Source organism: Poeciliopsis prolifica, unplaced genomic scaffold, assembly GCF_027474105.1.
Source record: "Poeciliopsis prolifica strain line A6 unplaced genomic scaffold, Auburn_PproV2 SCAFFOLD022, whole genome shotgun sequence".
NCBI classification, from domain to species: Eukaryota; Metazoa; Chordata; class Actinopteri; order Cyprinodontiformes; family Poeciliidae; genus Poeciliopsis; species Poeciliopsis prolifica.
In genome coordinates this window covers 4,695,817-4,964,599 of record NW_026562397.1, presented here as the reverse complement: position 1 = coordinate 4,964,599, position 268,783 = coordinate 4,695,817, and the positions used below count along the sequence as shown (strand labels likewise).

The 268,783-nt window shown below is 39.6% G+C and overlaps 5 protein-coding genes across 9 annotated transcripts; 3 read left to right on the top strand and 2 right to left on the bottom strand.

The window, feature by feature from the left end:
- The first annotated feature begins 7,280 nt into the window (after positions 1-7,280).
- tmprss5 (transmembrane serine protease 5) lies at positions 7,281-18,453 on the top strand. The gene is made up of 13 exons (XM_055045415.1): positions 7,281-7,365; positions 9,856-9,994; positions 10,275-10,355; positions 12,857-12,970; positions 13,346-13,481; positions 14,276-14,389; positions 14,485-14,528; positions 14,677-14,839; positions 14,943-15,127; positions 16,767-16,865; positions 16,989-17,131; positions 17,247-17,399; positions 18,287-18,453. The coding sequence occupies exons 1-13, from the start codon at positions 7,363-7,365 to the stop codon at positions 18,293-18,295; spliced, it is 1,383 nt and encodes a 460-aa protein (XP_054901390.1). The 5' UTR covers positions 7,281-7,362; the 3' UTR covers positions 18,296-18,453.
- A 121-nt stretch (positions 18,454-18,574) lies between these two features.
- Positions 18,575-23,142, top strand: pih1d2 (PIH1 domain containing 2). Of its 2 annotated transcripts, none has more exons than XM_055045421.1 (5): positions 18,575-18,905; positions 20,146-20,272; positions 20,348-20,587; positions 21,379-21,647; positions 21,814-23,142. In XM_055045421.1, the coding sequence occupies exons 1-5, from the start codon at positions 18,723-18,725 to the stop codon at positions 21,946-21,948; spliced, it is 954 nt and encodes a 317-aa protein (XP_054901396.1). In that variant the 5' UTR covers positions 18,575-18,722; the 3' UTR covers positions 21,949-23,142. The 2 variants fall into 2 exon arrangements, with proteins under 2 accessions (XP_054901396.1, XP_054901395.1); XM_055045420.1 differs by having other exon boundaries at positions 20,146-20,275.
- dixdc1a (DIX domain containing 1a) lies at positions 22,857-36,383 on the bottom strand. 2 transcript variants are annotated; one of them, XM_055045413.1, is made up of 15 exons: positions 35,791-36,383; positions 30,748-30,905; positions 30,504-30,652; positions 28,912-29,001; positions 28,586-28,639; positions 28,365-28,415; positions 27,101-27,205; positions 26,928-26,981; positions 26,728-26,820; positions 25,888-25,965; positions 24,908-25,069; positions 24,731-24,797; positions 24,501-24,609; positions 23,942-24,050; positions 22,857-23,403 (listed from the first exon to the last, which is right to left on the bottom strand). In XM_055045413.1, the coding sequence occupies exons 1-15, from the start codon at positions 35,811-35,813 to the stop codon at positions 23,320-23,322; spliced, it is 1,386 nt and encodes a 461-aa protein (XP_054901388.1). In that variant the 5' UTR covers positions 35,814-36,383; the 3' UTR covers positions 22,857-23,319. The 2 variants fall into 2 exon arrangements, with proteins under 2 accessions (XP_054901388.1, XP_054901389.1); XM_055045414.1 differs by having other exon boundaries at positions 26,728-26,817.
- Positions 36,384-41,926: 5,543 nt separating this feature from the next.
- Positions 41,927-47,838, top strand: nkapd1 (NKAP domain containing 1). Of its 3 annotated transcripts, none has more exons than XM_055045554.1 (6): positions 41,927-41,997; positions 42,223-42,339; positions 44,461-44,549; positions 45,790-45,930; positions 46,044-46,097; positions 46,963-47,838. In XM_055045554.1, exons 2-6 carry the CDS (start codon positions 42,241-42,243, stop codon positions 47,399-47,401), a joined length of 822 nt encoding a protein of 273 aa, XP_054901529.1. In that variant the 5' UTR covers positions 41,927-41,997; positions 42,223-42,240; the 3' UTR covers positions 47,402-47,838. The 3 variants fall into 3 exon arrangements, with proteins under 3 accessions (XP_054901529.1, XP_054901530.1, XP_054901527.1); XM_055045555.1 differs by having other exon boundaries at positions 41,928-41,997; positions 42,263-42,339; XM_055045552.1 differs by lacking the exon at positions 41,927-41,997 and adding an exon at positions 42,030-42,137.
- An 8,537-nt stretch (positions 47,839-56,375) lies between these two features.
- On the bottom strand, positions 56,376-215,340 carry lrfn1 (leucine rich repeat and fibronectin type III domain containing 1). The gene is made up of 5 exons (XM_055045551.1): positions 214,456-215,340; positions 126,681-126,732; positions 93,343-93,455; positions 60,844-62,239; positions 56,376-57,601 (listed from the first exon to the last, which is right to left on the bottom strand). The coding sequence occupies exons 4-5, from the start codon at positions 62,217-62,219 to the stop codon at positions 56,707-56,709; spliced, it is 2,271 nt and encodes a 756-aa protein (XP_054901526.1). The 5' UTR covers positions 62,220-62,239; positions 93,343-93,455; positions 126,681-126,732; positions 214,456-215,340; the 3' UTR covers positions 56,376-56,706.
- Between the last annotated feature and the right edge of the window lie 53,443 nt (positions 215,341-268,783).

Here is a 268,783-nt window from a genome sequence, read left to right as displayed (position 1 = left end):
GTGTCAGTCTTCTGTATCTCCCCCAACACTTTACCTTGTGGATAACCTCAACAAACATATGAAAACATCTGTTATGTGTTAAGGTCTCAGCCAAAGGCTATTTTAATTATGGATTTTGATTAAGTTATGGATTGATGAAATTTCGGGCCTTGGAGCTAAACGTAATCATTTCTGAAAGTCTTTCTGAGTTGAAACAATCACTCTTCCCTCCCTCCACTCGATTAGTTGAACTTTTGTGCAGACCCAGAGTGAAAGAACAGTAAGACAACCAGGTTGTACAGCAACAAAACTGCGTACAGGGGTTTGGTGTATTAAAAATAAATTTCAAACTGCATGTCGATTTAAACAAAAGGTCAATTTAAGATGAGAAAACCTAAATGAATACAGGGTGATGTCGATGGTGGTTGAAACAAATAAATTCCCTTAGCATCAAGCTTTTGACACTGGCACAATTTGGTTTGCATCATCATGAAAATGTTAATAAAACAAAAATGACTGATAGATTGGGTACAAATGGCAACAGAGCTGCAGTCAGATTCACATCAACGCCACAAAGTTGTGCAGAATCCAAATCATTAAATGTAGTGTTCAGTTATCTACCTCTAATCTACACTTATCAAGCCAAAAAATAAATAAAACTGATAAAAATGTGAGCATTTAAATGTACTTTTGTTTAGAACATAGCATGTGAGTAATTGGTATTTTTTCACCCCAAACAGGAATTAAAATGAATATTTGCTGAAGGACTGGTAACCATTTGCAACATCTGTAAAGAAAAACAATCATATACATTTATCTAAAACTGGTCAGCAAAACATTATGACACGTCAGTTTCTTGAAGGTACATCAACAATGTCATATTTAGACCCGAGTTGAGAGGCAGCATGCAGGGCAAGAACGGGCGAGGAACCCAAAACCTTCAATAATATACAGTTACATTTTGAGATTTAAAAACTTCTACTATAAGAGTAATAATTCAGAGTATTGATATATTTTAAAGTTTCCATGACAGAACTTATCAAAAGGTAATGTTTTAAGCCTCATCTTAATACAGTAAACTGGAAGAACCATTTCCATTAAAATGTAGTGAAACTGTGGTCTGTCTGAACCGGCTCAGCTCTGGTTCTGCCGCCCTTAGCAGGAATTACCTCCATCTGTCCAGATTGTTCCAGATCTGCCTGAAGCTCTTAAAGAGACTAAATCAATTACTGTCACAAGGGGAATATTCAATAATTAACTGGCCTTCAAAATTAACTCTAGGACCCAGGTAATTTATTAATAAAGTTTACGTTTTTTTCTTCTGTAAAAATGAAGCATGGAGAGGAAATGTATTAACATGAGCTGGCATTCAAGCTTTTAAGAATTTGATGAATCTACCTTACCCAGTTCAGTTGCAGGACTCAAAATTCAAACAGCCTCGTTGACCTGAAGGTATCCAGCCTTCCCCACATCTCATCATCTATGAACCAAGCAGAAAGGAGTCGTGCGATTCTGACCGTGCGATAAGACAGAGTCACTTTCAGCTCAGACGCGGGCCCCGCTCTCGGGCCGGAGCCACTCTGTGTGGGAGCCGGTTCTAATGTAATCTCCTCTGTTTAATTAGAGCCAGGGTGGTGGGCAGCTAAAGCAAACCACATTACTCACCATCTGCTAAGAGCGCCGCTGCTCTTACCCACACTCACTATCATTAGCCACTACAAGACAAGATACAAACACGTACATGACAGCCATTTATTCATCCTGCCAGCTCCGACGCGGACGCCATTTAGAGGCCCTCTCCTGCTGAGACCTGTCACAAACGCACTGCCCTGTGATTAATGTATGTTGCACAACAAAGCATCTAAATGAGAGTAGTCACCAGAGTTTAACCAGCAGAGCTGCAATCTGCTTTGCAAAACACACTCGAGCATTTTGAACAACAAACTATCCTCCGACAACTACCTTTATCGATTCAACACATGAAAATGCAGAAAATGTTGACGTTCACAATTACTTTTTGACAAGGTTATACATTTCTTAAGCATGAACACAGTTCTTCTTATGCACCACAAGAGGGCAGCATGTTACAGCAGATGGCTGCAGGAAGAGGTCCTGCGTTAGTTTGTGTGCGTTTTATGGACAGCTCACATGATGGTGTGTTGGTGTGTGATGCCAACGGCTCACGTAGCTCCGCCATGTCATTCTGTAAAAGGTCAGTTCAGCCACATCTGAACCTGATAACACATTTCACCCCACAGTACAAGGTTGCAGGACGTCCTGCAGATACAACGGCTTTTTGCAGAGACGTTCGCAGGAGTTGATACTTTGACCATGAATAGTTTATCAATCCCCCTGTCAGGAATTATTTCCACATCAATCTGAAGGACTCAGAAAAATAGATTCGACTTATGAGAGTCGGAATAAATGTGCTCGATTGTCCAAATATTCTTCACTAAAACACACTGATAATGAGGCACAGGAGATTTTCACAAGAAAAACAATGTTTCGATTTTAGTTAATAATGTCCTCAACTGAGACCAAGAGAATGACAATTTTGGTGAATATGAAAGAACGAGAGCTTTTCCTCAGGAAAAAAAGAGGAAAACCACAAAAGGATTTTCTTAATATGAAGGTTATTTTCAATAATAAAAAAGCCAATCCAAGTTATGTGTCTATGAAATATCCTGTGGTCAGAGGACTCATCATATACAGGTCACTGGTTACATAACACTGAAACATGATGTTCGTCTCTAATCAAATTAACATGAACGGATAAATTTAAACAAAAAAAGATAACTTCCAGGAACCCTGGCCTGGTTTTTGGTTCTCAGTGTAACGCTTTCCAAATTGCCAAATAAATTGCTAAATTATATAAACCAATGAGTGAAAAGTTTTCACTTTTTCCCAAAAAATAGATCACACATTTTTTTTGAAAAGCTTATTTACAACGTTTGAGCTTTGCAATGGGTAGAAACTAAAACTAAAATGCAAATTGGAATTAAATATTTGACTTTATAAGAATTGATGGTCATGAGACATTTCATATGGTAAACAATGCATCTACATTTCCATACAGAACAATACTGAAAGAACTAATTTTTATAACAAAAAAAAAAAAATTGCAATAGGTTTGAAAAAGCTTAACATTACAACAATGCACAGATGGCTAGGTATTTAAATATTTAAACATTTCATCTAAAGCCATTTTTATCATTTCATACAGAGATATCATGAAGGAGTTTATAGATTTGGACAAAAGCTTCCTCAGTGACAATAGCAGAGATGAGACTAAACTGATCTGCAAATAAACGATCAGTTTTATTCAACATTAATTCAAACGAGTGAAGAAAACCAAAAAGAAAACGATGAAAGGTGCAGAAACCATGCTTTCGAGTTCTCATGGCTACCTTCAAGTCAGGGAAATGAATTACCTTGTTAAGGCTCCGACTTATTCACACTGATTGTTAGAAAAGGTCACAAGATGCAAATTTAGAAAATTGACTACTCGTACCTTTGATAATCAGCAGCTTGTGGCTCCATAAAACAGCCACCTAGCATGCTTAAAATTAAAATAATTAAAGAAAGCTTTACCAAGCACATAGATTCAGGTGTTTGCAATTTCATAAGGAAATGGCAGCGAATGCAGACGGTGAAGGTCATGTTGAGGTCTGGGGAGAGAAACACCAAAACCTGCTAGTGGATGCTTACAAGATCAACCATTCATTGACAAATAAAGCTTTAAGAAAAATAAGCTGCTGATTAATCATCTTAATGGCTACACAAAAAGAGACTTGGAATAAAGCCTCAAGCTCCAATCTGAATTATATGGCTGACATAAGTGGACAAGATAGAAGGAAAAAGTCAAAAGAAATACCGTTTGAGAGGCAGCAGGAGAAATTCATACTGAAGAAACTTTATGCTCACAAACAACTACTATGGTCACTGTGTTGGTCTGGCTGCTGAACCCCTGCTGTAATTACAGATTATTTGATAATCCCAGTACAAAAATTGTTGAATGTTTTGGGGTGAATTTAGATCCACAATCTCAACAATTTGTGTAGGAAGAATTCTGAGGAAAATCTGTGTTTTCACTTGATAAGAGGTCATATTTATGTTGGAAAGACCAAAGATATTTCTATTTGCCCTTTCTGGTTCCATTCAACAGGTCATCTTCCATGTATGATATTTCAGAGGGACATTGCCCCACAGAAGTGCATTTAGGAATTGTGCATCATTTTTGAAAACAATGAAAAGGAAAACTGCTAAGTTTATACAAGTTTAATTCTTTTAACATGTGATTTGGTTGGCTGGTATTGAAGTTCATAAAGTCATACTTGTAAACAATTCAAAACTAAGATCTGAGAGGTTAGTTAAATGTCATGAAATATCTAAAAAAAAAAAACAGCACATCTTTATGTTTGTGTCTTTTGGTGCCTCGGCTCGGCTGTCCTTTCACTCTGACCTTTAGCGTCCATCTCCTCTGAGAAGTCAAGGCCAAAAACATCAAAAAATATAAAAGCCTACAAAAGAGGGCATGAATTTTAAATGTGTTGGAGAAGCTGAATTTTATTTTTTTAAAAGAAGACTGAGGCGGTCAAACCCCCGCCCAAAAAAAACAAAAAAACTATCTCTGAGCATCATGACGGATTTCCAGGTGGCGACCAAGAGACCAGGTCTGATATTTAAGGTTTGAACGTTGGACAGAAGCAGACACACTAATGACAGAGATAAGAGCGGAGATGATTGAATCTGAGCACCCGGAGCTGGGAGAGCACAGACTGACAGATGAAGATCCAAACTGGCCAGCAGCCAGCGTCTCCACAGAGCAGCTTCAGACCTGGACCTTTACTTTAAATTTATGAGAAAGCCAAAGTCCAGCCAGGACAAAACAAATTTTACTGCAGGGACCGTTTCTGACAGTGAATTAAGAAATTTAAAAGAAAATGACAGCACTTGCTTCCAGTATAGGTTAACAGTGTTGTAAAATCTCTTTAAATATTCAGTTTGTCCAATCAGCAGTACATAAAGGCTTATTTAAGATCTTATTTGAGAATGCAGCAAATATTTGTCTTGTTTGACATGAAATTAACATGAAATTTTACTGTTTTAATACTGCAATTAAGCAGCAGTAAAAATCTTATCCCTGCACTGACTAACTCTGCAAAGCAGCTTGAAGTGCACCACATATTTTCTGGATATGATGAAGGAAACTACTGGTTGATACAAGGAAGCTATAAAACATCTTCAGCAGCAAAGTACAGCGCCCTGAAAGCAAAGGCAGATTGGAAATACTTCAAATTTAAGTGAAAACGGCGAAGAAAACATAAAGGGTGACTTTGAAAATAACAAACGAGAACTGAGATAAAAGGCTTGTTTACCACCGAGAAACATCACCTCCCAAATTCACAGCACCAAGGCTTTGTGGTACTGACCAGACCACCCGCTGCACCTCCAACGTTCAAAAGACAAAGGTTTTCTCATCCAATGCCAGATTACAGCCTGTAAGAGTACATAGGGCTGCACTGCATGTCAGCTGATGCTCAAAGAAAATAGAGCTCATCTAAATCTCATGTACAACCTGGATGTCGCATTCATAATGAAAGTTACCGTCATATTTCCTAAAATAATCTTTAAGGAAAATGCTAATAAAAATAAATGAATAATAAATAAACCTCAGTACATGTGTTGAAGTCTATAGAAGGTTTTGGACATTTACATACTACAGGAAACAGACGTGATTATAATACGATTCATATCATTAAACCCTGAAACAACACAACATTGATCCTCTTATTATTGCTTTGGATGTTAAATTAAGTAACCTGAAATCTTCATGTTTCATCCGGTATTTGACAACGTTTAGATTTAAATTTTAAAAGAAAGGTTTAATTAAATTCAGTTTCAATGTGACTTTAGATCATATTTTGATGTTACGCATCAGGAGGCCTGTTTGCAGACACCAGACAGGAGCATAAATTACTAGATATATAGACGTCAATCTGTTAGTTTTTTTTGTTTTGTTTTTTAACAGATTGCTAGTTTAGTGCTTCACAAGCCTAATCTAAATCTCTTTGTTCAAACTATCTCAGTATTGAAGGGTTTTAAACTAAATTCAGAGATATTCTTTAACAGATTTCCTAACATCCTGAGGAATCTATAACTAAATGAGTTAAAAAAAAAAATGCAGCAGTGTAAATAATCCTCAGCTCTGCAACGTGGAATAAAAAGTCACCAGAAGAGGGAGACGTGAAACGGTTGTGAAAATTATCCAACTCGCCTCCTTCTGCACTGTATTGATATCATCAATGCAGCGGATAGCTCCATCAAATGAAATATTATTAATCCTTCCACATTTCTTCTTATTCTGTGTTTTATTTCAAAAACTTTCAGACAGCTGCTGATGAGCCAAACAGATCTGGGCTGTCTCTCTGTGTCAGCTATGACAATGTGATGAGGAGGAATTTTCTACCTTATCTGCTCACCTGGGCGTTAATCCTGCACCATAAATGAGACACAAGTACAGATTTTATTTTATTTTTTAAATCAAATGTTCTTTTTTGCTGAAAGGATCTAATTAGCTGTCTTCTGAGGAGAAATTCAATTCGTGTTCATGAAGTAATGACAGGCTTTGATCTTTCTGATGAAGCGCAACACTTTTTTTTTTCTGACCATACTCAAATATCTCTCATCCCTCTTATTCAACGTGCTAATTATTTCCTTCTTTTCTTGGAGGTAATGGATCTTCGCAGCCACTCTGCTCATACATTATGAGCTAATTAAGACAAAGGGCTTATTTAGAAACTGGGAAAACAACAAGTGAAAAAGAGCCATTAAAGAGAGAGGCCATCTGTCAGTGGCAGACTCAGCGGACTTCATTTTCCCGATGAGTGCTGAGCGACGATGGCTTTGGGTTTCATTTCGTGGCGTTTGACATGATGTGAGACTTTTCAACAATTCGCAATAACGACCTTTTCTCAGAAAGCGAAAACTGTCAGGTCATAGCGCGTCTCAGGTGAGGAAAAGACTGTCCCTTGGCTCAGGTAAAACGTGTTACCCAGCAACCATCAGGAGTGCCATCACTAATGAGCTCAGAGGCATCTTTGGAGATGTTCCCCCTCCCTCTATCACCTCCATCAGAAAAAAACCCCAAATATCTGGTTTAGCTAGCTTCTGCTGGCCCCATGACCCCGCAGACAAACAACAGCCTCATTCTCCTCACCGCTGCTGACCTCATGGTCTCTTTGTGAGGGGGAAAATCCAGAGTTGCATTCTGTTAAATGGCAAACCAACCAGGCTGGACCTCCATTCCTCCACAGCCACAGGCGTACCAATGAGCAGGAACAACGCTGCGACTTTTCCATCAGGACTGTACACCAGGAAAACATGGTAGGAGAAAAAAAATAAACACACTACCTGTTGAGGACACGATAGCTCCATCTGTTACAGCATTCCTAACCTCAACACTTCTGTCATATCTTTACATTTGCTCTTTTAGTTTACAGACTTTAGATGCATCTTCCATTTATGACGTAGGTTTGTTTTCTGCCAATGTACTTGACTTATGTTCATTCTGCTGGAGAAAAGTGCAAAACGGGGCATGAACTTCACAGACTTTGGGCTCCTGAAGGTTTATCAGCATCACTTTTCAGTGGTAGAATGTCTTCATAACCAACAGTTTGATTTATTTTAAAATGTCTCCAAGTTCCAGTGTTAAATGTTGATTAAAATTGAAAGTTTATTGATCTTTTAGAATGTGTTCTTGCATTATTATTTTTGACGTTACCGTCACTTAAAAATGGCCTCAAAACAACATTATAGTTTATTGCGGTAACTTCTTGAACAGTTCATCATCCAGCAAAATTTGTTATTGTGAAAAGCCTACATCCAGGTTTATTAATTTGATATTAAATCAATGAGCTTGATTTAATTTTATTTAGATGTGGTCTTCTATTATTTTTAGATCTGCATAGTGCAACAGGCAACAAAAAGTCCCACACCATGATTCTGCCAACACTATGCTGAACAGATTCAGGATTAATGCATTTTAAAGTCATACTTTAGAGCCGTTTTGTCGCTGTCGCAAAATGGCTCAATGTTCATCTGATCATAAGACGGAGTGTATTTTGCACCAACCATCTGACCTGAGCAGTCATCTTTTAGAGATAACATACGGATGTTTAAGGATCAATGATCAACCGGACGCAAAAGTTCTATGAACTGAAAACTGATATAAAGAGTTACTACTCAGTGACACAAAGTTCACAATACCATGGACTGAGTTACTGCTGAGCAAGGAGGAGGTCTGCTCAAAAAAACAAAGTCAAACTAAGAAAAAAAAAGTGTTATGGTTAACAGACTGAGCTTTTTGCCCCCAGGACAACGACAAGATGTAGGAGTGAACGATGGTGGCAGTGTCATGCTGTAAGCCCGTTTCACTAAAACCAGCAACAGGAAGAACAGAGAACAATCATCTTAAGGCCTCAACTTTAAATTCAAACGAACATCCAAAAACTGGGTAATAACTCTGGGGCTCAATTTTAGATTGGGTCAAGTAGAATAATATTAAGCTTCTGTAATATGTTTGATGCCAAATGCAATAAAATCCACTGAACATAAAAGTAAAGGAGCTAATTAAAGGGAACCCTACCAAATCTGACAACTGTAATGGTCAAATATCCAAACTTGTACCAAAAACATATCAACTACAAGAACCATATAGTTTCACTTAAACCATATTGTATCTCTTACACTTGCTACCCAAATAATAGTGGGGATTTATCAATGCATGTATGTATGACTGCAACAAAATTATTTTAATAATTGATTATTCTATTGCTTATTTGCATTAAAAAAGACAAATCTTTATAAATTTTCTCATTTGACAATTTAAGCCTTTTTTGAATAGAATATTAGAAGTGAAAGATGCAAATAACATTTAAAAAATAATTAAAGAAAATAAATATTTTATTGCCTAAAACGCATTAACAGCATTCCTTTGGTGAATTTGAACTGAGTGAAGCTAAACTTAGTTAAATGCAAAATGTATATATGTATTTTGCAGTTTTGGCTTAATTACTCCCCCGACTATATGTTCAGAGCAGTAATTATTTTAGTGTGCATACTCCAGTTAGTGCTACTAAACAGTTGATTCATCACTATTAATTTAATTGTCTCAATTATATACATCTGAGCCTGTATTTATTTTTGACCATATGAGGTTTAGAGATAATCTACTGCAAATTTCAATTTGTGCATCCTTTTCGCTTTTTAAAGTTTGAGTGTTCACTCATTAAAAAAAGTAACGATTCAAATGAATGATTAAAAGCCCTCCGAAGAAATTATGACATGCAAATAAGTACTGTTGTATGTGTGCAGATGCAGTTTGCAGAGTAATTGTGAGATAGTGACAATGCACGACCCGTATAGTGAGAAACGGGCTATAATTACCGCGATAAATTGCTTATAGAAACAGCTGCTTCTTGGCAAGACGGCTCTGTACGCAGACACTCAGGAGTCATAAAATCTGTCTGGAAATGATGAAGAAATTCAGCACTGAACACAACGTGCATCCAAGAAACAAAAACCGACAAGCCAAAGCCTCTGCTAGCTCATTATGCTTCAATCAGTAGGGAGAGAGAGTTGACACACACATGGATGTTTACCGCCTTGACTGCATACATCGGAGGCTGGTTAATGGCGGATAATATTCAGCGTTACAGAGCTCCTAATTAAACTCGACAGAACCTGACAGGTTGAGTGTTGCTCTGGAGCAGATGGTCAGCGCGGTTGCCAAAATTGTGTCATACAGAAGAAAAAGAAAAAAAAGAAAAAGAGCTCCAACTGAAAGTTGACGTGCCCCGCTGTAATTCCCCACAGAATCTTGATGGAGACGCATTGTCAGTGATTGAAAACCCAGTGGCCGTCAGTCATCGCCTTCACTCGGAGACAACAGCAGGGGTCGCGGCAACCAAAGGGGTGCAGGGCTGGTTAAAGGGCACTCGTTACACAACTCACGGTAAGCACCATCCAGGTGACCTACACCTGCAGCTGATTGCACCAGTGACTATACACTACTACTAAAAGTACAGTCACTTCTTCACCAAAACATCATTTATATTAGTATTTTAATTCCTTGGTGTCATATATTCCTAGAAAGAAAAAAAAAACCCAAGAGCTTAATTTCTTCCAGTGTTGGTGCTGTGTGTTCACAGATTTACCAGCTGACATTTGATCGCACCTTTCAGCTCACACTAGGGTTCTGAAGGCATTAGTACCATTATGAACTGTTTCTGCAGCTCATAGGCTGGTGAGGCTGCTGGCAGCGGTGTGTGCAGTTGGACTCCTGGGAGGCTTACTTGTAGGTGTCTGGTTTCTAGGTGAGTCAATGTGTCTGAGAAATAATGACTAAATGAGCTTGGCTGGAGCTACAAAGTAAAAATAAAATGTGCTACAAAAAAAAAAGAAAAAAAATCCTCGTTAAAACTGCTAGGGGAATACAGTCACTCGCAAAACTATTCAGACAAGTTTTCTTAAACTTTGACATTTCATCAAATTAAAAAGTCACAGATTTCAGGATTTTCAGTGGGATTTAATGCCGAGGGGGGGAGAAATGTGGTCAAAATTTTGTGGAGTCATCTTTTGCTGCAACTCTTGGGAGTATTTCTCCAAGAGCGTTGACAATACAGTTCAGTCAGAAAAGACGAACAGCATCTTTCAACATTTTCGTTTTAAACCTGTAGTTCTCAAAAATATAGGTGAGCTCCACCGCATGTACACCAAGATCCACAAGCATGCCATATGACAAGAACTTTTATTTGGATGCAATTTATGCATTCTGTTCATACACCACCTGCACAAAATATCGCAAATATATCGCCATTGTACCATTTATATGACAAATAACTGTCTGGAGTGCAATATGTGAAAAGTACTGAAGTTCTACTTTTCATGCCTATGCTATATAGAGTGTTCCATTATTTCACTGCATAAAAGAAATACAAAAACAATTTTCAATTTTCAGCCTTTATATTGAGTTTATTTTAACCAGGAAGGTTACATCTAGATCAAGAACCTATTTTTCAAAAGGAGTCCTGGTTAAGACATTACACAACCAAAATGTCAATCAAAAATGACGGAAAACATTCAGTTTAAGTCCAGACAGACCGCTCGAGATGATCGCTTCAGATAATTTCTTGCAACGTGTTCAATGCAGACAGAGAAGATAAGATGAGAAAATGGAACAAAGAAATTTTCAATTCAAAGACGAAGAATTATTGCTTCTCTGTGCAACTAAACCAAACATGTAGATATGACAAGAGCCCAGTCATGGCCTCATATTGTTAGGTCAATAAGCAGTTAATAAGATTCCTCAGAGAACTATGACAAACATTATCAATGTTTTTTGAAGATATTAAAGACGAGGCGCTCATCTACAATAATCTAAAACAAATAAAATTTCGAGTGCCCAGCCTGTCAAAGCCAGTGAACGGAGTCATGTTGTGCCACACTCTACTTTCAGATTATAGATTGTCGTCTTACATCCCAGCCCTGCTTTGAACTTCTTCACAACTTTCCCCCCCCCACCTTGCCTGCTGTGTTTCTTGGTCTTTATGATGCTGTGTTCACTGAAAAATTCTGTTTACCAATTCTGTGACTTTGGAAGGCAGTGTGCTGCCCTGAATTTCATTTAATATTTAGCAACATGTGGCTATAAGAGAAAAATCAGGTCTTACATTGTCTTACAACCTTTAGCAGATGTGTACTTTGGAAATATCAAAATTATTCATTTTTAAACAGTTAAAAAAAACAATACATGCTTTTCCTTTCACTTTATAATTTCTATTGGGGCATAAAAGTTAAGCAGTTGGGGAAATATGTCGTTTCTGTGTTCATTTGCTTTTAAGTAGTTGAAATAATGTGCCACACTTGAATACCACTTTGCACACAAAAAAAAACATAATAATAATATATATTTTTTTGTTTGTTTGTTACTCCCACAAGGACAAAAACAGCCATAATAACACTGCTATGACACAAGCTAACAACAAATGATGCTAATGATAGTATATTACACACAGAGCAGCTTAGGAATAATAAAGACATGTTGGTATGGGGGGCCAAATAAAAATGTGGCTGTAGTGTAACAAAATTTGAAGATATTGGTATAAATACTTTTGCAAGCCACTTCTTTTACAATCTCAGGGATAATGCTAATTTCCAAAAAGCCCAGTAATATGTAGTAACTCGACTAACACCAGATGTTTTATTCATGATCGATTCTTGCAGCTGCACTTTGTTTTCACTTATTTACAGACTTATCTTAACACAGATAACCCTGCAAGAACCTAATGAGAGCTGACACTGTTGTCTGGCCAATTAATTCATCTGGCATAATTAGAATCTTTCTGGTAGAAAGAATCTAATTATGCTTTAGTCTTCAAATGATTCATTATTCTCATTTTTATTTAAAAACCTTTAACGGGATGCAAAATGGGAACTTGGCAGTAAATAAAAGCCGCTCGGATAATGAAACATATGCGTGTAAAAATAAGGATTACTTGGGTTCAGGTCCAGGTCCAAAAGTAGAAAAAAACAAAACAAAACTGGTTCATGCTAATAAAACAGACTGTTTTTTGGACCTCACCTCATCTTTTCCCCTACAGCTGCACAGAAGATAGCATTGTAAATCATGCTAAATTAGATCTTTGTTAGTCTTTCCAGGTTTATCTTTTATTTCTGACAATTTTATTACCACACAGATTTTAATTTGCTCCAAGCACTAATTCAGAACGACTGTTAACATTTAGAAAAAAAAAAGGTTTTTTTTCTGCTCCTCTGCCAGGATGATTTTAAAACTCAAACTGCTCTCTGCGTTCAGTCAAACTTCTGCTGAGGCCATCCTCTTCCCAAACCGCGGTCGGGCTTGGAGATACGAAGGAGACATCTTTCTGCAACGTGACTGATGATGTCTCCATCTCCCACCCGCGAAAAGGTCTGCTCTCTTCTCATTTCTTAAGAGTCTGTTTCCCTCGGCTCAATGAATTAACAGTCAGCGCAGGAATGTGTTGCTGCACGGTTTATTGTGAAGTGATTCATTACATGGCGTCAAGGGTCACCTCTGCAGTGAGTTTTACAACAGCGGCAGCCAAATCTGTATACAACAGCTGCGTCTTGTTGTCATTTGCCTCACTGGCGAGAGAATATCATTGACTGACGTAAAAGAAACATCACAGTTAATGACCTCTTTGTGCTGACTATATTAACACGGGTACTTGTGCATTTTCAAAACTTATCGCTCTGCGCACTTATTCATTACTGCTGACTGAGAGTTTATCTCCGGAGGGAATTTTGAATCCATCAGGTTCAGTGTTTTACAGAATCAGCCCGGAGAACTCCCTACTGGAGATCCAGCTGGGAAGGCTGCACACCTGGCTGCCGGTGTGCTCCGAGAGGTGGAACTCGTCGTTAGGAACACTTGTCTGCAGGCAGCTGGGTTATCTGAGGTGTGACGGCCAAACACCATGAAAACATCTTCATTTAGACTGAAATCAGAGTGACAACTCCTCTTTTTTAAAGCTGCTTTTTAAGCTTTACTCCTTAGAAATATTCACACATTTTTATGCAACCGACCAACACAAAGTAGTGGGAAATAATGGGGAAGACAGACAAAAATAAATAAATAAAAACAAAATTGGATGAAGTTCATTTGTATCCAGCCCCTTATGATCTGTTACCCCTAAATAAAATACATTGCCACACTGGTTTATTAGAGAACATAAGTGAACAAGCAGCATCATGCACACAAAGAAACACAGCAGACATGACAGGAATGAAGTGCTTACATGGCCGATCATGTGAACCCATAAGCTAGGACTGGAATCCTGGAAAGATTTAGTTCAAAACAGTATGTGTCAGCATGGCGTAGTCAAAGTCCAGACCTAAATCTGGTTCAGAATTTGGGACAAATCTTGAAGACTAATCTTAACATACATTGTCCATACTATTCAGTTGAGTCTGAACGTTTCTGCAAAACATAACAGGCAAAAGCTTCCGTCTCTTGAAGTTTTACAAAATTATTCATTCAGATGTGCTGGACACACATGCATATCTCAAATTTTAAATAATTTGTGTCCTTTTTTTACACAATCACACACCACTTTTTGTTGGTCTATCACACAAAATTTAAATGGACTTAGATTTGCATGACAGAATATGAAAAAGTTCAATAGCGATAGTTCAAGACATAAACACAGCATGTTCATTTATGTCTCTCCCATATTTTCTCCTTTCTTACCAGACTGACCAGGCATAAAGGAGTGAATCTCACAGACGTTGGGCCAAAATACACGGATGGTTTCATACAAATTACCTCAAAACAGAAGAGCAGCTTAGAAAACATGTGGCACTTCAGGTGAGGTGATTAATCTCAGGCCATCATATTTACACAGATTTAACTGCTAATGTACTGATTACGCCTCATTAGTTACTCCATTTATTTTCATTTAGGGAGAGCTGCATCACAGGGAAGGTTATTGCTTTGCAGTGTTTTGGTAAGCAAATTGGCTTGAACTTTTAATTCAGCATTTTCACCCAACATAAAACCCTTTGTGAAAAGTTCAATATTGAAACAATGAGTGGCTAGATCTGCTGGAGCACTCTCTGACCAAATAGGTCTCTGATAAACGATGCTCTGTGCAGAGTGTGGAACCCGAGCGAAGCTGCCCAGGATAATAGGAGGCGTTGAGGCCCTGCTGGGCAGGTGGCCCTGGCAGGTCAGCCTCTACTACAGCAACCGTCACACCTGCGGAGGGTCCATCATCACCAGTCAATGGATAGTAACAGCAGCCCACTGTGTGCACAAGTAAGACGGCAGAACTTAACAGCGTTACGGGTCATGGGTCGGAGCGCCTCTGAAGGGCAGCGGTCAGTCATAAACTGCATGTGTTTTCCATCTGAAATGTCAGCTACAGGCTCCCTCAGGTGTCCAGCTGGGTGGTCTATGCAGGCATTGTGACTCGTAGTTCGGCGAAAATCGCTCAGCACGCAGGATACGTGGTGGAGAAGATCATCTATAACAAGAACTATAACCACAGGAGCCACGACAGCGACATAGCGCTGATGAAGCTGCGAAGACCCCTCAATTTCTCAGGTATGACTGTGGACGAGGTTTCCATACAAAAACCGGTGAAAACGTAAGCCTTAATTCTACGTTTAATGCTCTAGCAGAACCTCACACTAAACATTAAACATTATAATAATCCAGCCATTCTTTCATTGAGTGGGAACTGAATCCTATGTTAAGAAATGTGTTGCACACTTCCTGGCATCACTAGCATCTCTAAAACAATCTGAACCTTTTGATCCGAGGCCAAACCTCAGCACTTGTGGGTCTTTTTATTCCACCTTATTAAATGCAAAAATAAATAAATAAATAAAAATCATGTGACATTTATTTGATTTGCTTAAGTAATAAAACATGCAAGATTATATTGAAGCAAATAAAATCGTTATTTTTTTTTTAAATGCAAATCATAATGTTCAGGCACACGTTTTTCTGATTTTCAATTGTTTTGTCAGCAACTTTAGTTGTTAGTCACATTGTTTCTTCGGGGAATCAAAAGGATGCAACACCAAGCCTCATTCCTTTTAGCCACTGGCTGTTAGACTGGATTTATCTTGCCACCACTCACTAAGCAGATAAAGGTGCAATTAATAATTCAAAGTACCAATAAATGTCATTAATTAACATGGTAAATTAGTAATGTACAATGACTTGAAAGTCTACCCCTTTTAAAATGAGACAAATCATTTCAAAGCTTTCCACTAACAAGAACACATTATCTGAACGAGTTTCAAAATGCCTCATAAAGTCTTTCATTTTTGTCCAACGTCTAAAAGTGGCAGAATAAAACTTTTATTTCAGATCCTGCACTGCTGGACTGTCCGAGTTGTTTCAAAGTACCATTTTTCTATACCTCCTTTGACTGTGGTTCAAAACTTTTCAAAAGGTTATTTTCAAACTAAACATTTATTTTTATTTTTTTTATCAGACTTCAGATAGTGATGGAAATTCCGTCTCTTCAAAGGTTTGCAAAGAAGAAACATCCAAAGCTCAAAGACAACAGCAGCACAAAGTGACACCTCAGGGTGACCAAGCCTTCAAAGTGGCTATAAATAAGTAAACTTTGCTGTTTCAGTTCTCCGACCATAAATGTGAATACATTAAGATTCCCTGGACTCTTACCAGAAGAGTGTGCTTTAACAGATAACACAAAGATTTACATTTCCGTTACACTTCAAGTGAACAAAGAATGACTACATAGCACATCTAAATATGCTCTTGAAAAACTTTTTAATGCCAGGATGTTTTCAATAAAAATGGTTGTATTCAACCAGAAAATTGGATATGGATCATCACTGTACAATGTAATGATTCAAAACATGTGGCAACATCAAAACAAAAATGGTTTAAAAGACACACAATCAGTCCTCGCGTGTAAATGACAAAAGAGGGAGTTGAGATTTCTGGATGATTAAGAGTTTCTCACGTTTTTTATGCTCAGCCTTTGCAACACAAGACAAAACTGAGTGAGGTCCTTCTGTCTCCCAAAGTCCAAAATTAAGGAAATGTTTCCAGTGTGAGAAAAAGCTGCTGCAGATACAGATCAATGTATCTAAAGAGATTTACACATTTACAAAGGCTTCTAAAACCTGCACTTGTATGCACAAGTACATACAAGTTTGTCAAACATTAATCAAAGTGCTAAGTGTTTTTTTTTTTTAAATAGACACAATTAGACCCATCTGCTTGCCGCCATACGACTATGATCTCCCAGGTGGCACGCAATGCTGGATCTCTGGATGGGGATACACACGGCCTGACGGCGGTGAATTGCGGCTACACACAGACCTACATTTCACTCGTGCAACAAGTCTAATTTAAAAGCATGGTGACAGAGCGTGTCACTTGTACTGACAGGCCAGCCCTGAATGCATGTTTCCTCTCTCAGTTCATTCGCCCGACACCCTGAAAGAAGCTCCAGTTCCTATAATAAGCACAAAGAAATGCAACAGCTCCTGCATGTACAACGGGGAGATCACTCCACGGATGCTCTGTGCCGGGTACACGGAAGGAAAAGTGGATGCATGTCAGGTCAGATGCATGTACTCGAAAGTACTTTTTTTTTTAGAACGCTAATAAAGATGTACACCCTGTTGTTTCATTTGTGCATGGTTGTACCGAAGGCTTTCTGTGTGTACCTCATCAGGGGGACAGCGGAGGCCCTCTTGTTTGCCAGGATGGAAATTTGTGGAGGCTTGCAGGAGTCGTGAGTTGGGGAACGGGCTGCGCTGAGCCGAACCATCCCGGGGTTTACAGCAAAGTGGCTGAATTCTTGGACTGGATCTATGACATGATTGAGGTAGACACTTTTATCAACAGAAGTCATAATCCTTCCAAACTATTCATACCTTTTGAAACTTACCAAACGTCATTGGGATTTATTGTATATGACAGCAGTCAAGTTTACTGTATAGCACGTTTCAGCAACAAGGCAGCTCAAAGTGCTTTACACCGTAAAAACATAAGATGATAACCAATTATGAAAGAAGCAACACATTTTTTGAAATGCCATCATCAAATTTAAGCAAATATACATCAAATATAAATTAATGTTCCAGTTACTACGAATCAAAGGCATCTCTGAACAGGCAGGCTTTTCATCTTCATATGAAGGAACTCAGCATTTCGGCTGTTTTGTGGGTTTCTAAGCATTTGTTCCAGACTATAAGAGTACAAAAACTGAATGTTGTTTCTCCATTTTCTGGTTCCGGGCATGCAGGACCAGAAAATGGGCAAGCAGACAACCTAGTAGAAGAACTTGTGGCACAAAATTTGTAATTACACCGCTTTGCATTTACCTGAACCCTTATTTAAATGGAGATTAAATTACACACAGGAGAAAGAAAAAAAAAGACTGAATACGTGAGTACACCACATTTTTCAGATTTTTACTTGTACTGTGCATATTTTTTCCTGCACTTAGCAATTATGCCCTACTTTATGTACAGTGATGTATAACATAACATCCTCCCAAAATACAGAGAAGTTTGTAACTAAACTACAAAAAAAAAAACAGGAAAAGCGTGATTACTTTGAAAGGCACTGTAAAAATTGAAACGGTTCACAACATGACGCCTAATTACGATTGCCATACACCATCATTATCGTTCATTTTGACTTGCTTACAATGAAACATAATTATAGTTTTCACTGACTGATAATGATCACTCTGTTTTTTTTTTTCAGAATTACTGAGAAAAAGAGATGAAAAAAAAGAAGAGGATACTGCTGAGTCATTTGGAATAGTGGAGAACTATGGCTGTGTTTTATTCATGCTTTAAATGTCAGTCAACTGACCTACACATAAAGAGAGTAAAAATATAAACGTACATGTTTTATCTTTTATGTGTCGAGTATAAATTGTACCCCTCTAAAAGCAATGCCTTGTGATTCTTGCGCTGCAAAATCACCTCTCGACCACCAGGTGGCGACTGTGCGATACTTTAAAAAGTAGTTTCTATAGCAACCAGACGACACCAACAAAGTTAGCTTAACTTGAGGCGTTTGACATACTTCAGCTACACCAAAATAACTAAAAGAGACAAACAAAACAACCGGAGGCTGTAGTTTAAATCCCTGCTAGCAGTCAGAAGCTAAAGGAGAAGACGTTCACCTTCGTACGATGTCCAGCAACGGCGGAAGGGACGATGTCTTACAGCAGGTCAGCCACTTTTGGTCCATGCTGGACGACTTGTCTCAAAGCGACCCGGCGGCGTACCGCAAGTTCATAGAGGAGCAAATGAAGAGAGGGGCTGAATTCAACGCCCCGCCTGAGCTCCATTCGTGTGTGAGAGCTCAGATACTGGTGAGTTTCCTGGACGGTAAGCAGCAGCAGCAGGTGCGCTTGATTAGGACAGCTCGCGCTGGCAGATATGATGACGTCACAATGCCTGGAGGAGAAGGTTTTACAGTCAGGAGAGACAAATGTGGTCAAAATGTGGGGAAAAAAAGCACGTTTGAGAAAGTCACGATGAGGTTATTAAACCATGCAGACGATATCAACCTTGAAGCGGTTGGTGGCAGCAGCATCCTGCTGATGGAAAGTGATGGAATAATGGAGAGAAAAGGAAGACTTCCACCAAATTCTTCATCTTGCCCTCAAATAAGCAACTAGACAGCAGAAACACGGGTCAAACTAAAGGCCCGAGGGCCAAATCCAACACCCCATCTTTATGTAATAAATATTATTTAATAAATCAAATCAGAACAGTTTATTTTTTGTTTTTATCTTCACACTGCCAAATTACATTGATGCAAAGTTGCTAGTTAAGACAGCGATTTCTTCACATTTCAACCCATCAAAACTAGTTCTGCAATGGATAAATTAGACTAACATTAAGGTTGTGGAAAGAGTCAGACTTTAACTTTTTGAAAGGTTCGTGAAAAACAAAAAACTGAAAGGCTGGGTTTGGACACTAATTACAAACTACTGGATCTCATATGTGCTGACATGAAAGTCTGTCACAATAACACATTCTGATGTGATTACTGTGGGGGAAAAAATATTGTGCTTTTGAGACCTTTTTCAGGTATAATAATTCAAGTTGCCCTTGCCAAGACTAATAAACTTGAATTTTGTAAAGAATACTTAACACTGGAGCAGGAAGATATTTTAATTATCCAAAACAAAACACAAGCCAAAAACAATAAGTAGAACAGAAATATAAACCACACAAATGGTTTCTGATTGTCTTATTGTTCTTTAAAAATATCAATCGCCATAATGGAAATGATCAAGCTCATTTTAGTTTGTTTTATGTCCAAACATTACTGGGTTATATATTGGACCTGTTGTCCTGTGGGTAATTTTGACTCTGTGTGCATTAGACAAAATTCACAGGAAATTCAAAGTTTGGCACCAGAATCACGTTTTTGTTTTTTGTTTGTTTTGTTTTTTTGTTAAATCCAGAAATTTTTTTGTTATAGAATAATTCCACCCTGGAAACCGAATGCATCAAAAGCATCTTTAGGAGCAGTACATTCGTATGATTTTTATGCAGAATGTATGCAGACGTCTCAGGCTCATAGATCTGTGTCCTTCCCAGGAGCCAAAGCCAGGTTTGCTCTACATTAACATTTGCAGCTGGAAGCGTGTGCCTGCGCCTCAGAATCAGAGCAGCTCCCTTCCTTTGTGCGGAGGAAAACTAGAGAGATGCACTGCAGAGGACCAAGGTGGTTGTAAGCTGCACGGCCTTCGTTTGTGTTGCACGATGTGAGCAAGAAACTCAAAGGTTTTAACCCCTGCAGGCTGTTTCGCGGTGGTGGATGTGGCGCTAAATCCGTCTGTGCTGCAGAAGAGGAAAGAGGATAAAGCAGATATTAATAATATCTATATGCTGGCCCTGAGCTTTGCCCAGCAACAGCACGGGATGTTGTTATCTCAGGAGTACAGCGTTGTCAGCTGTAGTCCGAAAGGTAACCCGGACGACTTACAGTGTCGGCTCGGCTTTCAGAAGCTGCCTGTCATCTCCAAGCAACTGGAAACAAGTAAGTAACCTAGTAACCCCCCAAACTTGTAAAAAATAAGCAATTAATCAACTAATTGTGTGATAAATTCAAATGAGGTTAGTCATTTTCATTAGGGATGGACCTATATAAAAGTTTGGGCAGATATTTATATCCGATATTAATACTGCAGTTGTGGCAGATAATATTTTCCAATCCAAGAGTCCTGCACTGCAAGACTGTCGCTCTCACATGACCAAACAAATACTAAATGATTATTACGCTTTTACTTCAAAATAGGCCCTGATTTTCTAAATTTTTGGAGATCTGTGATTGGCCAATACTTACATGTGAAGCCGAACTTATGTAACTCGACAAAGGTCTAAAAATCAGCCTCTGTCCTCTTTTGCTCTGCCGTGTGAAAGGTTTGACTGACAGACCGGCCCACCACGTCATATCTGCACGTTTGCAGTTAACAATAGTGACCCCACTGTTACCAACTCAGTGACTTCTTGCTATATTTAGCAACATTTAAGACAAAAAAAAATAATTAGCATCAGCCAAAATCAGAATCGGCATATTTTTAAATATCAGTCATCAGCCAGAAAACTGCAATCAGTGCACCCTTTCTTCAAAAGGGTGTCAAACCAGTACAATACTATTGTTTATAGCAGTAATTAGAGGGCTAATTATATAGTACAGGAAAATTTCACAGGCCTTGTAACTCCTCTTATTCTGATAAGCTGTGGCAAACCTCTTTACTCAGGGCGTTTGGCTCCCTTCCTGCGAGGGTGTGTCATCTGCGCCCTCCCACCAGTTTCTCTCTTTCACAGCCAGCCAGACTCCAGCCGCCCTCCTGCGACAGATCTCCTCTTCTCAGCGAGCGGAGGAGGACAGCGCGGCCCAAATCATTTGCAGGCCCACGGAGCAGACGAAGGCGAATTTGATCCAGGTCATTTCCAGCACTTTCCAGGGGCCTCAGGAGCCCGAGTATGTGGTGGAGGTGAAGAGCGATGCAGCGGGAGTCCCTCGCAGCGTGGAGCTGACAGTGGAGCTGCCGAGAGTTCGTTCCATGTCAGAGTGCCAGCTGAGAGTGTCTAAGGTTAGCGGTTACTCACCTCCTCTGCCCCAAACACTTATAATGAACCGCTTCGATTCCGCTGTGCTTCGCTGGATGGCTGGATGTCATATAAAACGCATAATTGGCCTGTGAGTCTTACAGTTCACTGAATATATATATATATATATATATTTTTATAACTCTGCAGGAGGATGTTCTTCTAGAAGTGGAAGATGTTTACTATTTGCTTCTGGAGTTTCCAAAAACAGTAAACGAGGACACGGCCGCTGCCGTCTTCAGCAAGAAGAAACGGAGGCTCACGCTGACAGCGGCTGTTTTGTGACCAATTAATTTCGGCGAGGAAAGGGAGAGGGGTCGCCGGGTCACGCATGCAAGGAGGGAACTCTCACAGCAACAGAAAACACACCTTCAGAAACGCGCTAATTCAATGCAGTCAGAATTAAGAGCGCCAGACTGTGTGGGAACATATGCCGTGCTTCAAACTAAAATCTAACAAGCTGTTTTGATTGTAGTTCGAGGCAGAGCTGTAAATTGATCTATTTTCACAATGTTCCACAGAGAAATGTGTGAGATTGTCCCTGTGTGCTCTGTAGGCTAATGTGCAGGAACAAGTGTAGCTCCGAACCCTCCACTGCCTACCAAAAGATTTATTGACATTAATAACAATTTGTTTTCTGAAGAACTACATGAGGAATGTATGTTTTAGTTATTTGTTTTTTTTGTGAGAGAATTTTTGGTACTACTGGTCTCTACTGAACCCGCTGCAAAAACACAAAATATAATATTTCCAGTCTAGTTTCTAGTGCAAATGTCTTAGTATATAGTACACTTGAAATACGACTAAATTAACTTAGAAGTAACTTTTCATCAAGATATAGGAGCTTGTTTTAAGTAAATGATTCCTTAACATTGATGAAAAAACACTAGCTATAAGTGAAATAATCTGCCAGTAGAACAAGACATTTTTCCCCAATTAGAAGCCAAAATGTCCTGGTCTCTTTAGGCAGATAATTTCAATTATAACTAGTATTTTTTTTTCAGCAATATTAAGAAATTATTGACTTAAAACAAGCTCTTGTTTTGTCCTGAAAAGTTGCATGTAAGGTTGTTTTGTCTTATATCAAGATATTCGCACTAGAAAATTACCTGCTGAGATTTTGGAGGTCTGCAGTGGTGACAGGACAGAAAGTGTTTCTGCACAGGGGGAAAAATGGTCACGAAAACATTCCATGCAATAATTTAGGTTTATTAAAATGTCAAAGTCGATGCAGAACAGCAAGACTTTTTGGCAATGTGGAACTTTGTGTAATATGTCAACACTGTATTTTTGAAGTGTGCACTCAACGAACCGATTACAACCGTTACGACAACAAACTCATCGGACATTTTGTTTTTCTAAATGTTCAAAGCTTCAAGTATCACATTACTGGCCGTTAACACTGTAATTGGACATGTTCAGTTTCAAGCTGGTATCAATGTGTAATATGCAGTTCTATTAAATAAAGCAGTACCCAAATGTCGAGTCATTTTCTTGGTGTGAAACTTCCAACGTTGCTGCGGATGAGAGGTGTTATCTCACTTGGTCCCAGTTATTGTTCAACAGCTTTTTTCTCCCCCCTTTAATGGCACAACAAATGTTTTCGGTTCAATTCTTGATGCTGCAGGCTGAGGTTTGTAGTGGTGATCACTGGCTCTACCGCCGCTCGCCGTGGTCCTCCTCCACCCACGCCACGATCTTCCCCTCCCAGCCGGGGACCACCGCTCCATCCTGAAACACCTGGGCAGTCGACAGGGACGGCATTTACAGAAGTGGAAGAACCGCATCTTATACTAAAAATATTCCTTGGACGTTTCACAATCACAAATTTTTATGAATTTTGGGGGGAATTTTATGTGCTATTTTTATGCAATTCCGCTTGATTTTTATCTCTTTTCAGTACTCAGGTGCTTCTTTTTGAGTCAATATTGATGAAAAAGTGCTACATTTCATTGATAGACTATTTCACTAATAACATGAAAAAATGTCTAGATCTTGCTGAAAATTTGCTGGTAAGTTAATTTTGTCTTAGTTCAAGTGTTAAAAGATATTTGCAATAGAAATTAGACCAAAATTTGATTTTTTTTATTTTTATGTCTTCGTAGCCTTAAACAGCTTTTCTTGAAATACCGGCATGTAAAATCCTATTAGTGGCATTAAAGTTTGTTTTGTAACCTGACAACATGTGACAAGATTTATGGATATTTTCGGAAGCTAAGTGGAATACGTTTTATCATTATTTTTCATATCAAAAGTGATGTTAAAATGAGTGACCTACCTCTTCCTTCACTGTGCCAAACTCCGGGTCAAGGGCCTTGAAGTGGTATCTGAAATTGCCCTGTCTGTCTACAGCAGCCTTAAAGTCTCGCAGTGTCACTTCACCCAGCCTGCAAACACACACTGTCAGTCATGATCTATGCATCCATACACGCCCAGAAACATGAAGCTTTACTAGGATAAACCAAAGGACCCACTTTAAAGCTGTGGACATGCCTCAGTCAGGCTTCAACTCTCCAGAAGCAATTTGCTTTTGAAATAAGATAAAATAAATCTATCTTCCGACAGGAAAGGAATATATGACAGAGCATCGAGGTCACTTTGAAAATGTAAAAAAATTTCATTAAAGTCATAACGTTATGAGAATGACATCAAAATTTAAGACTAAAGTGACATTGCAACTTTATTCTGATTTATTTGACTTTATTTTTGTAATTTTGTTTTTTTCTGTTCTTTTTTCTTGGTGCGGCCCTCATACTTTGTTGCAGGAATAAACCCTTCCACAAAAAAAAGAGAAAAAAATTATTGCTGTTACAAACAATTATTATTTTTTTGGGTACCTTCTCGGGATGTTAATCAGAAACGGAGTGAGAGAGCGATCTGTGAAGTAGAGCACTTTCGTGGAGACCGCGGCGTCCAGTCCCGGGCTGCTGTGCGAGTGCGCCACTTCTGAAAAACAATGACACAAATAACTTTAACTAAAAAACTCCGTAATGGCTCTGACGCTCCATCTCCCACAAGTAGGGGATGACGAACGCTGAACAGAACACAAAGGTTCTGCTCATCTTACTGGAGCTTGGCGGCCAGGAGTCACGGTCTGTCGAGTTGGCTCTGCGTCCTGGTGACTTAAATTCCTCCTAGAAGGAAAACATGAGATACAATCACTGCTGGTAAACACCTGCTGAAAACAAAACGAGCAAGCAAAAACACAAAACATGTCAGAGCCAGCGTGTGTAGCCGCTCGTACTCCTTTCTCCTGTCTCCGCTGGTTGTCCATGGAGTGGAGTCGGTCCATGAGGCTGGCGACGCCTTGCTCCAAAGTGTCCAGGGTGTGATGCTGGGGGTCATGACCCGAGAAACCGTCCCTCAGACTGCGCAGCGCTTCCCTGACGAGCTGCAGCTCCTCACCCTGTGGCAAAGCAGACTCAGTTCAGGTCACTTTCACGGAGTTGAAGCTAAAGATGAAGGAGATGGCAAAGAACATCACCATAAATAAATGATCAGTAAAGAAAAATTTCCAGAATAGACCCAGCCTTCTGAATCAGCTCGTTTAGAGCTGAACTCAACAGACAATGGCAGAGTGAACTGCTCTCTGCACAGCAGATATAAAATATCCACCTAAGCTATTGCTCAGTCCCTTATTGTATTCAGGTTCACTGCTGCTTCTCTATTCCAGTCTGTTGTCTGGGTGAAGACCGACTTATTGAAAGCGCTTCGCATTCTTCCGTTTCTCTGTGAATAAAACAAATCAGATAACTGTAGATTTCAAATTGAGGTGAGATGGGTGCTCAGTCTCCATGCTATATAAAAGAAGTTTGAATTTAAACACCTGGAAGTTGCTTTAAAAACCACATCTCAAAGGCGGAGCTGGTTCCACCATGAGGGAATAACATTCAAACATGTTATGCTATAAAGCTCAAAAAAGTAAAGTTTACATATTACTGTCCCTGTAAACTGTTGGTATTTTTCCAAATATTTTCCTCATAAAGTGCTCTGAATGACTCCCCTGGGTTATCACTCTAATGGAGGAAGCGTTTTCATGTCCCAGTTTTACACATATTGCATAAAATTTTGCAACATGTCAGCAGAGTCACATAAAAATCATCGTACAGCTCTAAAAAAAATTCAGAAATCTGCAGAATTTAGAACTCTGCACATCTTTTTGTTGTTTTATATGTACTCTATATAGATATATATAATTAAAAAGTAGTAAAAACTGACACGTACTTGTGCATTGTGCTGAAATGTTGAAGGAGAAGTCGACGCCACCAAGTTGCTACAGCCACCATTTTCTCCTCTAAAAGTCTGTAAGATGAAGACATGGCAGAGTGGGCAAAATAGTTAATTTGGAGCTTTATTGAATTATTATTTTAATTAACTCACATGTCAAAGATATTCATATAGTCTCTAATATTTTTACAGCCTCAAACATATGGTTTTTCAAATCATCTTGTGTAATTCAGATTCATATTTGACCATGTATCAAAGACCAGACATCCACTTCGAACTGCACTACGTTCTTTTTAAATTTCACTTTAGTTGTATGTTGCATTATTATTCCAAAGTCAACGGTTCAAATAAGTCAATAAATCACTGAAATGAAAATGGAATATTATACCAAACTTCTGACTGCACCTAAAACAAAATCAAATACGTTTAATCCCCAGACTAAGAGCTTTATTGTTGTCAAAACCTCATTAAAACATATTAGTTTTAATGAGGTTTTGTGTTTATTTTTGAGTAATTCTGCTTGAAGAAAAGCTCCCCAGCTCAGGAAATTCGTGAAGAAACGGCAAGAAAAAAAAAAAAAAAACCTGTTCTGTGATTCATGCGCTGTTTATTCTGCAGTGAGAACGGGGCTCTGTATCCTACAACACTGAGTTGAATGAGAAAACACAGCTTTGTTTTCAAGCTTGGTGCTGTCTGAATGCATCAGTGGCTCCGTTGTATAAATGATTTGCTGTTACGATGAGAAGAAGTGCGCAGGCCGTCATGTGCGAAGGCTCTCTGATGATTGTCAGGTTTGAAATGTTGGATTGTGGCGTGCAACCGCGGCGCTCTCCGTACCCGTCCGTGGCCGACTTCATGTGCTTTGTGCTGACTTTCATCAGGCTTCTGTTGCTGCAGCAACCTGTCCTTCTTCCCCAGCTGCTGCTGCTGCTGATGTGGTTTTGACAAAACAGACAGACCAGAAAAATAAATAAATAAATAAATACGACAAAATGCTAATTTAAATCCATTACCGTGCAAATAGTGAAAGGCAGTACCTCATATTCAGTGAGTAATTTGTTCCTTTCGCTCAGCTTGCGTTTGAGCTCCTCCTGCAGGCGGACAGAGCGGGGAAATACGGTAAGCTCTAGATAGATTTCTTCCACGTACACTTGCATCCCAGCCAGATTTTTTTTATCAGGTCAAAAAAGGAAATCATCACTTGTCTCACATTTTCTCCTTCCAACTGATCTTTGGCCATGTTGCACCTCAGTAGCTCCTGCTTTAGCTGCAGCACGGCATCCTCCTGCACTGACAGGCGCTGCTGCAGCGCATCCTAATGAGAGCGATGGAAAGATCAGAGAGATCAGCGCGCAAAGGCGGGCGAAATGTTTCCATCCCATCAACAGCCATCCACTGTTCCCTCTTTTTTATTAAGGAATAAATTGTAAACATTATATTTGCAGAGACGCAACAATCAACTGAATCAAACTAAATTTCCACCGTCAAATGCGTCAAGAAACAGCATTTACTTCGACTCACTGCTTTTAAGTGTAATAAAGATATGTTTTGATACATATACAAGAATAATTTTGTATTGTCTTTTTTTTTGTTGTCATTTTTGCTGCATTGAAAACTATCTCTGTTGTGGGAATTGCTATGCATTTCTTCTGCGACAGTGAAAAGAACAACAATAGATCGCTGACTAATATTTCCAAATCCAGATACAGGATTCAGTAGATTTCCAGTTTTTCCATGGAATAGTTCCATCGCTGCATCCTACAGCTGAACGACACTGAAAGTCTCAATTATATTCTTTACTCTTTCAAATCTTAGGTTTTTTTCTACCCCGTAATAAATAATAATAAAAAAAGAAGTAATCTAGAAGGGGGTGAATACTTTTTAAAATATGAGGGTGATTAAATTAGTAGGAACAGAAATTGAAAAGTCAGACTTTAAAGAAAACTAAATCAGTACTGGCCAGAAAAGTCTGATTGGAGCACATATCTACCAAGTTTTGTCATTTATTGTGAGAAATTTGTTATGATAAGAATCCTGATGTATCGCCATCAGAATCAATTCCAATGAATGTTTGAAAACACCCCCCAAAATGTCAGGATTGTTAGTTTTACTATTTTCTCCTCTATTTGTTCGATGAAAGTGTCAATAATATCAATAAACTTGAGTATACGACTACATACAGCTTCAGAGTGAAGTTTAGTGATACAAATCGCACTTCATTTTGTGACTGGTGTCCTAAAGAAGCCTCTTACAAGTGGATGTTTTTCAAGAACAGTATTTGTGGGGTTATAATTGCTGTGATACACAGTCACAGCCACATAGTTACCTAAAAGAAGAGGCAACAAAAAGATTTTATGGACACCGCTGAACAAGAAGGACATTGTGATAAAGCTCGATCCAGAGTGCGTTTAAAATGATAAAGATTTATGTGCTTCACTCCATTTTAGTCCCAAAGATGAGTTAAGAGTTTTTACCTTGATGGCCTGAATGTGCCGCGTCTCCTGTTTGTGCCTCAGTAGCTCCCTCTGTGAGCCACACACACACACACACACACACACACACACACACACACACACACACACACACACACACACACACACACACACACACACACACACACACACACACCCGAACACCCTGATTACACAAAAGGAAGCTCATCTATATTAATTGCAATTACACTTCCTCACTATACCTTCAGATCAAGGCCTTCTTCCATGCTTTGGTCCAGACGACTGCGGATTAGAACCTTCAAAGGAAGAGCGCATGAGCAGGATAATTAGAGAAGGGGAGAAAATGTCAGAACGCATGAAGAGGCAACAGAAACGCGTGACAGTGGGCCGGCAGATCAGAGAGAATTCATGGGCTCGCTGGCTTCTCCCACCAACACCCCGGAAGGGAGTGACGGCTGAAAAATATCATCACAGGGAGAAGAGGCCAGACGCGGATGCTTCACGCAAGATCTGCGAGCGCGCCAGGCCTTCTCGGGTTCGCAGAGAGAGGGAGGGAGCCGGAGCGTACCAGCTGCTGCTCCGCCGTCGCCCGGCTGTCTCCGAAGCTCCCGGATCCGTCCTGGTCCTCTTCAGGGAGGGAGCCTTGCAGCAGCAGACCCTTAGGGGAGACAACATGGGAGAAGGAACGCGGTTCAAAAGTCGGCATTGGAAACGGTGGCGTTGACTTAGGACTGCACAATAAATCAATCAATATACATGTGATACAATATCACTCTGTTGGCATCAATATAGAATATTGAAAAAAATTCTAGATCGGGTATCGGTGACAATGTTCCCGGCACATAAGAGCGGATCTACGCAGACTATTTCTATGCTTTGTGCTCTGAGTGATGTCAAGTTTTATTATTTATTTTACATTGTATTTAAATTTTCTGATTTCACTTTCTGAATCGTTTTAATTATTGTTGCAGTTTATTTTTTACATTTGGCCAAGACAGTCAGCCTATTTTGTTTTTGTCAGTTTTAGTTCCTTTATCAAACATTTTATTCCTAATTCCATGACTGAATAGAAAAAAGTTGTTATTTTTACATCTTTGACCAAGCTTGTGAAGCTGTTTAGTACTTTAGTGTGCTTGTACTGCTGCAGAATTATCAAATCAATTCATTATTCACTATATTGATGCCTGTGTTTAAAAAAAGAAACACTTTAAGTCAATTCAGCAATGTTTCACTGTTTTGCATCGGTATTGGCCGATGCTAAAGTTCAGATATTGGTATCTGTATCAGAAGTGAAAAGACTGGATAGGTGCATTCCTGGTGAAAACTCTGCATGAAACAGGAAACGTCAGGGCAAAATTTTGGCAGTATTTCAGAAACCTAATCAATAATTATTAGCATTGTCTGCTATGAAACTCTCATATAGTGATATGTTCTGGTTCTGACGATGCACAGCAGACTAGAACCAGAAAAGCTCAGTGGTCTGGAAGGATCAATATGCTAAAAACTTTGAGGGGTATGAATACTTTTGCAAGGAGTCTGGGAATCGAGGCAGTGCAATTGAGCTAAATAGAAAATGATATCAAACTGACAATTGTATGCAGAAAGAAAAACACATCTGAGACCTCGGACATGTTTATTTATAGTGTTCTTTTTACAGTGTTGTTTCTCGTGTATTTCTGCAGCTGCGCTGCTGAACACAAGAAATGACTACCTCTATTTTTAACTACAAAGGAAGAACACTGCTTTTGTTTTTTCTGTCTGTTCTGAGTAAATGTACCTGTACTATGTTTAGGAAAGGCTGCACAGAGGCACTGTTGTTGGCAGTGTTTCTTTACAGCTAAAAGGTCCTGGGTTCAAATCCCAGCACAGACACTTTCTGCTCAGAGTTTGCGCCTTCTCCCTCATGCATGCTTAATTTCTTCCTCTTTTCTCAGAATTATGAGTTTAGATCTGAGAAGCTCGATGGCAGAATGCTGGAAAAATTCTGCCATCCCCCCCCCCCCCTCAGTTCCTCCAATCCTCTCAACTTATCGCTGTTTGTCTGATGTAATTCAACCCACTGAAAAGGTCTAGCTTGACCTGAATTAAATCTCGTCACATGTTGCGTTCGTCTGCAGCTGTTCTGCCTCCATTTCCCGGTGCGTTATCACCCAGAGTTACCTGCAGCCGGAACACCATCCTCCTGGCCTCCTGCATCTCCTTCTCCAGCTGTTCCTGGTGGACGTCCAGCTGCTCCTCCCAGGACTTCTCCTCCTCCTCCTGACCATCACGGCCGAGCGTGGGACACAACCCGCAGAGCGGCACATCCTCTGAGAGGAAGAGACAGGGAGAATAAGCTCGGATGCTTGTTTTTGAAATGGCATGATATTTGGCTTCTATGAGAGTTCGCTTGCAGCCAACCGACCCGGGACAGATTTCCTCTCTGTCGTCTCGGATTTGTCTTCCCAAGTTTCCCCCTGGTTATCAGGCCGATGATGGGCCGCTTCTCCTGCGGGGGCCTCAGCAGAATGGGCGGTTACGTATTCTTCTTTTGGGGAATGGGCGGGGCTGGCGGAGCTCAGGCTGAAACAGATGGTAAGAACAGGTGGGGTGGAGGGTGAACATTTGTACACAGGGAAGCTGAGGGCAGTAAACAAACCTGCAAACATAAAAATGGAGCCTGGAGATTTCTCGACCTGCCAGATGAAAATCTGAATGATTCCCATCTTGAGAAAGCAATTTAAACCCACATCATTTATAATCTTGATAAACAAAATACGGTCTTGCAAAAGTATTTCTTGCAACGTTTCATTTCTTCTTATTTTTTCTGTTTTTTTTTTTTCTGACATGCGGAAGCACAAACGTCCTCTGCTTTAATGCCCCAAAAATGAAATTCAGCTCATTCAACAACCATCATGCGGTTAGGGATGCACCGATTTGAATATTTGAGCTGATGTCAATATTTGATATTAATATTTCTGTCATGGCCAAGAACCTATATTTACAGACATTGTATGTACTACGTCTTTATGTTTCACTGTCATTTCAACACTGACAAAAATGGTCACACCACTGGACTTTACCGCTGTTTTTCTGCTTTAGTTAAACTACCCACAATGCCGTGCTGACTGACCGGCATGCTCACATGACCAAATAAATACTAAATGACCAATCCATTCCAGAGCAAACGGCAACAATCTGGAAATAAATATGACCTGGTAACAATGTCAGCCAAGTTTTTTTTGTGAGAAGTTAAAAATGACTGATATCGGCCGATAACAGTGTTGGTGCTGATATATTGTGCATTTTATATTTGAAAGCAGATGATTAATATTCATAGAAAGGCAATTTTGTTTACAGAGATATCAGAATCCACTTTATTTATGGTTGTGGTTGCAAGTGTTTGATTTCCTTTTTATTTTTTGTCATTGATTGTTGTGTTTTATTTTGAATAATTAAAATGTCTTCGGTTCCAGAGTTAAGTGTTCTTCACGAAATAAAACTTTGTTGGTTTTTGAAAAGGGCGAACTTGCATGACTGTGCCATTATTAATAAATTGCTCGAAAATGATGCCAAAACAATTATTTCATGAACAATTTATCGTGCAGCAATGTTGGTTATGAAACCAAGCCAATATTGGTGAACAAGTAGCTGCAAAAAGATCAAGAAAAACATTGGAAAGGTGATAGATTAAGACAGAAATGTAAAACAAGTTCACCGGAGGACTGTCCAAAAATAAGATAAGTGAAAGACACAAAGCCAAAAAATATGTTAGTGAAACATTAATGAAAACGCAGCCAAAAAACTAGACCATGCCAAAAGCTACAGGCAAAAGAGACTTAAGGACGGACAGCGAGAATTTATAATATGTCTAGTATTTAAAGGCGACTCGCTCCAAAATTTGGAAACCACCATCGAGGAAGAATCACCTCAAAGTATCCACTTAACTTTTGGGACAACTCGAACAAAACTAGAAACACTCAGAAAACACGCAAAAAAAAAAAAAAAAAAAAAAATCATAGATACAAAAAAAAAAAAACTCATCTGAACTCAACACCCTGCTGCTGGGAAGAAAAAAATTGTGAGGAAGAAGAAAAAAAAACCCATAGTGGCTTAGCGGTGGGAGAAGGCAGAACGGAGAAACCAAAGAACGGCCCGAAGGGATTCTCTTTGCACGGTTAAACGTGTTTCTTCCCATAAATACGCAGCACGATTTCGACTTCATATGACCAGGCTTTATGCGTATCTGCAAGAATTACTCAACGCAAGCAAACATCACGGAGAGCAAAACATTTGTGCCACTTTGGAGTTCACGCTGCTGCAGTTTAAAACCAGCCGAGCACATTCCTGCAATATCTTCAGCTAAACTGGAAACATGCCTGAAGGAACCAGCAGCAGCATGTGACACTGAACGAGGGAAGCTGCTGAGAAGCCAACACTCATGTTTCAGATGTTAGCGCCGTGTGATGTAGGCAAAATGGAGAGTTTATTGGGTTCAACTGAAGTGAGCTTTCTTTTCAGTATTGTTTTAACTATGTGACTGAACCGCTGTTTTAGACTTCTGCTCATGTTATTTAAAACAAGTCAAAATATATTAAAAGTACAGTTATATGTTACTTGGTACAGAATGATTTAATAATAAAGATCGAAATAAAGAGCTAAAAACTAAAATTCTTTTAAGTAAGTGAAGGTTTCGATATTTATACTGATATAGATTTCAACGTTTTTGCTGTGAAACTGAAACTAATGGCAAGGAATAAAGATTTTTGTGGATTTTACACACAGAAACAAAGAAAATATGACTATTTTTAGATATAAAGATGGCCGGACTGACCTACATCTACACTTATATAGCTATATGATTTTTGGTTTTATTTATTATTTATTTTCCTTTTGGCATGCTACCGTAAAATCTTTCCTGGCCCTAAAATTTTCTAACGGATTTGTCCACCCCTATGAAAATTTTCCGGCACACTGGCCTTTGAGTCTTTATGTATGATTTTTATTCTGTATGACCTGAGTAAATAAAAAAAAAACAAAAAAACATTTAAATTTCTGCCAGCATTTTTTATTTTTAAGAACATCCCTGAAGTTGTATGATAGAATAATTCACTGGCACAATAAAAAAGCACCAAAAGCAGCCCCCATGAATAACATTCACGCACACGCTTAGCGCATGTAAACATTTCAGGAAAAACAACTTATGTTCATTCTTTGTCTCAGGTGTTCACCACCAGCTGAACATGCTTTATTCAAGCATGTTATGTTGTCATAATGGAATGTGAGAAAGTCCTAGTGGAACAAATTGTGTTTTGCTTTTTTTTTGTTTCTTTTTTTTATTATTATTATTATTTTAATTTTTATTATTATTATTATTTTAACGAAACAAAAAGCTTCATCTTATGTATGTATATTGGATGAAATAACAAAAGGGGCATATGTAAGAGCCTCAGTGTAAAATGTGGCCTCTTTTAATCCAGTTTTATAGAAGACCATGACTTCCTAAAACATGTCTGCCTTCACTGAGAAGGATTAAAGTACCAGATTTTAGTGTCCCCAGAGTTGTTTCTTGGGATCACGTCAAAGCAGGACCTGAGCATCTCATCAGATGCTGCTGTAATTATCCTCAAATGTTTTTTTGTTTTTTTTCCAGAGCAGACCAAGGAGCTGTTGGCTCCTGCAAATATCGTCTCTGCATCTGCTGGCGCTTTTGGAACAGACGCCGTGACTCCAAAAGCCACTCTGGTGTTAGAAACGGAACAAATACCACGCAAACCGGGAACATACGGGTTGAGCCGGAGATTAGACGCTGCATGGGATTTGCACAGGATGAGCTTTAGTAGCATCAGATTAACAGGATTTAATAAGCTCTGGAGGAAAATGACTGAGAATGCACATTTGTTCATCACAGTTAATATGTGATTAAAAGTACTTTGGTACTTATAAAAGAATCAACATTTCATCAAGTTCATAACTGACCTCAGCGTTTCTATTAGCTACTTAGCTATTAAAATTCATTGTGGCCAACAAACCTACTCCACCTTGTAGTAGTATAGGAGATGTGTATCATTACCTTACTCTATTACCATATATGTTTAAGCTGCCGTTGTGTTTTAGCTTAGAAGTACATTTATCTCGCGCTTTGAAAGTATTTTTAAGATGCTAACAATAACAAGTCAGTCATAGGTTTGGACAGTTATTGCATTGTTTATCATTTACTGCGATAAATTTCTCATTGTGGTAAGAAATTTATCGCAATAAATTCCAATTAATTGAAACTTTGGTTGATACATGTCAAACTTTTGGTCATTTAGTTTCCTTTTCAGACTCATAGCCGGAATCTTTGGTATTGACTTGCATGTCATTGAAGACAAAAATGCGTTCAAGGACTTTTGTTACATTTTGCATCAATTTTTACGTAATGACATTTTATTACATTTCAGAGCCAGATTTTATTGCATTATTGCATCAATGCGATGTTATGACATAAGGCAACGCTACAGGGGCTGCAACTCCTGTGACACACATTTGCAGTTACACAGCTACCCAAACAAAGCAGCAATAAGTGGTTCTTATTGTCACTTTTATCATTATCGCAACAGGATCGCCAAATATCGCGATGACACCTTTAAGTCCGTATCGCTCACCTATAGTCAGCAGATGGAGAATATGTTCTGGACATATTAGAGGAAAAATTAATTTGCTGACCTGTTTGCAAAAATGTGATTCGCACTGGAAAACTAACCCTAATCTGGGATTGAGACTAAGACTAAATCCATGCTTACATCTAATTGAGAATTTGTGTCCAATCCTGAACATTGGCCTTTATGTCCCTTCGCTGGCCACTGTGGGAGAACATGAGCCAGCATGAGCAAACGTTTGACTGACAAACACAAATACTAATAATGGATCTCGTGTTGTTCAAATTCATTTCAATAGATTTGTGACAGCTGTGCTTCCATTCTGCTTTACGCTTTACCATTAAGCAAAGCCATTTTTTTTTTTTTTTTTTTTTTTTTTTTTTTTTTTTTTTTTGCCAGTCATCCAGGTCCTAATAAAACACTAAGATGTTTGTTGTTCTGCACGGCTCTGCAGCAGTAATTACAGGTGAAGCAGCTCAGAATAGCTCTGCTACATACATCAGCGGTTGCCAGGCACTGGAGGCTCCCACCACACGGACACAAGGGGACACACCCACATCCACTGCGATGAAAACATGCAGCGATCGCCGGCCTCCTTCCGGTTATGGAGTCGCTTATTTCGTTTACGACGGGAATAAGTGACCGAGCGTGATCACGATCCACATGTAAACCGAGAGAGGATTCTGAACGCAGGCCTGATGCTCTGTGTGTTTCTGCCTCGGATGCGTTCACGCACCGTCGATAAAAATAGCTGCCTTGCAGGGCTGCTCGGCGTGCAATGCTGGAATAATAACAATGTTTCTTTCTTTTAAATAGCCGCGTCCTACCATTTCATCTGCTTCGCTCCCATGCTGTTGTTTGTTGCCTTTCAGCCTCCCGCACAGTCGGAGTTGTGCATCCGGGTGATGCCCCGGTTCTCAGTCAGGACCATAGCCCCGGTCGGAGCCGGGGGCTGCGGGGAACGGGGCAGGGGGGAGCAGCCCGCCGCCGCGGCGAGCCTCCGCGTCGCACACTGAGTTCAATCAGAAATAACAGCACGGCCCCAATCCAGTCCTGCAGCACGACGCTGCAAATCCAAATCAGAGAAGATGGGAGGGGGTGGGAAAAAGAGCCCCAAACCCCGTTTCCCCCCTAAATCATACCAAAGCTCGGTCCAAGCTGGCGGAGAGAGAGAGAGAGAGAGAGAGATGCAGCGGATGAAGTCTGCCTGTTTTCTCTCACCAGCTCCCTAACACGAACACAGCGTCTTTGTGTTCCCTGTGCATCTCTTTCACTCCTGTTTTCTTTTTCTGCCGCCCTCTATTTTTTTTCTATTTCTCCCCCTCTTTCCTCTCTCCTCCCTCCTTCTGTTTGTTTCCTGGCTTTGCAGTCAGTTCCTCCTTCATTCAGAGAGCAGAGATGTCAGACATGGCTCTGTGTGTTGACCCGCCCCCTCTCTCTCCTCTATCTCCAGAAGGAGGTGGAATGAGATTTTCTTCTCTTTTCATTTTTCGATGTTCTTCATGTCATTGCATGTAAAATTAGAACTAGTGTAAGGAAATGCCAGGGAGGGTTTTTTTTGCCATGCAATTGAAAACTTTTATCTTAATTTTTATCAATTCCGTTAAAAAATACCTACTATGCCACATTAAATCACTACATGAAATGGTACATGGAAGGCAAGTGCTATTTTGTTCATGAATATGGATTGCAGTCATGATTAAAACCTGACTTTTGAATTTTGAAGCTGAAATGTCAATTTTATGTATGTTGATATTGGAGGTGTGCAATACTTCATATTGTGGAATCAATCTGATAAGTATCAGATTGAAACCAATCAGTATCATCGATACTGATATTAACTTAGAATTCTAGTGTGATATATCATCAAACCTCTGACATTTAGGAGTTAATGAGGCTTTTTTCCCATTCAACTATTGAGTTAAAAGCCAGGACAAAATTTAGATAAAGTATATATGTGTCCACAAAATACCTTAGTGACATATTTACATGACAAACAGAAACAAAATAGGAACAAAACTCTGCACATTACATCAACACTTTGATTTATTCCACTATTTACCTACCGAATGCGTCATAGTTTATATATTTTTCTTTAAATAAGTTTGTTGTTGTTTTTCCAGCTGGTGACGAGTACAAACTCGAGGTGATTTTGCACACAGCATTACTGATACATATAGACTTTATTTTACTGTTCATACTTTTTGTTCCCTTCCATGAGTCAACATGCCCAACTGCAGAAATGAGTTGTAATTTAGGCCATCAGGCCATGTCGTACATGACATGAAAATGTCAAATACGACACTGCAGGTTCCCGAACCCGCAACCTGCAATTGCAGCTCCTCTTACGTTAAAAAGCAAAAGCCTCCGATTCCAAACACCAACAATAAACCTGCGAATCAAAGAAAAAAAAAGTGTCATTTAAAATGTCTATGACAGCTCACAGAAATGAAAGGCTTTCTCGTACGCGTGTGGTTCTTATGGTAATCGCCCCTCTAAGAGGCTTTTGGGCCACGGGAACACTATCATTAAGTTGTTAAAAATGTTGCTGGTGTCATCAACTAAACTGTGAAGCAGCTCTTTATGTGGCAGCTTGCAGCTCTGTCCAGAGCCAAATGACAGTCTTAAATTGTGCATAAGCATCATCGGCGCATGCTTCAACCAGCCACTGTGCTGCAGACCCATGAATATGTATGTGACGCAGAGACAGACTGATGCTGCAGCTGATTTAGAGGCAGAAAAACAGCAGAAGCAGGAGTGTGCCTGTCGCCGACAACAAAAGAACAAATGTTACTCTGGGAATATGTTTTCATACAATAACGCATCGTGCTGAGTCTAACTTGCAGCAAGATCTGATGATATCTACTCTTTTCTATAAAAGTTTTTCTTTTTTCTTTTCTTTTTTCTTTTTTTTTTTTTACTTTTTCTGCACTTTGTCAATTTTTTGTGTATTTTAGTCAGATTTTAAGTGAAGAAGAGCCCAATTGTGAAGTTAAGAAAGAAAATCCACGGTTTACAAAAGTTTTTTTGTTTTTTTTTTACAGCTAAAAGTTAGAAAGAATATTGCCTGTGTTTGTATTCAGTCCCCTCCAAGAAAATAGCTCAAACGTTTCACTGTGATTACAGCGGCAATATTTTGGATAGCTGTTTTTTTTTTGTGTGTGTGTGTTTTTGAAGAGAAAAGAAAAACAAAGAAAAGCAGTTTGTGCAGAAAAAGCAACAGTCTGACACATTTCAGCATCTCCTCTTGAAGCCTTTCAGCCCCAATACAGTTGTTTTTGTTTCCTCACGCACCGATTTCCATTCCTTTCAAGGCTACTTTGATTGTTTTTGTTCACATATTAAAAACACAAGGACGAACTGGGGTCCCAAGGAGCAAGACAATAAAATTTTGGCAGACAATAATGCAACTGTGGGAACTGGGAGGTGACAAAGGGGGTGGGCGGTGGGGGCGCCATATTTATTTTTCCAGATTCGTATATGGAGGATGTATAAGCATTGACTTCAGTGTCGAAAATGTGGATGGAAAGTCATTCTGGAACTCGGGGGGCCGAAAGGAGGGGGGAGAAGAAAGCCTGTTTGCCGCAGGGACAACAAGCTGGCAGACAATTTGTAAATCAAATGAGTCGCTAAAATAGAGCACATTGTTTGTGCACTCACAAGGAATTTTGATTGCAAATTATTACCGTGCCTGCTACAAAACATAAGTTATCAAGGCTTTTTCATTTCAGTGACCTTGAAACAAATATTCATGAAGCAACTCTGATAAGGTTTTGTCCCTTGGTATCCTATTTATATGTATTGTCAAACTCTATTGAGGTAAGAAATATTTAATATTTAGTGTAGGGCAGGCGTAAAAGAGGAAAAAACCCAGTTCTCATAGGCTCTCTGTTACTCTGTTTTTATATCAGTTTTGATCCCATTTTTATCAATCCTAATTTACTTCTTTAAAAAACCCAAACATATTTATTCTATTGTAAAATGATACATATCTTCTGATGGATGATATTCACTGTATTGGAAGAATAAAATTTGTCTAGCTCTTTCTGCAGCCCTACTGCTAGTTCACCACAGTGAAGTCTGCCACGCTAGTTAGCATGGCCACTGATGACGGTGGATAAACAGTATTCCTTTAACAGTGAGTTGTTCCTCTGCTAATAATACAGCTGCAATGTCTACACGAGTTTGATCCACAACGCTGAGGCCCTCCTCCTGGCTCTGATTGGTTGGGCAGTGCATTATTGCAGATGGCAATAGGACTACAAGGAGAAGGTAGAATGAACGGCTCAGACTATAAGACAAACTGTGAACCATGACAGGATCTAAAATTAGTATAATAATATTTGCTTTTATCCCCAAGACTCAACTAAATTTACGATGAGACATAAAATCCAACACAATCTCACTCAAAAACAAAGCAATCATTAAATTAAGCGCATTAAAGCCTGAATAGACCACAGCCTAATTGGTTTGCACAAAGTCATCCATCTTGTTTGAGACTTGTCTGCAAACAAATTATCTTAATTGCTTTATATTAGAAAAGTACGTGGAATATTTTGGATGAACCCCGTCTGAGCTTCGTGTCGTGAGTTACGTGGATCCCACTGAGGGCAGCTATTTAGCAAAAGTAGGTTGCACAGAGTTCCTGGTTTTAAAGGTAACTTGGGTTTATTTGGGTCAGATTTCAGTCAAGAATGGACAAGCAGAGCTTTCATGAAGCCCAGTGGGTTTTAGCGGGATCTCAAGTGGTTTGCAGCTTGGAACAGGTTTCCATTGCACTGTTTTTAACTCTATCCATCTTCCTTTCACCTCTGACCAGATCCTCCATCTCTGATGAAGTGGAAGTATCCCTGTGGAACGATGCGGCTCCGTCAGGATGTGTGTTGGTTGTCCGGCCCAAGTGCAAGCCAGAATGTTAAGTTTTAGTCTAATTTGACAGTGGAATATTCTTTCATGCTTTATCCTGCAGCTCGCTTGTGGCAAACTGCGACCGGGTCTTGTTCAGGATTTCTTTTTATAATGTTCTCTAACAAACTTTGGAGGTCTTCACATAATAGCTGTCCTTCAGAAGCATTATCATCTAACTTCTCTTTAAATCTTTCACGTTGACGGGGCTAAAAACGTTTCAGCAGGAGGAAGAAAGTTGCACTTTGCTTGTTTGTGTGGCAGGACGCTTCGTCCTAAAGAAAATGTTATGGATCAAAACTTTTTTTTCGTAAGGATCCGCAGCATTCACTCCCAGTTTCCGAATCTTTTTATGAAGTTGTTGCATTTAAATATTTATGACCTGGAACATGAGAAGCTGATATTGCAAGACGAGAAAAAAAAATACAGTGTCATAAATGGGTCGCCATAGATTTTAGCTGACCCGATTGGCAATGCCTTCTTCCTTCCTTTTCCAACATTTTGTGCATTATGAGTTGCACTGTTATCTTCTTATTACTTGCTTTTTGAAAACAATTCTCATAATACTGCATCATTTACACTTTCCTTCTCCTTTAGCTGTTTTCTAAAATAGAAAATCCATTTCCTGCCCTTCTCATTTGTTTCCATATGGATCTTCATTTAACTTTTCAGCAGCCTCTGTGCCTCACATTTCTCTCTTATTACTGGGATGCGTCGTTCTCTGTTATTTGCCATGAGCTAGTCTGTATTTAGAGCCTCACCTATGATTAAATAACCGCTATTCAGAGATCCTGTAATCTAAAGTGCAAGCCACAAAAAGTAGTAGTAGAGAAAGCCTCAAAATGAACTCTGCTTTATTGCAGTAGAACGATCACACTATAAAAAAAGTACAATTAATGCCTTTAATTTGAGTTAATTTATTAGAGGGAGGAAAAGTAATCAGTGTTGTCATTGTTAATGCTTTGCACAACCATCTTTTTTCCCCAAGACAACACTTAGTTTTCATCGATAATATTTCACAAGGTTTGTGAAACTAGATAGCAGAATCGCTGACCATTCGTCTTTGCACAATCTCTATAGACTGTTCACTGTCCAGAGTCCTTTCCTTTCTTCAGCTCAACAGGTTTTTGATTAGATTTAGGTCAAAAGACTGAAATGGCCGTGGCAGAAGGACATTTTTGTCTAGTAAACAATTTATACGTTTATCTGGTCAAATGTGTGGATTTTTTTAAGCAACCGAAAGATCCGGTGACCGTACATTTTCAGATCTTTTCTTCAGAGGCCATGTTTTCTTTTCTTTTTATTTATTTATTTTTTTTTAAGCTGTCATTATATTTCAAAGAGTGCAGATGATATTCACATTTTAAGGATACAAAGAAAGGACCATTTCTCTTTGTACAATCTGCTGAAACTACGTATAGTTAATTTTAGCCATGTTTGCCCATACAACATTTGAAGTCCTGCAGCACTTTGCAAGTAAGGGACAAATACCTTTTTGTCCCTTACCATCTTCCTCACTGTGTGCCAGAAACGTTGATCTTTGTCTGACTGACAGTTCAAGTTTTTAATTATTGCACAAAACTGCCTGACTTGTCAATTATTTGAATTATTTTAATTTCTTTCTTAGACGGGAACCCAGTTCCTCCATTATTATTATTATTATTATTATTATTATTATTATTGCCCAGAATAATAATAACAATATTATTGTCTTGTATTGTCCAGAAAGAGAAATGAGTGTCCATGTCAGACCATATTTTCACTCATGAAGTTAAGATTATTAGTTTTGATGATTCATAATTCGATGAAACTATAAATTATAAATATGAACACAACCAACAAAAAAACATGTAGCCCTTATATGCACATAACATGTGCATTTTATGATGTACACATAGAATCTTCACAACTATCAGGCGTCAACTTAAGAAAGCTCCCCATAGACGGGCGCCCCATCTATTAAATGTGAAAACGACTTGCCATAGACAAGATTCAGCCGTGTGACGTCATTATTGTCGAAAAGGCCGTTAGTCCAATCAGTAGTCACGTTGTCCTGAAGTTCTGTGACGCTGCGGAAGCGAATACTTCAGGCTGTTTTCTTCCTCTCAAATTCTGCTGGGTTCTGAAAGGTACAATCTGAACGTTTTTGTGGCACATTGAAGTTTCAGTAACTTAATGAATGAGTATCGTAAACTTATAACAGGTTGTTGAAAAACCATGAACTCTTTTTTTCAGCATTGTGAGCTTAAAACTCAGAGCTAACACACAGGTGACTGTTCGAATGGTGGCATATGGAGAAAGTCTGTTTCTGCCCTGTGTTTTGAACCTATTTTTGCTCTGTATTCCCCGAATAGTTGTGTCGTTTGTATTTGATGGACGTGGGTCTCTCGTCAGGTGTCGCCATGGCAAAGCAGCCGCTTGGGAAGACGCTGTTGAGGAACGTAATCCGACACACGGATGCCCACAACAAGGTGCGTGTGGCTTCCTGGGTTTGTGTTGGGAAGCGACTAACGCAGCAAAAACTGCTTTCACTAGCGATTGCTCTACGTCATTTTCCATGGCAACAATAAAGTTTGTCAAAATATCAGGCGATACGAACATCGATAAGCGGTGTGTTGATCGGTGTTAGTGCACAGATCTCGGTAAAATAGTTCTAGTACTCGGTACATCAAGGGGTTGATTCATTGGGGTTGGTGCGTTTTAAAACAGCAGGAGGCTGAATAGAGTTTTGGTTTTTTCCCCTAATTGTTTGAAGTATAATCAAGCTGGTAAATGGCTCCAAACTCCATCTTACATAAGTGTGTAATTACCCCGGTAGTAAGGGGTGCTTAAATGAAGTGCACATCTAAAAGTAGCTTCTGTAAATGGATGTAAAACTTTAGTGGGATTCCTGACGGCATGTCAACTTATAACTGTAGCTGATAAATTAAATCATGATGGCATCTAACATTTTGTTACCATATAAAAGAGACTGATACGTCTGTACAAAATTATTTATGTTAACTCTGGAGCAGCTATTAGTAATTTACTCCACAAATCTCTCTTTTTTGTGGAAGAATGGTTAAAAGAGAGGGGTTGTTTAAAGGAAAGACACAAGAAATGAGGGGGACGTTGGCCCAGAAATGACCCTGAACATACAGAAAGAACTACATTGGAATGGATCAAGGCATCCGCTCCAGTCATTGTTTACTGCAGCAATACGTGGTATTGAATTTGTGGGTTGGAATAAAAAAAAAGAAGCAAAATTACGATTTGTAAAAATGTAGATTTAAAAAAAAAAATCTAGATTTTTTTTAATTAAAAAAATTTCACTTTAATAATATTCTTCTTTTTCTCACCTATGTACGGATTTTATTCTGTCAAACAAAATCTGTGCTTTAAAAAAGGCTTAAATTTATTTATCTAAAAATAAGGCTTAAAGTTTCTTAAATTCTTTAAGAAAATAAGTTGGCCTTAAATATGTTAATCACAGGTCTTAAGTTTTGTCAGTAAACACCTGGTAAAATGCCCTTGCTAGCTAGCTATGGGTAGTTACAACTGTGCAGGACGGTGTTCATCTTTACCACTGGTTCACTTTTGTTGCCAACCCATAATATGCAACAACTATCCTGTGAAAAAACTTCTTGGCTCTGCGGTGGTTAAAACCCCAGAAATGTCACAGTTTCGTTCTTCTGACTCCCCCAAAATTACAGCCACTACTGCTAATCTAAGAGCAATCCTTGGTGTGAGACAATCTGTTGGACGTTTTTTCCTTTGGTCATTTCTGACATGATGCAGATCTCAGATTTTAATAGGTGAAACTTGCAACAACAACAACAAAAAAACTGCCATGAAATGCATAACAGTTTGTGGCTGTAATGTGAAAAAGTTCAAAAAGTAGAAATATTTTTTGCTAGGCAGAAGGTAAGATATTGCTCCTACATGATTAATATCCCCAAAGTATGTCAAATAACTATAAGCTATGTAGAAAAAAAATTACATTTCAACACCTGATGGCATTATTTTTTTGTTTTCAGAAAAACAAACTCTGTGTCTTTAAAGCCAAGTAGTCCCCGACAGAGACTCATCAAAAACCACTTCATTTTAGAGTTTGCCCAACACAGTGGAGTGCACTGTTAAACAGCTGATATAAAAAGAAAACACTTTCAGGAATAATTTGGTGCAGGCTGGCAGGCGGATGGTGCTCCTGTGTGGCTGCGTCTGACAGGCTCTCATTTCCCAGCATGCAACTGCATATGATAAGAGAAGCTGCTTAGACAATGTGCGGCAGCTGTGCCAGCTGGTTTCACCTGGCAGCGCTCTCCTCCTTCAGCTGTGTAAAATTGCAGCTCACATTAGGATTTTTTTTTATTTTTTACATATTTTGAACCCCTTAAAATAGAATTCATTGAGTTTCATGTTATGTCAAGGCTTAAACATTATGCATATGATCCGATAGAATTAAGGTCAGGGCATTGAAAAGTACATATTTTTGTATTATAAGGCACAATAACTAAAATTAATACGCAGTACGTAAACACTTCACACAGAGTGTGCCTGAATACGCGTCTGTCCGGTTTTTCCATGTAGATGTTGTTGTTGACCCTCTGCAGATCCAAGAGGAGATGGAGATGTGGAAGATGCGAGACTGGGAGATCCAGGCGTCCGACCACAAACATTTGCCCAGCGCAGACATTATGAGGTGGGAGCAGTAAACATCCCAGTTTAATTTGAGCCGGCCGAGCAAAAGCCGCACAGGTCCGCATTTTTTGGGTCACACATTTCTCCTACGCCGGCTGGATTTTAAATATTATTCCGTGCACAAATACCTTTCTCTCTTTTTGCAGGTCCTACATTTTAAATCTTGATAAAGATGAGTCCTATTCACACTGAAATAGGACTGCAACTAACAACTATTTTAGTTAGCAACTATTCTGATAATTAATCAATCAGATAAGAAAATGGCACAGTCTGCAGTATTTCATTTGAACACTTGAGCCTTTTTATGCAACATTAGAACTGTCAAAAGATACAAATAAATTCATTTTTTAATCAGAAAATAAGCATTTAATTGCCTAAAATGCAATAATATGTAATCCCTTTAGTGCACATGTCAAAGTCAAGGCCCGCGGGCCGGATGTGGCCCGCAAATTAATTATCTATGGCCCCCTGGATGATATTTAATTACTATTAGAACCGGCCCACAGGCCACAGTGGCCCACTCACGTTTTGAATGCACCAAGATTACATTAATTAAATTGTTTTGAAAAACTAAATATGTTTCTTAATATCAAGATAAATACATAAATTAAAGTGCATGCATTATAAACTGAAAATGCATTATTGTGCTGCTCTATGATGTCCATGTTCTTGTCCTGGTCTGTGTTTTTCTGAAAAGTTTGATAGTGCCTTCTTAGATTATATTCTTTCATAAAAGACAAACTATCTACACACAGAAGACACACAGCATTAATTGCATAGTTACTTTGAAAAACGCCAGCGGGCGGTTGTGGCCTGCGGGCCGGTTCTAATAGTAATTAAATATCATCCAGGGGGCCATAGATAATTAACTTTGACATATGTGGAGTACATGCTCACATATTCATGACGTCCTTTGATTAAACTAATTTATTTTTGTTGTAATTCCAGTACCGTAAAATTGACTTTATACTAGGTGAGTCTCTCTCACCTGAGAATGTGAACCTCTACTGGGCTGAATCTGCCTTCAAATAATTTTAACAATGCTCCTGTAGAAGATTCATGACATAAACTTAAAAGTTTGAAACAGGAACATGTCTGTAAAAGTAGCCCGTGTGCTTCACTCAGGAGAGATTCATTTGATGCATCAAACTATTGAATATGTTGACTTAGAAGTACAATAATCTTTGACAATTTTACTTCCGTTGCCCCTTTTTGACTTATAAATATTGATCATATTCCAGAGGAGGAATGCACTGCGATCGAGTGTCGGACCATCCGAGAAACACGAGCGCCGGCAGAGAGCGAGTGTCGGAGCACGACGACAGAGAGGCTCGGTACTGGACACGCAGGCTCTACGAATTCGAGGCCGGCGATCCAGACAGGTAGACGTCGTGATGTTTCTCGGCATTTTGATTTGTGGCTTCCTGCTTTTATGTTGTCAGAGACATGCCAAAAGCGTCCGCGCTGTAATCGAACGCCGTGTTCCACTTCACAGGTGGGGGCACAGTGGCTTCAAGGAGCTCTACCCCGAGGAGTTTGACAGCGAGAGGTATGCAGAAACAACAGGCGAAAAATAAGCTGGTTCTGCAGTGCTGTTTTGAAGTGACGTTCATGCAACTATCAGTGCTTTCAGGGCAAAAATTAATTCCTGGTTCTCTATTAAGTGCTTTCCCATTCTGATTTTGACAGATTGCTTTTTTTGTATTAAAGTAGGGTTTGACCTTTCTATCATGTTATAATGTCATTCCCTCATCAAAAACATTTCCGGAGAGTGGCTCTGATTCATTCATGCGTGTTTGAGTAACCCTTAAATCTCCCATGGCAACCATCCAGGAGATGCCTAAACAAATATTATCATTTATAATTTATATATATAAATATTTATCAAATATGAGAAATTCTGGAGCTTGCAAACTGCAGCTCAGAGTAGAAGCTGCTGTCTTGAAGGCGGAGCTCGGTCCATCCAGTCGTTTCACACAGCTGAATGGTTGCAAAGGGAGATTAAAAGATTTCTCAAACATGCATGAAAGTATGAAAGCAACACTTCAGGTATGTTTTGATGGGGGAACAACATTATTATATGATGTAAAGTCAATTTCAAATGATACTGCCCCTTTAAATCTGACCATCGAAACCAAAACAACCATAAACACATTATAAAAATAACTTTATTAAAGCAGTACGTGGGGCCAGTTTAGTGGGAATACTTTGTTTCCAAATCAATCAAAATCAGTTTTGTGAGTAGAGATGGTCTGATTGGGCTTCTCCAAAGCAATTAGTTTGACTCGACCAAGAGCTTTATTGTTATATTGATTATTTTAACTAAAATATTACATTTACAGCTGAAACCAAAGGGTGTGTTTACGTTGCTGGTCTTTGACTAGTTTGACATTATTCACATTTTTTTATTGCAGTGACAAAAGTGTAGCCATGAAGAAGAAGAGACGCTGCAAAATGAAGAAATCCAAGTCTGACACAGAAGCGTGTCTGTCCAAGAGGTCCAAAAAATCGTCCCGAAAGAAGAAAAAGAAAAAGAAGAAGAAAGTCGGGTCTTCGAGCGACGACAGCGGTACGGACGACAGGAGTGAGACAAAAGACAAGCAAAGGAAAAAAAAGAGAGGTAAAGGTCGACACAAAAACAAGAAAAGCGTGAAAACCCGAAGGAGAGACGAGGACAGCAGCTCGGAAGACAGCAGCAGCAGAGGAAGAAAGGAGAGACAGGCTAACGGTCACAAAAAGCGAAAGCACGACTCCCTCAAGGACTCGGACTCAGGGTTGGACTCGAAAAAGAAGAGGAGGAAAAACTGGAAGGAAGCAGGCGAGGAGAACTCGAACGACAGCTCGAATGACTGAGACGCAAACACGTGTAGAGCTAACGACTAGAGGAGCTACATTAAGATTTTTGAGCTCACGAGGGACGCCTCCACCGTGGGGCCGTGTTGCATCAACAACTATATGCTGTTGGTTCTTAGTCTGCTCCTTTTCAGGAGAAATATCTGAGCTCCCTCAGCAGACTGCGTGAAAAACAATGGAGCGGCTTCCGTCGCCTAACGCATCAGGAACCCTGCAAGACGCAACCTCACGGATCACCTGTTTCCTGCATCGCCTCAGACTTTGGTCCTAAAATTGTGACATTTTTATTTTTTACCCTATCTAATAGAATGAAATTATGCTAGTTCAATCAAGTGAGACAAATTGTGTTTTTCTACAAGAGATTTTTAGATTTATGCATTTTATACATTTGTTGCTGAAGTAACGTCATGTCTAAAATAAACCTGTTTTGCAATTGTTTTTCATTTTTCTATAAAACTGAGGAATATTTGCAAAGGTGATTCTTAGTGATATTCAACTATTTTTTCAGTCCATTGTGCGTTTGGAATGTGCTTAAAGCTGCAATATAGAACTTTTATAAAGAATGTATTTTGCATATTTGTTAAAACTGTCAACATGTCATCATTTTATGAAATTTTTAATATGTGAAGAGATTTACTTCCTTCATATCCTCTCTGAGCTAATATGGCCCTCTGAAGAAATTTATCAGTCCAGAGCAAAAACAACCAGTCAGAGCCAGGAGGAGGGTTTTAGCGCTGTCAGTCAAACTTCTGTACTTGCTGCTAAATGGGTTCATAGTGGATAAGTAACTTAGTATTACAGAAAAAAAAGTTCATCCTATGCTAACTAGGCCGAGCATTTGCAACAGGCTCTGTTATCAGGCAGAAGCTGTAGCTCAGGAAAGACAAAGAGGGAAATTCCTAAATGATTAAAAGCATAAAAGTTGGCAATATTTCCAATAAACGCCCGTTTCAGGTCTGATCCTTCAGGAGTTCCTCGCTCCATTGTGGCTGGTTCATATGAGGCTTTTAAAAAGGCGAGACAAGCCACGCCTTTCTCGGAAACGCAGCGAAATCCAAACTACTGATCCGATGCAGGTGCAGCCAGTCTATCCTAATATCTGAGCTCACTCATAAGATTATGCTGTCTAGTGTGTGGCCCAACACAGCATATGGCTACTGATTTTAAATAGGTCTACATAAGTCTGCCTCCTTTTCACAGACAGGACAAACAACCATGCACACACACACGCTTAGACCTCAGGAGAATTTAGAGACCAATAAACCTACCAGTTATGTTTTTGGACTGTGGGAGGAAGCCGGAGTACCCGGAGAGAACCCACGCATGTACAGGAAGAACATGCAAACTCTGTGCCGGGCCGGGAATCGAACCCAGGAGCTTCTCGCAGCAAGGCAACAGTGCTACCAACTGCACCACTGCGCAGCCACATTTTAACTCCGGAGTGTAAAAGAAAAGAACCTTAATAAAACAAACCTGTTAAAAAAATAAATACTTCTCAAAACTAGTGCGACGCATCAGAAGGTGAATCACTCGTTGTAAGGAGGTTCATAATTAAAACACTCACTCTAATACAAAATAAATGCCACCCATTTGTAATGTCTTGGAGATAATTTGACTTGGCAAATGTCAGGGCTAATAACATTGTAAAACTTTCAGTAACAAAATAGAAATGTCAGAGCTGGACGACTGAGAGATGACATATAAATTGATATTTAGATATGTTGCTCAAACTACATGTGGAAAAAATGACAACTTTATCTTGAGCAGAAAGGCAAGCTCTACTGCAGATTTGAAGCTATAATTCGATGGTTAAACATATAAAAGTAAAAAAAAGGTGAGGAAAAGCGCCACCTCCAGCTGACCTCTTTAAAAAGCTACAATCTGGTTTGGAGCCAAACAACAGAGATGTCCTGACAGCAGGAAATGATTTGATAACAGAATGAGCTCTTCCAGCACTTTGAAATAACCTTTGGACATTATGCTGTGACACGTTCTGATGAAACATCTTGTGACTCTTTTCAGTTGCTAAGTTGGGGGGACGCGGGGCAATTTCCTATACAAAAGGTCTGAAGGATCAAATACCTAACTGACAATCTCACCTCAGTCGGAAAGCGCGTTATTTTTGATTCAGTTCAGAGCCGTGCTGGGAAATTAGAGAGAAAATGGCGCTCCAGAGAAGTCCGACTGGAACTGGAAAAACAGTCCACTCTTATAAAAAAAAATAAAATGAAAAAGGACAATTTGCCAACAGCCTATTTTCATCAGTAACGGAGGAGAATAAGAATAATCCGAGGTTTCTTTTTTTAGGACGGTTGCCAAACTCACACAGAATCACAGTTCTGCTGAGTCGACCGTTCCCTCGGCTCGCAGCAGTAATGACTGAGTGGAGTTCTTTCTAAATAAAAGCCCGGTCTGTTTTGGACTGTTCTGGTTCAGTTGAGCTTTCCGAGTCGTCAAAGACATTCGCTTCATCGAAACCTTCATGTTCGACCCAGTGCCAAGCAAACTGAGGAGGTTTTCCCTTTGACTGCCATCCCCAGCGTCTATGTGGATAATCTATCCTTGGTAAACAAATCTCTGCACAAGTGAGACTTGATAAGTTGCAGATTTATTGCTATTATTCCTTTCTGATATAAAATTGTTGGAAAAGAAAATAAAAAGTTGCCAATCTATCTATCTATCTATCTATCTATCTATCTATCTATCTATCTATCTATCTATCTATCTATCTATCTATCTATCTATCTATCTTTCTATCTATCTATCTATCTATCTATCTATCTATCTATCTATCTATCTATCTATCTATCTATCTATCTATCTATCTATCTATCTATCTATCTATCTATCTATCTATCTATCTATCTATCTATCTATCTATCTATCTATCTATCTATCTATCTATCTGTGTGTGTGGGTGTGTGTGTGTGTGTGTGTGTGTGTGTGTGTGTGCGTGTGTGTGAAATTTGTGAAATTATAAGACAGTATATCACACATTTTCAGTGTTGTGCTGGTTAAGCTCAGCTGTCTTTACTATAAAGGTTGGGTAAATTGTCGGCACGTCTTGAAGACATAAAAAGCTGAATGACTTCAAAATTTCCGGCTTTTAAAATAAGACAAGATGGAAGTAGTCGTTTTTGGACAAGAGCCTTGAGCAAAGAGGCTCCTGAGTCGATCACTTCATCAGTATGACATTCAACTGGCCTCCAGTAACTAGCTGGTTATTTTTAACTGGGATAATATTAATCAAGTTTCTTGGATTTTTCTTATTTCACCTCCGCTTAGGCTATCCTGAGCTATCGCTGCAGCAACTCTGCTATGGGCTTAGCATGAATAAATACGTAACAGTGTAAATAGGCTCAGCTAAATTGAATTATTCTGGTTTCATGATCAAAGTAAATACATGAATGATTCAGAAAATGCTGGTAAAGAAGCTCTAAATAGCTCAGCTGATGAGCAGCGTGTTGCCCTGGCCTGTCAGGTGTTGGCGCCTTTGTAATTACTGAGAAAAAGATCTCTTATCGCCATTAACAACCCTGAAAATATAGATTTCTTTGCTCCTCTACTCTTCTAACCTTATTAACATCATCCTCTGTGCAAGCTGGTAGCAAACAGTTAGACCCATGGCATGTGGTTGTTTTGAGATAATCTAATGCCAATGGAAGTGTTTTGTGAACCAGCCTGAAATTGTGTTGACTGTAAAAGCCTGGAGCCCTTTGCTAAGTCTGTGTCAAAAGGCTAAACGTTCCCTCCAAGCAGAGGAAAGCTGTGAGATTTGCTTGTTTGCTGCTGACTGAATCTGAAATAGGAAAAAAGAAACTAAAGCTAATGAAAGTCATGAAAACATTTTTTTTTTCCAGGGAAACGTTTGCTTCAATTATTGCTATTATTCCTTTCTGAATAACAGCAATAATTATTCAGCTGAATGTGTTTTACAGATCATTCACAGAAATTACAAGTTGTTCCCAACCTTTGTGACTCCAGGAGTCATTGGCTGTGTTAAGGACAACAGTACTCTTAAAATCCTTTGGATTTCATCAGATTACCGCCACAAACGTCAACATTTGCTTTACCTGCTAATTCAACACATAGTAGCACAAACGTATGAGCGGAAAGAAAAAGATAAGAGTTTTTTTCCCCCTAAATGTTAAATTCTGCAAAGTGTAGCAATATTTCTTTTCTTACTTAGCTGCCTTGATCTTGACAACAATAATAAAAATAAAAAAAACATCTTTATGTGATTTTATCTCAGTGTGAAAACGTTTCAGGTAAGGCGATCAATAATAAGTGACTGAAGAACTCTGAAGCAACTGCAGCAATGCAAACCACAACAATAACATAGTAGACATGTCAGAGAAATGTAACCAAACAAAACCTTTTGGCTAATTCACTCCAACACTAACTCTGAGGATCATTCACTGATCTCAAAGTGACACCAATATTTTGGCTGAGTTGATGAAGAATGTGATATGGATATGTACTGTATGTGCGTCATAATCCATAGATATAAGAAACATGTTGGACAACTCAGTTTTTTGCCTATGTGAAGTGTTGCTCCACCTTGTGAAATGCCAAGCAGCAGACAACGTTTCCTCAGTTGTGCAGTCGGTGTTTCACTGTGATATTCCTCTGGGAATATTAAGGTCCAAGGTTTTAAATTCCCCAGTGGGCAAAATGTTGTGACTCTGCCCTCCAGTCAGTTTACCTGTAGTTATACTTCGCAGGCAAAACAGAAGTGGGCTTTGTGCGTAGAGCAGGAGAAATGACTTTATTTCAAGGCTTTGAAGAAATACTCACTGAGGAATTGTCGGGACTCTTAGATCGACTTAGAAGTTACTGGAAAGAGGATGCTGATTTTATTTTCCCATTGGACTTTAAAGGGGTATTAATATGTTATGTGTTTTCCAGACACAACCTGTAATTTTATAACACAGTCAAGAAGCTGCTGTTACGTTCAGCTGTTTTGAAAATGATGTACATATCAAACATTACTTAAAAGAAACAAAACTTCCTATTTTTGACACCTTAAAATCGGGCTTCTGTCGCTTTAAGAATCTCCCGGTCTTCTCGACGCTCCGCCTTCAGCACGTCATCACAACGCTCCTAATGGCGTTTGCAACCATTCTGAGGAGCGCTGGAGTGAGAAGCAGTTCAGACTCGCAGTTCCACCAAGTGTTTTCTAATTGCTGCTGCCACTAGTCTGGAGGTGCTGAGTGGGTAAAGTGCGGGCGGAGGGTGTAATGAGAGAGGAGAGCTCCAAGGAGGAGCTTTGTGAAAATGGGCGGGGCTACGGGAGACTCAAACACGCATGAGGGAATCACATGACGACATGATATAAAGCTTGACAAAAAAAAAGTTGACATTACATAATAGCTCCCACTTTAAAAACTTTAGACGTTCACATTTTAAGACGGCTTGTTTGCTGATTAACGATCTTGGCACAGAGACAATACTGGGACTCAACATGTGCTAAGCCATCCCCAGACTGGGCTTTTCATACCCACATCAGTATGCATTAGACATAAAATTGGATCTTGAGTGAAAAAAAAAAAATTACCTTCTCCCTGAATCCAGGCACCTTTTTTCTTCCCCCGCCCCCACAGCCACTCAAACCGCTGATGAAACACTTAGCTCTAACCCTACTGTCTGCTAGTTTGGCTGTCCAAGCCAATTTTTCAGGACGGCTGAGATCTCTGCGTCCTCTTACCTAAGCAGATTTGGGGTTGAATAATGGTTACAGATCGGAACAGACTGAAATACTTCCCCAGCTGGGAGAGATCGGTCTGCTGCACAATTTCCAAGCCTTTGCTGTCAGCGAGCTAACGCCGAGATGGACTGGAGTTGCAAAGTCGGTGCGCCGGCGACTTGACAGCTGAAGCACTTTCCCTCTAAAGGTTTAGTCTTCCTGTAAATCAGAAGGAGAGGAATTTCAGGGTTGCTTAAAATGCAACATCTGCAAGGTGTGAGCCGGCCACGTGTGACGAGGCAAGATGACGGATCACCCGGTTCTCACACTGAATCTACTCCATCACCGTGGATGTCATAGAAAACAAAAAAACCCTGCTGTAAATCGAGTACAAAACGCTCCAGCTTGCTTCAAAATCTCATCGACGTCTCGCTGTCCGAGCCGCCTGGCTTTTGTCTCAATCTGTGCAGCTTCGGTCAGAGGAGTGGAGGCCGTTTTCTGCTGTAAACAAACCAAAAAAAATAAAATATCACCATTTGTCACCGTTGTCATCGTGTATCCCTGACTTTGGATAAACTAATACGATGCAAAAAACGCAGCGGGGAGAAAATTAGATGATCCTTTATGTCTAAAAATACACAAAGTTTCATTCAGAGGTTTACATCCTCAATCCAATTGTTATTTCAGCGTGGAATGATCTTACAGAAACAAAATGATTGGTTAAAAAGTAAATACAAGAGAGAGATATGTATTCACATATTTGATCCACAAAGCACAGTGGTTCTCGAAAGTATACAAACTCCTGCTATGATGCCAGCTTTTGTCATTCGAAAGTGAAGTTTTGATGCGATGCAAATCCTGCAAGAGAAGAACTCATTTCTCTGTGGACAAAAACGAAAAACAACAACATGAAAACGTTCATCTGAAACCAATTCAGTTTTAGCATCCAGTCTTCACTTCTATAAGCTCAAGCTGATTACAATGGATCATGAATAATCTCATCATACGAATGGATCAGTCAGGATAAAGGAAGGAAATAATTGCAGACGTCAGTAACTACAGAATATATGGAGCATCTTGTTCATTGCAAACATTTTTTTTTCAACAAAGTTGATGATAAAGACTAGGAAATGCTCAAATTTGAACAAAACGTTTCTCCAATAAAATATCAGTTTATTGGCGTGCTAAAAATGCAAACTTTTGCAACTGAGTAAATTCACCATTTTGAGATTTTCTAAAGTCCTGATAACAATTTATGTCCGTGTAATGTCTCTGTATCACAGAATCCAGGCAATTCTTCCCGGTTGTGTGTACTTCTGAGAGCCATTATTGCCCCTCAGCGGGTTTCTAAAAGCTTCCGGTTTCAAGGTATCGATCAAGAAGAAGCAGAAGCCTCTTGGTTGGTCAGCGCCTTCTCCTCGATGTGTTGTGAGTTGTTTCTGTCCCAGACGTTTCTAGGTTCTCTCAGCCGCCAATGAGGAAAAGGTGACCAAACACCATTTGGGCAGTACGGATCTGTTTTTATCGCAGACGATATTTAATTAATTTAAAAACTGTCGACTCTATTCTAGTTATTAAAAATCTTTAGCATTGTCATCTGATCAGTTCAGCCTGAAACAAGATCAGTGGGGGAAGGGATCTATAAACTGCAAATGAAGATTCATGCCTTTAATGAGAGTCTCTTAACCTCTGCCCGGAATGCTACTTAAAATAGCATTCATTACTGTAGTGCACATTAATTTGGATTTCATAATTATATTTCAAAGAGTAACAGAAAGGCAGTGACACAGGGTCCGCAGAGGCAGGTGAGTAAAATGCTGACAATGATGATAGAAAATTAATGTTTCCACATGACTTCACTTTTCCATAATTGTATGATTTACTGATAACAGCAACATGTCTAAGGTCAAAACAGCTGTGGAAGTATGTGAGAAGACCGGAGCGAATAAGTGCAGTGCTGCGTCTCACCTCTGGTGGCGCTGTGTCACACACAGCGAAGGAAGCAGGAAGGAAGTTTCCGCTTGCCCATTGCCATCTGTCTCCCTTTATTTATATCGCCAATATATTTGTGTAATTCCACATGTTCTACATAAGTTGAACTAATAACTTCTCAAGGAAAGCACCTAATTGGAGACACCGGAAAGCTTTGTCTCCCCCTTGTGGCGAACATTTGCTCATACGGTGTTGCGTAACGGCACCTGGCTTCATTTTGGATTTGGCAGCACGTCCAGTTGGCCTGTCCCTCGCAGTCACACATCCCACTCCACTCCATTGGTGCTGCGACGCTTTCACCTAAAGCCTCAAAAATAGCACTGAAGGATCAAATATTTATCACTTTGATTCGTGTGTCCCTCTCTCGCTCGCGACAGCGGACACTGGAGCAGCACAAGGCCTAAAATAATCCAACCACAACGACAACAGCGAGAAAAAAAAATAAAACAACAAACAAAAACAGAACAACAACAAAAAAACAAGCACAACTGATACAGTTAACCCACACAAAAAATTTAATACCCTTCATGAGGGGATAAATGGTTCAAACTTGGACATACTAAATATTGAGAGGTGTGATGACAGGTTTTTAATGTAAAAACTTGCAGCCAACACCCAAATGCTCTGTAAAAAGTCACGTGACGTATGACTTATTTACTTTACATAGTTAGTACACATACACCAATGTTTTAATATACTTATATATGTCTTTTTTTGTTTGTTTGTTTGTCGTCTTTTATCTAGGCCAGCCAGATACAGTACCGATGAATATACAGTCACATCTGGAACAATACCTATTCAACATCGCACAGTCTGACCGTCCAGGCAGATTCTCACATCAAACCCTTTTTATGCACTAACATTAGAAATGAGCATTCGAAAAAAAAGAGAAAACTCTCCCTTTTTTTTTTGTTATTAATATTGTATAGACTGGTGTTGATACTTGTCCTCGTATCTCGTGTCTTCTGTGCAAAAGTTTTTTTTTTTCCTCATCAAAAAAACAAAAAACTAAAAAAAAACATGATTGACATAACAGGGTACCTGGCTGTTCACTTTACAAGTTACTGCTTAATGAAGTTTTTTTTCTTCATGATTATTCTTCTTTTTTTTTAACAATTAAACAGTCACATCCATATGCCGCACTCCTCTGCCCCCCCATTGGTGTGCCACAGAAAACGGTGAAAACCGAAAAGCTTAAAACAACACTTCCCACCGCCATCAAGATGGGAGGTTTGTGACTACAGTGAGCAGCATCCTCCATTCATACATTTAAAAGAATAAGGCACCGCTGCAAAAAAAAAAAAAAAAAAAAAAAAAAAAAAAAAAAAAAAAAAAAAAAAAAAAAAAAAAAAAAAAAAAAAAAAAAACAAAGAAGAAGAAGAGGCATGGCCCAAATAAACCCCTCTGGGAGCACGATGGGGGGGAAGCAGGATGACAGGATACTGTTCTCCTCCAGCAACTCACAGGAAGTCAGCATGAGTACATAAATGTGCTTGGTTTTAATCATCGTTGTGCTGTATGGCATGTAGACGTTTTGTGTTTATACATGTTACGTTTGTGCCTTTTTTTAAACGTTTCTTTGTACTTTTTATTTCGTTTTTTTCTTTTTTTTGCTACACCGCTTTCCTCAAACCGTGCTCTCAAGCATCCACTCAGTGCTGCTGAATGTGACTCTCCTGTTGGCGAGCGGCGATGACTCCGTGTTGAGCTGGTTGGTGGACTTGTGCCACCTCGTCCTCGCTCTGCGCGGGTAACTGTGACTCTGAAATATGGAGTAATCCCCACCATCGAAAGAGAATCTATGCCTAGTTCGTGCCAGCTCGTTGGGGAGTAGCCCCACGCTGGCCAGGGTGCTTTTCTTGTCCTTAAGCCTGGGAGCCTCCTTAGTGCCGGCATTGGAGCCGATGAGGCAGAGGGACATGGTGGAGCCGGTCAGGCTGCTGTCCGTCTGTGTGTCCTCAGATGGCGGCCCGGAGCGCTGAGCATCCAGACTGCTCCTTCTCTTCATCATCTTGTCCGCATTTGGGAGCGGCTCCACTTCCAGGACTGCCGTCGCGGACGCCAGGTCCTCCTTCTTCTCGCTGTCCACCCTCAACACCAGAGCCAGGCACTCTTTGGGCGCCGGCGCTTCGCCTTCGTCAGACGGCTGCTTGGACGCAGAGCGCTGCAGCCGCTGCTGGCTGCCGTTGGTTTGCGAGTGCATGGCGGAGCTGGCCTTGGCCTTGGTGTCCACGGGGCTGCCGTAGGCCTTATAGCGGATCATCAGGATGATGATGAACACCAGCACGGAAGCGACGATGATGCCGCCAATAATGATGATCATGGTGCCTCCCAGGAACTGGCTGTGCATGAAGCGGCACTGGCTGACCTCGTTGGCCGTGTGGAACTGCACGCAGCCGACCACGCGCGTGGCCGTCAGCGACGTGATGCCGTCGTCGTACACGGCCAGCACGCAGAGGTCGTACTCCCGCCCCGCAGCCAGGTCGTTGATGAGGAAGTTTTTGCTGGTAGACGGGATCATTCTGCGGAGGAAGAGAAAAACGGTGCAGTGGTTATGATGTAAAGGCCTCATAAAAATGGAAGCCCGACAGCCACGCATACCGATTTGCAGACAGTGATAGAAATCACTAAAAGTGCATTTAATATTCAACCCCTCCAAGTCTTCTGGGGTGAACCTCCTCCTGCTGAACAGTTCTTACTGCCTTGGCAATTCAACCCACACCAGATTGGATGACATGTACCAATGAGCAGGAATTTTCAAGTCTTGAAAAGAGTTGAATTTAGGTCAGGCCTTGGACTGGGCCATTTAAACCCATGATATTCACCATCACGCTTCACCACTAGAACGGTATTTTCAGGATTATCTGACTTTAATACTCTGCCACACACAGTGTGTTGTGCACAGGTCAAAATATAATTTTTTTTTGTCTCATATGACCAGAGAATGTTTTTCTGTAGATGGAAGATTCTAATCACTTTCTTTTGACTACGACTTTTTTTCTTTCACCCCCTTCCATGAAGGCCAGATTTGTAGCATTCGAGACTAACAATACCGCCAGGGTTTCCACGGGCGTCTGAAGTGCCATGTTAGTTGTTGAAATCTGGTAACATCTTCACCTTTCCACATCTTCACTCCTCATCTGTCCGCTGTGTTATTCGAGCTCTACGAAAACTCTGAGGAATTTCCTTTAGGGGTATCAGAGTAATGGCGACTTTCCTTCCACCTGACCATAATTTGCATCAAAATCCCAACAGAACAAACTGAAACCTGTGGCCACTGTGTGACAGAACGAGAAAAAGTTCAAGGGTTCTGAACACTTTGGCAAGGCATCATATGAAAAAAAAATAGCATACGCTCTTTAAGGCTTGTTTATAAAACCAAGGCAAAGGTGTTGAAGTATAAAAACGCTTTATTGTCTCCCTCCAACAGCTGCAGGCTGCAGGACAAGTGATGAGCGCTGGGAAGAGGGTGTTTTGTTGTGTGATTACCCGAGGTCAAGTGCAAGATTACGCTAAATACGCAAGAGAAAGGCATTGTCTTCGGGTCAACGTTGCCGTTAATATAATTAGAAGCCTGCTCCTTTTCCCTAAAGGCGGACTTTGATGGTTATCATTTTGTGGGTAATAATGTACCACCTAAACACAAAATAACACACGCTGAAACTGAATGAGGAAATTATACGAGAGGGCTACTCATTATACCTGATAAAAGCTAAAAAAAAAAAAAAAAAAAAAGGGAGCGAATGAAAGCATGTAAACCACTATTATTAGTTTGCTCTGCCAAAATGAAAACCTGAAATACAGTAAATTTGGGTCACAGAATTCAAAAGGAACACATGAAGCTTAATCAAAAGACTTTCTATTGGTACTTTCAGCCCCGTGTTTGAGGGAGAGAGATATTTCTACTCCGGCATAAGCCTTTGTAAGTCGACACTAAAAGCTATTCAATTTTCATTTTTTCCTATCTACTATGAAATTCAACTGTACATAATTTTTTTTTTTTTTTTTTTTACTGTGACAAAACATTAGCAACGCACTCACATTTAGATTGCGGAAAGAAATTACGATTCTGTATTAACATGGTGTCGTTTTAATCCTATAATTTAGTCACAGCTAATTGCCAACACTTGGGTCTGGATTTTAAGTGCTTGTGTTGTACTTCGGTAATTACATTGCCTGCCTAAAGTATTCCCACCCATTGAACCTTATCACAGTTTGTCATGTTACTACTACGTACATAGGTGGATTTCTTTTTTTTCATTTCTGGAATTACATATGATGGATCAACAATAAGTTGAGCAACAAAATGAAGTGGAAGAAAAATGTTCCAAGTTTTTTTTTTTTTTTTTACAAATAAAAACATGGAGAGAAAAACATGTTGTGCATATATATTTAGTCTTCTTTACTCTTTACTGAATAAAATTAAATGCAGCGATATGCCTTATTGGTAGATAGAGCTAAATTAATAAATTAATAGAGTTAAAACCAATAACATCTAGATTCTGAAATGTGATGGGGGGCAATGTCATCAACCTTTTAATGATAAAAAAAAGACTTCAGACTGAGGGACATATTTTCATGTAAAAATATGTGTCAAAACTTGAAAACAAACTTTTTATAAATTTTCTATAGTTTCACAAATCAATTTAGAAAGCTGGTTGAAGCATGAAGCATGCATCAAAAACTGTACAACTGTTGTTGCAACAAAAAGCTACTCTGCAAAGGTCTTTACCTTCCGATACTGGTGCATGCAATATTTCTATTTGTTAAAAAAAAAAAAGAAATCTAAAGTTGAACAAGACAAAGAAAAACATTTACTATTGCGCTTTATCTTGGGTATTTGTGCAGCTAATATGCTTTTCACATCCGACTCAGAAAGCAAAATATTAAAGGTTTAAGCCGTAATTTGTAACCTTTTGGGTGTTAGAGAGAGAATAATACCAAAGGGGGGAAAAAAAGAAGCAATTTGTCAACCTAAAGCTTATTAATTCTCTCAAGGCCAGTCTGTTCTTTCATTGTTTTAACTTGTTACTGTAATGTGTTAGTTCTGTTTTCAATTTGTAATAAGCAAATGATGTGAATCCTCTACAACAAACCTCAGCTTTACAGAGTTTTTCTCATTTATTTCTGTGCTGCAGCCAATTATTTCCAACCCTTTCTAATGATACAGTTGCATGGAATGAAATACGTATTGTGCTATTGTTGCCGTCATATTACATTCTAATGATGCTGATTAAGACCATTTGGCTCTTTGGGGTACTTGGACAATGTAATCATTTGCAACAATTCACTCAGTTTTGGAGCCAAAGCGGGGAACACAATAAATCAATTTGATGGCACTTGCATTTATTTCTTTTTTCAATGAAAAGAAATAAACGCTCTCCAAGAGTTCTGGACTCGTTCGCTCCTTACTTTGTTAATTTGTGACCCTAAATAGATAAAAACATTGATAAGTAATCTTGGGGATTCCAACACCTAATTTCTACTGCAATGTTTTCTCAGTCCCGTTCCTCTGGGACGGCTGCCAAGCATGTTTTAGGTGTTTCCCTTCTGCCACACACCTGATTTGAATAAGTCGGTGATTTACAAGGTTCTGCAGCACTAGGTGGCATGCGGAGGAGGTCAATCATTTGAATCAGGCGTTCTGGAACAGAGGAATCTAAAATATGCAGGGCGGTAGTCCCCGAGGACCAGGATTGAGAAACACTGGTCTACTGGAACACACTTTTCTCTCACTGCTCATCCTGCCTCCACCCTGGCTTACCTGTACACCAACGTATCATCTGCAGTGCTGTTGTACTGAATCTGGTACATCCTGATCCCAGGGATGTGGCGTTCAGACGGCCAGCGGATCACGGCGGAGGACGAGGTCAGCTCCGTGACCAGGACCCTCTTGTCCTGCTTGTCGTAGCCTTTTGTGTCATTGCCAGCTTTGGAGGAAGTGGTGATGTCGGAGAGGCCGGGGTCCTCGCGCATGTGGCCGGTGTTGTTCACGAACAAGGGCAGGGGGATCATGCTGATCTCCACAGCAGCCGTGGCGATGCCGGCAGCATTGGACGCCACGCAGTTGAACGACCCACTGTCCTTCAGCGTGGTGATGAGAATGTCAAGGGTGCCGTTGTCATACAAGATGGTGCGTGAGTTGTTGTGCACCAGCTTGCCGTCTGGTGACCTCCAGTGAATGTCTGGATCTGGATCCCCCATGGCTTTGCACTTTAAAGTCACACCCTGGCCCTCCATCACATAGGGCTTAGAGGAGTAGTTCTTGGTGATCAGCGGGGGCTCGCAGATGAACTCCTCCTCCTGTATCGACCAGAAATATTTGTCCATGAGGTGTTCCGGCGAGGCGCAGGTCTCCAAGTCGTCCTCCCGCGTCAGCCGGCGCAGCCACAGCAGCTCACAGTTGCAGTGGAGGGGATTCCCGCCGAAGCTCACTGCCAGTGTGGATGAGCTGGAGCCCTTGGCGTCGGATAGAACCTGGGCGTGCTGGAACAGGCTGTCTGGTGGAAGCTTCTGCAGCCGGTTGGAAGTCATGTCCAAGCGGACGAGCTTAGTGAGCAAAGTGAAAGTCCCTGCTTCTATGTGGTCGATGAGGTTATGGTCCAAGGTGAGCGTGTTAATGTTAGTCATTCTGGCTATGGCCTCCCAAGGAAGGCTGCGCAGATTGTTGTTGGACAGATCCAAGTCCTCAATGGTGGCGACAAACTCGTCGAAGGAGGTCGAGGCCACTTGGTGGATCTGGTTGTTCCCGAGGATGAGGTGCCGCAAGTTGATGAGGCCTTTGAAGTGGTCGCTCTTTATGATGCTGAGCCGGTTCCCATCCATGTGGAGCGCCCGGAGCGAGCGCAGGCCCAGGAAGGCGTGCGGCACGATCTGGCTGATGGTGTTGCGGGATAAGGTGAGGTGGACCAGGCTGGTCATGTTGAGGAAGTCCTTCTTACGGATAATGGTGATGAAGTTGTCGGTGAGCCGCAGCTCCACGGTCTTCCGGTCGATTGTGGGGGGCACAAACAGCAAGCCGGTCTTTGCACAGAGCAGAGTCAGAGTGGGCGAGAGATGCTGGCAGATGCAGCGGCCGGGGCAGCTGTAGCCTTTCACCAGAGCTGCGCACAGCAGCACGCAAAGAACCAGCCGGTCCATTGGTGATTATTTTCCAGGCACTGTGTGAGAGGCAGACAGAGAAGAAAAACAAATAAGAGAGACGGTGAGTAAAAAAAAAAAAAAAAAAAAAAGAAGAGATCTTTGAATTAATAAACAGCATTATGGCCTTTTATGAGAGCCTGCTGCAAACATCCGGAGTCTGACCAAGATTGCTAAGACTGCCAGGGAACCATCAATCACAAAATGAAATAGAGCTTTGCTGAAATAATGGCACCTGAGATGATGAAAGGCTGTGCCTGTACGGTAAGAAGCCTCTGCAAGCCTTTTTAATGGAAATAACAGAATGTTTTTTTCTTTTTTTTCTTTTTGGAAGCTGCATCACCACCACATAATATAGCAGCTTGAGTGATCACAGCGCCTATAACAGGCAACCATACCATCATCTAACAAAGTGTATTTGTTTTTTCCCAGACTGCGTTTCACATCGGGGTGGAGGAATTAAAGTGGAAAAAAGGGCGCCTGTCAAACAGGACTGGGGGATTTTTGGAACATTTTCACGTTCTGCTGCCGGGTGCTGCGAAATATTAGACAGCAACCTGTCATATAAATCAGAACAACAAAAAACAAAGCGAACAGGAGTTGATTCGAATCCGTCTCTGGAAGGACTTCCTAGATGATTCTCGGGTTTTTAGGGATGTTCTGACTCTCTGATTCCCCTTTAGAGGTATCAATCAATCAATCAATCAAATTTTATTTTTATAGCACATTTCAGCTACAAGGCATTTCAAAGTGCTTTACATCATACACAAAACACAAAGGCATGCAACATAGAGTAAAATACCAAGGTTTTTTTTTTTTTTCCCTCTTCTTTCCCTTTCTTCCCCCTTCCCTTTGACACGGAATTTAAGCGCCTGTTACCGCCGGACTCGATCTCAGCCTGTGAAAGAACTCGCATCTGGTGACCGGGGTTAAGAAGAGATCATTGGTTGCAGGAGCACTAGGAGCGCCCCCCCTCTCCCGGTGAAACATAAACTAATGCCATTTTGCCAGTCGTGTTAGCCTCTTTGGCATCGACCTCAACTGCAAATGCCTTAAGCTTGATTGCTGATGTGAGAGTCTGTAGATGCTGATTAGGTAGAGAAATGCCAACTTACTTTTTCTGTCTAGGTTTGCAGCCTGGCACATGGGCTTCTGCAGCCTGCCACTCCATCTAATCTCACAAGGTGATTTTTTTCCTCCTCCTTCTCCAGGTCTGGAGTGCCAATCCAAAGCCACATTCAGCATAATTATTCTAATTGACCGAGGAGGAGTTGTCTAAGGATTTTCTGCGGGTCTTTCAGGATTTGTGCCGCTAGGTGCCGTGATTTTACAGCCCTTTTATTCATCACAGACGTGGAAACACTATATTTGCTAAACAGTAGTCAGACCAGATGGAGCTCTATAATGACCAACGCTTTGTTTTGGCTTGACGTGCGACAAACCATGAAGACCCTGCCAAAGAACCTCACAGCACATGCATGGGCACCTTTTAAAATACCCGGCAAGTCTTTCGCCAAAGCATGTTCGTCATCCGAATGTTCGATAAAATTTCACGTTCAAGTGGTGTCAACAAAAGCAGAGAAGTTTGTGCAGGTTCTCTGCAGCCCTTTGGGTTTCCTCATGGCCTGGTTGTGGTCCTGCTCCAGCAGTAATTCCTGCTGCGGCAGATCGGTTTACCCTGCTCCTTATGCTGGATTTTGCTGGGGAAGGACTGCTTAGGTGCAATATTTCACTGCATTTAATATTCCTTTTTTTATTAAGTGAGGTGCAAATACTCACTTAAATGCGTGTGGATTTGGCAGGGCCAGACTTACCGGGGCCCCAAAGATTATCACTTTCTTTTTTTAGAATGTGTGTTTTGCTGACATTACACTTTATACAAAAGTGATAGATCCAAAACTTTGTCAAAAGAAAGAAAAAGTTATTTCACTCACTGAAAGTTTTTCCTTCCTGAACAAATGTACGCAAATGAAATGGAAGATTTTTCAAAGATTCTCACAGCTTCACCCAACGACTGCTGGAGATTGGCATCCGCCCCCCTGCATCCCTGCTACGATAAGTAGGTGAGGATGGACTGTATGCTGCTGCATAAAATCAAAATGTATTACTTTTACATCCCTCTACCAGAAGTGCTATCAATTACGTCCAGCACACTGAAGGAGTCAAAGCAATAGTAATGAATGCACAGATTGTCAGTGGCTCTGAATATGATTTGAATTCTCGCTGCATGACTCATGCGGCATTTTAAATGTCACATATCAAATTTCATTAAAAAGTTGGCGTCGGCCAGTTTTCTTTCCCTCTTTCATGTGTTGTCTCTATTAAGGAAAAAAGAAAAAAAAAAGACGATCTGATGATGCAGTGAGACAAATAAGACTGCAAGTGCTTTGCTATCATTTGACTCTGACCTAAATTGAATTCGCGAGACGCGGCTGCACTCACACACGCACGCCTGCGACAACACACTGCAGACTGGATGGCAACTAGCAGACAACAGGGCATCTTGTTAGCCACGAACTACTGCCACCCAATCAGAGCTCTCATTAAAATCTGGGCTCCTATGATATCATTATTGAAGGCCGCCGGAGCAGCTTGTAGCGCAGGTTCAGGCCGGTGGGAGAGTTTTATCAAAGACTGCTGATCAAATTTACTCAATGCTGGCAGCACTGTCTGGACTTCATCCCACATTTCTCTTGACCATTAGTGCTGAGAGAAGAACTGGAGGCAGACCTCTTCTTGGTTTTATGTGTGTGCGCTTTTCTCTCACCTTACTCTGACTCCTTGATATGTAACTTTCTTAAACTGGACCAGTGGAGTGCAGCATGGACATATATACACATGCACGCACACAGTCGTTTCCTGAAATCAGCTACAAATATTGTGAGATTAAGCCTCGTGCAAGAGAAACACACTATTGGTATTGGATGATTTATGAGGCACCCCCTTCAGAATAAATTTATTTGCGACGCTTTTTACCTCTGGCAGCAAAGTGTGACAGAGTGAGCGAGACTTGGGGGGGACCTGGAGTATGCCTCATCCTGTCTGTGAGTTAGATTCCCTACATAAGAGCTGGTTAAGCCGTGTTAAACTCCGACACATTAGTGACCTCGCTCGACCGCGTTAGTATTCCGGTGCTAACTAGGACACGAGGCTCATGGTTTCTCACAGGACCATCTGTGCCTGAGCACTTTCCGCCACACCATCAAGGATACTCCACTGAGCTCTCGGCGTCTCTGGGAGAGGGGGGGGGGACTTTGTTGCCACAGCAGCTCTCGTTTAAAATGTAGGTCTTTGAATTGCATTAAGATGGAGACGAGCGGCTCAAAAAGCAAATCTCCAGCCCTAATGGGTTCAAAGTGGGCTTGAAGTTGACGTGAATAGGTGTATAAATGGCCAAATGAGTTAAATGAAAAGGGCAGCTCCACCTCGAGTTCGGTTTATTGCTTGATATTAGTGCCGGTCACAAAATCCAATAACTGGAAAACAGGCAAAAAATGAACCAGAGTTGAGGTTTATTCTTAGTGGCCAGCCACCTTGGGGGCGGGGGGGTTGTGGGACACAATCCTACCAATAAATTACATTCAGACACAATTTCAAGTTTGTGTCTGCATTGTTTGTTTTCAGGAGCTGCGCTGTGCATTCACATGGATTGATAGTTTATCATGCTGCGACTACTGTTTCATTGGGAATTTATGTGCTAAACCTGCACTGAGCGGCGCACGATTGGGAAGTGGAAGGAAAAAATTCATCCAAAGTAAGTGTTTGCTAGAGAAAAATAACCCTACGCCAGGTGGGGCCAACTTCGTTCTTCAATTATCAGTCTTGGAAGTATCAGATATTTTTCTTCTCCAGCTCAAATCAAACTGGAACTACAAGCAATTATCAGCAGGTTCCAAGATGACCCAGCAAGTCCAACCCCGGCGTCCTTGTTTGTGATACAAAGAACATCTGAAATTGTCACTTGTGGGTTATTTTGTATGGAGAGAAAATGATCTAATATTTATGACAGCAGTTTGGCTCCAAACTGGATTCCCACCTTTGGAGGGAATGTCAAATCTTTACAAATTGAAATACGTAAAAACGAACACAAAAGTGGGGGAGCCACTCAGACTCAGGGGGACGTTAGTTTTTATCACATAAAGCTCTGATAATACTTTGAGGTTAGGGTTTGTAACAGAATCAGGTGGTGTCAATACTTGCAAAGCCCTGCAAGTCAAGAAAATTGAAAATGAAAAACAAGAAAAGCACACTTAGTTTGAAAGGAAATTGCCTTTACAGCTTCAGAAAATACAGTGCACTGTTAGGGCAGTCCTTCTGATTTATCAAACAGCAGCTGGGTGCAGAGACTGTAGCTGTAGTGGCTTTTGTCTCTTAGCAGCCTTTGGGCCCTGCAAAGACACATGACCTCGCTGATATAATTGATGTTTGCTTCACGGGCTCCCAGTAATGTTCTGGACAGTCGTTAATTACTCGTCGCTGGAGCTTCCTGTTTCAGGCCGTGCGCAACCCGAGCCAGGTTGGGTCTGTTTCCATCCGGTGCGAATGCTTTTGTTGTCACTCCTCTGCGCAATTAAAAGCAAAACACATCGCAACACGGCTCGGCCTCCCCAAGTTTCCTGAGGAAGTACAGTCATTTTTAACAATTTATGTAGTGACACATGCCGAACACCCACAAGCATACAGAGCAGTGAAACAAGCTGCTACGGACTGCGTCACAACAAAAAGGCTCCTTGCACAACTAGCTAATGTGCAAAACCTGCAAAAATAAAAAAATAAATACATAAACGTAGTGTTTTGTCTGAATCTGCTATTCAGGCAAAGCAGAGTCATCAGAAAAACACGTAAAACAAGCAATTTTATCCAAACAAATTTTGTGTCGCATTTACACTTTTTCGTGCCTTGGTGCATCTCCAAATACATGTTTCACATTGATGAAATCAAGAAGAAAATAAGGGGAATTATGTGAAATATCAACCCATGTCAGGCAAATGAAGCATGTGTGTTGCTATGACGCTTCTTTGTTATATTAGGTGTGTATTAAGATTTGCGTCTGGACTTTTTAACACGTTCGTTTTTGATGAATTAATTACATAGATTTTAACACACCAATTATTTTTTGTTACACACACAAAGGTTCTGGCCGGAGCAGCAGCATTTCTGGTATTCATGTAGAGCGCGTTAATGTCAACATCCACAATTATTTCTAAAGAAGTGTTATTTTTTCAAAGTACTTACATGACTTATCAAGGCTTCAATTGAAAGTTAAATAGATATTACAATTTTGCACAAGTTTGATGGTTGAATAACCTTAATAACAGATTCAAAACAATAAATATGGTTGTTTTTGAGCTCATACATCTACCCATTCAATAGTTCAGCTGCAAAAAGAGCTTTTTTTATGTGAAAATATTGCTTATTTTGTCAATACATGGTTTTCAAATGTGATTAATTGCCATCAATTAACCACTGACCATGCAATTAACTTGATTAAACATTTTAATCAATATCAATCACGAATTCAGATGGATTAAAAACATAAAGAGTTAGAGAAAGATGATTTCATCTCATTTTTAAAATCTTTTTTGCACTTACACAATACATATAATAAAAACACAAATACAATAACAATGTCCAACTGACCCTGGATTTGTCAACAGGTTAAGGTTTCCAGATGGGGGAGGAGGAGAAAGACACAAGTTGAGGACGATCGTGTGCTCGTGCAAGCGTGTGTGTGGAACGTTCAGGTCAACGCTGTGTGCGCAAGTCATACAAAAAATGTTTTGCACGCACAAAGTGTAACTTGTGCAGATTTCACCTTGATGTTGCTCTTTCTGGACTTTGCTCTTTGGAGTTGTGCTTAGAATAAATCAAGGAGAAGCTGCACCTACTCGTCTGCGTCTGCCTCTAAACGCAAAAAGATGAAGCCGAGTCCAGGACAATAAGACTGGAGGAAAAATGCAAAAGACCTGAGTCTGTGAACTTCAGTCAAAGTCCAGACATGTGTCTGTGACATGCAGTCTGATTGACCTGGAGCTGTTTGTCAAAGTGGAACGGCCAAACACATTCATCTACAGGCCTATCATGATAGCACATTTTACTGAACTGTCCAGGAAAATGTTACGATAAATGATGGTATTATTGTTTTGAGAGCATTTTCAAATAAAATATTGATAATGGCATAAAACTGCAAGTTCACCGAGTCACAGGTGAATAAACCCTGCATAGAGAACATCCAGCACTGCAGCTGCAAGTCATTTTAAATATGCAAAACAAAATTCAACAACCAAAAACAATAAATTAAAACAAACCAAAAACCAAACACAACAAATGAAATAGATCATGAAGTCTCAAAAATTGCTCATCAAAAAAAAATCTTGAAAATATGAATGGAAATTATTGATCTCATTTTAATTCATTATGCAATTAATTGCTTACCTGAAAATGACCTGTAGCTGTAATTTTGGTAAAATGTGGTTATGAAAGAAACAAAACAAATATTTGCATTTTCTTTCCACCCCCAAATTACGTACCACTGTTGGTCTATTACATTAAGTGTCAATGAAATGCCTTGAGGTTTTAAGATGAAACATATTAAAAAATATCTTAAAAGGGGTTCAAAGGTGAGAATACTTTTGCTGGACTTGTTTTTTGCTATTTACTAAAAATCGACAGAGTGGAAGATCAACTGCAGGGCTCAGATCCTGCTTCAGGTCTTTGCTGGAACACAGTTTTTATTTTCAGTACACAAATCCACTATTAACAGATTTTAGAGGGAAAATATTTCCTCTTTTGTAAGTTTTCAAGGTTCCTCCATGTTTAAATACGCACGAACTGAAAATCCAAAGTAAAACCTAAAAAAGGAGAAAACCTTCAGGAAACCAGGTGAACTCTTGGCCAAGGCTGCTTTTAAAATATTACAACAAAGTCTACAGAGGGAAATTAGGGGTATTTCTTTTGCACTGTATTATCCACTGATAAGTCTGAAATAGCTATGGCTTCAGGGCCTTTCTCCTGCAAGGCTCATTATGCTCTGATTAGCCTGTAGTGGCTAAGTTGGCAAACCTCAGGAAGCCTTTATTAAAATGTGTCTCCTGATATTTTAAAGTAAAGAGGGAAAAAAAAGTCATGCAGAAATAGAACAGAGGAAAAGTCTCATTCCTCCTGGTCATCAAAACCTTTTAAGTGAAATATAGAGTAAATCATGTTTCAGAACGCTTTTATAATAATATAACATATGGTTTTTCAAGGGTGAAAAAGATCTCTTTGACCTTATTTAAGGTCAAACGCCCCATGATTAACATGGATAACCACGTTATTCAAATTTTATTGGCTTTTTCTCATTTGATAGTCTGGTCGTCTCGGTTGCCACCTTTGTTGCAGTTTCAGCTGGCGTGGTTTGCTTTCACACTGCACTGTGTCAAATGAAGATATGGCGCTAATGGAAACATCATAAAAACATCTCAAGAGGACAACTTCCTACTTCACCAAACGTAACACAAGATGGAATTTTAGTGGTTGTACGATTTCTCTCTCGTCTTTGGCGAAAGACCACAATCTACTTCTACCTCGCGCTAGACTAAAGCATTTGTCTCGGTATTTTACCCAGAATACCCTGAGCTACAGTTCACTTCCTGCTTTTGGAGTGGTCTCCGGTCCGCTTGACGTTCACACATGCCTTCGAACTGTAGCAGAGCTCACTTCAAAACGAGGCCGAGGCTTTTTGGTGGATTGCGGTTCAGTTTCCTTTTGGTCCGCATCGGCGTTCGATTGCGCTTTCACACTTTCACAAACAAACTTTTTAGCCAAACAAACTTTTTAGCCAAACGAATCGGATTTTGGTTCAAGCGGAGTAAATGGGACCGGTGTGAACGCACTCTCAGACACTTTTCAAAACAATTTGAGAAACGGGTGCTATCCAGAGCAGGATAAAAGTCTTCCAAACTTGGGAAACAAGCATGGGAAGTGAATGTGATTATTATTATTTTTCAAATCCTACTATACAACACCTATACATTGACCATCTGCTTGTATAAATTTCAAGCAAGTTTTACAAAAGTTACATCTCCATAAAATGATTTAGCCTATAACGTGCCTCTGATTTAGTAAATAAATCTCAGTGTAGAGCAGATGGGAGCTAAGCACGTCTACCTATGGACAGTGGTGAGTCATAACTCTTTCTGTATTATAGGTTTGCTTTTGTGGGTGGATAAACAAACGCATATAAAATACCTTCATTTTAATCCTGCAGGGAGAATAAGAAAACTAGGAGCTCTCTGAAGATGACGCTCACTCTGATGACGGCTCCACAGGGAAAGTAATTAAGAATCAGTAAGTCACGTACATCTTTTGTTTCGCCCCTTCCACCCTCTCTTTTATACATAAATAATTACTAATGCACAAGTTTGACAGTTTGGCCCTGATGCATTTTTTTTTCCTTCACCATGTGGATAATGAGTAAATGTATTGGAAACCGACTGCAGAATATCAGTTGATGACTAGAGATGATTTTATTTTTTTTTGTGAAGCTTTGACCTGGTGGTCCTGATTTCAGCTGATTCTGGTTCCTCTTTAGAAACTGTAATTATCAGAAGAGAACAGAGCAGCATTGAGAATAGGTTCAGCCTTTCGTTCCTGTCCAGAGCGGTTATTAATCATTTAAAGAGCAGAGGCAACATCACTTCACGAGTATTAGAGGGCTTTCAGGTGAAAACTGGCTCTTACACAGTCTTTAGTATTGTGTATTATATCGTACATCATGCAGTCTTTGTGTGTATTCTCCAGAAAATGTGGAGCAGGACATTTTCGATCCCTGGACACAAATGTCCAGAGGTTGGAAACGATACAAATTTAAGAGTTTGTATCGTTTACCAATGATGCAGATTTGGCCCCCAGGCGTTTCAGTCATCTCTGAATCCATTGTCCACACCCACTGATATGTGTTGTGTCGTGGGGTGATTGTCTCCAGTAGCCATTGTGCGCCACCAGTGTTGCCAACCCTTCAGCCAGTGTAGACTAGAAAATGTTGCTGACAGTTAGAGATAAAATACAAAGTATTTCATCTCTACATAGCCAAGGTTTTACCACATTTATCCGGTGAGCTTTGCTCAAAAACACACTTTTAATAAACTGATTACACTTGGCTAGATACAGCAAAGAAAGAGGGACCCAAATTTTGTCATTATGAAGAAACATTTTTTTCCCATTCATTTCCATCAAGACCCAAAAGTTGGATATCAGAAAAACCTCCAAAAATGTAATTACATTTCGTATCCATAATAGGTTACAACACATGCCTTTCCTAAAAAAAAAAAACAAAAGCCATGAAAAAAAATGACAAAAAAATGACTGCTTTGTTTAAGTAAGATGTTGCATAGTTAGTTTGTCTCACGTGACACAAAATGGTTTAGATTCTTTCCTTAACTCTCCAAAAAAGAGAGAAAGGGAAAAAAATACAGAACCAGAACCTAATTTGGAAATAATGACTTACTGTACCAGGCCGGAGTCAAGCCCTGAGTCATGTAATAAATTAAAATTTAATAGAATTATGTCAGTAGTAGCTTATTCTAATCATGAAATTACTATCACTGAGATTAGTGCAGACCCACATCTCACAAAGTGCAGTGGGTCTGCACATTGTGTGTGACTCACTACAAAGTGAGTCACACACCAAGCTTTGGCGTGCGTTTCATTTCTGCCCAGGCCTTACTGTGGACACATCTTTATTAACTGGGAACGCAGCAATCGTTGCTCCAAGCCATATTGAATATGTATTACAAAGGAAACTCTCTTCTGAGCCCCAAAAGTCAGGGAGAAAAGTATTCACATAAGGCATGCTCAGCATGGCTACAAAAGCTTAAAGGTACAGTCGATTAAGGCAGCCGTGCAAATTCGGTGGAATAGCAACTGAAGTTGCTGTTAAAGAGTCTGTCTGTGGAAAAAAGTAAAGATGTTCTGTCTGGCTCAATGTTTTTGGAAAGATTATCTTATTGGCAGAGCTAACTCCCAACATATCTTAATTTACAGAAGGAGATAAAGGAGACTTTATAATAACAGTGCCGTATATGAGAAGTTTACATACACTAATCATCTTCCATGGGTGTCACATTAATCTCAAAGCAGGTAATCTCTTCTGTAAACACGCCCTCAAACACATTTGTACATCTCTTATAATTTGCAGAAAAGCACCACAGACAAACCAAATGCTTTTGTCAGCCAGCTGGGATGTCTGACCACTTTCCTATGCAGAATTGGTAGCATGCTGCCATCACCTCCCTTGACAGCTGGGGCAATGTTTTCAGGTTCGGAAGCCTCACCTTGACCCTTCCATTCTTCTTGTTATTGTGGCCAAACGGCTCGATCTTTCCATTCCCGTCTGACCGTCAGGGTTTTCTGCAGAAGACAGTCGGCTCGTCAAAACTTCACTGCTGCTTCTCTCTGGATAAGCAGCAGCCTCTCTGGATAAGCAGCAGCCTCTCTTTCCATTTTAATGTGAAACCGACCTCACTGTGGACGGCAGCACTCATGTCTCAGCTGTTGCCACAGAGAAGTTTGACCAAATATCACGGACAAAATCTGAATTAAAGCTTGACTTTTTTTTTTTTGAAAGGTCACACTAAATTGACCAAAAAAGTAACTAACGTGTAAATATGTTGCGATAAATCAAGTCATCAGAAGCAGAATCTGAACTAAATTTCTGTTTTTTAAGGCAATCAGCTGCATCCAGGATTGTGCATCTTTTTAAAATTTTATTTATTTAATTCATTAAGCTTAAAATGAACATGTGCCATGCTAGCAAAAACAAATGTGTAGTCTGTAGACTCTTGTAAGTCTTGTATAGTCTCTCAAAAGTCATATGGACGCATCTTTAAACACAAAACAGGCAATATCTGTGTAGAGAAATAATACTAATGAGAAAAAAACATATTTACTTTGCAATGAATTAATATTAATTATTATTATAATATTAATATTATTAAACTTCACTATACCTTGGTAGAATATTATATTCTATTACTTTCTTAAAAGTGAAAATCCAGCTCTAACAGTAAAACAAGAACTATTATGTAATGATTTCTAATAAATCCATAAGTGTTTTAATTACTCTCTTGATCTCTAATCATGAACACATCTATCACATTTTTATCAATTTAAGAAACCCCCGCCAAAAAAACTAGAAAATGCACTTTTGTCTACGAAAATGCAATTTTTCACCAACGCAGCACGTTTTTACATAGAGCACACATAAGCCGGAACGTTAAAAGACAGGCTACCCACACATGTACACCAGAGAAAACAACCCATGCATGCACACAGACACACACACACACACACACACAACAACAAAGTGAGTTATCAAGAGGACAGAGCAGAGAAGGGGGAATAAATTAACGCTACACGTGCCTCTTTTAGTTGTGCTTTCTGGCTCAAACTGGTGCTGGAGGAATAGCTGCTGTATCTTTAAAAAAAAAATGCTCCTACTGGTTCACGTATAGTCACAACGGGGATTCGTTAGATTATAAAAGCAGGAATAATCTGGAAACATTAAGCTGCTGGGGTGAAAAAAATGCCTAAAAATAAGAGAACCCAGCAGGAACCAAACAGGAAGTGAAAGATGCTGTCTCTATTTATCACTTTGTAGCTGCTTCCTGCCGCCGCAGCCTTCCAAATGGATAGCATCCAGAGATACAGATCCGGGAAGATGAGCACCTGGAGGCATCGCTGCTCGTCTTTGAAACTCTTGAAGAATGATAAAAAAAAAAAAAAACAGGAGTTCAGGTGTCAATCTTGATTGTAGCGTTCGCTGGGAGAAGGAGCGCATGCCTCTTCACCTCTTCAGTTGCAAGCTTGTGGTGCGAGTCCAGGTTAAGACTTTTTGAGCATTTAATCAGGACATGCAAACTAAAAACACAGAATAAATGTAACGCCAAACAGGCATTTACCAACCCATGAATTCAAAGATTTTCAAAAGTGCGCCATCGGCTGTGAAGTGAAGTTAGAACATAATATGTCTTAGTGGATCTTATTGTGATAACAACATGATCATTTTGAGGGTTTCTTTATCAGCTTTGCTGATTTTTTTAAAAAGGTTTTTTCAGGTGTTTAAGTTTTTGGTCCTGAAATTTCTCGTGTCGCGGAAAAATTAAAAAGCAGAAACACTTCAACCAACTACGTTTTCATTCTGCTGGATTAAATTAGTCTTTTTCTGACACCACAAATTGTCTTGGATTTAATCCACCCTAAAAAGGTAATGAAGGTGTTTCTCTAGAATGCTTTGACTCTGAATGTGATTAAATGCAACAAGTAAAAATATAGAGACAGTTCTCTTCTTCTGATTGAGGAAGAGTGAAGCGATGATAAGTAAGTAGACTTCTAACAAATACATGATAGTTTTTGCTTAAAATTGTGAACAATTTAGAGGCGTTTGTGACATCATCCATGTTTCTGTCATGGCTTTTTATCAGCTTCAGTAAACCGTTTTGGTACTGTCCATCCTGACCCACATTTTCTTAAATTATGCACGTTGTTCCGTCTTCAGTGGCCCATGCTATTTATGTCGTGGTTTAGGAATGTTTTTTGTACCCTTGTCCAGACTGATACCTTCGTTGAATGAGATCCTTCAAATTCTTTGCATAGCTTTGCCAACAAAAACACACAAATGTCCAGGAAATTATACACGAGAGGCTGAACTTTATATTTAGCAAATATGTGTGCCAGAGGAAAATCTGTGCTTCAAGAGTTTTGAGTTTTTGTTTCTCATATCTTCTCACCCCAGACCGTAACAACAAAACGCGGAACAAGTGTTGAAATTATTCATCACGATCACATTTTTTCACATCACTCAGAAAATCGAGACTCTAACAAGTGTTCACGTGTACTCTCAGAAAAAAAACATATCTACATGTTAGCGGCTGCTTCACAACCACAAATCTGAAGTGACTCTCTGACTGACATCGTTGTCCGTCGTCTGTACCTAATGAAAAACTCGTCTGCCTGTAGCCGTTCGGCTGCAACAGTGTTTTCTTGACACAACTTTGTCACTCAGGAAGCTGTAAATGCCAATTAGAGCGGGCTGGCAGAGCACAGCTAGGTGCCCTTGTGTGGCTCTTGTCAGAGAGCAAGCATAATTATTGACAGGCAGAGTTCATCGGTGTCAGTTCGCTCTCCCACCAGCGGACGCCTGAACCCAGGCTGCAAGCCCCGGGGATTTCTGGTCACATCTCATCAAGGTGGGGTAGGGGGTGTTTCAGCAAACAGGAGGAGGATTTGCATATTATAATTATTTCTGCATGCCAACAGTCTTCTCAATTAGATCCCACAAAGCACTGCAGCTCCATAAACTTTAATTGTAAAAGTCTCCTTGAATGGGAGAAGAGGGAAGAAAAACAGAAACAGGTCTCGCTGGCAGCGTGCGCTGCCTGTTGATAGAGACTCCAGGTTATAGATTTGTGTTATATTATATGTATAAAATACTGCAGTACCATTTTTATACGTTTATGTGTCGCATCCACACTTCGTGGTGCCTTAGCTGAGGATACAAAGGCGGGTTCCTTTTTGTCGCCCTCCAACCAATTAGAATGAAAACAAAGAGAGTTTTGAGTGGGATAAAATGCAGAGCAGTCCTGCACCAAGCATGCAAACTGGCTCCCCTATTCTCAACAGCAAGCAGGGGACGCCTACTGAACATATGCGGATGGCAACAATTCAATGACAAAATGTATGAATGCAGCAGGAAAATTGTTAAGTGCAAATCTAATAGATTAGTTATATAGAGTACATGTATGTATATATAGTAGCAAGTTAGCAGTAGCTTCAACCGCTACATCTGAAGCGTCCAATACTGGTTCTCTCACACTGAGAGTTACAGAGTTTTTATGATGGCGTGCCTTTCATGTGTTCATCTCGATTAATCAATCACAAGAAAAAAAAGAAAAAAGAAAAATGTTCATTATAACTTCTCCTGTTTCCTCACTTCCAGCGGACCGGAAACACTCCAGTCTGGTCGTAATGCCTCTAAGGGTTGTTGACTAGACCGAACAGGTAGAAGCAGGTGATGTATCAATTACAGAAGGAAGCAGCTGAAGCTCATCAATTACATGCAAATATGTTGTAGCTATTCTTAGCTGCCATAGTCCTGGAACGTATCGCAGTTAAAGCTGCGATACGTCAGTTTTATTTAAAAATATATTTTTCTTTACATATTTGTCAGAAACGACCAGTCAGAACCAGGAAGAGCGTCTCAGCGCCGTCAGTCATGCTGTGTACAGGCTAGCAAGCTAGCTAGCTTGACCAACGATGACGGCAGACAAACCATTTTCCTCCTATGGTAAGTTGTCACTCTGCTATAAGCACACTGAGCAGCGCATACCCTGCGGTGATTGACAATAAACTTTTTACAGACTGTTTCATGCCATGCTGTCATGACGCAGTGATAGTTTTAACAAATATGTGAAAAAAAGCATATTAGTGAAAGTTACACACTGCAACTTAGAATGAATGAATGTTTTTGGTGTAAATGTTCAAGTTCTTGTGTCTCTTTGTTGATTCACTTCCTTGTCAATCAAAAGACGAGGTATGATAAACATGTGCAAGTTAATTATGAAGCCTCTAGTTAATTAGATACTGTTTTAATTGCGCCCCATCGCTAGCTTTTTACCTTCCTTAGCAATCTGATTACTTTGTCTGGTGGCACGACAATACGTGTTTTCATTCAGCCAAGTGGACAGAGCCTAAAAAAAAAGCAGCCTCTGAGTTACATCGTATTTATACACCGGAAAAACAGAAAAGCAGGAATTGCTAATTAGAATCACAGGGAAACTGACAGAAATTTAAAATTGAAGTACAGAGGCTTTTAATTGGACACATCTTTCTCGACATGGATTATTTTTCTCTCTCTCATCAAATGAAAGCACACAAACCATGTTATATTGTTTAAACAGAAACTGAACTGAGACGAGCTTCTAGTGCCACTTAATATCCCGGTTTTTTCTTTCCACGCATTGCTGAAGCATTCTCTTCACAAAAGACGCAGCTCCATGTAAACCCTACCTACAAATGTCAAGCCACTCGAATAATCAAAGGTAAATCATTCTTGATTTTAAAAAAAGACATGCAAATAATTTCACTTTATGTAAAGTGATTGTTTCTTGTTTTTTGTGTTTTTTCTCCTTTGCTTCCAACAGCTGAATGCTGATTACATTACTGTATATCACCTGTACCTTTCATTAAAATAACCGCGCTAATCACAGGCACTTGTAATGAAATGATCAAATGCGGCTTGTTCCAGCCGGGTACGGTTTATCCACAAGTTGCCTGCATAAACAAGGAGGTTTAAAAAAAATGATAAAAAGCAGCCTTTTACTCTCCATCTGCTGGTTGTCGTGATTTGTGGAATCACGACTAGACAATGCGATGCCCCCCGATTCACAATGGCCGCTTGCCGACTTCAGGTCTGCTTGTGCTGCGTGAGAGGTTTCCAGGGTGCTTCACGTACAAAGACGAGCCTGGCCTTTTCTGAGATCCACGTGTCGGATCTCAGTTTGTCACTGGCTAATGCCAGTGACAAACAGGTTTATGTTGACTGATATCCGCGGGGGTTGAAAGATTTAATTGTTTGCCATTCATAGAGAAAAAAACAAACAAAAACACAGACGACGAACATCAAAATCCTGCTTAAATAAAAGTAATAAAATAATATGGGTGGAAGTGCTTTAAAGTAAAAGTAATGTCTGCTTGTAGTGTCGCATCATATATTTCTGTGTTATTGCAGAAGTGCCTCCCGGGGCTTTTTTCTCTTTTTTCTCCTGTATTTTCAGAAAAACAATAATCGCAGCAGAAAATAACGACATTGTTTTCATGGTATCACGACATTGAAGGCGTCAATGCGTTATTACCATTTTATGCTCCGTGACACAGTTCATCTATTGTGGTTTCAGGTCTGTTATGAATGCTTACAGCCTGCAGCCAAACGCCGATGTATTCATAAGTCACGTCTAAAATGGGAACAGCATCATCGGCGCTTTCATTCAGATTCAGGTTGGAAATCGCTCAGAGGAGGGAGGATTTACCAGGATTTGGAGGCTGCAATCAACACCGTTTCGCTTTATGTCCTTTATATACACACTTGAACATCGCGATGGAGGGGTTTTGTTAATGGCAAACAAGCCACAGAAGAAACATCCTGCTATCATAAACACTTATCCTCTTGATTAATGTATTTGTTAAAGGAAAAGGCGATCCCATCCCAGCTGATCCTATGTGGGTAAATAAGTGCTCCCTGAACTTAGTCAATGCTTGTGACCGTCTTGATTCTCTTGGTGGAAAAGACGTCGCTGTGGAGGAATGTAATCCAACACTTTTTCGCATCATGTGAATCACATGACCGACAACCGGACGCTGCCACTGGCAGAAAACACAAAGAAAAAGATGCCAGGAATGCTGTTCCAGGAAGTAGCTGGAGGATGTGGTCGGCATGTTTTTCTAATGAGTCGTTGCGAGAACAAACCTGTTCACGTGTGATTTTAATTTGATTTCTTGCAAACTGGAAACATTGCGACTACAAAATGTTTTTTTTTTTTTTTATAACAGCGTAATATTACCAAAGTTTTACACGCATATGTAATGAAAATGCAGCCGTTGACGGGCTTACAGCTGCTTGCTTTAGGCCATGTTACACCATCTCCAGCCATTTCAATCTGGACTTGGTCTAGGCTGTTCCAAAGAGAGGTGTGTGTAAAACTGCATATTTTGGTATCAACCTGATACCAAGCAAATAAAAAAACAGTATCGCCGATACAGATACTAATACTTATTTATGATGCATCATCAAACTTGCTGCCCTTAGGAGCTTTTGTGATTTTTTCTTTCTACTTCTTTTTTTTTTCATCCGGGACAAAAATCAGATACAGTTTATAGGCGTCTACAGAATATTTTAGAGAGAAAATTTCAAGAGAGAATCTGAAACCAACGTATCGATCTTGCCAGACCAGTGTCAAATTAATACTGGTATCCATTTGGAATCGATGTTTTGGATCAATTCACCCACCGCTTCCTGGTTTGCGCTGGACAATTGTCCTGCCGCATGACGCAAAAGGGCTTGATCTTAAGATCTCATATGATCCCCTTCATAAATATAATCCTCATTTAAAAACTGCATTTCGTATCCACTCCAGGTGTATTTGTCTCCAGACGATCTGACACAGTTAAGTATGACAAAAAAGCAAAAAAAACTAAAGAAATCTGCGATGGAGCAAAAACTTTGTGGGAGCATTATTGATTATTGTTTGGTTTTAACTAAATGTAGAGACTCCAAACATTTGAGCTGTCAACAACGCAGAAGTGCATCGCTGCTCCGAGCTCAAAAGATTGAGGGTTTTGTGAAAGTAATTGCACTTTGATTGGATTTATTGGCACAAGTGTTTAATGGTACGGCGAGATTGCGTTAATGCATTCCAGCTTTAACTTTAACAGCCCTCTTCAAAACCTGAAGCTTTTAATTAAAAGCAGGAAGCTGTTTTAAGATAACTTCTTAATTTATTTGTTTACTTGAAACAAAATAGAAAAAAACAAAAACAAACGAAAACAAAACGAGAGCCATGCTCGAAAATGTACTTAATGCGTTCTTAAGTGGGAGCCACAAATTCTTATTCAAGCTGAAGGGACACGGACGCCTCGTGCGACGACAACTTTGGCACTTTAAGTGATCAGGACTTTTTTTCGCAATGGGATGACGATGTTTTTTGGCTAAAACTGCTACGATTTGTTGCAAATTGTTTCACGTTAACCATCCCACACCATTTGACACGTGGACCTGCAACGGGGCCCCAGGAATGTCGCGGTTTGGTTTGGTTTGCTTTCACAGCGGAAGGCGTGTCAAACCATACCAGCTTAACCAACGCTGGTGAAAGGAAAAGAGGCGTAAATCCACAACCAAGAGTTCCCGTATTGATGTCCCGTCAGTGGTTCTACAAAACTTTGGCTTCAAGATACATGTGTTTGCTGATTCTAAATAATTTCAGGTACAATTAACTGCTTTCATATAAATTATTGCCATGATCAGTTGCTTATTATTATTATTGTTGATGTCCAGAGCTGGGTTAACATGTGAGACAGACAAGTGGCTGTAAAGCATAGTTTTGATAATATTTTTAAAATATAAACACAATTATTATACCTTAATTTATAAAGAATTTAAAAAAGATTTAATAAATACAGAAGAAAATCAGCTACAAAGACAAAAAATCTGCACCGACCAATTTGGAATTACAAAAATAAATTTGCAAATTTTGAAAAAGCATTTTAAAAAATAACGTTTTTGCACCGGGATGACGATGTTTTTTGGCTAAAACGGAATTAGACAAAACGACAACAACAACAAAAAACAAGAATCAGCTGTAAACACTTTAATAAAGCCAGATGCCTCAAGCAAACAATTTGCGTAAAAGCAATAAATCTGAGCGACTTGCTATTTTTAGACTCCATAAGCCTTGGAAACCATGAACAGTTGGCAACGAAAATCAGTAATTCACCAAACTTCATTATTTCAAGTCTCGTCTGTTTGCAGTTTCTGCATAATGTGATCATTTGCTGGTATATTTTCTTGTCCTCTGTCCTCATCATTACATTTATTGACTTGCTGCTTTGTTGCTCTTGTTCTTTGGTTCATTAGCAGAGTTTATAGACAGACTGAAAAAGAAAAAGAAACAAATCAGATGAATTTTTTTTTTTTTGTCGGTGCTTCTTTGTTTTGTCACAGGCGAGGAATTCAAACTTCGTTTCAAATCCTCTTTCTGAGGCTCCTATGGCACATGGGTGCCCTGCTCTGGATGCCTTTTATGTGCCTCGGTGCCACATTTAATTCAAGCAAGTGGTTGATTTACGCCCTATAGGGAGCATTTATGAAGTGGATAAACTAAGAAACTTTTCCTGCTGAAAAATGAACAGACTTAATTGTGCAACAAGGCTCCCCAGCACAGATCTATCATTAATATAAACTGTTTTCTGTAACGAAGCTGGTTTTACTTGTGACTGGTTTATTATTCAGCGACTATTCGTTTAATGAATAATGCAGATCGGCGATTTTTACATCTTCCAGAGCTGCTGAATTTTGCACCAGCAGCCGGGGTTTCTGCAGGGTAATTGCAGTTCCTGCCTTACGCCGACTGTGCGCTGACATTTGTATTTACGTAAAACTAAATTTGAACTGAGTGGAGGACTGTGCATTTTAACAGAAACATTACATTATCCCTTCCCCATTCAAAACAAATTAAGTAAGCACAACGATGATTACGAATTGGCTAGTAACTAAATGGTCTCTGCCGAATCTTGGGAGACGTTTTCTGGGGTCCTACGTTCCTTTTCTTTTAAATTTGTGATATGGTGAATCGAAAATACAAGTGTTAGAAGTGGGTATACAACAAGGACAATAAATAAATAAATAAATAAAAATAAGCAAAACAGGAAGAGAGTCCAGTGCAGTACTTTGGATTTTTGTAGTGTTTGTTAATATGATAGAGGTGAAAAACAAGACAATGCTAAAATTACTGATTAAAGTCACTACTACTAAAGAAAAAAAAAGGCCTGATAATAAATTATTCCGTTTTTTGGGAGAGGACCTTTTATGACGCAACACCAGGAAGAGGAAGAACTCATTAGCATCGTGGAAGCAGAGGATTCGACTCTGGAGATTTTTATTTTATTTTTTACAAAAATATTTGCATTTCCATGGAGTTCTATTAATTTTTAGAAAAATTCAATTCAATTTTTGTACGTCTTTCTCCTAGTTCCGTGCTGCTTGGTCCCTGATGCAGCTCCTTATAGGATTTCTTACATATTCTCTCAATAGTCACCACACGTTTCATCAGAAACACCTTCTTGCCTGGGAGCCGTAGCGTCTTTGCAGGGATCAGTCAAAGACTCCATGATTCCCTCTATCTGCACTCAACATGAATGCGTTTTCACACAATGCTGGGTCAATGTTGAAGTTCTTGCACAAACACTCAGCAGGACTCCTCGATCTCCACAAACAAAAAAAAAAACTGCATACACTTGCATCTTCTGATGCTGATAAGTTGAAGAAAAGATTCTGACTATAGATTTTCCTGCAGCACGGCTTGAAACCGATGGGAGGCGCAGAATGAAAGGGAAATTCAGCACATTGCCAGGAAACAGCCTGGTGAAGACTGTGATACGCGTTTCAACAAGGTTTTCCAACGAAAACCTCGTATTTGAATGATCTTTAAGCTGTTTCATATTTATTGCTTGTTAGCAAACACTAAAACTAAAGTTTTGAGTTGGTGAACCCTTTAATGGCATCATGATGTCAATCTGAGAGCATTAAAATCAACACAGAGCTCGTTTTTTCCCCCCTCCCTCTTCTCAACCAGACCCTGAAGATTAAATGACCTCATTTATCATTTTCAAATATCGCAGGCTTTCTCCTTCAGAGTATCATTTAATTAAAACAAAAAAACGAGACAAAAAACAATTGAGATTTATTACTAACACGATCCACATGAATAAATCTTCTGTGCTAACTGGATGCAATAATAGGGAATGTGTACGGCTCTAATTGACGCAGACGACGGGATTCGGAAACCTCGTCTTTATGTTATAACCTTTCCGGCAAGATGAAGGGAAAAAAAAGAGAAAAAACTCGGGTGAAAAGCCTTCGCAAAGCGGTGTCACGAATGACATCTTCCAAACATGCGCCGGAGGCTTTAGTAATCCCGTTTCTTTGTCCAGTGAAGCACGCTGCAATGTCACATCGTTCATAGTTACAGTGGGTAAGCAAATTCTCATCAAGTTTTAATCTATGCGCGACTGGCTTTTAGAAAATGTGCTGGCCTTCAGTTGTTATCAACTTGCCACCGTATCTGTGCTTATCTATCCATTGGGGGGAAAAACAACAGAAAAGAAAATTACTCAAAGTGTTTGCTTTTCGTGCAAACTCGCGTACTCAATTTGCATCTTCGTGTGAGAACGTTTACTCCAGCATTTGCACCGTCCTGACCTTGATATGCTTTTATTTTCTGCAGCACGCAGATGTGATGAAATGTTGGTGCGTTTCTTTCCCCCGTTCTACTTTCTATGCGATCCATTAAAATAAGAGCTGAACCAATGTACTGTGTACAGTTGGAAGGTAGCAGTGTTAAAAAAAACAAGCCTATGCCCTCATATCACCTTCTGATGTCCCATACTTTAAAACTGACCAAGTTGAAAATATGCTAAATTTGAGCAGAACATCATTTGCAAGATCCAGTTGAAGAATATGAAATATTTTAAGCATTTCCCCAAAACCTCCTGAAGGTAATTAAAGGCTAGAGAGGCCCCATGAGTGGTTTTGATGAGCTTTTTATGAGCTTCTTTCCATGCGTTTCTGCAGAGTAGATCGAAATCTTGTTTCATTTCATCTGCTGAATAAGAGGTCAACATATCTTGTAAAATCATTATTATTTATTTTTCCATGCCTCGTCCATTTAACCTTGCTCTAAATTAGGGCCATTTATTATTTTGTTTGTATCATTTATTGTGATAAATTTCTGAGAAGAAATGATCCTGTCTCTTCAGTGCTGCTAGGAATGCTAGGTTGACACACCAATCTGAATTCACTCTTTACCTTTTTCCTGTGTTTTTTAAAGCTAACGGGAAAAACTGTTCCCTGTGACTCCCTTTTTTTGTTTTATACCAATGTGTTTTCCTGCTTATACTAATACTGCTACTCTAGTACTATTCTACTAGTACTATTCTACATCCAAAGTTAAAAGCTAAAAGCATCCACTGATGTTGAAGCACACTGGCCTAATTCCCTCAGGATGGCAGAGGCAGATATACCTACGAGGAGCAACGTTGTGTTTGATCCCAAGAGGTCTGACAGCAACAAAAATGCCCCCAAAAATCTATTCAAACATTCATGAACAGATTAAGAATTAAAAGGTGTGATTTTTTTGTCCTGTATTTCAGTTGGGACGTATTGTGCTCCGTGTGTATTTATTTATTTTTTTTTTTGTGGCTTCTCAAAAACTGCAGAGAATACGCTAACTTTAACAAATGGGTTTATTTGACAAGTACAATAGCATTTTCCTGCTGTGGGACAAAAAGTGAAAAACGCAAACTTGACACCTGCCATCTTTGAGTCTGCAGGTGTCACTTGCCATCATTTTGTAAAACTTGGGGTCTTTGAACAGACAGCAACCCTGGGAATGCTGAGCTGGTGCTTATGGGACCAGCAGCTCTGACAGAGCAGAAAAAGTCCACATCCTGTTGTCTTTCTAGCACCAGATTACACAAACTTTCGTCTTTAGAACCACTTTGTGTCACTGAGGCAAAAATTCAACAAAGTTTCGGGAAATTCCTCAAAGATTTCCTACCATACTGACATGATGGCAGCACACCTTTGGTGCAAATTTAACAGCTGCACATTGGTGTTGCTGATCTTCCATTCCTCCAGATGCCATGTTTGGTTTGAAGTCTGGTGACTGGAGGCCACCAGAGTACAGTGAATGTATTTTCATGTTTAAGAAACCGACTAAGCCGCTTTGAGCTGAAGTTGGTGAAAGTAGCCATCATTAGAGATGGTAACAATGTTCAATTTGTACTAAATAACCCAAAGTGTGGGTTGACACCATTACACACCAACTACAAACCTATGACACTGATTTAAAGAAGAATGGATCAATGTTTGCTTCAATTTATGCTTTAATTTAGCCAATGTTTTTCCAAGCTGTCATTAACCATTTGTGAGAAAGCGGAGTTTAGATTTATGGTCCAAATCAAAATTTGGGCCAGCTTGGGTCGGGGCCGGACTTCAGTGGTGCATGTAATACATTGCAGAAGTTAATCAGACTGTAGCAAACATGGAGATAGAATCCAACCAATCACACATCCCACAGGATTTGCACCTGACTCACCCTGTGGTTACAACGCATGACAAGATGGAGCTGGAAGATGTTGAACAAAACAGGAGACGTTACATTGCCTACTTAAATGGTGGTCTAAACATGAAAGCGTAATATGTCAGGTTTACTTCAGGCTAAGGAATATAATTAAAGTTAATTAGTCGGGTTGGATAGGTCTCGGACGCAAAGCCTATGGGATCAGGGCGAGGCGGGTTGGATTTATCTGAACTCTTTGACTCTCCGAGCCTCAGGATTCTGTTCTTTGAGGATGGGAGTTTTGATGTTCTGCTGCTATGGTCCATCTGCTCCCAGGTATTTTGTTTTGTCCATTCAGAGGTAGTATTCCCCATACCTTGGTTGTAAAAGTAACTTTTTACAACCAAAGCTTTTCTATCTTATTTATTTTTATTTCTAAGCCATTTCGGTCTGACTGCACTCCTCTGATGCCCAACATCATCTTCCATTCACCTGCCACTACCTGGACAGTTTCTGATCATTCACCGATCGTTCGAGAACTAGTCATGAGTGAAAACCTCAGCGGATCAGCAGTTTCTGAAATACTCAGACGAGACTGAGACAACCAAACACAAACAATCACAGCCCCTTAAATATACTTCCTCCCCGACTCTGATGATCGCCTTGAGCCCCAGCGAGTCGTCTTCGGCACGTTTAGACTCCTATATGCAACGAGTTGCTGCTGTGTGATTGGCCGATCCACAATTTGTTGTCTCTAACCTTTGGTTTCTCTAATAATAATCCACCGGTTTTGGATGCAACAAAGCCGAGTCGTTGCCTTCATCACATATTTACTTGCTCAACTTGCGCACATCTCAGAGGTGAGACAACAGCATCCAACACTGCTGTAATTAGAACAGATGCAACGCGCATCATCCTCTGGCCCAATTAGATCCTCATACGACATTTTCTGCCTCCGATTACCTTTCGCAGGGAAAATGGGGTCAATTTATTTAATCCATGACATATCAGTATAACTGGCAATTATGGGAACGAAATGTTTAGAGTGACTGAAGATAAGCTTGCGCCACACTTGCCGAGTCCCTAATCACAAACCTGTCAGGCCCAGTGTTTGAGTGAACGACGTATTTATCTCCCTCCCTCGCATCAATCACGTAATTATCTTTTATCAATAACCCTTTTTAAATGGCTTTGTGCAAAAATTAAAACAGATGAATGCTGCATAGGGCCGTTTCCTTCAATAATGAAAAGGCCACAGATACACAAAACAGATTAGCTGCTTTGCAGAAATGCTGATGTTTTACTAATTTTACAGCGGAAATGAACGTTAATAAAAGCTAATCTGGCACTAAAACCCCAATCTTAACCACTCTGGTAGATTCAATTTAACTTAATAACTGTAATCTAATAAAATAAAAGAAAACAGGGCTACTGATGGAAACAATTGTTAAGGACAAAGGCGTTAAATACTGCACAAGTAGTGACTTTGCCACCAGCTACAGGAAGTTCATTACTAGTCGCTGTTGTTGTAGCTTTGCTATAAATAATGAGTTCACAACCTATTTGATTGAAGTTGCTTTATCAGCAGTTGCGCTTTATTTTCTGCCTTTAGTTAATTAGTGAATTTGATACATTAGCCGACGAACCAAATTGCAGTCCGAAAGCTATCAAGCTGGAAACAAATTAAGGCTGAAAAATGAGGACATTAGAAAACATTCTGTGGAACTGAGCTGAAAGAGACTTTTTTTTCTTAGAGGGGAAATGTGATTTCACTTCTGAGTTATACAGCAGGAAGTTGTTTTTTTTTCAAACTGTCTCCCTCTCAAATAAATGCAGCTGTGACGTTCAAAAGCCAAAACAGATTCGGTTAGAGAGACGGCGCAAACAAAGCTGCGTCGAATTTTAATGAATTCCCTAATGAGATTTTATGATAATGTTTCCGCTTTGAACAACACTGACAAAAAGACAGGGCAGTGCTGCTGTAAGTTTGATCTTTTTCTCAGGTGTCATCCTCTGGGTTTATAAAGTAGGAAATGGACTGAACTTACCAACCACACTGACCACTCAAACCTCTTAACGTCAGTCCAGCAGTTCGCGGTTCCAAACGCACATTTAGCATGTTTTTTAGTGCAACAGGAGTCCAAACCAAGTATCGACTGCTTACAGTGATCAGGTTCTTAAAGTGACATCGCCGACATTGATAGATACTTTATATTATTTAGCTTGTGATATATCATCAAAAGGTTTGATTATTTTGATAGAACCTAGGACAAAAATTGGACGAAATTTAAATTTGCCTACAAAACAAATCTGTGAGCATTTTTTAAATTATAAAACAAAGTACAAATAATCATTGTACAAAATATAAAAAATCTGTTGGTAGATTTGAGAAACTACAGAATGAAAGGAAAACCTATCTATCTATCCATCCATGCTAGTGGCTGCATGTCATCAATATTTTGGATCTCTAAAGCACAGTATTCATGTTGATACAGGTGCATCAAAACGAACCGATGCACCTGTACTTGTCTGAGTGCCACGGCTCTTCAGTAGCTGGAAGGACAGATGAACTGAACGGTTCATATTAAAGCCTACAATACCAACACTGAATACGACTGATGGTTTCCAATTGCACATTTCTATAATTTACTTCATGCACTAACGCAAGCCGTAATCTTAGTCAGCAGGACAACCAGCACAATCCCATTATTGCACTTTAATATAGCTCTGCCCATGCCACTTGTCCATAACAGTACACCCATGCAGGCTCATTGTGCTGCCAGGACCACTTATAAGAGCCCTGCCTCATGTGCAACTCCCCCACCTCCTCGCTCTCCCCTGCCTATGAGCCAATGCAAATTACAGTAACGACTTGGACGTGAGCATAATCTCAAGTGGTGCGAGCTGGGCTCCACTGCGAGGCAAGCAGGCAGATGGAAGCGGAGCCTCTGCCAGGTCTCTCTCTCTCTTCAGGGGTCCGTCCCACTCGTTCTGCAGCGCGGTAGACAATGGAAGGAGCCGCAGCTCATGAGCGCATATCGTCTGCTGCTATCCTGCGGCCCATATGCTGCATGCGCCGGTAGATGATGTGAAAGGGAGAGGTCCTCCCCCCCTCCCGTCGCGGTGTTGCTCGGAAGAAATGCGCAGATGGAGGCCGTGTAGCACCAGCAGTGCATCATGAGCCACTTACAGAGCACAGCAAAGGGTGGAAACCTGAGGATGGGCGTCCAGATGTTCACGTTTGCGATGGAAGTGAGAACGCTCGACTTGTACGGCCGTGAACTGGGAGGCAGAAAGAGCTGTGCTCTGTAGTGACATGCTGCATATTCATAAAATCGTACTTTGAAAAAGGCAGCCTCTTGTGTTTACATCGCAGTTCTAAAGAATTTTTATTTCACCTATTAATTGAATTACTGCTACATTTTATTTTTGTTTAAATCAATGTGTCAAAAAGCTTAAATTTTTATTATTTTTATCGCAGCGACATTCGCCACACTGTGATTTTATCTGAAAGACCCAAGCTTTAAATTACATTATTCATGCAGTGAGGAAAGTAACCCCAAGTTAATATGCGATTGATTTTCACAAAAGCAACAGAGAGAACAGGAGATGGTGGCCATGCTGTTAATGCTCTGCTTGAGCCCTTTTTGCCAGATCCACAGCCCCGAAATGTTTGAGAGCATTTCTGCTGGTGAAAGCAAACGGAGAGAGAATCAGCAGCTTCCCTTGATGGGATCTCAAAATCTAAGCCCTCAAAGGTTAATGTGCTGCAACTTTCAGACGTGCTTCTGTTTTATCACGCCTGCATCACATCATATGGTCTGCATGAACGGACTCCACGCTGGAAGAAAAAAGCCACAATTGCAAAGCTCCTGTAGAATTTTCTTATCCTCCTTGACTTAAACTTCTCAGTTGCCTTCGTATGAGGCGCTTATGCTGTACGCTGTGTTGTGAGGTATCACTGAGAGTGTACATTTAATTTCATAACAGGATGAATAAACTGCAGGGTTTGAGGATGTCTTCACAGATCACACTCTCCTTTTTTTGTTTTCAGAGGCTTGTTTATGCTCTCAAACACTTACTGTGCTATTCTTGGCCACGAACTTAAATGGATTTTTAAAACTCAGTTGTGGGGCCCTGCATCTAATGAGGATACTTATGGGATAAAGTTGCACCTCCACGAGTCATTAGGCGCGGCGTCGAGTTTTTAATGTGCAAACCAGAGTGCTCAAAGACAGACACGTGCAGAAAACCTCGAACAAAGCCCCTCCTTTCCCCCCTGCACGCAACAAAGATGGCAAAAGAATATGATGTACGAGGAAATCAATGGACAGCGAATCATCTGCCAAGATGTGGATGTTTTAAGTGACTCGGCGTTCAATGTGTTTGCCAACCCTGAGAGCGTCTGCGGCGAACAAAACAATATCTGACTGACAGGGGGAAAAAAAAACCCCAGAGCACTCCAAGACGGCGAGCATGGCTCCCCCCAGAGCCAGGCGTCTGCTTCGTGCCTCTTTGCGCGCTTGCAGGTGCGTCTCACTTTGCCAAATTTCTCCCTCCAACCCCCTGTTTAGATTTCCACAGACGTTGTTCTAAGAGGCGGCAATCGCCCGGGTGTGTCGCTTAATTTCTTCGGATGATCAGCGCCCGCGGTAACAAGTATCAGGTGCAGAGATGGAGGTGATATCTTCCTCTGAAGCCTCGAGAATGTCCCCGAGCCTCCCACTCCACTGTCACTGATCTCGGCACTTGGTATTCCGGGAAAGATTTGCCAGCGAAGATTCAGATCGCTTTGACAAGAAAAGTAGACCCCGAGACACGGATCGGGGAGGAGAAGACGGACGTGCACTTGAATTTTAAGATAATACCTTGACCCCACCCCCCACACCATCCCTTCCCATTCTCGTTATTAAAAATAATAATATTCAGAGCTTGCGTGCAGAAGAGCGTCTCTGCAGTTTGTAGTGCCACAAATGTGAGCAATGGAGGATAAAGGTGGAGAAGCTGCTAGCTGGCTGCCTTACTGCCCTCAGACTTTTCAAGTAGGATAAAAAACATGCTTAAAAGAGCATCTGGGCATAAGCCCAATGTGTGCACAAGCAAGAGTAGCCTTTTTTCTGTCATCAGGAAAGGATGAATTTAATTTATCAAAGAAAAACAGACTTAATGATGGGAATAAATGTTTTTGGGGACACACAAACAGCAAGATGTCAAAATATGCAGAGTTATGCAGACTGTTGTAGATGCTGCTCGTTATGCATACAATGAGGAGGAGGGGAGGGCGGGAGGAGAGGGATGTTGTTATGTTCAATGCTGTTACACAAGCTGGGTAATTAGCTTTGCTCTGGTGTTCCCTTTGAACCAGAAGAGGACAAGTGGCAGCCATCATATTTTTCTGTTCAGTCCCTGACCAATAATACCACAAAGGTCCAGACCACAGAGGGTCAGAGGTTCACAGATCATCACAATTCCTCACACATTTCCCCAGGAGACCGGGGTAAACACTCAGCAATGCAAAGTCACTATAAGCAAAGTGGATCAGATGCAGCATAAAGGTAACAGTGCAGAACCTGGTCAGAATGTACCACGTAGATCAGTGTTTCCCAACCCTGCATGTTTCTCCCTTCTCTGATACACCTAATTCAGGTTACTGCAGTAAATGCTGTCAATGGAAATCAGCTGGGGCTGAAGGAAGGACACACTGAAACATGCAGGACAGTGTATCTCAGAGGACCATGGTTGGGAAACACTGACATAGATGCTATCAACGTAGTCTCTGTACCTCGCATGCATACGGTTCCTTTGAGCTGACTGCCCTCCGAAGAGACTGCAAGGATCATTTACTCTATCATTGCGTGCACTGAGTTTTAACTTACTGTATGATTTTATACTGTGCCATTTAGAACAGAGTTTATCTAGTGCTTTGTAGCCAATCTAAGATACAGTCGGTTGCACAGCAACTTTAACTGGGAGCTCTTCATCACCGCATATGGACTGAATCAGCGGAAATGTGTAGCTTAGGCTTAATAACGTCAACACAAAAAGCTCAACTTGAACCTAACTGTAACAGTATTGATGTCGTGGTTTATTGTGCAGTAGCTTTTGTAGCAAGTGACTCTGTCTCTCAAAGCGCTCGCCACTAGCATCCAGTAGACAGTAGCTATATATTAGCTACCAGCAGCTTTAAACTCTGACCATGCAGTCGTGTTTCCCATCACACAGAATCACAGACGGCACATATTTTATCTGTCACCAAGTGATAGATAAAATATGATTTGCAATTTTGGGAGAATATCACGATTTGCTAAAAATGATCCGCTAACGTTAACAACGCTAACGTTTGCGCCTGCTTTGAACTGGGAGCTATTTCAGAGTCTGGCTTGCATTTGATAACCAGTAGTTTAAAAAATATATATTAATAATTAGACTGATCACTTCATAACTGTGTAATTATTTACTGATTAGACTATTTGAAAACATGGTGAATTATTTAAACCATTTTCTTTTATTGAAAATAAGTGCTATCCCAGAATATTGCTCAATCTCATTTTATCTCTTTAATCCAAAACGAAGTGCCGTCTGCTGAATAAGTGGGAGCTTCTAGTTTTCTCATTTTAATTTCTTTTCTCAGGGGTTTAATCAATAACGTTGATAATCAGATAAAGTTTGGAAAACACTTTACAGGACGAGAAAGCAGTCACAGTGGTTTGCCTTTCATTCTATATGTAGCATGCTTACATCCCATATTGTTGGACATTGTTTGTTTGTTTGGAGGAAAATCCTTTAATCTTTACATATTTGAAATCTCTCGCAGTGGGATACAAATCTCTTGAACGCCGGCATCCACAAATCATGTTGCTGCCAAGTTGATGAGACTTCATGAGCAGCTACTACATCAAAATCCCAAAGATTTAAGGATTGTTTTGTCACCGTTAGTCTGCATCTCTTCCACTTCTGAGCTTTTTTTTGTTGCTGTTTTTTTGCAATTCCTTCTTTTATGAATGCATAGAAGGAACACGAGTTGTCATAAATCTGAGCACACTGGATCCAGTCTGTAAAAACAAATTGCGTACGCGACGACATTATGTACATTGTATGACACATGAATCTCCTAATTAATGATGCGCTTTGGTTTTATTTGAACCATTTTCTTGGGTTCATTAACCAACTTCAGTTAATTTTATAAACAACAATTTGGCTCGTAAGGTAGATCGATGACACGCAGCGACCCTGCAAGGAAAAGCAGTTTGTTCATCTAGTTAGAATCGATGGACGTGTATTAAGTGAGTTGGTTTCTTGCTGTTGACCTTAATCATAAGCCACATATTGGCTTTTAACCTCAAGAATTATTGAGGTTAGAGCGACTTATTTATTCCAAAACCAGCTCTTATGTGTGTTTGGGTTCATTGTGTTTTGACATATTTTAGTCCATATTGCCAAAAAAAATAAAAAATAAAAAATCAACGACCAGAGACATAAAGGTGAAGTTGTAAGACCTGAAAGTGTTGTATTATTAAACTGTACAGTGTCAGAATAATGCTCTGTTCTTTTTCTTTTCTTTTTGTTGCCATTGTTCATTGTGGTTAACAATTATATTGATGTTCAAATTAACATTATTTATTTTTTGATTAATCACTCAGTCTTCTGTTAAAAAAAGGTTAAAGTAAATCAAGAAAAACTTAAAACCTCATACTCAAACCTCAATGTATGAAAAGTTTTCACTGGAACCGTTTATTGCTTTATAACAAGCAGGGGAAACGCAGCATGTTTTACTCCCCAAAATAAAACCGAGCTATGAATTCTGTCTAAAAACAGCTATTTAATCTGTCGTAAGCAAGAAGCATTTTTAACAAATCAACTTTAATTAGCCAAATGTAGTCCACTCACCCCTGCCAATGCACATCACTGTGATGTTTGCATTTCAGAATATTAATTCCTCTTTATTGCCCGTCTATTCCCAGGCATGTCCCTCATGCGCACTACAGCAAATACTCTCTGTGCCTCGACGTGCCGAGTAACGCCGGACACCGGAGTTAAATTTCCAGAAACAATCATTTGACCCACTTCTTCTCGCACCTGCAGTTTTGCTCGACTTTCTGTGTGAAGTTCCTGCACCATCCCGCATGACACCGCAGCGTGCCGCTGCATTTTTCACTTTTTTTTTTTTCACTTTTGTTTTTGAGCTGGCAGAGCTCACTGTGCAAGGGGCGTGAAACCACTCACTGTCAGCGTGTAGATGTTCAGACAAAACTTACCAAATATCAAGCCCTGGTGTCCATCACAGGTTCAGCTGCAGCATCCTGAACAGGCAGCTGCCAGACAGTCAGGGCGATGCCGAGGACTCCAAATGCTATGAAAAGCAATGCTCCTGAGAGACAAAAAAAAAAAAAAAAAAAGTGTGATATTCAACACAAACACCTCAACTACACAAACTACATTTCCTTCAAGGCTATTTGAAAATGTTCCTAATGTTTTTATTTATGATTATTTACCCATCAGAACATCTTGTGACACACAGATGACACAAAAATAGAGCATAATTTATTAGGCTTTGAATCTCATTGAATTAAAATCCACATCAATGCTCCTCTTAATGACTGGTCTTACTGTATTTCGCTAATTTAAGAATATGTTTTAATAATGTTTACCTATTATGTTTCTTTGCCTTGTGATTCGGTTGAGTGACTCATCATTTGAAACCTTGAATGTAAAAACAGCCACAGGCTTTCGAATGCATTTTATCCATAATTTTACTTTGTTGACATGCTGGTCTTTCTCTAGCTGGAAGACCACAATAATGTTATCCCATTTTCATTGCTGGTTGTTTAACATAACAAATTGTATGTGCTGAATTAAGAGCTGTTCTTCCTCGACGACCAGCCTTTTGTAGCATCTCATCAAATTTTGATATTCAGATCTAGACAATTTTGCAGCTCTTGATTGTGCTGTAAAATTGCGCCATTCCGCATCGCAATCAAGTAACTGTTAACTTCAACTGGTATAAAAAGGTTGAAGATATCAATTACAACTTCCCAATTTGACGCTTCAAAATTGGCCTCTGCCTCTTTAAGAAGCTTCTACCTATTCCTTCAACAAGACCTCATAGCCATGCCTCTCATTGGTGTTTGTTCTTGTGGTGCGTTCACAAGGAACGCGTTACGCGCATCAAAAATGCGTCTCGATGCTGCAAGTTTGAGACGTGTGTGCACTTTGAATGCAGATGGTTGACATTTTGATCTACGCCAAGCAATTACTCTTTATTAAAAGATTATTGTTTTCGCTGCCAGAAATAAATCCTAAACTGAGAAATGCAGAGAAACCACCAAGCTTTCTTAAATGTGTCATTGAATATGTTCAGTCGAGCAAAAATAATTAACTTCAGACCACTTTTTATTTTGGTATGTGATGAATCCATTGATGTATGTTGATATCATGAACATAGTGGATCAACACCATGCTTCTTTTTTCTTTTTCACAAAGGGAATAGCTAAATGTGAACAAACCATGATCAAGAGCTTTTTTTCTAGCCAAGTTTAGCAGGCCTTGAAACGCACTTCCAAACAATATTCAAGCAACAAAGGAGGTCGCATTTCTCAACACACCAGAGATGCTGTCAGACATTCATAATCTCATTGACTGAGCTTGCTCCTTTTTCCACTTGGCAGCTTTGGGCGCGATATGAACGCTGATCTGATTATGAAACAACAGGAAAAGAAACAAGCAGCAGCGGAGGAACGCAGCCGAAGACGGCACGGCTATGAATGTGTGTCCCGTCATTAATATTTCACTGCATCACCGTAGCTATAAGAGAACAAAGGAGTGCGGTGGAAATGTATTTTCTTAATTATTTTTTTTCTGCAAAGCTTTGGATTTCATCTGTGCGAAACAGAACGGGCGAATCTTCTGCTCATGATGAGGTTTGTGCCAAAACAAACAGAAACAAAATTGGTGATTAACGCCTCTGGATAATTACTGCATGCTTTAAAGGGAGGGTATAGCTAGTATGTACACATTAATAAAAATAGGCAACGATTTCAGAGAGGTTATTGTTTTTATTGCAACATTTCTGTTTGGGTTTTTTTTCGTCTTGCCTTTTATGACATCGGGAGGAAGGTGACTGTCAAGGTCGGTTTCTCACTTGTCCCAAAAATCCTCAAAACGATCGACATGGCACAGTCACGGCTTCACTTGCGTTGCACATTCCAGGTGAGATTATGAAATCAGGTGAGCCTTCGTGCATGAAAATACACAACTCTGCACTCAGGTCGAATGCGTTTCTGCGCATCGGTTGGCACTCCGACAGATTCTGAATCCTCGTCACCTTCATCCGGACGATCAAGCATTTGCTCTTCGATACATCATCCCGGTCCCAATTCCAATTCCACTTTATCTCAGGGTTCACGTCTATCGGAGTTGAGGAAATAAGGAGATACAGGGAAAATGGTTGATGGTGTTCAAGAAAAAAATATAAAGAGGTTCCAAGCAAATCACCACTTAGGCAAGAATGAACTTTCTGCTGTGGGATTGGGAAACGCTAGCTTCGTTTTATCTCCGACGTTTCTTCCCTGCCTGTGTGAAACAATCCACCCTCTAAAGCTCTACAGCCACAGCATTTGACCTCTCTTTCTTTTTCCCCTCGCAGGTATATGAAGCAAAATGATCTGCGGTGGCACACAGCTCTGGCCAAAGGACACACTATATCAAGTCATTATCCATCAGAGTGATCCCTTCGTGTCTGCGCCAGACAAAGACAGTTGTTAGGGGAACAGTCATTCTCTTGTTCTGTCAGCTGTTACTCAACGAGTCAACGGGAGCGAATCAGACTTCCGTCTTTGGCCGCGTTCTGTCGCAGGAGAAGAACGGCTGTGGGTGGCATCGCAAGAGGGAAAGAGAAGAAACGAATCCAGCAGGCCAGCTGGGCCGGTGGATCAATGCTAAATATTTCTTCTAGAATAACCTCCACTATGAAATTCATCTTCAATGTCAGCTTGTTTGCTGGACATAAGCAATCCTGACAATGTTTCTGTTGGTTGTCCCTGAAAGTAAATGATCAGAAGTGGAAAAACAGTGAGCGTATTAGTACTTTATAGAAACCTTTCCTGGAAAAGGCGCAAAAAAATAGAAAAGAACCAGGCTTCAAGTCGGACATGTTTGGATGATGCAAGAGAGATTAAGCTTTTATCTTAATCTGATGGTTTTGCTAAAAGAAGAGGATAAATAATTTCACATTTTAAAGCACACATAATTGGTAAACCTGGAAGATATTTTGAGAATGACATTGTTATTATTATGCTTTGGAACTGTTTTTTTCTCAGGGTGGGATGACGACACAATGTCTTGAATGTAGCTTAAAAACAAGCGTCGGAGGCACATGTTTGAATTTCATGTAGGTTTTGTTCCCAAACCATACAGACACACACAAACACACGCAGGCAAACTAACACATACAGGCTCAAATGCTCCACTAAAGTTCTGGTTAAAACAGAAACACGCCTTACTTTGAACTTGAAATTATTGTAGCTATCAACTCATTTCTTGCATCATTTTTGCTGGCCTTTGACCTCTCTCCTTGGCAGAATTATTAACTGGTTTTATTAACTAGCAGTGACCCAGCGCTAAAGCCTGGTAAAAACCAAACTACTATTGTGTGGTTCGTTTCATCCAGGGGTCTGAACCTTCTGCTATTTAGAAACAATTGCTTCCTGGTAGTGTGGCCTCTATTGAAGTTTTAAATTTTACCCAATCACTAACATTTGACCGTGGCGTATGTAATGTGCCAGTTTGACGCGATGAAGCTTACCGGAAAGTGCCTGCACTGTAAACAACCGTTTAAAGTGCCAGGCCGAACCTGATGGCTGTTAACGTTCAATAATTGGAAGCTGAACAACTTTGTTCACTTCCTCCACTGCCTTTGCTAAACAGTAGCAAAATAAAATTGTACAACAGTGTCAAAAATCAATGTCGTTGGTCTCAGCAGCTGAAGCTGAAGTGGAGAAATCGAGTTCAATGGGAGAAATCCCAGGCATACCACTGAACATCAAGTGAAGTTGCACAGGAAGGCAATGGTCAGGCTGCACCTGACCATTGCCTTCACCGTTGTTTTGAAAGCCTCACCTTGACTCCGTATTCACAACACAAACATGGTGTGGTTCTTTGTAGTGTGCATCTGCCCTAATTTTGCCAAGCAACAACTGTTTGGCTAGCTTTGCTAGCTGGGCTAGCAGATAACTGATGCTATCTGAATGTAGCTTACATTCTGGAGCTCACGCCAGCAGCTGGGTAAGCTCTAGATGATTTTTAATAACTCACATGCAGCAGTATGAGAACTTCATTTTAGCACAGACTCCTAAAGAGGTTTCTTTGTTTTTATTACAGGCCTTAATTATTTTTAAACCGTCTGATCAAGAAGGTTAAGGTCTGAATTGAAAATTATTATTATTTTCTCTCCACGGAGGAGCCCCGTTCTCCAACTTCAGCGACTGCGGCGTCGAGATAAAGACGAGCAATAAAGCGGGGCGCAGCTGTAACACGCTTGTTAGAGGACAATCTCAATGTCACATCGGCTTTGCGCGCAAGTGACAAACCACTCAGTCAGATAATAGTCACACTGCTCAGGAGTTCAGCATAGCCTGATGGCTTTCATAACCATGGGGGTTAAAGTCGTCCTCAGCAGATCCGCGAAGCCGCCTCCTGTCAGGCCATTTCCTATTTTTACCAGCTGTGGTCACAACTGCCCTTGTCAGCACTTTGATTAATGGGCTCCTTTTCACATGAGATCATGGTCACTATATGGCAAACTATCAATTATGCGCCGTACATGTCCATGTTTTCTCCAGCCGCGTACCCGCATTCATTCACTAATTACACGGCTAATAGGGTTTTAAGCTAGCAACACCCCAAAACGCCGAACTAATGGGATATATGTCACTTAGTAAATTAGATATATCCTGCTCGGTCTGATCTCTCACAATAAAAACAGAGGCTAAAACCACAAAAGTGAGGCAATTATTTCAGACAAGCAATTGTTTTTCGTCTGAGCTCCCATTGCATCACAACCATAGATAAAATGGTTTGAAGGAAAATGGCTTGTCGGAGAAGAATAATTGAATAATTAGCTTTTTATTAGCTTCTACAAACCCTTGCCTTTACAGGTCAGGCAAAAATGAATTGGTTTTACGTGTGCCCCCCCAGACAATCAATACTCATGAATCTGCTGGTGGAGGAAGGAAAGGTTACCAGGAGAACAACAGGAACTAAAAGGAGGATTGAACTGAAATAAAACACCCATCTCAGTGTTATTTTCTGGTTATTTTCCTGTGTTGCTGCAGGTGATACTTTGCCTAATTTTAACATACAAGTAGGAGTGGATGATCTGGACTTCCAAGTTTCATCCTGATATTTTGTGTTACTATTGTGGTAAAAGTGACTATATCAACTATTTATGTCATCTTTTACAGGTAACTATGTGGTGATGATTGCGTGTCACAGCATTTACACAAATACTGCTCTTGAAAAACATTCCCATTCATAACACGCTTTTTTTTGGACACCTGTCACATAAAGAAGTGCGATTTGTGTCACTGAACGCACACAGTAACTGCATTTTGTCATATTCTTTTAAATATATTGATACAACTTTGTTGAAAAACATGTGAGAAAATAGTTTTAGGGATTTTAAAACATCATAAATTGTCTTTTTTTTATAGTCATAACAATAAATCAAAAACTTATTATAATATTTATCATGATAAATTATTAACAACATGATAAATGCCAATTCCTGTATGTAAGTTAAAGTGTGGAGCCAAAAAGGAGTTGCTTGTTTTGATGTGTAAACACCATCCCAAGCATATATTGGGCTAAAAATCTGCAACAAATCAAACTTTATCAAAAGGAAATACAACAATATCAGCTCTTCCTTCATGTGTGCAGCTACATTGCTGAGAATTGCTGTGGTTTATAAGTTTTCAAACATCATAACTGTATTATGTGACAGACAATAGGAGGGAAGATACAAGTGATAACACATGATGAAAAAAGCAAACAATATTGTGCATCTCTGCAGAGATATGTTTCAGACATACATAACAATCCAAGCTGAAAATATTCATTCCCACTGCCTCATGTTATGGCGTCGGAGCCGTTTAGTTCGGGTCGTGATCTGGACCTTAATTTATTTCCAGCTGCAGAAAATTACAGGCCTTTTTGTTACTATGGACTAGTGAGGGTTTTGTATTTGTGCCAACGATTTAACCCTAACTCATACTTTTCTGATACTTTTCTTATTGATCAATCTAAAGGCCGTTCGCTCAGCTTTTATAGTTTGTTTAAAAGGACCCTCATCAGCCATAGCCGTGACAACTGCTACTCTTTGGCACTGTAAAAAACACATTTGTTACACATGTAACATTAGTAACGTAACATATTAATTCATGCATATGATGAAAACGAAGCAGGACTCTTTGAAAAGCTCTCGCTTTTGTTACATTTAAAAAGTTTGAAGGAAGGTGGTTCCATGTTCTCCTTCCAGAAATAGTAGACTTTAGTCCAGCAATGTTGGTTTTATGATGGAAAAGTAAAACAACCGTTTAAAGCATTCCTTGTGTTAAAATGATCCGATCCGATGTTAGTATCTGTATCCGTCCCAGTGTGGAAAAAAATTCTAGATTGGTAATCAAACAAATATAAAATTCAGTACATTCATGTGTGTTTAAAAAAAATGTTTAAGTCAATTCATCTGCTTCTCTGTGTTGGATCAGTCTTGACTGATACCAATCTGATGTTGGTATCAGAGGTGACAAAAGTGGTTTGGTGTATCCTTAATTAAAATTGTGTACGGTGTGACTAAACAAAAGTTGATAACACAAAACATTTGTATGAATAGTACAATATTTCTAAAAATATTAGATGGGAAGTATGTAGCTTATTTTTCACCCAGAGCCAATCTAAAGCTCTGTGCATGCAGAGATAATAAGGCATGTGAGTCAAGACAGCAGTGTTAATGATCAGTGACATACAAACTGCTGCATTTCGAACACGTTTAGTCAAGATAGATTAGTGCATTTGTTTTTCAGCTTTTTAATTTCCTTGAGGAAAGCTTGTCGTTTTGCCAATCAAATGAGCAGAAGTTCATTTGCTACGTCAGCAATGACTTGTTCTGCTATGATTTGTGTTTGAAAGATTGTGAGAATTGGTTGTTTGTGGACTCTGTCCTCCTCTCTACGTTTGCTTCATGTGCTTTTTGCTCTGACTTATGCTGAGACGCTGGAACAAATCTGGTTATTGTGAACAACTAATGAGCTGAAGTTAAAACACTGATAATCGACAGGCTCCATTGAAGATTCTTATGTAAAGATATTTAGTCTTAAAAATAAGGTGAACGTTAAATGCTGCAATCGCTTCAACTTCCACTTTAGTTTAGTGGGAAACTGAAAAAAACAAATTCAGCTTTCTGGTAAGTAAGTGATTCAAACCTTAGCACTGACATGCTATATTAACTGCAATTGTGATTAACAGCTGTTTGTGTGTTTAGACACAATGTGATACATATATTATAAGTATATAATATGTCTATACGCATATTATTTTGTCTCACAGTTGAGCAGGAGAGTTTGTGTAACTTACATAGATCAAAACTAGATCAAAACTTGTTCTATAATAAATTACTCTTCAGCAACTATTAGCTGCTTTGATCCCAACCTTGTGCTTAAATCTTTTACAAAGATTTTAGGTTTTGACAATTAATCGACAAAATCAACTAACTGATTAATCAATTTTGTTGATTCATTGCTAAGAATCGATTAACTGACAAAATAGACAAACTATTTAGTTAATACTGTTGATTAATACAATATTCTGTTTTGAACATTTAATTTGGAAGACTCAATTTTTGGAAAATATATATATTTTTTTCCAATGCATTTATTGGCTTTCCAGAGGGATGTTAACCATCGAAATAAAAACCAAGTATTTTTAAGATATTTTCCATCAATTTTAAACATTTTTTTTGAAGAAAACGTATTAAAATTGGATATGAAATTTGGAATAAAGACAAAAAGGAACAATTGATTTTTACATGCCATTTCATCCACCACTGAGAGTCTTAAATGATGTCAGCAGTGGACAAGCAAGTGAGTGTAACTACTGTGAGCTGCAAACCCAAACACAAAAAGCCTGAAGTTGCCAAAAAGCCTGAAGTTGCACAACTTCAGGCTTTTTCATGTGAATGTTGGTTACAAAAAATTGCCAATCATTTCAAACGTCCCTTGATAGAAGCCAAGCCTATAACTCTATATGTCAATTGCTTTGGATTACACTGAGTAAGGGTTTGTAGAGGAAAAAAAAAAACCTTAGATCCTCTCCTGATTATTAAAGAACACAGAACATGACTACGTTCAGGTCTCAACGCATTAGCGCATGGCCTCATTTCAATGCCGACACTGATCATTTCATGAGCTCATAATGAGGAAAGACAGTACTGATATACTAAATGAAGGTTTCATGGCTACCTCTGCCCCATTGAGTCTTAACCAGAAGATCCAAATGGGCTTCATGAAAAACCAAGACATTTCACGCTTTACCGGATGCCGCCACACATGGATCTGGTCTTAAGTTGCAGTGAAATGAATTAAAGGTACCAAGACAACATTACATAAATCCAAAGCCGTTCATCTTCTTAGCTTTTAGTCATATTTAATGCACTTGTGTGTCTGAGCGGCAGAATTACAGGCGACTGCAAAACAGCAATTATTTTATTTATTTTTTTTAAATATGCGGTGCAGAGGCACTTTTCTCCACACAGCTGTGCCATATAATGCTGCCACTATTTACAGTACGCTGAAAAAGACACAGCCCTCTGTTCACAAATTCAAGCATGAAGATTACAAGGGCTTAGTGCGGCGAGTATTACCATATCCTGATCCATACGAGCCTTTAAGCGGGGTTATGAGAAAGTAGCAGAGCGGGCTTCAGCCGGATGAAATTTTGCACAATTAAATAGATACTAAAAAAGAAAGATAGCTTAGCTGCATAACTCCTACACAGAGATCAATGGCAGAATGATTCCAAACTAAAAGGTAAAAAAAAAGAAAGCTAAAAAAAAAAAAACTTCTGAGATTATCTTTTATATCCCCACTACATCGACAAAAGTGGGAGGCCGATAAAACCCTATGAAGAGTCTTTGCAGCAATCAAGTTTTCAAGCACGAGAGTGAAAACATGTCTGCACACAGGAGCTGGGACTAACTATGAATCATGCATGCTGGCGACATATTTTTCCTTATTTACCTTCAGCAAATAATGTCAGAGTTGTTCCCAAGGACTGTCAGTGCTGTCACTTTGACAGGTGGTGGGAGGTGGTGCCGCAGCAGTCACTAACAAAACAGGTTTAGGAAAAGAAGGAGAGAAAAAAAAGCACCCTTTACTTCCTCTCCCTTCAGAAAACATCTCAATTCTCTCCATGATGGGTGACACTCAGTCTTCTGTAATTTGTGTTATGTTTTCGGATTTATTGCCAACTACTGTAGGGTTTGCCTGTCGCAAAAAAGGGTCAGAACGAAGAGAACAAACAGGAGATGAAAAAAATTGGATGAAATCACTTCCAGTATGTCAACAGAGAAACACAGGAAGCTCCTGTCTCAGCTGTGCTATTCCACCAAAGGAAAAACAACCACATTGATTTCGTTTCCCCTCTAAACTACTTCAGTTGACTATGTGGACCTAATTTTGTCTCCTAAAGTCAATGAATGCAATTGATGTCAAATTTGGCTTTGGCTTTATCCGAGACTTGCATCGTCTTGGTCTGGCTTGTTTGTTTTACGTGAAAAATCCCAGGACATTTTGACAACGGAGAAAGAAAATGTGAGACAAACAATGCAGTAGAATGAAATGCAGAGCCAGATGTATAGAAAACACTTTCTGCTTTTGTTTATTTCCATTTTGTGGGGTATTTTTGAATCAGATTTCAGATGAATAAGTTGAAATAGATTTGTTGAACGCCAATCGACTGTTCAACACAGAAAGTCCCAACAATGTCATGTCTGCGATTCCTGTCTTCAATAGTCACTGTCTGCGTTTCCGTTACAAACGTGCAAAATTTTTTGTCTAATTTCTGCTGATGTTGAAAGAAAAGCGCAATTTTGCAATTGTGGTGTTTCCATCAAATAATAAATGAAATTAAAATCACATGTGAATAAGCTAGTCAAAATCATGGCAGCAAACAGTGACATGAGATATATTCATAATTTAGCCATGGCGCTAGCGCTCATCATCAATCAGCCATCAGAGGGATCGTCAAGGTTTTATTCATCGCTGAAAACGTTGTCTGCACATTGAGGCAGAAAGGTAACAATATGGTAAATTGGTCTTTCTGAAGAATCTATGTATTAAGAGTGAGTGTATAACTCTTAGTACTCTGTGTGTGTGCGTGTGTGTGTGTGTGTGTGTGTGTAGTCCTGTAACAGTGATCTGTACAGCGTGTTCCCCACGTCTCACCTAAAGGCCGGTGGGGACAGGCGTCCACTCGGACAACATTTATTAAAAGTAGCACAACTTCAGGGTGATAAAACTGTTTTGTTAAAACAAAGTGCAAATCAAAGCAACATTCCCACTGCAGCTGAAAATAACTTTTTTTTTTTTTGTACAGTTAACATTGTTTAAATTTTTTTAATAAAAAAAACTTACGTAAGCAATAGAATTAACAGATACTAATGAGATAAATTTTTATGTTTGAAATATTATAACTTATGGCAGTTCTGCTTTTTATAGCATAACACAACCCGATATTAGCAGGTTAATTAATGTGCATGTCTTCTCATGCAAGCAGCCTGCAGTTGGCTGTTTTACAGACCCTGTGGTCGTAGCTTCACAACCCAAGTGAAGCTAGTGTAAGCTAAAAGTTACACTAGCGAGAGACTGCAATGTCTATGTTGAAGACTTTGCACGTTTTTCGTCAGGTTTGCTCCGAGTTCTAATGCTTGTTTTTTGTGCCTTTAGCAATTCCGGTGATTCAAATGACGGTAAGTTGTTTAATTCCCACTGAGGCTTTACGCAGACCTCACTGTGACATGAGTTAGTGTTAAATGTGGGCTGCAGATGTTTCATTTAGACAAAGTAAAACGTCACAGCCTAAAAGTTTAAACCTATCTGTCGTGGCATGGCGGCAGTAATCAGCGGCTCTCCTTCAGTTTTTGGGTTTGTTGTCCTGTTCGCTTCAGCCTGAGGCCTGTTTTTTGGTGGGTGGAGGTTTCTGAGTAATTCCCATGATTACTCTTTTTGTTTATCATCCTCTTTTTAGATAGTGTTCACTGTGTCTCTCTCCCGTCTTATCACCAGTCCTCTGTGCCCCCTCACTGCAATCGCTCAGCTGCTTTCACTCCACCAATCACCCTGCTCGGTATTTATACTCCTCAGAGAAGTCGTTTGTCATCAGGTTTCTGTGTCGCGCTCCCTTGGTGATGCTGCCTGCCCTGGTTCGCATCGCCTCCACTTTGTTATCTGTGAGCTCTTGTGTTCGTTTAGTCCTGTTGTTAAAATTCATGTCATCACTAGTTTCTGACAGTCGAGACCAATAGAGGGGCCCTCAGAAAGGCTGAGATTCGTAAGGTGGAGAGATAGAATATATATTCAATAAGACCTTGAGAAACTCATCTGTATGTTTACCTTTAGTCTAATTCATTACTGCAACATGGTTTTCAAAGGTATCTTTAAAAATTCAATACTCCGGCTGCAGCTGATCCAGAGCGCTGCTGCTCAAGTTCTCACTAAAACCAGGAGGACAGAGAACATCAGCCCAGTTCTAAAGTCCTTCCATACTGTAGTAATGCTACTACATTATTAATGTATCCCACCGGCTCCCTGTGCCTCAGAGAATAGACTTTGAAATACTTTTGTAATTTAAAGCACCTCAAATCTGGATCAAACCTAAAGAAAACTGCAAAGACGCTGAAACACTGAGCTCCTGCAGATCAGGGCTGCTCAGAGCTGCCTTCAACTACAAACACCTGGAAAGTCAAAGTGTTTTATGTCTTTCAGCCTGTCATGATTTTCCTTTTATTCTGCCACTGCAGTGCAATAGGTTTTTTTTGGTTGTTTTTTGCTTGTCTGCTGCTTTATTTTCCTTCTAATCATGTGGAGCACTTTGAATTGCCTAGCTGATAATAATAATCTATCTTGTCATCATCAAAGAGCAAAGAAATTGAAATATTTTAAATAATTTTAATTTAAAAAAACAAACACCCTTATTTAAACATGTATTTATTTGGGCTAAAAATAATTTCATTTGTTTGACATAATTTTCAACTTTTACTAAAAATTTCATGTCTGTGTACGACCTTTCAGACATCTTGATTAATTGAACTGTGGCAAGTTTTGCTGAGGCCCAAATTGCTGTTGTTTTTGCTGCCAACTGTGTAACATTAGATGTGAGCTCGACATGCTGAACCTTCCTTTAGCAGCTCAGCCTCTGCAGCGAGTTCATCGTGTTCATCGCTCACCTCCAGCCCAGATCCCGTCTGATACCGACTGTAAGGTGAAAGTGGAGCAGAGCGCGACCTGAAAGCAGTACCGTTTCTTTACACCAAAGAGTCGGAGGCTGCTCCGGCCCAAAGCGGAGAAGCCGACAAGAGGCTGCGTCTGCAGTGCAGCGGGCATTCAGCACAGCCTGACGAACGCAGAACCAGAAGGAATAAGAACTGTTTTATGTAACTTCGATGTCAGGTCCATTTTCTTCACAGTCAGGTCTATGTTGAAAGAAAATATATACCTTTGCCTATGTATCAATCAATCAAGTCATAATTTTAGCAACTAGGGCAGATCATCAGAAAAACACAAAAATGCAAAGTCATTCAGCATATAGTCAAACTGAAGCGTTATATTTTGTTAAGTTAAACATCAGAATGTTTAATTGATTATGGTTCAAAAGTAAGTAAACGTTTCTGTTTTTAGTCTAGAAATAAAGGCGCTCAGTGTTTCAGCTGTTTTGTTGTTTATATATACTTATAATGTGAGGGCCCAGTTTTGCCCACTACATCTCCCTACTGTGGCTCCAGAACTGGAAGTTAATATCTAGATAAAATGTTATTGTCAATTAGATTGAAGTATTATTGTTGAGGCCTCTACCAACACACACACACACCCACCCACACACACACACACACACACACACGCACACGCGCACACACCCGCACGCGCACACCCACCCACCCACCCACACACACACACCCACACACACCCACACACACACACTCACACACACACACACAAGTAATTAACACAGAAGGAGCTGAACTAAGACACATAAAGGATGGACCAATCACCAGGGAACAAGAATAACTTGACACAAGAAATATGGAACTAAAGGAAAATATTAACTACTGCGGTAAGAACAATCGCATAGAGAAGAATACTGAGTACGGCAACACCTTGCTGACAAAAATAAGCCCAAAGAAAGGTCAGAACACAAACTTAAAATAAAAGTCATCTGCATGGAGTGTCAGGATTTGGTTTTCTCTGTGTTGATTTGAGTTTTTCTGTGTGTTTAATTTGGGTTTCTGTGTCTTCTGTCATGAGTTGTGGTGTGAGGTGGTGAGGCAGAACACAGCGAACCCAGGTTGTAGAAAACAAATGGTGATTTAATGGTGAAAACAATCCAAAAGTCCAATATCCAGCCGTCACAGCTGAGCGGCTCAACGCTGGTAGCAACTGGCCAACGAATGGACAGCACGACAGACTGGGACAACAAGGACCCGACAAAGACACAAGGAGAAGACAGGACAACCTGGAGACTCAGAAACTTAAAATGAACACACAGAAAAACTCAAATCACGACATGGAGGGTTTTCAGAAAAAGGTGCATCTGGGCTAATGCATGTTTACTTAATTAGCATCATTGAAAAAAAAGATCAATAATCACATTTCTTTTAGAAAGCTAAAGACCCGGGTGCCATGTTGTGTCCTTGCCAAGTTTTAATAGGTTTTTGATTTTCATTAACTAGCCCCTGAAGGAATTAAAGAAGGAAGTTTCTGCTTAGAAAACATTGCTTTTCACTGCCAGAGCTGATGTCCGGCTCACGGCAGCGGAGGGAACTGGTCCAGGTTTTGATCTGGAGCTGGTTTGGTTAAAAAAAACAACAACAACCACAACACACATATACAAAAGCAAGAAGCTGGCAAAAAAATCATTTCTTTTAATGTTGATTTACATCATTAAAATAAAAAAAAACATGATGGAAAATCACCATAATTTTAAACTTACATGAGGATTTAATCCAATTTCAGACATAAAGATATTAAATCTAATAGAATGTTCAATTTGGACTTCACCCACTAACCTTTGAAGAGATTCACTCAGAGTTACAGAATTTCACAAGGAAAGATGAATTTAAAGACAGATAAATCTTTCAAAGACATGGGAACATACTCTACGGCTGTTCAATAAATAATATGGAGCTTAGAATAAAAATGTATATATAAATATATAAAAACCTGAGAGAGTGGTGGAAGTTTAAAATATCTCCGCAGCTCTTTAACAGAAATACAGAGCTTCAAAGCCACCAGCCATAAAACATAAAGTATTAAAACCATGTGCTATGTTCTTAAAAGTGAAATACTGATAACGCCTCAAATCGTCCGGCCGATTTCAGCAACTCAGTCAAAGGCGTCGTGCAGAAACCCGGAGCGTTGACGCAGCCGAGGGAAAACTTTCAAGAATTCGGATTCTGTGTCACCTGATACTTCAGTGCTATCCTTCCAAAGAAAAGCCGTCAGTCCGAGGAACGCCGCCAAGCCCGTTCATTACGGTTTTTATAGACAGTTTATAGAACAGTGTTTTTTAAACAGTTTTTTTTTTTGTTTTTCTGTCTCCGCTCTCATGTGACGGCGTTTCACGACATGAAATGTTTTCCATGTTTTTACTCTGCAGAAAGTGTTTGATAGAAGACAAGACATTAATATTGAATATAAATCTGAATATGAATTTGCATAGGTATGTCTCAGCAAGTTTACATATTGTTGGAGTAGATATTTTATTGCAATTCAAATTGTCAAGCACGATTATATAAGTGCTCCTAAGACAGAAATGCTCTTTTGTGGCCCCGTTAAGGCCTGCACACAATCTAAAACGTTGTCCTGTAGACAGAAACTGAAACTGAGAGCGAGCCTCGACACATCACAGCTACAGAAGCTGGATTTTGACAGAAAGATGCGAGCATTCTTCTGGAAAGTTAGGTGAAAGGAAAAAAGTTCAGTGGGGGAGGGAGGAGCGATTCTGGAGTTTTGAAAACCTAAGTCAGTCACTTGTTCACTCTGTCACACGTCCGTTGGTTTCATACCCATGGCTCTCACTTCCTTTGTTGATGTTTTATTTGTTTTTTAAACTGTACTGTTGTTGTTTTGGTTGTTTTTTTTATCTCCTTGTGATTGTTCAACACTTTCTGTGTTCGAAATCGCCATTTGAAGGGAGAGTGCGTAAGACTGATGTGACGCTGTCATAAAGATGACAGGACTCCTGTCATAAACATGAAGGAGTCATCATGAACTGTTGTCATATAATAAATAGACACTTTTAATGCAGAGTTGGCATTTTTAACTTACTTTTAATGCCAGCTTTAAGTCGTTGATGTTTTATGTATGCAGTTAAAATGATGGTTCTAGACGCTTCTGACCCTAATGTTCAAAACTAAAACAAACGCTTCAAGCATTTAAGTCTCATTTACGGCAGTTCAACTGTTTGATGCACGTCTGACGTATTAAAATATACTTGTCATTGAGGATCATCTGACTATGAGTAATATTGGTGTGAATTTTCCCCTCTCTGCTTCTTCATCGTCAGCAAGCTGCTTCTTTCTCCTGGCTCCCCATTCGTTGCCTTGTTGTTGATCCGATGCACTCGGGCGCATTTATCTCTGTATGTATTATTGATGTTGTTGGGAGAGATGGTGTTGGAACAAGGTCTTCGGGAGCCATCCAACTTAGATGGATGGCTTTTTTTTTTTCCTTTTCTTTTTCCCAGCACTTTTAGTGACTCCTCATGGTGAATTTGACAGTTGTAAACATATGTATGCCACCGCCGAGGCTGAGCCAGCCATCTATTATGGATGCGGAGTAATGCAAGGTGGAAACGAGTCACCTCCAGTGAGGTGCGGGGACTTTATGAAATGTTAAAATGGGACCTCGCCAAAATCTGCCTCGCATTACCGTGAGTAATATCTGGAGCTCGAAGTGCGAGAACACGATCTCTGTCCTTCTGGGTTTTTAAGGGATTTCAGGAAGTCACAATGAAAGGCGTCTGTTAAGAACACGTCATCTCCACAATCCGTTCACAACTGCTGCCCTTTGCTATTTCATAGCCTAGACCGAATCATTCTCATTTTAAGATGCAAAAATGGCAGCCTAATCATAAACCTTTACATTGCCCCGTTTACGCTGAAAGCTGCTGTTTCACCCCAATAGAATCAAAGACCTTTCCTTGTGCCGCCCTTGTTGCTGTTTGGGCTCCTGATTTCAGCCCCAGTGAAGCAGTCGACACCACACACCGGGTCATGCAGCGTGAAAGCTGCAAAAAAAGTGTTTGTGTTACAGCTGCTGCCTTCGAAACGGATGAGAGCACGATTGGCTGACAGATCCTTTCCTGCTGCAGGAGGTGGCGCACCCTCTAGACAACGACGACGACGACGCGGCGTTTCATTCGATTTGGATGGTTTTATTATCCCGCAAAACAGCCCTAAATCAGCATTGGAAATGTCTGCAATATGGCTCTGACAATAATTGGATTATTTTTAGAGGGAATATTCCATCAATGTTCAATATCTTTTGGTACAGGATTCGTCTTTTACCTCGTGAAACTGAGGGGAGAAGTGAATTGCCTCTAGTGCCTACCTCCTCAATTTCCACTGCGTTTGCAAGTCAGACCCAACGAGGCGCAGAGAGGGTTTTTTATTATTATTAATATTTCTATTTCCTTTGGTTAACAAAGATGTCTTATAAAAATAACAAAGCAGGTCATGTATTTTCACTGTGATTTCCTAAAATGTATTCAATCACACTTGATGTAAATGACCATAGCAAAGCTATTAATCTCACTAAGTGACTTTTGAGGGTCCTAACAAGGACCCTCAAAATAAATTTGATGTACTATTAATATCATTATTGTTAGAGATGCATAAGATAAGAAAATGACTAGATAAGAAAACACTCCATGATTTAGTTTTGTTCTTCTGATCCTTTGTTTGACCTCTTATAATCTGTGATACGTTTTGTTGCCGTCTTTCCAAAATACATTCCAGCCACTTTCTTTTCGTCTATCGCCTCAATTTGGTCAATACACTAAATCAGTGCAGACCCAACTCTGAGTCTGTCCTCTGATAACATTTAGAATAAACAGGCTGTATTTTCAGATAAAATTAGTCTAAGTATTGCCAAGTACTTTTGGTCCAGTGTCTGGTGCAAATATCACTGTTGAAACTGCCCGGTTGACCGTCTGACTCAAACTCAAGCACTTTGTATAGCAGAAAATGTGCTATATGAATAAAATTACCTTTACCTTCCAAGACAAATTCCTTTGACAACACAGAAATTCTTTTCCATCTGATCAAAATGGTCCCGCTGATGAAAACTAAAATGTATGAAGGCCACTAATGATGTCTAAATGTTGACCTTCTTAAGGTAGCTTGGAGTGGTGATGGACTCGGACTTGAACCTTGCGTGCCACATAAAGACAATTACAAAGTCAGCCTTCTATCACCTGAAGAACATCTCCAGGATTAGAGGACTAATGTCTCAGCCAGATCTAGAGAAACTCATTCATGCGTTTATCTTTAGTCGCATTGATTATTGTAACAGCGTCTTCACAGGTCTGTCCAACAAATCAATCAAACAGCTGCAGCTGATCCAGAATGCTGCTGCTCGCGTTCTCACTAAAACCAGGAAGATAGAGCACATAACACCAGTTTTAAAGTCCCTCCACTGGCTCCCTGTAGCTCAAAGAATAGATTTTAAAATACTGTTGTTAGTTTATAAATCAGTGAACGGTTTAGCACCACAATACGTCAAAGATCTGCTGTTGTTGTATCAACCTTCCAGACCTCTCAGGTCTTCTGGTTCTGGACTGCTTTGCATCCCCAGAACCAGAACCAAGAGAGGAGAAGCAGCTTTCAGCATCTATGCACCAAAACTTTGGAACAAACTTCCAGACAACTGTAAAACAGCGGAAACCCTGACTTCTTTTAAATCGCAATTAAAAACACACCTGTTTAGAATTGTTTTTGAAATGTAATATGTAACAATGTATTGTTTATTATATGTTGCATGACTTTGTGTTCTTGTGTTTATGATGTAAAGCACTTTGAAATGCCTTGCTGAAATGTGCTATACAAATAAAATTTGATTGATTGATTGAAGTAGGCTAAGCTATTGACATCTTTTGTTCAAAATTTGCTTTGTTTTAAGTCAATCATTTCTTAACACTGATGAAAGAGTTGTCGCTCCACTGATATGCTGCAGAGCAGACTGTGGCCGTGAGATCCTTCTCTTCTGGTAAAAAAAAGAAAAGAAACAGAAAAAAAGTGTAATGCCTCGGAGTGACGATGAGCAAAATATGTGCACTGTGCAGCGAACCATCTCGTACGTGTCGCCTGCTGTTATGCCGGCCACGATTAATTGAAGTCAACATGTCTGGTTCTTGAAGTTTAAGCACCCGAGTTTTTTTTTTCTTTTTTTTTTGTGCACACACGACAAAAGGTCACTTCTTTCTAATTTATTTGGCAAAAAGAGAGCATGCAGGGGAACAAGCAAAAAGGCAAGAGATTTAATCAGAGTGTTACTCCGACGCCGACACCTGGTTCCGCCTTGCTGAGTAGCCTGCTTCATAACAGCACACACACCCACACACACGTACCCATGCACACACACACACGCACATCCAAATGTGGGCAGCAGAGCGGGACTAATGATCAATGAGGCTGACAAGAAAAACTCAAATCATAACACGCAGACAAGTTTCGTTGACAAACATTTCATTGATTGAGTCGCTTTCAAGCAATGCGTAAGACGGTACAGGCTTTGTCCCACGGAGCCGGGTCTGTTTAAACAAAAGGGACGACAGGAGCTCATTTGGATTCAGGAAGGAGAGTAGCTCAGCCAGACAGGATCAAGTAGCGAAAGCAATAAGGGGAGTTATTGATCCATTTATTTGAACAAACTTTCCTGGTGCAGGGAGTGAATCCGTTTGGAATTCCCATAATGTCTGCAGGAACTTGGCTACAGACTAAGCTAATGACGCGTCTTCGTCGTACTTCCTGGTCTGCAGTTTTACATTGCTGCTGCTACTGCTGCTGTTGCAAATTTTTACATGCAAAAGCAATTTCACACATTTTAAAATACGTGTAACATGTCGGTTCATTGGTAAGATCTTTGATTCCCTTTCCTTGCTGGTTTATCTTCATCAGATTTTCACGGCTGCACAGTTTCAAATGGGAAATCTGAGTGCACAAATTTAGCCAGTACAGCTGATTTTGACTCTGTTTCCTGCTGTTCACTTAATTTGCACGTGGCAAATTCACAACAAACATAATCTCAGGACCTTTTTTGAAGAAAAGTAGGTTCAACTCAATTCAATCACAATTTCAACCAGTTATCAATGAGGAAAATGTCATAATAAGATAAAACTTTTTCTTTTTTTTGTAAAATTTTGGTTTCCCTTTCAGACATTTTGTGCGTCTCCTCACTGCAAAAAAACACAAAATCTGTCCTAGTATTTTTTTGCCTACATTCTAGTGCAAATATGTTAGCATACTTGAAATAAGACAAAACTACCTTACAAGTAACTATTCAGCAAAAACAGACACGCTGCTGTGTGACGTCACAAGATCCCACCGCCATGTTCCTGCTGGAGGCCAAAAAGCTGCTTTCGCATGTCAAGTTGTCAACATAAGATGCTAATTCTTAAATGTGCTCCTGATATGTAAAACTCTGACAACTATGACATGGTCAGGAAAAAGTTTTAATTAAAAAGAAAGCTCTCTAATGGTAACTTGGCTGAACTTTGCAATTTCTTATAATGTCACACAAGGAAGCATCAGGCCTGAAGCGTTGCATCAAACTACATCCTCCAATTAACTTCAATGTTCTGAATTATCCTCAGACAGAAGCTTGCAGTGTCACAGATCAATATTGATCTGTCCATACCAAATTGTGAACTGGTATCGTACCGTAACTGAACATAAATATAGTAGTGGAAAAATGTGTCTCCAAAGAACTCATTAATCTGGCATAAAACAAAGAAATATGATAGTAATATTAACTGGAAAAGTCTAAACAAAGATCATGTGGTTTTTTTTATTTTTTATATGGTGTATGTAAATATGTTGTTTAAACTGAACATAAATATCCTAATTATAACCACTCCAGATGACTGTATCTGAATCAACCCGTGACAAACGTACACATATACAATCTAGAGAAAAGAAGCAGTCAGTGCAATGAATTGGCTTTAACACTTTCTAACAGGGAACAGATTTAAATCAACATAATTTTCTGCAAAATGTAGAAGAAATGATCCAATCCCTTCCCTGTGACTGCCGGGTCCAGAGGCGGCCAACTCAAGAAACCGCAAATTATCAAGTCAAAACACCATCCAGGCGCATCAACCACGTCTTGCTTTAAGATCTGTGGTGTGTATCTGATGTGTCTCTGTTTTCATGACAACATAAGGATAAAGAGCTTAAAGGACATCAATGTCGAGCTTTAATTTGAGCCCGCGGCCAAAAGACAAAATCTTACCAATTATTTTGATCAAGTTTCTGCTGCAGATATCTTGGTGTGCTTGAAATAAGACAAAATTAAAAGAAGCAACTCTGCAAGACAGAGTTATTATTGTTTTAAATCAATAATTCCTTTGTACTGATGAAGAGGTATTAGTTCCCTTTGGAAGATTATTTCACTTATAACAAGGCATCATTGCGAAAAGTTAAATGATCTTTAATATTGACGTATTTTTCTGTCAATATTAAGAAAATAACGTAAAACAAGCTCCTACGTTTTCCTGAAAAGTCACTTTTGTTTCATAGAAGATATTTGGCATTTTTTGCCCCATGTTAAATAATTGGTTAAAAAAATATCTCGCCACCAATTGTTCAATTGAAATGTCTTGTGATTTATAAAATTCTTTTGGAAGAAATGAAAAGCCACATGGTCAAAAGATTTCAGTTTAATACATTGCATATATATATATATATATATATATATATATATATATATATATATATATATATATATATATATATATATATATATATATATTTTTTTTTCCCCCCTTTTTTTTTATTGCGCGTTATTCTTTTTAAAGATCTTTCCTTCCTCCTTATCGTGCTTTTTGTATATTCTATTATGTTTCTTGGCCCAGTTGCACAGCATATTGGTCAACCTTAGTTGTGTTTAAAGTGCCGCATCAACAAAATTGACTCCGGACTGGAAATAAATTGTCGTCTCCCGACTCTTGACAATGTTTCGAGGATGCATTCATTCGCCCACTGCCTCCTCCCCTGGCAGAGCTTGCCACTTTGCAACAATGTCACTGCATTCTCCCGCCTTTGCTTACCCTCGTGGTTGCTACAGGGCTTACTGGAGATTTGTTGCCTGAAAGCGAACCGTTCCCCAGCACTTTGTGTTGCTTTCATACGGAGTCTTTCATTTCAAAAGTACGGAGGGCATGCACCAGGATGGTGCATAAAAGAAAATCTGGACATGTGTAATTACGAAAGGTGAATACATAAAAAAAAGATTATTTTCTAATGTAAAAAAACAATGATTGCATCACGGAAGAGTGCAAAACACAAGGTTTTTTATGATTTCAACATTTGAAATCATAAAAACAACTCAGTCTCTTGTTGAAATATCTCAGAAAAAGTTAAATGAACACCAGTTCTGAGAAGGACCAAAAATATTGTCAATATTGATGCAAAAGTCCAAGTTCCACCGACAGAGTTCATAAACTCATAACATGACATTTTTTACATTCTCCCAGTGAAGCTGGTACTTTTTCCACAGTATTGTGTAATTTTTATCTAGAAACCAAACCCGAAATGCTAAGTGGGGCTTTTCTTTTACCACAAGTCACATTTTGCTCAGCCAGTCCCACATTCTCAGACAATCCGCTGCTCAGCCAGTCCCACATTCTCAGACAATCCGCTGTCACCCGCCATTTTCCACTGTCATGAACATCCATCTGGGATGAATTGATTGAGCCCTCAAACGGTATTGGCAGCTCGTCTCGCAGATGTGAGTGTTAAATCTTGAAATAAAGCTTCGCGGAGAAACCATCAAGCATCGTCTCTTTTCCAGGCAGTCACTGCAGGCAGCCTCACATCAGCGTGATTGAAGGAACCAGCGGTGGAGAAAAATGACATGCCATGCTGCCCGGGGGGGTGGGGGAGGTGAGGGACGGAGATGCCCTTCATGGATTACAGTACGGCAAATCGAGTTATTATCTATGACCACTGCATTCTGTTATTCCCGCCCCGCCTGCCGCCTTGTTTTGACTCGTGCTCTGACGAAGAGGGGAGACGTATTTCACCTCGGTGTTTTGCATACGGCCGTAATAATCCTCGACACATTCGTTTTGATATTCCACAGTGTTTACGATTTGGGGCTTTTGTGGTACCCGGTGCAGGTGGAGGGTTATGAATAAATTAAGACACGGAAGGATGGTGGAGTCCTCCTACTCAGAGGTCACGTGTATCTCTCTGCCACTTAAAAAAAAACACACACACACACACACAGTGTGTTGAGGAACACGGTGGGAGAGTGCATGGAGTCTGCTTGTGGAAGGAGCGGCTGTAAATGGGCAGCCATTGGGGAGATCCTGAATTATTCATGGCTCCCCTTTTTGTTTTGCAACACAACAAAACAAAAGGAAAACGATGTCGGTAACAAGTTTCCGCAGCGTCTCCTCACCACAGATCTTCATTCCGCTTCGATTCGATTTATATGATTGATCGAGCCGTCGATCGGCAGTTGCACAATCCAGGATGCCGGTTGTGCTTTTATCGACATTTTTGGGAAGTTTTACTCCGATAAATTACCTTCCTGCAGAACGGGTTGCATCTAACGTATCTACTTCCGCAGGTGCAGCGTCTCATTGACACTGATCCCAGCATGAAACATTAAATATGACACTTTTCAAAGACGTCCTGCAAAGAGACAGTTCATTTGTTCCTCTGCGCTACAAGGACAGTTGAACATATGAATTACCTCTTCTGGGTGTGCAGTGACTGACAGACATGCTAATCATGACTTTCAAATGTGTCTGTATTCACATTTTTGGCAGCCAAGGCAATAAATATAAATATTCATTCTGTCTTGGTGAAACACTTGGTGAGAACAAAGTACTTCAGTGCCAACATGGCATTAGCGTATTTAAATCTTGTCCTATTTCTACTTTTACCTCATGTCTAAACGTTTCACGTGAGCAATGTCATTATTAGATGACAATGGATGCATGTAGCATCCATTAAATCTCTGATTTTAAAATGCAATAGTTTCTTCAGTATTGCATTAGCCATGATCCAGGTTTGACACTGCTCCCTGAAATGTCTCTGTGAACTCAAAGTTTTTTAGAAGAAATAAAAATGTATTCTGACTGAAGTCTTTTTTCTTTTTTTTTTGCGCAACCACCAAATAAAATTTTAAGCACTTAAGAGGGAGAACAAAACATGCAAGGGTTTCATTTGATAATAACGCCGTCCAAAATGCCACCTGAAACCTGTATACAGTGTATGGCGTCAAATGGAAAGGAGCCACGGCACAGGAGAATGCATCCAGATGGGATCGGTGAGTCACGCCATGCTAAAGCCCTTTTCACACTTCAGTTATTGGCTTAAAGAGAACGTCCTTGCGAACCCGGCGGGGTTCCTCTTTCGTAACTCGCAAAGACCCAACACAGGCAAGTCAGAGTGATGTCACCGTGGACTTACACACAAGCAGCAAGCATAAAGGAAGGAGTTTTGTGACTGGCGCACGGCGTCACCCGCCGCCTCCCCGCTCTCGTCGCCTTCGCCCGACAAACCGACACGCCTCGGCTGGAGGGAGTCGATGTGAAAGTTGATCAGATCTGCCAGTCAGAGCTTTGACTATCACTGCTGTGGCATGAGCGTAAGGTCAAATGATCCAGTCTTTATTTTTTTATTTATTTTTATGAAATCAGATGAGTTTGCTCTCGTACGGTAAAATATTCACAGATGTATCTCTCCCACGTTGGCTACAAGGACGCATTCCTAAAATTTGGCAGCGGAAAGAATATTAACGTCTGCCAAAGTACCAGAGGAGTAGATGCCACCGGGAGTATAATTTGAAGCGACACAAACAAAAGAATTACACCAAACAACATCAGCTTTGTTAGTCAGGATCCCAGAAAAAAAAACAAAGAACTGAGATGTCTTTTTTTTCTGTTTGTTTAATTAATTCCCATGCAAGTGAACACACTCCTCTTTCTGAACCAAGGCATTGTTAACAAGATATTTAGTAAAGAAAAGAATGAAATAAAAAAGCATTTGTTGTCCCGCAGCGTGACGTTCTCATAAAGGAAATATCCGAAACATTTTAGGGCCAGGATTTAATGATTGGTGTTCTTACAACATGAACGCATTGCGATTCTGTTTGTTAGTGCCGTCCCATGTTGAGTCAAAACCAATAGGTTTTATGCAGAAAACCTATTGGAGTTCTGGTGAAAGGTGTCGTCAGACAAGGTTAAATTCATCAGCATTTTCTAATAAGTTCCACTTTCGCTTATGAGGAACGTGAAGACGTTCCAGGAAGCAGCCTTTCAGCACAACGTTCAGACTCATTACTGATGCTCTTCCTTTGTTCAACCAAAACATCATTCTGAGATGAATGTTCACTGAATACCCGAAATGTTGGAAGTACATAAACAAATGCCATTGAAAGCACAGGGACACGACACAAAGCTGATCATATTTTTTCTCATTTTAAAGTTGTTAGTTCTATTTCAACAAAGCATGGAGAATTTATGATGTTGATCAGTTTAGTCACTCTGCTGCAGTCATTCTTTTGTTTTATTGTTTTTCCGTTTGGAAACATAACACCTTGCTTGGAAAATAAGAGCATTGATGCCTTTTTTGTGTATGTTTTCTGAAAACTATATTACATAATTTCATAAATCCCAAAAAACCCTCCCCCCAAAATCTTGTGAATTTAAATAAGGTTCAGAAATGTGGACATTTCAAAACTATTTTGTGAACTAATTCTATCTTTTAAAGACACTTTATTTCAAAATCAAAGCAATTTAGTTATGAAATTATTAAAATTTCATAACTAAATTGCTTTAACTAAACTATTAAATTCCTCCTACCTTCAGCGGGTAATAAAATGTTTTTGTAAAAGCGTTCAGGGTAGTGAAGATGGTTACTTTGTCGCTCGTCGCTGCTGGGTTAGCGTTAGCGGTACACAGGGAAGCAAGAATGTGGAAAAGAAACTGTAGTCATTGCCTTCCATCAGTTTTATTGTTTTGTGTCATCCCCTGGGACTGAAATGAAGCGCAACATTCCAGGTAATAAAAAGAGCACCCCAAACCCCCGCCACCTGCAAAGAGATTTGAACTGAAATGAAAAGAAAAGCTCAGACGGTTTGCAGATTTTTTTTTTTTTTTTTTCTTTTCTTTCCCCAAACAACGTCTCACACAGTTCAAAGCTTTCAGTTAGGGATCAAAAGCAGAAATGATTTTGAGGCTTAAAGAAACAACTCGGCGCGGCGTCTCGGAGTGAATTCTTGCTTTGCAGCACTTTAAAGTTCCTCGCCATCGAGGCGCTGAGCCCGACAGGGACGAGGTGGATAAAATGGCACAGCCGCGGCCGGCCGTTTAAATGACGCGTGGGACGTAAACAACGCCTTCAGAGAGACACGGACACAGCGGCTCCAAAGTCCCTTCGCATTAACTCGGGCGCCACAATGGTTTGTACACATGTGAATAATCACACGTTGTCCTACGGTGATTGAAAAGAGATTTGGCTTGTGCCTCCTCTGCTCTGACAGCCCTTTTTCTTCTGTTTGGAACCCATTTCTCTTTTCCTCATGACTTCCCTCCGTCTATGCTTCGCCGGATGTCATTTCTGATTTCGGCAAAGATGTTCGCTGTTTTTATTTCGCGCCACGCGGCAGCAGCCGCCGCCGCTGAATAAAAGCAATAATGGCATGCTGCACGACAAAAAAACAACATAAGCCCCACATATGGAGGTGTGTGGAGATGGAAGAGCTGGAGGAACAAAGGTCACCTCCCGCAGTCCCAATACATTTCTACGGAGTGTACTTTGACAAAAACAAAAAATGTTTAGGAAAGAATTGGCAACACCAATTCTTGGTTAAATTCTTGGTTACTATTTTTGGTTAAAAATGTGTCTAATCCATCTATAAGATCTCTATAAGCATCTAAGATTTACAAACAGTCTGAAATTGTGAGCAGATATCTAAAGCTTAGCATTTATTAGCAAAGGCTGGTGAAAAATAGGTAAAAAAAACAAAGTTGGCTGTGAGGCGTAAGAAGTCTAAGAAGGCAAGGAGGCAGAATCCAACACGACGACTTGCAAAATGATCCACATCCCTTGCACTTTGTCAAGTTGCAACATAAATGTTAAAGTACTTTTTTATTGGGCTTTTAGGTCACAAAGAACACAATGAGGTCTCAATAAAACACGTCGTATTCTGTGGTTGTGAGGTCAGAAGGAGTGAAAACGTTGGTTTGGATGTGGAACAGTAATATTTCAGTTGATGCATCATTGAGTTGGGAGATATTCTGTGATTTCAAGTGTGTCTGCTGGTTCACAGATCTCAGTCGTTCCACTTGTCTCGCTCGGCTTTTTGTTTTGACAGCAATATAGTTTGTGATCAATTCTGGCTTAAGAAATAGACAGTGAGCACGTCGATGAATATCAAAGCTGCTGTTGTCGGTCGTCATCCGATCAAACTTAAATATACTGCATTAATTGGTCATTAGGGATCCAATGAGGTTCGACACATAAAACTTAATTGGATTACTTGTGACCAATCAACACATTTTTTTAAGGTTAAAGCGACACTCTCTTTTTTTCAGTGCACAAATCACTGCTTTCTGATTCTCACAGATATAAAATCGCAGTCAAAGGGTTTTTATCAACACTAACATCTCACCGCCAACTCTGATCTGCATGAATGTTGCCGTCCTAAAGAGCTAAGCTGCTAGCATATTTCTAAGAGCAGCAGCTGAGGTGTCACATTACAAGTGACACCTCAAGTCAATGTTATGCTATGGGAAGCTGCAGGTCCGTTCATAACGCACAGGTCTTAGCATGCAGTTACGCAACCTTGAAAGAATTAGTAAGTTTGACAATGGAGTAATAAAGTCGGGAACTCCCAGGAGGAAAATGTCTTCATTTCTCTTTGTATCCGCAGTGAAAACGATTCACCTTTCCCCTGCTGAACGAGGATCCAAAAGGATTAAAATCCCATTTCCCCGTTCGTCTTTTTGCGAGGCGTACGAAGTCTGGCTGGACTGTACAAACGGAGGCGAGCTTGCTCACCTCTTCAAGGTAAAAAGTGGCTCATTAGAGGGATCAGTTTCCTGCCCTCTTTGTAGTTTTTCGCCGGGCCGCTAGCTCTGATAAACCGCCTGAATCGGCGCTCTTTAATAATGACATATGAGAGCAGGTCTGGGGACGGTAACAGGTCAAAGGACGGGGTGGTGGGGGAGGAGAAGCAGGGGATGGATAAAAAAAAAAAAGTCATTTAAAAACTTGTGCTGGGAGCACAAGTAAAAGAACCTTGAGCTGTTAAATTGATCATCACATTGACTATTGACCTCCATTTTCTTCTGTTTACCTATGATTGAGTTCTTCTGTTTACCTATGATTGAGTGAGTCGTGACTTACACTATTAACAGAACAAAGAAATTAAAAAGCAAACCTTGTTTGTAACACAGCTATTGACGCAGAACTGGTCAGTTTTCCTGTTTTTGTTTAACCCTACAAGATCTAGGTTTCAATTCTCCAAACTTTGCCATCCTAAAGAGCTAAGCTACTAGAATGGTTTTGCTTAATTCAATTGTACATATATATCTTAATTGTTTACAAGAGTAAACACATTTGCCAATTTATCCATAACAGCTTGAACTTTCAATATCTATGAAGTGAGTTTTGTAATTTACAGTCTATTAAAAGACTGTAAGAGAACCCCTCAGATTAATTTACCGTAGTGACCCGAGATTGGCTGGAAAGCACAATGTCTCCCTTTTCAAAGACCGTTGAAATATATCAGACAGCGCAACGTGTGGTGGAATTACAGTACTGCACATTCGTCTGCGTTATTGCCAAAGGATTAATGTTATCACAGTCATGCTTCTGGAACAACAGCAGTTTTTTTTTTTTTTTTTGGTCATATTTTGTATTTCTCCCAATAAGCAAAACATAAATATTTGAAAGCATTCAGGACCTGCTAATTTCCAGCTGATTAATAAATATTAAAGCAATATTGCATAAAATACCTCAAATTAACTTCTGCTTCGCTGCTTATCATCATTTATACAGTACTTTGCCTGGAGCTGCTTCATTATATTAATAAATATGTTAATTTGTTGGATTCTGTACAGACAACACTGGATTCTTTTATAACCTCAGGTAATTCTCATGACGCTTTTGTTAAGTTTTGGAGAATGGGAAGTTAAATAGGCATTTTAGTGTCCTAAAGCAGCCACACTAATTCAATTCAAAGTATTTTTTTTAAATTAACATTTCTCTTTTGACTCAAAAATCACTTGGCTTAAAAAGTTGGATACAAGCAGAAATGATAGTTATTTCTCCAGCTGACCGCTGTGATGCTGGACATGATTCTGTCATATTCTCCATGAATTCATGTGTGAGAAAACATGACGTCATTCAGTAAATCCATCAGATAGATCATTAAATGGGAGTTAAATATGCAATTCTTAAGAGTCATCAAAGAGAAAAGTAAGTTGATATACACATCAGCAGTTTTACAGTCTTTATTATTCCATTTGAAATCGTAAGTTTATTAGAAAGCTACTTTTTTTCCCCCATCTGGAGTTGCCCTCATTTTTAAACTGAACCCTAGTTTTTTTTTTCTATTTTTGGACCAGTCTCAAGCTTAGAGAAAGCAAGAACTTATTCAATATTCATAACAGGCTAAATTTTCAGAGATTTTTTTTCCTACTGAAAATATGTACATGCTAAAAGTTTCCTATTATTTCTCAAATTAAAGAAGCGAGAGAGAGAGAAAAAAAAGAAATAAAAACAAATTAAACTGTCAATGATTACTTTTGGGTGTGAATTAGCTGCTTATATTTTGAACCAACTGTAGTCAGTAAATTGATAAAAATGCAGGGTACAGCATCCATCCAAAGAACCATAATTAGCATGTAATTACACTGTGAACATTACAGGAAACCATTCAGTTGCCATTAGTCTAAGTGAGTATCTTCTACTGCAAGCTATTGTCTTAAAGTCTACTAATTACCTACTCAGCATTTACCAGTGAAGCACTGCTGCATGTTTACATGCTAAATATGGCGCTATTAAAGATATTTCATTAAGTCAGTGTGACTGGTACGGGCTAAAATGACTTCAGTTTGTGCTTTTTAAATGTAAACAAGAGTGAAACCAACTCCTCAAAACCCAAATAAACGAAAAGCCGTGACGACAGCTGTTTTCACACAAGAATCAAAAATCTAGAGTGGGTTTTTTTTGTTTGTTTGTTTGTTTTGTCTCGTTTGTTTTGTTTTTTGGAGCTGCCCATTAGAGCAAGAGATTTCGTGGCGCAGATGTGCTCTGAAAGCCAGCTACATAAATGAGGTGTTGTATGGTAATGGATCTCCTGAGTGCACAGGAGACGGGCTGTGATGCAAAAAGCATGAAAATCACTGGTTATTTCTTTACAACAAGCTGTCAAGAGTGTGGGATGAGGCTGACTGATGACTGTGTTTGTGTTGATCAGCGTGCAGATAGGAGGCGCGTCTTGCCATTTACCTTTATCAAACAAACCCAAGCAAAGACTTTCTGTTTGATATCGTAGGAATTATTAAAACTCTACAAACGATTTACATTTTTCACATTGAGAAGTTTCTATGCCATCGCTGCTCTACAGGTCTGCTCTGGTCTACAAGCCTCTATTTGACTTACGGATGCAAAATTCAGACTAGACAGTGGAAGGTCACGAGCGCAACCGAGTCCATTAGCACAAACGGGAACATCCCAAGCAAGCGAACTTAAGGTGAACTCCGCTTCATTAATTAGTTGTGCCGTTGAGATCCTTTTCTGTGCAGTCACAGCTTTTAAGGAAACCTGGCAAAAGTATCTTCATCAAGATCTCACATGTAGCAAGATGTCAAAGGTGCCAAAATGCTGCTGGACGCAGTTCATTACTGAGTGAGAGCAACACTGACAAGTTAAAACAAAAAATAAAAGAAGGGGTGGGTGGAAACAAAGATTTCATGACCGCTGCCCGGCTGGTGTTTGATTCAACGCCACATGCTGAAATCTTTTGTGTGGAAAATAATTGAAAGAGCCAGGTACTCTGCTGATGTCATTAAATCGCCACGTCTTCTTTCGTCCATTTCCAAGCGAGTTCAGCAGCTAATTCCATGGTTTTGCCTTTAAGGACTTTTGGTCGCAGCCCATAATATGGATTATTACCTTTCTATTTGCTGTTGTAGCTGCTCTGAGCTGCTGGTCTGTGCACTGCTAAAGTAACAGGCACTCCTCTTTTGCAAGATGAGCGTCCTGCAGGACTGCCGGCTAAAAGCAACGAAAAAAAAAAATCTATTTCCTCTCAGAGAGCCACGTTATGGAAAGCCCAGCAACCTGACGATGGTCGGGTTTATAAAAAACACCAAATGTGTTATTCCTGAGGTCTTTCAACGCTTTTTTGCATTTGCATTTTCAAAGAACAGCAATGCGCTGCATCAATGCATCCCTAACACACACAGACATACACACACCAAAGTGCTACAGGCTGTGTCTTCCAACTCCTATCACCCTCACCAGTAACGTTGTCAGTAATGTGAGGGGTCTGTCTGTTGGATTGGACAATCTTTGATCCCAACATGCATTAGTGAGCCTTGACTATTCAAGACCCTGTCGTTGTTTCATCACTCATCCTTCCTTGGGTCTTTTATTCCTTCTTTTCTTTTAAATACTGACCTACTGTAGCCTGGCAACAGCCAAGTTGGCCTCTGTCAAATTCTAGGATATCCTAAAACTTGTCCGTTCATCCTGCTCCTGACCCATCGACTTTGAGGATAAAAGTTAACTTTCTGACCGACATACCGCCGGAGCGTGCAGTCCAATGATGTGCAGTCAGAGGAGGCAGGTGATCCTAAAAGCTGCTAAAACTTTCTGTCATCTGGTCCCTATAGTACACAGTTTTTACACCGAGTGTAAATTTTAAATTACCAATTGACCCAGAATGCTTCATCCCCCCCAGAGGTACCAGAAGAAACTCACAGGCACAAACATGTCAATATGAGCAGCCGTCTGCCTTACAGGCAGTCCTCACCATCGCGGCTCCTTGTAGTGCAGCACACAATTCATTTACGCAGCAATCGCATTGCGGGGCGGCCATGCAGCACGGACGAACGACAGCGACAGCATCGCGTTTAGAAGGCAAAACGCGACTGAACATGTTTCGTATTTATGCATTTGTGTGATGAAAACTTTGTGGAGCGAGCTCTTCTCGCTTGGCCGTTGTTTGCCAAAGCTAACTCGGGTCGTTTTTACTCTTGCACTGTGTGCAACACGTTTTTACTCTGTGGCTGGCAGAGTGGTTGTTGGAGACCCAAATGCACGAAGGACACAGGCAATGTCAGTTTAGCCAACTACAACGCTAATTATAACACAAAGGAAACAGGAAGTCCTCCTGAGAACGATTGGAACAGTGAAAACCAGTGAACTGTTGCACTGGTGGATAAAACAGCACAAGAGGGAGAAACGAAGGGAGCAAAATCTAAACAAAAAAATCAGAATCAAGAAAATGATAAAAAGCTAAGCACTAAGACACTCTAATAATGACTGAACATCAGAATCTACTAAAATACAAATTCAACCCAAAATGACACAGAACTCAAGACCATGACAGAACCAATGTTCTTCATATCATGGCTAACTCTTTCTTTCTTCTAACAAGGAGTTGTTGTTTTCCTTCTTCCTATTCCACTTTATTCTGCAGGATTTAGCTATTTAGAAGTCAATTATTACAATTTTCTTTATTAGACAACTGGTAAAAAAGCACTTCTGTCGGTAAGAACAGGTCTGTCAGATGATTAGCATAAAGTGAAACAAAAATGATCAGCATGGTCACGCAAAAAAACCTTTTCCCTCACAAGTCTGCGAAAGGTGACAAGTTCAGCCCACTGCTGCTTTTTCATGACATTTTGACGAGACTGTGAGCGCAGGTCTGTAAAAGCAACTCAGTCGAACTTTTTCTGCTACCATTACAGGTGCGACCGTTCGCCAAGCCAGGTGAGAGAACTGGTTTAATCACAAACTGTATTGAAATAAAAGAGAAAGAAAAAACAAATTGGTAAAACGGTAAGAAGAAGAAAAAAAATCTCCAAAGTGATGTCATGCCGAGAAGACTTATTTTCCCCTGCAGAAGTACATTTATGAAAAACTTGTCATTAAGAATACCCAGCTGTTCCATTTTCTAAGAGGTGATAAAGTGCTCATGCAAGACTTTTAACAAAGGGAGCACACGCGAGGCTGCCGCTGAGTTTCTGTCATTTGAGAGTTCAGCAGTCTGTCGAAGCAGCTATTATTAATCTGCAAACAAAACATGAGGACAACTCGCTTGTCTTTGCGAATACGTCCGGCGCATCGGAGACATTTGTGGGCTCTGCAAGCGAGCCTCAGAAACCGTTCCTTCGATTAACTTTAATAATTGCTTATCGTACGCAGAAAATTCCTTTACTGGTCCGTGACCTTTAACCCCGCGTCTTCTAAATGTGCCGCAATTGACAGCTTTATCGAGGCATCTTACTGTATGCGCGCCCGCTCCAGGCTCGTGTTCACAAGCAGCCCTGGGTGTTTTCTGCTCTCCGTCACAGGGTCTGTTTTCCATATTGAGATAAGGAATTAAATCTGCAGGAGCAGAGGACTGCTGGGGCTGCTGCAGGGCGGCGAGGCAGCCGCTCCGATAATGGAGCCGACTCCCATTGAGCGGGCCGTGAGGCAGCCAGTGGTGGCGCCGGGCCAGCCCAGACTCAGTGAGAGGAAGGCTGACAGAGTCGCCACGCACAGGCCCCTTTCTCTTCCTCTCCCAGAGGTCGGAGCGAAAAACGCTTTATTTGCCCTCTGCGGCTCCGTTTGAGTTCGGAAACGTGGGAGCCGCGGCACTGAACATGGCGGGAACCGGAGGCTCGGCTAGCTCCAGTGATAAATGGGGTATTCAAACCCCGAGGGCGATCGATCGTGTCGAAGGATGGTAGGGGTTAAAGTCCTTCTGATCTGCATAATGACAACTGAAAAAAAAAATCTGATCCTGTTTCATGTTTGGAGTCTGAATTTCTGGTTATGTAATAGGTCAAATGTAATTCATGTTAGGGAACTCACCCGATCACTGGCCGGTGGGGAATGCCGCTCACCGGGTTCTCTTCAGAGCCGTCTGCAGAGAGAAATAACAGATCAGGGTTTCTGTTGCATTAACTCAACAGAAAATGGCGTCTTCTGTTGAGTATTCATTGCTCAATCAACGTCTATGTCATCACAATGCAATACTTGTATTGTGAATTTAGCACCTAAAAATTAAGCAAAAGTATAAAAAAACTAAAGGCACCACTGCAAGTAATGAAATCTACACTAAAACCAAACAATATTTAACTAATAAAAACTGTTAAACACATTCTAAAAAACTAACTAATACTGACTGAATTACACAAACAAAAAGTCACAATGAAATAAAACACCATAATGAAAAATCCAAAACTGTTACAACCCTGGTTTTCCAGGTTTATGTGCTTTTCTAATATTTTGATTCACTAGCATAATTACTTTGAATGCTATCGATAGCTTGGGGTGAGTTTCTCCCCCGAGACATAAAGTCTTCTGTCACAGGAAACAGATGCAGTGAAATGATTTAATGAATACTGATGCAAACTATTATGAGTTTTGCATGCTTTCTCTGTGATGTTTAGTAAAAAGAGGTAGTTATGTTATTAGCTTGTCACAGAAAAAAAAAAAAAACTCCATACAATTAAAATTATATTACACTGGCTAAGTTAGATGCAGTTCACGTGACGACGTCAGTGGAATCCATCATGATAGAGCAAAAGCAAAAAAATAAATAAATTGATTCTCAACTTTGAATCAGTCTCACTTTCCTTCCCTTTATTCACTTTGTAAAATAGTTGATCAGATAATTAAAGTGAATAATAACAACCGCTCTCATTCTGTCAGCCTGTCAAAATTGCAAACCAACCCTTCAATCATCCAATGAGCAGCATGACGGTATAAAGCACAGCACACAAACCACTGAGTGTAAAGGTTTATATGTAGGTTCAGGCAATGAAATGAGTGTCATAAAACAGCTACTCTCTTTGCTGCAGAGGAACAATGTGCATTTATAGCCCAGGAACTAAATAACCTGCTCTACATTTAGTGGCACCCTGGATAAAGACATCTGAAATTATATGAGCCTTCATATCAGTAGACATTGTGACACTGAAAGATTGAGAAAAATCCAAACTTTTATTTGTGTACATTTAAAAAATCTGTGTTTATTCCAGGGGTTTGCAACCTGTGGCTCTTTGGACCTTCCAAAATGGCTCCTCCTGTAGTAACTTCACTGAAATTACATAAGTAGAACCAATGCAGATTTTAGCAGTTCGTAATCTGCTAAAATCACAGCGGTGGGAGACTAGCTGGTTTAAGAGTAGGTCGCCTTTTTAAAAAATTTTAACAGAACCGAAACACACCAAATTCTGCAGCACATCTACATGTTACGATTATCAAAGTCAAGCTAGCATAACTGACCTACTTCCCTCTCAAAGTTTTTTTTAATTACAACTTTTTTCTGACCTTGTTATCCAGCTGGAGTGTTGACAGTAAGTAGCACAGCACTGCGTTCCTTTTGCTTTCACAGATCATAACCTGCGCACATTCAGCACGTTATGCTGACACCTTGACAGCTAAAACCAAATTGTAGTCATCGCAGTTTTTTGCCCTCTGGGGGGGCAAAAAACTGATCTTCTGTGTTTTTATGTAATTCCTTGGTGTTATCTTAAAGAACTGACCGGCCAAGAAAGAAATTAGAAACAATTTGCCACAACCAATTTCACCCGATCACACCTGGTTTGTTCCTGCTGTCAGCACCTGCACCAGACCAGCTGGTAGTTCTTGTGAGGCTTGTGAAAAATTACAGTTTGGTGAGGAACGGAAATGTTTCTTTTTTTCTTCTGTTATATGATGAAACAGGAAATTTAAAGTAAAATGTTAGTATGGGGAGGACAATGGGGAAGAGAGGTAAGTTACGGTAGTTCCCCAGCTACACAAGAAGACCTGACACATATGGTGTAGATATTTATTTTAAAAAATTTAAGTTGACTTTTCACAACAGGTTAACATGTAACATTTGCGACCCTAAAATGTTATTTAGCTGTACTGAGGTCAAAGGATGGATGGTAAAAGGTTGCAGGCCAAAAACTAACAGTTGTTAACAACATATAGAGTCGTAGTTGATCTTGTCTGTGATTCATAATGCCATTTGCTAAATTTACCAAAATGATATTTTCAATGATTCCCCTCCTTCTTCCCCAGACGGCTGTAAACAGAAATCAAATAACTAAAATATTTTGGACCTTCAATTGAGAGAAAGGCTGTTTTAAAGTGACTGAATTATCACCTTGACAAATTGAACTCTCCTGTCACAAGACTCCATCCAAAATACACTTTAAACTAAAAACTGCTAACCCTCTGTTCACGGTGTATTCTCAGGTTGGTGTCTGGTTATTTATTTCTACCCCAGTAGATGCAGCGGAAATGCAGGAGTAATAACGGCCCCCAGGAAACTACCCTGGCTCCTGGAAAAAAGGCTCCTGTGGTGGAAAATAAACCAAATTTTACAGAAATTTCTTTGTGCGCCACAGGAAGCTGGTCTGTGGTCTCCGTGAAGAAAAGATTCACGGAGCTGACTAGTAGCTGCTACTAGCTGCTATGACTAGTATTAATAAAAACATAAGTATTAATGAAAACATGGTTCGTGATGTATGATGTTATGCAGAGGCTCTTTTTATTTACCTACTCCTCAAAACGAGAAAGATAAAAGAACATGCCTTTCAAGAAAAGTAAGTATGACTTTATCTACAGAAAAATGGCTGCAGTAGAAACTGTCAGATGAACTGAAACAGTGACAAACCTTTTTTTTTTTTTTCAGGCTGTACTGGAGAATCAGAGTTCAGATAAGTAACTGCCAGACATAATTTTCTGCAAGATAAATAAAAAAAAAAGAAAAAAAAAAAGAATAATAACGTGGCAGATCACATCTTGGTCTGTTGCCTGGCCTTCTCAACGCTCACAGCGTTTTTGAGAAAAGCAGCGGCAGGAAGAAGAAAGTGCCAGTTTTCTCAGTCAATCACAGAAATAGAACTTCACACCTGGAATGCTGTGAAGCTCCACCAACGCAGGAGTAGAAGCACAACCCTCCGCTTTCCTGCCAGCCAGCCTTTCCGATCAGCATTCTTCTATCTTAATAAACTACGCCGCTATTTGTCATGTGCACTGTGACAGACGCCCCTCCGCCCCCTTCACCTCCGCGTCAGAACAGTCCAAGCATGGTGACGGAGAAAGCTGCCTGTCTTGCGGCGGAGCCTGAATGAATTTGTTTCGTGTTGGTTTTCGCTCCGCATGCGGGAGAGAGTCAGCCATTCGGGATCATTTCTGCTCCACCCCTCTGATCCGACATGATAAGTGACAGAGGTGCGCGACGAGACAAATGATCTTCTCAACTCCCAAATACCTCACCTTGACACAGTGTATTCATTTGTTGACGTTTTCTGTTGTTGTTGTTTTTCACAGTAGAAACTCCGCTTACAGTGATAAAAAAAAGGCAAATATTTTCCACAACCATATTTTGTGGATTTTTGACTTCAAATGGAGGGCAGATGAGAGATGATTTTTTTTCCCTCCTCCAGCGAAACAAGCACCAGTTTTGCCTAATAATACCAGCTAATTAAGCGCAGGTTATCTGGATCTGGAGGATGTTGTTAAAGAGCGTTAAATATGCATGTGTAGGCCGGCGTTAATTGCATAGGCTGCTGTTTTCATTAAGCAGAAAACATAGGATCCGCAAACATACAGACACAACTGAATCCACCACTCAATTCAGACGGCAGCAACAATAAGCAGTTGTTGTGGTTTAAATAGCAATTACACTTTGAAATGACTGACGACAAGCTTTTAGTGCGATCAATTAAACGCACTCGGAAAGTTTAACAAACAAGTAAGCGGAGGTCAAATTGGACAAGAGCTGAGTGAGCATTGCGGCATAGGATGGTGATGTGGAGTTTGATCGTGTTGTTCCTCTGCTCTCTCTTTTTAATAACCGTAAAGAAAATGTCCTTCTTAGTGTAAAAACACTAAACTGCACGTACTTTTTGGTGCAGTTTACACTGTGAATGTCTTAGTACACTAAAAAAAAGACTAACTTACAAGTAACTTTTCCGCAAAAAATAGAAGCTTGTCAATGATTCCTTAATATTGATGAAAACATTTTAGCTTTCAAGTATGATCTGCCAGTGGATCCTTTTCCTCAATAGTAAGAAATTATTGCGTTAAAACATTCACTTTGGATAAAGGCGAAAACTAAACCAGGTTCCAGGTTACCAGGTTAAAAGAGAGTTGTTGCTTTCCACTGTGACCACATGCTTCACCAGCAAATTATTGTTCCCCTCAATAGATACAGTAGTAAAGAAGCAACTGAATTACACTCGAATGTATTTGATTAAATCTGAATCAAACTCTATATGGCTGAGGTACTGGGGGATTTTTCATTTCATTCTGACGTTCCGATGCAGTCTTGATTGAATAACATCTACGTCTGATATTACTCAATTGTAAGACGGCACTTCTTTCTGCTCTGCGTGAAACTCTCTTTTCAGATCGGTGCCCCGGTAATCCGTGAGAACGCCATCAGAAAACATTTCTGATGGGGTCTCAGGGCATCAATTGTAGTTGCTAAGAAACTCATATTGCACTCAACCTTAACCAAAGTGAAAATATTAGCTTTGATTGAAACCATTTTGTAAAATAATACCATGTATTCAGCATGTATTTGACATTTGGAGGAGCAAATTGAAAAAAAAAGAAGAAAAAAAAGACTTTTTCTGAGATTTTGTCCGTTTTTTTTTTGTTTTAACACAACTGGATTGTCTCATCAATGAGTGAAAAGCCGCTTCAGCTGGAACATTTCTGGTCATTTCTTGTTGAAAAATGATGACGCAGCTTTGAACTTCTTGACTTTTTGTCATGCAACCCTCACAGACTTCAAAGTATTTTATTGGCATTTTAGACAAACACGCAAAGTAGCACGTAATTGTAAAGTAAAATGATTTTTTTTACTAATAAGAAAGAAACTCAAATAGGCACCTGCCTATTTCTGCATATGGCTGCAAATCCAATGGGCTACGTGTGCAACTTCGTACTTGAGTTTTTTTGTTTGTTTTTTTTTGCTGCTCAACTCAAGCTTAATTAGATTGAATTTTGTAAACAGCAATTTTCAAGCACTGCTGATTTTAAATTAGATTTGGGCCACTTAAGCACAAATATGTTTCTCCCAGTGTACCTCTGACACTTTTTAAGGGTCAATGTAGAAAGAAAGTGTTTGTTTTAAGCCTCTGAAGGCCACGGCTTTTCGAGGGAACCGTTCCTTTTTTCTCCCTCCCAGCTGGAAAACTGGGGACAAACATGAAGAAATCACAGCTAACTGAAGCTTATAAGAGGATGAGAGGGGAGAGCTGCTTTCCACTTCTTTATCTCTGTTAATAATGACAACTGAGGAGAAGCTCTGATTCCCCTCCGTCAAATCTAATTGCCAAAGCAGCAATCTCGATTAGAATCTCAACAGTCCTTCTTTTTCTTGTTTTTTTTTCCCTCCCTCTTTTTATCAGCAGCAGCCATTGCTTCGCAGCGTGTTTGTCCAAGTAAGGCATATTTACCAACCTCTTCCCGAAGAGCAAACAAGGTAACCCTCGACACCGAAAGCTTTGTTCGGAGTTTGTTCAGTCGGGCGCTGATGAAAAAGAAACATGCCTCCCTCACCGCCGCCGTCATTCGCCCCCCTCCCCCCAAAAAAGGAACCGACAGCAAATATTTAAAATCAAATCATAAAGGGATCCACGATTGGTTGCAACAATACACTTTATTTGAGAAATATTGCTTTTATATGTAAAAACAAAACAGTAACAATACAGTAGGCTGCTTAGTTCTCATACATTTTAATAAATTATTGTCATTGCAATGCATTATGGGTAAACGACACCTAAAAGTCCAACTGCGCTAGCTCTGCCCAGCCAAAACAGCAATGAGTGACATCATTAAGCTTTTTCAAATTGGACCGGAGTTGAAATGGATGGAAATGTAGAATATGTGATGAAGATAAGGAAGAACAAACAAGGAAAGAGGATGGAGTTGGCAGAAGAAGCTGGTATTTGTGTTGCTGTCATCAGCTTCATGAATGAAAGTGAATTATGACATGGACCTCTGGTTGGAGTGTGCGATCTTATGAGTGGTTCCATAGCTGTTATCATGTCAAAGACCTGCCAGCGCTGCCTGTCTGATGTTTTTCAGCGGGGTTTAGCCGCTTTGTAAATAAAACCTGTCAGCAGTGCGTTTGTTTTTAGCTTGCGAAAACAAATGCAAGTTAGGGCCTTCGTCAGTTTGCACGTACAAATGACTCAAAGTCCTCTGGAGAGAAATGTTGAGACGTTGATCCTTTGGAAGTTGTGCTTGGCTCTTTCCCACAGCGCTCTGTTTTTTCACGTGGAAGTGATCCAGCCTCCCATCACAGTTTTTTTTTTCTTTTAATTTACAGCCAATAGCGACACAGTGTAGTGTGTCGCTATCTAAATTTACAGTCAAATGCAATATGATGAACAACAACTCTGGTTAAATTAGCCCTCCTGCGTTTACTCTGTGGATTCCACTACAGAACATTGCACAGTTGAAAAAATGGCAAACTGGCTCTCCAGTCATACTTCGTTCACCGACCTCCAGCACCAGTATCGGGTCCCGGGGGATGACGTTCCTATCAGCATCGGGAATGCTCATCCGAGCTTATCGCAAATCACAGCTCGATGTTCTTTGCTGGGGCCCGAGCGCCAAAGACTTAATTCATGCATGTCAAGCTTTCTTTCTCTGTCTGAGTCTCTCCAGATTGAAATGAGATTTGAAGTATCACAAAACAACAATTTTATACTTAATAGGCCAACTAATTGTGGATTCCTTTAACATGTAAACCAAGGTTCACGCCGCGCAACGGGTTAGTGATACGGCTGATCCACGACAGCGGAGTGAGAAGAACAAATTCACGGACGTCGCTTTTCAACGACACAAGCCGCGTTCAAGTCCCACCAAAGCCCCCGGCTCTCAGGAATGGATGACTTTGCGCTGTGCAAATGTTCTCTCACTTCAGAGCTTTTCATGTTGCTTTCGCTTCACACTGTGAATGGATGCTAACTGGCCCTCACGCCTACCCATCGGGCTCCCACACGTCAAGCACTTGCACATGCGCTCAAACGGAGGGAGAAGACGATGACCGTAGGAGGATTCATAATCCATGTTTGGGTTATTGCTGGGGATCTTTTCTTTTTTCTTTTTTTCAATTTAACAGCGTCAAAGTAGTAGGATGTGTGAATTGCAGAGAAGAGAAAACAGGTTCTGCACTCAAATACAAAAGCAGATTTGTTTTAAAACATCTTTTAAGGATCAAATGTCATGAAAACCCACACGCTGTCTCTCGCTGCTTCTTTATCTCTGCCACAGACACACATGGTGTGCCGCTCTGAAAGCTTCCTCCACTGTAAACACATTTCTCAAAATGTATGAATGTAAACACATATATACAAGATTAAAAGTGGTACATTTTGGATTGAACCAGTGATTAAAAAGTTACAGATTTTAAAAGTTTTATATCATCAATTTCTCTTAAAGATTTTTCAATGAGATGTCAGAGAGCAAGATTGGACTGATTGGACTTTTTTTTCCAGTGAAAGAGGCTTTAAGTACGCCTTACAAATGCTAACACAAACACACACGCACGCACACACGCACGTACACACACACACACACATACATACACACACACACACACACTCTGTCCAAAACTGTTTTTTGTTTTGAATTCATGAGTAAACACTGATATTTATGCTCACTGTCGTCATTCTGTGAGGATTCCATACATGTCCCATCTGAACTTTTGAAATGAAACAAATATTTTATTAAACAGTCATCCCAAAGCATGTCGCCATTTATAAAAGATCTGCAGATTTGACTATTCAAGAAAAGCAAGCCAGGGAAGAAACAAAACAGGGTACAAATATATTTAGAATAACACAGAGTCTTTCATATTCATTCAGCTGCTGACTTTTCCATGATAAATGATTCATCTGGTAGTGCGGTTGTAAAGCCAGCGTGGAAACCGGGGCCTCTTGGATGCAGCCATCCTCAAGGACAAACATCTATTTGTTCAAACTGTCAGGACTTCAGCAGCACAGAATGGAGCAGCCATTTGGGAAGCTGGGAGCTTTTATGTTCTCTCCCAAGACTAACAGAATAAACAGTTTACTTTCTATGCTCTTTCAATTTTTATTATTATTTTCATCTACAGGAATATTCCTTCAAAAACCAAATGGTTTCTGATTGAGAAGCACACTTCTTTTGTTTCCCGTGACTGGAGCTGGATGTGACCCAAGGCTGGTGCTAATGTCCAAATCAATACGGTTCTGACTCAACACGTCCTTTAAGCCTGGCAGAGGGTCTCTTAAAATGCTGTGCCAGTGCTGCTGAATAGTTGTATTAAAAACCATGACACCATGAAATTCCCTCTTTAAAAACAGTTTTTTACGTAAATGAAGGGAGGTTTCTTCGACGGTATTCTAATTTCTGTCAAGGGAATACAACGCAGATGCAGCGATTGAACAAATCTGAATATTAATCTCAGCCTCCTTTCAAACAGATGTCCTAACATCACCTGTTCTATTAATTAACGCTGTTTTAAGCAACAAACATTTTCTGTGAACACTTACAATCCCGACCAGATGATCTCTGATTTCTAACAGCAGAAGGCTACAAATGAGAGTCCAAGGCAGCGTTTAGAGCAGAATTTACTGAGGCTGTTTGAAAAATTTTTTTAAAAATACTCTTAGTTTTATAAAACCGAGTCAGAAACATCTTTTATGTCATCACAGCACTCTGTCACAAATTTACCTACTGGAGCTCTCAATATGAAGCCGGAAGACGTGAGACTGTGAACACATGATACTTTTGTGTAATTGCAATATTCGGTTTCAGTGGTTTGTTTTCACACTGCACTGTGCCAAACAAAGCAAAGCCTTGGGAAAAGCTGTTCACCCCGTTGCCTGTTGGGGCGCTGCACCAAGAGCTACTGAGGGAAATGAAACAAAAACTTCAGAAGAAGACATGAGCACAACTTCTTAAACAAACAAAAATGGAGCTGCAGCAAATTTTAGTGGTTGTAGGATTATTCTTTGTCTTTGGTAAAACACCACAAAACATTTCCCCTGCTATTTTAAGACTGTTTTGGTTGTATTTACCCAGAATGCCCAGTGCTGAAGCTAGCTTCCTGCTTTTGGTGTTGACCAGAATTCACTTTAACCGAACCAAGATTGGGTTTTTTTGGTTCGATTGCGTGTTCAGACCTCCACAAACAAACCGAACCTTCACGGCAAACCAACTGGAGTTTGACGAACGCGGACTGATCAGAGCACGATAAAAAACGTCTTCTGTTTTTTTTTTGTTTTTTTTCCTGAGTTCTGCTTTAGTTTCTTCTGAACAAAACTTTTTCCACTTTTATGTTTGTTTCAAAGCATAATTTCAGTCACGGACATCAAATTCATAACTCATCAGTGCTGGTTATGTCGTCTTTGTAATTTGTAATCTGAAGGCGGCATGTGAATGATATTCACCTAAATTCTGAAAGCTGAAGATAAAACAAGACATCCAGTCCAATGTTCTTTCGTTTTCCTCACATCTTCACCATCTACCAAATTTCCTCAGACAGTCCTGGCACACGGACTCAAAGGCAGCATATGGTCCTCTTAGCGTGCCCACAGTTGGCACGCTGACCACAACACGCACCCTCAGGGCAACCAATGTGACCTCCAGAGCTGAGAGCGCGCCAGACGGGGGAAAACAAACAAAAAAAAAAACAGAAGCAACAACCTGAGGCAAGGCAGCAGCGAGCTGGCAGGCCGGCGCTGCGGAGAGGCTGAAACACTCCAGTAAACAGAGACAACAATGGGAATCTAAAGTCATCAGAAAGAAAAAAATAATGAGAAACTGTTTATCTCAAAAGTGGAAAGTTGAGACTTCAGGGCTAAGAATGGAGGTGCAGGCAGTGACCGCCATGACGCTGAGCAATAATACAAGTTGCCTGAGAGAATCACATCAAATAAGGGATGCTCTAATAATTCCTCTGGTTAAGTAGCTATTTTTAATAACCCAGCAAGATCTCCAAGTTTCTACTGAAACACGGGTGAAAAAAGTGACTCAGCCAGAAGGAAAGCATAGAGTATGAAAACGTATTAGGGCCCCTGTGAACTGAAAACAAGGAGGAGTACATCTCCACCATAAAGCGCAGACATTTTCTGGAAAAAAAGTACAAAAATACAAAAGATTTTGGGAAATGTTCTGTTTCAAAGTCAAATATTTCAAACTTTTGAAACTCTGAAGATGTCCATGTTTTCTTATTTTTTTCTAGAAAATTCCAGATGTTAAACTCACAACTGCTGAGTTTTTTCAAACAAATTAAAACTTTTGTAGCTCAATAATTTTCTTTTTTTTTTCCCAAGAAAATTTCATTTTTTTTAAGTTGATCTCAAAATTCTCCAGCATTATCTAGAAATTTTTTCTTGACTTTTCCAACGCAGAAATTTCCAGTGTTGTTTTTCCTTTTTCGGGAAAAATGTACTCCTTGTTTCTATCTGCAATGCTAACACGCCGTTGTACATGGAGAACGAATCGACATTGAGTAAAAGTAATTATTGAATATAGACCAAAACAAGACGTGCTAATGTAGCCAAAAAGGTCAGGTTCTGTTATCCATGACAAAAATACACACAGGCCACGGATCAGAGTTCTCTTGGATTCTTGATGAGTCAGGCCGGATCGTCTCTGCTGCTAATGATCTGATGCCCTGGTTGTAAGCTCTTTCCCTCCTTTCTCTCCCCTGTGTGAGCTGCAGTCTCTGATGATGTCCACGCAGCTATTTATACACTCCGGCGTGCTCAGCACATTTACCAGCACCACATAAATAATCGGAAGGTAGTTGAGATGCTGCATGAGAGGAAAACGTGTTAGCTTTAACACGGCAACGTCTGGCTTATTTTTTTTATTTTTATTTTTTTGATATTTCTTGCAGAGAAAAGCGTCGCAGCACATGGGGGGGGAATGCGTTTCCGGCTCGTGTCTATGTAGCCTCTGCTTCTGCAAAACCACATATCCTGTGTCATGTATCAGCCTTACGTATCGGTTATAAAACTAAATCGATAAAAGTTACCGCAGGCATAATCGAACAAACTCCTGCGAGGTGCAGAGGACTGGAGGAAATTCATGTTTTATTTTGAAGCAAATTTGTTCCGTTAGCATTGCTTCACATGCTTTGCACATTTTTATTTTAATTCCTGTGCTGCACCTATTTTTCCACATGCCTTATTTTGTTTTTAGTTTTGGTTACACAATGATCTTTGGGTTTCAAGATAAGGAAAGTGTGTGTCCCATGACACCGTTTGTAAAAGTAACAACATTTCAGAGGAAGGGTGTCCAATTTAGAGTAAAATATGAGGTTTAGAGTAGAGCAGTGGGTAAGTGGTAGAGTTACAGTCTGCAGCTGCTTTGCTGCTTATGGACCAAAACAAAATCAAATAATTAGCAGAAAGTTGAATTTGCTGCGGTGGAACGTTCATCTGTGATGTTGTGGCACTCAGGAACATGCAGGCTATGCAGCAGGACAGTGATTACTTCACTTTCACGTTATTAGTGAAGTGATCTGCCCATGAACCTGGTGCATTTCCATCAATATTATGGAATGATTGACTTTAAACAAGCTCCTGTATCTTGGTGAAATGTTACTTTAAGTCAGCCTCATCTTATTTCAAGTGAGTGAAGATATTTGGACTAGAAACTAGAAAAAAATACTCTGTGTTTTTTGCAGATAAACATCTTGTCTTCATGATGCTGTTTGAATTACAGCGCTTTGTAACAAACCTCTGAGGCCCTCACAAAGTAACTCAATTACATTTTGGTGACTTGCAAAGGCAACAGTTTTATTTGAGGGTGTCAGATTTGTAAATGAACACCAATGTTTGCCTCTTCTTGGATTTTTGTCAAACAAACAAACAAAAAAAAAAGCATAGTTTTTGTTCCACCTTCCCCTTTGTATTGGACTGTTGTTGAAGATCCCAAACGTACAGATTTCGGTTTGTGGTTTCAGAAGATACTTTTGAATGATGATGATCTCAAACAAAAACTGTACTTGGCACCGCTTCCCGTGTCTCTCTGTGCACGAATGGGACTCGGATCCTGGACGGAAGAAAACGAAGATGGAATTTGCTACGAAGCGCCCACAAGCCGGTTGCATGGGCGCAACCGGCGCATCCGTCTCATTCAAGAGCGGCAGACTGCGTCCCAGTCGGCTGCGAGGGAAATCCAGCCTGGCTGCTTCACGTGCAGCCTGTTTGAAATCTGGGTGACAGCCTGAGATTTAGCATCTCTTTCATGTAAAAGAAGCCTTCTTCCCAGATGATTAGTTCACAAATGTATGTCCTACAAAACAGTTTTTTCAACTGATAAACAAAGCTAGGAGTTCATGTCATTTATTTATTTATTTTTATCTCAGAATGTGCACCAGCCTCCTTTAATTCTCTTAAAATAAGGATCTTCAAATTCAAAGCATCTGTCTTTATGTAGCGACTGCCAGTATTAATGGCATTAAGCCGCAGATGCACCCCATGTACCTGTAAAACCATCACTCTTGTTATTTTTAACACATCATCATTGAATGTCAGGATGATGATAAATGATTCATTCGGAGCACTTGGATTAAAGCGAACTTCACAAGCTGCTTAAATTCAGGTTCAAAGCGCGAGGAAAAGTAACAAAAAATATTGGGGAAAAAAAAGTTATTACGTTTTAATGACTCTGACAAAAATAAAACAAAAATCTATTTAATCGAGTGAGCTGATATAAACGGAATGGAGAAGATAAACATCATTGTGAAAGTTACAAATGAGCAGCAGATTTTACTAATCGCTCAGATTTAATGATAATAACCACAGCTGGCACTTGTAAAAATGCGTGCAGTTCATGACTGTTTGCCTGCGAAAATGAGGGCGACACAAACACCGTTGCAGCATATTCTTCCATAAATACAAAACTGCAAAGACACAAAATGCTTCCTGGTATTTTTGGACCTGTTCCAGATTATTTCACTTCTGAAAAAAAAAAGTACTTTTGTAAGTAAAATAATCTGAAACCAGCACTTTTTCATCAATGTTAAGGAATTATTTACTCAAAACAAGCTCCTATATCTTGCTGAAAAGTTACATAGAAGTTAGTTTTGTCCTTTTTTCAAGTGTAGTAAGATGTGATAGAAACTAGACCCAAAATACTTTGTAAGATTTTGCATTTTTGCAGTGCAGGCGATGCGTGAAAAACTGTCCATTTACTTTGCATGCCAAATTCCCAAAAACCTTCCAAAATGCGACAGGTTTAATTATTTTTATTTTACATTTGCTGGAATCCATTGCCGTGCTAAACAATTCAATTCATATAGACACCTGCATACGTTTTTCCCTTCTTCTTTTTTTTTGCCTAATTTCATTCTGATTGCACAATCCTTTAAATGAATGACTATGAAGGTAAAATCTTGCAGATGAAAGGGCTACATTTCTTGGTTCAGGTAGGTATGTTACGGTTATCACCTCTTTTTTTCCTGGTTTGGAGGTTTCTTTTACCCACCTGGCCATCATCTGAAATGTTTCAGTCACCTCTTTCAAACTGCGAATAGCTGTGAAAACTCCTGAGGAGACGCCACATATTTCTGCAATCGCCTGGAGAGGTTGTGTTCTCTCCATGACAAAACAACTTGCAAACTAATCCAATGCAGTTCATGTGGATTAGTTTGTATCGATGGAGACTCTGCTTCCCCTCCAGATGATCGATAAGAAAAGCTGCTGCCGGAATCAGATCGGACTTTTCCTCCCTCCTGTGCAGAACCGTGAATATTCAGCTCCTTCAGAGTGTGCACATGATTTTCACCATACTGTCCAAGCTGCTGAATAGCAGAAAAATCTCCGTATTCATGAGTCAGATTGTATTTCTCAACTCCTCTAAGCAGAAGCGTAACATGGAAGATCCGTTCAAAACTAAACTCAATATTTAGGAGAATAAAATGGAGTAATTTTTGTCTAGTTTCTAGTCCAACTATCTTAGTACATGTGGGGAATGAGACAAATGTAACTTACAGTACAAGTAAGTTTCCAGCAGAAGATGGGAGATTGTTATGAGTCCATAACTCCTTCATGTTGATGAAAAAGGACTCGTAAATTATTTCACCTGTAACATGGAGAAAATATTGGTTGCTTTCAAAAGATTTGTGCAAAACAGAATCTTCTTTGGCAATGAAGCTGGGACATCGGCATTAAACAGTGAAACGAAGCCAAGCAGCTCTGTTTTCAGTGACTTGGAGAATCTGCATGAAGCCGTTTATTGCAGCCGACAATGAAACACTCGTCTTTTCCAGCGGTAAAAACCAACAGACCGAACGTCCTCGTCTTCTAATAAGCAGGTGAACACAGCTCCGCTTTGGTTTGTCGAGGGCTGGGCTCTGTGAGGTCGACGCCCACCCATTGTGATGTCATTAGCGGGACGTTTTTGAAAGGGCTCGTTTTCCAGACACCAATGACCAACTGAGTTATTGCTGAAGAGGTTAGATGGCTTGTAGCACTTGGGCTGTTTCTAGAAGCAGCAGAAATCCAAAAGGAAGTGCAGAAATGTGCAAAAAGACAATTTTGCACAATAAGTTATTTTTAAAATGTCTTTTGCTTCTAATTTTTATGATTACTCTGAATGAGGCACAGTTAGCACAACCAACAGCCCCTGTCTCTATTCTCTAGCAGAATATAGATCAGTCACTATTTCTGAAAAACGACTCTTTTCTTTCCGTAACAGACAAAGGCTGAAGTAAAGTACCTTTGCTCTGCTGCGTTCAGGTCTCCGTTAATCCGAATCTCTCCCTGCTCTCTCACATAATGGCGTAGATGAGAAGCCAAAACGCAGAGATGAGATGGAAGACGCGTGATTAATAGGGATTGAATGATGAAAAGAATTGAGGGAAACAAGGCAACAGGCCGACAACAGAAGCAGAGGATCTGACAGGCGAATAAATGAGCAGATAAGGAACAGCAGCAGAGGCTGGAAAGGGAAAAGAGGCACCGGAGAAAAACGCTGGGTAAACATTACAATTAACCACAGACAGACACTACAGCAGCAAAACTACATTTATTTGAGCCAACACTTACACCTGACCTGCTGCTGAGGGAAATATGTTCTAGTCAGGGTCTTTTGTGTTTCTTCTGATTTCTTTTTAAACATTTCAAAGGCTCTAAAAAAATTGCTTGCTTTGAGTCTTCTCTAGTGGTCATTGGTTGGTTTCTCAGCGCATCCACCACATTTATTAGGACTACTAGTAAAGATACTGAAAATATGCCAGTCTTTAAACTCTTTGTACCAGAGCCTCTTTTTAGGATTTTTTTGGGAGAGTTCTCAAAAATGACATCCTCAAAATGAATTCCGTTTTATCTCAGGAACTGCAGGAACTTCTAAAAATCTGGTTCGTGCATCAAAATAAACTGCACAACATTCGCTCCCCATGAATGTTGTCGGTCTTTGCAAATCCGCAAACGGCAACAAGGAACGTTGTCAATCTAAAAAAAAAAGGCAATTTCTGAAGTAAGAGACACGATTAAACAGTTTAACCACGAGAACATCAGCAAACCAGGCTGGATAAGAGTCGAATCTCGCCACTGTGAACAATGATGAGAATGTTAGGAGACATTAAAGAAACTCTAAGACGCTCGCTGGTAGAGGACTGCAGCATGATTTGAGTGTCAGAGTGTGAGACTTGAAGAAAAGATGTATTTGGTTTCAGGCTTTTTACACATTTTTTTTTTTCTTTTTCTTTTTATCAGGCACTGTTGAGTGTTTTGCAGTTCAATTTATAAAAGGCAATGTTTTAGGGGTGACATTGTGCACATCACAGCTAGAACATCCAACAGTCAAGCTCCTTAGAAATAGAGAAGCCGTGTGGTGAAATGTCTTACTCCGAGACAGAAAGTCAAGCTGACTTTAGTTATTTAGAGTTATCGTGACCTTGTGCGTCTGCCAACCCACACAGACTGGAAAACTATGCACATTCCACAGACGCATAAAACGATCACTACTTGTGCTGGTGAAATACCTCAATTTAAAATTAGAAAACCAGAAAATTTAGATGTTTAAACTTTTCCGAGACAAACGGATGGTTGGAGTGAACTTTCCAATACAGATGCCTTCCCGACAGAGAGAGTAAAATTCTAATGTCAAATTTTATCGCGAAGCTTTCGAGCCTTTGAGTCTCATTTTATCTTCCCAGAGACTCTTCAGCAGCCACATGCCGAACTTCTTTGAACTTCCGCAGTCCAGCTTGAAGTCACAAAGTGGCAACTGTACGTCGACACAAAGCAGGACCATGCATCACAGAGACAACATCGCATTTGTATTGTCACAAGGAAGAATCCCCAAGGCAACTTCCTTCCTTCTTTCCTTCACATTATTGTTTACAGAGGTGGGAGGTGGAGGAGGGATATGATTAAAAAAAGTAAATCTCTCTGCAAACTTTATTTGGACTCAGGAAGTCATTTCACTGATCACACGTACCATTTAACGTTAAATGTTCCCCATTCCGTGAAAAAAGAAACAAACACAAAGTCTCATTACAAGTCTGATGAGACGCCGCCTGCAGCACTGTCTGAGTTCAGAATGAAAAGTCAAAATGTCTCCTTTTAGTCCTGCGGCAGAGGCGAAGACAAAGGCAGTCTGAGGATGTTTTTAAAGAAGCTATTTATTGCCCCGCAGCTTTTTTGGCACTTATCGAACAAAGCAAACGATATTAGCGCTTCAACTTTCCACGTTTCCAAGGCATAATCCGCCGTGGCAAATAATCAAGTATGCAAATGCAAGCAGGCTAATTATTCTTGCAGTAAAAATGATTGTTTTAGTTCGTTATCACCTGGTTAATAAGCACATCAATCTTTAAAGAAGTAATTTGGATTTAAATAGTAATTCCAGCGAAGTTTTTAATTTAATTTAAACATTTAAAATAAGCTCCATAACCACTGCGATCAGGTTTTTTTTTTTGTTTCCAGCGCATAAGTGCGTTTGCTGGTGGAGCCTCAGGAATGACTATAAGGAACATGGATGGGTGAACAAATTTTAGGTACTTCATTTCAAATTTCAAGAGGCTCTGTATTCTAATCTTTAAAACATTAGGTTTTAAAACCATTTAGGCATCAGCATCCATAACCCGCACAATCCAAGCTCCATGATAAAGCAGTTGTAAGATGAGACACAATGAAAGTTTAATGAGCTCAACGAAAGAGCTGGGCTGCTGCAGCACCAAATATTGATGTTGGATATAAAAGGAATGTCCTGAAATACGTTGCCAACGACTCGGAGCATCGTTTCCTGTATGGTAAATGGAGCGGTTCAGACACTTTGCAGCGCAAGAGCAACGAACGCGAGATCATTTATTTAACTTTTAGCAGCATTAACAACAGTAAACAGCCCATTCTACCGCAGAGATTTAAAGGGATAGCTCAGGACTTTCTTAGTGACCTTTGCTCAACCACAGGCTGGAAAGTTTCTCCTGTTCTTTTCAAACCACGTTGGATAAGAGGAGGCGACTGTGAAAGTACATTTTTGAGTTTTGACACAGAATTGGATTTACGGAGGGTTGTCATTTAGTTCATGAATATGCTTGGTTGAAACTATTACATGACTTAAAAGAAATTTTACTTTGACTTCTAAAAATTAGGCCTCTGTCGCTTTAAGAAGCGCCTGCTTTTCCTGAACCCTGCCTTCAGGAAGTCATCATATCATCGCTCTTTTGTTAACCATTTAACATTGTTTTTACCAATGTGTCACTGAAAAGCAGCAGACACACAGCTTCATCAACTGTTTACTAATTGTTGCTGGCTAGTCTGCAGGAGCAGAGTGGGGGAGCCAAGGGAGAGGGCTGCTCTGTGATGGAAGAAGCTTGGGAACTGCAGCTCAGAGAAGGAGCTTCGTCCTCGAAGGCGGGGCTAATTCCACCCAGGCGTTTTGCAGAGCAGATTGGTTTTCTCTCTTTTTTTTTTTTTTCAAAATATCCCCTCAGACATGATTAACAAGTCTCACATACTCTTGTTTAGTGATGCTGACAGAACAAAGTTTTTTTGTTTTTTTTAATGCAATCTCATTTGAAACTTGGGCTCCAAAACATGCAGACAGCAGCATTATTTGTTCAACCCTCGAGATGCGCTTGAAGCATTATCATTCTATGTCTAATTATTTCCTCCAATATCTGCCTCACGCACAATATATCAACATCTTCGGGGCGTACAAAATAAAACCCGACATGCAGAGTGTTTTATCACCGCCTTAATTGATCTCTGTTGTTAAAGAGTCAAAGGCTCTACAAGAGCCAACAGAAGCCAAAGCCGACAACAACCGTAAAAGTCAGCGATCAACAAGAGAGAGCCCTAAAATAACACCACATCCAATCCATTTTGCGTCGACGTATTGACATCCTTTGCCGATACCGAAAGGGATTACGTCTCTTAAGTCTTGCTCGCCTGGAGAAGTGTTCCACTTGGATAGGAGCAGATCTTGGTGTGCCAGTCAGCGCCGTTCTCACTTCTTCTTCTACAGATAATCCCATGAGAAGACAACTCTTTAATGTCTAACGTCCCTAAACACGGCTCTTTCTCAAATGGCCACCCTGGATAGACGCGCCGTTCTCAGTGTTGTGCCTCGACAAAGACTTTTGTTTCACGTGCGAACGACGAACACGCACCAGATTTGACCCGGTGACAGTGAAAAGGTATCGCAGATAAGCAAGTTCTGTGATGGACACACAATGGCGGAGATGAAAATAGCACAGATTAGATCCGGGAGTTGATGCGTTATGAAATGTAATTTCTTTGCCATTCATTTTATATTGGTTGCTAAACAGAAATGCATCGCAGGTTCTTTCTTGGTTCAAAGAATAAAAGGAAAAAAAAATACCTGCAGATTTCCATTAAGATAAACAGAACAGTGCTGACAGAAAGGTCAGGAGGAAAAAGTCCCGCTGCAGTTTTGTAAAAAACAAAACAAATAGTGCGTGTGTATATAAATATATATATATGTATATATCACTCCTTGAATTTTACAGTTTAGACTTTTTGTTTTAGAGGAAAGGTTGGTACAATCTGAGGCTTTAACCTGATCTGAATCTTTCATGGGACCTTATGATGAGACAAAGGAAAAACTCATGTCCTCTTTTATATGCTAAGTCCTCTCATAAAATGTAAAGTTGAGCCCAGTTAGGACATTTGCGCCAGGCAAAAATGAAAGCGGGGAGAAGGAAGCGCTGTGGGCATGAGTCTGCATGAGCAATTGATATTATTGTCCAGATGCTCTCAGCATGTCCAGCAGATTCTGAGCAGGGTGCAGAGAAAGGCAGCAAAATGGGACCTTAGTTCACTGTGTCTTTTCTTTTTGTTGTTTTCTTTTTTTTGTTTTTTTAAGAAATGTCAGTCAAAATGTGCAGGTGGAAGCTGCTTGATTGCACACTGTGTCCTTTGGAAAGAACAAGTGGTGAAAAAAAAACACATTTATAAACAAGGATACTGGAGTAATTCTACAGCTAAAGAATCAAACAACAAACAGTTATTAACCAATTAAGTAAATAGCTCCAGTTTTGGAAAATTATCAAACGAGGATTTATGCTGTTAGGTACGACTGGATTTTAGGGCAACGCTAGGGGGAAAAAAATCTAATAAAATTTAGAGTATGAAGTCCTTAAGTTATGAGAAAAACATCATAATTTCACAAAAAAAAGTCCAAATAACAAGAGTAAAGTTGTGATAATGACAATACAGTTATAATATAAATATTATAAAGTCTTAATATTATAGGAGTAAAGTCAAATTAACATGAAAATAAAGTCATAATATTTCAATAAGTTGTATGAGAATAAAGTTGTAATAACATGGGGATAGTCATAATATTTCAAGAATAAAGATGAAATATGACTTTATTCTCAAAATACTACAGATTTTATAAAAATTACAACTTTTCTCGTGCAATTTTATTCTTGGAATCATATGACTTTATTCTTTTTCGTTTTCTTTATTCTGACCCGCTAAAACTGGGAAAATGTGCAGCTGATCGATTTCTGGCTTTAAGCCCGTCATCCCCTTTTGTTCATGTTTATATTGATGTGATATAAACAACACAAAACAGCCTCACAGAACAGCAGGTATTCATCCAACACTCTCTCCATCCATGATTGCTTCAATAAAAACCAAAGTGATAATGATGACACATGAACCTCTTTAAAAAGTTCACAATTTCAATCAGAAGTGCTTTTACAGTCAGAAAAACGTGTAGCACTCTGAGGAGAAAAAAAAGTCATTAATTAACTGTTCGAATTGCAACGTGTAAATTAAAATGTGTACAACAGGCATTGATCTGCGACTGATATTAATCAATAAACTAGAATATGCGTACAAATGAGGCCCGTTTATCCGATTAAAATAACCTTCAAGCAGGTAGTGAACATATATTTCATGAGCCCACTTTTTTTTTTTTATTGATCTGATGCATTGCTCTAATTTTATACGTCATGTTTTCATTACCTGTGGAAAATCACCACAATCAACAGAAATAAAAGGCTTTCAAACATCCATCTGTGTGCAATTAATCTGCATAATGTGTTTTGCTTGGTGATAAAGTTCCTAAAATAAGCAGGTTTTTCAGCAGTTGCACTCTAACATATTGAAAGTGTCTGTAGGTTTTCAATCAGACTGGCTCTTGCAGATATGTTTTAACTGTATGTTGGAGCTTAAAAAGCTCATCTTTCGGTGCCACCAGTATACATTTGCATCACGAAAACAGACGATATGCTCCAAGTATAAGGGAAAGATCAATGTTTTTCATATACCGGCCATTTTAATAATAATCCATCATCTCAGGATGGTTAGCATGACTGCTCTTTGAGAATTTCCATTTTGCTGTCCGATCCTAAAGATGGCTAAATTTATTAAAATGATGTCGGCGCTTATTTCCTGCCTTATTGCAGGTGCAGAGCGGTGTCACTTGAGCTTTCAATTTTGCAATAATATTGTAGATCTGGGGGAGTTAATATCTGCAGCGGCAGAACGCCGCGCCCATTGCTCCGAGGAGAAATGGCTCAATCATATTGTTTGCTGTGATAAACAGGACGACAATGCACACTTTGTCGAAGAATGACACACAACGATAAGCGCAGGAGGCTAGAAGAAAAGCAAAAACGCTCAAAGTGAGGGCCTGGCAACTAAATCTAAAGGTCTACGTGGATCATTTTTGTCTCTAGCAAAACCTCAATTTGCAATTGAAGTTTCATTTTATCCTTAGGTGACAGCATAATTAGCTGTGCTGTTGACAACTGAGTTCAAATTCCACAAATAGTAGTAGCTATAAAATAAGTACATACTATTTTAAGGTTTTCTGAATATAAATTCATAAAGGAAATCTTATTGCTGCACTAATATTAAGTACCCTTTCTCTTATGTAGCGCTACCAAGTCATGTGTACCTCAGGCTTTACCGTTCATCATTTTTTCCCCCAAGGATTTATTGCAGGAAGACTGTTTTTCTGTTGCTTATTTGTCGGGATTGCATTTTTTCCCCCTGCTGGAGAAGCTACGTTAGCATGCTCTGGGAGCAAATCGTTTGGAAATCAGAACGACTTCTGATTTCGGTTCAGAACTGAATGACTGGTGCTTGATGATGTTTACTGAAGTGAAGCAGGAGTTCCCGTTGGTAGGAGTGATGTACACTTACATTTTTTTTTGTCAGCTTCCAAAAAGCCCTAAAGAAGAAGAAGACCTGAAACCAGAGATTATAGAAAAACATGAGCATATAGAAAAACTACAGTGTGTCGGTTTCCAATGTAATAACACTTAAAACATTTTTTCTTTTATTTTATGCATTTTATCACACTCAGGCAAAGCATGCATGTATATTAGTTAATTAGTTAATGAAATTAACTAATTAGTTAATGAAAAATAAAAGCAATTTTCCCATAATTTGGAAAAGGTTATGGGAAAAAATCATTTTGAGGGATGTTTTACAAGCCTGGCATGGATTAACATTAGTTATTTCAAAATGAAGAAAATTCATTTGAGACACTTATGAACTTGGTCACGGAACGAATTAAACTCATGTCTTGAGTTTCTGCTTTACTGGTCTGTGCATGTGGGGCACCCGCTACAAACTGCCTGGTTTTACAGTGAGTTTGGTGAGCCATCTAAAACATTAAAAACACCGATTAACACTAATGAGGAAAGATTTGTATAAAAGATCTGAATACATTTATTTGTAATGTAAAATGTTATTGCGTCACAGATGATAAAGTGCTAAAGCCCGTCTGGCCCAGGTGGAAATACAGTTGCTCCATCAATCCTAGCTGAAAAGATTCACTGCGGATTTGTTGCCGTCCTAAAAATGCAGTTTGTATTCAGTCCAGGTCTTTATATGTTGTCAGACTGTAAGGTGTAATCGGCTTTCCTGCAACCACTATGGTATTGGATCCAGATGGCTGCTGTGATTCAATGACAAATCATTGGCACCAAGAGGAAGACGGCTTACTTATCAGAAGTGGGAGAATGAATTGGGGCTGAATTAAAAAAATAAATAAATAAAAGGTGATAAATAGGAAATAACATATAGGATGAAGGAGAAGCATAAAGGCAGGATTTTTTCTTTCACACAAGCAGCTATTTATTGTAAAAATGGATCATCATGATGGCTCAGTGAAAAGGTGACTGTAAAATAAATTGGCCCGTATTCCTTCTATATATTTAAAAGACAGATTAATCACCATTAAGATTTGTAGGATTAAAAGCAAAGAGTTGGTTCCATAAGATCTTAAATAAGCCATGCTAACGCAAACATGCACACATTTCTAGCACGTATATCATGGTTGCCATTTTAAACAAGACAAGTCACCTTATCCAGAGTTTTTTGAATAAGAAATGGATTAACGTAAGAGGCTTTGCTCCATATTTGTGCTGCACATGCAGAAAACAAAAGTAGCATGAAACTGACATTAAGCTACGAAAAATTACAGTTGTGTTTAGTGCTGGTCTTTCAGTGCTAGCCTCTTTAATCACTCCATGCTTTCTCAAGTACAGTATAAACAAGTCCGGTCCAGTCAAGCATTTAGCATTTACTGTAATTCATAGCCAGATGTTTCGCCAGATGCTTGCAGTCACATTTTAACTGTTGAAGCAACGAGGCAGATTTCTTCCATGGGTGTTTGCTTTCACATCATTTTAAGTAAGCTGAAAAAATGTCTTTATTGCAATGAGGTAAACATTAAATGGCTGATTCAGTTACATTTTTTTGTGTGTTACGATAAGAAGGTACAGGATAAGCAGGTCCAATTCATTTGCTAATACATCATAGTTACGACTGGTCTCGGGGTGGCCAGAGGATCCATCCCCTTCTGATCTCAAGCAGCCAACACACATGAAGTTGAACATTTTATAATGTTATTTTATTTTAAAAAGATGTATCTTTAGTTTGAGATGTTAACAAGGCAACTATCTGAATATTAACCGACTTACCTAATTAAAAATAAAGAAACCAAATGACAAAAACTTACCTCCCTAACAAAAAACAGGAGAAAACTAATGACACATAAACGGTATCTCAATCCTACCAACTCCAGGATTTTACATGATTTTACAGACAAACAGTGCGGCCGGTTGAGATGAGCTGAGGATGGATGACAGGAAGTGCACGTCTTCAGCTTTTATATCCATCATCTCCGGGAGGCCACCAATAGGACGTCTCCGTCATCTTCCGGGAACCAATCAGAGACAGGCACCTGCACACTCATATGTTCAGCTTACATTCATTTCACTGATTCCTAATGTCATATAATCACAATAAAAACATTTTAAAAGAGGCATTGAGGACTAATGCAAAAATTAAGTGAACAGTGGGAGCAAAACTCACGCATAAAATAGAGTCAATATACCCAGCTAAGCACTGAACCGATGAGCCAGGAGCACTTTCTGTGGAGATCAAAACCGTATAAGATTTGGGCTTCCTTTGATTTCTATTCAATCAAAGATGCATCAAATGGAAATGTATAACATGATTTTAAAAATGTATTCAAATGACCCTTGTTTACCTTTGCTTTCAGCCGCATTCGTTTCTGCGTATTTCGGCTCGATAAATCAAATTTGCGTGCACTCGCGCTGTGACACCGACGACTGCAAAAGAGTACAGAGATCAGGGCGTTGGGTGTAAACCTGCAATAGTTAATAGTTCTGGAAACTTGAAGTGACTGAGCAAAGAAACGGCTCCCTAATGCCTTCCAGTTTGAGCACATTGATAGATGAGTGGAATGACAGACTTTTTGTTCTGCCGAGGTCAATTGTTTCCGCGTTGATTTCATTATGTAGCGGAAAGGAGCCGGGTAACGTGCGTTCTTAATAGCTGTTTCTTTTTTCCCCATCAACAACACGTGAGAATAAACCTCAATTCGCTTTTCTTTTTGGTCACAATAACCTGCCTCACTTACAGCGGCAGACCCAATTAGACAGTCTGATCGGTGATTGACGGCGTCCATTATTTTTGTCAGGATCCTCTCCACATATTCGAACAGACACATTAATTATCACGGTTTGTCACTTGCGTCGTACGTTGCTGCAAGCCTCCTGACCGGACTGGCACAATACATGAAGTGCATGCACCAAGCTGTTTGCCGCTAATTTGTCATCATTTAAATTTAGGCTGCGGAGAGGAATCTAATTATGAAACCAAAGCCACGTTTTATCCCTTCTGAAAGTAAGTGATGAAGAAGAGTCAGACTGCAGAGTCTAAAAGCTATATTTAAGAATGGTGTCACTGGAGTTAATCCCATTACAGGGCCAAAACGGAAGCCAGGGTTTGGAGGGGGAGAAAAGCAAAGAAAAGGGGATCAGGGTATGAGATTCAGTCATCCAAGCTTACATAGAGGTGAAATTACAGTTTAATGGATTAAGCCTAGGCGAGGCGTAATGATAACCCTAACCCCGCCTTTGTAGAGGTATGTTTTCTCCGCCTCAAAGCTTGACAAATACACATCGGGTTTCTGCATTTTCTAATTGAATCGCACAAGACTTGAACATAAAGCTCCGTCTAGCAATGAGATGAAACCCCTTGGATGCCCGGAGGATCCATCTGGGGGAAGGCAGATGACTTGTACAGCCGCGCCATGCCTCGACTCACAGATGGGAAGCCAGCCCAGGCGGGATTTGTCACCATAACGGGAAGACGTCCGCATACGAGGGCCTTCCTTTCAGAGTGTGTGTGTGTGTGTATCTGCGCCTTCTCCTTCTTTCGCATGCAAAGCATTTGAGAGGGTGTCCGCAAGAGCGTACGTACATGTGTGGTGAGACCGTGGTGTCGACTCTCGGCGGAAAGCGGGTGGGTGGAGGAGAGGTGCTTTGACAAGTGAGTGATACATGCTAGTGTGACGGCAGCAGCCGTGGGAGAGGACTGGGGCTGGTAACCCGGGAAGAAGTCCGCAGACGTCCTCGTTACCTGATTTCTCAAAGCAGTTTTTGGCGAAGCCTTCCAACACGGCTGCAATTAGCTCCACAGTGAGACGGTGCATTTGTTTGTCCTCATTAAAATCTTAAATTGCAAACATAAAAAAGGTTGTGCTTTTGGAAGAAGCACCAGAATGATTGTCAGAAAAGCTGAGTGAAACATTTTGCCTGCTCACATTGTAACCCCTCTCGGAGGGTTACAGGCCCCTTCTCCGATTAAGTCTGAAAGTACCTCTGAGGACGCATGTCTTCATCTGGCATGTATGCACTACTCTCAAATACATGCATGAATAAATCATTTTTAGTCATTATGCTGCATTTTTCTTCTGTGGTTTAGTATTTATGAGGTAAAATACAACATACAATACACAGCTGGGCATTTTACTGGTTGGCTTATTCCAGTGAAAACGATTACCATCCTACCATGACCAGTGGAGCTAATTAGTGAGAAAAACAGGCTTAATGAAATCTGTCAGTTTTATGGATCACAATGCAAATTTACATTGATGTAGGAAGAATCGTTTTAATTTCTGTAATCAAGGCTGTGGTATGGATTTCCACAAGACTAACAAAAAAAAAAAAAAACAGTCTTCAGAGCAGCATCAGTGTCCAGGAATATCATAAATATTAAAGAAAGATTCTGTGTTCACACGCAAATGGAAGCTGTAAGTTATGTAAACTGGTTTTACAGTGCGAGATACGAGAATTACAAACAAATCAGAAAGTCGTATGCCTTGCTGTTAATAAAGGGCCGGTGTAATTTGACTGATTACAACATACAGACACTTCATATGGCCCTTTAAGTGGCTAATTAATCAGTTCCTCCAGTCCATACAAGCAATGCAGAGTCTTCAGCGGGTCTTTAGCTGCCTGACCTCAGAAAGAAAGTTAAAAATAATTACACTGTTGAGATCTCAGCCGATCACTGGAGCTTAACATCTACAGTCGACATGAATGGTTGTAGCTCAACAAAGACTTGAAATGCTTACAGATGCTCGCAGCACTGCTGCAAAGCTTAAAGAAGCTTAGTTATGTTGATGCAAGTCTTCAGAGAGCCACTGTGGGGACTCTGCGAATGCTGGTCTGCACAAAATACTATTAAGGGAGGATAAACAAGGGCTGGTTTCACTGCATTTTTAATGCCCTCCGTAGCCGAGCAAGAATAATGCAAAGAGGCAGGTTGTAAAATGCACACAGGTTGGCGCTGCTCACATTACTGCGCCGTGTGCAGGAGATAACTGAAAAGCTCGTTTCAATAAAGGAATTTGTCGCAGCTTGTTTCACTGTAAGTGACGTTTAAAGTGGCTGTATGAATTTTAATTCAAGATGATGCATCACAATTCAGAACATGCATCCCGAGATCCAAGAGACACTAATCCCTTTGTTTCTCAGTAATACGTCTCCCAGCTCGAATTAAGGCGAAGTCGTTTGACAAAAATTTTTGATCTGGTTTTTTTTTCATTTACATATTGTTCAAATTGGGCACAGATCTGCATACCGTTTCTCTAATAATTTTTTATTTAACTCAAAATGAAGAGCCAGCGGTGTCGGGGGAATTTTACTGTACCAGAACAGGAAGTGAAACATCTTGTGGAGATAGATGTGTGACGACATTCTGCAGAGTCTTGGATCTCCAACATCACTCGCTGTTTTGGCCCTGATGCTGACGCAAATCATTTAGGAGTAAGCACATGTTGTTCTCCACTCCAAATCCTTTATTACGTTAGCGTAAAACTAAAAATCTGAGAAATCAACAATGTTTCAGCAGCTTTCTTCCCAGACAAATCCCACATAGGTGTAAGGGGCTGAGGTTTGTCAGGGAATATGATTTGACTCTGTAGAAGATGCAACAATGCTACAACTAAAAAATATCACTCTGTTTAGTATATCCTGAAGGATTTTTCTTCCGTCCAATATAAAATGAAATTCCCTGCTATAAGTACCACATCCTGTGGTCTCGAGAGTTGTGATCAATTGTAGCTTCTTTACAGACAGAAGGGAAACACTTCTGTTATTGAGGTAACATGCCTATATGTCTTTGGTCATAATGTAATCTTTCTAGCGCCTGTAGCCACCTGGGGACTTCAAGAAAATCATGTTGGGATAATCATTTTTTTAACCTTGTTGAATGACAAAAAAAAAGAAAGTTTTTTTGTGTTTCAAAGAGTGTCTGGGCAATTGCAAGAAATATAAATTACACTATTGTTTCCCACTAATGCCCACTTCCAGGTATATTTTCTGTATCATCATGAACCAGTTCAGCTTTTTTGAAGAGCTGGGGAAGTTAATGGGTCACCAGATAATTAAAGGGGGGCAGCTATAGAAAGCAATGCAATCAGGCATGTACACCCAGGGAATATGGCATTTAGTTATGCCAACATACATGTTTGGTGCAGTGGAAGGAAATCTGACTTCTAGGAGAGTCCCACACCTGAAGTCCCACTGAAAAGCAGAATTTGTTAGCTTTGAGGCAGGAGTGCAAACAACATGGCATCATGCTGGGCAGAAAACACTTCATTTTCACACAACATGCTAATTACAGAACAGTACAGATGAACCTCACTGATAACATGAAAACTCCTGGGGAAAGCATTTTTAAATTATTCATACAGTATTACAGCTAAAATCAGAGCAAAGTTAATCATGTTATTTAGTTTAATCCAAATTATGTTGACATACCCAATCACATACATTCCAATGTGATCAAAAAAGGCAGAGTTTGAAAAATGTCTCACTATTATCAAAAGTCTCTGAAGGGTTGTTACATTTTTTTAAGCTTTTCTGGGTTGTCTGTGTTGTCCTTGATAGCTATGGCTTTCCTTGGAACACAAACAAGTTTGTCAGAAATATATTTGGCTGTATTTGTGATCATGGTCAGGGCACCAAAACAGTGAATCACTCTTATTGAAAACTACAAGTAGCTTGGTACAAGTAGCATCTCTGCAGCAAGCAGAAATGCCTTTATAGCTAGTCAAAAATATGCTCTGCTAGCTCCAGTGGCTCCTATGCTAGCTATATTAGCGTCTATGCCAGCCACTCTAGAGGAGCTACTGTAGAAATCATAGATGCCACTGTAGCTAGTCAAAAATCTCCTCTGTTAGCTACAGTAGCTTCGCTTGACTGGGAATGCCACTGTAGCTAGCATATATGACACTGTGCTACTGTTGATCTACGCTAGCTCCAGCATTGATGCAACAGTAGCTACAGTGGGATAGCATAGCTACAGTGACATCTATGATATGCTACTGTAGCTCGCATCACTGTAGCTAGCATAAATGCCACTTTACCGAAAATTTAGCAGGTTTTTAAAACTGTATGTTAAAGTATAAATTGTTCTATATAAATATAGTTCCAAGAAATACACAATAGAAACATTTTAAGTTAAATATCTGCATACTAGTTAACATAATTGTGTACATATTGTGTGTCGAAGGTAAAGGCAATAGGATCAAGCTATACATTATGTATAGTTACTATTTGTCAAAAAGTGACAAAACTATTCCACAGCAAAATTACTAAGAGTTTTACTATAATAACCCCACAAAAAGACGGCAATTTTTATTTTCCCTACTCTACTCAGTTTAGTAATTTGTTGAAACATCTTTGTTTCAATTATGATGCAAACTCAATAGCCCAGCAAAATGTCATTTCATACTGAAAGCCGGTGTGTGGGAGAACTATTTCAAACTTTAATGCGGATGAGGAGGAATTAATTTACAGCTAACAGGAAAGGTTTCATATCTAAAACGCTTAAAGAGAGCAGAGGATTTGCAAATGCTATTCTGACTGTGCATTCCTAATCTATTATTAACGCTGCAAAACAAATTCCGCTGAATGTCACACACCAAAGACCCTCAATGTAGATTTTGCTTTGAAAATATTCACTTATTAGTGGGATCTTCTTCACTAAAGGCTGCAAGGACTGGATAAATTTCAAGTTAAGCTGGACATGCAGTGAAAACAGCTACAGAAACGCTTTTTAGAAAACAGCAGGCAGCTTCCCAAACACATCAAGTCCTCAGATCCAAACCAAGAATTAGAAAAGCAGTCATAAATTCAGAAATCATCAATCTGTTTTGCACCGAGAGCTTCCGTCTTCAAATAAAGGCACTGAATATTCAGCACCCAGCTTCAAAGAATCAGAGTTTGAATTCAGCATAATGCGATGGCAAGCAAAGGTTTGGTCATCCCCAGACAAAATGCGTTTCCCAGAAAGCAGAGAAAGGAAACTCATCTCTGAAAGGCATGAAGCTGGAGCCAAAAAAGCTGAAGATCTTTTTATGTTTCAGCAAAATTATCAAATCTCTTTTGATCTTATGTAATAAGATAATTTGATTTTGAATGAAAGTGAAAGATTTTAAAAGGAGCCAAAAAAAAAAAAAAAAAAAACTGAGTGAACTGGGATATTCCAGTTTAAAACTTAGCAAGCAATAAACAAAGGCTGCATTTAGTCATCAGTTTCATTTGTCTTGTGGAACATTTTCCAGTTTTGTTAGCACAATGTTTTTTGGTAAATCTAGAGAGAATCTGTCTGGAAAAAAAAAAAAAAAAAAAAAAAAAAAACCCTTTCAGGATGCAGTTAGCATGTTAGCATTCTATCTTACCAAAACAAAAGCCTTTGGAGAAAGAATATTATGCTTGGGATTGTCTCAGGCTTTTTAAATATTTAATATATTTAATATTTTCTCTTAATGAAATTTATCCCTTCTGGAGTCCATAGTTACATTTTGCACAATTAAAACTGAAGAATTTGCCACCGTCTTATCTTTTTGTGTGACAGCATTTTGGTATCTGTTTAGAAAGTAAACAAAAAAAAAAACACTGTCAAGGAGTGACGGACGAAACAGAATCGTTGTGTAAGTCAGTATTGCTGTTCTGTGAGACGGGCTGACAATACTGCACCTGGCGTCTGATTTACAGCTTCAAAACTGTTGTTTAAAAATGTTGCAGTGACATAAATGAGGACTAAAATATTTCAGCATCCAATTTTTGAAAACACAATTTATGACTTCATAAACCCATATTGTAGCAGGTAATGGATCATAAAGGTTGAGCTCAGAGCATTTTTTAGGGTCCTAGATCTGAATTTTGCTGCTAAACTTAGGTTATTTTTAAAAGAAATTTAAGAATTTGTATCTGGTTTATTATTTACTGACAAGAAATGTACTTATGCATCATTTGTGACTTATAAAACCTTTATTTCTCAAAGGAAAAAAACTATTTCGTACCAGTAAGATCCTGCTTGAAGATCTCAGATTGCTTTACTAAACAAATGAACTACCAAAATATTCATCTAAATCCTATTCCAGTCCCAGACATTAATCTTCACCAGGTCTGATGTATTTCTCTGAAAACCTTTTGACGACAGAAGGACTTGCTCACGGCTTCATTGCAATTAAAGAGCCACATATTGCTAGGAATGAGTCAAGTTTCCTCTGTCTTAGTTGGACTCATTATTTTATCGGTGCCTGACTTGTGGTAAGAATGTTTTCTGTGAAGTAAATCTCAGTGACCTCCACAGCTCCAATTTAGAAAACATTCACATTTTTCCTTCTCACACAGAAAACAGAAAAAAACAAGTCAGAAAAATGATGTTAATTTACATTTATACTACCGCGAACTGAAGGAAGATCTCAAGTAATTTTTAGCATTTCTATTTTTAAAAAATCACTCTTCAATCATGTCGAAGAAAACGATGAATCAGATGAGTATGCATAGAAAAGCTTGAAAAAAAAAAAAGTACTTCTTGAAGTGACCTGAGCAGCATGCTGAAAACGCTGTGCTCTTATTTACTCCCCACACTGGCTGCTGCAGTAAATTTTCATGTCTGACAAATGGCCGCGCGGTTTGAATGGACTCGCCACTAAATAAATCTAAACTATTTCCTTGAAATCTCAGTGTTTTCAACAGGCCGCAGACATATTTTTACGCCGTGCCCTCCAAACGTCTGGAAAATGGCCAGCTTTGAGTATACTGCACGTTTTTTATTTGATGATTTCACATTTTTATTGCTTCCCCCTGTAGCCATGCGGCTCGACCCACAGCAACGCTGCAGCTAGGCACGGAGAAGGGCTAACATTCAATACAACTTCTGTCTGAAATGGAAATGTAATAACAGAAGTCTCCTTTACTATGTATAAGAAAAATTGGACATTTTCCATTTTTTGTGGAACGAAAATGTTTTGTGTCTTTTCCCGGACTCCTTACCGATGTCTCGTTAAGCTTTCCTAAATGCTAATCTTAATAGTAATTCAGGTATTTGATCAAAAAGTCTCATTTGTGGCTCGGATCTTACTGTGTGTCAAAGCTCGTTTTCAGGCTCGCTTCGACTTTGCAGTCAACACGGCGCCCCTCTAAAGGAAACTAAAAAAGAACGAAATTTGGCATCTGTCTGCCATGAAATCACAATTCCCAGCCCAGGCCCAAAAGCAGGTCTGAAAAATAAAATGAAATAAAATAAAATAAAATATGCGACTAGGAATGAAACAATCCTCACTTCTGACTGCTCCTGCGACAGATTCCAGAGGAGCTACTGCATATGTAAATAATGGCAGGGGCCCTACGCGTTGTGTGTGGGTGTGTGTGTGTGTGTGTGTGTGTGTGTGTGCGTGTGTGTGTGTGTGTGTGTGTGTGTGTGTGTGTGTGTGTGTGTGTGTGTGTGGGTGTGTGTGAGGAAAGAGAAGTGTGGGTGTACAGTAGCACTAATGGAAAGCTCCTCTCGCAGGAAGCTTTCAGTCGTCTTATGAAAGCAACCTGCTTTCTATTTATTCCCTTCTCCTTTCTGCAAAAGTGAGTAAAGCGCCAGTTTCCAGAAGAACACAAACAGGTTAAGGATTATTATTCCTGCGTTGCTTATTTCTTACAAAAATAATTTATTCTGAAAATATGTTCGCATTTTGTGCAATTACAAATCAAACCTGAATGTTTTTCATCATCATTTTTATTAAATAAATATTTAAACAGATTGTTATTATCATTATTACAAATAATGCAGTCACAGTAACGCAGTAACAGTGATAGGTTTTGTTTCTAGATACTTCACAATTCATTTCATTTGCTGTTTCTGTTGTTTTGTGTATTTATCGTTATCACAAGATCACCATCAAATATTATAATAAAGCCTTCGGTCCATATCGCCCACCCCCAGTGATCTGAGCTTGAGCTATTTTAGAAACAAAAGCATGGACAAACATTGTAGTGGCACGCCATCTATCGCCCAAATTTCAAACAAAGTTTACTTAAGTTCATAGTCATGACATGTCAAAACGTAGAAAGGTTCTCGGGGGTATGAATATTTAAGGCGGAGTGCATCCTACTGTGTGCTTTCAACCTTGTTCCTGTCTTTCCCTTAGACTTTTGGAAAAATGACTGCTTTGAATAATTGATGATAATGAATCATCTGTAGCTCCGAAACACTTGAATGTGTCACATTTTGAAAGCAGCGCTTTGGTTTTCCTTGTCTAACATCACACATCGTCACAGATACTGCTCATCTCAGCATAGTAGCTCCCACTGATCACAGGCTGCAAACTCATTCATGACGAGGTGGAGCTCAAACAACAACCCTGCACAGCAAGAGACGAGAAGTTCCTCAACTATCTCTAAACAACCTCAGTTAGCCGACTTCCAAGTCCTGGCTTCATATACTTTGACTGGGACTGCAGCTAACAATTCTTTTAGTAATCGATTATTCTGATTGATGACTCAATTGATGAATCGTATGAAGAAATTGGCACTTTTTGCATGTTTTTCACTAAGCCACATCAGCTTTATTATTTATACTTTGAAAAATCCATATAAATAAATACTTCAATCCCTTTTCAAATAAGATAACGATCATTTTTATTGCCCAAAATGCAATCAATCAATCAATCAGTTTTATTTGTATAGCACATTTCAGCAGCAAGGAATTTCAAAGTAATTACATCATAACAATACAGTACCCTCCGTATATCCCAGTGAGGCCTGTCACCATCATTTTTATTGGACAATAAATTGTCCCAGAAGTTATTGCGATAAACGATAATATTATTGCATTTCTAAATAATACAATAGTAATAGAACACATCCTAAAATATCAATAAACTTTAAATTCAAATCAACACTTAACACAGAAACTGGATGACATTTTAAATATCCAAAATAAATAAACAAAACAACAGAAACAACAAATGAAATGAATTGCAAAGCACCTGGAGACAAAACTGTTCTTGATAGTGAGAAAAAACTACAAATCCTGCAAACAGAAATTACTGCGCTCGCTTTAACTAATCATGCGATCGATTGATTTTTTTTTTCTTGCTTATTGCAACAGGCCAAACTCCAGTCACAATTAATCCATCACTAAATTCGATGACAACTGTTTTAATGATCGATTAATCGCGATTAATCCGACAACTCATTTCAGACCTAGTTATTGGATTGCCTTGTTGACGACGGAAAAGAAATAAGGCATGCAATCACCCAATGGGAAAAACTACCTCTACCTTTTATTTCCAAGCACTGCGACTTTGAAGTGTGCTACATGCTCTGAATTTATGACAAAGAGAAGGTGAATGGGAGCAGCAGACAAGAAAGAAAGAAAGAAAGAGTACAGACAATCAACATAAATATCCTGCAATGGGGTCTGAAGGGAACGCAGCAGCAGCGGGCGCCGGACTGTCAGCCGAGGCTCTGATTAATGACAGCTCCATAGTCCGGAGGTGGTGTTTATTCGCAGTCATGCAGCTCTTCACTCGGCCCTGGGCATCGCAAAAGTAGATTACTCCTCTGCACATTCAGTCATTATACGTAAATCAAACGGCCTGACATTACTTCCTGGAATTATCCTTCCCCCTGTCTGCACCTCGGCCGAACGTTTTGCGAAATAAACATATTACGTTGCGTCCAAGACAAATAGAATTAGCTTTTCGCATTAATAGCCGGAAGAGGGATGATGCTTTTCATTCCAATAAAAGAGTTGCTCCGTTCTGCCTTCAGCGTAAAAGGGCTAAGCGATGCGACGCCGCCCAGGTAAGTAGGGTCATTTTTTATGGTAGCCATGTATGCTAGCAGGACAAGCTTCCTGGTTCTTTTTAAGCGTGTAAATCAGGTTCTTAGAACTTTGGAAATCATTTATTGGCAAACGCCGACATTAACTTGAGCTGAATGGTAGTTAGAATTAGTGATGGTGAGATGAAGCCAACTGGTTCGAGAAAGGGTTCATTTCTTGAAGCTTCATGTGCTCACGAAACCACCTACTGGCCAGGTGTATAATCACAGCCAGCTGTATCTTAACACGTGTGATGCATTGAATTTTTGTCTATTATGGCTCATGGGAATGATTTCACAAAAGGTGTAGGACGAAATCATTTGTCTACATAAATTATCTATATACATATGTGTATAATAAAATATTGTTTGAATGTATTCTCTGTGTGTAATTTTTCCCAAAATAGTAGTATCATGTGATATGGCATGTTGTGTAATAATGTTTTTTTGTGACTCTAGAAAAATGGCATGGGCTTAATCAAGCAGAGGACAGTGAAAGTGCTTGTGGGACTTATGCTTGTGTAACTTGGATGATTTCAAACCCCGCGCCAAAATCTGAACCACTTCCTGAAGCAGTCACGTGGTCCAGCCGGGCAGTGAGGCTTCAGACGTCATCGTTTTCGGCTCGTCCCCTACATGAAGCAAGCTTCGATATGTGCTTTACAGGAACGCCCCCTCCATCATTCGACACACGCTTCAAAGCCTCGGCACATCCCATAACATCACTAATTTATTGGCAAACGCCGACATTAACTTGAGCTGACTAGTAGTTAGAATTAAAAAATGTATTTCTGTTTGGTAAATGTTGAGCCTGCCTCTGACACCAGAAGAAAGCAGTCAGAAAAAAAAAGTTTAATGCTAAGCTAGCAAAATGAGCTAAACAGCTGCAGAATGGGTTTGTTTTTATGACGGGTAATCGTGAAGAACGGATTGCAGTTTTCAAACAATTTACTCTTGAATGGTGTTTGGGCCGTATGCCAGGTTCAGCACTGGCTAATTTCTGATCAATTTTCACAAACTACATACCGTACACCAACATTCAGAGTTCAAATTACACACAGAGTGTTTGGTTCCACCGGGCCTGGTGCTAATACAAGTGTGGAAGTTGTTGGTCCTCCTCCGGTCTGGCCCTGCTGTTATTGTGAGTGGTTGCGTGTGTGCGCATGTGTGAGAGGAAGTGTAAGTTTTGCCTTTCTGTCTCTGCCATCTTTGCACAAAGTTCCAAAATTATCACAAAATTCAAACGCCAGCTGTTCTCACATTCCTGCACATTTACTCTCTGTCTTGCGGGAAGCGATTTTTATTGTCTTATTTTCAATCTCAACCACAAATGAGACAAAAAAAAAAAAGTCTCAGTAAACAAGGCTTTCCCAGTGTGGTTCCTAATCACAACAAATCAAGATTATTTGCTTAGAAAGACTTGAATTTTATTGCAGGACAGAACAACTTTTGACGATGATGCAGAGGAAGACATTTATGAATAAAAATGTTGAGTACAGGATGAGATTGAAGATCAAGTAATTACCAGTTGAACACAAATTAAAAGACGCAGCCACATAGAAAAGAAGAAGCAGATTTTCCCCCCACTTCACATGCCAGACTCTAGCATGCTGCCCATGCAACCATGGAGAGCAGTTACTCATATACAGGTTATAAAGTCTGTGAGGTTTTCATCCTATGTTCCATTTGTAAAATTATTGTGAAAGACGTTAATCTAGAAGGATAGCAGAGTTTTGGAAAAATGGAAGGAGAAAGCAATTTACTTGTTTCTCATTGCGGGAGAAACATTCAAGCTGGAGTTTTAATGTATCAAGTGTAAGAAATGTTGTGCATATCTAGTCATCCTTTGTGTGCTGCATAGGTTGGAATGATGTCCTTCATACAAATCCTTTTCTACAAACTTTGTAAACCCCTTTTGACTCATTTGCAATGTATTTCTACACAATTTATCTTATATCAAGGGATTTTGAGAGGCCTTTTTAATAGTGAGGTAACACAAAAAGCATTGAAATTAAATAGGAAATAATACATTAACAATCTATTTCGAGTTGGATTTACTAAAAAAAAATTGTTGATTTGTTGAAAGTTTATCTGAGTCATTATGTTAAAGAAACAAATTAATAATTGAATAAGTAAATTCAATTACATTTTTAAAGTTGGAGCTACATTCAGTGCACTTTAGTCTTTGAATTGTTACAATGTGCAAATGAGGATATTTTTAAAGGGGCACTGTTATGTATTTATTAGGCACATAGGGATGTTTTATAGCTCAATTTTATAACTGTGTTAACTTCAGTCTTTAAAAACTCTCGCTCTTCCTGAAACTCCACCTTCAGGAAGTCATTGCAACATGGCTCCTCTTTTAACCATTTAACAACATTTTGACTAGCTTCGCACTGAGAAGTATCTCGCATAATGAGCTCAGCTGATGCGAAGCTCAAGCAGGTGTTTGCTAATTGCTGCTGGCTAGTCTGAAGGAGCTGAGTGGGGGGAAACTGTGAGGCTGAAGCTCGGCTGGGAGGAGGAGCTGCGTCTACCCAGGTCTTTTGCACAGCTGAATGGCTTCCAGGGGAAATTCAATTATTTCTGAAATGGTAATAATAGAATCAAGGCAACACACCAGATATGTTTTTTTGAGGACGTAATGAAATTATAACATGATATAAAGCTAAATAATTATGATTCTACAAAACACTTCCCCTTGAAATACACACTGATTTGCATGGTCTTTATTAAAAAGAATATTTATAAAAAAGTTTCTCCTCACCCACCCCAGGTGGTTCTTATCCTCTGAGCTCGGGTCCTCTACCAGAGGCCTGGGAGCTTGAGGGTCCTGCAGTATCTTGGCTGTGCCAAGGACTGCACATTTCTGGGCTGAGATGTCTGATGTTGTTCCTGGGATCTGTTGTAGCCACTGCTCCAGTTTGGGGGTTACTGCCCCGAGGGCCCCGATGACCACAGGCACCACTGTGGTCTTCACCTTCCAGGCCCTCTCCAGTTCCTCCCTGAGGCCCTGGTATTTCTCCAGTTTCTCGTGCTCCTTTTTCCTGATGTTGCAGTCGCTTGGTATTGCTACATCTACCACAACGGCTTTCCTCTGTTGTTTATCCACTACGACAATGTCTGGTTGGTTCGCCATTACCATTCTGTCTGTCTGGATCTGGAAGTCCCACAGGGTCTTAGCTCTGGTGTTCTCTACCACCTTTGGGGTGTTTCCCACTTTGATCTCGGGGTTTCCAGTCCATATTCTGCACAGATGTTTCTGTACACTATGCCTGCCACTTGGTTATGTCGTTCCATGTACGCTTTCCCTGCCAGTATCTTGCACCCTGCTGTGATGTGCTGGACTGTCTCAGGGGCCTCCTTGCACAACCTACACCTTGGGTCTTGTCTGGTGTGGTAGATCTGGGCCTTTATTGCTCTGGTGTTTAGTCCATTATTTCAGTATTAATATATATATATATATATATATATATATATATATATATATATATATATATATATATATATATATATATAGATAGATAGATAGATAGATAGATAGATAGATAGATAGATAGATAGATAGATAGATAGATAGATAGATAGATAGATAGATAGATAGATAGATAGATAGATAGATAGATAGATAGATAGATAGATAGATACTTCTACTACTTCCATGTAGAAGGAAGTCAACTAGAAGGAAATTTCGGTGCTCTTTCATTACACATCCTGCTCAAAAGCAGGGCTGCTTGGATTTATAGTGATGGGATTAGAATCCCAATAAGACCTCTGACACAAACGGCAGATAGCAGGAGAGATGAACAAGCCTTGTTTTGACAGGCAATTGTAAGAAGCAGCATATTTGTAATCTCTGAGCTGTAAAGTGTTGATATTAAATTGTCACATTAATGCCAATGTTGTTGCAGTAAATGACCACCCTGGAAGCTGTGGTTGTTTTTCATCTCTGCAGCTGTCCGTGTTGATGCTCACATCCACGGGCTGATTTAAAAGGGCAGCCTCAAACGTTGGCCGACGCACACTGGAAGAAATCTAAATCCGTATTAAATTACGGCCCTGTTTGCAAACTCGGATCGTTTCTCGCTTTTGTGTTTTTGTTTTTCAAAAACGACATCACTGTCAAAAGGTTTATGACCGCTGTGTTCATTTTACACACTTTGCCTTTTGAGCACAGACAGTAGCAACACACAGCACTTGCCACAGAGCCGTTGTTCAAAAGAACGCTCAGCTGTAGCTACGGAGTTTTTTGCTTCTAATAATCTGAAAAGTAATCCTACAAGAAAATGAGTTTGATTTCTGGTTTTGTTTGTTCCCCACAGCTGCAATTGTGAGATTATAAGAATTACGCGCAAGTTCAAATACTAACAGTGTTGAGCTGCGAGAAGCAAAGAACAGTTTTGTCCACAATGGTGTACTACGTGTGTCAGCAATGCTTCAATTCACCTCTTCATCTGTAAATTACTTTTTTTTTTTAAAGTTCTTCAAGCTAAAACGGTCTAATTTAACTCTTCGGATTGTCTCTCTTGCTTGAATTTTGAAGCCATGCTGCCTTCCTAGAAGTGTCTCATTGTGTCGCCCGACATTAACAGAGCTCATTGGCATTATTTCTGAAATGGCCCCACTACAAAGGCTTCCCGCAGTTTTCTAACAAATCTATTGTTAAACGCCTGAGATGTTTGGCTGGCGCCAACGGGAGCGTTCTGAATGGGTGCTCGCTTGTACTGAAGCAGATGAACAAGCCAGGGAAGAGGAAACATGGCCAAGGATATTATTAATTGTGTGATATCTGGTTTTAGACGTAGGAATTTGATTGATTATTGGATATTCAAACGAGCTGAATCATGGAGGCCACGGTTTTGGCCTCCGAGCAGCGTTTAGTAAAAATCAGTTTAGATTTTGTTACAACGTGACACATCCACGTCTCACTCAGTTACTGTGTTTTTCTTTTCCCCATGAAGTTACTCGACATATTTTCATTCGTAGTTTTACTCCACCCCACCTTTTTACTTTGACTTGAGTGAGATTTCTGGATACTCTACTCAATTTGAGAAACATCACCGAATGAAGAACAAGCATATTTCAACTAAACAAGCATTAAAATGTATTTGTTTGTATTTATGCTTTTATTTCAGTACTAATGCAAAATAGTCCATCTCATAACATTGTAAAATATTAACTGTGATTTTTTTTTTTTTGACTACATACTCAGTACCTGAAAAGCCTTTTTTACTGAATTTTCTTTTACTCTTACTTGAGTAATTTCTTGGATGGCAACTTTTAACTTCTATTTGATTAAAAATATGTTAAAGTAGTTCTACTATATACTATATACATTTATTGCATGTAAGATTGCATGTTTTTGACAACTGTTAGACTTATTACTTACAGCTCATACAGCTAAGTCGAGAATAATAAATTCGATTACTTGAAAACAATGGGTTGTATATTGCTTGTTATGATCTACATTGATTTTTATTTAAGTACAACACAAATATTTTCAGTGAAAGCTGTTGTATGTAGCTTTTATAAAAATGTTCCACATTCAGAAAAAACCGTCACCCTGGTATCACAGTATTGTATGAGACAGATAATTTGCAAAAAATAAAATAAAATCTAGCTCCTGCACCTCCTCCTAAAGCAGAAATCCACTGCTCCCCATCACAAACAACCACTCAGAGCAAGGAAGAGAGTCTCAGTGCTGTCAATCAACCCCCTATACTAGCTGCTCAATGTGCTAATGGTGGAAAAAACAACTTACTGTTACAGGAAAACCTTTTCTCCGGCGTCACCCTTAGCTAAGCTAACCAACCCTAGCATTGTTGGCAGGCTACATTGTGGAGAACCAACTGTAGCTTCGCAACTAGCAAACAGAAAGGAATGAACATGAGAGTGATTGACAGCAACAAGACCCTCCCCCTGGCTCTGATTGGCTGTTTATGAGAAGAAAGGAGCTTGATAGGTTTCTAAGTTTATCTGTTTTATACTGTCATGACAATAACAATATCAACCACTATATAAAAAGCTATTTTCAATTAAAGTTACATGCTACAGCTTTAATTCCTATCTCCTAGTTGCTTTTAGGTTAGAAAAAAAAAAAACAACGATTTTGCAGTTGCACTTTCGTTTTCGATTGTTGTGCCACTCAACTACTTTCACCCTGACAATTCTGGCCCACATGGCAAAAGCGTTTGCACACTTCTGCTTTAAACGTTCCATTAACATGCAGCAGCAGAGAATAGAGAACGGATGAGGGAGAGTAAAAGCAGAGGGGAGCTGGGAGATGGAAAGTAGCTGGGAAGGAGAGACGGCTGACAGGCTGAGGGAAGGTGAAAGATAAACAGAGCAGGTGGGAGGGAGACCAGGAGGCTGCACGAAGAGAGAAACCCGCAGCTAACATGCACAGCGAACAGAGAGAAACATTAATCTAAAGAAACAAATCCAAAAAGCACAATCGGTAATAACTGCGCAAGTGAGCTAACACAAAGAAACAAACTGAAATTGCAAGATCTGGTAATTAAGCAATAAAGAAATTATCTAAACAGGAACCCAACGTTCAGCCACCCAGATGTAGTGACAAAGTTACTCTCCCTCTCTGAATTTAATAACCAGAATAAATAACTTTCTCAGTTCTATTCCAATTTATTTAATCAATTTTGGAGATACACAATTAGCCTTCTTTTTTAAAGCTGCTGTAACTTTGTAGAAAAATGGCTCCAGCAGCTGCCTCTGTGGGACTGACAGAGGCTCAGAAGCGAGAACTAAAGCCAAGGTAGTGAATGTATTTTTCATGCAAAGTCATGCCCCGTCTTTGACATGCGCCACTCAGATGCATTGACAGCTCTCTTTGCTCTCCTTAACTCATGAAACATTTAGTGTGTGTTTGTTGTTCTGCGCCGGAGAGATTCAAAACGGAGTAAGTGGTTGTTTCTGCTCTTCCCAAAACTGTACTGCTGGATCTCTGACATATTTCATTTATTTTTTAATCTACCATTTCTGTTTCACATTTCTGCTTCACCTGTAATGCCTTTTCTTTGGTATTACAGAGAAGTGTGTGTTTAAATATCAAATCGAGATGCACTGCAGTGATTTGTTGTCCTTGACTCCTCTAATAAATCCTTCCACATTCAATTATCCGCCGCATTTGTTGTGATTATGAGCTAGCCGCAAAGAGACGCGATCAGGACTCCAAGCACCTCCAATTCCAGCCAAAGTTTTTCAGCATGCTCTAACGCCCTCCAGAGCCTTTCAGGATGGCTCTGATTGGTTGTTCTGAACTAGAGGTGCATTTCTCCACATGGAAATAGGACCACAGGGAGAAGGCAGAGGCGCTCGACTTTTTCCACTATTATCTAGGGGAAAAAAATTTACACACTGCAGCCTGAAAGGTGCTCATAACCCAGAATTTTTCTGGAGACTTACGGCCATATTTTATAAGGTTTTTCCGTCTTTTGTACACCCAAAGGAAAAGCTGTGTCCGGTATGAGACGCTGAGGGTTTGCATGGGAGACACCCCTCAGCCGCGTTGCTCATGAACCCCACATAGGTCTAGAAATAAGGAACAGCCCTAAAAGAGCCCAACCTACATTGGAAACAAGTCTTCTTAGACATCTCCAGGCACCGACATTCAGGTATTACTGCAGCAATCCACACCTGACTAAACAGCAGTCAGGATGAGCTGCCTCCACCCTGGGTGCAACGGCCATGCTTCTTAATCTGAAAACACCGCCGATCTTTTGCACTGATCTCATCTACAAAGGTCTAAAAATCATCCACTGACCTTATTACTACATTTAGCAACGTTTCAGAAAAAGAAAATTGGTATCAGCCAAAATCGGAATCAGGAGTTCAGGCTTTTGAAAGATCAGCAAGAAAGTCGCAATCAATGGACTCCTTATCCATAGTGCAGGACAAAATCACTGGACTTCAACCGAGGAAAGGTTCCTCAGAAGTAGTTTGAAAAGGAAATTTGGAAGAATGGTTGGAATTTGTGTTTTGGCCACTGGCCAGAACCACCTGAGTGGGCTGTTTCATAGAAAACGATATATATATAGATGTGTAAGTTTACTCTGTTGAACTCTACTACCACCAGTCACACTATGCACACATGCAAAAGGCCATCAGCAGTCATTTCTACCTGCACATGCTGACACCATTGAAGCTTCCAGCGATTAGCTCTTTACGTCACACAACAGACGGACATTAATTTGAAAAGTCAAAACTTTTCTGACAGCAGAGAACCGAGTTACTGGAGTCCTTGGGTTTTATTCTGGCTCCGTCTGTGGTGCGGGATCCCTGGCACGACGCCGGCTCCTCGAGATGAGAGCCCCGGTGTGATGGGGATGGGAGATATCGGCCCACTTTCTGTTTATCCCCCCCACGGGAGCGGTCCTCACTCTTTCCTCCTCGGCTGGCTGAAAACAGAGAGCCGCTCGCTTGCTCACACGCTGGAACAACTGCACTAAATACAGCCCTGCAGTTACCATAGAAACCAGCCCTGGTGCACCCTGACTAGTCCCACTGTATCTCATTTTGCAATTGACCCAGAAAAACACTGGGAGGTTGATGTTTAGTTTCCTTCGCAGTCGAAATGTTGTTGTTTTTTTGTTTGTTTTTTTATTTTTTAAAGGAGAGACGATACAGCGAGCAGAAACAAAGAGCTGGCCAACGGGATGACGGATCAGCGCAAAGCAAAATGTCTTCTAATGGAGACCGAAGGGGGAGGAAGTTGATGTCGGGGTGTGAACAGGATAGACACGTATACACGTGAGAGCAAGTGATGAAGCCAAAGTCGCTTCAGGGAGAGTGGATTTACACTGACAACAAAATCGAATTGCGCTGCAAGCCTGGCAATAGCTAAACTGAATCGGACAGCACATGATCACACTTGAAATAAATCAACTTCAACTCCTGCTGGCACCTTTCGGAAGATAAAGGATAAAGTGACACCATTTTCTCTCTCTCTCTTCCACTTTCTCTCTTTCTCTCTCTCTTAAAGAAATTGTGTGGCAGTGCTGTTTTAAAAGTTACATAAGGCAAGGTGCTGCATTGCATCAAAAAAAGGTTGCTTTTAAGCCCGTTTTTTTTTTTTTTTTCATTTGTACACCGTTAACACATCATACAGTGATAACACAACTAATTTATCGCATCCTTGAAGAGCAAACAGCTTTGCCGACGGCAATCTTTGATTTCAACGACACTTTTCTTTTAATGTTCCTGTGTTTGGAGCCCGGAACGTCCAGGCATCTCTCAAAGTTACTTCATTCATACTGCACTCTCTGCTCCACTGGGACGTTATTACACTGTTCAAATAGGTCACAGGCAACCCATTATACCGCAGCCGAGCAGGATTCTGCTAAACGCCACAAAGCATCTGCATCATCGCCGCTTCTTTTACAAAAATAATGCCAAGTAATTGTTGTTCGTGTTTGGGGGGCCATGGGGGTTTTAGCCCTTTTTGTCTGAAGGAACTGTTAGCATTTAGATACATACAACAGGAATGGCAAGCAGATCCCTGATCATTCCCAAGTTTTTCATCAGGGAAAGATGAGCCTGTGGTTTTCAGCATCCGCCACCAAGAGTCTACTGTCAATAGCATGTTTGTGACATATAGTGGTGCGCGACATGGACTTTGAGTTTCATCCTGATATTTTGTGGCATGACTGTGATCATGTTAAAAGTGGCAGTAAGACCTGTTTGCTGCTATTTTTAGGTACTGCTTTTAAAAAAAGACACAATTTGCAAAACGCTTCATCGGGACACCAGTCACACAAAAAAATGTGATTTGTATCACTAAACTGCGCATAGTAATTGCATTTAATCATATTGTCATATTTGTCAATAGCCTCATTGAATAAATGATGGAGAAAATTGTGAAACTAACAATCAACACAGTTTTGGGGGAATTTAAACATCAATAAGTGGAATTTATAAACACAATAAATCAATTATTTGTCACAATAAATGAGAATGGATAAATGTAACACACTATCTTAATCAATAGTAAGTCCAGGGTTTGACGATTCAACTTGAAAACTTTAATTGATCAACTTTCTATGATAAATGTTTAGGCTAGAAAACAATAACGAGCTAGTGATGCTGAAGAAAGAATAGCTGCACGTTGCATGAAAGTGTGTTGGCAAAGCCTTCGTTTTGTACACACTCATACTAGTTTTGTGTTAAGGTAAGTTTATTTGACTTGTTGGCATTTGTATATCTTCGAGACTGGCTGGAGTGTATTATAAAGCAAAAATGTTGAGATACATATGAAATAATTAAAAAAAACAAACAATAGCTTCAAAACAGTAACGATTTTACATGATTGGGTAAAAACACAAATTACAAATTAAAAGTAGGTCCTTCATCCCATTAACTTCAGGAAACAAGCTAAGTATGCAGGATTGAGACTTTAGCCTATATACTGAAGTCCCCAGTATGTAGGCTTACTTTGGTCTATAAAGTGCAGAATGACAAAAAGTATTGAACTGTGATTACAATTTTCAATTGTTTACAATAAATCTGAAGTCGCATTAAATACTAAAATAGAATATAATTTTATTTAGGACATTTTTATGTCATATTTTTCATCTAAAGAGCCTCATATCCTAAATGTCTCACATTTCTGTTCCAGGTTATAAAAGTCCCATCAGTCCCATCCCATCAGTTTTTATCACTGACGCTATTTTATTTTTTGCTGAGTAACAAGACATTTGTTGGTAGATACTCTGTCTTGTCTTCCTTAGGAAACAAACCACAAAGAGGAGAACATTGTACTGCAGTCTGCCTGCAGACCGTTTCTTCGACTTTCTTGTGCAACAGTCATTGCTGAGGAAATGAAGATGACCTCTCATTCCCTCACATGTTTACAGACACTAAAGGGATTCAAACCCCCGATGCTCTAACCTTTCGCTGCCCACAATTCTATTATCTCTTTTCTGCAAGGAGGAAAATGGCTGGCATCACGCACATTGCAGGACTCCCAGCTAGCTGTTGAACTTTCAGATTGGCTATTCCTTTGTTGTTGTAATAGCCTAGAAAACTCTGAGCAGCTTTTAAAAGCCACCCAAAGAAGCTTTTAATTGACCGAGCACACTCTCAAATTAGGGTCATTTTGTTCCAGTCGTTTTCTACCATTGAACGGCAATTCAATGGTAGATGTCCCGAGCTTCGTCTCTACCTTAACAGTTTAAATGAACAACGCTTGCCATGAGTTCTGACCCGGCAGGACGGGGCCGAGCCATTCCTCTGCACTTACGACCTGACAGGATCGCATTACACTGCACGAAATCTTCAGTACTTAGTGCTATGGCCTAAAACGATCAGGGTCTGTCCATACAGCACGGTTAAGTAAGAGAGAACAGAAGTCCAAAAGAAATGTCATGACTGGAAGGAGAGTAGAGACGAAAATATAATACTTAAAGCATATTATACAATAATATCCACACATCCACATATATGCTGACTACTACAATATATTAGAACATTTTAGAAAAGTCTATATCAGTTAATTACAGGTAATTCAAAACATTACTGTCAGTCTGTGCTAGTATCTCTGTTGGGCTGCAATGGAACAACCTTTAAGCAGGTATTAGGCTTTTTCTTCACTAAGCCCACATTTCTAAATCGAACAAACAAACAAAAATAAAAAAGTTTTTTATTGGTCTGAAGTAATGTTATAATCCCAAATGTTGTGTTTTCACTTGTAAATAGAAAATTATCATAATTGAAGGCGTGGCATTATGTATTTTCCATCCGTTTTAAAGCACAAGTAACTTTGTTACCTTCAGTTGTTATGAAAATGTCGCATATATATCAAACATAGGTTAAAAGGAAGAGATCTGCAATTTGTCTGTGGGCAAGAAGGTCCTGCTCATTCCAACACTTGACAAAAATGCCTTTCCATTATGCCGTTAACAACTGTCTTTCGGAGTGTTGGACCAAGAAGTAGTTCATATGAGGAACTTGGGAAATGCTCCGTCCTGGCAGATGTTTGCTAATTGCTGCTAGTCTGGAGGAGCTCCCAGCAGGGGCTCTGTGGATGTAGGCGGAGCTTTGTGAGAGCAGGCGTTTAGATATTCCAGAATTTCTCAAAACAAAGCAACGCTCCAGAAATGTTTCAGATGATCGATAGAATATCATTGTGACATGACATAAAGCTCAAAATAGACGATTAAGCAAAATATTCCCACACCCAGAAATAAACGCTTGAAAATATCCATCTGTGTGTAATTAACATTTTTGCATTAAGAAAAGACAACCCTTCATTTTCTAGAAAATGTAGAACTACAACTTTTAATTGCCTTTTCCCCAAAAAAATTTTTTAATCCTCCTCATTCGGTGTCTAAAAATATCACAACCAGATTCAACCCCAAACCGTAACAATGATGTAACATCGAACAGCCTCATTCTTTCAGTTTTAGTCATTTCAAATCCCAATCACTCAACATCTTGATCACAGGATTACAGGGGAGGAAGAAAGACATTAAAAGCATATAAAAGTTGACATGTCTGTATGGAAATGTTCAATGCTAACTGCACAAGACGGGCACTGACAAAATGAATAAAGCAGAGTTCCATTTAGCATAAACAGATTGATAAAACCTGCAAAAGTGGGATCCAGTGGGATGTGAAAGTTTCCTCCGGGGCTCCGGAGTAATCTTTCCACTGGTAGGACCTGACGTTTTGGCTGCACATGCAGGTTGAGTGTACATAAAGCGTGAAAGAGCAACTTTATCAGGCACAGTAAAAAGGATGCAAAAAAAATAAATAAATTCATATACATGTCATACTTGTGCAATGAACTAAACACCGGAACTTTTAAATCGTACATCCGTAAACAGATGCACTGTTTGCAGCTTAAGATTTTGTCCTTGATATTATACCAAGAAAAAATACAGCTGAGTTTTTATCAGAAATCAGAAGCAGAAACTTTGATGAAACAGAAGTCTCCTTAAATTAGTGTGATTTTTTTTTTAATAGAATAATTTTTCTTAACACTCTCCAACCAGAGCCCATTTTCAACTACTAAATCTGACAATAATACTCGTTCATTGGAATCCCGATTCTACTGATCACATTCTTGCAAAAGGCCAAACATTAATTTCAGAAATTCTATTCTTTCAAGATTCCATCTGAAAAAGTAACACAAAACGCTCACCAATGACTCCCTGAGTCTTTGAAACAACCTTGGAAAAATAAATAAATATTGAGAGAACAAATGAAAACTGACTGCTGGTGGCAAAATAAGAAATTTAAGCAATTCCAGCTTTCATCTTCATTTATTACGGATTCTGCCTATTTCCTGACATCTTTGAGTCATTGTGTGCACGATGACTCAACTAAGAAATACCTGATCCAACAACACGCACGCTGTGATTATACAGTACACATTAATTCGTGGATTAGATGAGAGCTGTTCGTTGTTGGCTGCTGATGTACAGCATATGGAGTCACAGCAGATATAATTAGCACGGGTGATTAACTGGCCAGGTTAAGCGTCTTGCACCGTGAAGGCCCCCATGAATCTATCTGCATCTAGGTATCAAATGGCCTGTTCAGCACACAATGTTGCCTCCAAAGTCAGCGGAGCAACTAGCGGCAGTGACGCATCCGCTGACGGCTTGTGGTTACGTGGCTGAACGTGATAAAACGGTGAGACAGGAGCCGGTGTCACCAGAAAGTTCCGCAGGTCGACGGAAATGTCACAATGCGACCACTAAAGGAAGCTCTCGTGGGTTACGGTGAAATTTAATGAGCACAACTCGTCCGGCTCAGTCACGGGAGTGAAAGGATGCGAGTCCCAGAGGGATATATTTGAACCATTTTCTTAGTTAATCTGTATGGCTAAAATATATTTAAAAACTAAGATTAAGGTTATCAGGGATTTACAGTTATTTAAACGGGAAGTATGTATTTTCCAGGCACATAACACTGTTTTACACCACAATCAAGTAATTACCTCACCGTCAATTGTTATGAAAATGCTGTTTATCCAAAAGCAACAACAAGTTTTTGTGTCATTGCTGTATCTGACTCCCTCAAATTGGTCTGTGTCCGGTTAAGAACCTGCTACCGTCTCCGACATGCCCCCTTCAGCACGTCATCACGACAGCGTTTCTATTTAGCCGTTTACAACCGTTCTAGTTCGTAGGATGAGCTCAGAAGACTTGCAATTCTACCAGGTGTTTACTAATTGCTGCTGCCGCTAGTCTAGAGGAGCTGAGAGGAAGAAGGTGAGAGGTAGAGGTTGGGAGCTTGACTGAAGACTTAAGCTCCAAGACAGAATTTTGAGTGAACAGGCAGTGCATGGCGTTAAGGCACCCTCTCAATGGTTATACTTATGAGCTTTATTAGGATGGCAATTTCATTTTCCAGTAGGGCGTGGCACCCACCCATACTTTATTGACGACGGTATCACTGAGTCTGACTGGACAGGAAACCTACTGGAGGCCACTATAAAAGCTATCTGGCATTTATCATCCGTAAGAGAGACGCACAAGGAGGCCTATTGAGTACATATACCAGGCAGCACACTGTAAAAACACAAAATCTAACCAAGTATTTTTGGTTTGGTTTCTACAGCAAATATCTTAGTACACTTGAAATAAGACAACTAATTTGCAAGCCACTTTTCAGCGAGATATAGGAGCTTGTTTTAAGACAATAATTCCTTAATTTTGATGCAAAAGTACTAGTTCCACAGGCAGATTACTTCACTTGTAACTTTGTAAAAATATCTTGTCATAAGTGAAATAATCTACCAGTTGGACTTAATATCTTTTCAACAATACTAAAGAATTTTTGACTTAAAAAAAGCTCCTATATCTTGTTGAACAGTTACTTCTAAGTTAGATTTGACTTTTTTTTGCACTAGAAACTAGACTAAAATACTTTGTTTTTGCAGTGTACATGAACATAATTTTTGGCCAACATTTCTGTCTTTAATATGATTTTATTAATCTAATATGGGGAGCATTTGAGATGTGTGATATCGTCACCGGTACGCCGCCCATCTATGTTTAAAATAAATAATTCTGAGTCGGTTTTTGAATCGAGTCAATAAATTGAACGGACTTTATGGGTTTGGTTGTAATCGACTGAGATGCACCTGTGTCTTTACGTACAGGACGAGTGAATGGCTTCTGTGTGTTTTTGGCCTTTTTTTTTCCCACCCACTTTTCCTTCAAAAATTATGTGGAAACATGATTGCCCCATTAGCACAGTGCTGTCCAACCACAAAGTGGAAAGAGTGGACTGCATGAAGAGGTGAGAGGTCACAGCACTGCCAGAGGCTGCAGTGGCAATTTCACAGAGTAATTGCGGGCCAAAAAGACGGACGCTTTCACCATTAGATGGTGTTTTTGTGAGGCTCCTTAAGGGCCCATCGGTGCCTTTAAGTGTCACTATATATGTTTTGAGGAAAGGTAGAGCTCCACGGAGAAGTGAACTCCAGACTGCTTTTACTTTCTCAAACTCGCTAAACCTTTTAGCACCTGCTGGTCAATTGGCTCCTAGTTTTTTTGTTTGTTTGTTTGTTAGTTTTTTTTCTCCTCTCTTCTTTTTTAAAATTTATTTTGGGGAGAGAAAAAGAGAAACCACACAGTCACTCTGTTCTTTCTCTCTCTTTTCTGTGCTCCCACTCTTACATTCAAGTGACTCCAGCGATGAATCCCTTCGTACCCAAAATCCAACCTGTTCTCAGAAACAGCAGGATGATGAATATGCAACAGGACAATGATCCATTATCTAAATGTCAGTCAGTAAGTGTGCGCTGACAGAGACATGCCTTTCGACGGTGCGACACTGCATGGAGGAGGACCCTTTAGTTAGACTTGAGTCACTCAAAGGATAATTAAATAACCTGCCATAATGGCTGTGTTTTGATACTAGAACTATACTTCTCGACCTTTGGCCTCTGTAAAAGGACTATGTGACACTTTATTTTCATTTTCTGATTTGAGTAAGAATGAGGATCGGTTTGGATGGGAATGCGCTCAGCCATGAGTCCACAGAACCTCAAGGATGGCTGCCAGTTTATTGTGGACTGCTACCAGTAAGAGGATTTTGTGTACAAAACAGAAAAAAAGGACATTAGACCAAAAATCACCGCAGTACATGTCGAGCACGACCTCATTAGAAAGCCACGGTTGTGCTATTTATCTTTGAATATTTGATCTTTTTCTGTTGTCAGTATAAATGGAGTGTGTGTTTTGTTGCTAAAACAATTTAAAGTGCATTTTATCTATGCAATTGATGAGGAAATGACACAAAAACTTGCTGTACAGTTCAAAAAAGTCAATTGAACATTATACTGTCCCTTTAGGTAAATTTTGTCATTAGGCATGTTGCTGATGATTTAACTGCAGAGGAGAAAAAAATCAAAATGAGTAAACGTTCACGGCTGTGCACCGCTTCCCCATCAATATATTCCTGTCTCTACACAGCAATAAAGCATGAATAGCACAAAGCTAAAACTGGAAGCTGCTCACTTTCCACTTAGTTAACCCTTACATGGCAATTAGGCTAAATTAGAGTTAATGACAGCAGATAGTTTGTAATGATCACCAGCAGATGGAGTTTGCCCATCTGTCAGGCCATTCTGCGAATTTATATGTTCTTTCTTTTTCTCAGATATTTGTGCAAGGTAAGATCAATTTTTTTCCTACTCTGCAGGCCTTTCTATGCAGACTGGGTGGTATCTGTTGAGAAACCCTTTAGCTGAGATACTAGAAAAAAAAAACAAAAAGAGGATGAAGAGTTTGTGATTCATTTCAAGTTTAATAAAGATGGAGAAGAAAACTTTTTATATAGTTTCAGCTCATGTTTAGTCTTGTGATTTGCATATCTACTTGGGCATGCATGAAATATTTTCCATTTTCGTTGGGATTTATTTTTCCGGTATAGTTCAGGCCTGGTAATGAAGATAAGAAGAAGTTTCAAAAACTCCTCCAGTATTTTTTTTTTATCTTCATCCAGAAAGCCTACGGCTCTTCATTTCAGCCATACAGTTCCCAGAGATGTCAGTGTCCGAATTGGAACATGTTTTCCCTCCGGGAAGACGTTTAAAAAAAAAAAAATGTCAGCAGAAGACGAGTAATGAAAAGAGCGTCTGAACATCGACAAAGTCGAGACAGCTTTACAATTTGTGGGATTAAATCCGAACTCCACAAGAGCTGAATTGGTTGTTCAAAAGTGAGATTACGCAGCAAGTTACTGGTTTGAAGCACTCGGCAGAGAAAACTTTCAGCTCTAATAGCAGTTATTACAATCACACCTGATCACATATTTCAACACTTTGACCTGATGCTATTAATCCTATGCACACAATAAAATGAATAATTTTACTGCAGCCATATATATATTTTTTCATGCAGTGAAAAAAAAAATTCTCTGTAAAAACAGAGAATAGAGAAATCCTCAGCTGAATCCCTGCGGCCTTTTTGTGCGGCAAAGAGAACCGTCCTTGGCATGGGTAAGAAAAACACCAAATCTCCTTCTAATACTTGATTCTAAAGTCTCTGCTGGTGAGTAAGTTCGGCAGCTCCTGCATACCAATTTGCACAGATGTCGTCCTTGAGAGGCATTTGATTAATAATGGATACAGCGTGACTTTACGCCTGTGGCCAGGGCCAGGCTGCAGAACGATGAATTGCAACATTGAGTTTGAAAACATGCTCTTCCTCGGTCTCTGCATCTGAAAAATAAAGCATTTTGTATCCATTTGGACAATAAATGGAGTAACTAAAGAGTTTTTCATATTCAATTGATTCTCTCTTACGGTTAACAAAGGGAAGGAAAATACATGTCATTTACGTTACTAATAATGGAGTATACTGGCTAACATGTTCTCATTAATGAATGATAAAGCCCCGATCTTTAGAGATGTTTTGCTGGTATGTTATCAGCAGTGTGAGATTTTCGAGAGAAAAAATAAAAATCCCATTACAGGCTATTTTCATAACCCTTGTCATTCTTCCCCCCTGTGAACATATTTGTGCGGGATGCTGCCCAAGTACCGGGCATAAATCTTCTCCTAATCCGAATTCATGCAGAAGAAAGTCTGCAGATAAGAAAATCGTCTTTAAATGCTTTTTAATTAGTGATTAAAATAATGTGCCTCAAACTAAAGCTGATCGGTCATAAAAAGAAAATGTCCTAAAACATAATTGAATATAAATATTAGAGATAATCTGATCCCAATATTTGAAAATCCGTGGCCTGATAATTTCCAGTTCAGAACAGTTTTAGCTAAACAATTAGTGTTGTTTGTAGCAGACTGTTAGATGTGCTGCTGCATGAGCTAAAGTTTATATTTACCAGATTAACTAGAACTGCAAGCAGTTCTCGCGGGTTCCTCGCCCGACTCACCAAGAAGGAAACAAAACAACTTATTTCATCGTAGAGACAACGCCGAGCAGCCATCAAACATATGGACTGAAAGCAGAAAACAGCTTTCTTAAAGCTAAGAAGAAGAATGTTCATATACTTTATAATTAGCGAGATCCAATCAAACATTGCGTTGTGGAGAAATTAATTCATAACCATGGAGAAAATGGCCTTCCCTCATGCAGCCTTGCATGGACGAAAAGAACCGGTTGACATCTAGACTTTTGTACGCATAGGTCTGCTCTGCTGTGAAAAGAATCGCTGATAAGCAGCATGAGTCATGTGGCATAAATTCAAGAAAAAGTCGGCGAGTGGATTAAAATTCAACAAAATGGGTTGGTTTGTAAGCTAGCTGTTCAGCCAACACTTAGTGCCAACTAGATGCTTAGTGCCAAAGATTAGCTTAGCGAAAGAGCTCAGAGAGACATATTAGCTCAACTTGAACAAGTCGACGGCGTGGCTATATTAGCAAAAGCAACGGGGAAAACAAATATTGGCAGTGGTTCTGATCGGTAGAGATCAGAACAACCGCCGGACATGAGGGCGTCCCTCACGTCCGGCGTCCATCATGGCACTTTGTGAGAGTAGGGGTCCATACAGTGAGTGTTACAATGACCCTCGAGTGCTTTTCACATTCTTGCAAGCTGCAGAGCTACAGAATGTGAACTGTAGAAAGAGAGGAGGTGGAATGCACCGTTTCCAACTTAGCAACTTTTCTGCCATTTTTTTTGCAGGCATTTCAACCTTTTAGGTGACTTTTCATAAAGTCAACAACAAATCTATCTACTTTTTTCGGATGTATCGGAGGCTATTAGAGGCTGTGACAAGAGAGAACATTCTGTTCTTGCTCTTCTTAAGAAGAATCGGGTGCTGCTGTGTGGCCCTCCTCCCCCCCGACCCAAAGCACTCACAGTTCTCAAAGAGCCGTCCCTTCCAGCCGCAATCGGGACCCCTCAACATCCTGCGAGTACCTTGTGTATGTTCAAAAGTCGGTACTGATACGTACTCTTGCCATCAAGGTCGGATGTAAATATTGAAATGTATTTGTCTCAGAGAAACAATAGAATATCTATTGTAAATAGAAAAGCTTTGCTATTCTTGTTCTGTTTAAGCCTTTCTTTAACTATTTAGCAGGCATGGAGTCAAGGCAGGTTGTTCTGAGACTAAAACTACATTACTAGTTCATCAACTTGTATTTTACAATTGTTTTATGGAAAAGAAAACTGCAAGAGATTAACAATGATTTGCCATGTCAGGCCATGTTAGCCCATCATCCACCCCTGCTGCTTAGATCGATAATCGAATTAGTGTATGGAAAACGGAAAGTTTAAATATTGACCAAATCTCCTTCTAATACTTGATTCTAAAGTCTAAAGAAGTAAGAATAAGATAAATAAAAAAATATATATATATATAAATGAATTATAAGCAAAAAAAACAAAGATACAAAAAAAACCAAACTTGTTTTTCATCCCTTTTTCCAATCCCAAGGGCAGATAAAAGAGATTCTGACAAAAGAAAAAGAAAAAAAAGACAAGAAACAAAATTTGAAGTTTTATGATTAAGTGTGGCTTTTATTTACTTTTCCCCTCTCTCCTGCTGCATAACAATTACCTGCAGATGTTATAAAAAATGGATGTTTATACTTTTACTTTCAGGAGAGCAAATAGCTACTTGGACTCAGTTGCTTGTCACAGAAGCGATAAAGAAAAAAACGTGCAAAGATCAGATGTCTAAAGCGATGTGAATATACTAAAATACTCACATTTTGCTTCATGTCACTTTTGATGTGGACACACTCAATGTTTAAAGTGTATTATATGCAAGCAGAAATCACCGAGATGTGAAGAAAAACTTTAATATTGATCTAAATAAAGACGTCATGGGGAAATGGAGGATGGCATCGTCTGCGTCTCTACAAATAAAGACACGTTTTATTGGCACTTTGCTGGATGCTGCACTATATAACGGAGATGGTGGTGACAAGGCCCATTAGCTCTAATGGTGGGGAGGTCTTAATTCTCCACCTCCCGGAAATAGAAAGCTTTGCTATTCTTGTTCTGTTTAATTGGAGTAGTGAGCAAATTAGAAAAGCAACTGCACAAGAAAACCGAATTGTAACACAAACCTTTTACCATGTTGGAGAGGAAAAAGCATCTCGGTGCTGAAGCACCTTGCAGGTATTTGAGAGAAACCCCAGGAAACTGAGAGCTATGCAGAGGACAAAAGGCGTATCTGAAGAATCCCCCGTGTGCAACTGCAAGACTCACAGGTCATGTTGATTTACTGACAAAACAAGGTCCCCTCTTCTGCGTGCCTCAACCCTGGCGAGGAACACGCGGCCCAAACGGGATATTTCACTCTTTGCCGGCGCTCATTTCTCAAAGGTAATGGCTCGGAAAATCTGGAAATCTTTAAAAGGCGACGGCGGGTACACGGCCATTATGCATTCCTGACTTTAAACCCGGCACTATCGCAAGCTGAGACACTCTCGACACGGAGGGGTCACAAGTATATTCACAAGTGTATCATTTTCTCATTACTTTACATTTCCCTCGAAAGGCAGCACAATCAGACAGACTTTATTTACTGCAACGATGGTCGGAAGCACTAGGAAAATCCTGGGCAGTGACAAAACCAGAAATAAGAGGGTGGTGGGTGTTTGTTCAGTCCTTCATTTGTCAGGGCATTTCTATACCTTTTGTCTTCAGTTTCAGAAAACTCTTTTGATGCGACGACCAGACTCCGGCGAGCCTACCTACCCATACATATCGTTTGTATTCTCAAACGATACAGTATCAGTGAGCCACAAAAGCATGTGGTCAGTAGTCAGTGCACAGGACTTATCCCACTAAGCCGGCTTATACTTCAGCTCATAGCACTCCTAAGCTTGTTAAAAAAGTAAGCTCAAACTGAGCTAATTATTTCCAGTAACTCTCTGGGAAAACAGCCATAAGAAAAAATATTTCAGATTGAGACTGGAACATTGGAAACTTTTTAATTACCTGCTCATAGAAAGAGAAAGTTTGGATTTTTGTTCCTTTTCTTTTAGTTATAAGAGGTTGTTCAACCACGGTCTTCTGCTTCTGTCTTGGCCAACAAGGCGTTAATTGTTGCAGCTGTGATATCTTGATATTTTTGTCAGCTGGCGTTGGAATTTCTTTCATGTTTTCTATTTCAAAGCAAGCTCCCATCCCCTAAGATTTGATAGCTGACTCACGCTGCTAGCTGTTATGCATCTTAATGTGGCTTTTTCCGGGCGTTGCGTTCATTCCAGTTCGGTTTCGAAAGATATAGTTTGCTTCATTGTGCTTTCCAGCTGGAGTGCCTGCTGTCACCGTTAAAGGGAAGTCAAGAGTTTATATTGTGACTAAATGTTTTTAATAAGTACATATTATTGCATATTAACATTCATTGAATATCAACTGTGATGTCTTGTATTATGCAGGTGCATCGCAATAAGTTAAAATATCTCTGTGAATTGAATTATTTTAAATAAAACTCTTCATTTGTACTAGAGAGATTCATTACAGTGGTAAATTCTGAGTAATAATCTTTGTAAATTTTGATGGTAATAAGGGAAACCCAACATAAGATCATTACAGTGGCGTTTCTATGTATCTTCCAGGCACATAGTGTCATTTTATAGCACAATCAAGTACCTTCAGTTGTTATAAAACCTGTTAGAAGATGCATTTCAATACCTTGAAATTGGGTCCCTTTAAGAAGCTCCTGCTCTTAATGAGACTTTGCAACACTGTGCCATTACCAACCATTCTTCGAAGACTGGTTGTTCATGGGGTGATAAAAGGTTTGTATGATGAGCTCAGCAGGCTCACAGATCTGCCAGGTGTTTGCTAATTGCTGCTACCACTAGTCTAGAGGAAATTTATGTAAAACCATTTTTTTTTTACATCTACTCCAAATATTAGCCTATTGTGGTCATTATATTACCATAATGATGCCACATGTTATGAGTTTTTGAATGAAATCATTGAAATATTTTTTTTCCAATTTTTCTTTCTCCCATTTCCATATATTTTCGTATTTGTCTAAGATGGTGCAATCTGTAAATGAATTCTGCTCCAGAGCAAAAACACAGCCCCATTGAAATTGCTCACTATTAGCAGGAGAACCTCATTACATTTATATTCTAAATCCTGCACCAGTTCCAACACTTCCTCTCACACACACACACACACACACACACACACACACACACACACACACACACACACACACACACACACACACACACACACACACACACACACACACACTCTCCCACTCCATAGATCTACATTGATTTTTTTTTCCCCCACACATGTAACATGCTTGCTGAAGCATTTTATCACCTGCCACCCTGACATATTTTATAACTACATCTCAGTTATTACCTTATAACTGGAAAAATCACTGTTGCATAAAATAAACATGATTGTCTAAGTAAGCCTCTACAGCAGTCTGATGCAACTTGTTTAACTGGAGAGTGGAAGACAAAAATGATTAAAGTTCGGAAGAAACAATTACCTTGCTCATCGGGACCCTCTGCCCATGAGTTGATTGAGAGCGGCCAGTGAAATGATGGAAATCGCAGAGCACCGAGCGGTTTTTATGGATGGCATGCTAAATGATGGGGAATTTAATGCAAATGGTATGCAAAATACTAAGGAGTAAAATCAACATCACCTTGCTGTGCAGTATGGCTGGGTATCAAAGCAAACATCACTTGGAAAAGCTTATGTTTGCTCCTAAAAGCAGAGGAAGGAAATAATGTATGAACTGCAAATAAATTATGTACAGCTCATAAAGGGTAGTAAAACACACACACACACACACACACACACATACACAAATTTAAAACATAAAGTTTAAACTTTCACATAATTTCCAGGCAATTTCCAACTTTAAACATAGAATTAAGCCAGATGTAAACAGCACTGCTTGTGGGTGACACAGTTTACTCTGGATACATCTGTCCAGGGGCCAGCGTCTACCACGTGTTGGAATATGAATATGAATATGAATATGAATATGAATATGAATTGGGTTATTTGATGTGTTTTGGGTACAAATGTGAAAAAGCTGAAAAGCAAAAACAATCTTCAGAATGTTTACATTTTGCATCCATCACATACGGAATAAGTTATTAAATCCAAAACCTGCCCGGCAGAATAATTGGAGCCCAAACAAGGTGGAGCAAGTGTGAACTACTTTCAGGCAGGAAGAAGACGACCAGGGTCCTACGGCAGATGGCGAGGGCCTCAGAGCTCAAACCCACAGCCTGGATTCAGATCTATGGCAAGCCCGCCAAGACATTTTGGAACACCTGTCTACAAGATAACGAGAATCACTGCAGTCTAAACTAGTAAAAACATCTTAAGTTATTTTTTAAACAATCTCCTTTTGTTTTAGTCCCAAAAACCGTAAAGTAATGGTTTAGTTGACCTGGCTGAGCTATTTCAACTTAAAATATATACTTTAAATAACGCGATGCTTTGAAGATGTTGCTCGATCGTAGTTAAACATCAACATAAATCTGTTTCTTTACTTTAAACCACAACCCGATCCTTACAAAAATAACTATTAATATGGAATGGCAGTTACACCGCAGTACTGGATCCCTGCTGAGCTTACGAGTTTGCTCAAACACAAATCAACGGGGAAGTGTTTATTATTTATAGTGTAGTTCCATTTTAATGTGGAGAGACAGAATATCAACCAAAAACTTGTTAAAAAAATATTTTATGTAAAAATATCAATTGATGTGCATGTCGTTGAGTTATCAACCTCATGAAACATTTGTTATCAAGGGGTTTGCTCACCAGGTTGGCACAAATCTCATGGTGGATTTAACATTACATAACATAATGACATTTCTGATGGTATGCACACATCTCTGTTGTTTAAACTAGTTTTATTTTCATAACCTGTAAATAGGCTGGTGTCTTCAATGCAAATACACATGCAAATTTTGGACATTCCTTGGAACAGAGCACACTCATTTTGATAAATACACAGTATTTTATCTTATGACCTTACAGTATAGAATATTATTCGTAATTTTTGCTTTTTGTATATTTTAATACTTGCATTTATGTGGGAACCTATATACCTCGCGTTACTGCTGTTTCACCTGAATTTCTCCACTTAGTGACAATAAAGTGCATCTCTATTCTGTCCTGCAACTTTCTTGTAACATTTGGTTCTCTGCCAGAAGTACAGCTGCATCACGCCTGCAAACCTGAGCTTCAATGACATGTGTTGTGTGTGCAGAGCTGATTGACAGCGCCAATTCCCTCCTCCTGGCTCTGATTGGTTGTTTCAATCCTCATAGATTAATGCCCTAAAAAAATCTGTATTCAGGAAATAAGGAATGACAAGCGAGGAACATTTACATCAGACCAAAGGGCAGGCACAAAATGTTATGTAATGTTAAATCCACCATGAGTCTGATGTAAATGTTTTGTTATGTTTTGTTAACGATGTAAACGTTTTGTTAACGCAAGATGGAAGAAAAGGTCTATACCTGTCCAGAGTCTGGTCAATAAGATGTGAAAACACAGGTTGTCCTGACCTGGGTTCTGTAGAAACACAGTGAAAAGGGTAAATGATGTCAAAGGAAGTGTTTCAAAAAGAAAAACTCAATTTATGATGCGGCTGCACAAAACCCAGTGAAACAAATCTTTGAAAAGAAGGATGAATACAGCAGCCATGGCTGTTTCTAAGGAAACATTTCACTACATCAGAAAAAAACTGCAGATGAACTATTTAAGTTATGATAGCGGGTCTTAAAGTCTAGACATTCACTGGATTTATAGTTTATGTGAAAGAAAGACTTCACTTTTTCAATCTTTTACTTTTTATGTATTTATAGGATGGACATTTACTGACAAACTGTTTCTGAATTCAGCATGAGGAACAAACCTGCAGACTGAGAAATGCTGGATGGCATCGTTTAAAATTAAACTGAGCCCAACTCAGGACAGAAATCACACATCAGCTTCCAAACGAGTTGATGGTTCAAACACTTGTCCTTACAAAGATACTACAAAATTACTACAACTGCAAAATTACACAAAACATCAAGAGCTAAAATCGATTGATCTCAGAAATGTTGTAGGAAAAAAAAGATGAAAATTCCTGAGTTTTTTCTAGAAAACTGACAATTTTTCAAACTCACTCTTTTATACCACCCTGACATGGAATACAGTTGGCCTGAGTTTAAGAGTATCTTTCTTTTCTGACAGACATGTGGAAAAATTCAAGGTGTAATATTCTGCATGAGAGCTTGTCAAAATGTCTATTCCCTTTACTTTCTATTATTTGTTTTGATGGAGGCCTTAATTAAATTTTTATGTTTTTGTTTAGTGCATTAAACACTTTCCTGAACAGGTAATAATACTTTCTGTGGGCGCAAGCTATTAATACAAAACAGTCAAGTTCTATGACTTTTTCAAAAGCATAGAAAACATCAATAAATGTTTGTGCGTGTGTGTGAACCCCTGCCCGCTCTCTTTTTTTCTTCTACCTACAAAAATGTGCTGCTGGTTCCTTTTGCTCTGCAGCCCTTCAGCTTTTTAACTAGATGATCCGGGTGTGTGAGAGTTTTCACCCGTTGCTAAACAGCATGTCTAACGCTCTGTTATGCGCACAAAGACACATTACTTTTATTTTTTTTAAAAATTGAAAAAGTGAGAAAAGCAGCTCACAGATTGGAGCCAGCCCCTTATCCTTTACACACAAACACATAGGCGCGCGCACGCCTACACACGCGTCAACACATCGAACTGCCTCTGTGACAAACACCACCTCACAGTGAGCCAGAGGTTTACCTTTTTCTAGCATTTCTAACACGTCGTAGATTTGGCAAAGCAGGTTAACATGCTTGGAGCACAAAGGAAGGGTTGTGGTCACAGCACAGAGCAGAAGGAACTACGTTTGTACACCCTCATGAGAATACATCTCTGGTTGATAAGGCCGTTCTCTGCTATTTTTCCAATAGCAGAAAAATGGCCTCTTGCTGAGTTCATTTCTCACTTAAGGCTACTATTTCCTGTGCTGGCTGCTTGCCTGGGCGCTCAGATTTCACGTCTGGTTCCGCCATGATTTCATGCCGGTGTGATGCCACTGCAGGTGCATCATGTGAAACGCTAAATATTTAATCATTTCAAAGGAAGTACTAATTTATTTCAGCAATTCAGTTCACAAACGACTATTGTCATAATACAATCATAATAAAGAGATCATAGATACATTTCCATTTGTCAGTTAATTTTGATGATTATAATCTCAGAAAATGGAGATGAAATGAATAAAAGATTTAAAACAGCATGACCTACATTTTCCATGAGAAAAACTGCTTACTTGACAGTCATTATAGACACACCCTTTACAAAAGTGCAGCACTAAAATCTCATCACTTAAAAGTCTGGGTATTTGCATAAAAACGCTTCACTGCATACTAATAGGAAGTTAAGTGAAAGGAAAAAGTGCTAAAGTTAGCTCATACACTGTTTGAATGCCAGAAAACCTGCTTTGCTAGTGCTAGTGAGATGTACAAAATAGGTAGGTTGTAGTTTTCACAAAAAAACATTCATTTTTTTGTTGTTGTTGGAAATAAGACAATTCGTTCTACTGTTTTGAGGAAACATTTAAGAATAGTGTGAAAACACAGGAACATCAGTCACATCTCCCGATGCTGAAGCAGTCAGCGCTTTAGCTCAGAGATGCACTACGAATTTGAAGTAATTTAAAAGTAAGCTAACACCTCTTATAAAAATGTGCATTATGTTAGAAGGACTGGAAGGTGAGTCGACACAAAGCCGCATCAGCAGAAAAAAAAACAACAACTGTGCTGTTCTCCTAACTGGTCTGACTAACAGCTATGGTGTCGAAAAAATTGAATCACTTCATTCGGTCTCGTCATCATAAACGACAATCATCATTCTCAGGCCATTCCTGAGAGCTTTGCAGTCATAAAGGACAGAGTATGGAAGCGTGCTGTGAAAACAACCACTCACCTCACATCACAACCAAATTTACTTCAAATGACCCAACAAAGCCATCACCAGAAGATGACTCCTCATTCAGCAGCTCAGTGAGCTCAATATTCCCGGTTCTGTGGCGAATACATCCTCTTAGTCACTCCTGGTCTGTTTCCAAGAAGAAATCCTTGGAGTATTCTGGCGTTACCTCTCCTCACTGCTACCTTTCTTCAGCAGAAAGCCATTATGCGGCTGTGTTCACAGCTGAGCTGTCTTCCACTCACTCTGCTGAGCCCACCGGCGACTTTACGTGAGAATTAGGCTGCTTCCGCTTCACTGTCACATTTTTATCAATTAATTTTAAAAGCCAGGGCACCGCCCATTAAGATTGTGTCAAGAGTTCATCCTTAGTGCGTGTTGGGGAGGTTAAAGAATTTAAATAAAAGAATTTACCAAATTTAGCCATGGAGAAAACTTGTACAAACATGTTCATTTACAACTGCCTGACAATTACAATCACCAACAAAAACTACAATGTCCACATCTGGTGTCTACACAATAACATGACTTTTTTTAGTGGCAGAAACGATTTCAATGTTCGTCATGTCATTCCCTGTTTATTAAGATAAATTAGACTCGTTTGCACCATATGCTCAGCAACCATATGTTAGGACACAGATTAGACCGGAGCCATGCTGAGATTAATGCCATCCGCCCAAGTCAACCGTGTTGGTGTGTTTGCTCTCAACACGGTTTATTCTGCACTTTCAAGCCTCTGCACCGCAAATCTAATTGAAACAGACAGTTGATGCCTTGACAGTGAGCAGCCTGCACTGAACAACAACATGTTATTTCTGTAATCGTCGTTCACAAATATGTGTATTGTCAACTGTGCCAATACAGATAATTTGAGCTTTTAGCTGAGCATTTAGCATTTTGTGTTTTGATCTTGACATTTTTAAAGGTAATATGTAAAGATGTAATGTCACATTTTTTTTGTCTTCAGCTACATTTACTTTTACAAAATTAAATAAGTTGAAGTTTCACAATAATAATTTCCTGCCTTTATTCAAATTTTTGTCAACTATTTAGTTAAATCTGAACTGTATTGTTTCTTTCATGCAAAACAGGATTTACAAGCTGAAAACCACCATGTCGAATGACCTCGTTGGTAAAGTTCAGAGGCGTAAAGTAATTCAGAACAGAAAAAAAGTTTTCTGTCAACCAGGAGCTTCTTGTGCTGTTAAGGGTTGGTGTAACGGTGTGGAAAAAAAAAAACTCACATTATTATGGTGTATTTTTTTGAGAAGCAGAGGCTCTGCATATCCTAAGCCAAAACCTTTTTATTTTCCTTTATGGTCTAATTTTCTGATTTTGACTGATTGCAATTACTTTCTCTGATAAAAGTAGAGAAAAAAAATTTAGTAATTTTAAATCTGACAGAAAACAAAAGAATTACATATTTCATTTCAGGAGTAGGAAAATAGTGCCTAGCATGTTAATCACCATAAGAGTAAAATTAAGGGAAAATAATCCAAATACAATTCTGGGTAATTCCAAACAAAACAAATACACTAGAAGGAGAAATAGCTTGTGGTTTTCTAAGAAAGACAAAAGAGAAATCCTACAACTGCTAAAATCTGACGCTATTCCATTTTGGTTTTCAGTTGCATACAGGAGAAAGTTGTTTCTTCAGAAGTTTTCATGTCGTTTTCTTCAGTGTTTCTTTGTACAGCGCCACCACAGGCGAGGGGTTTTCCAAGGATTTGGTTCGTTTGGGATAGAGCAGTGTGAAAGCAAACCACACCATCTGAAAATGTAACAAATGTTGCAATCTTGGTCCCCAAATCCAACAGAGTCTAGCGAACTATCAGGTGTGAAAACACCCATCAAAACAACCTTTGTTTTGTTCGCTTTACCAAAAGGCTGTAGATCCTACAAGCTCCACGGCAAATCAAGGATGAAAATTCAAAAGAAAGAAAGAGAGCGACTTCCTCTTATCCAGTCAACTTTCCTTGTCCAGTTGTCCCTTCTCTAACACCGAGTGTTTTCTCTCCGGTCATCAAAGCTTTAATAACCCAACATAACTGTCAATGCTATAAATGTTTGCACACAACACATAACTAGCAGCTGTCTTGTATTTTCTCCCTGTCATCACTAAAATATCCCCAAAGAAGCTCACGCTGAGCAGCAGACAGTCCACCAGCAGTAGGTTTTTCTAACAAGCGCTGCCTGCATGTTTAAACATTTATTATTCTGGCAAATATGACAACTATTTTTGACACCGGATTTAGATCAACCCTCGTTTAATACTAGTCAGCTATTTTCCTTTGTACACACCTTCTTGTGTCCCTTCGGGTCTTGCGTTGCAAATCTAACTGAAACTGCGTCGATTTCTGCAATTATATTCTCCAAAAATATTTACTCCCCATATTGTTAATTATTCAGATCAACACAAAGGATGCTGAAGCAGAACGTTTGTCAGGTCCGGTGTTTCCATTTCCCCCCCAGCTCCCCTTTGTTGTCACATTCGGTGTTATTGTCGTGATTAAACAGAGCAGGCGGAGAAAGAAGTGATTGTGATATCGAAGAAAGCATCCCTACTGGATCCAAACACAGCATATCACGATTTCATGACACACACACACACTGTATCCAGCTGAGCCACCGGGATGTCACAAAAAGGTTTGTAGGATGTGCGCAACCATGGCAACACAGCAAATAACACCTATGTGTATTATGAGTGAGCACACAATAGAAGGGAAACCAAAATGCTCAAGCCACCGGGCCACACAAGTGAAACGCTTCAGACTCAAAAAGTGAGGCGGAAACTTAAGACTTATGTCATTCCAGGTTATCAGAATAAACATTTTAAACATTAAGTAATGGCAGCAAAATCACTGACAACTAAAGAACAATGAATGACTTGAAGGGTGTAAAATTTTCCCGTCCCGGGGCAAAGTGTATGATGATCACTGGGGACCTGAAACCTTTAAATGTGCAACGAATTTTACTGTCTAATGTGACGAAGCCTCGTTCCCAAAGCAACCCAAATGACAGCCAGCTGTCAGGCGTCTTCGCTTAGCTCAGCTGTGTAACGGCAAAATTACTGACATGTCAGAATCCGAGCCGTTTCACAGCTGCGGAGATGTTCACAGGAACTCTGTCGTTTCATGTTCGACTGCGACGCCAGAAAGGTTGCTTTGTATTGCAAAATTTGATGTCGGGACACTTTTGATTATTTTTATTTTACTTAGTGTATGCTTGGAGTTCCAAACCATGTAAAAAAAAATGCAGGTTTAAAAACATTTTGATAGATTTATCTACAAAGTTTAGTCTAGATGATAGATCTTTCATTGCTGTTAGCCATTACATAATACTTCAGAATGCCATTTGTAAAACAAAAAAACTTTTTTATTAATCTACCCATTTAAATCTTAATATTATAATATTGAGGTTTTTTTTAATGTGTATATGATTAAAGGAGAAAAAAACATGAGTTAAAAGCTGCCTCACCTGTTGCTGCAGATGTACTGATAAGAAAAAAGAAATCCTTGACACTTAAAGCAAAAATGTATGTAGACCAAAGAGAAGAAAAAATAAAATATGGCACCAGTTTGACTTGAAACCCTTGTTGAACTTCAACTGAGGGATCTGCTGGTAATATGCTTTCTGGAACAAAGTTCACCGAACACAGATAACACCGGGGTCGTATTCGAGGCAAAGGTTTGTTTCTTTTTCGACTTTTTTTCTATAAAAGAGATTTTGGTTATTTTTCAGAACATAAAAGATAAAACACTGAAGAAAATCAATTTTCTGCGTTTTTTTTCCTGAGCATAAGTCGTTCTAAAAATCATGAATAAAGCATGAAGAAACCTCTTGGTGACCTATAATCTGTTAAAAAGTACAAACGAGTGAAACCATTTCTGTTTCGCTAAGTGAAATTTCAGCTCTGGGACACACAAAATCCAAAGATCTTTACCGCAAATTTAGATGCCAACTATAATTCTCACTATGAAACTCCACAAGATTAATATTTAACCAATTTTCTTTTATTTGAACATCTCTAATTTTCTTCTCACCAAACAAATAAACACGTCTCATTAGATATGTACAACCAGCAAAATGCGGTGAGATAAACACTTCTAGGTATCTTATTCCGACTAGCGGTGTTGTGACAATGCCCGTGCCGTTTAATTACACCTGAGTCAACTTAAGAAAGCTTAACTGCTGAACGTCTTATCACAGTCTCTCCATCGACTTCTCCTCCTGAACCGCCGGATCAAAGGGGGTATCTATCTGCTATTACCAGGCTCATGCAATGCACTCTGCCAGTTAGAGGATTTCCCAGGCATCATCTCCTTTTCATCCCATACTGGAGCTTTATTTTCTCCGTGACACGCATCAAACACGGAGCGGCGCCCAATCCCCCAGCAAAAACAAAACAAAAAAAAATGTCAACAAAGTAATTTACGCTTCTAAATTCATCCCAAAATACACCAGTTTGTTTGTTCCATTAGGTATTTGGGAAGGAATGAGGCAAAGAGAAAGTGAAGCGTTTTCTAATGGTAATTCCTCTAATAAAACTCCTATTGAATACTGAAGGATAAAAGGAGGTGATGCACACTTGTCGTCACCTCAGCTTTTCACTGTCGTACCTGTGTATATTAGTGGGATTATCTAAAGGTTACGTTGAATGAAATACTAAGAAGGAGGATAGGTTCCTTGAAAGTATATTCAAACATATATATCACATAAAATGTAATGTTTAAAGCAGTTCCCGTTGCCGATTTCCTTTTCTTATGTGGCTCCACAATGCGCTAAAAGGACACAACAAACAAAATTTGTTGAAAATTCTGCTGTGTATTCACAAGGACAGACAGACACACCATTTAATAACTGTGACATTTTCTCAAAAACCCCACCGGGCCTTTTCTTAATCTCACTCAGATAAATGAAATAAAGGTTACCAGACAAAACCAAAGCCAGCCCCCTCAGTCACGTTTCAAGTCCAAAAGAAGCTAAACTAAGTCCCTTCTCACCGGCACAGATGCGGATATTTTCAAAAATTCTTCCCATGTTGCTGTTTGCAGGTTGCCAACACAGCAAGCCAAATATTATTCTGAATTTTCATGTCACATTACGACCACAGTCCTCCCGGAAGATGAACGTCAACCCAAGTCTGTTGTTCTTTTTCAAAGGATTGTTTTGTGTTTAGCGCCAAAGTAGCATAATGTTAATATCTACAGGTTCTGCCATGTATACCACCCATGTTTAGCCTGGCCATTGCCTTCCAACACAATACTGCACAACTCTCATCTCCTCCTAGTAATTTATATGGAATTTCTCCCATTGAGCTGAATTTCTCTGGCTGACTTTCAACCAGGTCAGTGAGGATACAGAAGGAGAAGTTGTAAACAACTAATGTTGATTTTCTGCACCATTTTGTAATTGTAGTCAGCCTTTAGTTTCATCAACAGTAGCGAAAAAAGTGAAGAAAGCCGTTCAGTTCAATATGCTTACAAATATTGAATGAATATCAACAGCCACCTCACTCGGCTCGGCACTTCTCTCCCTCACAGAAGAGGATGGTGTCAAATTTACATAAGTCACGGCGAAGCGTTAGCAACTGGCTAAAATTTAAAACCTCAGTAGAGTTCACACATCCAGCCAGAAATCGTTTCTCAAAAGCCACGCTTCCAGACCATCCGTACGAAGTGAAGCCCAGAACAAAAGGCTGGGTTTTACCAGGTTAACTCATACAAATCCAGAGGTAACTCTCTCCTTGTCAGGTTTGTTTGTTCAGATGGACGGCCATATCCTGGCAGCCCTGCAGTTCAAGTAAACTCCACTTCTCCAGACAGACTGAGTTTCTTCATAACCTGCGTCACTTGTCTGCTGTTTGTCTTTGAACTTCATCTTACAAATGTTCGCATTACAGTAAAAGCGGCAAAATTCAAGTTGTACTGGGTATTTTTCACAGGTATCACTCAAAGCAGAAGCTGAAAACAAACACATGTCTCACTTTTTAGTGAAAGATGTATACTTTTATTTCTACCATACAGTTATGCACTACCTCGTTTTGTCCAACCCAATAAAATCCCAATAAAGTACATTAAAGTATGGGGCAATGTGACAAAATATGAACTTGAGGTTGCGTCATCAAACATTTTAATAGCGTAGTTAATGTAAAACACTCGATGCAGGCACCCAGAAGGAGCCTGACGGGCCTTATGAATCTCCTCACATCAGCAACCCTGCTCACCATAAATGAGCCTCTTTTAGTGAACATCACCCAACGGCCGACGCGCAACTCCATCCACTCCTAATTTATCAAGTTTCCCCACAAAGAAACACACTTTCTCAGTCCAATCTAATGAGCTTACACCGCTGGAGCATGTCGAAGAGCATCATCAATAACTCTGAGAGGCTATTCAAAGATAATCACTCTTTAGCAAGGTTATCTCTACATTGCTGAGCTGGTTGCTAGCTTGCGATGTATTGAAATAAATATCAAACCATAAACCCCTTGATGTGCTTCACATCTCAGTGCACAAGAGTCAGAAATACAGCCGACCTTCTGATGTTTCCCTCTGACGAGCTTGGACGGGATGTCTCATTGCATCTTGATAGATGGGCGTGCGGAGCATTGAGACGGTTGTGTCACTACCGTTTTTCTGAAACACGTACGGACGGACCTGACCTAGCTGATGTTTGGCCGGTTCAATGTCAGTGTCGTCCACGTGCCCCTCGGTGGAGGCCATTATGGACGGTTCCCCGTGCCACAAGAGATTCGGCCGGGAAAATGACATGCAAATTGTCCTGATGTGCCAATGCCGATCTTCCTCATGAAACCTGGCTAAGAAAAAGTCCAGGGGCGATGCTGAAGGTTAGCAGCACCCCAGAGGGACATTTTAAAAACAACACCACTCTTACTGGGATATTACTGTTGATTAGAGGAGTCCCTGTACATTTACTGCGGTTGGCAGACAGACACATCCAGAGGGCTATTCTGAGTGAACCTGATTGTAAAAGTCCAACAGAGAGTGAAAAGGGTGTTAAGACTAACAAGGTTCAACTCGTTTAGGTGATTTGATTCCTGTTGATGTCGGACTTCATTAAGATACAAACCCAGCACTCGCACTTTATCAAGACAGGGGTTCCCAAACTTTTCATTGCCATGGCTCCCCAAACGGCATTAGTTTCTATAAAGAAACAATGAATTTAGCCCTTTTTTTGCCAAATTTTGTTGAATTAAAACTAAGTTTTAGAGTTTAAGACAACAGAACTGGACAGAAAAAGTACATTTTTACTCAGACGTATGTTCATCCAAAGAAAAAATTATATCCGTCAGACTAGCTTGACTCACATTGTGCAGCTGCTATTAACTCAGCCAACCCTTTTTGAATAATAATAAACCTTTATACCAGTATATTTTTTATTGCTGTTTATTGAGCTTTCTCTTGTCAAATCTAGAGCTTACTTCTTACTATAAGGGAGTCGTTTCTTTCAAGTGTCACCACATGCTTGAACTCAATGAGAGATTGCTGTAAAGTCAAATTGATATTTAAAGGCAGCACTAGTTTTACTGGGCTAATGTTTTATCAATTGGCATCAGCTGGGCTGATTTGACTGACTTGATTTACAATGAGGATCACCTGTAATTATACTGATATTAACTTACACATCGGCTAACTATCTACGAATTAGGTGAATCCTATAGACAGTTGGCTGCAATAGACTTTTCTGAAGACCAGCAGGTTAAAGACCCACTAATGCAAGCTGAACTGTTTTTTTAAAGAATGGTGAAAGCCATGCATCTAATTTGTATTCATTTTATGTACTAACATCCACTAAGTACATAAAATCCACTTAAATGTGCGTCTTTAGCCACAAAATGTTGTAAAATTTAAGTGAAAATGATTTACCATCGCTTGCATAAAACCCACAAAAAATTCCAGAAAATACAACTATTCACAATCTTTTTGTGTGATTTTCTGCTGCATTGTTTCCCTATAAAACGGAGGCCTAAAATGACTTGAAGGTCGGAATCAGACGGCTGAAGTCGGCAAAGGGCTATTTTTGTCCAAAGCTCACTTGCCGGTAGCTGCACAAGGAATAAAGTGCACTTGATCCACTTCACATAGCGCTCTGCTCCAGGAATACTAAAGAGGAATATACAATTTTTGATACTGATACTGTCAGAGACTCACAGAAAGAAAGAATCACCCTGAAAAAGGTTTTGACAGGATTCCTGTTAGAAGCTTTGTGTCCCCATTTCCTCTGAAGCATCTACGGTGTTTTTTTTTTTTTTTAACAATGTTCTTGTCAATTGTTAGAAAATGGTATAACAAATGAGAGGAAGTCATATTGCATTGAGACTTTCAATCTCAAAGTTACACCCTCATTTTTCTTCTATATGGCCAGGGCAGATTGTTCACTAAATTAACTAAATAGTCCAAAAAACGAGCAATATGTAAAATAGCCGTCTGACAGTCATTTCGGGAACAGAGGGTAAACAAAGCATTCCTCCAGACACGTTACCATTTTTAGGCAATGTAAAATAATTTGCAGTCAAATCACACGGCAGGTAAAAACTCCTAATGACACAATGATGTCTGCGATCTGAAAGTAATGACTAAAATATATGGAAAAACATCAAATTCACAGTTGGCACTGTTTGGTTTTCGGTGTAGCTGAAAAATGATGGAAGTGTTTTTTCCCCTGATCAAAGGAAGAAAGAGGATCCGTTCACATCTGAATAAGACAAAAATTCATTATTCATGGTATAATAACAACCTCTGAAACAAACAAAAGATAAAAAAAAAACATGCATAGCATTTTTAGAAAGATTCCTTTTTAATATTCTTTGTAAAGCTGCAATCCAGACGCTAACGTTGTCTCAATATTAGCAACATGCAGATATTTCTTTAGTTTGTTTTTACAGGCGCCTTGTGAAAAACCATACATACTGCCTACGATGGGTGATCAGTCCACCATGTTGGACTTTATGCAGTCGATAAAGCCACATGACACAAACTTCTTTATGTTAATCCATTCAGTGATCCAGAGGAACCAAAAACACATTTCATGTTCTGTGGTTTTTATCATCTCTGTCAAACAATCAGCTGTTGGAGGAGGGATGAAGTCAAATTTGTATATCTTGAAACCAAAAGTGTAACCACACTTACTCATCATTGAAACTATTTATGTGATTCCTTTTCTAATAAAGAATTTGTCACAAAGCATTTAAAAAATAGTGAAAAATTCAAAATGAAGCCTACAGCACTTAAAAGTACTCATAACACTTGAACTTTTCCATATTATGTCATGCGGTAATCTAAGAAATTCCAACTCGTGAATTTGTTAGATAACATTTCTAATAAGGAAGGCCAAAGAAAACATCACCAATCAGGCAGATCGGGGACAAGTTTAGAGCAGATTTGGATTACTGAACAGCCAAAGCGTTCACTCCATCATTTTAAAGATGAGACGACCACAAACCCACCAAGATGAGGTCGTCCACTTCAAGCGGCAGGCTGAGTAAAGAGAGCACTAATCAGAGAATCGGTCAAGAGCCACATATTCTAAAGATCAACAGAATCTGTGGAAGAATCTGCGAACAAAACGTCAATTATTCATCCACTCCAAAAATCAGTTAATTCCATTGAAATGATCAGTTGCCACATGATAAAATATTAAAAAGTTTGAGCAGAATAAATTTGCAAAACTGCCAATTTTCTAAGCTCTATTTCACCATACTTATATGCGAGATATTTGCTTTATTAGGTTTGTTTACCTGCGATCGGGTCTATGTGCTGAAAAAGATGCTATCCTGCTTACTAGAAGAAAAACACGGCCACATACACATCATGCTGTGCACAGGAATGTTGTAATGACCTCTAGTTTCAGACAATCTCAACACTTTATCCCCATTTCATATTAATATTTTCAATAAATATGTGCAGAGGACAAGTAGTCTGCCTGCAGAGAGCTTTAGTTCCGCTGACAACAGTGATCAATAATTATTTGTGCTGTATTTTTGCTAAGCCTTCTGATTTATAAAACTGACTATTGCTCCTTAAATTCGTGGCGCTGCCAGAGTAAAAGTGGACGAGAAGAAATCAATAAATCATTGGTATTTGAACTTTTAATAAAGACTTCACCAAAGCCAGAGGGGTAGTATCATCTAAAATCGACCCTTTTGAGCTTCACATCGTCTTATAATATTAGACCCTCATCAAAAACAAACTTTGATTCTTTCAGGCATGTTTGAGAACATGCCCTCCGTCTCTGGCAACCATTCAGCTGCACAAAACACCTGGTTGGACGTAGTGCCGTCTTTGACGACAAAACTCCTCCCTGGAGATGCTGTTTCTAAACTTTTGAGCTTCCGCCTCACAGAACAGCCCTTTCCCACGACTCCGCCACCCGGCTCCTTCAGACTAGCCATTAGCAATTAGAAAACAGCAGGTGGAACTGCTGAGCTCTCTGAGTGAAATGCTGGTGAAAGTTTGTCATGGGTGAACGAAAAACTATACTGTAATGACATCCTGAAGGTGACGTTTCAGTAAGAGCAGAAGTTTGTAAAGAGACAGAGACCCAACTTTGAGGTGTTGAATTACAAAGGCAAATTTCTTTTAAATCATATTTAATATGTCCCGCATTTTTTGAACAACTGAGGGCAACATAGGTACTTGATTGTGCTATAAAATGCCACTATATGCCTTGAAAACACAAACTACTGCCCCTCTCTCTGATTTTATGGATTCAGATATGTCCTGCAGCAAAAGTTGGATTGTTTTTCCATCTCTCTTACTGTTAAGATAAAAGTGCTACATCTAACTGTGGTTGCAAAACATGAAACTCAATAACATAAATTAAACCAGATTGTTTCATCTGGTGACTCCTCGATCAAACGCGTCATCAGCAAGCTTCTTGTTTTCTTCAAGGCAGCAAAAGATGACACGTCTCTTTAGTCAGGCCATTTCACTGGGATAGTTCATGTTTCTGTCGTCTTCCAGGCTGTAGTAGCCAACAGACATAAAGATCCCCAGCGAGGCCGGCGCAGGCTGGTGAAGAGCACGCCATACGACTTTCTGACAAACAAATCAATAAGAGAGGGACGGAACGGTCTCTCATCACAGCGGCGTGTTCAGGAGGAGTAATTCACAAAGGCATTATCTACTCTCTTTTTTTTTCCTTTTGCTAATGCCTCAGCCAAGATTGAGGAGTGCATTAAATGCACTACACTGCGTCCTACGCCTCTTAGCTCAGAGGCCAAAAGTTTGAATAGGACTTGTGAGACCTGGGGTTGTAAGCGCTGTACAATAATATATCGCCCTTATGTATTATTTAATGAGACTGTGGGGAAGATTGTGTTTGTGCACATTTCGGATTCTGTACGAGATGCATGCAGCTCTCTTAATTGGCTAGCTCGGGGGAGCTTAAGGGAAATGCAGCGCCCAGTTGAAGTTATTGATCAATATGACAAGATGCAGCGGCTGAAAGCAAGAGCTAAATCAATGTCACCTTCAGGTAGGAAGTAAAAACAAATAAAAAATTCAAAAGCTGCAATTTTCTGGAGGTTTTCTGCAGGACAATTGTTTCTTTTTTCTTTTTTTGTTTACAAAATATATCATTCCAACGCCGAGTGGAAGGCGACGATTCACGGCTGGATGGCTCCATGAAAAGTAACGCTCATTTAGGATGACAGGTATCGGTAGTTATTTTGTTCCTCCTCTTGTTAACAAGAAGAGAAAAATATCCTCCTCTGCAGTGTGAAGAGGAGGATATTGATTTAGATTAATTTGGGATTAAGTTATTCCGAACAGGTTGGGTTATGACGGGTGTTTACCAACACACTGCCATCACTCAGAAAATGAATTAAATTGTTTGATTGATTATTTGTCTGGTTTGCTTTGAGGTATTTCTTTTTTTCCACGGTCACAGAGCAGCTAAACGACACACGTGGTTTCTGGGGTTTTGACTGGCGCTTTATTTTTCATCGCAGGCCACGGTTACGTAATGCCTGCGCGTGCGATTCAGATCAAGGTCTGACTGAAAGGGCACTAATCCTTCACCGTCTTTCTGCATTTCAGTAAACACTGATTATCTGCGTAGGAAAAAAAATAAATAAAAACCAGAGGACAGAAAGGTTATAGAGGGCAGATTGGTTTTCAGCTAAAGAGGAAGAGAAAATGTCTTCATTTATGTCCTGCAACATTAAGCGAGGATAGGCATCCATCCGTTTACTATGAGCGCTTATCCTTGGAGGATCGAGGATGGCCTGGCGTCTGGATCCAGGGCCAGAAATGCTCCAATCAGAGCCAGGATGAGTGTCCTAATGCAGTCAATCAACCTGGTGGACACGCTGCTAAATGTGCAAATGGCAGCGAAATAACCATCATCTTTGGGGCCGCGCTAATTAGCCTTAGTATTCACCATTAGCTCTGTTGAAAAATGTATGTAACTTTGTTGAAGTCACATAAGGAACAGCTTTATTTACTTCAAACGAGTTTCTGTTTACTGCTGAAAAGTTACTTGTACGTTAGTTGTGTCTTAGTTCAAGTGCACAAACGCATCTGCACCAGAAACTACACCAAAGATACTCTGAAGCGTTTTGTGTTTTTTGTTGTTTTGCTGCATGGCAACCTGGGAAAATACAAAAAGCACAAATCAAATTTTATATCTTAAAAAAAAAAAACAATCTCATGGGCTCCTCCACCTTTTCTTGTTTTAAATGAGAACTGTGATTAATCAAATTGTTTTCATTTCATGAGTCACACTCAGACATAATTACAGTCCAAACTGCAAGTCACGGTTTTTAAGTTTAGAGGTCAATATTTATTATATTCCAACCATGAACAGAATTGTTTGCGTAACTTTTCTCCCTTATTAAGCCATATAATTATTTAAAAGTGCATTTTGCATTTATTCAAGATTTTTTTTTTTTTCTGCTTTAAAGAAATTTGTTTGACGTCGCTGAAGGGCAAAAGCAAAGCAGGACCACACTGGAACAGTTCCAGGGAATTTGTTCCCTTCAGGTATCCGTGTATGGTGAAGCCATTATTAAGTTTACACATGATTACAGTCATAAAACTATCGGTAGCAGACAATATGTTAAGTGCAGAAATTTGCATAAGATGCTGTAATTGCGGGAGCACTAAGCTCAGCATTGTAACACCTCCTGCACAGTTTCCCTGACAGAATTAGTTCCCCGGCTCTAATCTGCATTTGAAACTGTATTTCCCCCTCAGACATGCATCCGTTTTCAGAGACTCAATGCTTCCAGTAATGATTTTTGACATTCTCTTTGAAGTGCTTTCAGAACTTCTGATAGGAACTGAGAGATTTTGAAAACTTTCTTCTTTTGCTTTTTCCCCTTATTCTTAGAAAGAACTGCAAATTGCAAGATGATGCTCAGAGATAATACAGGATAACAATTTTAAATACATAGTGACACAACAATATGTCCTATATGCAAAGTGTTGGTGTTTGTTTGAATGTTGCATTTAAGGTGCCATGCATTTAAAACTTTAATAAACCCCATCTGGCCATTTTGGTGACCGTCTTAAGCCCACATCTTTTAGAAATCTTACTCGTATATAATCAATAAGCTTGCTGAAACTTGACAATATCGCAAGATAATGTTTTAATGACTTCATGAAACACCATTGTCAATTTATGCAGTCGTATGAAATATTTGTCTACTCTGCCTTGAGGTCTTGGTTTTCATCGTAGAAGTGTTTTTCTCTCTCCCTCTTTTCTCAAACTAGGTATTTCCCAAGCCAATCGCCTGTATAAGGTCAGGATACCAATCAATGCATTTTTGAATCAGTGTTGGAGTCCCTGACTGAACTCAACACTCACTGCCTGTTGTTGATTTACTGTATGTGATTTCAGCCACAGAAAATTTGGGGCTTTTATTCTGCTTAACAGATCACTGTTGCCTCAAGCGCTGATGCAATCGGCTGAGCTTTCTTAGACACTTTTTACCAGGTTGCATAATAAACTGCATTTAACTGACTCGTGTATTTAGGGCCGAAACAATGAATCGGCTTAATCGTGATGAGTTGATTATTTAAATAACGGTCAACTAATTTAGTGACTGATTAATCGTTAACTGGAGAATATAGATTCATAAAGGAGACCTTTTGCTTGAAGAACAACATACTCACAACTGAACAGAAGTCAAAACTGGCCAAAATCTATACATTTTGATTTAAGATTAAAAAATAAAATTTAAAAAAAATTCTGTAAATATGTTCTTCTCCTCAACCGGCATAGTTTGAACTTCACCGAGTTCAAATTCTGTAAAAATAAATAAATAAAAACAATGTCATTTCTAACTGAATAGATTAATATGATATTAATGTTATTTATTACAGAATTTGAACTGATTTAAAGGTATTTTATACCTGCAGATGCATCCGTTCCTACAAATGATCAACAATCCAGTAAAGAAAGCTTTGCCTTTTAGGCAGAATGCAAATGTTTAAACAACAGAATCTTTATTTTTTTCATTTATGAAAGTAACTGATTTATTTTTATGTGCTTATATACAGTTAACAATTAATGAACGGATAAAAAATAGCATCTCTTTATATCGTATTGCTAATCATTTGGAGCAATTGCATTGTTCATGTATTTTAGATATGCATAAAGAGGCTTAAGTAGTTAGTTGCAGAAAATTATTTGCAGAATGTGTCAAATTTCTTTGTTCAGTTAATCAATTAATCATCTAAAAAATGATATAGATAGAATAATCGTTTACTGAAATAACCATTAGTTGCAGCCCTACACATATTTTAACCCAGGAGTGAGTTGGAATAATGCAACTTAACTTAAATTTGCCTATAAGATTGGACTACATTTTATTAAATATAGAATTAAATAGATAAATCAGATATGTTTGTAAGTAAAGTGCATTGAAATAACTCGTCTAAATTACAGGGTAAAAATAAATACATAAAATCATCCTGTTCCCCCTACAATGATGTTAGCAGTGTAGAAAAGTCTGTATTTACAGCAGCAATTACCTTTATTTCTGTCACGTAACCTGGCAATTCTGTGTGCTTTACTGTCACAGCCGTCAGTTTGAGGACGAGCAGCTGAATCGACAGACATTAGGTTTTATGACAATCAAAGCAAAGCTCCAAGTTCAAGACGTGGGAGGAGGAGTAGTAGGAGTTTTTGTTTGTTTATTTGTATTTTTTTTTTGCCTGGAAAGGAAAGAAATACTTCGGGAGCTAGCATGCGAACAAGCTAGCATATCATCAAAACACAGCCTGCTTTGTTTAAAAACCGCTGCTGTGTGTATGAAGTCAGATATAAGTAAAATATAATTGGACAAAATATCTGTCACTGTGAAGATAAAAAGATACAGCAGCATCCAGATTAGGATGGCCTAATCTGAATTTGTTGTTTTGTTTCGCTATATTTTAAGGCTAACAAATTTTGCAAGCTTGACATCAATTGCTGACTCTGATCAGCATTGAGACAAAGAAAAAAAAACAACAAAAAAATACGTTGCCACCTAACTTAAACGATCTTGTACTTCTCCCAGCACTACAGTCTTTCCCTTTAGTATGATTCCCTTCTATTTTGCTCTTGCGAGAGCAATCAAACAGCTCCCAACTTTCCTCTCAGCTTGTTCCTACAGCTTCCTTCTACATGTGACAGCAATCAGGTAACACCAAGCGGGTCAGCTTGAATCTTTTTCATCTTTTCCTCTGCAGCTGTCTGAACCAAACAACTGCAACTTAGGGGTGTCATTAAAAAAAAGAAAAAAAAAACACACACACACACACTCCAGGCACACATTCATGCTCTGTGACAATAAATGACATCTTCTCTTATTCAGATGCACGGCTCAGTAGTCAGAGGCTGAAAACCTCGGAGATGAAAGGGAACACGCTCGGATCATTATTTTCAGAGGTTACCGAGTCAAAATAGGAATCTCATAGAGATTATAGCAACACACAAGCAGACACAAAAAGCGATGTAGTCTTTAAATAGTACTTTTTGCCGGTTTGGCTGATTCCTCTTACTTTTATTGACGTTTTCATGTGATACCGTATCTGCTGAAAGACCTTTAAAAAAATGATAATAAAATTCGCTGATCCATTTTTACTGAACGGAGCGTTGCCGGACACAAACATTCGATCCCACCTGAATGCATTACATGAAAGTCAAGGTACCCTTTGCACAGTTCAGATCTATGCCCTGAAACTACCAGACTCTTCACTGTCAAGCCCACAAAATAATTTATAATGTACCTGAGATGCCTGCCGGTGTCTCAGCTGTGCAAAAAGCAAGACCAGCATCATCTTGTTGTAAAGCAACATCATTTCCTACAAGGTCCATGAATAAAAATGTGAGTTTTCTGCCGACAACATGCGAGATATTTCATTTTTATTGATGAGTACGAGGAAAGAATCAATATGGGCCATATCAAATGTGTCACATCAGTAAAAAATAGCTCAATTTATGACCGCGCCATTTAGTGTACCATTGTGTTTCCCGTGCTTTTGAAATTTATGATGCTGCAAAAGTTGAGAAGTGGAAAGTGTTTTCTTCCTCTCGAGGCCTTCGTGTTATTTACCTGGGTTTCCTCCAATTCCAGTGCAGCGAGTGCACCTCCGCTTTTGTTCCTGTCACGTTGTTACAAACCCTAGAAAGCAAATTCGGAAAGCGTAGCTCTGGTTTAATTGCTTCGGTGCTTTGGTGGCGTACACTTTGATCTTTTTTGACTGGTGTGATAACGGCATTTCTCAAACTTTTTTTTTCTTAAACATCTTGAGCACTCTTAAATAACTTTACTCGCCCAGGGAGGAACATCTACCTCACTCCTGCTTCTTATTACTCACTTAATTGGCACTTATTTTCTCATTTCTTTGCTTGCTCTCGTCCTTACACAAGGTCCAATATTCTTAGAATTAGCCTTCCTTTTTAAGGCGCTGGCACCACTTATTCTAAGTCTTTCATGGTTTGTATTGCATTATTCTCAGATCCTTTGTTGTTTATCTCCACCTAAAGCAGGAGCAGTGACAGGAAAGAGTCCTAAAAGTAAAATATCCTTTAGAAACAACAACCACCGTCCACATGAAACCAGACCAAACTACCTATTCTGATGTTTACGTGTGCAGTAAGAATTATTTTGGAGTTAGTGGACTTCATTTAAGAGGGAAATGCATGCTGCCCAAGAATCAAACCCAGTGCAATGGTGCTGAGGACTGTAGCCACGCAGTGCGCCAATATATAACAAATGTGTCATGTCCTGTAATTATCATTACAGGTAACTGAAATTTTAAGGTTTTTGCTTTAACTTTACTAGGAATTTTAAACTCTCAAATTTTGTAGCCAGCGTTAGTGCCAAACCCATCCAATGTTGCTATGGCTGCCAATCCAGGATCCGTATTGGAATATGAAAAACCAGATCCAGATTTTCTTAAAATCCAATCTTCGTAAACAGAAAACTTGATGTAAGTATTTATATTTTGGAGTGGCAAAGCTTGGGTCTCAACTTAGACCTGATCCAGAATTTGTAAAAGGGGTTTTAAAGATCAGGGTGATGGTGAGGAGGGTGTCTGACCTCAAAGACTTGGGACTTCGGCGCCAAAGATAAATCGAGCAAATATGTTCAGAACCTTTTTCAGCAGTTACTAGACCTGTTTGACATTCATTTTTATCATAAATGAGATGCCCTCTTATTTACAATTAAATAGAAACTTCTTGGATGAAAAATAATTGTACTTTTACATGTAACAACACAACCAATTATTCCTGCAATCTTCCAGCGTAAAATCTGTTAAGAATATGAGCTGGAGCAACAATGTATCTAGTCCAATGTATCTTAATCTTTATAGGAATAATTGTACATGGTGTGCTTATAAACTACAAAGCAGATATTTCACACATACAGTTAAACGCTGATATGCACATTCACTGTGTAAAAACAATCAGAACCTTTTCGGTGCACACATTGAGGTTTAGCCATATGGGCTGAGCTGGTTATCGGGGCTAACCGCTAGTGGACAGTCGGCTGCTCAGCATGGACTTGTGTCTCGCTGGATGCATAGGGAAAATGTGAAATAGCCATTTAAAAGTTGTTTTGCATTCTCAGAGCAATATTTGGAGGGACATTCATGCAGCAGCCTGCTCTGTTCTAGAGATAAGCCAGATGGGCAAAAGCAGTAAAGTTGCTTCCAACCTCTATCTGTGAGAGCGTGTCAGCTTTGGAAATGTTAGCAGGTGGTCGGCAGTCTGACGCAAGTAGGCAGAAAATACACAGCAACTCCGCTGTTACTGTTACCTTTGCTATTGATGTTAATTGCTTGTGAAATTTGGTGAAGATGGCTTATAAAATGGCCTTAGCCTAATCAGTACATTCATTAAATTCATATATCACTGAGGTGCATGGTGCGACTCTTAATCTGTCTTATGTGGTTCATGGTCTTCTAAGCCTACTTTTAAGATGCAATATTCAGCTTCTATGCACCACAAATCAGGAACAAACTTCCAGAAATGTGCAAAACAGCTGAAACACTGAGTTCCTTTAAATCAAGATAAAAACCCCACCTGTTCAAATTGCCTTTGGACCATAATTAGTGGAACATTGACCAACATATGTGACGTGCATTGATGTTTTTGATGGTGGCACAATTGTAATGTTTGCTCTTTAATCGGTAACTGTGTGATGTATTTGTGCGTTTTTTGTTCTTTGAACCGCCTTGTTGCTGAAATGTCCAATACAAACAAACCTGATTGATTTTATTTTTATATATATATTATTTTAACTGATCATTTATCTGGAACCATGCACAGAAAACATTGAGCTCAAAGAGCAAAGACGTACTGCACCAGATTATAGCTTAATGAATGTTAAGCAAGTCACTTAGTGACTGGAAGCAGCAGCTTCTTAGACCATAGCATCAACTTTTACAGACCTTTGTGTTTATAACTGCAGATGTTTTTTTTTTTTTAACTGCAGCTACCTTCTTGTAAAATCTATGTTGCATTTTACCCCTGCCCGTTCAGCAGCATTGTTTAAATTTAGCAGCTCTGCAGTAGAAAAAAGTGTGACCAAAGGTAGGGCAGCCCAATATATCATCCTCGCAATATCAGTGTGTGTAATATTAATATTGTTACGGACTGTCTGGAGTGCAATAATTGTTGCCTGATGTATTTTTAAGAGTTCTGAAGTTGTATTATTTCATGATGACGCAATATTTAGTAAGTAAGACGGAGTCCTGCATCAGCAAAACCTTAAACCGTGCACATGAATTTGGCAAAACAGCCAATATAGCATATGTATATATATATAAAAAGACAAAACGTGCTGCTGTGAAAGTCATATACAACACTTGATATCGTCATGGCAATATTTGCATATATTTTCACCATAAAAAGATTTATAAAATATATATATATAATATTGCAAACATGGGCAGAAAATACATAAGCATAATAACTGACTGGTCCAAATGCTAGATATAAAATGAGCTTATTATACGCACTAGCTTTAGCAGGTATTTTAATTCAGGTAAGTAGATAGAATTGGTAAAAAATAAATAGATTAAAATATTACTTATCAAAAATATTGCATTTAATTTATCTTTCCAAGCTGGCCGGGTTGCAACAAGCCATGTCACTTAAAGTATAGACAGTACCCTCGGGTAGTTAGCTGGTCAGCGCGTTAGACCTCATGCTGCTGGTGTAGTCAGAATGACAAATTGCCTAATTGTTCAGCTGAAGTTGCCCTCTTGATTGTGTTACCTGATAGTGTTGATTTCTTTAAATTAAAAGGCGAGTTCTGCTCCTTGCAGCGATTACCGCAGCACCTACCGCCCACTTCGCCTTCTAACAGGACAGTGGGAGTTCACAAAGCAATAACTACTGCTGTATGGGTGTTTATCGCTATGGAAGTGTGAGGCCATAAATGTGGTATAAGAATATATTGATAGATCACCTCTTCTGTGCATCTTTATGTATGCATCTCGATCCTCCTGCTGTGGGGGGGACTGGGTGATGCTGCAATCTGCCTAAAGAGTCGACCCCCCATTTCAACAGAAGATTTTCTCCAGGGATACAGAGGAGGACTCCAGAGGTGACCTACTCGTTTACAAATACGTATCCAAGTAATAATTTGTACTTTTTAATAGTGCTGTCAATGGATTAAAAAATGTAATCACGATTAATCACTATGCTTAACTTTGTAAGCTTGGAATATAAATATGCACACAGTTTTGCTTCATGCAGGAATGGTGCCCAGGGCAAGCCCCTCCTTCTGCCGAAATCCAACCAATTAAAATGCAAGCTATTATCAGTTTTTGGTTTTGTTATTTTTTTATTTTTGTAGCAGAAATCAGATAATTTTGTCTCTCAGTACTCAACAGCAATTAAGGACAAACTTACTCAGCTACACATACGAAGTTGGGAGGGGCACCCAACTTCTTCTTGGGTGCTCCTCCCCTTTCGGATGCCGCCCTGGGCAACTCCCCATGTGGCCCGTATCGAAAACCGCCACAGTTTTAAAAAAAATGGTTCATTGACTCAAACCAAAACAAGTCTGAAATTTATCAAGTTGTTTTTCACATTCAGGAAAGTTTATAGGAAGTTATTTTGTTTGAAACATTGTGTAAAAATGTGAAACTGCTCGTCCCTCACCACTCTCAACTCGCGAGATGACATGACAATCGTTTACCCTGCGTTCGATAAACACCATAATTCGTTCACGCGGTCTAACAAAGAGACACATGACTTTTAATGGTGCCGTCGCCATCGTGATATTTTTCCAGCTTTCGAAGTTGTTCATCACTCCCCGTGTATCGAGCCCAAAACATGCTGCTGTGAACTTGATAGCCCTGCGCAATAGAGAGGCTTTTAGGTCAAAATATGTAGTTTTATTAATCTGCATTATGTAAGTTACATTTTTTAGGTTAATCACATGTTAACATTGTCAGCCCTATTTTTTGTAACCTAATTTACACATTCTATTCATTAGATTCTTACATTACTGAACCGTTTGGTGTAACTCCTCTTAATCTTTCTTTCACGTGGTATATGGCCCTCTACACATACGCTTAACTATTTGTTTATTTTGCATTAATTGTATAACGAAGCAATATCAAATTGTAACAACATGCCAAGCAGAGATTTCTACCTACCATTTACAGACCCAAAGCCAAGAGAACCATAAAAGTCATCTTTACTGAAAATAATGCACCCTGTGAAAATGTCAAGTTTTCGACATGACTCACTGCAAAAGGAAAAGAAAAAAAAAAGCTATTTATATATTGCACATACAACAAAAGCTCTTCTATATGTTGCATTATAAAGTCTTTCATGCTGCAGCATACAGATCAATAGCCTGTGTTTCAGTTATTCTTTCATTCCTGCTGTGGCTGATAACCTTCTCCCAGTCCCGCTTTCATAATGAGAACACATGACACCAGCACCAGAGCAGCAGCTGTAACACAATACAGCAGAATGACAAAGCAGAGGGACCCCATTTATCGCACCTCGTAGCTCGCATAAAGCAACTCAGAAAGTAAAAACTGTACGAGTAAAAAAAAAAAACATTTATATATCCACTCCTGCTTGCATGCATGCCTTTGTACAGGATTTCTGTGTGTTTATTCTGCACGAGTAAGATTTTTAAAAAAAATCTTTTTCTATTTTATTTCTTCTGCCTGGCTTAGAAGTGCTGAAGATGGAAGTGTCGGCAATAACGCACAATGATGATAATGACCATCCTGTCTGATTTCATTAGGCAAACACATGACAGCAAGCGCTTTGAGCTTCTGCTGTAACATCCTGCAACACCCTGACAAGCCACAGACGTGATTATCACCGCTTACTGCATCACACAGCTGGTTGAAAGAGGTTGGAAAAAAAAAAACCAAAAAAAAACCCACATAAATACATAAGAGTCCCACTGCACACGTCGCTAATTCAAATTACCAATCCAATAAGGCTCAAGGGTATCCACCGTCCTCTGAGGGAAACTCATTAACCTTTGTTTTTAGCATTATTTTCCTCTTAATAGTCCTTTATGTCAAAACCTCTATGATGCTGTGTAATTTGATTAGGCTAAGTCGATTTTAAAAAATGAAGATTTTACAAGACAATTCAACATAATAAATGTTTCCTTACCGCCATGTTACATGTATTCATAATTGCCAAAACATCAAGTGATGAAGGTTGATATTGATCATCCAGGATTGCATCACCTTGGTATAGATGGTGCATGTACAGCAGATGCAGCTGAAGTATGTGTTCTTTTTGTTTTTTTTAAACAGCACTGCATTCTGCAGAAACACTCACTCCCTGTCCCGATATAACTACACAGCTGCCTTGTACCTGGTACATAATCCCCAGGGGGAGGTCTTGGAAAGCATTGTGCGAATAAAGCAGAGCTAGAAGAGGGAAGCTCTTTTGACTTCAGAGCAAGATATTGACATCTAACCTCAACTCTTAACAGATTTACAGTCTTATTCTTGTTTCTTTCTTGGTGCTGGCATTTGAGTCCCCCCCCCCCTCCGGAATAAAGAGATAATTTCAGAAAGCAGCGCCGGCCTCTTTGGCATCATGTTCTAAAATTAGGATACTCAGCCTGCACAGTTACCAGCTTCCCTCAAATACCGGCCTGAAATAATGACAGCTAAATAAATGTCTAATCAACGTTGCTCACTCCCTCCACACTATCATGTCAAACCTGAAATATAAACATTTCGTTTTGTCACAGGCATACAACCATGAGAATGAGCAATAAGACTAGAAATGAATGACAGTGGCCTAAGGATATCATCAAAACCTACTTTACTTTATGTGTTTCACAAATATGAATGTGTCGATTCAATCATTTTTTCATCTGGACACAAACACGTGGCTTTTTATGTGATGATGGAAGTGCACAGAGCCAATAAGAGCATGGAAGAATTCAACCGCAGTCCTCAAGAGCCGGTGTCCTGAAAGGCATGAAACGTTCCCTGGTCCAACACACCTGAATCAAATGGCTGAATGACCTCCTCGGTATGCAGTCGAGTTCTCCACAGCTCTGCTAATGACCTGATTATTTGACTCACGTGTGTTGAAGCAGACACTCATCTAAAAGTTGCAGAACACCAATGCTTTAAACTGAATTACCCTGATGTAGCAGGTGTGGTAGTAATTGCATAAAAACTGGTCGTTTTAGTCAAAAATAATGTCAAAGGGTATTTTTGCATAACGATATTAAAATCCCTGCTCGAGGTCGACCTTTGTTATTATGGAGGGTTAGTTCTGCGTATTCCAATTAATTGCGCTCAATTCTCATGTCAAGTTCAAATGCTATCCAGTCAATATCTTGGAAACTCTAGGTGGCATTCATAAAACCAACATGTTACAAACAGGTCCTTTAAAGCTGCAGTAAGTAACTTTAAAAAATGTTTTTACATATTTATTAGAGCCTACAGATAAGTTTTGTGAAAAAAAAATAAAGTTTTGTGAAAAAAAAATAAAAAATTGCTCCTTGTGGTCCTGCCACTTGCAAAATTACGCAGCTCCCGGTCAGAAACAACCAATCAGAGCCAGGAGGAGGGTCTTAGCGCAGTCAATAACACTCATGTGCTAATAGGGAAGAAGCAAATTTCCATTACAGGGAAACTGTTTGCCCACAGTCACCGGTGGCTATGCTAACTAGCATGATCATTCATGGGAGGCTATGTTGTGGAGAATGTTTTGTAGCACATCAGATAGCAAGCATTTGAGCAGCACATATGTTACAGTCACTGACAGTAAGACCCTCCTACCTGGCTCTGATTGGTTCTTTCTAACCAAGACATGTAGTTCTGCAGATGGCAGAAGGACCGCAAGGAGGACGCTTGATTTTTTTTCACAGTTTACCTATCTTATACTGTCACAAGATAGTGATAGTTTAATGATTTAAAGAAACATGTTTAAAAAAAATTATTTAAAAAAACACATTTTATAAAAGTTATCAACTGTAGCTTTAAGTCTGATGCATGGATCCAACTTTATCCAGCACTTCCAACAGATACTTGGTGTAACTGAGGTCAGAAGATCTACCATTTTTGCCTCATGGCAGAGCAGTTCTGAATTACAGTGTACGTATCAGAGTAACATCCCCACGGGTGAAGGGACCAAAGGTTACCCACTCAAATGTTGCCCAAAGTGTCACATTGCCTCCACCAGCTTGATCTTGTCTCTTAATGCATCCTGGTTCCATATGATTCACAAATGTAAGAAAATGCATATAGCCATCCAAGAAACAGAGTAAAAAAATAAAAAAATATTCATCAGATCAGGACTTCCATTGCTTGGTAATCCAGATCTGATGATCAAGAGACTTTCCACAGTGGACAGGGCTCAGCAGACAACCCAGACAGATCACTCTTAGCAACTAACTTTTGGAAACCAGCATTACGTTCTTCAGTAAATCTGCACTACAGTCGCTCATCAATTGGATCAAACACCATGGCTCAGCCTTTGCTCCCTATGCACATCAAGAACCATGTCAATGGTCCTATCCTTTGACATGGTTCTTGAGACTGAGACTCTGTTACCAGTCTCAATCAATCTGGTACAACCACCAAAAGCTAATGTTCTGGAGGACCTCTAACCCAGTCGACTAGTCGTCACATTGTGATCTTTGTCAATCTCTATCAAATCCAATTTTTACTTTCAAGGGTAAAATGCGCCACATCGAAAAAATATGTTCACTTGACATAAAGTTGTGCCTTACTGGAGTATGATGTTGCTTTAGCTCTTCATCAAATCTTCTAGGCATATTTCTGCAAATGTGATGTACCACTTACGCACACCAAGGGTACACCCACATACACACACGCACACATCAAGCTGGAGCCTATTACACAAATCATCTGGCTGTACGCCACTCACCAGTTAGCTCTAACAAGTTTTACTCATCTTCGTCATGATCAGTCAGGCTCCGTGGATCCACGGTGCAACCCGTCCACTCTCCGACCAGTAGGAGGGAAATTTTGCATCTTGCTCTTGCATTGGATGTCAGCTCATGCTGCTGCTGCTAAGTTCTATATAAATAAATATATTTTTTTTTAAATTAAAAAGTCTTCTGCGTCTTGCTGATGCAGACACACCCGGACCGTTTCCACCAGGCATATGGGCCTCTGACTGAGGACATGTAGCTCATTTGTCACTGTTTGAGCATCTGGGTTGCACAGGTAAGAGAAGCGATATGATGGAGCAGCATATGGGCCCATCATTCACAAATTGATCATGAAATACAAACTGATCATGAGATAGATAGATAGATAGATAGATAGATAGATAGATAGATAGATAGATAGATAGATAGATAGATAGATAGATAGATAGATAGATAGATAGATAGATAGATAGATAGATAGATAGATAGATATAGATAGATAGATAGATAGATAGATAGATAGATAGATAGATAGATAGATAGATAGATAGATAGATAGATAGATAGATAGATAGATAGATAGATAGATGTGTCATATCTGCCAAACTCCATTAGACAGACATTCTTGGACTCACCAAAAGTGGAACTAATAGTGCAGAAGCCAAAGACTCGAGTCCAGTGCGTCTGATTTAACTGCTCACACACACTGTCTTCCTTTGACAAATTCACACAAATTCACAGCTGGATGTCGGGAATTACAAAATTCGTGGGGTGGTGGACACTTAACCTTCCTATTAAGTTACACAGAGCTGAAAAACCCCAAATGGAAGTGAGGCGCATCTATACGTTATATTTACCGGCAGCCGAAATGTCCCAACCCACAAATAAAACCCCGATACGGCGTCTTTAGCTTACCTGCGTCGGGGACGACGAAAACCGCACCTAAAATCCCACCAGGGTCCCGGTTGTGGCTTAAAAGGCTGGAGATGCAAAGCTGGAATCCGCCAAATCCAAAGACAGAGGAGGGAAGAAAAAAAAAAAAAAAACTCGGGATAGTCCGAGGCTTTGCGTCCGAGCGGGGATGGAAACGTCTGTAAGTCTCCCGCGTGCACAAAAATATCCCCTCGGAAAATACACGTCGCGAGAGATGGGTTTACATTCTCCTTACATCTCGCGCCTCTTGTTGTACCGCGGAGGAGAGGAGAGATGGTGTCCGGATGGAGAACTGCAGCTGCTCTCGTAGCGATACTTAGGCTCTCCTGAAAAAAGAGAGAGAGACGTCGGCGTCAAATCAGAGCCTTAAAGAAAACTCTCCGTAAAAAAAAAAAAAAAGAAATGGAATAGGCTATCAAAAAGAAAAGAAAAAACCCCGCTCGTGTCCAGTAAAAACAAGCGCTCCTGCTTCAGCTCATCTCCGGAGCTGCTGGTTGTCATAAGTTCCCCCCTGTCTGTCTGAGGCGAGACGAAGGAATCCCACCCAAGCAAATGCGCGCACGCGCACGCACATACACACGCGCGCGCACACGCATGCAGTCTCCCCGAATAGTATGCGCAGTCATGCGAGCAATTAGTTTTCATACACGACTTGCTCCGTCCGCTCCTTTGGTTTCTCCTGGCGGGATGCGGCGGAGGGGGGGGGGGGGAATCTTGTGTATCCCGGAAGAAAAACAAACAAACAAACAAGAAAAAAAATAGGCAGCCAATGTCTGATAATGCCAAAAAATAAAAAATAAAAATATCGTCCACCTGCACAAATACGAGCCCGGTTAGTCACGCCATGATGATGATGTCTCGAGCAGCCAGTGGACACTTCCCTAGTTATCACAGGAAGCGACTGACACGTTTCATGGACAGCGCAGCATTGCAGCAACGTGATGTCATTAGGGCTCCGTTTACAGCGAATATAGGCTACGCGACAATACCGAGGGAGAGTGGTCGTTGTTTTGTTTTTGTTTTTTGTTTTTATTTCTGTGGAGAGTTTTGTAGGAATTTATCTATTTCGACAGAAAGAGAGAGAGAGAGAGAGAGAGAGATAGCGGAAGAGAGGCATGCTGTGGGGTGTTTGTGATACTTCGGGTTGGGCTGGTCGCTCATGGTCCAGCACAATATGATACTGCAACAGCAGACAGGAAGCAAGGAGGAGAGAGGTGGGGGAGCTGAGAGAGATGGAAGGCGTGTGTGTGTGTGTGTGTGTGTGTGTGTGTGTGTGTGTGTGTGTGTGTGTGTGTGTGTGTGTGTGTGTGTGTGTGTGTGTGTGTGGAGGGGGGGTCGATTCTGCATTTCAATCGTAACATTCAATCCCCAACTAGTCGGGATATTCGACGGTTTCTGTTCAGGTTGTGGTGATTTTTTGTTCTTTTCTTTATCGAGTTGTTCCCACGCAGCCTGGAAAATTGTCGAATTTGATTTGGCGTGTTTTTAATGTCTGGATGAGTGTGGGAAAAAAGAAAATAAAAGTATGGAGAAATAGAATAAAACGGAAAAAAGAACGGTGTTCTTTTCCTTATGTTGTAATTTTCATCTTACTGTACATTCATTCATTCCTCTTTTTTTCATTTGAATTTACACGCATGATTGCATTTACTTTTAACTTGCTGCCGAATTTCCTCATCATGCAATAAAGTTTCATCCATACATTTTGCTCTGTATATTTCATACTCAAATTTCTTTTGCGTCATGTTTGATATGAACAGCATTTCCATTACAGTGGATGACATTGGCTGCGTTCACTTTGCGAATGTGCGCAAATCTTTGCCTGTATTCTTTTAATGTTGAAAAAACACATTGTCCCAATTGCAGTGTTTCTGTTAATTATATGTGGAAAAAGAATGCAATAAGTCATTATATATCACGCAGCTACATATGTAAACAGTTGCATGACGACATGAAAGTTCAGCCACTAGTGCATCTGTCTGACGTCACAGGAGACGTTGCAGCTACTTATCTTGGGTGAACTGCAGTCTGCAATTTTAAATAAGAACTATGTATTTAACACGTTCGAATTCTACACAACTTTTACTGAACTGTGATGCTGGGAGAGTTGTCAGAAAAAAAGACAAAAACAAACCATCAATTTCTTACTACTTCCTGTCTTCTTCGTTTTTGCCAGTAGCAACATCCAATGCAGATCTCGAAAACACATCTATTTCAATACAGCCACAAAAAAAAAACACCTCATCCTAACCCAAAAACTTTCAATCAAAAGAAACATCAGTTGTTTTTTTTCCGATTGAAACTCAAATGTTTCCATAACCAAATGACAATGTATTTTTGTCATTTCAAGTTGCATGAATGTTTGATTAATGGAAACACAACTGGTGACACAAGATAGAATTATGTCCCTGGAAAATACATAATACTGCCCCTTTAAGACAGTAAAAGTAAGAAATTTGTACATGTGCAGGAGAATGTCCAGATTAAGATAACCAAAAGCAAAACAAAAAAATATCCTAACCACCCACATCTTCCAGTCAGGCTGCACTGCCTACTGGGACAATTTCTCTCTCTCTTTGCCAACAGATATGAAAAATCAACCCAGCAGAAAAATAAACATAAATATCTACACATTGAAAGAAACAAATGAAAAAAACAACAACAGCATTGCTTAATCCTCTCAGAGAAGCCAAATAAAGCCAGAGATCACCTGTTTGTAATCATAGTACAAACATCTGCAGACTGCTCACAATGTCCTCTTTTGTGAACATTGATCCCCCCCACTGCTTGCATGGAGACTTCACAACATGTGACTGCAGAAAGGAATTCTGCCGGACTTGACAAATCCTCTCAAATCAGATTGATTTGGCAGTGGGATTATTGCACACGCAGCAGTTCCAGTTGAAAGCACTGCATTTAAAAATGGGGGAGGTGAGATGCGCAGAAACATGGAGGAGGTATATTTCTACCTTGGAGTAAAGCTTAATTAGATTTTTCTTTCCCCCCCCCCTTTTTTTTCACACATAAAATGCAAAAATGTAAGCCGCAATCAATTTATTACAACTAACCGCTCCCAAATGTTCTGCTGCAATAATAGTAAAAATGATTAGAAGTTAAACAGCAATGAATAAAGTGGCTAATTCGAATAGCATATGCACACTTTATGGTCCTAAAGCGACACGTTTAAGAAGGACAAATCTTAACACAGATTTTCACTCTTCTAGTTACTGTTCTGAAATATGATTTTTGTGTGTGTGTGTGTGTGTGTGTGTGTGTGTGTGTGTGTGTCTGGGTTTTAAAACGTCACAATTAGCCAATTGACACAAGAGGAAGAGCCCCCCCTCCCCCTAATTAAAGGCCCCTTCAGAAACGATTGGGCCCAACGCCATGTTTTGTTTTCAGACATGAACTCGCGAGACGACGCATGCCGCTCATCTGTGACACTTTTGATCGACACCTGCACCGGCTACAGGTCGAGTATAACTCCAACAAACACCCAAAGGCATAATAATCGAGTGCAAGAGAGATCTGGGCGTCGAAACAGTTTTGTGCCTCTTGGACGGGTGCGCCATTGTGCTCACAGAAACCACGAGTTTTATAATGAGATTACCGCGAGGCTGAAGGAGGACGCGTGTGTTCGTGAGGTGGGTGAAAAGCGCGAGACGCATGCAGAGAATACTGATGGAAATTGAAAAACAGCCATGAAGGAAGCCAATCTGCTATTTATATCGGGCCGCCTTCCACGGGGCTTAGCTCCATCTCAGTAATGCACTCTAAAAGTGATTGATTAGTCTGTTACCAAGATATTGTCCATCTTAACAGTCCGCGCTCCCTGAAGTGATGAAATTACCGCACTGTACTCTTTGAAAGCATAATAGCAGATTAGGTCAGTGTGATCCATCCGCTCTAATCAGCAGACCTGCAGTCCCCTAAAATGCTAAACATGAAAGCGGGGAGGAGACAGGTGTGCAGAGAAACGCTTGCCAACCGAGAATTGCATGCCCTGTTGCGGTAGCGCGCAGCGCTCTAAACTGAAATAACTTTTTATACATAATCACACTTGTTCTATGAACTGCCGGTCAAAGTTTTATATCAATAAAATAATATTTGGAGAAAATATATAGGGCATCCCTATAATGGCAAGCTAATAATTTGCTATGCCAAAAAATGCATCAACTGCTTCCTTGAAGAAATGAAGAGTCGAGAGGGATTTCACCTTTTCTACACAATGACACTTGTTCTCTGAGTTACCACAGTTAGTTTCATATCAACAGGACAATAGGGGATGCAAATATTGGCAAGCTCAGAAATTAAAATGCCTGCAATTCTCGGCCAGGCTTGCGTTTCTCTGCATAACACTGGACTTAGTTTCACTACACACCACCCAGCTGCTAATATCCTCAAAGGTGTGCTTAATGACCTGGGAAACATTACATGCTGGGGTTGCTTAATATGCAGCAAAGTGAGTGAAGACATCTCAGATTGTCTCTCTCTCTCTCTACTCAACATGGATGTTCTTTATTACTGTTTTAACAAATTGTTCAAATCAGTTTCCATCAAGTACAGTAAAAATGTTTTGCCCTTTTTCTGCCCCTTCCCCCATCCTGCCTGAACCCACAGGACCCTTAATGTCTTCTGCTGCAGCAGTTGAACTTGTGAGTGAATGGCCTCATGTGTATGCATACCTTGAAATGGGGATTAAAATTAGCACAGTGACTGGGACAATAAAAAGCTGCCCCACAGGAAGAGCAGCATCATTAGAGCACCGATGGATTAACGCGGCCTTATTTCAGCCATTGAATCACCCCGTGTTGAATCACCTTTTTACTCTCAGTCACTGAGTAAAAAGGTGTTATTTAACAAACTCTAAAAGCCACATACCTTCTTGGTTTTGTACGGTAAAAGCTGTTATTTCTGCCAGCTGTGTTGAGTACTTCAGTGACTGGCAGCTTTCATGCCTTCTTCAGAGCATCAAATTCATCAAACCTATTAAACAGAATTTAAAAAATATGTTGAATCACAATAAAAGTCTGAACTAAAACAAGATAAAATGAAAAAATGTAAAAGGTTAATTTCTATGTTTTTGGTGTCAGATGTTAACCCGCTTTTCTGGTTTTTGGAGAAAGATCCAAAATATTTATAATATCTACAAGTCTGTATCAGCATTGTATTGACACAAATGTGGATACTTTAATATTGGCTTCCCTCTTGAAATTTTACTTTATTTCTGTATTGTAGTTTCTCGAATCTACATCATGAAGGATTTTGCTTTGATGAGCTCTCAAACATTTCTTTTTGGGTACGATTTCATTTAGAAAACAGTGCACACAAATTTGTTTTGTTTTTATATTGTGTCTGTTCGTTGTGTAAACGTGGACAGAAATGATATTGTAGACACATATCAGCTTTATCAAAATTCTCTCCGAGGTTTTAAAATAATTTAAAGAAAAACCACACAAATGCCTAAAGGTCAGAAATTTGAAGACATACTTTAGCAATAAGTATCGCACCGTATCGTATTGTATTGTATCAGTATCAGCGATGCTGGCCTTATATTTACTTGGTATCAAATTGATAAAGTATGCAGTATTGAATACATAAAATATCCAATTGCGTGTTTTTGCTCATCATCAGTCAGTTGGCAGATTTGTTGAAACTGCTTAAAGGAGCAGTATTATGTATCTTCAAGATACACAGCAGTAACTTTTAATAGCATGATCAAAGAAGAACTTCAGTTATTATAAAATTTCTGTATCTATTAAACATAACTTAAAAAAATGTGACTGTGCAAACTGATGCTTTGAAATTGGACCTCTGTCTCCTGCTCTTTCCAACACTGTGAGGAGGAGCTTTTGGTAATTAGGCGGAGCTTTGTGAGAGCAAACATTTATGCATCCCAGCTATGATTTTGGTGAAGGAATAACATTATAACATGGTGTAAAGTTAAAAAAAAGTCAATTTTACATCTTTAATAAGGCAACAGCAGCTCAAAACTACTCCTTACAACTAAAATTCTTGTAATATAACACCACAACAGCAAATCCTTGAGGTACTCTTGTTAGCAACCTGAAGCTTCAACTCACACAGGCTCAACTAAATTTAACAGGCACGGGTTGGTTAGCACTTTGCATAAACAACATGGAACCTTCCTACTTTTTATTGACCTTTCAGGCTGTTTGAGGTGGTGTAATGGAGTGGGAGATAATCTCTCAATCCAACAGAGCGCATTCAGATGTAGTGGGAATGAGAGATTTACATCATGGATGTGCAGCTAACAAATCTGCAGCCACCGTGCGATGCCACCACATCGACACTCATATCTGTGAATTTATGCAACGTCATAAGCAGGCAAGGTTTAAAAAGGTGCAAATGGATTAAATAACTCACTCCTGCAGATTTGTCACAGCTAGCTAAAGGCAAAGACTAAAAACAGGCAAAAAATAGCAAAAGACAGGCACGTTACATGAACACAACTCCTCTATGCAGTGGGCTTTGCTCATCTTTCTTTTATTCAATCGCATTCGTGCTCAGACCTTTGCAATACAGGGAATCAAAAGCAAAGCAAGTTGGCCTGAATTTCAACAATTGCAGTGATCAGAAATGACCTTTTGACTCGTGTCATTGACATATAGTGAATCCTAAATGTTTCCATGCTTTCGGTGTGCCAGTCTGACCCAGTCTAAATAACAAGCACCACTTCATTGCGTTAAGGAGCCCTCAACGTCTCCTCGTATTGAAGATCTTAAAGAGAACAACGGGCCATGTGGGGAGAAGTGCGACGTACAGCTCACTTACAAGCACACTTCTCTTCAATACTACGATTCCGCTTATCTTTAAGAGTGCAAGCTTTGCACACTGTGTTTTGTTCATGGGGTAACATCTTAATTTAGAGCATGAGAGGCGAATACTCGGTGGCACAATCTAAAAAAATGAAAAATAATATCACTGGGTGTAATTAAGGAACTGACATTTATCCTTATTAAAACAGCTAAATGATACTTTTAAAAATTGGGTTTCCCGTTTAATGATCTCGGGTTCAGACTTGTAATATAGAGGGATTCAAAAGGTCACTTTCCTTCTTTTATGATCAAATTTAAATCACCTTCTCCCGGGCCAACAGATACCCTCTCACTGGCAGTAAAATAAGCAGACACATGACGTCTGGTCTCCTTTAAAAGGGCTTTTTACATGATTTTTTTTTGACACATCTGCTCTTAATGGAGCCACTGCACTTAGTAATTCAGTATTTCAAAGAGCACTCTGTCTCACTTTCCACAAAAGCAAGAAATCATCCATCATTTCTGTTGTTCTGTAGTTAATGAATTTTTCTTTGCCCGCAGTCTCTCACACATGCTTTGTGTATTCTTCTATATGGTCAATTAAGGCTGTAAGCATTTCGAATGTTTCAGAATGTCCACATGGTTATCAGTAACATTTGTTTTTGCACAGTAAACCTTTTATTTTCATTGTTCTACAGGGGCCCGAAGGATTGCTCCCTTTGCTTTTTGTAAATCTTGGTGACAAATGGTTTTCACCATGAATATAAAGATCCACTCCAGTTCTTATTGTATGTGGTGACTTATATACAATATATGAAACTATCAATGTACAAAACACCGATTCAGTTGAATTTGCCCCTTGTGTGCACACGCATTTCCATTTCCTAGTAACATGTTTTGTTTTTATTTCATTCTTGTAAACAACTGCATTTCACTCTATTTTTCATAAGTGACTGGTGTTTCAAAGAATGATAGAGCTAAATAATCATTAGAATGTTCAAGTCCATCATATGTTTTTAAATATGTTGTTTTTTTTAAATTGAAGACATCTGATGCCATTTTCTAATATTTTAGCTTCTATTAGTTGCTTTGGACACTTTCAGACTTTTTGAAAATATATATTTTAATTTCATATAGCCTCTTTTTTTTACAGTTGTTGGCTAGCTTTTTTGTTTTCTGTTTTGTGCTTTATTTATCTGTGGTGATGGTTCTCAAGTCTGTGAAATGGAAAGCCTCTTTCTCGTCACAGAAATCTTTCTGAAATTCAAGCTCTAGCTGGGTCACTCAAAAAAAATTTTTATAAAGCTTCCTATCAAAAGAAGCATGCAAATAAAGTTAAAAGATTTCTTTAAAACAAAATCTGTCAATAATGCAAGACTCAACTGCATCTGACAATCGGAGGAAAAGTTCATAGAACATTAAACTTTCTGAAGGCCCTGCATGTTTGCCAGCTGACATTTTATTCTATTAGCTCATCCAGTGTCCTGGCCTTGTTTGATAGGGGACTGAATGAGCAGGCATGTAGGGACATTTTCGAGCACAATCAAATAACTATGTTACCTTCAGTTGTTGTAACAAAGGCTGTAAATGTCAAACAGGACTTAAAAGAAATTTGACTTTGCAATTTAAAGCCTTGAAATTTGCCTCTGTCTCTTTAAGAAGGCCCTATTCTCGTTATATAAGCATTATATCTTCGTCATATCAGGGCCGCTCTGTGAGCTGGAAACTGCAGCTCCAAGGAGGAGCTTTGTGGAGATGGGCAGAGCTCGGGGAAATAGGCGGGGCTTCGTGGAAGCAAATGTTTAAACCCCGAATGGATGTTAGGGGTGATTCAAGGATTTCACAAACATGCATAAAAGTAACCCTCCAGGTATGTATTTGATAAGGGAATAACATAAAAACATGATAAAAAGCTTGAAAAATTGAATTTCACATAAGACCCCTGTTTTATCCAGAGAGCAATTTAATGGAGCACTGGTACCATATGAATACTTTAACAAATATTTCTATCAGAAATCTTAAAAATGCACACACCAGTTTTACAATTGCTTGTCCAACTCCTTTGCAGTGCAATAACTTAAACAATTTTTTTATCAGTTGAACTGAAACATACAATTCTTATCATAATGATGAAAACAACTGATAATGTATGACATCTTAAAACTGCATATTAAACTCATGGGGGGGGAAATCAACTCAAAAAATGATGCTACGATGAGTCAAACTGACTGAAAAATGTTAAAAATAAACAGAAACTTAGAGAATATCAGTATTGACAATTAAATTAATCCCATTATAAAAAACTGCAATTTTTTTTTGCTAAATCTAGTTATTTCAGAAATCTTTAAGTTTTGATGGCTCAAAACAGAAACAGAGAACATTTTGTACACTTTTTTTTTTCTTACAGAATTTTGCCTCCCGCCTTGGTCGTTTGGTCGCAATATTTTATGTTTGGAGGTTTTATTTTACCAGGCTCTTTCCCCCCCATCTTCAGACACTTGGTGCATTAACAACCCCCACCGATTTCAGACTGGCTGCCAGTATAGAAGTTCAGACACCTTCCTATGGGAGTTCAGCTCCCACATGGCTCCAGGCCATGGTGTGAAGAAAGTGAGGCAAACACAGCGTGCTCCTGGTTTCTCCTCTGAAGGGGAATCGTTTTGAGGGGAAGCGCTTAAGGATCAACTAAAAACACATATTTGTTCTGTCTACAGTGAAAATTGTGCGAACACTGAGAACAAGGGGCTTGAGTATTTAACAGCTGGCCCAGCGGAGAGCAATTTTCTTCTGAAAAGTCTTCATGCATTTAAGGCGTGAAATGATTTGACAACAATCCGGCAGAAGTCGTTCTTTGTCCTAACAATCTTCTTCTACATTAGGCACCAACACTGAATTGATTTGATTCAAAGTAATTCTATCTGTGGCAAGAGAAGGAGGAGACAGGAAAAAAAAAATAGAAAAAGGGAGAAATGCCATCTCAGGAAGAAAAAAAAATATATATCAGCAGCAGATTTTTCAAGGTACCATGGCAACAGATCATTCAGAGAATTTTGATGAGAACAGCAGGCAAAGGGAGGCTGATTACAAGGGAGACAATTTGTTACTCCAATTGCAGGAGCAAAACAGTCTGATTGCATACACACAAGCATTGTGATTTATTCTTCACATGGACGGAAAGTGCAAAAGCACAGTTTTTCCCGTTCCATCGCGGTCCTTCAGACGGAGGATGAGTGAAAGCGGCTGCAGCGCCTCGGCATAGAGATGAAGGGTACCATCAAGAACTTGGCAGACGTAGACTTAAAAAAAAAGGAAAAAAAAAAACCCAAACCTCTATTTCCAATCACACGAGAGGAAGTGGCAATCAACACAACGCTGCAGCTGTCTATCTTTGGTGGCTATTCTCACCTTCCAATCTCACTCTCTGCTGCTCAGCAAACAGACCACTGTCCTGACAAACATAATCACTTGGAGCACAGATTTAGTGAGCATCTGTCAGTGGGAAATAATGTGAAAAAAATAACCTCTAAGCTGAACACCTTTTTTTTTCTTTGTGCTGAATAGACAACTCTCAGCTGCACATTATTAGGTGATGACTGCTCCATAAAAAGAAAAATCCCCCCTGTGCTCTGCAGCACAGTATTCTCAAATATATGATTGGACACTTTACTTCCAGGGAAGCAAAGTGTGGCATAATCCTCCATTCTGCAGAAGGTTGACCTATGAACTGTAGACAGATTTCGATGTCTATGTAGTATTTACAATGCCTCAAAAAGATAATAAGACCCTTTGAACTTTTCACATTTTACTGCATTAGGTAAATGCAGTACAGACATTTTGGGGGCCAGGTGCTCGAGTTGGAAAAAAGAGGAACCTGGTGCTGCACACGAAATTATTCTTACAGGCATTTGGTGCCATTTTATAGTACAATCAAGTAACTGTGTTACCTTCAGTTGTTATAAAAATGCTACATATATAAACTTTTACTTAGACAAAAATCTGACTTTGTAATTTAAACACCTTGAAACTCCGCCTTCAGGAAGTCATCACAACACTGCTTTATGCTAATGCTTTAGCAATATTTTTACTATCTGTGCCCGTCCCTGACTATACATTTTAACATATTTAATTTAGTATGCTCCGTGTTACAGACTGACACAATTTAGTAGCATGATTAAAAAATAAATCGTGCTACAAATTTCCTGAATTTTCACAACTAACTTTCAGAAAGGGGTTCAAGTCGTGTGGCAACGTGGCGGCCTTTGGTTCATGAGGATGTCTGAGAGCGGCTGACTAACCCGGGACTCTTGAATCCGGTGGGATGGCACAGCACTATGTGCATCGGTGGCAACTTTGATCCACAGCTCACACGGGAGAATCTGTTGACAGGACAAACATTAGTTGTGCACGCCACAAACTAGACAAACGAGAGGCATGTCGGTTTAAAACAGACTTGATTTGAGTGCAGGAGCCTCACAAAGACCTCATTTTAACATGAGTCAAAGACACGTCTATTCATAGCCATGGCCTACATAGTATGAGACCGAGCAAAGCTGTCTCGGTCTGAAAGTGCTGTAAGTTTGGATTTAATTAAAGCATACAAATTCTCATTCACGATTGCTCATTTTGTGTTTTTTGTTGTACTGTTTAGTCTCAGCTAAAACAGATCGACACTTAGGACTGTAAAAGCATCTTAAATCAATCCTGGGAGGTGTTTCAGTCTGTGAACAAGACTGAAAGAGATGAAATCAGTTGGTCAATGTTAAGAAAATATTTAACAGAATGTCCTATAATTTTCCAAAAGTAACTTGTCCGGATTGATCTTTCTTAGTGCTGGTTTGGATAAATGCTGTTTTTAAAGCCCAGGGAGGGAAAAGCGCCTGAAAACTCATTAGCTGCTCATTCATTGAAGGTGGCCAAGCCAAATGAACTGTCACTTGAGAAACATGCTCGTTGCTTGAGAATCTTAAGAATGCGCAGCATCTTAATTAGGTGTTGTAAGATAATATCAAAAACCTGAACCGTGGCACCGTAATCGCTGCTAACGAGCAGCAGAGAACATAAAGGTCTGTCCTATGCCACGCGTTGCTGTGCTGAACTACAGAGAGAGACTCATGAAAACGGATTAGTCAGAGAGCATATCATTGATGGAGTTGCAGTGGAGGGAAATGTCAAGCATGTATCCGCAGTAAGGCGTTCCTCGTCTGAATCCCACAGCAGACGCATCCGGAGGCCGTGGTAGCTCGTGTAGGTGACTTTCAAGGCTCTGCGCCACGGTTTTGTGCTGCAGAATAGAGGAGTGGTAGGGATCAGTGGGTGTATGAAATAGAGGCTAGCGAGGCTGAGATAAAAGGAGGATGCTGCCAAGCACACAGAGGATGGGTGGCAGTGACTAAAGGCCTAACCTGAGCACAGCAGCACCGCAGAGCAACCCGCGTCTCTTCCTCTCAGGGGCAACTCTGATGGAGTGTGTTATCAGCGCGGGCAGGCAGGCCAAATCGCTGGTTGAGTAAAGGTTAGAGCTACTGCTCTGTTTCTCTGCCCGCGATGGCAGGCAGGTGAATGTCAAAACCGCCTGAATCACATGAGGGGGGTTTGAGGGAGTACACAGAGGGGGCACGGGGTGAGTCAGTCCCAGGAAAGGCATAGATTTATGCATTACTCGTGCTCAATGGTGCAACACTTTATTAAGCCGAGCACTTCATCTATGAGCAATATGTCACCCATGGAGATCGTCGGCAGAGGGGTGGGGGGCTCTGGATGCGGAGAGCTGCGATTGTATGTGGGTAGTTTACGCTGAAGTCTGATCTTTAAGTTGTTAAATTAAACTACGCGCTAGACTGACCACATCACAACGAATTAGTTCAGCGCAAGCAAGTTGAAGGCTGAAGCACATCACTGACGCCCCACCTCAGAGAGAAGATGTTAGCTTGCTGTAAGAAGTCAGAATATATTGTTTTTTTTTTCCTCCAGGAGTGAAAGGTCCTAATTAGTACTCTGTTCCACTTTGCTAAATAAAGGCAACAACAAGGCACAACCTTTATCGCTTATTTTGTTTTTTTTTAAGTGGTTGTCAACACTTGCATGAGCAGCATGTTTGTTAGCAAACACAGCATAGTAATTTTACCATAACCCACATTAATATCGCCTTTTTCTTTCATAGTTTCTTTTTTTTTTCTTTTAGCCAATCAGTTACAATCAGCATTTAAATCTTGGGCAACCCATTACCTGACACCTCATAAAGAAGAAATTCAACAGTGCAAATAGATATTGTGGGATTTGTTTTGGGCTGGTTACAAACAGAAGCACAGAAGCAAAGAATACCAGGTGCTTTATCTATATTCAGTATCGAGTATTGTTATTTATAAAAACCCATTTCACTATGTTACCTCAAGACACTTTACAAAAACACAAATGTTCAAATTAATCCTAGTCTTCAAACAATGGATTAAACTCTGCCTATTTTTCAAATTGCACTAAAAGGTTTTCTGTCTAAGGAAGCCCAGCAGGTTGCATCAAGTCGCTGACTTGCAGCAATCACTCCTCCCTGTCGAGAACACATGGCAACAATCACTTGCCTTTCACTGAACTAAAACTCACCAAATTCTGCAGGACATCTACATGTGAAGGTTGTCAAAGTCAAGCTAGCATAACTGACCGCTTTCCCTCTCCCTCGCTTATAACTGTGATACCTTTGAACCCTGTTCTGTGTTGACAAGAACAACACAACAATTCTTTGTGTCCGTCATTCTTTTGTGTATCGTGTGCACGTTGAAGATTTAGCATACTATGTTGACAACCTGACAGTAAAACCAATGGTGGTCATTGTTGGTGAGCTGTTTTTCTACCCTCCAAAAGGAGGATGGGATTTTGCACGGTTGTCAAGTTGTAGCATGTCTATAGGCAGTAAAAATAATTAGTCTAAGCACAAAACCCTGTGGTACGCCACAAGTGATCCTGCAGTGTGAACAAACTGGAAGCTGTTGGACAGATGGGATTGAAACCAGCCCAGTGCTGTTCCTCTCATCTTTACAGCTTCCCTAAGAGAATATTGTAATTATGTCAAAAGTAGCACCAAGATCTAACAAAACCAGAACAGAAACAAGTCCAAGAGAGGCCAAGAGAGTATCATTAGTGACTTTCACAAGTGCTGCTCAAGAGCTGTCCTGAGCTCTGAAGCCCGACTGGAACGCTTCAAACAGGTTGTTACTGTTTAGATGCTCACAAACCTGAGCGGCTATGTGCTCAAGGATTTTAGATAAAGTGATATTAGATATAGCACTGTAGTTTATTAAGTTGTCTTGATCAAGAGAATGTTCCTCAAGTAAAGGTTTAATTAGAGCTATGTTGAAAGCTCTGGTAGGTATCTGTTTGCTGAGGACATTAATCATTTCTAAGATGGGGGCAGTAATCAAAGGGAACACATAATTTGGCTGGGCTTTGGTTCAAAATGCAAATCAAAGGCTTAAAAGGAGCTCATTTATTTTGATAACAGAAAGCTGAATTGACAGATATCAAGTTGTGCAATAAGTCTTCAATTTCTTTAATAGTAGTCTGGAAAAGGCCTTTAAAAGCCTTAAATGTGAGTTGGTGAAGCCTGTAGAGTCCGTGGTTTGTGCATAGGCGTGTATGTGTGTGTATGCGTGTGTATGAGTGTGTGTGCGTGTGTGTGTATGTGTGTGTAAATGACCGTGTTTTGTTTTTTTTTCCTGTTTCTTTGTCGCAAAATTGTTGTTTTGCATTCGATTGTGATTTTGTATTAAACTGGCAAGCCTGCAGTTGTAGGATTCTAGTGCTACAATAACATCTCATTGTGCAATATATGCCTTCAGGCTCCTCTTCTTCTCGGTTTTATGGCTGGTTGCAGCAGGAGAAATAAAATTGTAAATACACAATGTTTTGTTTCCAACTGGCACAAAAAGTAGATCTGGGACTTGGCTATAATTGAGACAATGTGGGATTCCAACAGTACATCTGCCCAGCATTGAAAGCAGTCTGTTCAAGGTTCCCTCTGTGCAGAAATCCCCCGGCACCGAAGATTTTGTGTGATATCGCAGCCTTGAAGCTCGCTGTTCTTTCTTCCGGGGCATCCTTTTGTTTGAGCTTTTTCGCAAGATAAGCAAGAAGTAAGTTGCAGAACAGCTGTTTTGTTCTCCGTACTTGTGCTTTTATAAACGGGACTTGCGAATGAGGTGAGTGCAAGCACTCGCTCCGGTTTCTCCGCTGACAGGCCTTTATCCATTAATCCCTCAGTTGGACAAAAGTGCTTGAGGTTAAACAGATGTTGCTGCTCTTTTCTCGGAGGAGTCGAGTGTGTACACAGGAAGAGAGAAGGAGCTACAGCACCTGCAGCTCCACAACTTCAATAGATAACACTAAGCATTTTGAACGTTTTTAACCCTGAAGTGCCGTCTCACCATCTTTCCTGCCACTGTCATTTTAACTTGACTTTTGATACGGACCATTTGCTGTGATTCCCTGTTAATTTCCCCCGGGCCAGATCATTCAATATTCAATACCTTGTGTTATTCAGCAACTACTGCGGATTGAGAGATTGAGGCGTCATTCTTTGATCAATATTACCAGAGCTGAGGAGAATGGTGGGTTGCAAAAATCATCCAAAGACGCACGGTAATATATTTTACTTGTTTGAAATCATGATTTCATTTTGCATAAATACATATTTTCACATCAAGCGGAGCGTCATAGCGAAAACTGCGTTGTCCAGTAAATCTGTTGGCAACTACTTTCAGTGCTGCAATGCTGGACAGAAAAAAAAAAAAGGCAACAAAAATAATCAGAAAAAAGATTTACAGCAAAACGTGGGGAAAAAGCGCCATAGCAGATGTGATCAAAGCTACCTAAGGGCGCTTCAGCCTTATCAAGAGAAAAGGAGCGCGCCTCTCCTTTCCCCTGGCACCGCATCTCTAACGCAAAGAGAAGGTATTACCGTCTTAATTTAGACAATCTGTGATCCTCATATCATATGTTTAGCAGTTACATGTCTCTATGATGCACCGAATGTTCTTGCAAAAGAAAAAATGAAATAAAATAAAATAAAAACACTCCCTGTGACACAGACAGACATTGAGACATTCATCATTACTAAACCGAGACCGGCGTTGTTAAATGCAGCAGATGGTGCAGCAGTCAAGGAAAGGATTTGCACAGGCATCACGTATCCAAACCAAACACGCTGAGTTTACATGATTTATGTCTGATTAATGTCTTTAAGAGTTGTGTTGAGAGATCCCCCCCCAAAAAAGGGAGAAAAACTGCAGCTCTGTAAAATAGAGTGTGATTAGTGGCAAGGACTAATGCTTGTTAGTGGCTTTTCAGTATACATTAATTGGTAAAGGTTGTCAGTGTGAAGCATGAGGGGGAAGATCAATTGGTGTTTAATCCTGTTTGGGTTTAACAGCGCAGGGACTCTTTTGAGCAATTAACTCCAGGAAGGATGGCTGAGACACTGTGAAATCACTTTACACACCATGACAGTGGAACTATTCAGAAATGCATCAATACGAGCAAAAATAGAGGAGGACACAATTGATTTGACAGACGCGAACATTGAAACCGTTTCTTTTGGAAAACAAGAGCGACGACTCGAAAGTCTTTCAGAAACAGAACGGCTGTTTCTTGAAGTTGAGTCGCACAAGTCGGGTGACTTTTTTTTTCTTTTTTTTCCCCCAATAATCCACGAGTCCTCGGTGTTCAAAAATGGATTGCTTTCATATGACCATCACATTAAGGTGTTTGTCAGTCAAACAAATGTGTTTTCCTCCAAAGGAATGGCAGCCTCAGCTGTTTCTGCAAAGGCTGCAGAAAAAAAAGGAGCTCTTCCCATATGTAAGACAAAGCTCTAGAGGAAACTATGGATCATTCGCCTCTGCTGAGAGGAAATAATCAAGGTTGGTGTCACGGAAATGCTTGGGAGGGGGTAGACCTTTCTCTGAAACACATAAGAGGCTTTCAGAGTCCCAAAACAATAAGCAACTTGAGTAGTTTCTGTTCAGAAAAACTTACTCGACCACTGAAATCTAGTAAGGCTTTAGTGACACAAAAGATGTTAATATGCCATTGACATATTTTGTGTTAATGCCATATTAATTTTGGACTTTATATTTAATATTTGAAGAGTTCTTTTGCTTTTTTGTTGTTGTGGTGGCTGAAACGAGTTTTAAAAACACAAACAGTTCACATACTGAAATGTTTCTGTAGCTGGGACTCCGACTGACAATTATTTTATTTAAGTTAAATTACATTATTCCAACTCAGTCCTAGTTAAACAACATGTAGGGCTGCAACTAATAATTATTTTAGTAAATGGTTATCCCATTGTTTCATCAGATTGTTTTAAAAATTGGCACAATCTGCAGTTTTTGTAATATATACATACATATATATATATATATATATATATATATATATATATATATATATATACTAATTATATAAATAAATAAATTAGTAATATATATATATATACTAATTACATTGTTTCACCAAATGCTCTTTGTTTTAAGTATAATTACTCCAGTTAATTGATAACTAAATTAGTTGAAAGCTATTTCAATCAATGAGTAATCACTATTAATAGTGACTAATCATGATTGATCTTTTGGCTTGTCCAATTTTGTCGTAAACTTCCTTTAAGACGTTGGTTTTGCCGTATATGTTGATAGAAGCCTTGATTCACCGCGGATAACAACGCTGCCGTTGTCCTGTCAAAGAGTTTGCTGCAAGACGAAGAGTATTTCTTCAAAAGATCAATTTTATGCTCCCTTTTTCACAAACCGCCAGTTTTGTGAAATTTCATGAAATATCTGGCAGGCCACGATAAAAACAAGACTTGCAGATAGCAAAACAGCTCCTTCACGATGCATAAATTTCCACCTCTTTTCATAGCGGCATCATTTGGGGTGTGGTAAAGCAAGCTTGATTCAAACTGCGACAGGTTTTCCACGGGGAAAGCCTGTATGAGCTGATAAATATCCACTTCTGAGACATGGCTGGTGTTTCAAATGAATAGCATTGCACTAAAAAACAGAAATACCTAACACAAGATCTGCAGTACCAAAGCAATGAAAGCCATTCAATTTTTCCACACCTTGTCACATTGCAACAATGTATTATATTGAGTGTTTATATGATAGATATACTAAATGGAGGGACTCCAACCTGTGCAGGCACATTGTCACGTCTTAGTAAATTTAATTTGCTCGTTGAGCAGATCCTCCCAGGATGACATGTTTGTTTTATGACCTGACCCTGCTATAAACGCCTTCACAACTATTTCCTTAAACTGTGTGCAGTATGCTGATGATTTATGGACGTTTTCTGACAAATCTCTGAGGTCTTCGCAGAGCATCATACCGAGATCGCATGAAAACCGGATTTGTTTAGAGGTGACCAAACGTCCCGTTTTCTCCGGATTTGCCCACTTTTCATGTTCTGTCGGACGAACCGGACAAACAAACTTCCTTCATACCGTCCCGGTCACAACAAATGGGTGGTGGATAGATCCGTGCACACAGCAGATGTGTGTGTCTCTGCGTGGCTGACTTTGACCGAGAACGAAGAAGACGAAAATTAAGTACTGGAGCAGTCTGCAAACATTTATTTGAATGTCTTTGAGAGATTGCTGCTTTTTATTTTAATGTTTACGTTGAATATAAGGTCAGATTTTTGTGTAATTTTTGTTTATTTATTATTGTTTCAGGTTAATTTACTGAGCTACAGAAGAGTAATTATTAGGTATGCACCAATATGGAAATTTGGAGCAATATGGTACCTGAAATATTTACCAATATCATATTACATATATTTCACTCCACTTTTGACACTGTCAGCAATGCTGATATCGATACCAATAGACATACTGTGCATCCCTGGTAATTATATCTAGTGTTAGTTATCTTGTTATCTTGTGAAAGTCTATCTGAAGTTCGGTATTTAACTATTTTAACCATATAAAAATAGTAAAATCGCGACAGCCCATTTTAAAAGTCTTCTTTAAGTAAACAAAGTTCGACGGAAGTGTTTCAGGGCTGCTCCGAGTGATTTCATTTTCAGAAATCACAGTTGTGTCACTGCTTTATTTCCACTGCATTTCTTTAGGGGTGTCAGATCAAATGCAAATGCATGCCACACTTTCCAGTTTTATTTGTTTAAAAACCCAACATAAGAACAGACGTCTTCCTTCCTCTTCACATGTATGCAGCATTACTTTGTTTCGCTCTGTTAAGAAAATTCCAAGGTGAATGAACATGCTAACATGTAGCCACCTGGATAGACATGAAGTTCAACATACAGGATTTTACCTTGTTCTTCTATTAAGTTAAACCAAGTGAATCAGTAGACGAGGAAGGTTTGATAAGCTACTCGGCGCTGGAAAAGTGTCAGACTACAGGAATATAAAAAGAAAATCTGAACTAGACAGCTTCAAACTAAATCCCAATGTTGTGTTTCTTTCCTGTCCGACTTAGTTTAAGCTTTTGACATTCCAATATTAGCTCTTAAGCACTGAACATGACTTTCTTGTCCATGTCGACAATGATTTTCTTTTTCTAACGTTTGAAACAAGACACTGCACCTTTCCTGTATTGGAAAAAGACTTATTGACCATTTAGAAATCTTGTCCGAGGGGCTTCCAGCTTCTGCCAGAAATCTTTTCTTAAGTGAGACATTTATCCATAACGTACCTTCCAGTTAAATCGAGGTTTATCTAATGAGAAATTCAGCGACGCGGAATGGGTTTACATTATGCTAAATCCACACAGTGGCACACTTTATTCTCTTTCTGCTACAAGCCAATTGATTTTACTCACAGACAAGAGATCTGCAGGGGTGGGGGCGAGAAAAAAAAAAAAAGAAGAAGAAGCCCCACGTACAAAACAATTTCTGGCTCAGGAGAACGCCGGCCTCGAATCCGAGTCTTATCGAGAAACACGGGATTCTTTATGATCCACTATCATGTGTGGAATATTGCTGGCACAAGAGGCGTTCACTTCAAGGGACAAAAGAGAGACCTGGGAAATTCAGACAGGGAGAAAAAGATAAAAGAGTACAGAATAATACAGGCAGAATAATACCAAATGGTGAAATGGAGGGGGTGGGAGCGTGACTGGGATGAAATCAAGGGTTAAGATTTTAGCAGCTGCAGCTAGCGCCAAACAACATAAAGAATTATAGGTGAAACTGGAAACATTTCCTACTCCGCTGTGGTTTGTATCGTACATCGAGATTAACGCGTCATTATACCACTTTCACCACAGTACTGCAACTACGCTGAAAGGTTGTTTAAAAAAAAAGTCCTAATTAATGTCTAACGCCAAACCTATACTTATTTTGCTTCACTTTTGACCTTTACCAATTTTTTTAGTATAAAGATTAGTGTATTCCATTTTGAAGTTCCTCAGTGTCCTTATCACAACCCCTTTGGGGTCTTTGTTCGTTTGCTTGGCCTGAGCTGATCATGGGAGTGAAGCGGCTGATCACAAAATGAGAAATGTGGAACAGAAATGAGAACAGTCCATTCTACTGTAGATAAAACAGTATCTTAAAATCTCACGACTGAACAACAGCTGGACACTTTTCAGGGCAGAATGATTCACATGTTAGCGTCGAGGGGCTTCACATACAAACATTGCTCTGAAAATAATCTCAGCTCAATTTACGTCCAAAACAAAGAAACTTCCTACCTTTTCGTTTATTTCTCTTGTTGAGTATTTTGATTAGTTGTAGAAAACAAGGTAAGACTGCACGCAGGTCGTGTGTAAGACTGTCGTGACACCATTTTTTCTGTATTAGCAAAAGTTTTACCTACGTTTGTAATGAAAACACAACTACAGAGTGGTTATCAGGTCTGACTTGCTCAAACATCTGAACACAAAACTCAAGCTGATCATAGAAACCTGACCCAGGACATGCTATATTTTAACGCCAGATCTTATGTATTCAAAATCCTAAAAATGCACATAGGAACTTACTTTATGACAATTTTAAACACAAAGTCAGCAATCGGCACTCAAGTCAATCAACGCAAAGTCGTTTTGCAACTCGAGTCACAATCCCCGCTGTCCTTACGGTAAACCATGAAACGAGTCAAGAACTTTAAATCAGCCCCGTTTTTTCAAAGCGGGAACAAAGTGTCCCTTTGTTTCGCAGCTTCAAATGTTCTGTTGCAGGTGACTCCTCTTCAAATCAACAAAACCCTGCAAAGTCACGACTTTTGGAGGGAATGAGATGTACAGCGACTGCCAGATACACAAGTGTATCTGGCACGAGTGTAACAAGCCAAAGTCCTCCCAATAATTAGGACAGACCCACAGAAAGTCTGGAGAACATGTACTCAGAAAGATTGCCAACAAGGTCTGGCTCATTGGAGGCAAACTGTAAGACGTATAAAAATAACATTTCAACAATGCTGTCACTATTAGCTCTTGCTGATGATATATTTACAAGTTTCAGGGTATTGTTGTTTTGTTTTTGTTTTTTTGGGTTTTTTTTGCAGTGGTGGGAGAAATCCCAGAGCGCAGCCTGTTTGTAGTGGACTCCGTCTCATCGCTGTCAGCACTCGGGATTTCTGTTTAAGAAGCCACACTTCACAATGTGCTCATGCGGTTTAATCTGTATCGTTGCAAGGTAACAGAGGAGTTGCATTGCACACAATGACGAAAGCGTTGCACTGGGTGATGAAACTCCTGCTCATGCGAGTATCATTGCCTGCAAAGTGACCACCAAGCCAACTAACAGCTCGACAGAAACAACAAATGTTTACACTATCGACTTCTTACTTTCTTTAATTATGCAAGGGGTCGTACCCTGCGTTCCCACACGGCTAAAGCATCAGACAGAATAAACCGGCAAACTAATCTGAATTCATTGTGGTCGTGCCATGGAAGTCGGTGCAGGAAAGTTACATTGATTTAAGCTTCATATATCATAAAGTTTAAAGTAAAAAAAAACATTATTATACATTCGGAAAAAGTTAGTTTTCTCTGGAAGAAAGCCCCTAAAAGTCTGTGTGAGATTCTTGAAGTTGGTACCTGCTGCGTTATTGGGAACAAATCTTATGTCCTTGAAAAATGGCTTCCCTAATTAAAATATGTAAATTTTCCACACACACAAAAAAAAAAAAAACAGAGAGAGAGAACAAGACAGCAGGTTTCTGTGCTCACAGAAATCTTAAACAGAGGGAGGGAGAGAAAAAGAAAGATTGCGAGGGATTCATGGGTCCAGTTTGCTTCCCACAGATAAATACCATTGATGAAAGTCAAAGATTTACATTCTTCATGTGACGATAGCTAACTGTGATGTAGCTTTGTAACTTTACATCAGGCCAAAACAAAGGAGCACGTAATTGTCAACTGTAATAGAAAATGACGCAAATTTTTAAAGATTTTTACATATCAATCTAAAATATTTTGTGCGCCTTTGAAATTGCATATTTCATTCTGACATTAAAGTCTCAGAATGGTGTCAGATGAACCAAATGAGTTTATTTGCGTGAAAGATAAATACTAAGACAACTAGTCTGAACTCAAAGGACAAGAAAAGACAGCATCACCCAAATGACATATTTCTCTCTCGATAAGTCAGGCTAAAGCTCGCTTTTGTTTGCACACCTTCCTTGTACCTGGTTTTGTTGCGACCAGTCACAAACGTGGAAATTAAAATGGTTTAAACTGATTTCATGTTGCAGAGACAGGCCTTGGCAACCCATATTGAGCTACATTTAAAACATTGCCATGATAAGAAAAAAACTGTCAAAATTATATTTTAACTTGATTTCAAAGTTTTGCTGGAGCATTCATGGCATCAATAAAATAATTAGAGAAATAAAAAGTCTGCTTAATGTCTGAAGTGCCTGGCAGCGCTAATTAGCGTCATACCTAAATTTGCACTGATGGTTGGTTTAATGTTCAAATATCTCTATTTAATCCGATATTTGATCACTTGACATTCTGGAGCAAAACTCAGCACCTCTTATTCAAATTCAATAGGAGAGCCCGATTTTTTTTTTGCAGTTTCTCCATAATCAAGAAAATCCATGTAGGGTTTGCATTAAATACATGGTAAGTCTGATAGACAGGGTTTTTTTTTTTTACATCTTAGGAGCTAAATGAATATAAAAATGTAATAACAATGATCAGAAGACGTACACAGGTGCCTAAGGTCTTTAATAAATCATTGGGGCCTGCCACAGCAACACATAGGGAGAGAAGTGGCTGACTTGCGAACCAAGTCTCCATGCATCGTTGTACCGCTGCGTGTCCCCTCACAATATATATATGTCAAAAAGTGCGGCTCGATCTCGTGAGGGGAGCATTTCAAGTAACTGTGGCGACATAATTAACAAAAAGCGAGCCAAATTCAACTCAAAACAAATGTCTGACACAAAGCAGTGTCAGATGGACTCAAAATAGACATATAATTTAGACTGCCCCTCTTTATTACTATAGTGATGGCAGAATGTCAGAACTACAGACATGGTGGACCGCTCAGTGACTATCTCTGAATAGTGCTGATTAAGGTGCTGGCAAAAGATGGAGTACATGCACACACATTCATGAAATATTTTGATTAAATTAATAAATGCAATTTCAGTACTGAAAATTTTACTTTATAGCAGGTGAGTCTTTCTAACCTGAGAATGTGAACCTGTACTGGACTGATTCTGCCTTCAAATAATTAAAAAAATGCTCCTGGAGAAGATTCATAACTTATAAGTCTGAAACAGGAACAGGTCTGTAAGAACAGCCTGTGTGCTTCACTCAGGAGAGATGCATTTGATGCATCAAAGAGTGATGTCATCACTGCTGATGTCATTGTGACCAGTGGAACTGAATATTCTACTGGTTCATTCACATCAAACATGTTTTGAGCATCAGGCGAGTCTGGTTTATATTCAAAGTCAATGTGGAGTGTTGGATGCGCGAGATGTGTCAAACGCTCCAAATGGCGCCTGAAGCGCGCCGCAACGGCCCTCGACGCGCCTCCACATAGACTTTGAATGCAAACCAGACGTGCCAGATGCTCAAAACGCGTTTGATGTGAACGCACCATCATATGCCCAGTGTCACATTAGGTCAGTGTTTCTCAGTTCTCTGCTCTGCATGATTTAGATGTGTCTCTATTTCAGAACAGCTGATCCAAATGATTGCATGACCTCTTCTGCAGTCATCAAGTACTGCAGAAAGCTGTTAATCACCCACAGATTCAATCCAGGTGTGGCAGAAGGGGAAACACCTAAAACATGCAGGGCAGGAGATCCGCCTGAAGAGGAGATCCCCTGCCCTGTCTACCAGTCTACTGCATAGCTGCAGTAGTCTACTAGTAGTCTGCTGCATAGCTGCAGTAGACTGGTAGTCTAATGTGATGAATGTGCTCAGACACGTTCAACACATTAGAAACCAATCAGAACCAAAAGCTCATCTTTTGGTTCTGATTGGTTGTTTCTGGACAGTAGCAAAGCCAGAGGACTTTTCACAGATTCTCTGTTTTATTTTCTACTGTCAGACCCTTTTAACAATTATTCATCCATTCATCATCTAACACACTTATCCTTGCACACGCACATTCACACCTTAGGACAATTTAGAGAGACCAATTAATCAATTAATTAATGCAGAGTTTTAGCAAAACCTGGGTTTGGATAGAGACCTAGGTTAGTACTACCCGGGTGTGGGTCGGCGTAAAGGGCGAGCCGGGCATAAACTGACCTTCCTGCCAACACCAACATGAAGCCTCTCCATGCAACCAGTGGAGGTCGGTTGCCTGGACGTCTGTCTGTCTTTCCTCCGACCTCCATGTTTGTGTGGAGGTCTGTGAGCTACATTCACGAGAGATTCCTTTGTGGTATCATAGAGTTATGACGTCACTGCCGATGTCATTGATACCATTGGAACTGAACATTCTATCCACCTTGTTCCTGGGAGGCTTACAGGGGAAATAATTTTGGGCCTTACATCCAGCGCCCACCGGAAAGTATTTCATTGTAATTTGTAGGGTTTTTGGCTTAACTATATTCATGATAGAAGTTACATCTCTCTTTTCAGTTATTGTACAATATTTAGTAAAACGCCATCTGCTTTCAGCGAGCTGTTAGTTCAGAGGATCGTAATTATGAGTTTAATTACGGGGAGCAACAAGATCACAGCGTTAAGTTTTGTAACAAAGTGACCATAAATTAGCAGTGCTAGCAGCTCGTTTCTCTGAAGAGAACTGAACTGAATTGGCAAGGACTAAATAAACCCTGATGGACTAAACTTGCTGCATAAGGCAGTAAATTAAAATTAGCACAAACATTAGCATTTCACTAGGATTAGCCTTTTCCCTAAAAAAGCTTTTGGGTATTTTTCTTATTTATTAGCCACGCTTAGCATACCGAATGCAGTCATTCAATGTGAGACAGCATGCTAGTGATGCCCCACATGCTACTGACAGCATTTAGGCTAATGTTAGCAATTTGGCAAATTTTAACGTGTACACTAATTTCAACATACTAAATAGAATAAGTCCATGTTACACAACATGCTTGTGACTCTCCACATGCTATTGATTACATTGGAGCTTTCTTTAGCATTGATGCTAATTTTTCAGAACGCTGGGTCCAGACCGATGGAAACACTTTGGCAGACCCCGATTAAATTTTTTCGTTCATTTATTATTTTCCAGAGGAAGGAGCAACTGTAGCTGAGGGCTGCTGCCATGTTGGGAGTGCAGTTTATCCTGCAATGTGTTTTGGTCCATTTGATCCTTTTCAATGCAGCGAGTTTCAGTGGTGCAAGTGACTAGCATGCATACCAATTTTAGCACCTTATTTACATTTCATGATCCAGATTTACACCAGAAGTTAAATCTGGGACAGCTGGGAGGAAGTATTACAAGATGTATGACTTTATGAATGCTCAAATGATGATGCAAAAGTTCAGCTTGTGCAATGGAAGAAATCAACCTCCGCTGTTCCCAACCAGGAAGAGATCATTTGGGAAATCCAAGGTGAGCATCATGTCATGCAAATGTGACAATGAACGAGTAGATGTAGCTCATTAATTATTATGAGTATGCAAATGTCTATCAGGAGTTATTACTAATTGAGAATACAATCCGTACAAAGAATTGCATCACCTCAGAAAGACATTAATAGGGCAATCACAGTTTTACTTTGGAATCAATCGGTTTAAAACGGAAATTAGAATAAATTAGCATCAAGCTGCTGTAAATTTTACATGAGGCTATGAAAATTAAACAGAGACCCAACATTGTCAGTTAATTCATGTATAATATGTACATAATTCATCAAGACAACATGAGAACGGTGTCTGTCGATGTTTATAGAAGCAAACTGAAATCAACTGTTTTTTGGGGTTTTTTAGTCACCTCCTGTAAAATATCTGCAATAATAATAATAATAATAATAACACCAGCTCAGACAAGATGAAGGTCTTTTATGTCACTTGCTTTGTTCCACATGCTGGAACTTTGCCTCTGGGTGACACGATAGGCTGAAGACTAGAGCCCTTTAGTGCACCAGCTTCACCCGTAGCTATAACATGAGTGACAGACAGTTTACCTGAGGTGATCGGTCACGGATGACAGTGATTAGCTGTGATTTGAAACCTGCAAAAAAAGAAATAAAAAAATGGGAAAACGCAACCGATTCCCACCTCCAATGGAGGATAAAGCTTGCGGTTTGTCACCCTTCTGGATGCCAGAGTGAAGTTTTTGTGTCTCACACAGGAAAGGAAAATCCTCTTTCATGCCGACTTGAAAGAGGGAGTCTAAAATATTTTCATAGTTTAGAAAATTTGCCTTCATTTAGCAGCGCTGTGAAGGCCTCAGAGGAATGCTAAAACACATTAGTGAATAAAACAGCATCATAAAGGAGGAGGAACACAGCCAAGAGATCAGGGAAAACGCTGCAGAGACGTTTTAAAGAAGGGTTAGATTATAAAACGATATGCCAAGCTTTCAATCTCTCGCACAGCGCTGTTCAAACCAACAACCGATAGTTCACACAATGTGGTACAACTGCAAAACTTATCAAGATATGACTGTTTACCTAAACTGACAGGCTTGGAAAGGAGATCATTTTTCAAAGAATAAGCCACGATGCCCGTGGAAACAGTAGAGAGTACCAGAGAGCCACAGATTATCTGTTATTTGGCCTTCATAGGAGAGTAGCAAAGAGAAAAATGCCAGATGTTGTAAGTTACAATCCAATTTACAGGGTGGACAAACCATAACAGGGGAAAGAAGGTGTTCTGGTCAGAGGAGACAAATAGGAATTTTTGGTGTACCTCTAAAGCGATGACAAATCATTCCTACACTCAAACACATTAGTGGCAACATCATGATGGAGGGAAACTGTCCAATTTATCAGAAGATGGGTGGAAAAAACAGGGCAATTAGATTCTGAGGAGACTTGAGATGCTAAGGGTTCAGAATATTGTGTGTTTGATTTTCTGAACTCTGCATCACGTTGCAATGTTGTTTCCTCATCAATAACTCAGCCGAGTGTTAGATGAAGCCTTTAGTCTCCCGTGGCAACTGTTCAATTCGTAGCATTACACATGCTACGAATCAGAGCAACGCCGGTAAAATTATTGTTAAAGGGTTAATAGAGGAGTAATGCGATGAATTCTTCAAGGCGCAGCGTCAGACAGAACAAGAGTTTCTTAAAGAGACAGAGGCCCAATTTCAGGCGTTAAACTTTGAAGTCAAATTTTCTGTATGTCACATTTAATACATGTATCGTTTTTATAACAACTCAAGGTAACATAGCTACTTGATTTTGCTAAACGCTGCACTCTTTGCGTGGAAAACACATGATACTGCCCCTTTAAAATCAAAGTACACATGCAGTAGAGCGGTCTATTCAAAGTTATATTCTTAAAGCTAATTGAGAACTTAAGACTTGAATACTATCTATCCAGGCTGTCTGATCACAACCATTTTGGACCAAAGCAAAATGGGCTGTTTTAAGGTTCTAGATCACTCAATAAAGAATTACGGCTGTATTGTATGGTTCTCCAATGCTCTAAGTAATCAGTACAGTTTTCAGATTTGTTGTTGTTTTATTTTGTTTTACATTTTTTCTGTATCCTATTTTTATTTTTACCTTATGCGTAGCTATCTCATTATGCAAATTAGGAGAAAATAGGACCTACTTTGCAAAACTCAATTTTTGTACTTTCATTTGGGGCTCTACTGCAAGTGTAGAATAAATTTTAAAAAAAAAACTCTTTTAAATGCACCCAGTCATTTTCTGGCAATGTGTCGATGCTTTTCTGTGTCTGGAAAATGAGCTACGGGTCTGACTCGTGCATGGATGCAGAGTTGCACATCTGTTTGAAGCTATTTTCAGGTGCAGGAAAGTACGGCTGTAAACACTGAGCCGGGGAGGCGGGACCGGAAGCAGCTTGATGCAAACTTAGAAAATGGCAATAAATTAATGGTTTTGCCCACATTTTTACATGTTTTGTTTTTCTTCTTTTGAGACAAACATACCAGTTTTACATGAAAAAATTATTTTAATGTTCACTGTCTAAATTTGCTGGTATAAAGTCCAATAGTCCTGCTTCTATTTCTCACCGAGGTGCTTTGTACTGTTTTGTTTCCAGATGTGGTTGATGCAAAGGCTTGAGGGAGAGGGAGACTCCTTCTGTTTCAACACGGGTCAAAATTGTCTCGGTTTTGTTGTGCAGATGCCTGACCTTGACCTCAACCTCGCTCCAACACCTTTCTGATAAACTGTGACATGAAAAGTCTTTCCTCGCCTGGTGCTCCGACCAGACGGCCTTATCGCAAAAAACATCTCTCGACACAGTTCACAGATGCTTTTGAGTCTTGATGGGAGCAAATCCCTGCTGTCGGGTCCTGAAATGGATGGAGGATCCGGGGCTGTTGGGGATTTGGAAAATAGATTTTTAAAAGTGGAAATACGTGGGTTCACCTTTTGCTGTTTAGTTCATGTCCTTTAGATGTTCGCCGATTCTTAAATATTGCAAAACCACAAAATCTTAAAGAGATTTTAGATTTGGCTATGTTGACTTTATCACTAAGAGCTGGTCATTTTCTGGTCATTAGACTGGTATATATTTTCTCTTTGTATTATTTTCACATAAGTACAAAATTCAATGTTTGTATTGCTACAAACATTGGTGGCTGAGTAAAATTTGACCCGTCAACAGAGTCCACGCCCCTCCAGGAAGAAATCGTTTCTAAACAGCTGAGGGTCCAGTAGCTCTGGACGAAGTGAAGTGTTAAACGAGGGCCTGGAAAATGCTTTGTGAGGGTGGAAACTAAAATGCCGCATCAATACGACACAGGGAACCATGGCAGTGGAAGTGTCATGCTTTAGGAAGGCCTTTATTTCTCAGTTAGCTAAAGGAAGAGCTAAAGAGTTGCAAAGTATCCAAGCTTGCTCGAAGTATATTTGTGAAAACCGACAAAAGCCACTATTTTCAGACGAGTATATAAAAATATGATCGAAATTTCCTGCTGCTTCACAGTTGTGAGCTGCGTTCTATCGATCGGTCACGTAACGATACAACCGCACTGAAACTTGTCACTCTAAAAGAACGCAAAATAGTCTTTCTCCCATTTAATACTTAAATCACTGCAGCACTGCAGAATACAAAATGGTGTTTTCCAAAGGACCGAATCAGCATAATGGTATCTTTCTACTTACTTTAATTATAGACAGAAAATAAAATGTTTTTGGTTGATATTTCAACATTTTCAGCTTGTAAGAGTCTCTTCTGAGACGGGATTTTTTGTTGGTTTTTTTTTCTCGGTAAGTGGATCATAATTACTTGCAATTTGCAGCTTCCAGTTTTCAGAAGTGAATATGAATTAAACGACGCCGCAGTGAGCGCTCGCTCAACTCTCCGCTTTCATCACATCTGGTGACTGCATCGCTCAAACAAAGATAAAAGGGAAGAGTGGGAATCCTCAATCAGACGACGACAGGTAATGATCGTGAATCTAATTTATTTAGAAAAATTTGAAAACCTCTCAGTGATTCTTTCTTGGATTGAATTTTAAGGCCTAATGAGTAAACAATTTCTTGAGAAAATTGATTTAATTGATCCCAAGGGCCTGCATGCTCACTCGCTCTTCGAAGACCGATTTATGGGTCAAAGCTAATCAAATCGCACCAGATTTTAATAAACCTCAGAGGCAAAATCATCTCTTCAAGTGGTTAGTGAAAATGAAGTGTTGAACAAAACATGGTCTGCGAAATGTCTACGGGTGATGTAAAGCTCAACTCAAAAGGAAAGGAATTAAGGAGGTAACAACTGAAAATAATTGCTGATGCTCTTTCCCAACCACGTAAGTCTGTTTAACGCTAAAGGGAATGCGGTTTTAAAACACGTCTATTTAATGTTTCAAACTAACTGGATTCAGTTATTTATTTTATTATTATTTTCTTTTAAAAAAGAAAAAGGCAACAAAAAATCATTGGCATGAGTGTCACTGTTGTTTTGGGCTGTAGCTGAAATTTTTTTAGGTAGTCTTTTTCCAGGGATAAAAATTTGCTTACCTACTTTATTCCAAACTAAGTTTTCATTTGTGAACACCCAGCAGTGACGAGTTTAAACCCCTAAGACGAGAGGAAACTGGATACCTTCAAACCTCAAGCCTGCTACCAACTAGAAACATCTGTGTGGCTGTTTTTCCACTAGAGGTGTGCAATGCTACTTATTTTGATATATCAAGTAAATACCCGTATTGCTGATACCATTATTTATACTGATACTTTTGTTAAATTATTATTTAAGTTTGATACATCGTCAGAGTTCTGACCTTTCAGGTGATTTCATAGTTTTTCCTTTGGATTATTTTGTTCGAACGTAGGACAGAACTCGGACATTTGTAGATATTAACTTAATAAGCTGAGTTGTATGCATTTTTCCTTTTGCAAAGTGCAAAAATATTATTCCAACAACTTGTAACAAATTATTTTTTGAGGTAGAGAAACTACAGCACAAATAACATCAAACTTCAAGAAGGAGTCTGAAACTCAAGCATCAATCCAATATTGATATGAACTTGATATCGCTATCATTGATCTGCCCACCTGATTCACTTACTGCCTTGCTTCTCGGTTGGAGCAGGCTACTTAGGTTTGAAAACCTCACTTTGACTACCATATAGATCGTTCTTGTGTTTCTGGCCATGCAAGGAAATGTTTGTTTCAACCAAACGATGAGGTCGATTTTTTAATGAACAGCTATAAGGCCTATTTTGGGATTAGCAATCCATTTTTTGAATAGAGGTTATCAGGGAATGAGCTTAAGTGCCAAAATGATCTGTTCCAAGATTTTTTGAAAATAATTTTTTTTAATATTGCACTACTGATCCAAAATTTGCCACAAGCTTATGACTGAAGGGAGTGACTGGTGGAAGTGTAAAATTGACCTGTTAGCTGGGTTGTGTGTTAGTTAAATATTACCAGTTAAATACCATTTGATTCTAAATCACAAAAAAGTTCAAACTACCAAAAGCTCCAAATTAGTGTGACGTGAATGCCCACAAAACGTCTCACCAGAGCTGCATTCTCATCTGTTAACTTCTGCATGATACAAATGTTTGTTTTTTCCACAACATTAACCGCAAACATTGCAAAACCACTGCAGCTAAAAGTGGCATACTCATACGCATGCAGAGCGTCCTCAAAAAACGATGTGGGAGTGCGGCTGGCCCCGGAGTCACGTGTTCACTCAATAAAAGACTGGATGCGCACGGCGCGCCGTGGAAATAAGTAGTCACCGAGATGCATTTTTGGTAAATACAATTGTCGTCCTCCTCCTTTCTGATTGCACATTGCTTATTTAGCTGGGAAGTACAAATAACCCCGAGAGCACAGCTTTTACATTACTCTTCTCCGCCTGATCACATTCCCTCGGCTGGACAGGATAGCTCCCACTTGAAACGAGTAGCATTGAATTAGATTGGTTACATAAGAACAAGAGGCTTGTGCGTGGAGATGTGACAGCCACTCTTGGATGAGAACAGCCAATAACACACTCTGTGGAGAGAGTGGGGGGGAGACGGCAAGCCTCAGATCCACGGTTTAACTGACAGTGCAGTCTTCAGAGAACAGCACGCTGACATTTGTCTGCTGTGTCTGTCTGTAAAACTGGCTGTGCCTCGTAGGTGACCTTCGCGTGTCTATTTTTGTCAGGTAATGATTGTGATTATGAATGCCTTTGGTTTACATAGCATCAGCGGCGGCCTGACTTGCTCAGATAGAGACGCTTAATGCAAACAGAGTTATCGCTCTGATCACAGTGAATATGACCAGCGGTGGCGGAAAAGGTTGATGAATTGTCAGCTTTTTCACATCCCGTGTTCTGAAGTGAAAAAGGGTGGAGGAGCTGCTGCCCTGTCAGAACGTGCTCCAGCGCCTCCAGCTCCCTTTTGATTGCCTGACATTCTTTATCAACAGTCAAGTAATTCAGTTCCCTTGGCAACAGTTTCCTGCTGATCCAAAGAGTCAGGTATCACCTTGAAAGTTTAAGAGTGTGCTTGGCAGCTGCAGTGTTTCCATATGCTCTGTTTTTTTAAATAATGAAATAAACAAGGGTTCAGTTGTAAAGCTTAAGCTTTGATTTCCTTTTTGCCCTCCATGCACTTTCCCATATTCAGCTCTTGACTTGTCTTTCTGTGCAACAAACATCTGGTTTTGGTTATGAGTCTCTGTAACAGCACAGGGCAGTTATTAATAAAACTAGTATTAAGATTAAAATGACCACCTGGTCATCAGGAAGATACTAAAGTGGTATCTGTATCTATTTCCATTACAAACGTGCTGCACTGAATGAGTTGAGATCGAGTGAACGCATCAAGTTCCGATGAACGCATCAAGTTCTGATGAACGTATCAAGTTCTGATGAACGTATCAAGTTTTGATGAACGTATCAAGTTCCAATGAACGTATCAAGTTCCGATGAACGTATCAAGTTTTGATGAACGTATCAAGTTCCGATGAACGTATCAAGTTCCAATGAACGTATCAAGTTTTGATGAACGTATCAAGTTTTGATGAACGTATCAAGTTCCGATGAACGTATCAAGTTTTGATGAACGCATCAAGTTCCGATGAACGTATCAAGTTGAGGTAATTTCTGATTAGCGAGGTAAGCGTTACGTCACTCTTTCTTTCCTGAAACTTCATTTCCTGCCGTGGGAACCAAAGTGAGTTAGTGCAGTGCATTGTGGGATGAGTAGTTCTTACACCAGTCTCCTGTAGCCTCATGTCTAGAGGCCCAACATAGTGTTTGTTCATTTTTGCTGGCTCCTATCACTCACTACAGCACAGCAGAACCTCTACTATGGATGTCATTTTACTCAGGTGAAGGTGCCTTATTATTTAAACACAATTTGATTTACATTTAGTGAAGAATATGGCTTATAAATCACACCATCATGAGAGGACCTTTTTCAAACTTTGGGAGGAATAACAGTGATGAATCATGAAATGAAATTTAAATCGTACCATTTACTTACTGATATGCACTGACAGCACATCAGCCCTGATATGCATGAGCAATATTATTTCTCCTGAGAAGCACATCACAAGTACAGGCTTCCTGCATGAAATAAATGATTTCATCTACTGCCAGGGTCAGACAGGAAACTATATTCCAGGAGTCAGAACTGACCTTCTCTTCTTGAGAAGAAATATCTGCATCTAATTTGTTATTTTTGTTATAATTCATTCACCCTTTTCTCTCTGACTGCATGTCAAAAAGATGCTGTTTTTTCAAGCCTCCGCTCATAACACGGCCAGCAAAAAAGACAGGAAGAGAGATGAGAGAGAGATGAAGGCTTGAGTTGCACTTACTGTATGTCACACAAAGATTTAAGACTAGAAACTTGGATTCAAGTTCCTAAGTTGTCAACGTGACATCAACTTGTTCTGTAAAAACCTGAGACTTGGACTGCGGTCAAAAACGAAGACAGCTCATACTGAGGAGACTTCAGATCTGGCTTTTAGCAAAACTTATGCAAAACAGAAGGACTTTAGACGTCTTAAAGACTTAAGACATTGACCTGAGAAACACTTCCACTGCAAACACAATGTCTTGACTTGAACTCTTGGGGCTGACTTGGGAATAAGTCGTACTTTTGTGGAACAAAGAGGTTGAAGAGACTTTACTGTAAATGCTCGACACTTCATTCATCCTATGCTACACACAGTCCTTCAGGCTTGAGTTTTGCTCACAATCTATACCTGAGCCTGGACTCAGGTGACGTAAAATCATTTATATATAAAACAGATCCTTAATATTTGTTTTTGAAGAAGCAAATATTAACTGGAAATACATCCAGCCCGTACTGGAGATCGAATTCTGGTGTTTCATTGCTAATTACAAAACTTTATATGCTTTTCTATCCATGGTTAATGTCATATAAAAGTGTTTTAATCTGTGATGTAGCAACAACTTGTAAAGTATTTTCAGTGCAATAAAAATCTGAACTGCATTTAGTCCTCTTTGTGTTTAAGAATTCATGCTTTTGAAACTGGTCTTGAATAAAGGCAAGGAAAATAAATTGCGTTTGTCAAGCACATTTTCTTCATATGATTAGAAGGAAAATAGAACAGACCAGTAAAAAGCAGCAACAAAGTAAGAGAAAACGATGACAGGTTGGAAAACAGACTCCACTTTATGTTCCAGTTGTTAATAATTGAAAGCTGCTCTAAACTAAACTGGTTTTTAGCCTTGATATGAAAGAACTTGATGTTCTGCAGTTTTGCAGCTTTCTGAATGCTGCTTCTCCGTGTTTGGCTCTGAACCTGAGGATGCAAAAGGCTGACTTTCTAACTATTTTTATGTGTATGAATGTTCAAGTCTGAGTCCATCGCTACACCAAGATCAGTAGTTTCTAGCTATGAAAGCCGAAATTGCATGCAGACTGTTGGCCATTCTTCTTCATGGCCAAAATGGCTGAAATGTTCATCCAAGCACTGAATGCATACTCAGCACTCAGCACTTGAATGGGTTTGTTGTCACCTGGTGACATTGTGATTTTGAGCTACATAGTTATGGTAGCTAATCTTATTTCTTGTCATAATCTGAGTGAGATTTATGTATTAAATAAGAAGGGCCCCGAGGGTTGAACCTTGGGGTACCCGGCAAGTGACTTCGGTCCTCTAGGATGAAAAGTTACCTACTGACACAGAGAAGTCCATTTTCTTTAGGTAAGACTCAAACCAGTCAAGTTCTCTACCAGAAATCCAGCTGTCTTGTCACTATAACGATGATCAGCTTTAAATGCTGCTCTGAAGTATAAGAGGACCTAATGGTGCTGGTACTCTGCTCTCTCTGCAGCTGGTAAACATGTGGATGTCACTGAACATTTAGTCAAGTCAAGGCCAGTCTCGGCAGAGTGGTGACCACAGAAACCGAACTGACAGACATCAAAGCGGCCGGTCACTGTCAGAAATCTGCTCTGCTGTTGAAACACGGCTCTTTTAATCACTTTGCTGATGAATGGAAGCTTGGAAATAAAGTTAAACATACTCCATCTCTGATCTCTGTCTAATAATATTCCTACATGCCTCTGCATCACAAGCTGCACCTTTTGCTGATGGCAGCACGGTGACTTTTCTCGTTTTCAGCACGTAGAACCTGGCATCCAAATTTTCACCTGAATCAAGCTGATCACATAACAGACGTCTCCTGCATAACGTCAGAGACGAGCTTGTTTTGTTTCTGAGCACGGTTGCAGGGGAAAAGCCTGTTTTCCTTATGACAGAATAAAGCTTCACGTTTGAATTCGGGACACAGCAAAAGAGTGAGTTGAGTGAGAGTGCTTTTCCGAGACTCTTCTGATTCCTTGTGGCTGTATTGATTGGGATGGCGAGGCAGATTGTCAGAGTGACCCCCCTCTTAGCCCCCGATTACTGAAAGATTGCTACCACTCAATAATCGCTCACAGAACTAGCCGATAGACACTTTGCCCACAACCCCCGTATTTTGAGTGTTATGAATTATTGAGATTCTTTCTTTAAGTGTGAATTAAGACATACATGGTATGTCAATTTTTCTAATTAAACTGTGACTTTTTACTCATTTTTTTTTACAGCAGGGCTAACCCAGCACTGAATTGGAACCTTTCCTGAGCGGAGCACCCATCGTTCATGGCATCACATATTTTTCCAGTGCCATTTTATTGCACAGTCCAGTAACTATGTTCCCTTCAGTTGGTGTAAAAATGCTGCATATATCAAACATAACTTCAAAAGAAGCTGCAGCTGCCAGAGGTTTTGAATCTGGCATGAAAATATTCTTGAAAACGTTTCTGGGAGAGATGGACTATGAAGTGGTTTGGATGAAAAGCTCAGTTCCCCCAGGTCTTTGCTAATTGCTGCTGCTAGTCTGGAGGAGCTGAGCTGGGAAAAACATCACAACATGACGTAAAACTGCCTGTCACATGAAAAGTCGAAGTGGACATTTTGCAAGTTACTTTCGGCTTTTTGACCAATGCTGTTGTGTTGAAAATCTGCTGTTTCACTTGCATTCAATACTGACCAAAACAGCTGCAACAAACAAAACTTCCAATCTAGCATGAGGGAGCAAATGCTGTGGAATATCAACATAAAGAGAGAAACTCACAAAGACCTGAACGCAGATGCAGCACAGTCGACACGTCAGTTTTGCTCCATCAATCTCTGGTTTTGTCAGAACCACTGAATCACATATGGTTCTGAAACGTCCTGTTAGCGCTACTAAGCAGCACTTAGGTAATTGCAAGTCGAGCTTTTTTTTTCCCCCAGATAGATTGCTGGGTAACATGCTGATGTGCTTTTTGCTGCCGAGCGAACGTGAACAGATTTTGAAAAAGGCTGAAATTCGCCAAAAGTCCCTTCATGTTTGCTTTGATCTAATGATTGCTGAACCGAAGTGCGAAAAGGCAAGATGTGTCGAAAAGATTTGAGCGTTGAAACTATTCTGCAGGACCATCCAATCATCACACGCTGGTAGAGTTTGTGATGTTGATTTGTGAGCTTGGACTTCATGTCTGCAGAAGACAAAGAATAAAGTAAACACAAGGAGACTTTCATTGAGTCTGAAGCCAAATGGTTCTGTTCGCTCAAAATAAAAAATACAATAAAAATCCCAAAATAGGCCGTTATAATTTCACAACCAGTCATTTCAGAAATAGCTGACCTCCAAGTGAACCTCGGTCCTCATTGTAAACATCGGCCAGCTGGGGCACCATGAGGGCCACGGCGAGCAAAATGCCCTTCAAACACTTGAACATATGATTCATCCTCCAAGGGGAGGTTTGTCAAGGCGGCATTGATCGGAGCTGCGGTGGAGAGGGCGACATGCACAACGTGCTGAAACAGGCATCTTCTCAACCCCACGGCGGCTTCTGTCGATTTTTCATCCTGATCTCTTTCCAATAGGCAGCAGGACGCACCTGATTTACTGCTGCTTAAAAATAAAAATCTTAATTACACGTTTTGGCAAATAAAATCTCTCATCTGATCATTTGTTGGTGAGTATGCTAAATAAAAATAGTTAAAAAATAAAGAAAGAAAGAAGCTCTCTTTATTTACCAGTCCCCGACTCTCTATCTCTTTTAAAGATGGCACATTGATTATTGTGAATGCAATCAGCTTCCCCTGGCAGCGTGATTAGTAAAAAAAAAAAAAAAAAAAAGACAAGCCTGTGTTTTGCTGCACGAAGGAGACGCTATAAAGCGAGTCTGACTCGTTATAATGATGCAGTTTAGTTTATCAGATGATGTCGCTGCATTTTTTATTATTATTATTATTATTATCGTCGGAGTCGCAATCTCGGTGGATCCCAGGAATAAGCCAGTGCCCCCATGCCAAATACTCACTAATGAACTGTACTGAATTTCTTGTGCAGTCAAGAGCGAAGGGGAAGGCTTTTGGCGCTGCGCAAATAAACGAATAAACGATTTCAAAGAAAGAGACATCAGCATCTCTGAGGCGGGAGAGGTATTTATATCCCCATCTGAAGCGAGACGATATTTTTTTTCTCCCCCCATTTTATATAATAAAATGGTTTCCATTCGTTGGAGTGTGAAAAATATCAGAAAGAATCAGAAAACAAACAGTTGGTTATGAAGAGGTAATTATTTAATATTTCTACAGGCTTATGGATCATGCAGACTGAAGGGAGAACATATTTTTTCACAGGGATATTTTTCATATTTAAAATGTTGACTCAGTCAAGACTCTAGTGGCGTTTAAAAATTTGCACACTTCTTCTAATTTTTTTTTTTTTTTTTTTGCACATGCAGTGGAAAATATGAATGTCTCCAGAAATAAATGGAACTAATGGCTTTATTTGTTAGCCATACGGATGTATGAACAACATACATGAGCGGAGAATGGTGATATTCTGAAAAAAATATATCACCATATCGATTTTTAAAATACCTTGATAACAATATAAGATGATATTGAATATTTTCTTCTTTTTTTTAAATTATATTTGGCCAAACAAATATGTAATTTTAAAACAGTTTAAAAAAAGAATACTTTTCTTTATGAGCTGTCATCAGAATGAAATTTTTTAATATACACAAAATTATAACACATTTAGTGAGTCATGAAAACATATGTAAAAAATAAACTAAACTAATTTTGGCCTTTCAAAAATCTGCTGTAAATAAAAATACTAAAATATGCAAAGGAAATATATGTCATTAAAAAAAACCTTCAAACTGTAAAAGTTTGTTCTTATTTTCTATTGATCAGGAACTGAAAATAAGCATCTCAAACATATACAGCTCTGGAAAAAGAAAAAACCCTCCTGATTAGTGCACCAAATATTAATTTCTGAACTCCTCTTGAGTTCAAACTTTAGTATTAAAGTTTTCTAGATGAGTAAAAACTTGTTTTCTTTGTGTTATTTGAGTTTTTTGAAAGCGCTACATCTTCGTCGATATTTTGAGCATTTCTTATTTTCTGCAAATAAATACAAAATTTTTGCTTGGAATTTCAGAGACATGTCAATAGTTCATAGAATAAAAGAACAATGTTCAATTTATGCAAACATAGACCTATAAAAGGTAAAATCAGTAGAACTGATCATTTTGCAGTGGTGGCCTATTACTTTTTTTCAGAGCTGTATGTAATAGACTCTCAAGGTTAAAGAAGTTACTTTCATATATTCAGACTCATAATAATATGTTATGCGCTTGCTTCACCAGACAGACTCCCATGGAGAACAACCAAGCAGTGCTTCTGAAAACAGACTTCTCCTTGACAAATAACACTGTTGTGTTAATATCCTGAGAACTCGCTGCATCTCTGCACACATGCTGCAGAAAACAAACGTGTTTGAGTTGGAAGTCACAAACTAACAACCCGATTTTCTCTTTTCAGGGTTTTCCAGCAAGGCAGCCAGAACTTGTGATTCCATCAGACATGGCAGGTTATCTGGCTCCTGAAGCAGCAAAACAGCCCCGGCTCATTACCCGCACTATGTTTGACTGTCGGCGCGACATTTCTTTTTTTTTTTTATATAAAAAATACACGTGTTAGCTTTGCACCAGATGCATTGTGACTACACCTTCCCAATAGTTCCTGAAGATGTTTCGTGACAGATGTGTGACGGCTCTTTGTGTTCTTCCTGCTCAGTCGTGTTGTCAGACCTGACATGTCGAGTCACGATCACTTAACTTTAGAAAGTGGATGAGATGCTGTTCTCGGTTCTTGTGTGAGATCTTGGAATGGTCATGCTTCCTGAGAAATTTCAGCCTCTCCTTGGAAAGCCCGTCACCCGTCAGCTTGGGAGAAGGTCTCTGCAGCTCCAAGGAGGAACTTTGTGGAAACAGGCGGAGCTTTGTGAGAGCAAGCGTTTAGGCACCCAGGGTGGTTGCCATGGGAGACTCAAAAGGTTTCCCAAACTTGCATGAGGAATCAAAGCAACACTGCAGGTATGTTTTTTTTTATGAGTAACGATACAACATGATGTAAAGCTGAAAAAAACTCAGTTTTATATAAACTGCCCCTTCAAAGACATCTTCTATTCACAGAGTTTTTACCCTTCAATAAATAATCACTTAAAATATTATTATTATTTTTCTTTATCTCAAGTTGTATTTCAGAAAAATTTGTTTCGTCGGGTTAAATAGTTAATTATTGGGTGGAAAAAAAACAAAAAAAACATCACAGAGTGAATACTTTTCCAAAGGACTAGACACAATTTCAGCTTCACATCAAACGTAACTAATGCAGTGCAAAATGTGCACAATAACGTCAATTATATTCACATTAGGTTGGAAAAAACAGGATTTTTTTCCAGGCCAGTGCCGCAGGGGGCAATAAATGCTGAGTCTCATCTCAGTTTGTGATCTCTGTTGGTTTTCTAAACCGAATCTTGCCAACAAAAAAACACAACATGAACACGTCAAAGTTTACAATTACAATTTTCAGTCTGGGTAGAAATCTCTCGTCTGATGGAAAAGCTTCTAGGTTAAAGTGTTGCTAAAAAAAAAAAAACCTCAGCGAACATCTTTTGCTTTAAACCCCAACAAAGTGAGACGGCCAGAGATGAGAATGCCTTTACTCTGGAGAACTGCAGCAACACCGGGAGAAAACTTGCCAACGCTGCGAATGACAACTTAATGACACCCACATGACCAGCTGATAAAGCTGCCCCTGCCCCTCACTCCCACTCACTCCGACTCAAAGAAAAAGAAATAAATAAAAAAAATCAAGTGCCTCAGCTCTTTCAGGAGGGATAACGCTGGCATTTCTAGAAACCCAGCTTCTACTGCAGCCACATGTTCAGCATTTCTAATTACATTCCGCTGTCTTTGAATCATTTTCCCTTCATTTATCATCCATTTGATTTGTTATTTCCTCTATATTTCCCTCCTCCCCCACCCACGTCCCCTAAAATATGAATGAAATACTCAAAATCACGGTTCAGCAGTCCGATGGATTGCAGCCAGACGTTGATTTTTCCAGATTTCTAGGGTCTCGAAACCGTCGCCTTGAACAAGTTGAAGAACGGATGACAAAAAAACATCCGGTGGGAGGGGAAGAGGCCGACTTCTTCTGGTCTGAACCGACTTGTGCAAAACTTGGTCTCTGTTTGAACTCGGACCATCGGTGAACCGCAGCCTAAAGTCGAGATTACCCAGAAATCTTTCTGCTGAGTTATGTCCGGATAAAAAGCTTCAGAAAGCTTTTAAGTCCAGCGATAAATTGTTGGAATCTTACGGAACCAAAAAAAAAAGCAAGAAAGAGACATACAGTGCCACATGCACTGGTGCAAAGGTAAAACCCAGGAATAGTGCTGAAGGCAGTAGAGTATTCCCTGTGGTAGTATGTTCAGTTCACCGGCCAGGCTGAGCGAGACTCAGAGCGATGCAGTCACTTTACAAATCCGTACGCTTAATCGGCATTGTGACGTAAATCCTGAAATATTGAGTGTTTAGAAGAAGGAAGTCTGACGTCAGCGGCCTGTTTGTTGGCTGGTCGTGTCAAAACGACCCTCAGTGCTGGGGAGGAAATGCAATCCGAGAGTTTTATACCGAGGAAGATTATTCCGAGCAATATTTCGGTGCCGTTGCGCTCGGAAAGAGTTACTACAGGAAAATATTTTGCAAACTGGTGAGGCGGCCTTTCCTGTTTTATCCTAAACGTATTTTCAAACTGGTGCCATTTTTTCCCCCCTTCACTCCACAATGTTGAACAATGTTATGTTCAAAGAGGCAGCTCTGTGTTTTTTAGTGTTTTTTTCCTGGTGTCATTTCATAGCACAATCAAGTACCTACGCTCTATTCGGTTATAAAAATGTTGTTTATATCATATATGGCTTAATAGAAACCTGACTTTGTAATTTAAGACCTTGAAATTGGGCCGCCGTCTCTTTGAGAAAGTCCTTCTCTTCCCGACTCTTCAGGAAGTAATCAAAACATTGCTCCTCTACTATCCCTTTAATAGAGTTTTCACTGGTAGAGGTGTTACATTTTTTATTTTGTTTTTATCAGTTTACAGGATATTTTTCTGCGTTTCTTCCCTCATCACAAAACCTCCAAGAATTATTACCGCATTGTTTCTGTTTTTTTATATCATATAATTGTTAGTGAATAAACAGCTTGATAAAACACGGTGATCAGCTTTGAATCATTATTTAAAGTTTTGATAATAAAGAAATCATTGTTTTCCTTTTTATGCGTGTCAGAGTTCGCTCAGTGGAGGCAAAAAAAATAATAAATTCATCCCACAGATTGATTTTTAGATGATCATAAATTTAACTTAGCGTACTTTCAGCTCACTTAACACGACATGGTGAATTTAATCAGCACATGTCAGCTAAAATATTAAGCAAGGTCCTACAGTTCCCCAGCCACAACATCAGTAAATACACTGAAACCTCAAAACATCAGTCTAGGCAACAACAACAAAAAAAAAAAATCCATTAGAAGAAAGTGGTTTGTTGATAAAATTGATGCAAACTGCATAGAAATAATAGAAAGCATCTGAGCTGGGCAACAAAAGAGCTTTAAAAGGCTATGTATCAACACCTGAGGGACTGTTATTATAAACTGCCCATAAAGCCTTTGCTTCATGCTGCTTTTTGTACCGTTTGGGTTTTGCACTAACAGATTGTTTCAATTTGCTGAATATATATATATATATATATATATATATATATATATACATGGTCCAAGTGAAAAAGAAAAAGGAACTTAAAGTGACAAGACATTTACAGAAAATCTGCAACTTTTCCACGGCAGCGACAATCAGAAGACCGTGTTTTCATAATTAAGTTAAGTACTATAAAGCTTCTGGTTTGTGTTGAATTTCTCTGTATGACATTTATGCCTGGAGCTTACTTACTAAATCACTAAGCATGTAATTTAGTCGAGAACAGAACTGGAGGAAACGTAGGTGATCCTCTTCAGTGTAAAACTAAATTTCTGCATCCGTCCCATTACAGAACTAAATGTTGCACTACACAGTAACAGATTAATTGTTTGTATGTAGGAGCATCGCAGTGCAACCAGTGATTATCAAATTTTTAAAACAAATCCAAACTTTTGATTTTGGTATCAATGTAGATAATTATGGATTCTGGTCCAGCCACGCTGCCAGTGACTACAAAAAACATAAAGTCCTCATAATTTGTGCCACAGGGAAACAGAAAGATGTGGATTACTAATAAGTTCCTAAGACTTCAATTAGTCCAGACAGCTGTAAACAAATAAATTCAAATTCTAAGTTGTATTTTTATCGGTGTGGGCCGGTGCTACCGCCATGACCGATTTACTGAAGACTTCCTGTGCAACCTCACCGGAGGTGCAAGCAAATCTGACGTGGTGCGAGACGACTGAATAAGAAGGTAATATTTAAAAGACAAAACGCAGCAGGAGACGAAACCTTGGAAACACCTATTAACTCGTCATGGCTGAGTGGGTGTCTTGTATTGTAAACACCATCCCAGAAAAAAAAAACAAAAAAAGCCAAACGCATAAATACAACTGTTCAAATCTGTGGGTGGTTTTATCACACCAACTGCAGCCCTGGCAAATCTGTGGCACTGATTTTGATGGGATTATTTTTGATCTTCTGTTCTTCGAATTATGTGTTTCATTATAAGCCCGTCGCTTTAGTGGTGGGGGAGGTTTCGCCGCGCGTTTTCCTGGCTCAAACTTCGTCTTGGAAATAGCCCTCTAAATGTATAAAATTACGAATAATGGGGGCTTTTACGCTGTCTCCATCTTTGTTCAAATGCCAGAGTAAATCACGGAGAAATGGCCAACAGCCAGTGATCTTAAGCAGAGCACAAAATCAATATAACAAGCTTAAAATGCAACTTGACATCAGAACAGCAAGCCGTGAAACAATCTTGGCCTATGCGAGAGCCGCGCGATCACCAACACAACTATTTCACATGAAACAAAAAGACAAATTGCGCCTGATAAAGAGAAGAATGGGGGACGTGGAATTCGGCCGAGCTGTGTTAAATACTGACTAAGCGAGAAGGTCCGTTTTTGAAAAGGAAGATTTCACAGCGGTGTTTGTTTGTCCGGCCTTGTCGGATGAATCTAGTCTTAGTCAACGGAGAAGTTGCTTCTTCTCTCTCGCTCTGTTTCTGTCTTGTGATGCTTTGGGAAATGCACTGATCAACTACAATATTTAGGTGGGCGGCATGCGTTAAAATAACGCCCACAAGAATTTTAAGACCTTCAGTCACAGAGCAGAACACAGCTCTGCAGGCCGTGATCAACATTATTCACCTTTTATTTGCGTTTTTGATCCCGTTCTTGTTGTCTGTCCTCTAATTTTGGTTGGAGAAGAATGATTTTATTTCACCTCGCCGGAGGCGGTACAACCACGTCAAGCATTGCTCAGTCATTTTTCTGCTTTATCTGGAAAGATGACAACACCCTTCACTTTTTCTCTCAGAGATAAAACCTAAAACCTTTTATTTACAGCTGTCACCTCAGATTGTGATTTCATCTTAGCAGAGGAAAGACCAAATTGTCGGAGCGCACAAGAGGCGACTGTGAATCTCCACAACGAATGCACACACATATTTTCCACCAACCTTTACGTGGGGGATGAAGGACCAGCCATAAAACACTGGAGGTGTTCAAGAACATCAAGGACAACTTGCAAACATAAAAATCGACACTCAGTTGAAATCATGACTGGTGCAAAAAAATGTGTAACAGAACAAGACAGAGCACAACGCAGCAGGAAATTGGAAAATATGTCAGTCGGAGAACATGATAAAGTTTAATTAATACTAATGAGTCCAGTGAGGATAAGGAAGATAGAAAAATGAGGGTCCTGGAGACAGAAGTTTTAAGATGTAACAAACCAGAACCAAAGGTTAAAGCTGTGACTAAAGCTGGGAGATGAAACAGACAACATGGACACTTTGTTATTTGTGGTTTCTTATGCTGTTGCTGTTTGCACGTGAGATACAGTGTTGCACTCGTACATTAGATAGTATTATTCTGCTGAGCCTTTAATAGAATTATATATTTATCTCTGGCTTTTGTCACTGTCGGCTAAAATAACAAATAAATGTCAATCTTGACATTGGGTGGCTGCTGCAAAGACATTTTTAGAATAAACCTTTTCGATTCTGGATGGAAAAGATCAAGAGTTCTTGTCTGATGTACCAGACGTCTTTGTGAAGGGAAAAACATCCACTCGCTGCACTCAGTAGGGGCTTCGGCTAAAACCCAGACCCCCTCGAGACCAGTAGCCTCTCAAAACCCTTCGCAACGTCCAGCAGCGTCTACGCTTTACCACGGCCACCAAGCAGAGTCAAAAAAGGGTTTGTCATGGTTTAATGAGACACCTGGAAACCCCAAGCAAGTACAACACCAGACACAGTTCGCAAACTGCAAACAACACCAGCTGAAGGCCAAAAACCACAGAGTGGATCTTCAGCGGTCCACTCCATCCATCCCAGATTGATGGACTCCTCTCCACTGCACAACACCCAAGGGAACCCCCCAAACCCTCTGGCAGCGTGCAATCTTCAACCATTACCCGCCTCCCGCAGCCCCCATAAAACCTCTGACGGCTTCAAGTAGCAAGACAACCACGGCGACCCATCTGGACCGCCATCAAAGTGGTTCTGCTGTGCCAAAGATGAAAAGTCAGATGGGGATTTGTTTAAATCGGTGCTTTCCACATTTGCAAGCTCTCCGGTACTAATCTGTGATGAAACATGCCCTTTAAAATCATCAGCTCGAGTCTCAGGAGACCTTTAGAGATACAACAATGTCAATGTTATGCAGCACGGCTGACCTAGAGAATATTTGTAGCTGGGGGCAACATTGCAGCACGGTGATGAGAACAGCAGAAGACACGAAGGCAGCAAGACGTTCTGTAGATGTGAGCTAAGGTAAAGGCATATTGACAGGGGAAGGTTATGCACTGTATGATTTTTCTACAGAAGGCAAGTTGCATGAGAAATGTTCTGGTGATGGAGGAAGTTGAATTGTTTCCCACTGCTTTATGAAATTAATAATTTTATGCAAGGCTGCAGTGAATGGAAACATCAATTTAAATGTCTGAAGACAGAGACATAACACCAGCAACTCAAATAGCCAAGGTGAAGGTTGCAGGTTAGGTACAGATGTATTGTGCACAATCAGATGTAATAAAAAAAATTGATGGAAAGAATGATGTGCTTACTTCCTTCCAGTTAACACTTAAATGAGCATTATATAACAACTCGATGGATCATCAGTCAAAAGAAAGTAAAAGGTAAATGGCTTTCAAATTTTTTGAGAAAAAATCAGACATCCTTGGGGTGCTGGTGTTTTCAGGCCCCTTTACTCTGATGCGCCTAAAGTAACCCCATAACAAAGCGTGTGAGGAGCCGGTGGAGCCCAGTATGTGAATCAGCTGTGATTTTTCCCCAGCCACTGAAACGGCTCAAGTTTTCTCTACAAACTGGCTGAATTCAAACACAAAGTGTATTGTTTTAAAATGAAGGAGTGGTTTCTTCACAACTTTAATTTTGCAAGTGAAGAAAAATCTGTTTTCAACCGCTTGTCTCTGTTTTTGCTGTGACGACAGGTTCCTGGTTGCATTTTTGATCACTTACATTTTGCTTTATTCAACTGTCGTCTTCTAAAAATCTCTAATTACTTTGACTTTAAAGGGCAAATCGAGAAGCGTGGACATTTAAATGTTGACTCTTACTAGTTCTGAGCGCAGTTGGACCAGACTTTTGAAATATATTGGTGAATTTATTTTAAAAACAGACATAAAAGCATCGAAATAATGAGATAAAGAATTAAAACTCAGTATTAACGTCTCAATCTAGACAAATAGTCTTACTGTGCGAAAGCGTTCTTTGCGCCCACCTGTTTTAATCTTTTGGAAAAATTACCAAAACCCTGACTTTGTCCTTTAAGTAATATGTCCACTAAAACACTAAAAGTTAAATCTAAAGATGGATGAGGAGAATTCAAGACTTCAAGTACAGAGATTTAAAAATGGAATAAAAGAAGAGGATGTAGAAAATTTGGATTTTTAAAGGTAAAGCTCCAATGTCTCAGAGGCAGTGGAACCAGATGAGAACAATACCATGTGAAAACATGACATAAATATCTGTGAAACGGACATCTTTTGTTTCCCTTTCATCTGGCATAAAATCTGCATAATCAGTGCAATTTGAAAAGAGCAACTTTGCAGTAGCACATGGGGGCATTTCTTTCATTAAAAATAAGGTCTGTCGTTGCATAAAGGCTTTCCAGAAGTTGCCCTTTAGGTTTATGCTGCAGTAATCCAAGAATAAATCTGAAGGCCACACTAGGTGACGAACACAGATGGGAAGTTTTATATGAGAAGCAGCATCAACATGATTTTGTAATGCCTTTCCATAACAGGGAAATAGGTTTTATCTCAGTATGGCTCATATGGCATGTCCTTGATCCTAACCTGATGGAAAGGAAGTTGACTCATTTAAAAACAATCTAAAATTATTGTTCAATAATAAACAACACAGATATTGTTTATGTGTGCATGAAAAGTGAAAAGTCTGTTATTTCCTGCTCCCGAAGCACAACTTTTACCATATTTAATGATCCTGGGAGCATCTGGGAATGAAAGGTGAATGCTACTGACAGACAGTTGATTCAAGAAGTGAGCTAATGTGAAATAATGTCAGTGTAGTCACTCCCTAGACCATCGCCGGCAGTATCAACCATCAATGAAGGACTCATGATTACTGGCAATGAGTCGTTCTGCGATTGTGAACGTCCCACTCCAGCCACACTGCGAGGCAAAAATAACGTCTTCAAGGCTGCTGCAGTATCTCAGTTGGAGCCAACATCAGTCTTTCTGTTGAATCTTTGAATTCTTTTGTCATAATTGGGCCGTATTTATTAAGTGGGTGTGGTTTTTCCAAGTGTCATTTTCAGAAATATGATGTTTTCTGTCAGAAATAGCAGAAAACATTCAGAAAACTGTCAGAAATTGGGTTACATTAAGGATCGCCTGAATATTTGGTTAAAAAAACAAAAATGATCAAATGTATATGCTTATATTACTGGTGCATAAAATGAGCAGTGCTTGAACATCACTTTGCTCATAGAACAAAACCAGCTCAGTGCATGAACTCACAACAAATTATGGTATCACTTTATTCTGGTCGCAAAAATATATATATATATATTTCGGCCGCATAAAAGAATTTCAACCCCCAATTTTTATTTTTTATTTTTTTGCTATTTTATTGATTAAAAATAAAGTTGGATTTTTTTTTTTAAAGAAGTAAAAAAAAAATTAATAATTAAAAGTTTTTTATTTGAAATATTTTTATTTTTTTGCCGTTTTAAATTCACAAAATACTTTTTTGCTTTACCCCATCTCCATACAGCTTCAAGAAGTGTTCCCTTCAAGAGCATACTAGCTTTTTGTTGTTGTTGCGTTTGCCACCACTAGATAATCGATATATAAAAAACTTGATTGTTTTTACTGTGGAGAAAAACAAAATATATTTTAGAATTTAATTTTAGTATTCTCAGAAAAGCGTCAGAATTTTTCAGCCTTTTTTCAACAGACCATGATAAATAGCGTCGCAGTAACTTTATTGAGAAGCACACTTCCAAGCAAGGCCAGCAGATGGCAGTACTTTAGGGCTGTTTGCTTATCAACTCCCATAGAAAAAGAATGTTTTTCCAATGGTATCAATGACATCGGCAGTGACATCATAACTCTATGATACCACAAAGGAATCTCTCTCGTGAATGTAGTTCACAGAGAGCGTTTTCTCAGACCTGTTCCTCAGTTCTATTGCAGCAGCACGTTCAAAGTCATTGAAACAAGCGGAATATCGATTCCCGCTTGTTACAAGCGGGAATCGATATTTGTTAAAAGTGTCTGACAGTAGAAAAATAAAACAGAGAATCTGTGAAAAGTCCTCTGGCTCTGCTATTGTCCAGAAACGACCAATCAGAACCAAAAGATGAGCTTTTGGTTCTGATTGGTTTCTAATGTGTTGAATGTGTCTGAGCACATTCATCACATTTAGACCAAGTGGGGCGTGTCACCACGACTTTACACAAGTGTGTCTTTACCTCAAGGGTTCATCCAGGTTAAGAACCACTGGGTTAGAAATGCAGCTTTAAACGCCCCAAAACCATTTAAGGAAAATAAATTTGTGACAATAATGAAGAACTGGTGTCACATTGAGATTTTCCATTTAAACAGCTTTTATTCTGAGCCATTTTATTCTCCTGTTAGAAAGTACATCTCATCCTTGAGAACATTGCAGGTTTTATTTTCAGTCACCAGTTTCAGCGCAAGTTTGCTGAAAACTTTAATGAACTTTCAAGGCCAATTACCACAGTACTGTGTATCAGTTAAAAGTTGGCTACCTACCTCTTACAGTCCTTGGCAGGAACTCTGTCAATTTGTGAAGAAAAAAAATAAATAACAATAATCTGACAGGTTTTGATGGGATCCGTGACGTGCACTGATTCTAGTTCAGGGCCGAAAGGAAAGCTGATCAAGAACCAAGGTTGAAGAAAGGAGATGCTGAACCGATGCTGGGATGGACATCAAAGCAATAACTCATGAAAAAAAGTCAAAATAAAAAAAAAAACATAACGCTCAAGAGACTCATCTCCCCCGCCATATGACATGGCTATGAACCCACCGCCGGTGTTTTATTTTCTATTGGCCTCAATTTGTCAGGAAGGATTCTGAGCATGGCAGGGGTTCCCTGCATAATTGTGGACAAGCTACCAGTGAAGAGAGATGCCCAGACCGCGGCCATGAAACTGTTCTAATGCTGACACGACTTAAGGCAGAATAATCACTGCCAAGGAACTTCGTTTCCCTGCCCTCTCTCTCTCCTCCCGTCTCTGCGAGATGCCTAAGGGGTTGGTGTGTCATGCCCAGCATAAATAGAAAGCTTTCCATCTGTCTGGTAAACAAGCTGGCAAAGCTGTCACCTCAGTTCACTTTATTTTGAATCTTTTTCATAGATGAGAAGATTCGAAGGCACGGCGCCACTGAAAATGGTTTTATCTGATTGAGCTGTTGTGATCTGCCGTGGTTATTTCTGCTCTGTGATGCTAGGAAGTGGCTGTACAAACAGCCCTCCAGCTCGCAAACATAAATCACACACAAAATCTCATCTAATAATCACAATAACTCACTTTAATAATGCATGTTAAACAAGTCTGAACTGCTTTAAGCGAATGATTTGGTGTCAGGATCGTTTTTGAACACATAAGGTCGCTATGAGGTTATGGTGAGCTAGAAGGAAATGCACATTTTGCCACACCAGATTTAACATAATTTACAGATAGATGTACACTTGCGAGAGCTGACAATCTGTCATCATCTGTGTCACTCTGAGTTAGGGAGGTCAGTCTCTGTGTCAAATGAAGGAGGTCACTGTGTTACGCGAGGACTTGGTTCATCGAAGACGGAGACGCACAGCGACACGCCGAACTGGCAGTGCCCACATGGTGCCCTGGCATGACGACGACAGCAGATTTAAGGCGGCCCGGCGGTCTCGTCAAAACGGCGACGCAGCGGCATTTAAGCGTGCAGCTTTTCCCCGATCAGCATCGGAAACGCCCGACAAAAGCACGCAACATCGGTCGTCTCCTGGAAGACGCTCAAAGTCTCTTATACTGTTACCAACTTAGTTCCTAATTACCTGAAAATACGTGTTTGGCGGAACAGAAAACTTTTTATGTAATTGGGAAAATGAGGCAAATCGTTTATTGAAGTGCAATCTTACAGGGGAGTTGATGCCGTGGAGCCTTCAAAAGCTTTATCTGAGAGAGTTGGAGGAAACGCAGACCGGAGCACGGACGTTAGCGTCTGGCAGTGAACTGCTCTTTCTAATTTGCCGCCAGAGTCTCAGTGTGTGTTTTGTATTTGCAGCATGTCTGGGTGACGCAAAAAGTGCAGGAAGTTAGCTGCTGGTGATATATATTTTCTTCTATAACAACCAAAGCCGGCGTATTCCTCAATACCTCTCTTGTACAAACGTCCTGTCAACAGGCTAGAGACTGAAGATTTGCTGCTCAGTGTAATTAGCAAGGCAAGCCTTGCCCACCTTCTGTCTGAATTTGTAGAAGTGAGTCTTTCTTATATGAGCATTAAAGCTTTATGTAATAGGCGTGACAATAGTGTCAAGAGTTTCGAGAAACTACTTGGTTAAAAACACGGGAAAGAGTTATAAAAATCTCAGCAGGGAGAGATTTTAATAGCACCCACACAACCCATCGTGGAAGCCTGAGCTGGGTGGGCTGACCTGGATCATACCCACTTAAAAAGAGAGACATGCAGCGAATGTATTATGGTAACACGAGGCTCCACCACTTCCACTCCTGTAACTAGTAATGATCCGGCTTTTGGGTCACATACAGTGGAAACGTATGTGTCTATAAGGCCCAGTTATACGGAGAAGAACTGCCATTTCCTGAGCCTTATTAGAGGATGGAGGCCAGAAGATCTGATTAATCCAGCTTTCTTAGCCACTTTGCTCCTGAAGAGTTCCTGCAAAAATACGATGCCTGCAGACGGAGATTTTAAGTGAGTTTTGCTCATTTCTGAGGTCTATCCTGTGAAACGTGACTCGGTCACCGGGAAGTCCGGCTGGTAAAAGTAGGATGCGTCTTTAGCAAACATAACGAACGTTCATGAAGGCATTGAAAAAGAAAACCAGATTAAATATTCCCCCATCCCTCTTTTGTAAAAATGAGCGTGCAAAATACCACATATTCTCTCAGACAGCCAGACCATAGAAGAGACTAACCAACAGTCCCAACATGCCTCTCATGTCCTCTCCAACAAAATGCATTAACAATTGTGATTATGGGGAAATTTCGACCTGTCCAAATATGCCTTCAAGAGTCATACTAGAGGTTACACATTCATGACACAGTCTCAGATAAAGCTGTGAGTCAAAGTGGCCCACAGCCAAGCCAGGAAAGCAAAGCTTGACCTTGTTTGAGCCTCTTTCAGACCTCCTGAAGTGCCGTCATCACCTCTGCTGGTAAGTCAGAAAAAAATGTGGATTGACCTGCTTTTATAGCTCAGAAGGAGCTGCTGATGGACCAGCTCTTCTTTTTTTTTTGTCTGGAAGTGATGGAGCCGAGCAATCATAGCCAGTGGGTTTCCATCCATTGACTGAGTTCTAAGGCGAAGAGCGAGATCCACCTCGACTGGCTTGAAGAAAATGTCGGTGTCCAGCTGCTCCGACTGAAACGTTGTCACAAATTGCATCGAGTTTCCACCCTCGGTCTTCTTCAGTTCCTTTGGGATTTCTGAGCTAAAGTTTCTCAATTGCTGTCCTCAGGTCTACAGACATAATCTGGAGATGGCAAGAGCCAGGAAGAAATGTGTCTTTGTCGAATCGGGTTTGTCCGCAGTGGAATTTGAGGAACAACTCATCCCATTCCTCCTCGTGCACAACTTGTGTCACCGGGAGAAACATAATTAGGACTGCTGTGCACAAAACATGCTTTTTTTTTTTACTTCTTGTATTTTCAAAGGAATATGCCTCTTAGAGTCTATCTTCACATTTCTGACACTGTTGTGTCAGAAATTTTATCTAATTATTCTCCCACAAAGGAAATATTTGTGCATTAATATTCGTAATTTGGCTTTATCGAATGCAATTACCCATAATTCAAAAGTTTCCACTGGATCTTTTGAAAGAGTTTTCTGTAATCAAAGTTTTCAGTCGTGGGAGTTTTTGAATGACAGTTTTCTCTGATTTTTAGCTGCCTGACCTCCACTGGTTCTCCTTACTAAGATTTGTTAATTGCATCACAAACTGAGATAATTGGCTCCTGAAACCACTTGGTATGTTTTTATACTGATTTGCGGACATCGGTTACTTTAATCTTCAGACAGCAAAGGGACTAACGCAGAGCAGCTAGCGACTGTTGATTAATGATAAAAGGTTTTAAAGGGGATTTATTAATAATCAAGCTGCATTATTTTTTTTTTATTTTTAATTGGCTGTCCAGGAAGATAAAATGTTTTGTAAAAGTGACCAGGAAGCACATTTTTAATGAAAGATGCCAAAGTAAATTGTGGAGAGTATGATTTCTGACTCCAAATGGTGCAAAAATGTTACCCTGCCTACCCCAAAACAACACATCTTAAATATATACACATGAAATAAATCCACTCTTAAATTCAGCAACAAAAGCGTCGCCTGCGCAAATTCGCCTTCAAAATCTCACCTGCAAATATCTTCAGGGAGATGAGCTTGATTAGCAATTAGAAAAGAAGGTGCAGCTGTGAAGGGAGAGCAGGAGGCAGGCTGAGGGAGAGCGAGAAAGACGGAGAGGAGCTGGAAAATTTCAAATCTACCAAAGAATTACTAAACGCAAGAAATAAACATGATAAAAGTCAAATCTCAGTGAATGGACTGGTCTGGTCTAAAGTAAACAGAAACGAAGCTGATCTAATCAAAACAACTACTAAGTCAAAATATGGATAACAAAACAACAAATAATTTAAAAAAAAACTTAAAAAACAATGCTGCTCTTCTTTATTGTCTCTTCTCCTCCTGTGATGTTCATTACAGTATATTCTTTAGTGACAGAAAACGTCAGTGGTACACAGCTGGTCTTTGTTGGACAAGATGTGAGCATATACTATTTTCAAAAGCTTTTCATTTCCACTTTCTTATCTTCTGGATAAGAAGAAACTAAAAACCTCTGAAGCGCTAGCAGTTAAGGTTGCAGTGCATCAGAATCAAATTAATGTGGTCACTTTCCCCCCTCAGCACCATCATGTCTCTCTCCTTTATTAGATGATTGCTAAATTGAAAACGAGTCCAGATTTCCAGCTGAGAAGAGAGTCGGCTCTGATTGACCTATTTACGCATCGTCTCGCTGTAATTCTCCTCTGCAAATGAGTGAATGACTTCTCAAAAGAAAAGAAATTATATAAATTTTTATGATTATTAGCAATAATAGAGATGTATGTTTGTGCCTGTGGCGCGCCTTGATTTTTATGCCCGTTTTTCTTTTCAGACGCAGAACGTTTAGAATTTGCGACAAAAAAAAATTAAATGCTGTGCAGCACAATGGTGCAGTTCTATACCTGTTTTTGAAGTGCTATATAAATAAATTTGACATTGACAATAAAAAATTAAATTAAATTAATGATCATACATTGGTAAGGGAGGAGAAAAAAATTAGAGACGATTTCATGAGAGAAAATCATATATGTGCAGATTCCTTATCTTTGCAAAATACATGGGACAGAAGAAAAAAATCTGGGTAAAAACTGTTGTGATGGCACTATTTGTGTGGATGTTTCATCAAAGTCAGTTGAACAGGGCAGAATAAATGTTGAAATCAATGATGAGTTACAATACTTGGGGTCAACCATGAATAGCTACAGGCAGAACACAAGAGAAGAGAAGAAAATACAACTAACAGGTTTCCCAGTTAGTGAGACCCGCTATGAAGTATCGCTTGAAGATTGGACTCCAGCCAAGACGAGTAGGAAAGTTAAAGACATTGAGCGTTTTTGCGGCAGTGACCGAAAT

What these genes read in the sequence shown, in the direction of transcription:
- dixdc1a (XM_055045413.1), bottom strand. Translation starts at nt 35,813, where the DNA reads ATGGGAGCGAAGCAGATGAAATG. An exon ending in GGCACATTCAGGCCATCAAG is followed by an intron (nt 27,206 to 28,364) that starts GTAAAAACTCTT and finishes CGCTCTCATTAG; the next exon opens with GATGCGCTGCAGCAGCGCCT. An exon ending in TTGGCACAGTGAAGGAAGAG is followed by an intron (nt 23,404 to 23,941) that starts GTAGGTCACTCA and finishes TCGACTGCCCAG; the next exon opens with GTGTTTCAGGATGGAGCGGT.
- tmprss5 (XM_055045415.1), top strand. An exon ending in AGGCAGCTGGGTTATCTGAG is followed by an intron (nt 13,482 to 14,275) that starts GTGTGACGGCCA and finishes CTTTCTTACCAG; the next exon opens with ACTGACCAGGCATAAAGGAG. An exon ending in GAAAACATGTGGCACTTCAG is followed by an intron (nt 14,390 to 14,484) that starts GTGAGGTGATTA and finishes ATTTTCATTTAG; the next exon opens with GGAGAGCTGCATCACAGGGA.
- nkapd1 (XM_055045554.1), top strand. Translation starts at nt 42,241, where the DNA reads ATGGACGTGGGTCTCTCGTCAGGTGTCGCCATGGCAAAGCAGCCGCTT. An exon ending in CCCAGCGCAGACATTATGAG is followed by an intron (nt 44,550 to 45,789) that starts GTGGGAGCAGTA and finishes ATCATATTCCAG; the next exon opens with AGGAGGAATGCACTGCGATC. An exon ending in GAGGAGTTTGACAGCGAGAG is followed by an intron (nt 46,098 to 46,962) that starts GTATGCAGAAAC and finishes TTTTTATTGCAG; the next exon opens with TGACAAAAGTGTAGCCATGA.
- lrfn1 (XM_055045551.1), bottom strand. Translation starts at nt 62,219, where the DNA reads ATGGACCGGCTGGTTCTTTGCGTGCTGCTGTGCGCAGCTCTGGTGAAA. An exon ending in GATGATACGTTGGTGTACAG is followed by an intron (nt 57,602 to 60,843) that starts GTAAGCCAGGGT and finishes CTTCCTCCGCAG; the next exon opens with AATGATCCCGTCTACCAGCA.
- pih1d2 (XM_055045420.1), top strand. Translation starts at nt 18,723, where the DNA reads ATGTCCAGCAACGGCGGAAGGGACGATGTCTTACAGCAGGTCAGCCAC. An exon ending in GTGTGAGAGCTCAGATACTG is followed by an intron (nt 18,906 to 20,145) that starts GTGAGTTTCCTG and finishes TGTCCTTCCCAG; the next exon opens with GAGCCAAAGCCAGGTTTGCT. An exon ending in CACTGCAGAGGACCAAGGTG is followed by an intron (nt 20,276 to 20,347) that starts GTTGTAAGCTGC and finishes TAACCCCTGCAG; the next exon opens with GCTGTTTCGCGGTGGTGGAT.